The 275,032-nt window shown below is 39.1% G+C and overlaps 17 protein-coding genes, 1 long non-coding RNA gene and 2 pseudogenes across 29 annotated transcripts in view; 3 read left to right on the top strand and 17 right to left on the bottom strand.

The window, feature by feature from the left end:
- Positions 1–5,906: 5,906 nt before the first annotated feature.
- Positions 5,907–22,517, bottom strand: LOC116246970 (uncharacterized; annotated as a pseudogene).
- A 26,807-nt stretch (positions 22,518–49,324) lies between these two features.
- Positions 49,325–49,936, bottom strand: LOC116246963 (cysteine-rich repeat secretory protein 38-like). Its single transcript, XM_031618887.1, has one exon. The coding sequence runs from the start codon at positions 49,934–49,936 to the stop codon at positions 49,325–49,327; it is 612 nt and encodes a 203-aa protein (XP_031474747.1).
- Positions 49,937–60,100: 10,164 nt separating this feature from the next.
- LOC116246961 (pentatricopeptide repeat-containing protein At1g25360-like) lies at positions 60,101–62,953 on the bottom strand (annotated as a pseudogene).
- A 1,559-nt stretch (positions 62,954–64,512) lies between these two features.
- LOC116246957 (cysteine-rich receptor-like protein kinase 19) lies at positions 64,513–70,126 on the bottom strand. The gene is made up of 7 exons (XM_031618881.2): positions 69,241–70,126; positions 68,285–68,416; positions 68,020–68,186; positions 66,113–66,320; positions 65,769–66,006; positions 64,942–65,092; positions 64,513–64,849 (listed from the first exon to the last, which is right to left on the bottom strand). The coding sequence occupies exons 1-7, from the start codon at positions 70,124–70,126 to the stop codon at positions 64,523–64,525; spliced, it is 2,109 nt and encodes a 702-aa protein (XP_031474741.1). The 3' UTR covers positions 64,513–64,522.
- A 3,768-nt stretch (positions 70,127–73,894) lies between these two features.
- Positions 73,895–80,322, bottom strand: LOC116247274 (cysteine-rich receptor-like protein kinase 10). Its single transcript, XM_050076030.1, has 9 exons — positions 80,270–80,322; positions 79,954–80,087; positions 78,598–79,795; positions 77,082–77,210; positions 76,819–76,985; positions 76,301–76,508; positions 75,754–75,991; positions 74,547–74,697; positions 73,895–74,358 (listed from the first exon to the last, which is right to left on the bottom strand). The coding sequence occupies exons 3-9, from the start codon at positions 79,427–79,429 to the stop codon at positions 74,161–74,163; spliced, it is 1,923 nt and encodes a 640-aa protein (XP_049931987.1). The 5' UTR covers positions 79,430–79,795; positions 79,954–80,087; positions 80,270–80,322; the 3' UTR covers positions 73,895–74,160.
- A 4,184-nt stretch (positions 80,323–84,506) lies between these two features.
- Positions 84,507–86,667, bottom strand: LOC116246951 (cysteine-rich receptor-like protein kinase 25). The gene is made up of 5 exons (XM_050075769.1): positions 85,983–86,667; positions 85,665–85,787; positions 85,398–85,567; positions 85,231–85,338; positions 84,507–84,764 (listed from the first exon to the last, which is right to left on the bottom strand). The coding sequence occupies exons 1-5, from the start codon at positions 86,665–86,667 to the stop codon at positions 84,507–84,509; spliced, it is 1,344 nt and encodes a 447-aa protein (XP_049931726.1).
- An 8,230-nt stretch (positions 86,668–94,897) lies between these two features.
- On the bottom strand, positions 94,898–144,689 carry LOC116246949 (cysteine-rich receptor-like protein kinase 44). 5 transcript variants are annotated; one of them, XM_050076264.1, is made up of 10 exons: positions 144,624–144,689; positions 144,332–144,405; positions 142,373–142,499; positions 141,528–142,253; positions 141,210–141,332; positions 140,938–141,107; positions 139,968–140,175; positions 97,074–97,311; positions 95,883–96,033; positions 94,898–95,816 (listed from the first exon to the last, which is right to left on the bottom strand). In XM_050076264.1, exons 4-10 carry the CDS (start codon positions 142,204–142,206, stop codon positions 95,496–95,498), a joined length of 1,890 nt encoding a protein of 629 aa, XP_049932221.1. In that variant the 5' UTR covers positions 142,207–142,253; positions 142,373–142,499; positions 144,332–144,405; positions 144,624–144,689; the 3' UTR covers positions 94,898–95,495. The 5 variants fall into 5 exon arrangements, with proteins under 5 accessions (XP_049932221.1, XP_049932217.1, XP_049932220.1 ...); XM_050076260.1 differs by lacking the exons at positions 139,968–140,175; positions 140,938–141,107; positions 141,210–141,332; positions 141,528–142,253; positions 142,373–142,499 and adding exons at positions 97,690–97,897; positions 98,616–98,785; positions 98,909–99,031; positions 99,227–100,198 and having other exon boundaries at positions 144,624–144,685; XM_050076263.1 differs by lacking the exons at positions 139,968–140,175; positions 140,938–141,107; positions 141,210–141,332; ... (2 more) ...; positions 144,332–144,405; positions 144,624–144,689 and adding exons at positions 97,690–97,897; positions 98,616–98,785; positions 98,909–99,031; ... (1 more) ...; positions 101,832–101,906; positions 102,408–102,657.
- Positions 109,183–128,726, bottom strand: LOC116248561 (cysteine-rich repeat secretory protein 38-like). 5 transcript variants are annotated; one of them, XM_050076267.1, is made up of 5 exons: positions 127,978–128,726; positions 111,002–111,991; positions 110,684–110,809; positions 110,412–110,581; positions 109,183–109,726 (listed from the first exon to the last, which is right to left on the bottom strand). In XM_050076267.1, the coding sequence occupies exons 2-5, from the start codon at positions 111,774–111,776 to the stop codon at positions 109,697–109,699; spliced, it is 1,101 nt and encodes a 366-aa protein (XP_049932224.1). In that variant the 5' UTR covers positions 111,777–111,991; positions 127,978–128,726; the 3' UTR covers positions 109,183–109,696. The 5 variants fall into 5 exon arrangements, with proteins under 5 accessions (XP_049932224.1, XP_049932223.1, XP_049932222.1 ...); XM_050076266.1 differs by having other exon boundaries at positions 111,002–111,973; XM_050076265.1 differs by lacking the exon at positions 111,002–111,991 and adding an exon at positions 125,360–126,331 and having other exon boundaries at positions 127,978–128,725.
- A 7,402-nt stretch (positions 144,690–152,091) lies between the features above and the next one.
- On the bottom strand, positions 152,092–159,418 carry LOC116249030 (G-type lectin S-receptor-like serine/threonine-protein kinase RKS1). The gene is made up of 4 exons (XM_050075768.1): positions 159,367–159,418; positions 158,712–158,837; positions 152,999–153,168; positions 152,092–152,329 (listed from the first exon to the last, which is right to left on the bottom strand). Exons 1-4 carry the CDS (start codon positions 159,416–159,418, stop codon positions 152,300–152,302), a joined length of 378 nt encoding a protein of 125 aa, XP_049931725.1. The 3' UTR covers positions 152,092–152,299.
- On the bottom strand, positions 156,553–158,469 carry LOC126409816 (uncharacterized). Its single transcript, XR_007572597.1, has 3 exons — positions 158,451–158,469; positions 158,271–158,336; positions 156,553–156,628 (listed from the first exon to the last, which is right to left on the bottom strand). It is a non-coding gene; the product is annotated as an uncharacterized LOC126409816 (long non-coding RNA).
- Positions 159,419–163,415: 3,997 nt separating the features above from the next.
- LOC116246945 (uncharacterized) lies at positions 163,416–182,796 on the bottom strand. Its single transcript, XM_050075767.1, has 15 exons — positions 181,684–182,796; positions 180,233–180,358; positions 179,969–180,135; positions 179,404–179,611; positions 178,845–179,082; positions 177,362–177,512; positions 176,941–177,264; positions 171,095–171,223; positions 168,151–168,937; positions 167,833–167,955; positions 167,566–167,735; positions 166,632–166,839; positions 165,240–165,477; positions 163,937–164,087; positions 163,416–163,877 (listed from the first exon to the last, which is right to left on the bottom strand). Exons 1-15 carry the CDS (start codon positions 182,468–182,470, stop codon positions 163,584–163,586), a joined length of 4,101 nt encoding a protein of 1,366 aa, XP_049931724.1. The 5' UTR covers positions 182,471–182,796; the 3' UTR covers positions 163,416–163,583.
- On the bottom strand, positions 168,937–173,190 carry LOC116249033 (uncharacterized). 2 transcript variants are annotated; one of them, XM_031622133.2, is made up of 4 exons: positions 172,991–173,190; positions 171,322–171,350; positions 171,095–171,223; positions 168,937–169,196 (listed from the first exon to the last, which is right to left on the bottom strand). In XM_031622133.2, exons 1-4 carry the CDS (start codon positions 173,082–173,084, stop codon positions 169,065–169,067), a joined length of 384 nt encoding a protein of 127 aa, XP_031477993.1. In that variant the 5' UTR covers positions 173,085–173,190; the 3' UTR covers positions 168,937–169,064. The 2 variants fall into 2 exon arrangements, with proteins under 2 accessions (XP_031477993.1, XP_031477994.1); XM_031622134.2 differs by having other exon boundaries at positions 168,937–169,133; positions 172,991–173,129.
- Positions 182,797–185,711: 2,915 nt separating the features above from the next.
- LOC116249032 (cysteine-rich receptor-like protein kinase 10) lies at positions 185,712–190,744 on the bottom strand. Of its 3 annotated transcripts, XM_050076270.1 has the most exons (8): positions 190,602–190,744; positions 188,826–189,805; positions 188,465–188,703; positions 188,211–188,380; positions 187,702–187,909; positions 187,302–187,539; positions 186,386–186,536; positions 185,712–186,312 (listed from the first exon to the last, which is right to left on the bottom strand). In XM_050076270.1, exons 3-8 carry the CDS (start codon positions 188,511–188,513, stop codon positions 186,046–186,048), a joined length of 1,083 nt encoding a protein of 360 aa, XP_049932227.1. In that variant the 5' UTR covers positions 188,514–188,703; positions 188,826–189,805; positions 190,602–190,744; the 3' UTR covers positions 185,712–186,045. The 3 variants fall into 3 exon arrangements, with proteins under 3 accessions (XP_049932227.1, XP_049932226.1, XP_031477991.1); XM_050076269.1 differs by having other exon boundaries at positions 188,465–189,805; XM_031622131.2 differs by lacking the exon at positions 188,826–189,805 and having other exon boundaries at positions 188,465–188,589.
- Positions 190,745–195,129: 4,385 nt separating this feature from the next.
- Positions 195,130–204,043, bottom strand: LOC116246944 (cysteine-rich receptor-like protein kinase 10). Its single transcript, XM_031618864.2, has 7 exons — positions 204,014–204,043; positions 203,748–203,914; positions 200,700–200,907; positions 199,725–199,962; positions 198,388–198,538; positions 198,076–198,300; positions 195,130–195,273 (listed from the first exon to the last, which is right to left on the bottom strand). The coding sequence occupies exons 2-7, from the start codon at positions 203,886–203,888 to the stop codon at positions 195,130–195,132; spliced, it is 1,107 nt and encodes a 368-aa protein (XP_031474724.2). The 5' UTR covers positions 203,889–203,914; positions 204,014–204,043.
- A 6,810-nt stretch (positions 204,044–210,853) lies between these two features.
- On the bottom strand, positions 210,854–211,378 carry LOC116246937 (cysteine-rich repeat secretory protein 38-like). Its single transcript, XM_031618858.1, has one exon. It carries the CDS (start codon positions 211,376–211,378, stop codon positions 210,854–210,856), a length of 525 nt encoding a protein of 174 aa, XP_031474718.1.
- A 10,085-nt stretch (positions 211,379–221,463) lies between these two features.
- Positions 221,464–228,170, bottom strand: LOC116249029 (cysteine-rich receptor-like protein kinase 15). The gene is made up of 7 exons (XM_031622125.2): positions 226,744–228,170; positions 225,474–225,599; positions 225,210–225,376; positions 224,669–224,876; positions 223,376–223,613; positions 222,020–222,170; positions 221,464–221,945 (listed from the first exon to the last, which is right to left on the bottom strand). Exons 1-7 carry the CDS (start codon positions 227,585–227,587, stop codon positions 221,634–221,636), a joined length of 2,046 nt encoding a protein of 681 aa, XP_031477985.1. The 5' UTR covers positions 227,588–228,170; the 3' UTR covers positions 221,464–221,633.
- A 3,397-nt stretch (positions 228,171–231,567) lies between these two features.
- Positions 231,568–234,485, top strand: LOC116249028 (uncharacterized TPR repeat-containing protein At2g32450-like). The gene has a single exon (XM_031622124.2). It carries the CDS (start codon positions 231,892–231,894, stop codon positions 234,316–234,318), a length of 2,427 nt encoding a protein of 808 aa, XP_031477984.1. The 5' UTR covers positions 231,568–231,891; the 3' UTR covers positions 234,319–234,485.
- Positions 234,486–240,032: 5,547 nt separating this feature from the next.
- Positions 240,033–242,674, top strand: LOC116248487 (probable pectinesterase 53). The gene is made up of 4 exons (XM_031621295.2): positions 240,033–240,532; positions 240,629–240,818; positions 241,536–241,978; positions 242,418–242,674. Exons 1-4 carry the CDS (start codon positions 240,222–240,224, stop codon positions 242,563–242,565), a joined length of 1,092 nt encoding a protein of 363 aa, XP_031477155.1. The 5' UTR covers positions 240,033–240,221; the 3' UTR covers positions 242,566–242,674.
- A 3,274-nt stretch (positions 242,675–245,948) lies between these two features.
- On the bottom strand, positions 245,949–257,770 carry LOC116247953 (PHAF1 protein At3g51130). Its single transcript, XM_031620438.2, has 15 exons — positions 257,597–257,770; positions 256,966–257,048; positions 255,662–255,736; positions 251,342–251,409; positions 251,153–251,258; positions 250,995–251,055; positions 250,745–250,911; positions 250,305–250,367; positions 250,126–250,173; positions 249,601–249,714; positions 249,406–249,505; positions 249,216–249,289; positions 248,077–248,181; positions 247,831–247,892; positions 245,949–246,287 (listed from the first exon to the last, which is right to left on the bottom strand). The coding sequence occupies exons 1-14, from the start codon at positions 257,688–257,690 to the stop codon at positions 247,845–247,847; spliced, it is 1,206 nt and encodes a 401-aa protein (XP_031476298.1). The 5' UTR covers positions 257,691–257,770; the 3' UTR covers positions 245,949–246,287; positions 247,831–247,844.
- Positions 257,771–261,277: 3,507 nt separating this feature from the next.
- The window catches only part of LOC116248632 (zinc finger CCCH domain-containing protein 44-like), a 17,360-nt gene continuing 3,605 nt past the window's right edge, over positions 261,278–275,032 (top strand). Inside the window, exons 1-10 of the mRNA XM_031621537.2 lie at positions 261,278–261,985; positions 262,122–262,201; positions 265,036–265,220; positions 267,925–268,843; positions 268,977–269,104; positions 272,662–272,721; positions 272,805–272,855; positions 272,944–273,014; positions 274,360–274,508; positions 274,595–275,032. The exon at positions 274,595–275,032 is cut by the window's right edge and continues 3,605 nt beyond it. Coding sequence (XP_031477397.1) covers positions 261,579–261,985; positions 262,122–262,201; positions 265,036–265,220; positions 267,925–268,843; positions 268,977–269,104; positions 272,662–272,721; positions 272,805–272,855; positions 272,944–273,014; positions 274,360–274,508; positions 274,595–275,032 — 2,488 coding nt within the window. The 5' untranslated portion in view covers positions 261,278–261,578. The remainder of the gene's footprint in view (positions 261,986–262,121; positions 262,202–265,035; positions 265,221–267,924; positions 268,844–268,976; positions 269,105–272,661; positions 272,722–272,804; positions 272,856–272,943; positions 273,015–274,359; positions 274,509–274,594) is intronic.

The following is a 275,032-nucleotide window of genomic DNA, read 5'->3' as shown; positions in this document are numbered from 1 at the left end:
GTTCACAGTTAAGGCTGAAAGCGAGTAAACCCACCCCGTTCTATAGGGGGAGAGTGAGGCAAACCTCGCTGGGGCTAGCCCAGCGGCACGACCAAGGGCAGAAGACCAAGGCCCTCGGTATCCAGCAACGGACGGCGAATCAGGCGAGTACCAGCTTCCTTCACGCCCCCTGTCGCTCCTTAGAAACGCCCTCAAACACAAGCAGCAGGGCAATTACCAAGAACACAATTTACAGGAATAAAGGAGGCGAGAGTAGAGGAGCTTCACCAGACGGCAATAGGGACCCCAGGAGCGAACGTAAGGGGTGAGGCAGGCACCGATTAACGCCGGTGCACGCGCGCTGCCAAGCAGCCTTTGCTCCTAGCTCCTCACGGCTGGTACCTAGCGGCTCGTCGAGCAGCCCTCACAATAGGAAGCCAAGCAGTCAATGGGTAATCAACAAGCAAGAACAGTCCCAAGGAGTAGAGAAGCGTCACCGCGTGCGAATATAAACCCCGGGAGCAGACGTCAGTGGGGTGAGGCAAGCGCCGTTTAACGCCGGCGCAGGCGCGCTGCAGGGCAGCAAGTGCTCCACTTTCCACGGTCGAGACTGGCGTGCTCAGGTTCAAGGGCGTGGACAGGGGTCTAGCCGCTTCCGAAGGTCTCCATAAATCATAGAACTTCCGATTGAGCCGAGTTTTGGACAGCAGCCCTGCCGGATAGTTATCCGAGGATGGGCCACGGTGGAGCTAGAAAGAACCCAGCATGCGAGTTCAAGCCCCTGGAGAAGCCCCTGGACTGTCACAGGCGACAGGCTGCTGGAAGACCCTCTGTCATCAGACCTTCGAAAAATCCCAGAAATTCACCCCGGCGTCGGATGGAGGTGAAACTTGGTAGGAAGGTCGCCAGGATAGATACAAAGGGACGCCCCAAGTTTGGGGGGCAAATGCCCACCCCAAGGCAGGGTCGTTGAAGGATTTAAGTTCGGAACTGTTACAGGCGGCAGAGGCTCAGTTCAACTTCAGGCGCAGGACAGGGGAGCTCAACCTTGCAAAATTCACCAAAAATCGCTCGAAGCTCGGATTGAGCTGAAATTTGGTGTGCAGCTGCCTGGGATACCTATCTGTAGACGCCCAAAAGATGGGGGGCAAAAGCCCACCCTAAGGTCCAGTCGTTGTTCCCTCAAGCTGCTGGACTGATACCCGAAACAGGGGAGAAACGGCAGAACAGGGGAGCGACCTTCAGAAATTCACAGCAGCTCAATCCGGTGGCGGATGAGGCTGAAACTTGGTGGGCAGGAGGCCATGAGCATTACGTTGGGACGCCCAGAGTATGGGGGGCAACAGCCCACCCCAAGATCCAGTCGTTGGAAGGATTAGGATCTGGCCTGTTACAGAAAACAGAGCTCACGGCAGAGCACTGAGCTTCTTCTTCCTCACGGCTCAACCCCGCAACCAGTTCCAGCCTTCAGTTCGTGCAGTCCACGGGCAGAAACGAGGATCAGCAACCAGAGAAAGAGGAAGGAGAAGATCCTTCACCCGATTTGGGGTTTTCCCCCAAATAGCTATCGCAAACAGGGGAACCAGCTGGGAATCAGGCGGAGTTCACAGGGAGCGCCACCAGCGAGGTCTCGTTTCCGTCGGAGGGTCTCTTGGCAGTGGTGGATGATCGAATCCTCCCCAGAATTGATTCATGGTGTCGCCCAGGGCTGAAGAAGGCAACGGCGTGGTCCCCTGGATCAGATAGGAACGCCTCAGCTATCTGTTCGGGTGGAGGAGACGCTGAAAGGGGCGGACAGCAGCCTGAGAGATCAGAAATCCGTCGGGTGGGGTTTTCAGCCTCTTTGAGCTGTCGGGTCCTGCTTAGAGGTGAGCCATAGCGTCGCCCAGAGGAGCAGAAGCCAACGGCGATGGTCCCTGGTTCAGATGGAAGGGATTCAGCAGGCTGGATAGGAAGATGAGGCATGAACAGGGGCGGACAGCAGCCCGCGTGCGTCTGACTTCATTGGGGTTTCCTTGGCAGCTGTGGGCAGCCAGATCCTTCTCAGGGATGATCCACGGCGTCGCCAAGAGGGGCAGAAGCCACGGCGTTGTCCCTTGGTGACGCTGAGCAGATCTGCAGGCTGGTTAGGAGGAGGTGATGCGGTGGAGGCTGCGGGTGAAGCAGCAGCATTTAGCTGCAGTGGAGGGCGACAGGAGAAGCTTGGACCTCACGGGGGAAATCAGAAGAAAGCATCGGAGGTAAGGGATGCGTGAGAAAGATAGAAGAAGCTGAGGATCGAGGAGAGGAAGAGGCGTCAGGAGGTAGGGACGCGAGAGAGAGAAGCGAGGGAGACAACCCTCGCCATGGCGAGCGTGAGCCCTCGGTTGGGAGGAGAGAGAAAATCGCGAGAGAGGAGAGAGAAACCAGGTTCTTCATAAAACATGTATATCTTGTACAGTGAGGTTCATGCGTTTTAACGCATGACTGAGCCGGTTCGCTTAGCCGAACCGGTTCCATCTGGCCGAACCGATTCACAGTCCAATAGGTTACAACAATAAAAGATTTAAGTAAAAATAAGTAAAAATATGTACAATACGAAAGGAAAACCGTTTCGCACGGTCACCCAAGTCCATCAACGCCCGTTCCAAGGGCGGGGTTAGTCGAGACGCTCGAGCTGGGTGTGAACCCACTCCACCCTGACTCAGGAAGGGTGGTCTTCATCACGAGCATGGCCGCGTCTGAGCCGTCCTCCTACAGCATCCGTCCATCGCGCCGTGTGCCAACTAGTTCCTTGGTCCCGCTGGGTCCGGGTGCGTCATTGTCCCTGTCACACGAAGGGTTAGCCATATACAATTCGAAACACGGGTCGGTCATCGGCTCTTTCCTTGCTCGACGGGTGTGGACGGTGTCTGCCCTGGTCGTAGACCCGACGACGCTAGCTGTCCCGCGTCTATCGGCACTACCTTCGGCACTAGGTGGCCAACAACGGCAGCCCTCGGTGTAGGTCTGGCCGGTCCTGGACGGCACTCTGTTGCCTCCTTCGCCCCCGACGGGCTCAACGGCAGTAGCAGTGGCCTCGCCCACGTCCTGACGGACTCCTAGACAGGCACGTATCATATATGTTGGTTTTCTTGCTAGCTCTTCCTACTGACAAATATATAAAGTTGTGCGGATTCATACTACCGACAATGAGAGTTGAGGCCTGATTTTGTTGCGGCTGGGGGTCGGGGTACATATATATATCCATAGATATACCAACGTCAAACAAATCATTCTTATAAGCCATCGATTCCAAAGAATTGAGCCCGCGGAGAATAAGCAGCAAAAATATAAAATCCGAGGCATTTTTCAAGAGTATTAAATGCAATTCAAAGAAGACAAGGGATTTCATTTAAGAAAACTTATTTTGTCTCTTTCTTCTCTTAACAGGTGTTTGGAATTAAAAAAAAAAAGTTTACCTTGTATATTAACAATTTAAATTTTTGAGAATTAACGATTCAAATGATTTTTCATCAAAATTTTGGTTGAATATATATATATATATATATAATATATATAACAAATGAATGATGACTCTACGTATCAAGAGTTTTTCAGTTATCAATCAAGACCATTTATTGGAAGTAGATTGATGGATAAGAAAAAAAAGTATGAACTAATAATCGATGACAAAAATAACTATAATTTTTTCGTTAACCGTTGGAAAAACTTTAGTTAAATAGTTGGGTGATTTTCAAGAAATTAAAGTCTGACACTCCATCTTCGTGGTGGTGATAAGATAATAATACCGACGAGTGAGTTGATTTTTTTATAAAAAATGGCTATATATATATATATATATATATATATATATATATGGGAGGATGATGGTGGGACCGACCATTTTTTCCGTTTGAAACGGGGAAACAATCAGCGCCTTTGGCACGGCTGATAACATCAATGGGACCTTTTCTTGAATTGGCCGGTCACCAAAATGATATTGTTGACCCCATTCAGAAACTGGGTTTAATTAAGATGCACAATTTAATTAAGGTGCTAAGGAATGTATTTACTTGAGGTGCTAAAGAATGTTATCTTCATGAACAATTATCCAGCTACTTTTGTATCTTCTTTTTCAAAAAATATTGCTTTTTTTTTGGGTTAAATTCAAGTTGTTGGAAGAGTTTAAGTCTGGTGTTCATGAAAAGTAAGTGACATCGCTTGTTGTTGGAAGGGTCTTAAGTCTGGTGTTCATGAAAAGTAAGTGACATCGCTTGTTTTCCACACTCGGTGTTTAGGGCACGGCACGACTGCAGATCACATCAATGGAACTTTACCTAATTGGTAGGGCTTCTTATTTCCGCATCAAGCACCTTACTTGGCACGCAAGATTACTTCAATAAGACTTTTTCTTCACAACCATTAATAACATATTTCCAATGTCATGTTCCCTTCTCTTATCTTCTTACCAATTTTCTAACTTTTTTAAGATAATTAATAAATTAACTTTGTTTTTGTCTCGCATAGCCACTGCCAAAGCAAGTGGTTGGGCCCATAAAAATAAGCAGATGGCTTTATTATAGATGGGCGTACGTATGGGTTCAAGCACGAGTTCTCAATCCAGATCCACCATATGTGCTCACTGTCTTCTGTCACCTAGTTATCTGTCAGAAAAGCCAAGATTCTCAATCGATCAAGTGAGAGAGGAAAAGGGAGGAACAAAGAAAAGTTAAGCACGGAAGGGTCTCCACTCTCCAGACTGTGATTACCTCCATCACGCAACCTCTCAACACACTATCAAAATCCAAATACCAAAAAGCAAGAAGGGCATGCCTTCCTTCTTGGTCAGGCTCATGCCGGCCATGGACAAGTTGGAACTGCACTCCGTGGCCGCTCTGCGGAGGACATGGCTGGTATAAATATCGGCCAGAGGACGAGAAAGCAATCAATCTGGTCGAGAATAAACACAACTGTGGCTAAATACTCGGTTATTTAACAAATTCTCTCCCCTGATCGATGCTATCCAACATTTGTTCCGCTGTTTACTCCCCATTATGCCTACCAATGCCTCTTACATAGTTACATTGTCAAATTAACCTTCTTGCCTTCTCTTATCACCACCTCCATTCCCAACCAATCAATTTGCACTGCATTCAATGTGAATTATACTGTATATATTTTGCTGTTTAGTTGGTTGTCCTGCTTTCTGCTTTTTGTCTCCCATTATTTGTTTTGTTCCCATAATTCTTTCTTGCCTATAAAACATGATTACGTTACAAGGAGATCCATTGCCTGACAGAAGCTATTTGTCGCTTGCTGACTAATCTTATACCCCATCGAACATTTTTCCATGGCTGTTTCACAACGAAATCATTCTTCCGATTGTAATTCAAGTATAATAACTAATGGATACCATGAATAACTGCATACTTTTTAGCCAAATTTAGTGGCCTTTTATATTTGGTATTAAACCATGCATCTTGATCTGTAAATGTTTGATGTGAAAAATAATAATATGTATCTTCTGAGACATTTTGTAATCCATATTCCCAGACCAAATGAACCATAAGCACAGTCTTTTTTTTCCTCGACAGCCAATTGTTTCATAAACTTAGAACTTCGATAAAATGGTGTCCCGTTGTGATAGAGCTCCTTAGCATGCAGTGCTTACGCATTGCTAAGTCTGTCAAACAAAATATACTTCCTTACTCTGGTTTGGACACGGCCGGGACAAGATTATATGTCCTTGTGACGTTGATCTTTATTCTCAAGACAATATTACTTGCACGATCACTTCATTGTTTAACGCCACGTGATATCCCTTTCCCGAAAAGCGCATAATGAATCTGTGCTATATAATAAATGCAATAAAAAATGCACTCAAATTGTGATATTATATGCGGAGAAAATGCTAAGCTGGACCAGAAATTGATCATTTACCTTTTCCCGGTATGCATTTTTTGCGCTTATGATAAATATTTCTGTAAATGAAAAAGATGTTCAAATTCGGTCCACTACATAACAAAATCTCGAATTGAATCCAAAGTGGGCGTATTATGCATCAATCTGACCCACATGTCCGTTTCTAAAGCAAGTAGTTGGGCCTATGAACATAAACAAATCGGTTTACCGCAAGTCTTCGAAATCAAGACAGATGTTCTTTGATAATACGGCAATGTCCGTAGCATATCACCGGATCTGTAGGTGCAAATAAATATGCCAAACTCATCTAAGGGAGTGCTTCGACCTGGATGAACTTTCAGAGTTTGTACTGGCACTTTCAGAAGAACCATTTTTGCCTGTCATTGAATTGCTTGAATTGCTGATGCTACTGCTAAAAACCAAAGGGGGTTGTTGCGGGGTTGGAAGAATTGGCGAATCACTTTCAAGTATATTTACAATGGCTGACATGGTGGGTCTGCTTGCAGGGTCCTCCTGAACGCATAGTAAGCCAATGTGGAAACATTTTAAAATTTGACTTGTAGAGGTTGATTCTCCAAGAACTGGATCTATGAAGTCTGACATTCTCCCCTTGCTCCACAAAGTCCAGGCCTACAATTCCATACCGATTTAGCTATCATTAATATGTGTGTGTGTGTGTGTGTGAGAGAGAGAGAGAGAGAGAGAGAGAGACGTACATATCCAGTCAGGGTACAACCTATTTGAAAGAGGTGAAATCCACTATATGTCTGGCCACTGACAATTTCTAAGAGCAGTACGCCAAAGCTGTAGACATCAGATTTGATGGAAAATTGCCCATCTATGGCATACTCTGGAGCCATGTATCCACTGTCAATGTAAGCAGAAAATTTACTCAAAACAATGATGCACAGATAGATTAATAGCATAGAGAAGTTTATGAAATTGAAATGCCTATCAGTGCAACCGTAAACAATATAACATGCAGAAAATACAGATGGCTTTTCAGTTTTTTCTTCAAGTATACCTCAAAAGATGCCGATAAAGGCAAAATTCTTTAGATCTAACCAGGGGCTCTTGTTTGGTTTGATTACTGACTCTCATTCTTTGTTTGGTTCTCATTCTTTGTGTATGCATCCTTCGGTGATTTTGAAGCCTAAAATCTAAACCTGCTATGCCTCTTTTTCTGTAGGTGCACGACAATTATTTGCTAGTGACACTTTTTTCTACTGTCAGATCTTTGCAAAAGAACTCACATGCTAGAAATGTACGTGAATCTAACAATGCTTAATATTAATCTAAATTGAAAGGAGCTCATATTTTCTCGACTTTAAAAGGTACATCTGTAAATGCTCACCCGCTTAACATTCAAGACAACAGAAAGTACATAAGTTGAAAAAAAGACATTGGATTAGAGTATGATGTATTGAACAAGAAAGATTTTGCAGGAAGTTAAAATTTTAAATAGTTGCCAATGAACAATTAAGTTTTCTTAGGTGAAACTAGATATCAACTGGCATGCCATAGAATTTTAACATACCAAAAGATGAAAATTTCAGGATTCAATTGACACCAAACTTATACATACTGAGTTCCAACGATGATATTGGTGGATCTTGGGTCCTTATCTCCACTAAAGATTCTAGCCATACCAAAGTCAGAAATCTTTGCTATCATTTGTTCATCCAATAAAACGTTGCCTGCTTTAAGATCCCGATGAATAATGTTGAGCCGGGAATCTTGATGAAGATACAAAATCCCCCTTGCACTTCCCACAATTATATTGAATCGCTTCTCCCAGTCCAATGATTCACGCTTCTGTGGGTCTAAAACGATTTTAGCTGGATGTTAGCCTCTCTCTCTCTCTCTCTGTCTGCCTACTAAGCACTACAATAAACAATAATATACTTGTTAGCTGAAAAATAACAAGAAGAGAGGTTTATCACCATAAAAAAATGCATCAAGGCTGCCATTGGGCATGAATTCATAGATAAGCATCTTTTCTCCCCGCTCTATGCAGCAGCCCAGTAAACGAACCAAGTTCTTGTGTTGAAGCTTTGCTATCAATACAACTTCATTCATAAATTCTTTCAAACCTTGCCCAGAACGCTCAGAAAGCCTTTTCACCGCAACAAGCTGACCATTGAGACAACCCTGACAGGAACGAAAAATGCATGTAAAGCTCTCTCCATATATTTCTTCCACTCACAAATCTCTCTCTCTCTCTCTCTCTCTCTCTCTCTCTCTCTATATATATATATATATATATATATATATATATATATATATATATTATTTATTACTAAGACATGCACAGGAAAATAGATCGAACTAAAGACGGCTTATTCAAAAAAAGAAATGAAAGTATGCTATGGTCATAAAAGAGAATAATTTGGAGCTCTAGAAATCTGCCAATAGTCAGAAGGAGTAGGCTCAATTCTTTTCACTAAATTCTGGAGAAGGGTAGGAGTGAAAGTGAAAGATCAAATTCGAAGAGACTTATCATGACAAGCTCAATTTTTATGACTCTTAACCACCGAAAATGTGGGAATTAAGCTTTTTGAAGGGACTAAAGGAATACAGTGCATGGAAATGTGCTCCAGTTCTCCTCAGATTTCATTAGTTTGTTAATCAACATATTCGGTCGAAGTCATGTTACATATTTAACGAAATACAATCTAGTCAGATAGCTCTTGTTGATAGTTAATTGAATTTCCTCGTGATGCCAAGTGCAGACTTAGTTGTTGCATTTGGAAACTTTATGAGGATTCAATAGCAAGAATTGTTAATTCGTTGCATACAAATTTGACAGGGGACGGTTTGAGGCATAAAGGAAATTAAAGTGAATTACTAACTAGGCCAACATGCATGAATCGGGCTCGTTTAACGCATTACTGTTGCTAATTGGTTTATGGTCGGCCATTTCTATAGTAATTTCAAGCTTTATATATAGTAATTTAAAAGAGATTAATTGAAGATACTCTTACAGACCATTATTGGAATGGATACGTACATGTAGATTTATGGAAATGGGAAAGAGAACCACAAGGAAATATATATATATTATATAATGCAGAATTGACATCCGATCTGGAACTAAGAGATGTGAACAACAGACATTATGGTTTTATCTAAGACCTGAGGTCAAAGCAACTGAGCAACTCAGGATTATAAGAACATAAATGTCTGAAGTACATGAAATTAAATTATATATATATATATATATATATAAGCAATTTATGTGATAAAGCCTTTTTACGTTTTTCATCTGCTGAGTTGAATAAATGAAAATTTTGGTCAGCAACGTTAATGGATGAACAATGGCAAGTCACATGAGTACAAGAGGGAATAACTTTGTAACTGCATAAAAAATTGGTACTATCGGATGGCAGCATATGTTCATCAGAACATATAACGAGATGCCAAATTAGTAAAAGTCGCTATACGATTCAATTAAATCAAGATGCAATAACAATTGAATTTTCATTCATGAAGTACCTTATATACGGGGCCAAATCCCCCCCGTCCAAGCATATTCTCTTCTGAGAAATTGTTGGTGGCCGCTTGCAATGCTTTTAGGCTGTACTGTGGTAGCTCATGCTCCCTTTCGACCTCCGTGAGGTTACCTAGTGAAGCCATTTCACTTCTGTATGTTCTTAGTTCCTCTGGCATAACAGGAAAGAAATTAAGAATTAAGTCCACATATGAAGTCATGCAAAGCCACCATGAAAAAGTTCAATTTCTATTGGCTAGTGAAACTCACCATTAAAATTTTTCCTCTTTCGGCTGCGGTAAAGCAACACGCAGATCCCTATTGCTAGCAGTAGAATCCCCACTGTGGAGCTAATTATGGCAATCATGCGTTTCCTTATTATATCTGAGATATGGAAATTCAATCAGTATTATTCAGTTTTCCCATGTGCATGTCTGGAAGTGAGAAAATGATGGGAAAAGTTCGAGGTAGGAAAACACTTTTTTGTTCTCATTGTTAGGAAAACACTTTTTTGTTCTCATTGTTCCAGAGCTTCTGGAAAGATTGCTAGAAATCTTAAATTTTTAGTCTATGAAATCAAACCTTGAAAACTTTCCAAACGATCAGTCTGTCCTGTTCTTCAATTTTGTCTTTTCTTTATACTTAGTTTTTCACATGTGAGAAGCAAAATAAATTTTTCTCGCAGTGTACAAGTTGTCATGTGAGAATTTGGCCTTAACTTGAGCCCGAATCCATTTGACTGCTGACCTTGTGCATCAAATTTGTGAGAGAGAAATTCCTATAACTCAGAGGGAAAAATTAAAATTCAGCGGCTCACCTTCAGGCCCAGACTCCAAATAGGACACCATATTGCATTAAATGACATAAAAAAGCGATAAAGACTCGAAATGATCCAAAATAAACGTAGTTTCCGATGAAGTATAAAAAAGTAGAGCGATCTAATAACAAAAACGATTATAAGTCACTGCAACAATAAGATGCGAAACTAACGTTGTAATGGCGTTAATTACATAAAAGCGATAACGACATGAAATTTTCTAAATAAATGTTACATTTTACAGGGGAATGCTTGAAGAACTGGGTAGAGAGGGACACCAATCAGTTAGAGTGCCGCCAATCTAGCTTGCAATTTAGAAGAATAGGTCCACAGAAATCAAATTAATGACTGAGCTTGAAAATGTTTTTTTCAAGGAATGAATAGGAAGCGGCTGGGCAAGGAGCCAGATACTGCTGCATCCGACACGTGGCGGTCACACGTGAAGGGGTGCTTCGCTCGTGCCAGAGTGGGTCCCGGGGGGCTCTCTGTGCAAAGGCGGGACCCGCCTCAAACGGATCGGACTTGGAGTGTAGATCCGGGGGGGCTCTCTGTGCCGGCTCCAGCTCCAAACTTGTATCGAACTGGAGTTGAGTTAGGGTGCAGTGGGTCTACCTTAACCCAATTGAATTCCACCACAAATGGTGATGTCAAACGGGTTTGATTTTAATTCAAATTAAATTATTCTAGCGAAATTCAGATCTAAATTTGGGTTAGAAATGAATTAGAAAAATCACCTTCCCCATTTAACAGCTCTGTCATCTCAATCTAAGCATCAGATAAATATATATGGAGTTTTTTGCGTTAAATATAAATAAAAGAAACAAATGCTATGATACAGGAAATTTGTAGAAAGCATTTGATAATAAAACTGCATTTATGATTTATGTGATTACTCCATTTTTCTTGCGCAAAAAATGACAATGACGGACGTTGTCTTTTTGTTTTTAGTAGGGCAAAGTGAAATAAAGGTTTCCACTGCACAGCCAATGTAAAACTTAGACAGGATCTCAAAAATCTTTTCTGTGATTAATCTACAGTGGCAGGAGGTGCGAACCTGGATGCGATGGCGAAGGGGGCGATGGCGATGGCAAAGGCAGCGATGGCGAAGGCGGCGATGACGATGGCAAAGGCGGCGATGGCGAAGGCGGTGAAGGCGACGGTGAAGGTGGCGATGGCGAAGGTGGCACCTGTGAGGTTAGAAAGAAAAGCCTGGTGTCATACCCCATGGTGCAGCTCTCGGAAAGAAACCGCCATGGTCGTTCTTCTGTGTTATTGTTCTCTATCTGGTTGGTAGCATCCTTGAGACACAGCATGCAATCCTCCTTAGTTAGGTCTCTGGTGCACTGCGCCATTCCATAGCTGGTATAGCCATCCATCTGCTGTATCTTAGTAGCCCACATGTATGGGTTCGCGGCAGCATCCACCATTAATAAGTTCATAAAATTCCGGGCAGCCGCCGGATCGGCAGATTTGGTGGCATTGCGGGATATCGCCACCTTCTCGTTCCTACCAATGCTCCCGAAGAATCGCGTATCGGAGAAACGAAGCAGACAGCCCGCGAGCCATATCATGGCGGACTTGTTATTTGGGCAGTCGACCTTGACACTCTTGACAGCGGCCGCAGTGCAGTTCCGGCAGATATCGGCTGGGACGTAGCCGACACAGAGGGCGAGGCCGTAGGCCGTGTTCGGCGCCTCACCAACGGAGGTGTTGGAGAAGCCAGTGTTGGAAACGGAGTCGACGAGGTAGCTAAATAGCTGCTCCAAGTTTTGCCCGTACATCTGCGACCACCCATCTGCACTTGTGGAGCAGTTACTGTAGATGATGGTGTTGTTTCTCATAAGCCTTTCAACGGAGGAAACGGCCTCTTGATCGCTCGCATAAACAAATGCAGGAGATTGCAGAACCACAAGAAGAAAAGTTAACAAATATGAAAGGCGTGGGATGATCGATCCCCCGCGTCGATGCCATGGGTGAGGTTGATCATCGATGGTGAAAGAGAAAGAAAAGAAGCAAAAGACGCGGTCGGCACCCCTCATCTCTCTTTGCTAAGGAGATGTCAATTGACAACGCCGGCGAGCTTTTGCCCACTTTCCGGTCGACATTTCTCCATTCGTCCGGGTCTGCATTCACCTGCCTGCAGTTGATATGACGTATGATTGGAGGCACGCCGATACAGTATTGCTGAAACCGATACTAACTGATACTGATTTAGGTGGACCACCGGACCGTACTGCCAAAACCGGAAACCCAAGCGAATTGGTTAGACATTTGAGTTGTATTTTCCTTTGTTTCTCCCCAATGAGAAATTAAAAAAAAATTGTCAAAACAATTGAAAAAAAAGTTACGTGGCACTGCAAAATCGGCAAACGAGTCAAATCAAACTTTGAATCGGTTCGTTTATATATATATATATATAAACAAACCGATTCAAAGTATTTATACATGTACATGTATATTATACATATATATAATACGTTTATATATATATATTATACATGTATGTACATATATATATGTATGAAAATATAATTAATTATAATAAAGTATTATACTTATATATATATCAATAAAAATAATATTAAAATATCTTTCAGAACAGAACTTAATCGAACCCACTCAAACCGGCTCGCACTAAGTACTGGGTATCCATCGAATAGTCGCCCAATACTCCAAGCTTACATTCCAACTTGCTGAACTTAAAAAGTTGAAAAATATATGCGTGCAGCTATTTCTGCATTTGAGCTCGACCTTTGCCACTATACAATTATGTATAAAGCGGAGACCAGACCTTTAAACGCCAACGGGCCATCACCGCCATTCAAACCAGAGGTATTTGACGGTCCCGATCGATTGGAGAAATGCATTTAACACGACAAGAAAAAAATGTAAATACTTAACGAGAAAGAAATTAACTTAATTACTTTACTTTTCATGGAACGAAGTAATCCGAAAAGAAAGCTCCTAACCCGAAAAACCTTTTGTCACGCCGTGTAATGATTGTGGAGTTCGACTTTTTCCTTGTATTTTTATTTTTTTAATTTCAAGAGAAGAAGTCGGGACACATAATTTGGTTCACAGTATGTAGGGTGTTTGAGTCGATAACGTAATTGTACTCTTGAAATGATTATCAGATGTTTCAGAGCACCTAGTTCCCTCACGATCGGAAATGGAGGAGAACGGGTCTGTTTGATACCACCATGTATACCGAGAACCCTCAGCCCAATTGGCAATTAGCAGTACAAGTTTCAGATCCAAATCTGAGATGAGTCGCACAAAGAACTTCCATATCCAAATCTGAGATGAATCACACAAAGAACTTCCAGATCCAAATCTGACATGAATCACACAAAGAAGTTCCAGTTCTGACCTGTAGAGCATTGGATGAGAGTGATCTGAATCCTTCAAGCGAATCTCTCTCTCTTTCTTTTTTGGCTACCGTTTTAAAGAAAAGAAAGTAAAAAATTCAATCCAAATAAAATGAGAATACATAATTTTCAGAGAACCACAAGGAAACGGACAAAGCAAAGTCTGGCCGTATATGGATTCAATACCTGGCTTCTCGACTACCGTCTATTATTCTCTCAGGTTCGGCAAGTACGACAAGCAGCCGAATGGCAAAAAAAAGTTTATTTCCAACAAAAAAAAAGAAAAAAAATCTTGCAGTTCGGCAAGATTTTTCTTTCTCTCTCGGCCGTTTTATAAATGCATCGGCAGCCACAAATGAAGGTAGATGTAGAAGACCGAAATACAGTTTTGAAATTTTAAAATTTCATTTTCAAGATTTTTATGTAAAATAAGTCTTTTTTTTAAATTTACATGTAAACTTTTTAAAAGAAAAATTTTGAAAGGGGCAGGCCTCGGCTGGTCCTCCCTTGACTCCACCCCTGTCGGCAGTCACCGGAACATAGAAATGTGTAGACTAGGAGCACTTCAAACGTGTGCTGAACTTTTGGAAATTGGAGAACAGCAAGATCGAGTTAAAGGAAAGAGGTACACATAGAGCAATGCAATTACTTTGCACAGACCAAATGATATATCAAATATCTGCATGAGATATCCGATTAACAAAAAGAAATAGCAGATTTGGAGTTGAGACGATTGGCGGAAGCGACTCTTACATAATAGATGATGCGAACAAATCTTAGAGCCACGCATCAATAGTCTAAAGACTCAAATGAAAGCATGCAAGATTCGTTCATCTACTCGTAGGCAGTAGTAGCAGAGACACATGGTGGACAAATGAAAGCATGCAAGATTCATTCATCTACTTGTAGCCTTTAGGTGAAGTCAGGCAATGGTCAACAACACTTAGTGTGCTGCACCAAAAAAAAAATCAAAGCATACTTCCTCCTCTTTCTACTTAATTGGCCTCATAAGAATCACACGCATGCAACGAGGAACAGAAGCTACTTCCAAAGAAGCCAAAAACTGTTTATTTTCACTGAAAATTTTAATAGAGAAAGACAAAGAGAGCCAACAAAATGAAGATATATTAATCAACACTTGAAGCCGCATGAAAGAGAGAGAGAGAGGGAATACGTACCTGCCACCCAGTAGACTCTTGCAGAAACACAAGATCAGGAAAACTGGTGAGGGAAACAGGAACAAAGGGATTCGGGCACAACTTGAAATGAAAGATCAAAATAACCGGTGATGCAAACAAAAATGAAGGGGTTATGGCACCACTCAAGTCAAGTCAATGTTGCTGATTGGGTGGTGGGCATTCACTCGAGCGCCATCCAAGTATCTCTGGATAAGAGAGAGAGAGAGGTTGGGGGGGAGAATAGATTTGTAATACCTTATGTTTGAAATTAATAAGAATCTTGGATAACTTATAAAAAGTGTTGTAAAGTAATTGGTTGTCTTTAGTCTGAATGAAAGCAAAAGCCCTTAGAAACAAGATTAGGATTTCTCGGACCTGGGCTGGGGTCGGGGTTGGAGTATATCTTATAAGCCATCGGTTCCAAAGAATTGAGCCCGTGGAGAATAAGAAGCAAAAATATAAAATCCTAGTCATTTTTCAAGAGTATTAAATGCAATTTAAAGGCGACAAGGGATTTCATTTAAGAAAACTTATTTTGTCTGTTTCTTCTCTTAAAGGGTATTTGGAATTTTTGAAAAGAATAGTTTATCTTGTATATTAATTTAAACTTTTGAGAATTAAGGATTCAAATGATTCTTCATCAAAATTTCGGTTGAATATATATATATATATATATAAACTACCGGCCACATTGGAAAGAAACCGGTATGAACCTCGTCCACTCATCTTGGTGGTGGTGATAAGATAATAGTGAGCAGTGGTGTGGAGTACCACCTCTTGAGTTGACCGACGAGCCATGAGTTGATTTTTCTCACAACAATATATATGTGGGTAGCTGTTAGAAAAAACAAGGATAATGGTGGGACCGACCATTTTCCCTGTTTGTGACGCCAAGACCCCCAAAGTGTACGCTGCTTCTATATCCAACCAGATGAGCTGATAAAGTCTTCTCATCCATTCATCCAATCCAACTGCTTTTACAAACAAAACAGACACATCTTACTGTGGGTTTTCCGACTTGGGGGGAAAAATCAAGTCTGCCTTGCCAGAAGAAACTTTTTTGTCTCGCATAGCCACTGCTAAAGCAAGTGGTTGTGCCCATAAAAATAAGCAGATGGCTTCACTATACATCTTCCCCCATCCTAAAAGATGTTCTTCACAGTTGACAATAACCAGGGACAAGTTGTACAACGAAATACTGCTCTAAATTAGAGCGTATTGAACTCATTTATATATAATGGCACACCTTTTTTGGGTTGGCTAACCCACATAACACATCCCACCGAGAGAGAGGGAGAGAGAGAGAGAGAGAAAGACACTTATTGAAGCAAGACTATAGTTTATAGAGCAGAAGCTGTGATCTGCTCCATCACATTGTTAAAATATTCATTGTTCTAGGCTTCTAACATCCCCATCGTTGTAGTCTCACAAAACCGTGCAATCCTAATCTTCCCAAAGCAAGTTGTTGGGCCAAATGCATAAGCAGATATCCTAATTATAGGTCTTCCCAATCATGACAGTTGTTCTTCATAGTTGATAGTGCTCAATGTTTCTTCATAGTTCTTCTTCCTTGACATTCGATAAAATTGGAAATGTCATTTAGCATATCACTAGATCTGTTCATGCAAATAAACATGCTATGCCATGCTCATCTAAAGGAGTGCTTCAACCTCGATGAACTTTCAGAGCTTGTACTGGCACTTTTAGAAGAACCATTTTTGCCTATCATTGAATTGCTAGAATTGCTGCTGCTACTGTTAAAAACCAGAGGGGGCTGTTGGGGGGTTAGAAGAATTGCCGAATCACTTTCAAGCATATTTATAATGGCTGACATCGTGGGTCTGCTTGCAGGGTCCTCCTGAACGCATAGTAAGCCAATGTGGGAACATTTTAAAATTTGACTTGTTGAGGCTGATTCTCCAAGAACTGGATCTATGAAGTCTGACATTCTCTGCGAGCGCCATAGATTCCAAGCCTATGATTGATTCAATTTCCTTCAGCAACCTTGAGAGAGAGAGAGAGAGCAAGAGAGAGAGAGAGAGAGAGAGAGAGAGACCTACATATCCAATCAGGCTACAACCCATTTGAGAGAGGTGAAATCCACTATATATGTCAGACCACTGACAATTTCCAACAGCAGTACGCCAAAGCTATAGACATCAGACTTGATGGAAAATTGTCCATCTATGGCATACTCCGGATCCATGTACCCACTGTGAGAATAAGTAGAAAAGTTGCTCAAAATAGTGATGCGGGGAGATATTATTAGCATGGAAAGAATTATGATCAAATGCACATAAATGCAACAAAAAAGAAGATAACACGCATGTCTTTTTGTCAGAGTGTACCACAAAGAAATGGTAGCCATGGGAACAAAATGTCAATAAAGAGAGAAAACTGCAGCAGTAAAATTAAAATTTAAATCTTCGTTGTGTTTAGGTCTTCATTCAAATCAAAATTTCATTAATTAATGCTTTAGAACCAGGCTGTTCGAAGCTAATTTTAGCAGCAAAAATGAGGAACATGTGCTGATTAGCAGGAGCAGAGAAGTGGTTTCCCAAGGAAATGATAATCCCATAGTGTTGCTGATTCCGTTCCTCGAACTTTTGATAATCCCAACGGGCCGAAAACTTGGGCCCGGCCCGGCCTGGTTACCATAAATGTTTTTTTAATTACAAAATAAATTCTTTTTAATATAAAATATATTTTAAATAGTAAAATATGTATTATTAAATTTTAAAAATAATAAAAATATGCCTGGTTCCGGTTTTTCGGGCCCGGACCTGGGCCCCCACCGGCAGGCCAGCCCCATGCCCACCCATATTCCTGTCTAATACTTGACGAAAACAATATTCACTAACCTTCATAAATTACTTGGGTGAAACTAGATTGTCTAATGGCATGTTATAGAACTCTATCAGGCCATAAGATGAAAATTGCATATTGTGCTGAACTATAACAATCTTATACATACTGAGTTCCAACGATGATATTGGTGGCTTTTGGGTCGTTTTCTCCACTAAAGATTCTGGCCATTCCAAAGTCAGAAATCTTTGCTGTCATCTGCTCATCCAATAAAACGTTGCCTGCTTTAAGATCCCGATGAATGATGTTGAGCCGAGAATCCTGATGAAGGTATAGAATCCCCCTTGCACTTCCCATGATTATATTGAATCGCTTCACCCAGTCCAATGATTTACGCTTCTGTAGGTCTAAAAAAGCTTGCAAATTAGACCTTGGGCAGACCTCAATTTCAAAGATGAAAAAGTCACCACACAGGGAAAGCAAAAGGCCCTTCTTCCCCTTCCTCTCTAGTTTTCTTTAAGATCCAAAATGTTTCAAAAGGTTTCAAAGACCCGGTGTCCAACGTCTTCACCCCCTCTCCCGTCACCACAGAGTGCAACAATAGATTTTTTTAACTGAAAAGCTGTTAGTCTAAAATGAAAAATGAGAAGAGAGGTGAATCACCATAAAAAAAAGCATCAAGGCTGCCATTAGGCATGAATTCATAGATAAGCATCTTTTCTCCCCGCTCAGCACAGCAACCCAACAAACGGACCAAGTTCTTGTGTTGAAGCTTTGAGATCAATATAACTTCATTCATAAACTCCTTCAAGCCTTGCCCAGAACTTTGAGAAAGTCTTTTGACTGCAACAAGCCGACCATTGAGTTGACCCTGAGACGAACAATCAAAGCTGTCTAAGTTACACAGACACAGGTCCAGACATGGATAATGGAAAACAAAGGTATTGTAACATTGGCGAAAATGGTGGGAAGGAAACAATAGCCAACTTATGGCATATTATATGAGTACAAGGGGAACTGGTAACTGCCCCAAAAATTGGTACATGGGCAGGGCAGCATATGTACATTGAAACATATAAAGAGATATTAAAATTGATAAAAAGTCTTGGTAAGATTCAATTAATTCTTATATGTCATTGTGAAAGAGCTTTAATTGAAGCACCTTATACACTGGGCCAAATCCTCCTCTTCCGAGCTTATTCTCCTCCGAGAAATTCTTGGTGGCTTCCTGCAGTGCTTTTAGGCTGTACTGAGGTAGTTCATCGTTTCTTCCATCCTCGGTGAGACTACCCAATGAAGCCATCTCACCCCTATATCTTCTTAACTGCTCTGTCATAGGAGGAACGACAATTGAGGATCGTATGATGACATGCGAAATACTCATGCAAAGGACGCAAAAATTTTGCTGGGAAATGGAACTCACCATTAAGCTTTTCCCTTTTTTTGCTGCGGAAAAGCATCACGATAATCCCTATTGCTAGCAGTAACAATATTCCCACTGTAGAGCCAATGGCAATGGCGATTTTCCTCTGCTTGTCACTTTTAAGTCCTGCTGATATATGCAACAAATTCATAATAATACTGAGTTTTCACAAATATATGTCTGCAAGTGAGAAAATGTCAGGAAAATTAGGAGGTACGTAGGCCTTAAGTTCAGAAAAATTTCCCTTTTCTTCAATTTCCTCGTCCTTTACAATTAGATTTCCACATGTATATTAGCAAAAAAAAAAAAAAAAGGAAAATTACATATATACAGGTTATATCATATGAGAGCATGGCCTTAAGTTCTGCTTGAACCCGCCAAACTGCCAGTAGACCTTCCACATCAAATGTATGAAAGACAATTCCGATATTTCAGATTCGGAAATACAAATTACAGGTGCACCACCAGGCCCAAACTGCAAAAAGAACACCGTATATAACTGCAGTTTATAGAACCTTGTCAAACAGAGAACAAGCGTGTGAACTTGACTTCACCGAAACTAGGGACGGAAAAGGGTCGACTTGGGGTCAGCTTAGGGATGGGGATCGACATAATATGGCCAAAAGGCAAAACGCATGCACATACTGTAATCGAATAAATTAAATTTGCATCACTAAGTCACAGTCCCCTTCTTAAACATGAGATGGCCAAGGAAAGAAAGGTGCATGTTGGCTAACAGATATCGGAACACTCCACTACTGCTCACTCGGTGTAGAAATCCGAGCAATTTCTTAAGTTTGCACTAACTTTTTCTTCTAGAGAAAATAAATCTGAGCAATTTCTTAAGTTTTCTTGGACACATCTCAAACAAAATGTCAATCTAAATAACAAAAGCATACAGCGATTCTAAGATGAGAACATAATGTTGTTAACGTGTTGATGACATAAAAGTGCGATGAAGATTCTAAAATATCCAAGATAAATGCCACTTTGGAGGAATTATATAGAAATACAGCCATCTAAATAAGAAAAACGATGGTAGCGCACATCAATTATAAGATACCAATCTAGTATTGTTATCGCTTTAATGGGATAAGACGCGATAAAGACACGAAATTTTCCAATTAAGTTATTTTCTCTGAGGAATTATAATTATCGGGATCTTGAGGTATAGCTCCTAGACACTATGTCAGTGGGAGGGTGCAGCGATGGCAACCCCCTCCCTCAGTGACACGAGAACAGAAGAGGTAGGGATGCTGATGGTGCGGCAATTGAGCTACAGAGGCAGGAGGTGCGTACCTGATGGCCATGAGGTTACAAAGAAAATCCTTGTGTCATATCCCATTTCGCAGCTCATGGAAAGAAACCGAAACTCTTGGTTTAATGACTGACTCTTCTCAATTTCTTTGGCAGCATTCTGGAGGCACACCATGCAATCCACCGGGGTAAGGTCTCTGGTGCACTGCGCCATTCCGTAGCTGGTATAGTTGCCCTGCGGCTGTATCCCTGTAGCGTACATCTTTGGGTTACTGGCAGCGTCCCTCACTAATGCGTCCACAAAATCTCGGCCGGCTTGTCGATCGGCAGAGGTCGAGTTCTTGGGGGGTGATAACCTCACTTTCTCGCTCCCACCAATGGTCCCGAAGAATCGCGTATCGTTGAAACGAAGTAAGCAGGATGAGTGCCATATCACGGCGGACCTGCTATTTGGGCATTTGAACTTGACAGTCTCGGCTGCGGAAGTTATGCAGTTCCGGCATATATCGGCAGGGACGTCCCCGCGGCAGAGCGCAAGCCCATAAGCCGTGTTGGGGGCTTCGCCGATGGAGGTGTTATCGAAGCCACTGGAGGGGACGGAGTCGACCAGGGAGCGAAATAGCTGCTCCAAGTTTTGCCCGTAGATGGGGGAAAATCCATCGCTTGTGGAGCACGAACTGTTGATGTAGAAGTTCGCTCTCAGTTTATCTTCAATGGTCAAATTGCCCGCGGACGCCAACGGAGGAGAATGTTGCAGCACCGCAAGAAGAGTTACAAGATATGAAAGACAAGGGATTGACTGGGTCGTCGTTGCCATTGGTGAGGTTGATCGTCGATGGTGAAAGAGAAAGAAAAGAAGGGAGAAACGACGGGAGCGCCCGGCGCCTTTCATTTCATCTCTTTGGTGAGGAGATGTCAATTGTCAACGCCGGCGTGCTCATCAGAATCTGCGTTGACCTAAATTCCGCTATATGGGTTGAGTTACGCCGACGCAATGCTGAAGCCGATAAGGAATAACACTAATTCCAAGTATGCACAGAGCAATACTTCACTCTTTGCCTGCTGCAATGTGCTGTTGGATGTATAGAGCAATAAAATCACATGATCTACGAAGATCTGGACTAGTATAAGAGACGATGCCGAAACATCTGTAACCAAGCATAGATTGCCCGATCTCAACGCTGAAAAGGCCCAAGCAAGATTAATTTACATCAACTTCAGAAGTCCAACAGAATCAGAAAGCACTCCCTCTTCCATCAACGAAGACCAAAACCTACTCACAAATAGAAACTGTTTAGTTTATCCTCATTGAAATTAAGGGAGAAGAATTGGAACCTCGGGGCTCGGTAGACCTCACCTCATGCAGAAGCACCAGACTGGAATCGCTGGTGACGTGAAGAGGAAAAAAGAGGTTACGCCAGCACTCAAGTCAACGATGCTGATTGGTTAGTGGGGACTGGACCATAGAGCCATCTGAAAAACTCCTGTAACTTATAGTTTCATGAAGATGTGACTAATGAATGAGGATGTTAACAGTTTCATCATTGGAAAAGGTCAAATCGGTTCAGTTCTTCTGGTGTGTGGAATGGGAGGCCTATATATTGGAGAGCAGTCTCCTTCTAAGCTTTTCGAAAGGAACAAATACATACCTGAAGATTGAAAAGACACCAGAATGTCCTCCGTTTAATTACTTGATCAAGCGGCAACAGTCGCCCCTGGATGATGACGGTGTAAGAGAAGGAGCTACACAGAGAGGGTGGTAATGGCTGTCGGCCTGCAACGAGAGGAGCCATTCTCGCATCTTTTTGGTGGGTGGCGAGATATATATATTTTATTAAGGAGCACCGATGAACGTGGGTGGGAGGAGCCACAGGCAAGGTCAATGGGTTGCATTTTTCTTGCAAAATAAATATATATCTACGAGCGAGTGGTTTTACCAAGTCAATGGAAGGCATAATATCAGCTGGCTGTGGGCACCACCGGCTGCTGCCACCCATCAGGCAATCAACCTGTTAATTCATATCTAGCTTGGGAAAGAAAAATAGTGAAATTTTTGTTCCCTCACTTTGCTTATATCGAGTCCTTGAAATGATTTATTTCACCCTCGCCTCGCCCATACTGTTTGGATCTCTTTTCATTCTAATTTCGGTGGATCCGTCGTTGGTTGATGTCGAATTAATCGTTTGATATCCTGCAGTCTGGGTTCGCGTTTTACGCCGCATCTATCAAATTTTACTGATTGTAATGACATTATTCAAATTGGAGAACGAGCTTGGTATATATATATTATATTATACATATGTACAATATGTACATGCAGATATGTATATATGTACATGATATACATATATAATATATGTATATATATATACATAAGTACATATATAGGTATATATTTATATTTATATGTATATGATATATATGTTCAATATGTACATACATATATGTAAGCACACATATATATATACATGTATATATGTGCATGTATATATATGTATGTACATATTATATATATATATATATATAATATATATGTATAAAAATATAATTAATCATTATAAAATATTATAATTATATATATAAATCAATAACAATAATATTAAAAATATGTAATCGAGTTGAACCGAGCTTAATTTAACCCACTTGAACTGGCCCGATGCTTAGAACTTGGTCCTAGGTATTCATCAAATACTCGGCTTAATGCTCAACCTGAACTTAAAAAATTCAAACATAAGTGACTTTTTATTAGTTTTTTTAGAATGGAGCTCCTTTCGAAAAGAAAAGGGTGTCAAAAGTTCATGATATATGCATGCAGCTATTTCTGCATAAGATAAACGGGAAACCTTTGCCTTTGCGTTTTTGAGATCTACCTTTGCCACTATACAATTATGTATAAAGCAGAGACCAGACCTTTAACGCCAGACGGACCATTCAAACCAACGGTCCGATCGATTAACAAGACAAGCAGCCGAATGGCCAAAAAAGTTTATTTCCAACAAAAAAAAAAAAAACATATCTTGCAGTTCGGCAAGATTTTTCTCACTCTCTTGGCCGTTTTTTAAATGCATCGGCTGCCACAAATGAAGCTGGTTGTAAAGGACCGAATTATAGTTTCTAAATTTTAAAATATTATTTTTAAAATTTGTATATAAAACAAGTAAATTCTTTTAAATTTACTTGTAAACTTTTTAAAAGAAAAATTTTGAGAGGGGATCAGGCCCCAGCTGGCTGGCCCTCCCTGGACTCCGGCCCTGTCGGCAGTCACCGGACCATGGAAAAGCGTAGACTATATGTAGGAGCACTTCAAACATATGCTGAACTTTTGGAAATTGGAAACTGCAAGATCAAGTTAAAAGAATGAGGGAAAGGAAGGCAATACTTGCGTCTTGCCAATTTCATGTGTAACTGTACACATGGAGCAATGCAATTACTTTGCACAGACCAAATAATATATCAATTATCTGCATGAGAGATTCGATTAACAAAAAGAAATAGCAGCTTTGGAGTTGAGACGATTGGCGGAAGTGACTTTTACATAATAGATGATAAGAACATATTTATAGCCAGGCAACAATACTCTAAAGACTCAAAGGAAAGCATGCAAGCTTCATTCATCTACTTGTAGCCTTTAGGTAAAGTCAGGCAACAGTCAACAACACTTAGTGTGCTGTACAAAAACAAAATCAAAGCATACTTCCTCTCCTTTCTACTTAATTAGTCTCACAAGAATCACACTAATGCGACGAGAACCAGAAGCTACTTCCAAAGAAGCCAAAAACTGTTTATTTTCACTGAAAATTTTAATAGAGAAAGACAAAGAGAGCCAACAAAATGAAGATATATTAATCAACACTTGAAGCCGCATGAAAGAGAGAGAGAGAGGGAATACGTACCTGCCACCCAGTAGACTCTTGCAGAAACACAAGATCAGGAAAACTGGTGAGGGAAACAGGAACAAAGGGATTCGGGCACAACTTGAAATGAAAGATCAAAATAACCGGTGATGCAAACAAAAATGAAGGGGTTATGGCACCACTCAAGTCAAGTCAATGTTGCTGATTGGGTGGTCGGCATTCACTTGAGCGCCATCCAAGTATCTCTGGATAAGAGAGGGAGGGAGAGGGGGGGGGAGAGAGAGAGAGAACATGAGGGGAAATAAAAATAAAAAGTGAGTCAGATTGTTATTCTTGAACCTAAGTTCAACACTTGAACCTCATGACTCATGTATGCAAATATGTGTCTCTAAACAAGAATGGATTGTAATACCTCAACAGTTTAGTTTCTTATTTTTGAAATGAGGAAAAATCTTGAATAACTTATAAAAAAAAGTAAGGTATTTGGTTGTCTTAGTCCCAATTTTTTGGGGTCAAAGTAAAAACCCTCAAAAACATGATTAGGATCTGTCAGACCATGAGCTTTGGTCTGTTGTGAGAGTGGGCCAGTTTGTTATAATATTTATAGTTTGTTATAATATTTATATTAATGATTGCATTCAAGAAAGAGAATATTACTAATATGAAGCCATTAGAAAATCTGATTCACATCTAGTATTATTCCCTACGTTTAGTTTTAACGTATATACTAATGCACGTAGCGTTGCATCGCTTTGGGATTTTTGAAGCAATAAAATAATATTGACCTTATCTACTTACAAAAAGCGCGGTTTGGTTTTACTCGATATGACTCCACTCTATATCAGAATTCCCTCTACAACTGTCTGCATTAATGCCGCCCATCATGTTCTATTGGCCATAAGAGAGAGAGTAATTAAAAATAAAAATGTTTTTTATTGATATATTAATGGGTGAGGAAATGTCTTAAATATTGGTGTCGGTACTTGTGGTTTTGTCGCTAACTCTTCGTACTAACAAATATATAAGGTTGTGAGGGCTCAAACCACCGACAATGACAGTTGAGGCCTGATTTTGTTGCGGGTGGGGTTGGGGAATATATATATATATATATATTAATATACCAACTTCATACAAATCATTCTTATAAGCTATCGATTCCAAAGAATTGAGCCCGTGGAGAATAAGTAGCAAAAAATATAAAATCCAAGTCATTTTTCTAGAGTATTAAATGTAATTCAAAGAAGACAAGGGATTTCATTTAAGAAAACTTATTTTGTCTCTTTCTTTTTTTTCACCCCCTCAACATTTTCCTTTCGAAGGCATTCACCCGCGCGTCTTCCTCCGCAGTCGACGAGCTCCCTCGCATTGGAGAATAGCTGCCTGCTCACCGTCGCCGCTCAACCCTCGCCGCTCCCCTCGAGTTCCTTTTTCACACTAACTGGTTTTGTCAATGGATCAATTCATGGGTTCGTCTTCTCTCTTGGAGATGTGAGTGTCAAGACTCTTGAGTAGTTAATGGATGTTCAGTCCAACTCGATAACTTCCCCAGAATCTGCTTTGTTTTGGACAGAGGCTGATGGTGATGAGTTTTTGTTTTTGGGGATCTTCATTTTTGGATCAATTAGCAGGAATTTTGTGTAATTCAGTAACTTAATTATTTTGGTATCCGAAGTTTCATGGTTTTCTTTTTCCTTCCAGCCTTACTCAAGTGCCTTTTCATCTATTACGTTTCAGTTTTTAGTTTGGAGAAATATTGCGATTGGAGATGAATTGGGTGCTTCCGATAAGAAATTGAACAATGGTAACATTGATGTGCTTATCTTCAACGCTGAGAATTTGCATAACAATATGAAAATTATCTATTACAGGTTCTTTTTTGATTTCCTGTGATTCTTTGATGTCTTGTCTTTTTCCTTACAGATCTGGTGTTTTCACGGCGTCTTTCACAAATTTGGAGCTGAAAAACGAGAGTCAAGTTGAATGCATTTTGACCCAGGCTAATTCGTTTTTTCCCTTCTTGGCACAGAGGATCTCCTCTACCAATGCAATGTCTGCACTTTGTGAAGCCACAGCAGCAGGTATTACAGAAGTTTCCCATGCTGGGAAGGATTCAAGAATTGGTCTGAAGTTCTTGAATGCTAGTGTTGAATTTGGTGGATCATGCTTCCAGAAAAGGACATCCTAAACCTGGTAAACATATGTGAGTGCAACGGCTTGCCTGAGGTTGCTAATTATTGGAAGCAGGTCATCAAGATCAATGACTACCAGAAAAGAAGGTTCATTAACCGGAAAGTTTCGTCCATGTTCAACACTGTTGCTGGTAAAAAAAAATTGCCGTTCTCGGCTTTGCATTCAAGAAAGACACAGAGACACCGTTTTGAGTTTAGGTTAAATAAAACGCAATTCCCATTTGTTCTCCAACTATGACAAATTGACAATTACAAATACAATCAACTGTACAAAATCAGCCCTCTCTTGGATGTGAAGACAAGGCAATGAAATCCTAATTTACATCAGCCACGTGTTCCTGCTACATAAATCTTTGCATGCTCGCTTTCATGTGAAGACAAGGAAATGAAATCCTAATTTATGGATTAAGAATCTTCGCTGGGTTGGATCAAATGGAGCTCTGCAGCTGCCTTAGTGGTTGTAGTAAAATCATTTGGGACGAGAATAAAAAAAAAAAACAACATTTACTACGTTAAATTCTTTCTATGCATCAAACAATGTTAAATTTACCACGTTAAACTTTTCTTGTGCATCAAACAGGGTTAAATACTACATTAAATTCTTCGTGTGCATCAAACGTGACCTCAAATTGAAAGAGGGAGAAATTTCATTTTATAAATTTTTTCAAAAAAATTTACCATGGTAAATTTACCATGTTAATTTTCACCCGACAATCAAACGAGCCCTTAAAGGGTATTTGCAAATTTTGGAAAAAATAATTTATCATGTAACGTATATTAACAATTTAAACTTTTGAGAATTAGCGATTCAAATGATTCTTCATTAAAATTTTGTTTGAATAAATATATATATATATAGTTAATGAATGATGACTCTATTGAAGTAGAACGATGGATGAGAAAAAAAAAAAACTCATAATAAATGACAAAAATAACTATAACCTTTTTCTTTATGTTTTTTGTTAACCATTCATGATGTTGGAGCGAACATCCTTCGTTAAATAATTAGGTGCGAAAACGGTAAAGTCTCACTACTTACTATATATATATATATATACAAAATGCCACATTGGAAAGAAACCGGTGAACCTCGTCCACTCATCTTGGAGGTGGTGATCAGATAATAGTGAGCACTGGGGTGGAGTGACCACCTCTTAAGTTCACCGAGCAGCCATTTTTCTTATAAAAAATGGCTACATATATATATATGGCTAGCTGTTGGAAAAAACAAGGAAAATAGTGGGACCGACCATTTTCCCTGTTTGTGACACGAAGACCCCCAAAGCTTACGCTGCTTCTATATCCAACCAGATGACCATTCCTCCTGGTACGTGTTTGTGTTGTTGCGTTCAGTTCAAACCCAAATGCGCATCTGAACCAGTAACTGGGTGCTACGACAACAACCTAGCTAGCCATTGGGCCCATTTTGGGGTGGGCATCGGGCCAAGGCCTGGGTTGGCCAGACGGGCCCGAAACTCAGTTCCAGCCCGATTCGGTTACCATAAAAATTATTTTTTTAAATTATAAAATAAAATTTTTTAACATAAATTGTATTTTAAATAATAAAACATATATGATTAAATTTTAAAAATAATAGTTTTTTTTTAATATTACCGGGCGCAAGCCCGGTTCCAGTTTTTCGAGCCTAGACCCAGGCCTGTTACCGCCCGGGTACAAGCCCTCGCCGGCGCCCACACTTGACTAAAACAATATTCACTAACCTTGGTATGCTCAGTTGTTGAAATCTTCACCTATATAGCATAAAAAAGAACTGAAAATATATACAAATGGGACGAGAGTCTGATCAATTGAACAAAGAAAGCAATACTTCCAAGGAAGTTCAAATTCAAAATAGTTATCAATGAACAGTTTACCTAGGTGAAAAGAGATTGTCTACTGGCATGTTATAGAACTCTATCAGGCCGTAAGATGAAAATTGCACATTGTGCTGAACTGATAACAATCTTATACATACGGAGTTCCAACGATGATATTGGTGGCTTTTGGGTCGTTTTCTCCACTAAAGATTCTGGCCATTCCGAAGTCAGAAATCTTTGCTGTCATCTGCTCATCCAATAAAACATTGTCTGCTTTAGCCTTTAAGATCCCGATAAATGATGTTGAGCCAGGAATTTGATGAAGGTACAGAACCCCTTTGCACTTCCCACGAGTATACTGAATCGCTTCACCCAGTCCAATGATTTATGCTTCTGTGCGTCCAAAAAAGCCCGCAAATTAAACCTAGGGCAGACCTCAATTTCAAAGATGAAAATGTCACCAAACAGGGAAAGCAAAAGGCCACTTCTTCCCCTTCCTCTCTCGTTTTCTTTAAAATCCAAAACGTTTCAAAGACCCGGTGTCCAACGTCTTCACCCTTCCACCCCCTTCTCCCCATCTCTCTTCAGCACATTACATGCACATGTGTGCATATTTTTCACCATCACGGAGAGCAGCAATAGAATTTTTTTTTTATCGAAAAGCAGTAAAGTCTAAAATGAAAAATGAGAAGAGAGGTGAATTACCATGAAAAAATGCATCAAGACTGCCATTAGACATGAATTCATAGATAAGCATGATTTCTCCCCGCTCAGCACAGCAACCCAAGAAACGGACCAAGTTCTTGTGTTGAAGCTTCGCTGTCAATGTGACTTCATTCATAAATTCCTTCAAGCTTTGCCGAGAACTTTCGGAAAGTCTTTTGACTTGGGGTGGGCATCAAGGTGGGCCCGAGCCTAGCCGGATACCTTAAATTGGGGCCCGGGCCCGACCCAGCCCGACTTGATTTATAAAAAATATTTTTTAAATTATGAAATAATTTTTAATAATAAAATATATATTATTAAATTAAAAAATAACAAAAAATTAGTTTTTAAGTATTAACTGCCCAGATCGGCCAGGCCGGGCCGAACCATTGGGCCCGACCGGGCAGGGTACCGGTACTCGTGGCGGCTAGCCCGTCGCCCACCGCTACTTTTGACTGCAACAAGTTGACCATTGAGTTGCCCTTGAGTTAACCTTGAGAGGAACAATCAAAGCAATCTAAGTTACACAGACGCAAGTGCAGACATGAAAAATGAAAAACAAAAGTATTGTAACATTGACCAAAGAAGGAAACAGTAGCCAACGACATTCACGGATGAATTATGCATATTATATGAGTACAAGGGGAATAACATGGTAACTGCCCCAAAAATTGGTACATGGGCAGGGCAGCATATGTACATTGAAACATATAATTATAAAGAGATATTACAATTGATAAAAAGTCTTGGTATGATTCAATTAATTCTTAGATGTCATGGTGAAAGAGCTTTTATTGAAGCACCTTATAAACGGGGCCAAATCCTCCTCTTCCGAGCTTATTCTCCACCGAGAAATTGTTGGTGGCTTCCTGCACTGCTTTTAGGCTGTACTGAGGTAGCTCATAGTTTCTTCCATCCTCAGTGAGACTACCCAATGAAGCCATCTCACTCCTATATCTTCTTAACTCCTCTGTCATAGTAGGAAAGACAATTGAGGCTCATATATGATGACATACGAAGTACTCATGCAAAGCCCTCAAAAATTTTGCTGGCTAATGGAACTCACCATTAAGTTTTTCCCTCTTTTTGCTGCGGAAAAGAATCACGATAATCCCTATTGCTAGCAGTAACAATATCCCCACTGTAGTCTGTAGAGCCAACGGCAATGGCAGTTTTCGTCTGCTTGTCACTTTTATGTCCTGCTGATATATGCAAATTCATAATATTACTGAGTTTTCTCAAATATATGTCTGAAAGCGAGAAAATGTTAGGAAAATTAGGTGGTAAGTAGGCAAAGATTTTTCCTTGTAAAACTTTCCCAAGAGCAGTGAGGGAGCCAAATGTAGACTGGTGTGGGCAGTTGTCCACACCAACCCCTCAAGTTTCTTTCATTTTTATATGAAGGTCTTCTAATATTTACATGTAAGTGCCATTTCAAGCAGGGGTGGAGCCAGAATTTTTTTTCAGGGGTGGGTCAAACGGTCTGCGAGTCAAGCCAAGAGAGACAACGGGGCCCAAACTAAAAAAAATTGATTTTTTTAATATAATTTTTTTTTCCTACGGTCACCCGGGCCATGGCCCAGGCAGCCCCCCTCCCTCCACCCCTGCTTTCAAGTATAAAAATATGTGAATTAATATCCCTCTAGAAAATTTTTCTGTCTCTGGAAAATATTAGATTCCAGTTTATAGAACCTTGTCAAACGGAGAACAAAAGAGTGAACTTGACCTTACGGAAACTAGGGACGGAAAGAGGTCGACTTTGGGCCACTTTGGGGTCAGTCTAGGGATGGGGATCGATATAATATGGCCAAAAGGCAAAATGCATGCACATACTATAATTGTTCAACATATACGTATGGTTGAGAAGAGTGTACATTAATAGTGGTGGTATTTGGTAGTGCTCATATTCAGAAAAGCACTAAATCGTGTAACAAAATGGCATTTTCTCGACTTTTTTACACATGTATCATAAACCAATGACAATTTTCAGCAATTCGAGAATTGCTAAAACTAAGGTTTCTGTAAAAGTTCTTGTTACTTATGCACGCACAAGCATTGATAACCGGCGAAAGAGCTAGGTCAATAAATTAATTCAAGTTAAAAGATGGTAAAAAGGGACCTTTCTGTACGTATCTAGGCTTTACTTTAGTAAAAACTTCCCTAGTAAATCACTTAGACTGCATTTCACAAGCATAGTTGAGACAAGAGTGTTTTTTTTTTTTTTCTAGCTTTTAGAGGAAAACTAAGAGTAGGATTGTGGCTAATGCCAATTTAGTGTATATGTGTCAAGTAGTGCCTGTGATCTACAGCTAATTATGACCCAAGCACTATTTGCGCAGATTGGTTATGAGGACAAATTTGTTTTTTTAGTTGATTTAAGTTTCAAATTTGTTTTTTTAGTCCATTTAAGTTTTTATGATTCGGAATATATGCTGATAAATATTGTATCCAGATTAGGAAGACGACTTTACTTAAATTAATGAGCTGTAACATATATCCAATTTATTCACGAAGAGGAGAAGTCCAAGTTAAATCATGTTTAATGAAGGATTAAGTAAACTTATAGTTCAAAAACTGTGTTGCTAAGTTGGAGATCAATTTCCGCCTTTACAGGAAAAGGTATCACCGTCATTTCTTTCATCACGTTTCTGTTTTGTTAAAATTAGGACGCAGTTGTAAAGATAAACCTCCTTCTTGTCAATAATAAACTTATAAACTCAAAAAGGAAAAGCCAAAGTCGAAGGAAAAATAATTTATATTTTCATATTTCACATGACAGCATATTCTTTAGAAGGCGTATAATAGGGGCAGACTTTCAGAGAGAGACGCAACAGAGAGCCCCTGTTTAGCTCCAACTTGGCTGGTGCACGTGCACCTACAGAGCAAGCTAGAACTGTAGTGTGCAAGAGGCTATAATGCCTTTAAGATTTATATGTCTATGAAATAATTGATTTTAGATGCCAGTTAACTTATGCAATTAATAAATGTTGAGAACAAGGGGATTACGAAGCAGTTTATAAGCTTATGATACGTACAGAAAGGTCCGTCACATCTTTTTTGAATAATACATGAGATTAGTGACAGTGAGTTTAACTGACGCAGATTTTATTGCAATTAAAATGCCGCGCGTGGTCCAGATCCACGTTATATTTCCATCCAGCATTTCAAATCTAATCTACTGACAGCTTGGGGAATGCATGTGGCAGGAAATTGCAAGGAAAAGCAAGCGCAAACCTCTCGCGCCACTTTCAGTTCTCTTCCAAGTATCGAAAACCAAAGCTGGATGTGGTGCACTGACTCTTTGTTGCCCATTATATCACCGTGATTTTGTCTCATCTCTCTCATTCATGCGCGTATATGTATATATATATATATATAACTATAACAAAGAGAAATATGCTAAATATAAGAAGGACCTTTTCATGAAAAAAAGGACGTCATTATGCTAAAAAAACTATACCAAATTGTCTTAATAAAATGATGGTTAGCCATTTGTGCTAATTGTTTGTGTTGGACACGAACAGGGTTGGACGTGACCTAATAGAAGTAGCTTTTGAAGTTTTAATTTTATCAACCGACCAATAAATGTTCGAAACAGTTCTCTGTCGGACTGTTTTCATTAACCTTCCAAAGCATTTTTATAAATGGACCCAACCGATTCTTAAAAGCGATATCGGTCTCAAACTATATTAATCTGTCGTGCACATGTAGCTTATATGTCAGCTTCATTCTTTTTTATCACAGTTAATGAGGACCGAAATACAACTTCATGAGGACCTTGAAACTCAGTGGGCCGTCGACTTTGTCAGCCGACTTTTCAGATCACAAAACGTTTTAAGAATCAGTTCGGCCCAAATCACCGAGATATAATGGGCAACAAAGGGTCAGTGCACCACATGCAGCTTTGGTTTTCGATTCTTGGAAGAGAAAAGGCAGCAACTGAAAGCGGCGCGAGAGGTTTGCGCTTGCTTTTCCTTGCAATTTCCTGCCGCATGCATTCCCCAAGCTGTCAGTAGATTGGATTTGAAATGCTGGATCGAATTGCAGCCTGCCCATGCACTTTCTTTTAAACTATAACGTGGATCTGGACCACGCGCGGCATCTTAATTGTAATAAAATCTGCCTCAGTTAAACTCACTGTCACAAATCTCAAGTATTATTCGAAAAAGCCCTGTCGGCGATGGCAACGGGAGCCACCGGTGGCTCTCCATTGCAGTACTTGGGAGAGAGGAAGGAGAGGTTGAGAGGAAGGAGAGGGATCGGGGAGAGGAAAGGAGAGGGAGGGGAAGAAAGAGTGTCATCCGATCTTAAATCAAACAGTTCAAATTTGATTTGATGTCTCTAAATGTATATTACCTCTGGGTAGGGCAAAACTAGGAGCAGCTATTTCACTCCCTGGTCGACTCTGGCTTCGATAACACCTCCAGTGGCTTCATTTGATGCAGTCTATGAGACTGCATATTGTGAGATTGCTAAAAGTTAAGCGCACATAGTGAACCAACTTGGTGCTTTCCGGCCCCTCTGCCGTGGATATGATTCATGTTCAGATCTAGATCCCAACGCAAAAAATGGCCAACAATTATCTAGAAATTTACATGATTAGCGTAGTGTAAAATAATATTATTAAGAGACCCGCCGGAAGGTGTTGGATATGATAAAGTGAGTGTGTTTTCTCTCTCTTTTGCTCTCTTTTCAACAAGAGAGGCATAAGAAACATACACAAGAAGTGAGAAATTCATGTAAGAAACTTGAAAGAAAATATAAAGTACAGGGAGCATGGAGTAGATCTATAGAGGAATGCTCAAAGAAGCTTGGGATTCTCTATCATCCCCACGAATAGTGGTGGTGCCTGGGGTGAATTTTCCATTTTATATATGTATCACCATCTTCATGAATTTCAATTCTTAATAAGATTTCTTTCCTGAATGAAATAGTAATAAATTATTTTTTAATCCTACACTTTTTATTTCCAAGTTCTAATAAGATTTCTTTCTTAAATGAAAATATTCTTAAATTATATTCCATTCTTACATTTACATTTCCAATTTTAATAAGATTTGATTCCTAAATGAAAATATTTATAAATTATCTTTTAGTTTTACCTTTATTTACTGTCTTAAAAGGCTTAACTTGGTTGTTTAAGCTTTTGGTGAATGAGGTCCTCCATTATTAGCCAGCATTATATCTCAATGGTGTATGAGTAGAGATGTTAACTGATTAGATTCAACTGAAATATCCCCTTAACCATATCAGCTTTTGTAGATATTCACAAACTCTCATTCTAATAAGAATTAAGAAAAGTCACATTTGAATTCTAATCCAAAATCCGATTTTATAATCTGTATTTGAAGTTTACATTTATATCCAAACCCGAATTTTGAACCGAATTTGACCAAGTTTCAAAATGCAAGAGTATCAGATATGGGATATATGTTTAAAAATAAATAATTTGATCTGAACCTGTATCTAATAGGACATTTATTTATATCTCAATATGTATCTGAATCCAATCATATGTCATTTCTTAAATCCAAATATGATCTGTTTTTTAATTGCATATTAAATTTTCCTTCATATCCATTTTTTTTCACAATGGTTCTGCTGGGCATCTGATCCAAATTAAATACATTGTGCCTACATATAAGGTGAAGTGAGGTATCTAATTGACAGTGTTGTCGCTACATCAATCACTGATGCAGCTTTATGCCTTATTGGCAAGGGAAAAGAGAGAGACTTTATCTCATGCAATTAGATTTGAGAATAGCAGCACATCTCATGCAATTAGATTTGAGAATAGCAGCACAAGCTGTGCCAGAGAGTTGGACAGCCTAGCTTAAAGTCTAATTACACACACACACAAGGAAGTACTCCAACGTAGACTCCAAAGTTTTATGGTAGGAAAAAAATTATATATATATTCCCTCATGATAATGACAAACAATTTAACTGATTTTATACTAAATAAAATTCTCATAAATTTTTTTATCGGAAACCATGTCCACCCTGATCATGCATTTTGAAAATAATTACTATCCCAATTTTTCTATGCGTTATTATTCATTGATCTTTGATGACCTTAATTTGGGGATGTCAACGGATCAGATTCAAATGAGATATATACCATTGATTGTATCCATTTTATTTGATGTTCACATACTCGGATTTAAATTTTGATTCAGATATGAACAAGGAAAAATCATATCTGAATTTGAAACCCGATTTAACAATCCTAACCCAATTTTATATATCAACATTCGAATCCAAATGTTTAACCGAATTTGGCCTACGTTCAAAATATAAGAGAATTAGATATACGATATTTGTCTAAAAATAAATCCAATCCAAATCCAAATCTAAATCCATCATATATTTATGTATATCTGAATTCAATTGGACGCAATTCCTCAAATCTGAATCTGATCTAATTTTTTAATCAGATATTTTTTTTTCATATCCAATTTTTTTTGGAATGGTTTGGTTAGATTTCCCCAATCCAAATTGTACATATTGTCATCCTTACCTTAAACTCCTTTTTTTCCCTTTCAAATGACATGATAATTTTATTTGTTATGAAGCTATGTAGATATAGATTTCTTCAGTTGATTTCATTGTTTTTGTTTTCTATACATAACACCACGTTTGAAACTTGGGCACATTGCATATATCTATACATGTAGGATGAGTTAAACCAAAGTGATTAAAGCAAATTAAAATCATACAGAATTGTATCTGCATATTAAAAAACATCTTTCTTTAATAAGTTCACGATATTGTAGATTTATAGATCATTTATAAGATTAACTAGAGAAAGTAAAAGTACTAAAAACAAAGGGACTGGTGCCTTTTGTGTGTGTGTGGGGAGAGGGAGAAAAATGACTGATGTCTTTTGTATCTATGTTCGTGTGTGACATATATATATATATATCAGCCATTTATTTTTGTAATTATTTATGCTAAAATTGATTGTGAAAATTTTCTTCCATTGGTAATTTCTAGTTTGGGGTTGGGGTAGGATTGGTTCTGTTATATAATTAGGATCATTAAATATGGCGATAACGTGAGAAGCTACCTGATTGTTGTCGCCTCATGGGAGTTCCTACAAAATTGCATGGATGGAATGCTAGCTCGAACAGTGTTTTTTCAATAGTTAAGAGACAACAACAAATTTTTATACTGCATTAAATCAAACATGAAAATAAGATGTCTAGAGGCAATGGGGTTATGGAATGGAACTTTTAATTCTGCCCAAAATGAACCAGCATTAAATAACAAAGATTTTAATGCCAATCATTTTTTCATCAAATAATCAAATGCTACCTCAAATCGCGCCTCACCAACGGAGATGTTGGAGAAGCTAGTGTTGAAAACGGAGTCGATGAGGGAGTCAAATAGCTGCCCCAATTTTTTTCGTATGTCTGCGACCACCCATCTGCGCTTGTGCAGCAGTTACTGTAGATGTAGGAGTTGTTTCTCTAAGACTTTCAACGTAGGAAACGGCCTCTTGATCGCTCGCGTAAACAAATGCAGGAGATTGCAGAACCACAAGAAGAAAAGTTCGAAAGGCGCGGGATGATCGATCCTCCCTGTCGTTGCCGTTGGTGAGGTTGATCATCGATGGTGAAAGAGAAAGAAAAGATGCAAAAGACGCGGTCGGCGCAACTAATCTCATCTCATCTCTTTGCTAAGGAGATGTCAATTGACAACGCCGACGTTCTATTGCCCACTTTCCGGTCGACACGTCTCCAATCGTCAGAGTCTGCATTCACCTGCCTGCTGCTGATATGACTTGTGATTGGAGGCACGCCGATACGGTATTGCTGAAACCGATAATAACTGATCCTGATTTAGGTGGACCACCGGAAACTCAAGCGAATTGGTTAGACACATGAGTTGTATTTTTCTTTGTTTTTCCCATATGGAAAATTAACATAAATGTCAAAACAATTAAACAAAAAAAGTAACGAGGCACCGCAAAAATGGGCAAACGAGTCAAATCAATCGGTTCGTTTATATATATATATATATATATATAATATATGTATAAAAATACAATAATTATAATAAAATATTATCTATCAATAAAAATAATATTTAAATATCTTATCGAGCTGAACTGAACGTAGTCCAACCCACTTAAACCGGCCCGATTTTTCCAGCTAAGTACTGGGTAGCCATCGAATGCTCGCCCAATGCCCCAGCTTACATTTCAACTAGCTGAACTTAAAAAATTCAAAATTTTATGCGTGCAACTATTTTTGCATTTGAGCAGAGGTATTTTGACGGCCCCGATCGATTGGAAAAATGCAATTAACAGGACAAGACAAGCAGAGCAATGACAAAAAAAAGTTTTATGTCCAACCAAAAATAAAATATCTTGCAGTTCTTTTTCTCACTCTTTCTAGGCCCCTTTTTAAATGCATCGGTAGCAAGCTGGATGTAGAAGACCGAAATACAGTTTTGAAATTTTAAAATATTACTTTTAAAAATTTTATATAAAATGAGACAATTTTTTTGAATTTACATGTAAGCTTAAAAAAAAAAAATTAAAAGGGGGCAGGCCCCCGCTGGCCTTCCCTTGACTCCACCCCTGTCGGCAGTCACCGGAACATAGAAATGTGTAGACCATATATGTCGGAGCACTTCAAAAATGTGCTGAACTTTTGGAAAATAGAGAACAGCAAGATCGAGTTAAAAGAAAGAGGAAAAGGAAGGGAATACTTGCGCCTTCCTGTTTCATGTATAACTGTATACATAGAGCAATGCAATTACTTTGCACAGACTAAATAACATATCAAATATCTCCATGAGATATCCCATTAACAAAAGGAAATAGAAGTTTGGAGTTGAGACGATTGGCGGAAGCGACTCTTATATAATAGATGATGCGAACATATTTTATAGCCAGGCATCAATATTCTAAAGACTCAAATGAAAGCATGCAAGATTCATTCATCTACTTGTAGCCTTTAGGTAAAGTCAGGCAACAGTCAACAACACTAATGCGACAAGAAACAGAAGCTACTTCCAAACAAGCCAAAAACTGTTTATTTTCACTGAAAATTTTAGTAGAGAAAGACAAAGAGAGCCAACAAAATGAAGGTATATTAATCAAAACTTGAAGACGCATGAGAGAGAGAGAGAAAGAGAGAAATAAAGGAGTGGGTCAAATTGTTATTCTTAAATCAAAGAAGTTCAACAATTGAACCTGAAGACTCATGTATGTAAATGTGTCTTTAAAGAAGAATGGATTGTAATACCTCAAAAGTTTAGTTTCTTATGTTTGAAATTTAAAATTAAAAAGAATCTTGGGTAACTTATAAAAAAAAAGTTGTTAAGTAATTGGATGTCTTAGTTTCAATTTTTTTGGATCAAAGTAAAAACCCTTATTAGGATATGTGGGACAAGGGGCTCTCATCTCACATCTGTTGTGTGAGAGTGGGCCGGCTTGTTATAATATTTATATTTTGGGGTTGCATTGAAGAAAGAGAATATTACTATGAAGCCATTACAAAATCTGATTCACATCTAATATTATTCCCTATCTTTAATTTTCAAGTGTATAGTAATGCACATAGCTTTGCATCACTTTGAAATTTTTGAAATGATAAAATAAGATTGACCTTATGGACTTACAAAAAGCGGGGTTTTTCCTTCATATATTAATGGGTGAGAAATTGTCTTAAATATTGGTGTCGGGAAATATATGTAGGTTTTCTCGCTAACTCCTCGTACCACCGACAATGACAGTTGAGGCCTGATTTTGTTGCGGTTGGGGTCGGGTATATATATATATATATACACACGATCTTGAAACAAATAATTCTTATAAGCCATCGATCCCAAAGAATTGAGCCCGTGGAGAATAAATAACAAAAATATAAAATCCAAGGCATTTTTCAAGAGTATTAAATGCAATTCAAAGAAGACAAGGGATTTTATTTCAGAAAACTTATTTTGTCTCTTTCTTCTCTTAAAGGGTATGTGGAATTTTTGAAAAGAATAGTATATCTTGTATATTAACAATTTAAACTTTTGAAAATTAACGATTCAAATGATTCTTCATCAAAATTTTGGTTGAATATATATATATATATCAAGGGATTTCATTTAAGAAAACTTTCTTCTCTTAATGGGTATTTGGAATTTTAAAAAAATAGTTTGCCTTGTATATTAACGATTTAAACTTTTGAGAATTATCGATTCAAACGATTCTTCTTCAGGGAATGAATGATGACTCTGCCCAACAAGAGTTTTTCAGTTATCAAGACCATTTATTTGAATTAGATTGATGGATGAGAGAAAAAAGTACGAACTAATAATAAATGACAAAAATAACAACAATATTTTTTTTTATGTCTTTTCGTTAACTGTTCATTCAACAAAAAACCTTAGTTAAATGGTTGGGTGATTCTGAAAAATCTAAAGTGGGCTCGTCCACTCATCTTGGTGGTGGTGATAAGGTAACAATGAGCACTAGTGTGGAGTGGCCAATGCTTAAGTTGATCGAGGAGACGTGAGTTGATTTTTCTTATAAAAAATAGGTACATATATATGTATGTATACCTGTTATAAAAAATAAGGATAATGGTGGGACCCACCATTTTCCGCGTTTGTGGCGCGAAGACTCCCAAAGATACTGCTGAAATTAGACCGTATTGGTAACTCATTTATATATAATGGGACACCCTTTTTGGGTTGGCTAACCCACACACACACACTATATGTCAACAGCAGTACGCCAAAGCTATAGACATCAGATTTGATGGAAAATTGCCCACTGTGAGAATATTATTAGCATGGAAAAAATTATGACCAAATACAGATAAATGCAACCAAACACGCATGTCTTTTGAATCAAAGTGTACCACTAAGAAATGGTCGCCAGGCGAATAAAATGTTAATAAAGAGAGACAACTGCAGCAGTAAAATTAAAATTTTGGCCTTCTTTGTGTTTAGATCTTCATTGAAATCAAAATTTATTAATTAAAGCTTTAGAACGAGGCTGTTCGAAGCTATTCTTAGCAGCAAAAGTGTGGAGCATGTGCTGATCAGCAGGAGCAGAGAAGTGGTTTTCCAAGGAAATGATAATCCCATTAAGTAAACGATCCCTTTCCTTGATCTTTTGATCATCCGCTTCTTCCTTTATATTATCTGATTGCAAGACTGAAGAATTATTCAAAGTCCTACCCTTTCTAGCAAGGTGGGTGCATCAATTTCAGTATTAGAACTCGGTCTTTTTTGTCACGCAGTAATGGACCATGTTTTTGCATGGTGCCTGCCAAGATTAGGATCTAAAACATGCGATGGGCACTTTGAAGTAGGGTGGGCGGGTCGGACCGACGGTCACAAAACTCTTGCCTGAGCCTTGCTAGATATCCAAAACCTGGGCCTGGCTCGTCCCAGCCTGGTTCGATTTATAATAAAAAAATATTGTCAAATTATAAAATAAATTGTTTAATATAATATATATTTTTAATAATAAAATATATAAATCAAATTAAAAAATAATAAAAGTTATTTTTTAAGTATTGACGGACCGGCCCGAGCCCACCTGGCTTGGGCTGGGTACCTGGTGGCCACCTGACTCTGTCTACTTTTAAGTTAAAAAGATAATTACTTGCAACTGACAGTCTTTTCTTATGTGAGATCTTAGCAACATAACTAGTTTCATACTAAAATAAGAGGTCAGAGGAGTTCATCCATATGGGTGCTACCACAATAACCTAGCTACCAATCGGGAATCATTCTGGAATCATTGGTTCATTCTTCCTATCCAGGGGTGGGCATTGAGCCGGCCGGGCTGGCGAGGCCCGGTTAAATTGGGCCCGGGTCTGCACGACAGGCCCAAAACTCGAGCTCGGCCTGATTGCCATAAAAAAATTTTAAATTATAAAATAAATTTTTTTAATATAAATTAAATTTAAAATAATAAAATATATATTATTAAATTTAAAAATTAATAAAATATATTTTTTTAATATTACCTAGCCCAGACCCATTACAGGCCGAGTACTGGCCCCGCAGGCAGCCCAGCCCGGCGCCCACCCATATTCCTGTCTATTCTTCACCTGTATAGCATACAAAACAGCTGAACATATATACAAAGAAAGCAAGAGAAAATTAATATCAAAAGGTTTCAAAAGATTTCAAAGACCCGGCGTCCAACGCCTTCACCCCTCCACCACCTTTTCCCCATCTCTCTTCTTCAGCACATATACGTGCACCTGTGTGCATATTTTTCACCACCACTGAGAGCAACAATAGATTTTTTAACTGAAAAGCTGTAAGTCTAAAATGAAAAATGAGAAGAGAGGTGAATCACCATTAAAAAATGCATCAAGGCTGCCATGCCATTAGGCATGAATTCATAGACTTTTCTCCCCGCTCAGCACAACAACCCGGACCAAATTCTTGTGTTAAACCTTCGCTATCAATATAACTTCATTCATAAACTCCTTCAAGCTTTGTCCAGATAATGTCTTTTGACTAGAGGTAGAATAGAGCCGGGCTGGGCCCAAAACTCGGGTCCAGGCCCAGCCCAATACCCGTAACCTGGTTTGGCCTGACCCAGCCTTGCCCGATTTATAGTAAACAAAAGTTTTTAAATTATAAAATAATTTTTTAATAATAAAATATATGTTATTAAATTAAAAATAACAAAAAATTATTTTTTTAAGTATTAATGGGCCAGGTCAAGCCGGGCCACTGATTTGACCTGAGAAGAAGAATCAAAGCAATCTAAGTTACACAGGCACATGTGCACAGACATGGAAAATGGAAAACAAAGGTATTGTAACATTGACGAAAATGGTGGGAAGGAAACAATAGCCAAAACTTATGGCATATTATATGAGTACAAGGGGAACAACACGGTAACTGCCCCAAAACTTGGTACACGGGCAGGGCAGCATATGTACATTGAAACATATGAAGAAATATTAAAATTGATAAAAAAGTCTTGGTAGGATTCAATTAATTATTAGATGTCATGGTGGAAGAGCCTTTATTGAAGCACCTTACACACTGGTCCAAATCCTCCTCTTCCCGAGCTTATTATTCTCCGAGAAATTCTTGGGAGGAAAGACAATTGAGGCTCATATATGATGACATGCGAAGTACTCATGCAAAGCCCTCAAAAGTTTTGCTGGCTAATGGAACTCACCATTAAGCTTTTCCCTTTTTTTGCTGCGGAAAAGAATCACGATAATCCCTATTGCTAGCAGTAACAATATCCGCACTGTAGAGCCAATGGCAATGGCGGTTTTCCGCTGGTTGTCACTTTTATCATTTTATGTTTGGCAAATTCATAATATTACTGAGTTTTCTCAAATATATGTCTGCAAGTGAGAAAATGTCAGGAAAATTATGGGGTACGTAGGCAAAGATTTTTCTTTCTTATGTCTCCAGATTTTCGGAAGGATTCCTAAAAACCTATAATTTTTAGTTAATGGATGAAAAATTTACAAAACTTTCGTACGAGCTTACATTTTCTCCTGTACTTCAATTTCCTGCTCCTTTACAATTAGATTTCCTCATGTATATTAGCAAGGAAAGAAAGTTACATATATACACGTTATATCATATGAGGGCATGGAGCATGGCCTTAAGTTCAGCTTGAATTATGCCTGAGCACGGAGCCGGGTCGTCTTTGGGTACCTCAGGCTCGGGCCCGAGCCCAGGCCCTTAAAAAATGTTTAACGAGCTCATTTATTGGGCCTACCCTAGCCCAGTATTTAACGGGTCAGGCTCGAGCTTGAAATAGTGATCATCGACGGCCCGAGAAGCTGGACACTAAGTTGTTAAAAAAAATTTTAACTTAGGTTAGGGTGAAACAATCATTTGAATCATTTCATACTTTCATTTTCATCGTCAACACTTGACCCACCGTCATTCTCCTCGCCTATGCGGCGGCTCTGCAAGAGCAGTGAGACATGCTGCCTCCTTTGGTCCTCCCCGTCGGCTGTCGCCCATCGGCTCTGCAACTGCCGCCTTGTCGTCATCGCCGACTGCTATCTTCGAACGAGGAATCAGATCAAGAAGAAGAAATAGGGGGAGGAGGGGAGGAGGAGCAAGAGGAGAAAAAGATTAAGGACACGCATGCCCAAGGTCGAACCCTAGAACTCTTTCGTTGTACTCGAATTGGTACGTCTTCCTCTTCTCTTTCTCGTCTTTCTCATTTGTCATCAATATTTTTTGTCCTGGCTGTTCGAATTGAAGGATTGCTATTGCCTATTGGAGAATCCGTTTTCCATGACGATGATGATGAGTGTGTTCTTCTTGCGCCTTCTAGCTTTCTCATATGAGTGGGTACTGTAGTTTTTGGGGTCGGCCAGTTAATAATCGGGCCGGGTTGGGCCGGGCCTTGGGCATAATATCAAGCTTGAGGCTTGATGATTAATTATCGGCCCGGCCCGGCCCGATTACTAACGGGCCAAGCATCGGGCTTGCCCGATAAAATAATTGGGCTCAAAAGTGGACATTTTTATCGGCCTCGGCCGGCCCGGCCCGGCCCGATGCCCAGCCCTAGCTTGAACCTGCCAAACCTGCTAGTAGACCTTACCCATCAAATGACATCAAATGTATGAAAGAAAATTCCGATACCACAAGCCCAAACCACAAATAGAACACCATATATAACTGCAGTTTATAGAACCTTATCAAACAGAGAGCAATAGAGTGAACTTGACTGCACGGAAACTAGGGATGGAAAAGGGTCGACTTGGGGTCACTTTAGGGATGGGGATCGATATAGTAGGGCCAAAAAGCAAACGCTTGCACATACTGTATTCGACTAAATTTGCATCGCTAAGTCACAGTCCCCTTCTTAAACATGAGATGGCCAAGGAATGAAAGGTGCATTGTTGAGCAACATATATCGGAACACTCCACTGCTGCTCACTCGGTGTGTCACACCGTAGAAATTAAACCTCGGGAGCGCAGACCTCTGGTCAGTTTGCACTGACTAAATACTGCTTCTAGGGAAAATAAATCCGAGCAATCTCTTAAGTTTTCTTGGGCACATCTCAAAACAAATGTCAATCTAAATAACAAAAGCAGACAGCAATTCTAAGATGCGAAAATAGTGCTGGTATCGCATTGATGACATAAAAGTGGGATGAAGATTCTAAAATATCCAAGATAAAGGCCACTTTCTAGGAATTATATAGAAATATAGCCATCTAAATAACAAAAACGATGATAACGCATATCTTATCAAATTTAAGATTCCAATCTAATATTGTTATCACATGAGATAAGACGCGATAAAGACACGGAATTTTCCAAATAAGTTATTTTCTTTGAGGAATTATAATTTTCCGGATCTTGAAATGTATCACGAAGCACGTTGTTGGAGGGTGCAGCGATGGCAACCCCCTCCCTCAATGTCAATGACAGGAGAACAGAAGAGGTCGTGGTGCGGGACAGCGGGGTTTTTACAACGGCAGGAGATGGGGATGCTGATGGTGCGGGGATTCGGCTATAGAGTTAGGAGGTGCGTACCTGATGGCGATGACGAGGCCGGCTCCGGTAAGGTTAGAAAGAAAATCCTCGTGTCATAGCTGATGAGGCAGCTCATGGAAAGAAACCGAAACTCTTGGCCTAATGACTGATTCTTCTCAATTTCATTGGTAACATTCTGGAGGCACACCATGCAATACACCGGGGTAAGTGAAAGAAATCAAAATGAAGAAATAATTAAAGGGACAAAAATTTTTAAATTGGTTCAGCCAATAGGCCTACGTCCACTAGTCTATCATTTCTTGCTTGCCTTCCTTTGGTGGAGAGGCTCATTTATATAGAGGAGTTACATAAAGGGTCTCTAGTTCCCAAGGGACATGACTTTTCATCTTTCAACATACATGACTTTTCATCCCTCAAGAGACATGACTTTTCATCTCTCAAGAGACACGTCTTTTCATTTCCTAAGAGACATGACTTTTCATCTTCCAACAGACATGACTTTTCATCTCTCAAGAGATATGACTTTTCATCTCCCAAGTAATACACATTGAGAGCATTCTTGGTGTTTCTGTTAACATCCCTCCACAAGCTCAATGCTCCAACAATGAGATTGAGCTTGTTAATTATTTGATGATGGTGCTGCTTACTAAGTGGCTTAGTTAAAATATCAGCAACCTGATCTTTGGAAGAGATGTACTGAATTTTCAAATCTCCTTTAGCCAATTTTTCTCGAACAAAATGAAGGTCAATCTCTATGTGTTTGCTGCGACTATGATACACAGGATGAGCTGCAAGATAGGCTGCGCCGATGTTGTCGCACAATAATATGGGAGGTTGTGATTGATCAACACAAAGTTCTTTTAATAAAAATTGTAACCACATGATTTCAGCAGTAGTATTGGCAATGGATCGATACTCAGCCTCAGTGCTAGAACGAGAGACAACTGACTGCTTTTTAGCACTCCATGAAACTAGATTGTATCCAATAAACACTGCATATCCACTTCTAGAGCGTCTATCATCAAGACATCCTGCCCAATCTGCATCACTGTAAGCATTAATATTTAAAACTGAACTAGGTCTAATAACAAGGCCATAATCAATAGTGTGCTTCAAATATCTTAGGATTCTCTTTACGGCATCCCAATGGGCATCAATAGGATGATGCATGTATTGACAAACTTTGTTGACAGCATAAGAGATGTCTGGACGAGTCACAGTAGAGTATTGAAGAGCGCCAACAATGCTGCGATAAAGAGTTGGATCATAAAAATTTGATCCAGTTTGAGCAGATAAAGCAGGGGAGCATGCCATGAGAGTTGAAACTCCTTTAGCTCCAAACATATTTGTTCTTTTGAGAAGCTCAAATATGTATTTCCTTTGAGACAATATTAGCTTATTGTCAATTCTTTTTGCTTCTATGCCCAAAAAGAAATGAAGCTCACGCAGATCTTTAATGGCTAACTCACTTTTGAATTGACAAATAATTTTATGAATATATTCTGGTGAGCTTCCTGTTATGATCATGTCATCCACGTATACCAAAACATATAGAAGTATTTCTCTTTTTCTCAAAATAAAAAGAGATGAATCTGTTTGAGCCCCTTTAAAACCAAGATTTTGGAGGAATAGACTAAGACGGACAAACCATGCCCTAGGAGCCTGTTTTAAACCATATAAAGCACGTTCAAGCTTGCATACATGATTTGGGAAAGAATGATTTTGAAATCCGGGTGGTTGAGCCATATAAACTTCTTCTGAAATAGATCCATATAAGAATGCATTTTGAATATCCAGCTGATGTATTTTCCATTTGTGACTAATAGAAATAGTCAATACTGTCCGAATTGTAGTAGGCTTCACAACAGGGCTGAAGGTTTCATAGTCAATTCCTTCTTTTTGACTATATCCCTTGGCGACGAGTCTAGCCTTGTATCTTTCCAATGATCTATCTGCCTTTCGCTTGATTTTGAACACCCATTTACATCCTACAATGTGTTTGGCTTCTTTATTTGGAACAAGTTTTCAAGTATTGTTTCGAATAAGAGTATCATATTCTTCTTGCATGGCCTTCATCCAATTTTCATCTTCATATGCTTCCTTGAAACTTGAGGGTTCTTTATCTTCAAGAAGAGTGGAGACAAGAGCTCTTGGAAGAGAGTGTTTGCTAGAAAAATATGTATGAAACTAATTGTATTTAGAATTAGGTTTGAAGATTCCCACTTGAGATCTAGTAGTCATAGGATGGACTCATTTTTGATTTGGTTCATTTTCATTGGATTGGGTAGGCTCCTCATTTTCAAGAGTTTCAGGTTGAGATTCACTATTTGTTTCAGACTGAAGTAAGGGTTCATCTGAAGTTGTGGAGGTACTAGATGATGGTATTGTAGGGTTTGAGAACTGATATTCATGAGGGGAGGTTAAAATTATAGCTTGGTTTTGAGTTTCTAGATCTTGAGTTCTAGTTTCTTGAGTATCAATAAAAGGAAATTTTTTCTCATTAAATTGGACATGTCTCGAAATATAGATTTTACGGGTTCGTACACCCAAACAATAATATCCTTTATGTTGAGGAGCATAACCCAAGAAAACACATCTTTCAGAACGGTAATCTAATTTATTTTTCTGATAAGCTCTTAAACAAGGAAAGCATTCACATCCAAAGATTTTGAGGAAGCCATAGTCAGGTTTCTCTTTGAACAATTTTTCCAAAGGAGAAGCAAAATCAAGAATCTTGGTTGGCATTCGGTTAATCAAATATACAACAGTATAAAAAGCATATGACCAAAAGTTCTTGCGAATATTACCTTCTGCCATTAGAGATAAACATGTTTCAACAATATGTTTATGTCTCCTTTCAGCTGCTCCATTTTGTTCAGGGGTATGAGGACATGATATTCTATGTCCAATCCCATTATCGACAAGATATGATTGAAGCCCTTGAAATTCTCCTCCCCAATCTGAGTGAAAATATTTTATCTTGTGCCCAGTGAGATTTTCAGAAAGTGCCTTGAAAGTTTTAAAAACATGACTGACATCTGATTTTTTTTTTCATCAAATAAATCTAAGTATATTTTGAAAACGCATCCATAAAAATCACATAGTACTTAAAACCATTCACACTCTCCACTGAGGCTGGACCCCATACATCAGAATAAATGAGTTCAAGCGGGCGTTTCACCTTACTTGAAATAGCATTAAATGGAAGTTTATGACTCTTAGCCTTTTGACAAGCTTCACACAAATAATTTAAATAATCATCATAATAAGACAAATCATACTTGTTCAAAACCTTTTTAACAATGGAAAATGAAGGGTGACCAAGTCTTTTGTGCCACTGCCCAATAGTATGTCTTTCTCCAAGTTGTGCTTCATTTTTTCTGCTACTAAGGTCTATCTTATATAGCCCATCACTGCTCGTTTCTTGATGAAGAATTTTTCTCGTTCTCTGCTGCTTAACATAGCACATATTAGGATGAAACTCAAAATAGACTCCATTATTCTTAGAAAAAAGTTGTACAGATAACAAATTTCTTGTTATTTTGGGCACATGAAGGAGATCATTTTAAACTAAATTTTGAGATGTCTTTGAAGAACCAATATGAAAAATTCTCAAACCTGATCCATCTCCGATTTTTACTGCATCTCCACCTTTGTATTTGGCATGAATGGACAAGTTATTGATATCATTGGTGATGTGATGAGTCGCACCGGAGTCAGGATACCAATTGTCATATCCAATGTCTTGATTCAGAGTGCTAGAAGAAACTGCATGATATGCTTGAGGAGGCGTTGTCTCTTTTTCTTTAAGCAAGTTAGTATATGACCAACAAAACTTTACAATATGACCAACTTTTCCACATATTTGGCACACAAAACGATCACCTTTGTATTGATCACTTTTCCGGACTCCTTCTCTAGATTGATAGTTGTTTCTACCACGACCTCTGTAGTTGGTTTGCTTGTTGTAAACTTGTTTCGAGGCAATATTCGCAGCCGGCATAATAGATTCAAAAGTTTGAGAATCATCTTCTTTTAAGTTGGCTTCTTGTATGAGAAGAAGCTCATGAAGTTCGTTCAAAGAGACAGGGTCCTTTCGAGTTTCCATACTGACTTTAAAAGCAAGATATTCACTTGGCAATCCTCTAAGAATTTGAAGAACAAGATCATCTTCATCAACAGGTTTGAATGCAATGGCTAATTGATGAGCAATAGATTTTGCTTTGTTTATATAAACATCCATAGAACTAGACCCATTTTTCAAATCTTGAAACTGTGATTTTAACTTCATTATTCGAGCCCTAGATTGAGTGGCATATGACTGCCTAAGAGCGCTCCAAACCTCTAGAGAGGTTTTTAAACCAATAATTTGGGTATGTATTGCTTCAGATAGAGAGGACTTAATCCAACTGAAAAGTAGTTGATCATTTCTCAACCATTCAATATATTCTGAACTAATTTCAGTTGTTCCACTTCTAAACATTGATGGAGCATGTTTGCTTCCATCAATATATCACATAAGACCAAATGAGATCAAAATTGAAGTGAATTGAGATTCCCAAATAAGATAATTTTCAGCATTTAACTTGATGGTGAGGAAATGCTGTAAATTGTTTGGGCACTGAAGAGAAGAAGCAAGAAAATTCATACCCGTATCAGAGTTGACTCCTGTATTTGATGATGCTTCTTGATTTGCCATGAGAATGAAACGCGGCAACACAAGATGTAATCCTTAGGATCTAGCAGCAACACTAACAAGGACCAGTGACTCTGATACCATGTAAGAAATCAAAATGAAGAAATAATTAAAGGGACAAAAATTTTTAAAGTGGTTCAGCCAATAGGCCTACGTTCACTAGTCTATCATTTCTTGCTTGCCTTTCTTTGGTGGAGAGACTCATTTATATAGAGGAGTTACATAAGGGGTCTCTAGTTCCCAAGAAACATGACTTTTCATTTTTCAATATACATGACTTTTCATCCCTCAAGAGACATGACTTTTCATATCTCAAGAAACATGTCTTTTCATTTCCTAAGAGACATGACTTTTCATCTTTCAACAGACATGACTTTTCATCTCTCAAGAGATATGACTTTTCATCTCTCAAGTAATACAGAGCTGGTGTTTCTGTTAACAGTAAGGTCTCTGGTGCACTGCGCCATTCCATAGCTGGTATAGTTGCCCTGCCGCTGTACCCTTGTAGAGTACATCTTCGGGTTACTAGCAGCGTTCCTCGCTAATGAGTCCACAAAATCTCCGCCGGCCTTCTCGCTCTCACCAATGGTCCCGAAGAATCGCGTATCGGAGAAACGAAGTAAGCTGGACGAGTGCCATATCATGGCGGACCTGCTATTTGGGCATTTGGCCTTGATCGTCTCGGCGGCGATAGCTGTGCAGTTCGAGCATATATCGGCAGAGGCGTCACCGCGAAAGAGCGTAAGCCCATAGGCCGTGTTTGGGGCTTTGCCAATGGAGGTGTTATCCAAGCCACCGGAGGGAAAGGCGTCGACCAGGGAGCAAAATAGCTGCTCCAAGTTTTGCCTGTAGGTGGGGAAAAATCCATCGCTTGTAAAGCACGAACTGTAGATGTAGAAGTTTTCTCTCAGTTTATCTTCAACGCTCAAAACATATTTTGATTGCTCGGGTACACCAACGGAGGAGAATGTTGCAGCACAGCAAGAAGAAGAGTTAAAAGATTCGAAAGGCATGGGATTGACTGCGTCGTCGTTGCCATTGGTGAGGTTGATCGTCGATGGTGAAAGAGAAAGAAAAGAAGGAAGAAACGACGCCAGCGGCTGGCGCCTCTGATTTCATCTCTTTGGTGTGGAGATGTCAATTGTCAACGCCGTTGTGCTGATCAGAATCTGCATTGACCTGCATTCCGCTATCTATCACCGTCATTTCTTTCGTCACGTTTCTGTTTTGTTAAAATTAGGACGCAGTTCTAAAGATAAACCTCCGTCCTGTCAATAATAAGCTTATAAACTCAAAAAGGAAAAGCCAAAATCTAAGCAAAATATTTTATATTTCTATATTTCACATGACAACGTATTCTTTAGAAGGCGCATAATAGGAGCAGACTTTCATAGCGACACGCAACAGAGAGCCCCTGATAGTGGGCTTCAGCTTTCTGTGTTGATAGGGAAACATACAAACTGCTTCGTAATCCTCTTGGTCTCAACATTTTTGTGGATTATAAAAAATCTTTGAGGCTGGCTTGTGTGTGTTCTGGTGCTGTATAAGGCACATGTAACCTTGGTTCTTTATGCCAATGAGGACTTGGACGAGGTGCCTCTGCCTTCATTTATGTATCTCTTTTAATATTCAAACAAGGTTTTAATATTCAAACAAGGGCCAGAGTACCTCGCTTCACCTCATATGTACCGACACCAGACTCCTTCCCTCATACCGGAAAACTCCAACCCTCAGAAAACGGAAGAACCGGCTTCCCGAAGCAGGAAAGCCACAAAATAAATACAGACTCCTCCGTGGGAGGGGAAAACGGAATCGAGGATTCCTTTTTCCCACTTGGAAACCGATTTCCTTCCCCCTGGAGCTCTGGCGAGAGGGCCGAAACGCAGAAGAAGAAATAACAGCCAGAGGAGGAAGAGAAAGTTTAAAGAAGGGGATGACCTCCAAAAGGAAACCGAGGAAAAAGATTTTCCTCTAGAGCTCGGAAGGATCCTAGGAGGGAGAGGAAGGGGCGAAAGAGAGGGGAGTCTTGTTATTAACTCCTAATTTTTTCTTTTCGGTTTCTTGAACGGAAAATGAAGTTAGTTCTCGGAAGATATAACCGCGGTAGTGGCCACATTTATTGCCGCAGCTTCGAGGTTAATTTAATTTATTTATTTTTTCAACTTTTTTCATTTTTTGTTTGGGGACAATATAGTGAAAATGTGTTTTTTAAAAACTGAATTTGAAGTGGACAACGGTTTTGGCCTTTGAGGATCCGACCCGGATTATCCCATAATTTGAGGGGAAGCTCACCACAATCTTCCCCTCAAAGGCCAAAACCGTTGTCCACTTGAAATTCAATTTCATTTTTGTCCCCAAACAAAAAACTAAAAAAGTTGAAAAATAAAATAAATTAAATTAACCTCGTAGCTGCGGCAATACATGTGGCCACTACAATGATTATATCTTTCGAGACCTAACTTTATTTTCCGTTCAAGAAACCAAAAAGAAAAAATTAGGAGTTAATAACAAGACTCCCGTCTCATTCTCCCCTCCCTCTTCCTCCTAAGATCCCTCCCAGCTCTCTCTTTTTCCTCTTGGGGTCTTCCTCTTCTTTAAACTTTCTCTTCCTCCTCTCGCTGTTATTTCTTCTTCTGCGTTTCTGCCTCTCGCCATAGCTCCAGGGGAAAGGAAATCTGTTTCCAAGTGGGAAAAAACAATCCCCGAATCGGTTTTCCCTTCCACCGGAGGAGTCTGTATTTATTTTGTGGCTTTCCTGCTTCGGGAAGCCGGTTCTTCCGTTTTCTGAGGGTTGGAGTTTTCCGGTACGAGGGAAGGAGTATGGTGTGGGTACATGTGAGGTGAAACGAGGTACCTAATTGACAATGACTTAAAAAGTCAGAAATTTGAAAAGAAATGAGAGTGGTACGTATAAGGAACATGGAGTAGATAATTCGAGATTCTCCATCGTCCTCGTAAATAGTGGTGGTGGTGCTTGGGGGTGAACTTTTCATTTTATATATTTTATATATGCATCACCAGCTTGTTGGATTCCATTTGTCAATAAGATTTCTTTCTTAAATGAAAGAATAATAAATTATTTTTTAATTTTATATTTTTAATTTCCAAGTTCTAATAGGATTTTTTTCCTAAATGAAAATATTCATAAGTTATGTTCTATTCTTACATTTTTATTTCTAATTTTAATAAGATTTCATTCCTAAATGAAAATATACATAAATTTTCTTTTAGTTTTACCTTTATTTACTGTCCTCCATTGTTAGTCAGCATTATATCTCTATGGTGCAAATATACCTTTAATCATATCCACTTTTGCATATATTCACAAACTCGCATTTTAATATGAACTAAGTTACATTTGAATTTGAATCTAAAATCCAATTTCATAATCTGAATCTGAAGTTTACATTTATATCCAAATCCGAATTTTAAACCAAATTTGACCAATTTTCAAAATGTAAAGGTATCAAACATGGGATATATGTTTACGAATAAACAATTCGATCTGAATCTGTATCTAATACGATATTTATTTATATCTGAACATGTATCTGGATCCAATCATATGTCATTTCTTAAATCCAAACATGATTTGTTTTTTTAATTGAATATTAAATTTTCCTTTGTATCTAATTTTTCGAAATGGTTCCGTTGGACATTTTATCGAAATCAAATGCATTGACATCCGTACATATGCAGTAAAGCGAGGTACCTAATTGACTGTGTTGTCGCTACGTCAAACACGGATGCAGCTCTCTATCTTATTGGCGAGGTCGTATTGAAGAGGGTAAGGATGGGGGCTCTAGTTCTCGTGCAGATAGATTTGGGAATAGAAACACAAGCTGTGTTGGGGAGTTAGACGGCCTAGCTAGGTTAGATAAAAGTGAATCTCATTAAATTTTAATTACACACACACGTACAAGGAAGTCCTCCAAGTTAGCCTCCAAAGTTTTATTGTAAGAGAAAGATTATATATATATATATATATATATATATATATATATATATATATATATATATATATATATATATATATATATATATTCCCTCACGATAGTGACAAGCAATTTAACTGACTTTATACTAAATAAATTTCTCATAATTTTTTTATCGAAAACCATGTCCATTTCGATCATGCCTTTCGAAAATAATTAGTATCCCAAATTTTCTATGCAATATTATTCATTGATCTTTGATGTCCTTAATGTAGGGATGTCAACGGATCATCGAATGAGATATATACCCTTGACTGTATCCATTTTATTGGATGTTCACATACTCAGATTCAAATACGAACAAAGAAAAATCATATCCGAATTCGAAATCCAATTTCTCAATCCTAATCCAATTTTATATATAAACATCTGAATATAAATTTTTAACCAAATTTGGCCTACATTCAAAATCTAAACGAATTAGATATACAATATTTGTTTAAAAATAAATCCAATCTAAATCCATATCTAAATCCCATCATATATTTATGTATATTTGAATTCAATCAAATGTCATTTCTCAAATCCGAATCCAATCCGATTTTTTAATCAGATATTAATTTTTTTTTCATATCAATTTTTTTCGGAATAGTATGGTCCAATGTCCCAATCCAAATAAGATATATTGACATCCTTACCTTAATCTCCTTTTTTCCCCTTTCAAATAACATGATAATATTATTTGTTAAGAAGCTACATAGATATAAATTTCTTCATTTGATTTCATTGTTTTTGTTTTGTACATAGAACACCAGGTTTGAAATTTGGGCACATTGCATGTATTTATACATGTAGGATGAGTTAAACCAAAATGATTAAAGCAAAGTAAAATAATGTAGAATTGTATCTGGATATTAAAAACTTTTTTTTATAAATTCACGGTATTTTATATTTATCGATCATTTATAAGGTTAACTGGAGAAAGTAAAAAGTATGGACTGGTGTCTTTTGTGTGTGTGTGTGTGTGGAGAGAGGGAGAGAAATGACCGATGTCTTTTGTATTTATATTCGTGTGATACACACACACACACACACACACATATATATATATAAGCCATTCATTTTTGCTCATTATAAAAACACTATTAAAAACACAAAAATGATCAAATTAATACATATTTTGCATCAACTTATACTTAAGGTTCTACTGGTAAGGTTAGATTTCAAAAAAATCACTTTAAATACATGGACTTGGTTTTTGTCCAGGGCCTAGTGATCTGGTCCTACCAATCACTCACATATTTAGAGAAACTAGTAGAAGCGAGACACTTAAGGGCGAAAACTAGACCCTTTAATTTTTTCTTAAAAAAATTATTTCAAATAAAATAGAAACATATTAAGATACTTATAAAAACTATTTTGATATAAAACATTATTTATGTTTTACTTCATTCGGGCTTGTTATTGTTGTTTAATCTTTCTTGGGAATTCTTTTCGCGTGGCATGGAAATGTTTGTAATTATTTATCCAAAAATTGACTCTGGAAATTTTCTCCCATTGATAATTTCTTGTTTGGGGCGGGGTGGGATTAGTTCGGTTCTATAATTAAGATCATTAAATATGGTGATCATGTAGCCTCATGGGAGTTCCTACAAAATTGCATGAATGGAATGCTAGCTCGAACAGTTTTTTTTTTTTTTGCAAAGAATTTTTATGCTGCATTGAATCAAACATGAAAATAAGAAGCATTGGCAGACGTTGGGGTTACGGAACCTGGAACTTTTAGTTCCACCGCACAAATGAACCAGTATTAAATGCCAGAGATTTTAATGCCAAATATTTTTTCACCAAACAATCAAATGCTACCTTAAAGGAGGAAAACTTGGCGCTTGAGCTCTAGCTCAAGCATAATAAGGAGAAGGAAAGCTGAGAGGTTAGAAGACATGATCATATATTGAGCCTTGATATTCATAGTGGGACAGACGTGAGCCATTCTTCAAGAGTTTTATGACTTACCTTTCTTCATTATTGGAAAATGCATGCGTCCAAAATTTTCATATTTGCCTAGACACTGACTGCCATATGTAGTTTCAAAATATTTGAGTCCTTACATTCAAATTTCCACGTAAATTATGGTGACGCTCGGACATACACTTCAATATCTAATCTCACTCTTCTGCTGTAGTAGATGAGTTACCTTAAATCCATATATGGACTAATTAAGCAACTTAAATAATTTATCTTCTTAAGTTCTTATTAAAATTACATTTCTGCATCACCTTAGACCTCCTTCCCATTTTCGTTGTTTCGTAACTGAAGTTTAACTCATCCCAGCCGTTCGGTCGGTAGAAGACCTTTCCAACGCTACCGTTCCATGGGCTTACGTGTAATGGGATGCATGCAGTAGGAAGTATGATGACTATGGCCAGCACTGGTAATGGATTTTTGGGGTCAAAGACAACAATTCCTGCTGCAGCAGAAGCCATTACCATTCGCGCGTACACACACACATATATATATATACATGAACAGAGAAATCAGTTGTTTTATTTGGTTAAAGAACATGAATGGCTGGTGAAGACTTGCTCAACCACATGCACTAAACTCCAATTAAATTATAAAATAACACCAATATATGATCCATTATCATAACAAACCAACCGGTAGAGAGAACCAAATCTGCGACCAAGGGAAATAAAGGAAATGATAAAGAAAGCACATGCATGGAGAAGAAGTATGTTGCTACCTTCATATCAAAAAACTGCTTCAAACAGTCCAGTCTCGTACAAAGCAACAGATATGCAAAGCATTTTAACGAATCATGGGCAGCAATGAACCTGAAAGCTGACAATGTTGGCACTCATTCACTATAATGTTCTTCATGATCTGAAAAGAGCTTACTTTTCACTGCTGCAGCAGATAGTGCAGCTTTGACGGTAGCTTTCACAATTTCTTGTGATAACCACTCCATAGTCTCGTTGGTCTTGCTTCCATCTCTTCTGTACCCACAGATAAGATTGAGTACATGTTGCAGAATCAATTAAAAAACTATTAACACTTACCAACCTTTATGATATCCTAAGCTTCCCCGAATGCCATCTTGAGGTATATCTTCCGAAATTCCCCACAGAAAAAAATGGAAGTTCCTATTTTTTAAACTTTTAGGTGGTAACCAAGTATAATACAAAGAAGCTGAACTTCAAGATGAACGCTTGGGAAAGAGCGTTAAGCTTGAATCTAAGATTGTCAAAAGTAGATTGAGCAAGAGGTTTGGTGAGGATGTCCACTAAATGATCAGCACTAGGTACGTAGTGGACTTAAAGATGATTCTTGGTGATATGATCGCGAACAAAGTGAACATCAATCTCAATATGCTTGCTTCTATTATGAAAAACCGGATTAGCGGAGAGAGAGGCAGCACTGATGCTATCACACCATAGGCGATGAACCTGGGGCATATTAATATGTAATTCCTTGAGTAAAAATGTGAGCCATAAAACCTCAAAAGAACAGGAAGCTAGAGCACGGTATTCAGCTTTGGTGCTAGATTGAGCAACAGTAGGCTATTTGCGGCAGACCAAGAAACAAGAGATGATTAAAGATGGCAAATCCACCAGTGGACTTACGATAATCAATATTGCCAGCCCAATCAACATCAATGTAAGCATCAATGTGAAAAGTGGTGGTCGGCTTTAACAAAAGAACGCAAGATAGAGTGGCCTTGACATAGCGTAAAATGCGCTTGACAGCAGTCATGTGAATAGTAGTAGGCTATTGCATTATTGACACATTTTGTTGACAGAAAATGAGAAATCATGCCATGTGAGCGTAAGATATTGCAGTGCACCAACAAGTTGCCAATATGGAGTGAGATCAGAAAGAGGCTCCCCAGCATGTTTTGATAGTTTTAAAGTAGTTGACATAGGCATGCAGTGAGGTTTTGCATCAATCATATTTGTTTTCTGCAGAAGATCAAACATATTCGTTTCTTGAGAAAGAAATAAACCATTGGAGGAGAAAGTCGCCTGAATGCCCAAAAAATAGTGCAGGAGGCCAAGCTCTTTAGTGCAAAATTCTTGATCTAGAGTGTGCATGATGGACTTGATCATAATATTATTATTTCCTGTAATAATAATATCATCAACATAGATCAAGATATATAAAGTGGAAATAGATCGCACCCGCAGAAAAAGAGAGGAATCCGCTTTTGAGCCGACGAACCCCAATGTGACCAAGAAATTAGTAAGCCGTTGGAACCAAGCACGGGGAGACTGTTTTAAACCATAAATAGCCTTATGCAGTTGACAAACATGATGAGAAAAACGATCATCGACGAAGCCCGGTGGCTGAGCCATATATACCTTCTCAGTAAGAATACCATGAAGGAAAGCATTATGAACATCAAGTTGCCGAACAGTCCAGCCAAAAGTAATGGCAATAGTGAGAAGAACACGTATAAAAGTACGTTTGACTATGAGACTGAAGGTTTCAAAGTAGTCAATACCATGTTCTTGAGTGTAGCCTTTAGCCACTAAGCAAGTCTTGTATCTTTCTAGAGTGCCATCATCCTTTTAATACGAAAAACTCATTTCGAGCCAATGATATTAGCAGAGGGAGGTGGTGATACAAGAGTCCAGGTGTGATTCTTGTGTAAAGCTGCAAGTTCATCTTTCATAGCTTGAACCCAATAAGTGTGCTTCAAGGCTTGAGACACAGTACAAGGTTCGGTTTTAGAGATTAGATGGGTAAGAAGAGCTGCAGGAAGGTTTGAGACACAGTAAGTGTGCTTCAAGGCTTGAGACACAGTACAAGGTTCGGTTTTAGAGATTAGATGGATAAGAAGAGCTGCAGGAAGGGGATATTTGGAGAGGGTGCATGTTTTTGGCTTAAGAGAACCAGTTTGAGACAGAGTGAGCATGTGGTGAGAGCAATGCGATCTAGAGGGTGGTGAAGGGTTCAGCGGTGAAGGATTAGGTGGTGAATGGGTCAGTGAGGGTGCAGGTTCAGATTGTATATCCTGAACAATGTTGGACGGTAAATGAATGGGAGGGAGTGGTGGTAGAGACGATGTAGTATTTGGTAAATGGTGCACAAGTATGAGAGAGGTGGTATGTTTGGGGAGGGCATGGTAATGACTAGGGGCAGTGGAGGGTTATTTGGTGGAGGTTGGGTTGGTGACGCCAAGGTGTTAAAGGAATATACACTTTCATCAAAAATCACATGTCTGCTGATAAGAAGTTTGTTCATATCTCGATCAAAGCAAATGTATCCTTTGTGGATGCTGCTATATCCAAAAAAGACATGTTGCTTGTTGCGAAACTGCAGTTTATGAGTGTTGAAATCACGTTGACAAGGATTGCAGGCACATCCAAAAACCTTTAGAAACTTATAATTAGGAGATTGTTTGAACAAAATTTGATATGGTGACTTCATTTTGAGGACCCGAGTTGACATTCGATTGATCAAGAAAACAGTAGTTTTAAAGGCAAAATCCCAATACTTATAAGGTAAATTGGCATGTGCAAGTAGAGTTAATCCAATATCAACAATATGCCTGTGTTTGCTTTCTATACTGCCATTTTGCTTATGAGCATGTGGGCACACAACTCTATAAATAAAACCAATTTGTTTGAAATAGGTGGAAACAGTGCGATATTCTCCTCCCCAATCGCTTTGAACAGCCTTGATTTTTCGATCAAGTTGACGTTCTACCATAATTTGAAACGTTTTAAAGATGGAAAGAACATCTGATCTATTTTTGATAATATATATCCAAAAGAAACGAGAGAACACATCCATGAAATTAACATAATAGCTATAACCATGCGAAGATGTGGCAGTCGGTCCCCAAACATCAGTAAAAATCAAATCAAGTGAAACATTAATCTTATGTAATGTTTGAGCAAAAGGAAGAGCATGACTTTTCCCTCTTTGTCATGCATCGCATATTTGATTATGGGATTTGCCGTCAATAGGTAAGTCAAATTTATTCAAAGCATGCATCACAATTTTAAAATCAGGATGTTCCAAACGACTATGCCAATCACCAACCGAGACCCGTTCTCCTACAAGTGTTGTTTTCTGGCGGGCTCTACGTTGTTGTAACTTCAGCTGATACAATCCTCCTTTATTTGCTCCCTCGAGAAGTTTCTTCTCTGTTGTCTGATTCTTAATATAGCAACGATTTGCATTAAATTCAAAAACAACGTTATTGTCAAGGACAAATTTATGCATAGATAGAAGATTTTTAGAGATGGTGGAGATTTGCAGCACATTGTTTATAAAAAATTTTGATGCTAAGCTGTAGAGAGAGGCATTACCAACATTCTTGATTTGAAAACCAGCACAATTTCCAACTCTCAGCTAATCTTGCCCACGATATTTTGAGTGAACAGAGAGTTTGTTTAAGACAGACGTCACGTGATGAGTAGCACCAGTGTCGAGATACCAGAATCCATCATCTGTTTGAGGTATGGTTTCCATATGATAAGCTTCTGGGGATAAAGATCCCTTTTGGAACTTATATAACTTGCAGTTTAATGCACCATGTCCTGATTTCATGCAAGCTTGACATACGGTTCAACATTGAGAAGCAAAGTGGCCACAATTTCCGTAAGCATGGCAATTGACATTTTTATCCTGAGGACATATTCATTTCCCTTTTTCAGGTTTTGCAGGGAAGATTTAAGTTGCTGCACCTTTGCTTTAGATTGAGCAGCATAGATTCATTTTATGATAGTTGAGACTTTGTATGACGAGTCAAGACCTACAACTTGACTATGGATGACTTCACTGAGCGACGAAATGATCCAACTTAACAATAGTTAGTCGCCTCGATGCCATTCCAAAAAGGCTGGATTTAAGATAGTTCTTTTGCCATCTTCACTAGGCAAGAATTCGTCTAGACATTTGAACGACCCATCAATATATTCTATCATATTATAACTCTTAAGCATAGGAATGAATTGAGATTCTCAAAGCAAGTAGTTGTCGGAAGACAGTTTGATGGATAAAAAATGTTGAAGACTAGTTGGTGCAAGTATGACGGAGGAGATCAGACCTGAAAGTGGTAGATTCATGTTGTCCAAACCAGACTTTGTTGATGCTGCAGCCATGTTGTAGGAGCCTTCTTTTGGGGTTGCTTGTTGATTCACCATAACCTAGCTCTGATACCATGCAAAGCCACACGTTAGGAAGAAGAACAAAAAAAAAAGAGAGAGAGAGAGAAAAAAAAAAAGGAGATGACAACAAAATTGCTAATCCCATATTTGTTTCAGAATCGCACGTTTTCTCTTTTTCAGTTGCTATACATAGATGATCCTCATCTTTTGTGGTGGAATCGATTTCCATTCCTCACAATTATCTCCCGCTTGACCACCATTGTTATAAATTTAATTGCATTGTGGCAATCCCCACAGATCCTTAGATTCTTCAACACCCTAACTGGAGAATCCACAGGCAAGTTTAAAAGCCCGTAACCAATGACCAGCTTCTCACTGTGAGCCGATAGGCTGTATTCTTTCTGGTTGAGCTTCACATCATGCAACACAAACTTTGTATCAGGTATATAATCCAACTTCCTGATCGCTGCACCCAACATATCCAGAAAAATGTAGACCTTTTTGACCTCAGGATACGCAGTATCATCCACCAAAAAACATGCACTTGGTTTTCCACATCAACCCAACTGCATCCAGATTCTTTCTTCACTCCTCTGTCCTTCATCACTTACCTCACCCTTGCGATTTCTCCGCACTTCCCAACTGCAGCATACATATTGGATAATGACACACATGTTCCATCATGCCGTGGCCTCAGCTGAAGAAGTTTCTCTGCTGCCTGAATTCCAAGTTCCATGTTGCCCTGAATCCTGCAACCTGCTAGAAGTGACACCCATACAAGTGAATCAGGCTCGGTAGGCATCGATCAATTATTTCTTTAGCCTCTGTTATTCGTCCTGCTCGACCTAATAGATCAATGAAACGTGCATAGTGATCTGAACCAGGCCTTATGCCATATTCTTTACTCATAGACTCGAAGTATTTGCATTCTTCTTCCACAAGACCAGCATGGTTACAAGCAGACAGAACCGTGAGCAAAGTGATACGATCAGGTTCAATTCCTTTATGCAACATCTGCGCAAAGAGTTTCAATGCCTCTTCCCCATGCCCATGTTGCCCTAGAGCTGCAACCAGTGCATTCCAAGACACTGAATCTGCTTGCGTCATTGTGCGGAAAGCTTGATGGGCAGCATCAACAGCTCCACACCTGGCATACATGGTCACCCATGCATTACCAGCAGAAATGCTCGAATGAAGGCCAAGTTGGATGAGCTGAGAATGAAGCTGATGGCTATGCCTTAGAGCTCTAAGTGTTGCGCAAGCTGTAAATACACCAGCAAAAGTGAAGTCACAGGGCTTTGTCCCCTCGTGCTGCATTCTGTTAAAATAGCTTTAGTGCTTCCTCACCATATCCATGTTGTGCATATCCAGAGATCATCACAGTCCAAGTAAGCACACTTCTCTCGTTCATCTTTTCAAAAAGCTTCCTTTCCACTTCAACCTCCCCAGGATCAACATAACCACACACAATGGCATTCCAAGGTCTCTTTCTGGCATTCGACTAATCCAACTTTCCACACTTCGTGTATAAATGACAATCTTGTTTCCCTACGCAGTATATATCCATGAACCTCCATACCTTCCCGAATGAACCTGCAATTGGTAAGAATACTCATGAATGTGAATTCATCAAGCTTTATCCCTTCCTCCAGCATGTTCCCAAACAATTAGAGTTCTTCCCTGTAACATCCAAATTGTGCATAACCAGCAATAATTGCATTCCAAGCCAAGTGAAATTTCTTAGTCATTCCATCAAACAGTTGGCGAGAGGGTTCAAGATTGCCGGACTTGACATAACCAGTGATGACAGAAATCCAAGTGAACTCATCTTTCTGTGGCGTTTCATCAAATACTTGACGAGCAGAAACCACCAAATCACATTTCATGTACATGGAAACCAAAGCATTACCAACAGACACAATTCGTCCAAATCCAGCTTTAACCAACCGAGAATAAATCTGCATCCCTGAGTTCTTATCTGTTACGCTACCACAGGCACTAAGCACTCTGGTGAAGGTAAAATCATCAGGCCGGACTTCATTCCTGGCCATTTTAAGGAAGAGCTGTATGGCCAAAATCATAGCGTTGTACGAAACAACATCACGGATGAGCATCTCATGGAATAATTCTCTTGCTGTTCCCACTTGCCCATGCTTCGAGTATGCTGCGATAAGCGTTGTATGGCCAACTACATCCCTCCGGAGCCTTTGTTCGAACAACTGACGTGCATCATGCAATCTTCCAAACTTCGCGTAAACATCAATGATGCGATTCAGGATGAAGCTTCTGGCATTGAACCCAGAAGTTATGATATGGGCATGGATGATTCTCGCATTTGAGCAGGAACCCATCTCAATGCAGTCCTGTAACTCTTCAGCATAGCGGCGTCCCATAGCTCGAGCATCAACCATGCTCAAAGACTCTGAACAGCGTACTCCGCCAGAGAAATCGAAGAAAGGTACTTCTTCTTCCATCTGAAGCGGTAGAACTGATTCTGCTGCAGAGCTCCAAGAGAATAGCTGCAGCCGTTTCGAAGGTAGCCTGCATGCAGGAACCCAAGATGCCACATTCTTCAGGGTCAAGATCAAAATTCATGGTTTCTGAAGAAGATGTGAGAATGGTTGTCAACTCTTAGCCCAATGTCCAGAAATAGAAACACATTGGAATTTCTTAACAGGCATATAGACCTAAGGCCCTGTTTGATGGCCACAAAAATAAAATCTTCGGATGAATAGCCATGAAATAAAGTACCCAAAACCTCTTCGAAGAAATAATCTCTAAGCTCTGCCTTTTTAACCTGCGTGTGATGGGCATGAAATAAATTTCCTGAAATAAAATATCATGTTTGACGAATGAGTGCAGGAAGCATGGATCACCTACATCAAGCTGTTTACTGGGGTTGCACCAGTGAACCTGGAACAAAAACACCACCTATTTCTGTGCTGCCACCACAGTACTGTATAACTGGTTTGTAGCAAGCTCTTCCCAACAACCAAAGGTACTCATCTACATGAACCACCCATCCATTTTTCCAACACAGGGAATTAACTTGTGACTGAGTAATATAGAGAAATGAAAGAAGTCTCTTATGTTTGAGTACATGTATTTCTAGCATTGTGTAGCTAGTTCTTTCTTCCTTTTGAGATTTTTTTCTAACTTGGCATTCCAACAATAAAATCACTTCCAACAATAGGAAGCCATGATCCATGGTTCTTATCCATCCGAAAGAAGGTTGAATTACACACACGCACGGAAGATAAACCATGATTTTGCTTGATGTCAAGAAAAGAGAATCAGCGTGTTTTGAGGCCCCTCCTGGCCAAGTGAGAGATGCCATGATCGAGAGTTCCAACTTCACTGGTGGGGAATGGAGAACTCATGCTTGCGCGTGCACACACACGCACGCACACACGATACACATGTAGCAAGATTTGTTGCGCTAATTGGCGTACCATGGGTTCAAGCATGAGTCTCATATTATACTGCATTCAATGTGAATTGCATTGAATATATTTTGCTGTTTAGTTGGTTGACGTTGTCTTGCTTTCAGTTTTTTGTCTCCCATAATCAGTTCTGTTCTATAACTCAAAACATGATTACGTTACAATGAGATCTATTGCCAGACAGAAGCTATATGTCGCTTGCTGACGTATCTTATACCCCATCGAACATTCTTCCATAGCTGTTTTCAGAACGAAATCATTCTTCCGATTGTAATTTCAGTATAATAACTAATGGATGCCATGAATAACTGCATACTTTTAGCGAAATGTAGTAGCCTTTTATATTTGGTACTAAACCATGCATCTTGATCCGTAAATGTTGATCTGAAAAATAATAATATGTTTCTTCTGAGACAATTTGTAAGCCATAATCCCAGACAAAATGAACTATAAACAGTCCTTTTTTCTCGACAGCCAATTGTTTCATAAAATTAGAACTTCGATATAAAGGTGTCCCGTTGTGATAGAGCACCTTAGCACGTAATGCATACGCATTGCTAAGTCTGTCAAACAAAATATACTTCCTTAGTCTGGTTTGGACACGGCCGGGACAAGATTATATGTCCTTGTGACGTTGATCTTTATTTTGAAGACAAAATTACTTGCACCATTACTTCATTGTTTAATGCCACGTGATATCACTTTGCCGAAAAGCGCATAATTAATCTGTGCTATATAATTAATGCAATAAAAAATACACTAAATTTGTGATATTAAATGTGGAGAAAATGCTAAGCTGGACCAGAATTTGATCATTTACCTTTCCGATCTGCATTTTATGGGCTTATGATAAATATTTCTGTAAATGAAAAAGATGTTCAAATTCGATCCACTAGATAATATAATCTCGCCTTGAATCTGAAGTGGGCTTATTATGCATCAACCTAACCCACATATCCATTTATAAAGCAAGTAGTTGGGCCTATAAACACAAACAGATGGCTTTACTGCAAGTCTTCGAAATGATGACAGATGTTCTTTAATAATACAGCAGTCATTTAGCAGATCCGGATCTGTTGGTGCAAATAAATATGCCAAGCTCATCTAAAGGAGTGCTTCAACCTCGATGAACTTTCAGAGTTTGTACTGGCACTTTTAGAAGAACCATTTTTGCCTGTCATTGAAGTGCTAGAATTGCTGATGCTACTACTAAAAACCAGAGGGGGTTGTTGCGGGGTCGGAAGAATTGGCGAATCACTTTCAAGCATATTTATAATGCCTGACATCGTGGGTCTGTTTGCAGGGTCCTCCTGAACGCACAGTAAGCCAATGTGGAAACATTTTAAAATTTGACTTGTTGCGGCTGATTCTCGAAGCACTGGATCTATGAGTTCTGACATTCTCCCCTTGCTCCATAAAGTCCAGGCCTACAATCCCATTCCGATTTAGCTACCATGAATATGTGTGGTTGTGTGTGTGTGGGTGTGAGAGAGAGAGAGAGAGAGAGAGGGAGACTTACATATCCAGTTAGGGTACAACCTATTTGAAAGAGGTGAAACCCACTATATGCCTGACCACTCACAATTTCTAAGAGCAGTACACCAAAGCTGTAGACATCAGATTTAATGGAAAATTGCCCATCTATGGCATACTCTGGAGCCATGTATCCTCTGTCAATGTAAGCAGAAAACTTACTCAAAACAATGATGAGCAGAGAGATTATTAGCATAGAGAAGGTCATGAAAATAAATGCCTATCAATGCAACCGGCAACAAGATGACATGCAGAAAATAAAGATGGCTTTTTTCTTACATAACCAGTCGTGCAGAAAATAAAGATGGCTTTTTTCTTAAATTATACTACAAAAGAACGGCCCTTTAGTGGCACAAAAAAAAAAAAAATTACGGGTAAATGCAAAATGTTTTACGTCTAACCAGGGGCTCATGTTTGGTTTGATTTCTGACTCTTATTCTTGGTTTTGTTCTCATTCTTTGTATATGCATCCTTCGGTGATTTCCAAGCCTGGAATCTAAACATGTTATGCCTCTCTTTCTGTAGCTGCACCACAATTAGTTGCCAGTGACTTTTTTCTGGTGTCAGATCTTAGCAACAGAACTCACAAGCTACAAATGTACGTGAATCTAACAATGCTTAATCTTAATAAAAATTGAAAGGTACTCATATTTTCTTGACTTGAAAGGTGCTTCTGTAAATTGAACAAGTAAGATTTTCCAGAAAGTTAAGTTTGCCTAGGTGAAACTAGATAATCTACTCACACGTCATAGAATTTTAACAGAACAAAAGATGAAAATTACGGGATAGAATTGACACCAAACTTTTACATACTGAGTTCCAACGATGATATTGGTGGATCTTGGGTCCTTATCTCCACTAAAGATTCTGGCCATACCGAAGTCAGAAATCTTTGCTATCATCTGCTCATCCAATAAAACGTTGCCTGCTTTAAGATCCCGATGAATAATGTTGAGCCGGGAATCTTGATGAAGATACAAAATCCCCCTTGCACTTCCCACAATTATATTGAATCGCTTCTCCCAATCCAATGATTCACGCTTCTGTGGGTCTAAAAAAATTTTGGCTGCATGTCAGTCTCTCTCTGTGTCTGCTAAGCACCACTAGAAACAATAATAGACTTGTTAGCTGAAAAATAACAAGAGAGGTTTATCAACCATAAAAAAATGCATCAAGGCTGCCATTGGGCATGAATTCATAGATCAGCATCTTTTCTCCCCGATCTATGCAGTAGCCCAGTAAACGGACCAAGTTCTTGTGTTGAAGCTTTGCTATCAATACAACTTCATTCATAAATTCTTTCAAACCTTGCCCAGAACGCTCAGAAAGTCTTTTCACCGCAACAAGCCGACCGTTGAGGCAACCCTGACAGGAACAGAAAATGCATGTAAAGCTCCCCATATATATATTTCTTCCAGTCACAAATCCCTCTCTCTATATACATACATACATACATATATATATATGTAGAGAGAGAGAGAGAGAGAGAGATTGTGTTGAGATATAGATATAACTATAAAGACATACACAGGAAACCAGATCTAACTAAAGATGGCTTATTCAAAAAGAAAAGAAAGAATGCTATGGTCACAAAAGAGAATAAATTGGAGCTCCAAAAAACTGCCAATAGTCAGAAGGAATAGGGTCAATTCTGTTCACTAAATTCTGGAGAAGGGTAGGAGTGAAAGTGAAAGATCAAATTCGCAGAGACTTATCATGACAAGCTCAATTTTTATGAATTTTAACCACCGGCAAATGCGGAAATGTGCTCCAGTTCTCCTCAGATGTCATTAGTTTGTTAATCAAGATATATGGTCGAAGTCAGGTTACATTTTTAACGAAATCCTACCTAGTCAGATAGCTCTTGTTGATAGTTAATTGAACTTCCTCGTGATGCCAAGTGTTGACTAAGTTGTTGCATTTGGAAACTTTATGAGGATTTAATACCAAGAATTGTTAATTCGTTGCATATAAATTTGAAAGTGGATGTAAGGATGTCAATATATCCGATTTGAATTGGATATTCGATCGATCCGATCCAAAAAAATCAGATATGGATAAAAATTTAATATCCGATTAAGAAATCTGATCGGATTCGGATTTAATAAATGACATCCGATCGGATTCGGATTCGGATTCAGATATACATGAATATCGGATCGGATACGGATATGGATTCGGATTGGATTCATTTTTAGACAAATATCCTCTATCTAATACTTGAAAAATGGCAAAATCCGGTTCAAAATTCGGATTCGGATTCAGATATCAATATAAAAATCGGATTCGGATTGTAAAATCAGATTTTGGATTTGGATTTCGGATTTGCATTATATATGAATATCCGAAAAATCGGATATGATTGAAGATGTATCTGATCCAAATCCGATCCGTTGACATCCCTAAGTGGATGGTTTAAGGGATAAAGAAAATTAAAGTGAATTACTAACTAAGCCCACATGCATGAATCGGATTCATTTAACGCATTATTGTTGCTAATTGGGTTATGGTCGGCCATTTCTGTAGTAATTTCAAGCTTTATAAATAGTAATTTAAAGTCGATTAATTGAAGACAATCTTACAGACCATTATTGGAATGGATACGTGCATGTAGATTTATGGAAATGGGAAAGAGAACCGCAAGGAAAATAATATATATTATATAATGCAGAATTGACATCCGATCTGGAACTAAGATGTGAAGAATAGATATTATGGTTTTATCTAAGACTTGAGGTCAAAGCAACAGAGCAACTCTGGATTATAAAAACATAAATATCTGAAGTGTATATATATAAGCAATTTATGTGATAAAGCCTTTTACTTTTGCCATCTAATGAGTTGAATAAATGAAAATTTTGGTCAGCGACGTTAATGGATGAACAGTGGGAAGTCACATGAGTACAAGAGGGAACAACTTGGTAACTGCATAAAAAATTGGTACTATCAGATGCCAGCATATGTACATCAGAACATATAATGGGATACCAAAATTAGTAAAAGTCGCCATACGATTCAATTAAATCAAGATGCAATAACAACTGAATTTTTATTCATGAAGTACCTTATATACGGGACCAAATCCCCCCCGTCCAAGCTTATTCTCTTCTGAGAAATTGTTGGTGGCCGCCTGCAATGCTTTTAGGCTGTATTGAGGTAGGTCATGATTCCTTTCTACCTCAGTGAGGTTACCTAGTGAAGCCAGTTCACTTCTGTATCTTCTTAGTTCCTCTGCCATAACAGGAGAGAAATTAAAATTGAAGTCCACATATGAAGTCATGCAAAGCCACCATGAAAAAGTTCAATTTCTATTGGCTAGTGAAACTCACCTTTAAAATTTTTCCTCTTTCGGCTGCGGGAAAGCATCACGAAGATCCCTATTGCTAGCAGTAGAATCCCCACTGTGGAGCTAATTATGGCGATCATGCGTTTCCTCCGTCTGTCATTGTCACTTATTCTCTCTGAGATATGCAAATTCAATCAATATTGCTCAGTTTTCCCATGTGCATCTCTGGAAGTGAGAAAATGATAGGAAAAGTTCGAGGTAGAAAACACTTTTTTGTTCGCATGGTTCCGGAGCTTCTGAAAAGGTTGCTAGAAATCTTAAATTTTTAGTCTACGAAATCAAAGCTTAAAAACTTTCCAAACGATCAGTCTGTCCTGTTCTTCAATTTCCTCTTTTCTTTATAATTAGTTTTTCACATGTAAGAAGCAAAACAAATTTTTCTCGCAGTGTACAAGTTGTCATGTGAGAACTTGGGCTTAAGTTGAGCCTGAACCCATTTGACTGCAGACCTTGTGCATCGAATGTGTGAAAGAAAAATTCCTATAACCCAGAGGGAAAAGAAAAATTCAGCGCCGCACCATCAGACCCAAACTCGAAAAAGAAATCATCTTGCTTTAAATGGCATAAAAAAGCGATAAAGACTCGAAATGATCCAAAATAAATGTAGTTTCCGATGAACTATATAAAAGTAGAGCGACCTAAATAACAATAACAATTATAAGACACTGCAACAATAAGATGCGAAACTGACGTTGTTATGGCGTTAATGACATAAATAAAAGCGATAAAGACAGGAAATCTTCTAAATAAGTGTCACATTTATGAGGGAATGCTTGAAGAACTGGGTAGTCAATTAGAGTGCCTCCTTTCTAGTTTGCAACTTAAAAGAATAGGTTTCATAAGAATCCAACTGATGACTGAGTTTTACGACTCAATCTGACCAGCTATGCTAAATCTCTTGATCGTGGGAATTAATCTACAGTGGCAGGAGGTGCGAACCTGGATGCGATGGCGAAGGAGGCACCTGTGAGGTTAGAAAGAAAAGCCTGGTGTCATACCCCATGGCACAGCTCGCGGAAAGAAACCGCCATGGTCGTTCTTCTGTGTTATTGTTTTCAATCTCTATCTGTTTGGTAGCATTCTGGAGACACAGCATGCAATCCACCAAAGTAAGGTCCCTGGTGCACTGCGCCATTCCGTAGCTGGTAAAGCCATCCATCTGCTGTATCTTGGTAGCGTACATGTTTGGGTCATTGGCAGCATCCCTTGCTAATAAGTTCAAAAAATTGCGGGCAGCCGCCGGATCGGCAGATTTGGTGCTCTCTTTGGGGGATATCCGCACCTTCTCGTTCCCACCAATGCTTCCGAAGAATCGCGTATCGGAGAAACGAAGCAGACAGGGCGCGAGCCATATCATGGCGGACCTGTCATTTGGGCAGTCGACCTTGACCCTCTCGACAGCGACGGCGGTGCAGTTCCGGCAGATATCGGCTGGGACGTAGCCGAGACAGAGCGCGAGGCCGTAGGCCGTGTTCGGCGCCTCACCAACGGAGGTGTTGGAGAAGCCAGTGTTGGAAACGGAGTCGACGAGGGAGCTAAATAGCTGCTCCAAGTTTTGCCCGTATGTCTGCGATATCCCATCTACGCTTGTGGAGCACCTACTGTAGATGAAGGTGTTGTTTCTTATAAGATTTTCAACGTAAGAAATGAGCTCTTGATCGCTGGCATAAACAAATGCAGGAGATTGCAGAACCACAAGAAGAAAATTTAACAGATACGAAAGGCGTGGGATGATCGATCTCCCGCGTCGTTGCCCTTGGTGAGGTTGATCACCGACGGTGAAAGAGAAAGAAAAGAAGCTAAAGAGGCGCTCGCCGCACCTCATCTCATCTCTTTGCTAAGGATTGCTAAGGAGTAAGGAGATGTCAATTGACAACGCCGGCGTACTTTTGCCACTTTCCGGTCGACACTTCTCCATTCGCCAGAGTCAGCATTCACGTACAGCCGCTGATATGACTTATGATTGGAGGAACGCCGATACAGTATTGCTGAAACCGATACTAACTGATACTGATTTGAAGGTGGACCACCGGACCGATACTGCAAAAACCGGAAACTCAAGCTAATTGGTTAGACCTTTGAGTTGTATTTTCCTTTGTTTTTCCCCAATGGGAAATTAAAAAAAGTTAAAAAAAAGTAACGTGGCTTCGCCAAAATAGGCAAACGAGTCAAATCGAACTTGAATCGGTTAGTTTGAATCGATTTTTACAGCGATGCAAGAATTTTCTTTCAAATTCTTGCTGACCGTAAAGAAAGACTTTGGATCGCGTGTTTCTTACGTTTAAGAAGCTGTCTTAATTTTAACTATCTTTCTGCAAAGAAGAACAGTAAAAGACGGTCTTGCCCATGTCGACGTGATTCTGTGGATTCAATCAGCCTTGGAAACTTGGGCACTGCCCATGTCGACCGCGTGATTCTGTGGATTCATTCAGCCTTGAAGCTTGGGCACCCCTGCTGGGCAGCCGGCGGTACTTAATCCTGAACATTGGGTTGGATCACTGCCCGGTACTCGGTATCAGGTTACTAAACAAGTTTATCTTATTGGGTCGAGCCGGGCTTGAAACTGTGACTATGGGAGGGGGGTATGAGAAGCCCGACTGTAACTTTTTTTTTTTTTTTTTAATTAACACACAATTTTTGTTTCTTAACCTTATTTCAATGTTTCATACTTTCGACCCTCATCCCTGCCCTTTAGCAATGGGGAAAGCTATAGAGATGCTGCAATCAACAGTAACCCCTTTGTAGCTGGAAGAAAGTGAAAGGCTAGTGGGTTGCTGATGATAAATCGATGCCAGCGACCCAGAAATAGCAGCAATCAACGTGTTGGTGGCGGTCTTGTACTCGAGAAAAAAAGGAAGGAGGAGGTGCAGCTGCGGGGAAGGACTGGTTAGGAGAGAATTAGAGGGAAACCCAGAGAGGCAAAGGGCCTGTCTGCGATAGGGAGAAAAGAGACGATTCAGGAGGAAGTGATTGGGATGGAGGGAGACGAAAGTTGTAGCGGGGAGAGAAAGAGAGATTAAGAGGGAGTCTGGCAAAAAGGAGAGGTAGGTGGGAGAGAGCACGAGAGGGAGAACTTAACTTACGGTTTTTTTCAATAGCATTACCTGGCTTAGATTTGAACAATTTTAACCCGTCGGCCTAGCCCGATGCCCAGCCCTAATAGTAACTAGTATTAGCCCATCCTTAACAGTAACTAGTATTAGCCCATCCTTAACAGTAACTAGTATTAGACTCGATTTGAGCCTCGACTTGAGCTTGAAAAAAAGTGCTGGGTGGGTTTGATATTTATTTTATTAATATATATATAAATATAATATTTTTTTATAATAATATATATTTATATATTATTTTATATTAAAAATTATATTTTTAATTTAATTAAACCAAATTCAAACCGAGTTTTGACTGAAGTTTTAATTATTGGGTCGAGCTTAAACCCAAGTTTCAGGTGTCAAACCGGCCCTCATTAGGCGTAATCAACTTGGGGGCAAGAGCGGGCTGTGAGCTCACCAACAGCCAGCGGGACACACACAACAATAATTGACATCTTACTTTATTGCCGTCAACCAACCTGATTATTTTACTCAACCGCCATCTCCATACAGCCATTCGCAATATATAATTCCTCGCAGTTAAATACTTTGACTAGTATGACCCTAAACTGAACAAATTTTGAATTTTGAACAATACAGCCACGCGTTTGGTTGCATAAATCTTGAACAAATGTCACTCAAGTGATTTCCCATGTCAGGGTAAAAGTTGTCATTGTTTGAAACCAAGTCGTACTTTCGCACGGACGTGGTTAATGCATGGCCAGGGACCTTTAATAAAGTTGTCTCACGCTAAGTTTTTCTCGAAAAAAAAAAAGTAGTTACCAATAAATGAAAATAATACAGGTAGACGAAGGAAACCCATGGTAAATTCTTTGGAAAATATTACACTAGCATAACTAAATTAAATAATGCTGTGTGAAGAGGGAAGTAGGCAGGGAGCAGTCAGGTCAACTTTAGAAAAGAAAATGGAGTTTTAATACTTTCATACATATTTTCATTTTTTTGTTTCAAAAATAGCTTTTTAATAGTTTTCGTCGATTCGCAACTGAATCAGCCGAATTTCCTTGATTTTCAGATTTACAACATTGGTTCAAACACTGCGAACTTGCCTATCCTCTCAGTTGTCCACAGAGGCGACAAACGATTTCACGACAGTTATCATCAAAGCTGTTGCTGTTCTAAAACGAACCACATTTAATGGACAGTATGCACAAGAAAGATTCCTGTCCGTTGCGGCTCCGATGGTTGATATCCACTTTCAGTTTGGATTCCGTAGAAATATCAAATGTGCCAGAAAATGGATTCAGGTAACAAATCTCTAGCACACTTTGACACCAATAACAGATTGTGACTGTCCAATGATTATGCCTTAAATTCGTTTCATGAATCTACTCTGATTTTAAAGGAGCCAAAATTTTGAAACCATTTCCTAACTTTTTAAATCTGTTATCCAAGAGATCGCCCTAACCGCGCACATCCATTTTTTTATAAAGCCAACGCTTTCCCGTCAGATACATCCATTTTTAATGAAGCCAATGCTTTCCCATCAGATAATGTGTGCTAGGCCAGTGGTTCTGACTCCGCACCAATGCCAACACGAGCCGGCTCCATAGATCTACCTGTCCAGTTAGGTCCGTGCGCTTGGGGAGTAAATGTTTTCTACTTTACTTTGACTGGAATTGACAAGGTCACTTCCAAACATACAACATAAACATATATATATATATATATATATATATATATATATATATATATATATATATATATATATATATATAGAGAGAGAGAGAGAGAGAGAGAGAGAGAGAGAGAGAGAGAGAGAGAGAGAGAGAGAGTTTGGGGAGTAGATTTTCAACAAGAACATAAACAGCGTCCAGCACAATTATTATTGTGATTTTGGTATTTTTGACGCCTTCACAATTTATGACGAGCTGTTACGAATCAGCGCATGCTTGGGGCAGGATTTTAGGACTTTAACAATGTCGGTTGAGGCTTGCCATTCGAAAATTTCCCACCAAATTATAATTTTAAATTGTTTAGGTTTTCTTATAAAAAGCTATGTATACATTATGCTATTTGAGCTATGATTGGATTATGAAATAAAACTTTGTTTCTTTTTGTTCCAGCCTAAGTTCCGTTGTGCTATTCCTTATTTCTCTGTTTGTTAATTCCAAGGACGGCCAGAGGAGAGTCCAACTTTCCGGCCAATATTTGATGTCCCCAGCACGCATCTTGCTTGCAAGCTTGCTGACAAGCTCACTTTGAAGCCACAGAGCTCGACAACTTGAATGCTTTGTGATTGTGATAAGCTCTCCTTGGCAACTCCTGGACCTTGCAATCTCTCCTCGGTGAAGCTGCCTTGCAATATTATAAAGTCGAATTTTCTGTAGAATGATTATACAAAAGAAACCTTGTCCTTTGATTCGAGAGAAAGACAAACACTTATTGAAGCATGACTATAGTTTATAGAGAAGAAGCTGCGACCTGCTCGATCACATTAATTAAAATATTTATTGTAACATCCCCATCAGCTGCTAGTCTCACATAACCATGCAATCCTAATCTTCCCAAAGCAAGTTGTTGGGCCAAATGCATAAGCAGATATCTTAATTATAAGTCTTCCCAATCATGACAGTTGTTCTACATAGTTGATAGTGCTGAATGTTCTTCGTAGTTCTTCTTCCTTGACGTCCGATAAAATTGGAACGAAGTTGGATGACAAATACCGAAGAAATTAGATCATATTGGCAATGTCATTTAGCATATCATTAGATCTGTTCATGCAAATAAACATGCTATGCCATGCTCATCTAAAGGAGTGCTTCAACCTCGATAAACTTTCAAAATTTGTGCTGCCACTGCTCGAGGAATCATTTTTGCTGGTCACTGAATTGCCTGAATTGCTAAAAACCAGGGGAGGTTGTTGTGGAGTTGGAAGAATTGGCGAATCACTTTCAAGCATGTTTACAGTGGCCGACATCGTAGGTCTGCTTGTAGGGTCCTCCTGAACGCATAGTAAGCCAATGTGGAAACATTTTAAAATTTGACTTGTCGAGGCTGATTCTCCAAGAACTGGATCTATGAAGTCTGACATTCTCCGCGATCGCCATAGATTCCAGGCCTATGATTCAATTTCCTTCAGCTGCCTTGAGAGAGAGAGAGAGAGAGAGAGAGAGAGAGAGAGATACTTACATATCCAATCAGGCTACAACCCATTTGAGAGAGGTGAAATCCACTATATGTCAGACCACTGACAATTTCTAAGAGCAGTACGCCAAAGCTATAGACATCAGATTTGATGGAGAATTGCCCATCTATGGCATACTCCGGTGCCATGTATCCACTGTGAGAATAAGTAGAAAATTTGCTCAAAATAGTGATGCGTGGAGCTATTATTAGTATGGAAAAAATCATGATGAAATGCAGATAAATGCAACAAAAAAGAAGATAACACGCATGTCTTTTTGTCGAAGTGTACCACAAAGAAATGGTGGCCATGCGAACAAACTGTCAATAAAGAGAGAAAACTGCAGCAGTAAAATTAAAATGTAAATCTTCGTTGTGTTTAGGTCTTCATTTCAATCAAAATTTTATTAATTAATGCTTTAGAACCAGGCTGTTCTAAGCTAATTTTAGCAGCAAAAATTAGGAACATGTGCTGATTAGCAGGAGCAGAGAAGTGGCTTGCCAAGGAAATGATAATCCCATAAAGTTACTGATCCCGTTCCTTGATCTTTTGATCATCCGCCTCCTTTATATTTTCTGCTTGCAAGACTGAAGAATAATTATTCAAAGGAAAGTCAAGGTTCTTTTTTCCCACCGTTTCTAGCAAGGTGGGTGCATCAATTTCAGTATTAGTACTGGGTTTTTTTTGTCATGCAGTATAGGACCATGTTGTTTCCGCTTGTTGACTGCCAAAAGAATAGAATCTAAACATGCGATGGCCACTTTTTCAAGTAAAAGGCAATTACTTGCAACTGACACTCTTTTCTTCTGTGAGATCTTAGCAACAGAACTAGTTCCATACTAAAAGGTCAGACGAGTTCACTCACATGGATGCTACCACAACGACCTAGCTATAGCCATCTGGTCGTCGGCTCATTCTTCCTATCTAATACTTGACTAAGACAACATTCACTAACCTTGATATGCTCAGTGTTGAAATCTTCACCTGTATAGCATACTAAAGAACTGAAAATATATACAAAGAAAACAAGAGATGGGACGAGAGTATGATCAGTTGAACAAAGAAAGTAATACAAGTTGAAACTCAAATAGTTGTCAATGAACAGTTTACTTAGGTGAAACTAGATTGTCTACTGGCATGTTATAGAACTCCATTAAGGCCATAAGATGAAAATTGCATATTGTGCTGAACTGATAACAATCTTATACATACTGAGTTCCAACAATGATATTGGTGGCTTTTGGGTCGTTATCTCCACTAAAGATTCTGGCCATTCCAAAGTCAGAAATCTTTGCTGTCATCTGCTCATCCAATAAAACATTGCCTGCTTTAAGATCCCGATGAATGATGTTGAGCCGGGAATCCTGATGAAGGTACAGAATCCCCCTTGCACTTCCCACGATTATATTGAATCGCTTCACCCAGTCCAGTGATTTACGCTTCTGTGGGTCTAAAAGAACCTGCAAATTAGACCTTGGGCAGACCTCAATTTCAAAGATGAAAAAGTCACCACACAAGGAAAACAAAAAGGCCCTTCTTCCCCTTCCTCTCTCGTTTCCTTTAAAATCCAAAAGGTTTCAAAAGATTTCAAGACCAGGTGTCCAACGTCTTCACCCCTCCACCCCCTTCCCCCCATCTGTCTTCAGCACATATACATGCACATGTGTGCATATTTTTCACCATCACGGAGAGCAGCAATAGATTTTTTAACTAAAAAGCTGTAAGTCTAAAATGAAAAATGAGAAGAGAGGTGAATCACCATAAAAAAATGTGTCAAGGCTGCCATTAGGCATGAATTCATAGATAAGCATCTTTTCTCCCCGCTCAGCACAGCAACCCAACAAACGGACCAAGTTCTTGTGTTGAAGCTTAGCTATCAATATAACTTCATTCATAAACTCCTTCAAGCCTTGTCCAGAACTTTCGGAAAGTCTCTTGACTGCAACAAGCCGACCATTGAGTTGACCCTGAGAGGAACAATCAAAGCAATCTAAGTTACACAGACATAGGTGCAAATATGGAAAATGGAAAACAAAGGTATTGTAACATCGTCGAAAATGGTGGGAAGGAAACAATTGCCAACGACATTCATGGATGAATTATGGCATATTATATGAGTACAAGGGGAACAACATGGTAACTGCCCAAAAATTGGTACATGGGCAGGGCAGCATAAGTACATTGAAACATATAAAGAGATATTAAAATTGATAAAAAGTCTTGGTAGGATTCAATTAATTCTTAGATGTCATGGTGAAAGAGCTTTTATTGAAGCACCTTATAAACGGGGCCAAATCCTCCTCTTCCGAGCTTATTCTCCACCGAGAAATTGTTGGTGGCTTCCTGCACTGCTTTTAGGCTGTACTGAGGTAGCTCATAGTTTCTTCCATCCTCAGTGAGACTACCCAATGAAGCCATCTCACTCCTATATCTTCTTAACTCCTCTGTCATAGTAGGAAAGACAATTGAGGCTCATATATGATGACATACGAAGTACTCATGCAAAGCCCTCAAAAATTTTGCTGGCTAATGGAACTCACCATTAAGTTTTTCCCTCTTTTTGCTGCGGAAAAGAATCACGATAATCCCTATTGCTAGCAGTAACAATATCCCCACTGCAGAGCCAATTGCAATAGCGGTTTTCCTCTGGTTGTCACTTTTATGTCCTGCTGATATACGCAAATTCATAATATTACTGAGTTTTCTCAAATATATGTCTGCGGGTGAGAAAATGTCAGGAAAATTAGGAGGTACGTAGGCAAAGATTTTTCTTCCTCATGTTACCAAGTTTTGGAAAGGATTCTTAAAAACTATAGTTTTTAATTAATCTATGAAAAAATTATAAAACTTTCGTAAAAGCAGTGGCGTGTGCCATATATACACTGGTGTGGGCAGTTGTCCACACCAGGCCCTCAATTTTCCTTCATTTTTTACATTAAGGTCTTCTAATATTTACTTTGTTATATATGTAAGTGCCCCTTCAAGTATAAAAATATGTGAATTACTACCCCTCTAAAAATTTTTTCTGGCTTTGCTAGTGCGTACGAGCTTATATTTTCTCTGTTCTTCAATTTCCTCCTCCTTTACAATTAGATTTCCACATGTATGTTAGCAAAAAAAGAAAATTACATATCTAAAGGTTATCATATGAGAGCATTGGCCTTAAGTTCAGCTTGAACCCGCCAAAACTTCCACATCAAATGTATGAAAGAGAATTCCGCTATTTCAGATTGGAAAATAGAAACTACAGGTGCACCACCAAGCCCAAACTACAAATAGAACACCATATATAACTGCAGTTTATAGAACCTTGTCAAACAGAGAACAAAAAGTGAACTTGACTGCACCGAAACTAGGGACGGAAAAGGGTGGACTTGGGTTCAGTTTAGGGATGGGGATCGATATTCGACTAAGTTTTCATTACTAAGTCGCAGTCCCCTTCTTAAACATGAGATGGCCAAGGAAAGAAAGGTGCATGCTGAGCAACATATATCGGAACACTCCACTACTACTCACTTGGTGTGTCACACCGTAGAAATTAAACCTGGGGAGCGCAGACTTTTGGTCAGTTTGCACTAACTAAATACTGATTCTAGGGAAAATAAATCAGAGCAATTTCTTAAGTTTTCTTGGGCACATCTCAAAACAAATGTCAATTTAAATAACAAAAGCATACAGCAATTCTAAGATGCGAAAATAATGTTGGTATGGCGTTGATGACATAAAAAAGGGATGAAGATTCTAAAATATCAAAGATAAAGGCCACTTTCGAGGAATTACATAGAAATATAGCCATCTAAATAACAAAAACGATGATCACGCACATCAATTATAAGATACCAAACTAATATTGCTATCGCATTAATGACATAACCCGCGATAAAGACACGAAATTTTCAAAATAAGTTGTTTTCTCTGAGGAATTATAATTATCGGGATCTTGAGATATAACGCGGTAACCCCCTACCTCAATGACACGAGAACAGAAGAGGTAGGCGATGGGGATGGGGATGCTGATGGTGTGGGGATTCGGCTACAGAGGCAGGAGGTGCGTACCTGATGGCGATGACGGAGCCAGCAGCGGTGGTGGCGATGACCAGGCCGGCTCCGGCGAGGTTAGAAAGAAAATCCTCGTGTCATAGCCGATGAGGCAGCTCATGGAAAGAAACCGAAACTCTTGGCCTAATGACTGATTCTGCTCAATTTCTTTGGCAGCATTCTGGAGGCACACCATGCAATCCACCGGGGTAAGGTCTCTGGTGCACTGCGCCATTCCGTAGCTGGTATAGTTGCCCTGCGGCTGTATCCTTGTAGCGTACATCTTTGGGTTACTGGCGGCGTCTCTCGCTAATGCGTCCACAAAGTCTCGGCCGGCCTGTCGATCGGCAGAGGTCGTGTTCTTGGGGTATGATAACCCCACCTTCTCGCTCCCACCAATGGTTCCGAAGAATCGCGTATCGGAGTAACGAAGTAAGCAGGACGAGTGCCATATCATGGCGGACCTGCTATTTGGGCATTTGGCCTTCACCGTCTCGGCGGCGATAGCTGTGCAGTTCCGGCATATATCGGCAGGGGCGTCGCCGCGGCAGAGCACAAGCCCATAGGCTGTGTTGGGGGCATCACCGATGGAGGTGTTATCGAAGCCACTGGAGGGAACGGAGTCGACCAGGGAGCGAAATAGCTGCTCCAAGTTTTGCCCGTAGGTGGCGGAAAATCCATCGCTTGTGAAGCACGAACTGTAGATGTAGAAGTTCTCTCTCAGCTTATCTTCAACGCTCAAAACATTTTGATTGCTCGCGTACACCAATGGAGGAGAATGTTGCAGCACAGCAAGAAGAAGAATTAAAAGATATGAAAGGCATGGGATTGACTGCGTCGTCGTTGCCATTGGTGAGGTTGATCGTCAATGGTGAAAGAGAAAGAAAAGAAGGAAGAAACGACGACAGCGGCCGGCGCCTTTCATTTCATCTCTTTGGTGCGGAGATGTCAATTGTCAACGCCGGCGTGCTCATCAGAATCTGCCTTGACCTAAATTCCGCTATATGGGTTGAGGCACGCCGATGCAATGCAGAAACCGATAAGGAATAACAACACTAATTGCAAGTGTGCACAGAGCAAAACTTAACTCTTGCCTGCTGCAATGTGCTGTTGGATGTATAGAGCAATAAAATCACATGATCTACGAAGATCTGGACTAGTATAACAGGCGATGCCGGCACATCTGTAACCAAGCATAGATTGCCGGATCTCAAGGCTGAAAAGGCCAAAGCAAGATTAATTTACATAAACTTCAGAACTCCAACAAAATCAGAAAGCATTCCCTCTTCCATCAACGAAGACCCAAAACTGCTTACAGATAGAAGCTGTTTCTTTGTCTTCATTGAAATTAAGGAAGAGGAAGAAAGAGTATACCTGGAACCCTCGGTAGACCTCATGCAGAAGCGCCAGACTGGAATCGCTGGTGACGTGAAGAGGAAGAAAAAGGTTACGCCACCACTCAAGTCAACGATGCTGATCGGATGGTGGGGACTGGATCATAGAGCCATCTGAAAAACTCCTGTAAGTTATAGTTTCATGAAGATGTGACTAATGAATGAGGATGTTAACAGTTTCATCATTGGAAAAGGTCAAATCGGTTCAGTTCTTCTGGTGAGTGGGATGGGACTGGGAGGCCTATATATTGGAGAGCAGTCTCCTTCTAAGCTTTTCGAAAGGAACAAATACATACCTGAAGATTGAAAACACACGAGAATGCCTCCATTTACTTCATCAAGCGGCAACAGTCGGCCATGATGTTGTAAGCGAAGGGGCCATTCTGGCATCTTTTTGGTGGGTGGCGAGATATATATTTTATTAAGAAGCACCGAATCACGTGGGTGGGAGGAGCCAAGTCAAGGTCAATGGGTTGCATTTTTCTTGCAAAATAATTATATATCTACCAGCGATTTGGTTTTCGCAAGTCAACGGAAGGCATCAAAAAATGGGGACAGAATACTACCACTCAGCTGGCTGTGGGCACCACCAGCTGCTGCCACCCATCAGGAAATCAACCTGTTAATTCATATCTTCCACCTGAGCTTGGGAAAGAAAAATAGTGAAATTTTTTGTCCCTTGCTTTGCAGATATCGGGTCCTTGAAATTATTTATTTCAACCTCGCCTCGCCCATACCATTTGGATCTCTTTTCATTCTAATTTGGGTGGATCAGTCGTTGGTTGATGTCGAATTAATCATTGGCATCCCGCAGTCTGGGTTCGCGTTTTATGCCGCATCTACCAAATTTAACTGAGTGTAATGACATTATTCAAATCGGAGGACGAACTTGGCTTCAAACTTTTTGAAAAGCAAAATTTGGAACTCACACTGACAGGAGATTTCACATTAATGTAATATCATTCAAATACATAACTGGATTTCGAACTCGGTGCAAATCTTGTCCATGATTATCTAGAAACATAGACTCTTGGTAGATGTTTAGCCATATGGTAACTTGGGCCATGCAAATGTGTAACATAGATGTTTTCTTTTATCTTTTTAAAAAAGGTGAACGTTGGAGTGTGGAGTTTTATCTATACTTTATAGGCTTTCTTAATTTTGCCTTTATGTTATTTTACATTTTTGTGGGTTGGTCCTAATTCTATGCTTAAGAGGGTTCAACTCCATGTACTCTTTGATCTTTCTATGATAGTGAAATATCCAGCGTGACCATAGATGTAAGAAAACCTTGTTTTCGAACCACATAAAAAACTTTTTTTCTTTTTCTTCTCTTGTCTGGCATTGTAAGAGAGAGAGAGAGGAGAAGAAGAAGAAGAAGAAGAAGAAGGGGAAGAGGCAGTAATCAGCTTACTTTGTCACTCGATTTGAAATGTACCTGCTTTCCCATCAAAGGCAGTAAATATCATCTTTGTATTCTCTCCCGTCCCACATTGCCATTGCTAGTGATTGTGCTCACAATGATATAAAGATAGCTTCGTAGATCAACCCAATAGTGACAATTATTCTTGAAAGTTGATAGTACAAAGAGGCAAGCTGTTTAACTAAATACGGAACAAATTAAAGCATATTGGCAACGCCATTTAACCGATCACTATATCTACTCATGCGAAGAAATATGCTACGCTCATCTTAAGGACTGCTTCCACTGCCACTTTTAGAGGAACCTGAGATGGTCCCTAAAGTGCTAAAACAGCTGCTGACACTGCTGAAAACCAGAGGAGGTCGTTGGGGAGTTGGAAGCGTTGGCGAATCACTTTCAAGCATATTTATAATGGCTGACATTGTGGGTCTGCTGGCAGGGTCCTCCTGAACACATAGTAAGCCAATGTGGAAACATTTTAAAATTTCACTTGTTGAGGCTGATTGTCCAAGCACAGGATCTATGAAGTCTGACCGTCTCCGTGTGCGCCATTGAGTCCAGGCCTATGATTCAATTTCTATTAGATACCATTAGAAAGAGAGAGAGAGAGAAAGAGAGAGAGAGAGACTTACATACTGAGGCAGGGTATCATCCTTTAGAGGGAGCTCAAATCCACCATAGGTCTGACCACTAATGATTTCCAAGAGCAATACGCCAAAACTATAAACATCAGATTTGATGGAAAATTTCCCATCAATAGCATACTCCGGAGCCATGTATCCACTGTGAGAGCAAGCAGAAAACTTGCTCAAAGCTATGACGCTCAAAGAAGTGAGCAGCGTAGAAGAAAATCAAATGTATATCAATGCAGCCAGAAATAAGATAACATGCAGAATGTAAGGTATTCTGTTCATCCACTTCATTCTATGTATTTTTTGCTTCACTAGGAAATTAAATCTAGTCTCAGTGTAGTGAAAGATTCCTGGATGAGTAATTCAAATGAAAGCCAAGAATCCTAGTTTTTCGACCCAGTGAGATGGGTGCATCAAATTTCAGTAATACTACTTATCCTTTTAGTTGTGCAGGACTGGACCATGTTGTTTCGACTTATTCGACTTGGTGCCTGCCTTGCAGAGAATGTAAACTTGGGATGGCCTCTTTTTCTGTAGCAGCAAGACAAATAGGTGTAATTGATACTATTCCTTCCTATGCAATCCTAGCAACAGAAGTCATATGATTGAAATGTAGGTGAATTTAGTGAAGCTCAACCTTTTTTAGCTTGCAAGATGCTCATCTTTGAGTTGGATTTCAAACTAAATTTCCATGAAACCTCCTGGTTGTATGTAGTGGATGTACATGCTACTATAACCTCATTCTTAAACAAACACGTTAGGCAAACCAAAGTTGCCAATATTTCACATGAACCAGTTTCATACTAGTTCTCATAAAGCTACCAGAACAACATAGCCAAGAGTCATTGGCTAATTCTGTCTATTTGAAACTTGATTAGAACAGTATTCAAAGCTTTGTTATGTTCAGTATTGAAATATTCATTTGTTTACCATACAAGAAAGTAGGAAATACACCTTAATTAAATTCTGAATACATGCCAATAAACCGTCAAGTTTGCCTACGTGAAACCAGATTTTGCACCAGGATGTCATAGAATTCTAACAGAGCATACAATGAAAAATTGCAGATTTCACTGAATTTTCACCAATCTTATACGTACTAAGTGCCAACAATGGTATCGGTGGCCTTTGGGTCATGATCTCCACTAAAGATTCGGGCCATTCCAAAGTCGGAAATCTTTGCCGTCATCTGCTCATCCAATAAAATGTTGCCTGCTTTGAGATCCCGATGAATGATGTTGAGCCGGGAATCTTGATGAAGGTATAGTATCCCTCTTGCACTTCCCATAATTATTTTGAATCGTTTCTTCCAGTCCAATGACTTACGCTACTCTGGGTCTACAGAAAACCAGCACATTAGCCTCCCTATCTCTTTGTCACATATAGAAACGCAACAAGACATACAAAGAGATCTAAAATGACGTGAACTATTCCAACTCCCAGACCATTTAGATGATGTTTTTCTATTTGATTCTGAAAATGAGCTTGTGTGATTTCTTGTTTGGGTTATAGAGTTGTAGGTTACGCATTTTTTCTGTTTCCTTTTGTCCTAGTAGAGGCATTAATATTTAGTTGGTTGACCGACAGTAGTTCTTATCAGGGCAAACCATATATATATAGTAGATCAAAGCAAACCTGCAAGACAAATTTTAGAATTACATACAAGAAACCAAAATCGCAAGAGATAAGAGCAGAAGACCACATACATATATGGTTTGACGATATGCCTATATCCGTGGGAGAAAAAGATCAAGAATGATTTCACTGTCAACAAAATGCAACAAACTACAAAGCCAATATAGAAAGCCCCGCATGGGATAAAACCGAAAAGAAACATCAATTAGGAGGCCGTAAAATGAAAAGAATTTCGACAAAAGGAACACTACTTTCCTTTCTCCAAACCATATAGGCCACTTAGGATGCCATATCTCGATTTTCGAAGATTAAAAATCACCAAAGATGGAAGCCAAAAGGCCTTTCTTCCTCTTCCTGTCCGAGTTTTTTAAACTTCAAATGGTCTCAAAATATTTGGAAGACCCAAAGTCGACATAGGGAGACCCTTGTTTTTTCCCCTTCTCATCATCCATTACTCCACATCTTTGGCCTTCCTTTAATAAAATTTATTGGTTAATTACTTCACTAAAGCCCATAAAACTTATTGGTCGACGGCAAAATTAACCGTTCCGTTAGTTTCAAGCCAACTAGCTAGATATTCATTTTAGAACAGGTGTAAATCTAGATGGCAGTCTTGGTTACTCGTTTGCTGTTCAGATAAGACAAGTCTAATTAAGGAGCTGCCTAGCTAATAGAGATTAACATCTATGAACTCCATTCCTTTGGGCAAACAGCTACTTGACTATATATAGTCTCGAAAATTTCCAACACTTGTATCTTCAAGTAAGCACGCGTTTTTTATCACCATGAGAAGCAACAGTCTTTTTAGCGGAAAAGCTGCGAGTCTGAAAGGAAAAATGAGGACTAAAAATGTTCATCACCATAAAAAAAAGCATCAAGGCTGCCATTCGGCATGAATTCATAGATAAGCATCTTTTCTCCCTGCTCTACGCAGCAACCCAATAGACGAACCAAGTTCTTGTGTTGAAGCTTTGCGATCAATGTGACTTCATTCATAAACTCCTTCAGGCCCTGCCCAGATCTCTCTGAAAGCCTTTTCACTGCAACAAGCCGACCATTGAGTTCACCCTGAGAGGAACAGACGATGTGATCTATGTTACACTGTCGCAGGTGCCCATATGAGAATAGGGAAACATAAGCATTGTAAATTAGAGGCATTGCTACAAATGGTAACGTTGACAGAAAAAGCATAGATGAATATTTGCCTATCACATGAGTAGAAGGTAAACAACAAGTAACTACATAAAATAATTGGTACAAGGCAAGGACAACAAATGTAGATCAAGACTTATAAAGGTACTAAAACTGTCTATGTCCCAAAGGTGCAGGGTGTGAGTGCTGGTGGTGCAGGACATGGTAATTTTCAACAAAAAAAAAGGTGCGGGTGCAGAACAGATAAAAATTATATATATATATATAATATATATATATATATATATATATAGTTTTCAATTAACTATTTGATAGTCTTAGTTCTCTATCTTTACATTTGAGTCATTATAACTTTTTTATTAGGGCTAGTTTACTTGTAATTCAAAAATGTCAGTTTTGGATCGGTTCGGCTTACTTTACTGCACTTGATGTGCTGTGATCGGAAAGCACCAGCACCAACATCAACATAGGTGTGGCAGGCTGGCAGCTGTTTAAGTGTACTCATGCAGCATAGGATAAAAGCCTGCATAGGATTTAATTATGTAGAGATACATGACAGTGAAATAGCTTTTAGTGAAGTACCTTATAGACAAGCCCAAATCCTCCTCTTCCGAGCTTGTTCTCGTTCGAGAAATTATTGGTGGCTGCCTGCATTGCTCTTAGGCTGTACTGAGGCAGCCCATGGTTTCTTTCATCCTCAGTGAGATTACCTATGAGTGACGCCATCTCACTGTCGTATTTTTTTAGCTCCTCTGCCACAAGAGTATTGAGAAATGAAGTTCACTTATGATAACATGAGATGTCATGTAAATCCGCCGCAAAAAATTTGCTCAGAATAGTGGAACTCACCATTAAGTCGTTTCCTCTTTCGCTTATGGAAATGCGACACGATAGTCCCCATTGCTAGCAGCAGTATCCCTGCTGTGGAGAAAATGATAATCACGGTTCTTCTCTGGTTACCATTTTTACTTCCTGCTGAGGTAAGCAAAGTCAATTAATCTTATTTATGTCTGAAAGAGAGAAAATGATGCGAAAGCTTGGAGGTAGGCAAACATTTGTTTTCTCGTGGTCCCAAATTCTATTGCCAGAGTAAGTCAAACTATGAGCTTCGATTAATGGCCAAAGCAAATGATCGAGAGCAGGAGAACGAAACAGCACAGGGCTCACCAGGTGAGGTTAAAAAGAAAGGCCAGGTGTAGTGCAGGATGACGCAGCTCGGGCAAACAAACCGCCACACTCGGCCTAGCGTGTGATGCTTCCCGATCTCTTTGATAGCATACTGGAAGCACGCCGAGCAATCCTCTGAGCTGAGGTCAATGGTGCACTGCGCCAAGCTGTAGCTGGTGTAGCCGCCCTTCGGCTCTATCATGGTGGCAAACCGCTTCCAGTTATCGGCAGCCTCGTTCACCAATGGATATACCCACTCCTTGCCGTCGGACTCGGTAGACAGCTCGGAATTGGGGTCCGTCCACATGATGGGGTTTGACCGTTCAAGGATCCCGAAGAATCGTTTGTTGGAGAAGCGAACGATGCAGGCCTCGAACCATATCATGGCAGAGCTGCTGTTTAGGCATTCGATCTTGACCCTCTCTACGGCGGCGGCCGTGCAGTTCTGGCATATATCGGCAGGAAGGTCGCCTCGACATAGCGCAATGCCGTAGATAGTATTGGTGGATTCTCCGACGGAGGTGTTGGAGAAGAAGCCCATAATGGGAATGGAGTCGACCAAGGAGCGAAATAGCTCTTCCAAGTTTTTCCGGTAGGTGGGGGTCAATCCATCTGCGCTTGGAAAGCACATTCTGTCGAAGTAATTGTTGTGTCTCAGTCTTGCTTCGACGAGATCTTCAGTCATGTTCGGGTGAACCGATGGAGGAGATTGAAGCACCGGAAGAAGAAGAATTAACAGATATGAAAGGCGTGGGATAATTGACCGCGGCGTGGTTGCCATTGGGGAGGTTGATCATCGATTGTGAAAAAGAAAGAAACGAAGGAAAAGGCGACGGCTGCGGTCGGCTCACCTCATTTCATCGCCGGCGTTCTTCCCGCCACTCCCAGTCAACATTCTCTGACTTCATCTGAATCTGCACTTACCTGCTGCTGCTGCTGCTGTTATGGATCGAGGGTGGGGTGCAGATTTGAAGGTGGCTTGCGAGACTAGCCGTTATATAGGAAACGCCGGAAAGTGAACCAAATTGGTGAGACTTCGGTCTATTTGTGGACTAGCCGTACTTTTATTTCATTACAAATAACTAAAACAATTTAAATTATGTAAAAAAAAAAAAAAACAGTAGTTACAACACTTGACAGTTGGTACCACTATGTCGGAAACGATGCAACTTGAACTTGATTTGGTTCTGTTTGTATGAAGAGATATTCACAAAAATGCAAGAAACACTTCTGAATTTCCTTTCAAATTCTTCCGGATCCAACAGAAAGGCTATTTAACACTCCATTCTCATGCACAGAGTGTGTAATGACTAAAATGCTCCCATTAAAATGAAAAGATAAGATTTTTAAAAAGATAAAATGGAAATTATGTAGATATTAAAAGATGTTACATGAAGTTATAAAAAATTTCTAAAATGCTACCACCTTCTTCTTTCTTTTCCTTAGTGCATATTTGTTGTATGCTCAATCTCTAAGTCGTAGGTTATATGTTACTTGATGGTTGATTGGAAGTCTCCTTCCCTCATAAGGGTAAGTGTTGAATTTCAAAAATTTTACTATACAATTATCTATGATAAAAGTTGGAACATGCCTTCCCATGTTAAAGACCATAACAAGAAAAGCACCTTAAAAATCGTAAATTTTCAATTGTTTTAAAAACTTTTCTTTACCCCTCTTATTCAACTGAAGAAAGTAATGTGACCAAATAAAGAACATTTTCTTGAAGAAACCTAGGCATTAGGACATCCCAACTATGATAATGGAATGACATAATATATAACATGTTCTGCATTTATGTGGTTCTATTCATTTGATAAAAATCATGGGTTTATGTTAAAATATGTTTTGCTGCCAAACTTTTTTTTTGGCTCTTATGACCACCAACATGCTTTTTCAACACATCTCTTTTTTCCTGTCCATGTCAAGAAGCTAAACGTATATTTCTTCAAAATTGAGCTCTTTTTTTTTAAAAAAAAAAAGTGTTATAAGTTTGTGGTACGTGTAGTTATCTATCCAGAAAAATAGGAAGTTTACCAAAGAATATATCAATATCAGTGTTCCGATCGATTTATGAAAAGAATAGCAGTTTCGGAGTGCGAGGCGATTGACAGAACTGATGTATTACATGATCTAACATAATAGAAGATGCTAACATTTTTGTGTCCAGGCAAGACTGAAACGAAAACATGCAAGATTCATCCTTCCACGTGTTGCCAAAGTTGGATAATCAACAACCCCAGGGTGTGCAGAAAACTTTAGAACTTAAATGTGAACAAAATCAAACCATACTTCCTCTTCTTTCTTAATTTGTCTCGTAAAACGATCAGGTCTAGAAACTACTCCCAAACGAGCCATTAAAACTGCTTATTTTCACTGAAAATTTTAATAAAGAAAGACGAAGAGAGCCGACAAAATGAAGAGACATATTAATCAATAACTTGAAGCCGTACAAGAAAGAGAATTCGTACCTGCAACTCCGGTAGACGTTAAGCGGGAACACAAGATCAGGGAAACTGGTGACGGAAACAGAAACGAAGGGGCTCGTGCACCACTTGCAATTTGAGATCAAAATAAATAAAGGTGACGGAAAGATGAAGAAAGGAGTTGGGGCACCACCCGAGCCAAGTCAATGGTGCCCATTGGGTGGTCGGCATTCAGTCAGAACGCCGTCTAAGAGGCTCTTGTATTCTTCTTGAAGTTTTCTTTTCATGAAAATGCAAAGGAGAACGATTGATCGGTGAGTGAGTGAACTCTTTCACGGTTTGAGAGAGAGGGAGAGAAGTTGCGTAGCCGGGAAGGGGAGGTCGATGAAATATACTTGTCATATGTAATCCTAATATGAAGACTTTACAAACTCTTGGTTCGCATCGAGTAATAGTCCCTATTTTAGTTTTAACCTACATAGTAATTGCTCATAGCTTTGCAATCACTTTGGGTGCGTAAAACCCGGAGAACCTTCGGACTACCTCTAGAAACAAGTGAATAAGTTATGGTCTGGCTTTACTCGATATAATTCCAGTCTGTATCGGAATTCCCTCTAACTATCCATATGGCTCCAAATCAGCCTCATTTAGTTTGAACTGACCATTGAAAAGTAATTAAAAATAAAAATATGTTTCATTGACATATTAATCGATGAGGAGATGTCGTAAATATCGGCACCAGTACTGTATATTAGTTTCAGTTTCCTCGCCAACTCTGAGTATTGACAAATATATATAGTTATATGGGGTCATATCACCGACATGATTAAAAGCAAGGAGGGCGCGTTTTATATATATATATGTGTGTGTTATACAAATCGTAAAGGCTGTCAATTCCAACGAATTGAGACCGTGGAGAAGAAGTTGTTAATATAAAGTCCAAACTATTTTTCAAGACTATGAAATACCACTCAATGAAGACATGGTATTTTTCACTTTAACAAACTTATTTTGTTTCCCTCCTTTCCTTTCTCTCACTTTTTTTCTTACAGGGTATTTCAGACTCTTGAAAGACTTTGACTTATGTATTTACAACTTATTTTCATTCTGTAATCTTTGTAGAATCAACGGTCCAAATGATTCTCATAAAAACTTGGCATATAAAAAAGCTGGTAGCTACTTGTCTTCTTTTACATATATATAGAAGCCGGTTTCAAGCTCCTCCTCTTGGCTTTGTGATGGTGATGATAAGATACTAATCAGCACCGGTATCTAGTGAGCAGCTCATAAGTTGACTGAGGAACCATGAGTTACATTTTCCTTATAAAAAGCTGTTATACATAGGTACCTGTTTGAATGAAACAACGATAACGATGGGACCGGACCATTTTCCCCGTTTGTGACACGGACAGCCCCAAAGCTTACGCTGATTCTATTTCCACAAACACCCCAACCAGGTATTCCCACATCCCCTGCAGCTGATACTGATAGCGATCGACTATCCATCCAAGTGGTTCTTGCAAGCAAACATACGTGTGGCTTTTCCAACTAAGGGAGAAAATTAAGCAAACATACAAGTGGTTGTGGGCACAAAGCTTCTATCAGGACCCATTCCGCCAATCACTGCGGGTAAGCGAGAGGAGAGGACCCCTAGTAGACGAGAGATGAAGTCCTTCTTTTCAAGCGTGCACGACCTCACCTGATTTATCAAACTCACTATACAAAAAGCTTCTAAAAAATAAAACAAATAACAGATCGATTCCTGTCTTGTCACCAACGTTGATCCTGATAACTTTGTTGAAAACAGCGATGGACAAACATAAGCCTGGGCATCATGTTGATAAGGACTTGGGCTTGGACTGGTCCACAGTTTATAACTGCACTCTAAACCCGAACACATAATACAAAATAATATTAAACATAAATTATCGAGTTAAGTCGGACTAAACTGAGCTAGTGTCGGGCCAGCCCCAACGCTCATTTTCTAGGCTGGAGCTTGAGTTGGGCTTGGTACCGGGTACCAGGCTTGATGCCCTAGGTTTAGTCAAACATATCTTGGAAAAAAATGAATACAAAAAAATATTTCGTAAATTTACCCGTTTTTGTTTTGCTGTTTTCGCGATCTTTGAGAAGTTGGTGGGAACGTTGGTCCTGTATTGGTTAACATTGAAATGATGTGGTAATCTTCTTAGGCAGCTGTTCGTATTTTTTTTCTTTTTTTGGGAGGAAAGGTGTGGTGATCAATGAAGGCTTTAGAACAGACACCGAGTAGGTATTTATGGCTGCAAAAGTTAGCAACAAGTGCAGATCGGTTGGAGCACTAGAGTGTTTCCCTAGGAAATGATAATCCCATTATGATTTTTTATCCCTTTTTGTTCTCCTGATCAACACTTCATTCTTACAGTATTTGCGACATCAACAGTTAATATCCAGTCTCAGTAGTTATTCAAACGACTCGTCCACCTTTTCTAGTGATGTGGGACGTGCATCAAATTTGAATGACGGGACTTATCTTCTTTGTCACGCAGGAGAGGACCATGTCGTTTTATTGAAAGAATCTGAACTTGTGTTGCCCTCTTTCTCTGTGACTATAAGACAAGTAGGCACAATTGACACTTTTTCTTCCTGCGAACTATTAACAATAGAATTCATATGCTATAAATATAGGTGAACTTCATATTAATGTTTTATTTTCTCAACCAGAATGTTGCTCACATTTGAGATGTTTTTTCACTTTTAAGTTCCTATGAAACCATCAGCTTGTCCGTAGTAGAGGTACATGTCATTATAAACTCAATCTAGAAAAAACTAATTCGCCAACATTTCATATGTACCACTTCAAAACTGAAATATCAGATTAGTTTTTTCATAGTGCTACCACAACAATCTAGTTGGAAGTCATTGGCTGATTGATCATCTTATAAGAAACTTGACTAGAACAATGCCCAGTAACCATTTGATTTGCTCAGCATTGAATTATTCGCCCACTTACGGTACAAAGACTGAAAACACATTAGGGAAAAACGAGGGATTGAACAACTGTGTCAATTGAACAAGAAGGGAAATTATCATTCCAGATAGATGCAAATGAGCAATTAAGTTTGCCTACATGAAACTAGATTGTTTAATGCCATGTTATAGAATTCTAGCAGACTATAAGATGAAATTTGCATATTGCACTGACACTATATTTTATGCATACTGAGTCCCAACAATATATTGGTGGCACTTGGGCCATTATCTCCAGTGAAGATTCTGGCCATTCCGTAGTAAGAGGTCTTCCCTGTCATCTGCTAATCCAATAAAATGTTGCTAATTTTAAGATCTCGATGAATGATGTTGAGCCGGGAATCTTGATGAAGATACAAAATCGCTCTTGCACTTCCCATAGTGATACTGAATCACTTCTCCCAATCCAATGATTTACGCTTGTGTGGGTCTACAATAACGAAACCTACAAATTAGTCTCTCTCTCTCTCTCTCTCTCTCTCTCTCCACACCCTGTGGTCTACAGTAATGAAACCTGCAAATTAGACTACAGTAATGATAAAGCTCAAGCTCAAGTTATTTAACTTGTTTCTATTAAGTCTGTCCAGTTTCTTTTAACGCCTTAACTTGTTTTACTTTTTTTAGTTGCTACTCATTTAGTTATTGTTTCATTATATTTCAGCATTCCTTATGTAGTTAAACTAAGAGCTTTTATAATTTGAACTCAACTTCAAGCATACGTTTGAACTTGAGCTTCACTCATTCATGAACAAATCCAGTTTGAGTTGAGTTTTCATGAATGAGTTTGAGTCGAGCTCGAATTGGGTTGTGAAGCCACCAGCTTATAGCAAGACCCGCTCCACCCAAATAAGAATCAGGAGTTACTTCACACAAATAAGAATCAGGAGCACTGCACCTAGCCTGCACTATTGACTTGGTTTTCAAAGGTCGGTGATCCGGTGAGTTACTCCACCCAAATAAGAATCAGGAGCATTGCACATAGCCTGTCAAACTGGAAACAGTCTTTATCATGCGCCACCAGCCCGACCAACTAAGCTATACTCTTTAATGTCAGTGCGCCGACCACTTGTCCATTGGAATAGTAGTTTATTAGCCAAAAAAGTTACAAACCGATCATTGTCTCATAAGCATGTGGTCACACATTGGGAGTGGCATAGCGGAACCAAATGGCAAGACCACCCATCAAAAAAGGACCTAGGTTTCCCTGTAGTCACTGTCATTCTCTGATGCACTATTTTTCCGATGGTAAACCGTAGCAGACGTTACTATGGACTTGAAGGACATAATAGTAAGTTCATCCAGGCCACTGTAAGACTGTAAACATTTAAAAAATGCCCTTGAATCCCCATTGTCGGCTAGTCTCACATAGCCACTGCCAAAGCAAGTGGTTGGGCCCATAAAAATATACAGATGGCTTCATTATAGATCTTCCCGATCGTAAAAGGATGTTCTTCACAGTTGACAATACCCAGGGACAAGTTGTACAACGAAATACTGCCGAAATTAGAGCGTATTGGCAAGTCATTGGCAGATCAAATTGCCATTATCATCTCAGGGAGTACTTGAACCCCGATAAATTTTCAGAATTTGTATTGCCACTTATAGGGCAATCCCTTTTGCTGGTCATTGAATCGCTACAATTGCTGATGGTACTACTAAAAAACAGAGGGGGTTGTTGCGGAAATGGAAGGATTTTAGAATTTCTTCCAAGCATATGTATAATCTCTGACGTCGTGGGTCTGCTTGCAGGGTCCTCCTGGATGCATAGTAAGCCAAGGTGTACGCATTTTATAATTTGACTTCTCCGAGCTGATTCTCCAAGCACGGGATCCATGAAATCTGTCACTCTGCCCTTGCACCATAGATTCCACGCCTACCATTCAGAGTTTCCATTAGCTACGATGTGTGTGAGAGAGAGAGAGAGCGAGAGAGCTGATAAAATGAGAAATATATAACAAAATTGAGGAACAAGAAGTCACCTAGATACAAAAGCAAACCGCAAAACAAAAGCAAAAAGACGAAAATATACAATACAATGCACAGTAAAATAAGAAAGGTGTGAATAAAGAGGAAAGAAGGAGCGGCACTGTCACCCAACCGCAGACGGACCACGGCGCCTTAGTTGAATGACAAACTGGACATCGCCCTACACAAGACGAGCCACATAATCTGACGAAGAGAATGTGTCCCTGAAGACCCTGTTGTTGCGCTCCTCCCAAATGCGCCACCAAGCTGAAATGAGCCACGATCCCAGAAAGTAGACAGGTGGGGGGAAGGATAAAAGAGGAATAGAAGACGAATAGATGGTGGGTTTGGAAGACTATTAACGATGGAAGGCCAGGTAGAAGCTAGGACCCTAAAGAAGAACAGGCAAGAGGTAAAAAGGTGGACCCGAGATTCAGCCGCGACAAGACAGATGAGACACTGGTTAGCCAAACTAATGCAAAGGCGCTGTAAGTGGTCAAAAATGTTGATGTGACCAGTAAGAAGAAGCCAGACGAAAGCAATGGCACGAGGAAAGGGGCCAGGGGACCAAAGGGATCGGAGTGGGAGTAACGCAACTGAAGGACTAAAGGAAGCCATGTAGCAAGAAGAAAAAGTGAACGCACGAGTAGTTGAGAAATGTCAGGATGGGGATATGGACGATGAGAGGTCAGCAACGTAGAGGAAAAGAGGAAGTGCAGAAAGCATGTCTTTCAAAAAGTGAGAGGGAGAGGGGTGAGAGATTGAACAATTCCAAACATTAGGGGAATGCAGGTCGAATTTGGAACAAATAAATTTGGTGATTGGAGAATACTCAGTTGCCAGATGGTGGCCACTAAGAACACAGAGAAGACTCGCATGCCCAACTAAGATTGCTAACCCCAGCACTCCCTATAAGACGCGGAAAGACAACCACATCCCAATGCGCAAAGCGATCAGAAGGCCGATCCCCATTCCAAATAAACTTACGAATAATCTTATCAAACCTACTTAGAACAGCCACAGGAGACCGATAGATAGCCAGAGCATGGAGAGGAACAGACATGAGATAGTGTCTCGCAAGAGTAATACGGTCTGGGAGAGAAAGCAGTTTTCCCTACCAACATTTGAAGGTGATCAATAAGTTTCTGCTCCACTCCATTCCAAAAAGAGGGTGCAGGAGGCGACAACATAATCTGAAGCTCCAAGTAGTCCATGGTCTGACCAGCAGCCTTACACCCAAAGTATGCTTCAACGAGAAGTATGAGAAAGAATGCAAGACAGCCATCGGTTAACCCACCCAAAGGGGAGGCGACGTTGTCCTCCCCCTTCTTTCATCAACTCTTATGCGTAAGTCATACAACAGATATGAAACCCGGCCAACAAGAGCTTGTAGTTCCATAAGAAGGGAAAGAGGCAGTAATCGACTTACTTTGCCAATCGATTTGAAATGTTACTGCTCTTCCAAAAGGCAGTAACATCATCTTTGTTGGGTGCCTAACACAATTTTTTTCTGTTCTCTATCTGTTAACTAATATCTTTCATTTGATCCGCTTGCAAAAACAATCATATTTTTTGTTACCTTTCCATTTACATGGCGCCCTGCTCGTAACTATTTAAGCATTGCGCATACCATTCGGATGTCTGTTCTCCGCAGACCCAACTCTGTACGGGCTCAAATTTGAGCAGATCCATCATTGGCTCCTTATAATATTGAATCATTGGCATCCTCCAGTCCGGATTCCCATTCTCTCCAGCCTTTTCTACATTTTGGCTTAATTTGATCACATTTACTAAGATCATCCCTAATGAGCCCCTTCTTCTGTTTTTTTTTCCCACCCGAAAAGAACAGCGCCCCCAATGCGTCCCTCCTTCATCTGTTGTGTTTTCGAGCGTTCACCTGTAGTCTCTCTTTCTTTCTCCCCCGATAACTGTATTCTCTCCCGTACCACATAGCCATTGCTAGTGGTTGAGCTCACTAAGATATAAAGATAGCTTCGTAGATCAACCCAATAGTGAATTATTCTTGAAAGTTGATAGTACAAAGAGACAAGCTGCTTAACTAAATATGGAATATAGATCATACTGGCAATGTCATTTAACCGATCACTATATCTACTCATGCAAAGAAATTTGCTACGCTCATCTTAAGGACTGCTTCCACTGCCACTCTAGAGGAACCTGTGATGGTCCCTGAAGTGCTAAAACAGCTGCTGTCACTGCTGAAAACCAGAGGGGGTCGTTGGGGTGTTGGAAGCGTTGGAGAATCACTTTCAAGCATATTTATAATGGCTGACATTGTGGGTCTGCTTGCAGGGTCCTCCTGAACACATAGTAAGCCAATGTGGTAACATTTTAAGATTTCACTTGTTGAGGCTGTTTCTCCAAGCATTGGATCTATGAAGTCTGACGTTCTCCGCGTGCGCCATTGATTCCAGGCCTATGATTCAATTTCTATTAGATACCATTAGAGAGACAGAGAAAGAGAGAGAGAGATAAGACTTACATACTGAGGCAGTGTATCATCCTTTAGAGGGAGGTCAAATCCACCGTACGTCTGACCACTAATAATTTCTAAGAGCAATACGCCAAAGCTATAAACATCGGATTTGACGGAAAATTTCCCATCGATTGCATACTCCGGAGCCATGTACCCACTGTGAGAGTAAGCAGAAAATTTGCTCAAAACGATGACGCACAGAGAAGTGATCAGCGTAGAATAAAATCAAATGTATATCAATGCAGCTAGAAAAAAGATAACATGCAGAATATAAGGAAGTTATTTTTCTGTTGGGTAATCTCTGTCGCTTTTAGGTCTTCCTTTAGATTAAATTTTGTCAATGAAGTCTTTCCAACCAAGCACTTGAAAGCTATTTTCTAGCAGAAAATATTGGGAACATGTTCAATTTGTCGAAGCACAAAAGTGGTTTTCTAAGGAAATGATAATTCTATTATGGTTGTTGATCCCTTTTATTATTCTGGTCATCCGCCTCTTTCTTTGTATTTTTTGCCGCACTAAAAATTTAAATATAGTCTCAGACTAGTGAAAGATTCCTAGATGAGTTATTCAAGTGAAAGTCAAGGATCCTAGTTTTTTGACCCAGTGAGATGGGTGCATCAAATTTCAGTAATACTACTTATGATGCTTTTAGTTGTGTAGGATAGGACCATGTTGTTTCGACTTGGTGCCTGCCATGCAGAGAATGTAAAAGTCGTTGGCCTCTTTTTATGTAGCAGCAAGGCAAATAGGTGTATTTGACACCCTTCCTTCCTGTGAAATCCTAGCAACAGAAGTCATATGATTGAAATGTCGGTGAATTAATTGATGTTCCCCCTTTTTTAGCTTGCAAGATGCTCATATTTGAGTTGGATTTAAACTTAAATTTCCATGAAACTTCCTGGTTGTATGTAGTGGATGTACATGGTATTATAACTTCATTCATAAAAGAAAGAAAAAACACTTTAAACAGACCAAAGTTGCCAAAATTTCACATGAACCAGTTTCATACTGGAACAGGCTAGTTTTTTCATAAAGCTACCAAAACAACCTAGTCAAGACTAAGAGTCATACGTGCCAACAAACAGTCAAGTTTGCATACGTGAAACTAGATTTTGTACTAGCATGTCATAGAATTCTAACAGACCATATGATGAAAAATTGCATATTTCACTGGATTTTCACCAATCTTACACATACTAAGTGCCAACAACGATATCGGTGGTTTTTGGGTCATGATCTCCGCTGAAGATTCGGGCCATTCCAAAGTCGGAAATCTTTGCGGTCATATGTTCATCCAATAAAATGTTGCCTGCTTTGAGATCCCGATGAATGATGTTGAGCCGGGAATCTTGATGAAGGTATAGTATCCCTCTTGCACTTCCCATAATTATTTTGCATCTTTTCTTCCAGTCCAATGATTTACGCTTCTCTGGGTCTGCAGAAAACCCGCACATTAGTATCCCTGTCTCTTTATCACATTTGCGGTCAAATTTAACCGTTCCCTTAGTTTCAAGCTAACTAGCTAGATATTCTTTTTAGAACAGGAGTAAATCTAGATGGCAGTCTTGGTTACTCGTTTGCTGTTCAGATAACACAAGTCTAATTAAGGAGCTGCCTAGCTAATAAAGATAAACATATATGAAGTCCATTCCTTTGGGCAATAGCTATTTGACTACATATATTCTCAAAAATTCCAACAAATATATCTTCAAGTAAGCAGGCATTTTTAATCACCATTAGGAGAAGCAACAGTCTTTTTAGCGGAAAAGCTGTGAGTCTAAAAGGAAAAATGAGAACTAAAGATGTTCATCACCACAAAGAAAAGCATCAAGGCTGCCATTCGGCATGAATTCGTAGATAAGCATCTTTTCTTCCCGCTCTACGCAACAACCCAATAAACAAACCAAGTTCTTGTGTTGAAGCTTTGCGATCAACGTGACTTCATTCATAAACTCCTTCAGGCCTTGCCCAGATCTCTCTGAAAGCCTTTTCACTGCAACAAGCCGACCATTGAGTTCACCCTGAGAGGAACAGACGATGTAATCTATGTTACATTGTCGCAGGTGCCACATGAGAATGGAGAAACATAGGCATTGTAAGTTAGAGGCATTGCTAGAAATGTGTTGGTTAAGGTAACGTTGACAGAACTGTTAAGAAGGAATTAAACAATAGACAATGAAGCACAGATGAATATTCGCCTATCACATGAGTAGAAAGGAAACAAGAAGTCTACATAAAAGAATTGGTATAAGGCAATGACAACAAATGTAGATCAAGACTTACAAAGGCATCACAATTGATAACAGCTATGTCCCAAGGGTGCAGGGTGTGGATGCTGGTGGTGTAGGACATGGTAATTTTCAACAAAAAAAAAAAAAGGTGCGGGTGCAGAACAGATAAAAATTATATATATATATATATATATATATATATATATATATATCACATGTTATATAATTTTCAATTAACTATTTGATAGTCTTATTTCTCTATGTTTACATTTTAGTCATTATAACTTTTTTGTTAGGGCTAGTTTAGTTGGTAATTTAAAAATGTCAGTTTTGGATCGGTTCCGCTTACTTTACAGCACTCGATGTGCTGTGATGGGGAAGCAGCAGCACCAACATTAACATAGGTGTGGCAGCTGTTTAGGTGCACACATGCAACATAGGATAAAAGTCTGCATAGGATTTAATTATGTAGATGTACGTGACAATGAAATAGTATTTAGTGAAGTACCTTATAGACAAGGCCAAATCCTCCTCTTCCGAGCTTGTTCTCGTACGAGAAATTATTGGTGGCTGCCTGCAATGTTCTTAGGCTGTACTGAGGCAGCTCATGGTTTCTTTCATCCTCAGTGAGACTACTCATGAGTGAAGCCATCTCACAGTTGTATTTTCTTAGCTCCTCTGCCACAAGAGTATAGTATTGAAAAAATGAAGATCACTTATGAAAAATGAAGATCACTTATGATAACATGAGAAGTCATGTAAAGCCGCCTCGAAAAATTTGCTCTGGATAGTGGAACTTACCATTAAGTCGTTTCCTCTTTTGCGCATGGAAATGCAACACGATAGTCCCCATTGCTAGCAGCAGTATCCCTGCTGTGGAGGAAATGATAATCACGGTTCTCCTCTGGTTACCATTTTTACTTCCTGCTGAGATAAGCAAAGTCAATTAATCTTATTTATGTCTCAAAGAGAGAAAATGATGCGAAAACTTGGAGGTAGGCAAAAAATTGTTTTCTCGTTGTCCCAAACTCTATTGCCAGATTACGTCAAACTATGAGGTTCGATTAATGGCCAAAGCAAATGATCGAGAGCAGAAGAACGAAACAGGACGGGGCTCACCTGGTGAGGTAAAAAAGAAAGGCCAGGTGTAGTGGATGATGGCGCAGTTCGGGCAAACAAACCGCCACACTCGACCTAGCGTGTGATTCTTCCCGATCTCTTTGATAGCATACTGGAAGCACGCCGAGCAATCCGCTGAGCTGATGTCAATGGTGCACTGCGCCAGGCTGTAGCTGGTGTACCCGCCCTTTGGCTCTATCATGGTGGCAAACCGCTTCGAGTTATCGGCAGCCTCTTTCCCCAATGGGTATACCCACTCCATGCCGTCGGACTTGGCAAACAGCTGGGAATTGTCCGTCCACACGATGGGGAATTTCGGTTCAAAGGTCCCCAAGAACCGCTTGCTGGAGAAGCGAAGGAAGCAGGCCTCGAACCATATCATGGCAGAGCTGTTGCTTGGGCATTCGATCTTGACCTTCTCTACGGCGGCGGCGATGCATTTCCGGCATATATCTGCAGGGATGTCGCCTCGACATATAGCAAAGCCGTAGATAGTATCGGTGGATTCGCCGACGGAGGTGTTGGAGAAGCCCATAATGGGAATGGAGTCGACCAAGTAGCGAAATATCTCTTCCAAGTTTTGCCGGTAGATGGGGGACAATCCATCTGCGCTTGGAAAGCAGATTCTGTCCAAGTAATTGTTCTGTCTCAGTCTTGCTTCGATGGGATCTTCAGTCATGCTCGGGTGAACCGATGGAGGAGATTGCAGCAGCCCAAGAAGAAGAATTAACAGACATGAAAGGCGTGGGACAATTGACCGCGTTGTGGTTGCCATGGGGGAGGTTGATCATCGATTGTGAAAGAGAAAGAAACGAAGGAAAAGGCGACGGCCGCGGTCGGCTCACCTCATTTCATCGGCGGCGTTCCACTTCCAGTCGACATTCTCTGACTTCGTCTGAATCTGCACTGACCTGCTGCTGCTGCTGTTATGGATCTGACTACCGCGGATTTGAAGGTGGCTTGCGAGACTAGCTGGTATATAGGAAAGGCCGCAAAGTGAACCGAATTGGTGAGACTCCGTCTATATATGGACTGATTTATTTAAGCCGTATTTTTATTTCATTACAAATAACTAAAACAATTAAAATTATGTAAACGATAAAAAACCAGTTGTTACATGACTTTATTTTGGTTCTGTTTGTTTGAACAGATATTCACAAACATGCAAGAAATACTTGTGCATGTCATTTCAAATTCATCCAGATCCAAAAGAAAGGCTATTTAGATGCCACACCTCAGGGGTGTGTAATGACCAAAATGCCCCTACTAAAACGAAAAAAGAAAAACTAAAATATACATGGCTTTATAAAAAAATTCTAAGTGCACACAGCTCAATCTCTACTTACAGGTTATATGTTATGGTCCCTAACAAAAGTCACGTGTTATGGGTAGAAAATAATTAAAAGACCCATGATAGTTGAATGGAAGTCTCTTTCCTCATAAGGGTAATTGTAGAATTTAAAAATTTTACTCTGTAAAATTATCAATGATAAAAGTTGGAACATGTCTCCCCACGTTATGACCATAAGATAACATGAAAAACACCTTAAAAAGTGTAAATTTTCAATTGTTTTAAATATTTTTCTTTACAACTCCTATTCAACTAAAGAAAGTACTGTGACCAAACAAATGACATTTCATTGATGGAAACCTATGCATTGTGACAGTTTACCTATGACAATGGAATGTCATAATATATAACATGTTCTGCATTTATGTGGTTCTAATAATTTAATAGAAATCATGTGTTTATGTGGTTCTACTGATTTGATAAAAATCAGCCATTCTATCGTTGTTTTATGTTAGAATATGTTTTGTTGCCAAATTTTTTGGCTCTTGTGACCACCAACATGCTTTTGCATCTGATCTCTTTTTTCCTGTCCATGTCAAGAAGCCAAACGTATATATCTCCAGAAGGGAGTTATTTTTTCTAATACAAGAAGCCGACGAATGTGTCAAGTATTTCTTGCATGTGTCTAATATTTACTTACATGGAAAATTTGAAAAATTTTATTTTAACTATTGTCTTAAAACTATTAATCAACACAAAAAAACGAGCATTACTAGCTCCACCTTTACCCAAGCCGGGCCAGCAGGGCAATGACTTCCTAGGATATTTTGAAAAATCAAAATTTTATATGTAATATTGTCAAAAAAAAATAATAGGGTTTCTGTTTTCAAAAATTACGATATGCGTCCTACACTTGATGTGATCGCCAGCCTATATGCAGGAGCACCACAAACATGTTCTGAATTTTCTGCAACGAAGAACAGCAGAATCTACATGCAGAGATGAATAATTAAAGAAAAAAAAAAAGAACGTAATAGTTGCGGCCAGAAACATGCATGGGGTATAAATATTATATGCAGCTGACCTAAGTCACTGTTGTATGATCTTAGGTTTGTCATGTACATATCCAATGCCCCATAAAAAAAAGGGTTTTATGGCCTCGCCTCTGCTTTGCCCTGCTTGTTGCATGTGTAAACGGATCTATGTAGTAATGAAATTACTTTGCCAGACCAGACAATATATCAATATCAGTGTTCACATCGATTTACAAAAAGAATAGCAGTTTTGGAGTTCGGGGCGATTGACAGAACTCACGTATTACAGGATCTAACATATTTGTGTCTAGGCGTCGATAGTCCCATAACAGCGAGATTCATTCATCGCAGGGTGCTGCAGAAAACTTCAGAACTTCAATGTGAACGAAATCAAACCATACTTCCTCTTCATTCTACTTAATTAGTCTCATAAAATCGCACGCATAAAATCATCAGGTCTAGAAACTACTCCCACATGAGCCATTAAAACTGTTTATTTTCAATGGAAATTTAATAAAGAAACACGAAGAGAGCCGACAAAAAATAAAGAGAACGTAGTAAACAAAAACTTGAAGCCGTACAAGAAAGAGAATTCGTACCTGTAACTCCGGTAGACGTTAAGCAGGAACTCAAGATCAGGGAAACTGGTGAGGGAAACGGAAACGAAGGGTTCGTGTGTTGGAAAAGGTAATGCGGGCCCTAACTCAGCTACAAACTCAAATTTATGCGGAGAAAATCTAGCAGAGTCTCGACGTCCAAACTGATACTTAATAAGAACTTGGCAAAGTATACTTGAACAAGTAAACTATTTATTCATCAAATTGGATATTACAAAAGAGGGCTTAAGAAAACTCACCTCGACTCACGCAGTGAGCTAACATACCCAACGCCCTTGCAGCATACACTTGAAACTTTAACTCGAGTTCACAAAGTGAACACACGAGCTAACACTCACCAGCTCATAAAATGAGCACACACCCAACTCACAAAGTGAGAACCTAAGATCACTCAACACACCCAACTCACAAAGTGAGAACCCAAGATCATTCAACTTGATTTTTCTCCTTACACTCTCACTATGACCCAACGTCCCTATTTATAGGGAGATAAAGTCGGTGGTGGATGCTTCCACCGACTTCCACATTTACTTTTCTTTATTTTATTTAATTATTATTTTTCTTCTTTAATCATTACATAACCACCGACTTAAAATTGAGACTCTCACCGACTTTACAAATGAAGAGGCTACAAGCCTCTTGAGTCATCTCGACTCTTCCAAGAGAGTCGGTGATGACTCTCTACATCGTGCACCACTTGCAACTTGAGATCAAAATAAATAAAGGTGACGGAAAGATGAAGAATCGGGTTGGGGCACCACCCAAGTCAAGTCAATTGTTCTCATTGGGTGGTCGGCAGTCGGTCAGATCGCCGTCTAAGAGGCTCTTGTATTCTTCTTGAAGTTTTCTTTTGCTGAAAATGCGAAGGAGAGCGATTGATCGGTGAGTGAGTGAACTCTTTCACGGTTTGAGAAAGAGAGAGCGGTTGGGAAGCCGGGAAAGGGAGGTCGATGAAATATACATTGTCATATTTGTTCCTAATATGGAGACTTTACAAACTCTTGATTCACATCGAGTAATATTCCCTATTTAGGTTTTAACCTAAATGGTAATGCTCATAGCTTTGCATCACTTCTGGTGCGTAAAACCGGGTGAACCTTAGGACTACCTCTAGAAATAAATAAATAAGTTATGGACTGACGAATAAGTGTGATTTGGCTTTACTCGATATAATTCCACTGTCTATCGGAATTCCCTCTCACTCTCTGTAATGCTCCAAATCAGCCTCAGTCATTTTGTACTGACCATTAAAAAAGTAATTAAAAATAAAAATATTTTTCATTGACATATTAATCGACGAGGAAATGTCGTAAATATCGGTATCAGTACTGTATATGGGTTTCCTCGCCAACTGTGAGTTTTGACAAATACATATAGTTATAAGGGATTCAATATATATACATGTGTGTGTGTGTGTTTGTGCGTGTCAACTTGATACAAATTGTATTGGCTGAAGATTCCAAGGAATTGAGGCAGTGGAGAAAAAGTTGAAAATATAAAATGCGAATTATTTTTCTGAATATGAAATACCACTCAAAGAAGACAAGGTATTTCACTTTAACAAACTTATTTTATTTCCCTCTTTTCCTTTCTCTCACTTTTTTTTTTCTTAAAGGGTATTTCAGACTCTTGAAAGACTTTACTTATGTATTTACAACTTATTTTCATCCTCTAATCTTTATAGAATCAACGATCCAAATGATTCTCATAAAAACTTGGCATATAAAAAAGGTGGTAGGTACTTGTCTTCTTTTATATACGGCCAAACATCGGAAAGAGGCCGGTTTCAAGCTCCTCCTCTTGGCTTTGTGATGGTGATGATAAGATAATAATCAGCACCGGTATCTAGTGAGCACCTCTTAAGTTGACTGAGGAGCCATGAGTTACATTTTCCTTATAAAAAATTGTTATACATAGGTACCTGTTTGAAAGAAACGGCGACAATGATGGGACCGGACCATTTTCCCCGTTTGCGACACGGGCAACCCCAAAGGTTACGCTGCTTCTATTTCCACAAACACCCAATCATGTATCCCCACATCCCGTGCAGCTGCAGCTGATAATGATAGCGATCGACCATCCAATCCAACTGCTTCTTGCAAACAAACATACATCTGGTTTTTCCAACTGAGGGGGAAAATTAAGCAGGGAGTGAGTACTACCACACGGCTGCCTTGCCATCTGGTTGTGGGCACACCAACTTCTATCAGGACCCACTCCACCAGTCACTACGGGTAAGCGAGAGGAGAGAACCCTAGCTAGTCGAGAGATGAAGTCCTTCTCTTTTCCTTGCTCAGGTCCAGTTCTGTGCTCGGCAGTTGGTGCACTGCTAAATTTGGTTCTCAAAGTTCTAATAAGAATGAGGAGCACTGCACCTAACCAGTCAAACTGGAAACAGCTCATTCCATGTACCACCAGCCCTACCAGCTAAGCTACGTGCTCCTTCAAGTCAGTCCACCAGCCATTAGTATTTTAGAATAGTACTGTTTCATTAGTAAAGCAAGTTACAAACCCGTCAGCATACAACTAATTGTCTCCCATCAAAACAAAGAAGTAAGTGTGTACAGTCACACCTTTCTAAAGGCAGAGCGCAACCAGGTGGTAAGGCCGCATGCCCGTGAAAAAAGGTTTTGGTTTCCAACCTGTGTCGTCTCTGCTGCACTATTTTCTACTGTAGAGTTAAATAATCAATTCTCACAAATTTGGAATAAGTTCCGAAAGAAAGTGGTTTCAGCCAATTCGTCCTACATAGGTTCTTTACAAGCGTGCACGAGATGACCTCACCTGATTTATCAAACCCACTATACAAAAAGCTTTTAAAAAATAATTCAATAACACATCAGTTCCTGTCTCGTCTCGTGATGTGGGACGTGCATCAAATTTCATTGATATGACTTATCTTTCTTGTCACGCAGGAGAGGACCATGTTGCTTTGTAGAAAGAATCTGGACTTGTGTCTGTGTCACTGACTTCATATTGTAGGACCCCTTCTCCTGTTTTTTTTTTTAATGAAACTTTGGTTTTTTTTCTGCATATCTTTTGATTTTGCTTTCTTTGCTATTTTTCTTTTGCCGCTTTTCTTACTTGTTCTTTAGTGACGCTTTGTCACTGCTTTTCGTCTTGACTAAAATCCCATTTTGTCGGTTCTGCATTTGTTTAAATAACTTTACTGAAGGCCTCAAAACTTATGTGGTTAAAGGCATACTTAAGGGTTCTTCTATATTTGTTTTGTGCAACCTAACACTTTTCTTCTAAAGTGCTTGCCATATATATCAAGAAAACAAGGGATAGATTTCAGAACAGGTGTAACCGTGTAAGTGTTGATAGAAATCTTGATTACTCATTTCTTGTTCAGATTACAGAACGCTTACTAATATAGCTGCGTAAGATACACGCACGATTTTTTAGCATAGATAGTTAAACCCCATCCCGCTTAAGATACACAGACACAAAGATAGATAGTCCCCACATATTTTCCCCACCCAATACCCCCTTCTCGCTCTCTCTATTCTACACATATGCACATTTGAATGAGGATGTTATAGTTATAGTTTCATGAAGATGCAACTAATGAATGAGGATGTTAATAGTTTCATCGTATGATCGAGGGAGAGAGAGAGAGGGAACTTCTAGGCATTTCGAAATAAAGTGATGTGTATATTGTAAAGCAGTTTCCTTCTAAGCATTTCGAAAGGAACAAATACATACCTGAAGATTGAAAAGACACAGAATGTCCTCGATTCAATTACTTGATTATATCGGTTCCTTGAAATTATTTATTTCAGCGTCGACTGGCCCATACCATTTGGATCTCTTTTCATTCTAATTTGGGTGGATCCGTCGTTGGTTGATGTCGAATTAATCATTTGTATCCCAAAATCTGAGTTCGTGTTTTATGCCGCGTCTACGAAATTTAACTGTTTGTAATGACATTATTCAAATCGGAGAAGAAGTTGGCTTCAAACTTTTTGAAAGGCAAAATTTAGAACTCAAACTGACTTGACATTTCACATTTACGTAATATCAGGCAAATACATAACTGCATTTCGAACTGGGTGCCAAATCTTGTCCATGATTAACAACCCCATCCTTAGTAGATTTATCAAGAAACATGGACTCTTGGTACATGTTTTTTTTTAATGTTTTTAAAAAAGATGAATCTTGGAGTGTGGATTTTTTCCAATAGGCTTTCTTAATTTGGCCGTTATGTTATTTTACATTTTGTGGGTTTGTCCTAATTCTATGTTTAAGAGGGGTCAGTTCCTTGTATTCTTTGATCTTTCTTTGAGAGGCAGCAGTGGGACCATAGATGTCAAAGAAACTTGTTTTCGAGCCACATAAAATCCGTTTGTTTTTTTCCTTTTCTTGTCTGGGTATTGAGAGAGAGCTTCGTACCTGACAGTGAAGGCAACCGGCTCCTTGCCTCCCCACTCTTAAAGAGAGAAAGAATGCAAGACAGTCCTATGTTAAACCACCCAAGGAACTGAGGCTGCACACGAACTCCAGCTCGCTTAAAAAACTCGAGCTTGAGCTCGAGTCAAGCTCCTTATAGCAAGCTCAAGCTCAACTCAACTAAACAAAATCGAGCCGTAACTCGACTTGTTTAACCTATTTAACTCGTTTAGGCGTTAACTTATGTAAGCATTAACTCGTTTAACTTGTGCAAGCGTTAGCTCAACTCAACTAAACAAAATCGAGCCGTAACTCGATTCGTTTAACCTATTTAACTCGTTTAGGCGTTAATTTATGTAAGCATTAACTCGTTTAACTTGTGCAAGCGTCAACTCATTTAACTTGTGTAAATGTTAACTAATGTAACTTGTATAAGTGTTAACTCATGTAACTTGTGAGAATTTGTTTTTACCCTAAAAGTTAAATGTGGTGATTCAGTGAACCGATTTTGGTAATATTATATAGAGTACCAGTGCAAGCTGAGTCGAGTATAAAGAAGTTGAATTTTTGAAACTCGAACTCGACTCGTCTATCATTTCAAGTATATTTGTAAGCTCAAACTCAGTCGGTTTATAAACGTGTCGTGCACAAGACAAGTTTTTCCAAGCCAGTTCGAGTAACCTGAATTGGCTGGGCTCGTTGTTCAGCCCTACAAGGGGGAGGCGATTGTCCTTCCCCCTTCTTTCATGAACTCTTCTAAGAAAAGGGGAATGCCATCCACGGGCAAGAGGAGGGGTTCAGAGGTTGTAATCAACCCCTGTCCTTAGAGTTCCACTTAAGAGCATTCAGTGATTCTGTTAATTTTCATTAACAAAATATGGCCATTCGACTGGACGGCCAGAGTTGCCAAGAGGTACTTGGCTGGGGGTGTGTGAGTCTCACGGTAGAAAAGAAAACCGGCCAACAAGCGCTTGTAGTTCGATAAGAAGGGGAAGAGGCAGTAATCGACTTTGTCACTCGATTTCAAATGTGACCGCCATTCCAAGAAAGGCAGTAAACATCATCTTTGTTGGGTGCCTAACACAATTTTTTCTGTTCTCTATCTGTTAATTGATATCTTTCATTTGATCCGCTTGCAAAACTAATCATATTTTTGTTATCTTTTCATTTACATGGCGTCCTGCTTCGTAACTATTTAAGCATTGCCCATAACATTCGGATGTCTATTCTCCGCAGACCCGACGCAGGTAAATTAATGCAGCCAGAAATAAGATAACACGCAGAATATAAGAAAGTTATTTTTCTATCCTTTAGATTAAATTTTGTGGATGAAGTCTTCGAACCAAGATTTGAAAGCTATTTTCTAGCAGAAAAAAAATTAGGAACATGTTCGATTTGTTGAAAAACAAAAGTGGCATCCTAAGGAAATGATAATCCTATTATGGTTGTTGATCCCTTTTATTATTCTGTTCATCCACTGCTTTCTTTGTATTTTTTGCTTCACTTAAATGTTGTCTCAGTCTAGTGAAAGATTCCATATGAATTATTCAAATGAAAGTCAAGGATCCAAGTTTTTCGGCCCAGTGAGATGGGTGCTTCAAATTTCAGTAATACTACTCATGCTTTTAGTTGTGCAGCATAGGACCATGTTGTTTCGACTTGGTGCCCACCATGCAAAGAATGTAAACTTGCGATGGCCTCTTTTCCTGTAGCAGCAAGACAAATAGGTGTAATTGACACTCTTCCTTCTGTGAAATCCTAGCAACAGAAGTCATATGATTGAAATGTAGGTGAATTTAATGATGTTCCCCCTTTTTTAGCTTGCAAGATGCTCATATTTGAGTTGGATTTCAACTTAAATTTCCATGAACCTCCTGGTTATATGTAGTGGATGTACATGCTATATAACCTCATTCTTAAAAAGACACTATAAACAGACCAAAGTTGCCAATACTTCACATGAACCAGTTTCATACATGAACAGGTTAGTTCTCTCGTAAAGCTACCAGAACAACCAAGTCAAGAGTCCTTGGCTAATTCGTTCTATTTGAAACTTGATTCGAGCAGTATTCATTAAGCAATGTTATGCTCTGTATTGAAATATTCATTTGTTTACCACACAAGAAAGTATGAAATACATCTTAATTAAATTCTGAATAGGATGCCAATAAACTGTCAAGTTTGCCTACGTGAAACTCGATTTTGTACTAGCATGTCAAAGAATTCTAACAGACCATATGATGAAGATTTGCAGATTTCACTGAATTTTCACCAATCCTACACATACTAAGTGCCAACAATGATATTGGTGGCTTTTGGGTCATGATCTCCACTGAAGATTCGGGCCATTCCAAAGTCGGAAATCTTTGCCGTCATCTGGTCATCCAACAAAATGTTGCCTGCTTTGTGATCCCGATGAATGATGTTGAGCCGGGAATCTTGATGATGAAGGTACAGCATCCCTCTTGCACTTCCCATAATTATTTTGAATCGTTTCTTCCAGTCCAATGATTTACGTTGAAAACCAGCACATAAGTCTCCCTGTCGCTTTGTCACATTTAGAAAGGCAACAAGTTCATATAGAAAGAGATCTATAATGACGTGAGCTATTCCAACTCCCGGACCAATTACATGATGCTGTTCTATTTGATTCTGAAAGTTAGCTTGTGTGATTTCTTGTTTGGGTTATAGTGTTTTAGGGTATGCATTTTTTCTGTTTATTTTTGTCTTAATAGAGGCATTAGTAATTGGTTGACCGACATTTGTTCTTATCAGGGCAAACCATGTTTGTATAGTAGATCAAAAGAAACTTGCAAGACAAATTTCGGAATTAAATACAAGAAACCAAAATCGCAAGAGATAAGAGCAAAAGACCACAGACATTTTTTATCACCATGAGGAGCCAACAGTCTTTTTAGCGGAAAAAGGAAAAATGAGAACTAAAGATGTTCATCACCCAAAAAAAAAAAAGCACCAAGGCTGCCATTCGGCATAAATTCATAGATAAGAATCTTTTCTCCCCGCTCCACACTGCAACCCAATAGACCAACCAAGTTCTTAGGTCGAAGCTTTGCGATCAATGTAACTTCATTCATAAACTCCATCAGCCCCTGCCCAGATCGCTCAGAAAGCCTTTTCACTGCGACAAGCCGACCATTGTGTTCACCTGAGAGAAACAAACGATGCAATCTATATTACACTGTCCCAGGTGGCCATATGAGAAAGGTTTCAACACATGCATTGTAAATTAGAGGCATTGCTAGAAACGTGTTGGTTAAGGTAACGTTGACAGAATTGGTAGGAACGAATTAAACAATAGACAATGAAGTCAGATAAATATTCGCCTATCGCATGAGTAGAAGGTAAACAACAAGTAACTACATAAAAGAATTGGTGTAAGGCAATGACAACAAAGGTAGATCAAGACATATAAAGGTACTAAAATTGATAACAGCTATGTCCCAAGGGTACAGGGTGTAGGTGGTGGTGCAGGACATGGTAATTTTCAACAAAAAAAGAAAGGTGTGGGTGCAGAAGAGATAAAAATTTTGTGTGTGTGCGTATATATATATATATATATAATTTTCAATTAAGTATTTGATTGTCTTATTAATTTAAGTCATTATAACTTTTTTATTAGGGCTAGTTTAGTTGGTAATTTAAAAATGTCAGTTTTGGATCGGTTCTGCTTACTTTACTGCACTTGATGTGTGTGATGGGGAAGCACCAGCGCCAACATTAACATAGGTGTGGCAGCTGTTTAGGTGCACACATGCAACATAGGATAAAAGTCTGCATAGGATTTAATTATGTAGGTGCACGTGACAATGAAATAGCATTTAGTGAAGTACCTTATAGACAAGGCCAAATCCTCCTCTTCCGAGCTTGTTCTCGTTCGAGAAATTATTAGTCGCTGCCTGCATTGTTCTTAGGCTGTACTGGGGCAGCTCATGGTTTCTTTCATCCTCAGTGAGATTACTCATAAGTGAAGCCATCTCACTGTTGTATTTTCTTAGCTCCTCTGCCACAAGAGTATAGTATTGAAAAATGAAGATCACTTATGGTAACATGAGAAGTCATGTAAAGCCGCCACGAAAAATTTGCTCAGGATAGTGAAACTCACCATTAAGTCGTTTCCTTTTTCGCGTATGGAAATGCAAGACGATAGTCCCCATTGCTAGCAGCAGTATCCCTGCTGTGGAGGAAATGATAATCACGGTTCTCCTCTGGCTACCTTTTTTACTTCCTGCTGAGATAAGCAAAGTCAATTAATCTTATTTATGTCTCAAAGAGAGAAAATGATGCGAAAACTTGGAGGTAGGCAAACATTTGCTTTCTCGTGGTCCCAAATTCTATTGCCAGAGTACGTCAAACTATGAGATTCGATTAATGGCCAAAGCAAATGATCGAGAGCAGGAGAACGAAACAGGACAGGGCTCACCTGGTGAGGTAAAAAAGAAAGGCCAGGTGTAGTGGAAGATGGCGCAGCTCGGGCAAGCAAACCGCCACACTCGGCCTAGCGTGTGATTATTCCCGATCTCTTTCATAGCATACTGGAAGCACGCCGAGCAATCCGCTGAGCTGAGGTCAATGGTGCACTGCGCCAGGCTGTAGCTGGTGTACCCGCCCTTTGGCTCTACCATGGTGGCAAACCGCTTCGAGTTATCGGCAGCCTCTTTCACCAATGGGTATACCCACTCCATGCCGTCGGACTTGGCAAACAGCTGGGAATTGTCGGTCCACACGACGGGGAATTTCGGTTCAAAGATCCCCAAGAACCGGTTGCTGGAGAAGCGAAGGAAGCAGGCCTCGAACCATATCATGGCAGATCTGTTCATTGGGCATTCGATCTTGACCCTCTCGACGGCGGCGGCGATGCAGTTCCGGCATATATCTGCAGGGTTGTCGCCTCGACATATAGCAAAGCCGTAGATAGTGTCGGTGGATTCGCCGACGGAGGTGTTGGAGAAGCCCATAAGGGGAATGGAGTCGACCAAGTAGCGAAATATCTCTTCCAAGTTTTGCCAGTAGATGGGGGACAATCCATCTGCGCTTGGAAAGCAGATTCTGTCCAAGTAATTGTTCTGTCTCAGTCTTGCTTCGATGGGATCTTCAGTCATGCTCGGGTGAACCGATGGCGGAGATTGCAGCAGCCGAAGAAGAAGAATTAACAGACATGAAAAGCGTGGGCATATTGACAGCGTTGTGGTTGCCATGGGGGAGGTTGATCATCGATTGTAAAAGAGAAAGAAACCAAGGAAAAGGCGACGGCCGCTGTCGGCTCACCTCATTTCATCGCCGGCGTTCCACTTGCAGTGGACATTCTCTGACTTCCTCTGAATCTGCACTGACCTGCTGCTGCCGCTGTTATGGATCTGACTACCGCTGATTTGAAGGTGGCTTGCGAGACTAGCTGGTATATAGGAAAAGCCTCAAAGTGAACCGAATTGGTGAGACTCCGTCTATATATGGACTGATTTATTTAAGCCGTACTTTTATTTCATTACAAATAACTAAAACAATTAAAATTATGTAAACGATAAAAAAACAGTTGTTACAAGACTTCATTTTGGTTCTGTTTGTTTGAACAGATATTCACAAACATGCAACAAATACTTGTTTTCAAATTCATCCAGATCCAAAAGAAAGTCTATACACACCTCATGGGTGTGTAATGACCAAAATGCCCCTGCCAAAACGGGAAAAAAAAAAACTAAAATATACATGGCTTTATAAAAACTTTCTAAGTGCACACAACTCAATCTCTACTTACAGATTATATGTTATTATGGTCCCTAACTAAAGGTCACGTGTTATGGGTAGAAACGAATTGAAAAGACCCTTGATAGTTGAATGGAAGTCTCTTCCCTCATAAGGGTAAATGTAGAATTTAAAAATTTTACTCTGTAAGATTATCTATGATAAAAGTTAGAACATGTCTTCCCACGTTATGACCATAACATAACATGATAAACACCTTAATAGTGTACATTTTCAATTGTTTTAAATATTCTTCTTTACAACTCTTATTCAACTAAAGAAAGTATTGTGAAGAAACAAATGACATTTCTTTGATGGAAACTTATGCATCATGACAGTTTACATATGACAATGGAATGTCATAATATATAACATGTTCTGGGTTTATGTGGTTCTACTGATTTGGTCAAAATCATCAAAATCAGCCATTCAATCGTTGTTTTATGTTAGAATATGTTTTGTTCCCAATTTTTTTGGCTCTTGTGAGCACCAACATGCTTTTGCAACTGATCCCTTTTTCCCTGTCCATATCAAAAGTGAGTTGTTGTTTTTGTTTTTTTTTAATATGAGAAGCCGAGGAACGACAAAAATGCTTCCTTCATGCCAAAAAAATAAAAAAATCGTCCAACTCACTAGACACGTCTCTTTCAGCTCTCTCTCTCTCTCTCTCTCAGTTTCCATGCATCTGCAAGTTGGACTCACATGTAGTGACGGACCGAGGGCGAGAGGTAGGGCAGAGCCAGGAGGCCGGCAAGAGCCATGGCCTTTTTAAATTATTCAAGAAAAAGAAATTTTATATGTAATTTAAAAAGATTCATGTACCCACATGAAAATTTTGAAAAATTATATTTTAAAACTACGTGAAAAAAAGTAATGAAATTACTTTGCACAGACCAAATAATATATCAATATCAGTGTTCACAACGATGTACAAAAGAATTTTGGAGTTCGATGCGATTGACAAAACCGATGTATTACATGATCTAACATAATAGAGGATGCTTACAAATTTGTGTCTAGGCAAGACCGAAATGAAAGCATGCAAGATTCATCCAAAGTTGGATAATCAACAACCGTGCAGAAAACTTTACAACTTGAATGTGAACAAAAACAAACCATACTTCCTCTTCTTTCTACTTAATCAGTCTCATAAAATTATCAGGTCTAGAAACTACTCCCAAACGAGCCATCAAAACTGTTTATTTTCACTGGAAATTTTAATAAAGAAAGGCGAAGAGAGCCGACAAAATAAAGAGACATATGAGTCAAAACTTGAAGCCGTACAAGAGAGAGTTCATACCTGCAACTCCAGTAGACGTTAAGTAGAAACACAAGATCAGGAAAACTGGTGAGGGAAACAGACACGAAGGGGCTCATGCACCACTTGCAACTCGAGATCAAAATAAATAAAGGCGAAGGAAAGATGAAGAAAGGGGTTGGAAGAAAGGGGTTGGAAGAAAGGGGTTGGGGCACCACCCAAGTCAAGTCAATGGTTCTTATTGGGTGGTCGGCAGTCAGTCAGACCGCCGTCTAAGAGGCTCTTGTATTCTTCTTGAAGTTTTCTTTTGCTGAAAATGCAAAGGAGAGCGATTGATCGGTGAGTGAGTGAACTCTTCCGCGGTTTGAGAGAGAGGGAAAGAAGTTGCGTAGCCGGGAAGGGGAGGTCGATGAAATATACTTGTCATATGTAATCCTAATATGAAGACTTTACAAACTCTTGATTCACATCGAGTAATATTCCCTATTTTAGTTTTAACCTACATAGTAATTGCTCATAGCTTTGCAATCACTTTGGGTGCGTAAAACCCGGAGAACCTTCGGACTACCTCTAGAAACAAGTAAATAAGTTATGGTCTGGCTTTACTCGATATAATTCCAGTCTCTATCGGATTTCCCTCTAATTGTCCATATTGCTCCAAATCAGCCTCATTTAGTTTGTACTGACCATTGAAAAAGTAATTAAAAATAAAAATATGTTTCATTGACATATTAATCGATGAGGAGATGTCGTAAATATCGGCACCAGTACTGTATATTAGTTTCAGTTTCCTCGCCAACTCTGAGTATTGACAAATATATATAGTTATAAGGGGTCATATCACCAACATGATTAAAAGCAAGGAGGGCGCGTTATATATATATATATATATGTGTGTGTGTGTGTTACAAATCGTAAAGGCTGTCGATTCCAAAGAATTGAGACCGTGGAGAAGAAGTTGTAAATATAAAGTCCAAACTATTTTTCAAGACTATGAAATACCACTCAAAGAAGACAAGGTATTTCAATTTAACAAACTTATTTTGTTTCCCTCCTTTCCTTTCTCTCACTTTTTTTCTTACAGGGTATTTCAGACTCTTGAAAGACTTTCACTTATGTATTTACAACTTATTTTCATTCTGTAATCTTTGTAGAATCAACGGTCCAAATGATTCTCATAAAAACTTGGCATATAAAAAAGCTGGTAGCTACTTGTCTTCTTTTATCTATTTATATATATATATATATATATGTACTACCGGCCAGACATCGGGAAAAGGCCGGTTTGAAGCTCCTGCTCTCGTCTTTTTGGTGATGATAAGATAATAATCAGCACCGGTATCTAGTGATCACTCTTAAGTTCACTGAGGAGCCGTGAGTTACATTTTCTTATAAAAAATTCTTATATATAGGTACCTGTTTGAAAGGAACAGCGATAATGATGGGACCGGACCATTTTCCCCGTCTGTGACACGGACAGCCCCAAAGCTTACGCTGCTTCTATTTCCACAAACATCCCAACCAGGTATTCCCACATCCCCTGCAGATGATACTGATAGCGATCGACTATCCATCCAATTGGTTCTTGCAAGGAAACATACATGTGGCTTTTCCAACTACGGGAGAAAATTAAGCAAACATACAAGTGCTTGTGGGCACACAGCTTCTATCAGGACCCATTCCGCCAATCACTACTGGTAAGCTAGACGAGAGATGAAGTCCTTCACTTTTCCTCGTTTAGGTCCAGTTCCGTGTTCGGCAGATGGTGCACTGCTAAATTTGAGGAGCACTGCACCTAACGAGTCAAACTAAGCTATGTACTCCTTCAAGTCAGTCTAGTACTTTGGTGTAAGGAAGCCTGCCCATGAAAAAAGGATTGGGTTTCCAATCTTTGTGATCTCTGCTGCACTATTTTCTACTATAGAGTTAAATAATAAATTCTCACAAATTTGGAAACAGTTCGACAGAAAGGGGTTTACATAGGTTCTTTACAAGCGTGCACGAGATGACCTCACCTGATTTATCAAACCCGCTATACAAAAAGCTTCTAAAAAATAAAACGAATAACAGATCGATTCCTGTCCTGTCACTAACATTGATCCTGATAACTTTGTTGAAAACAGCGATGGACAAACATAAGCCTGGGCATCATGCTGATAAGGACTTGGGCTTGGACTGGTCCACAGTTTATAACTGCACTCTAAACCCGAACACATAATAAAAAATAATATTAAACATAAATGATTGAGTTAAGTCGGACTAATCTGAGCTAGTGTCGGGCCAGCCCCAACGCTCATTTTCTAGGCTGGAGCTTGAGTTGGGCTTGGTACCGGGTACCAGGCTTGATGCCCTACGTTTAGTCAAACATATCTTGGAAAAAAATGAATACAAAAAATATTTCGTAAATTTACCCGTTTTTGTTTTGCTGTTTTCGCGATCTTTGAGAAGTTGCTGGGAACGTTGGTCGTGTATTGGTTAACGTTGAAATGATGTGGTAATCTTCTTAGGCAGATGTTTGATTTTTTTTTGGGAGGAAAGGTGTGGTCATCAATGAAGGCTTTAGAACAGGCACCGAGTAGGTATTTATGGCTGCAAAAGTTAGCAACAAGTGCAGATCTGTTGGAGCACTAGAGTGTTTCCCTAGGAAATGATAATCCACTATGATTTTTTATTCTTCCTGTTTTTTGTTCACTAAACTCTGATTTTTGTTTCTACACGTTTTTTTTCTCTTGCTTTCTTTGTTATTTTTCTTTTGCCCGTTTTTATTACTTGTTGTTTATTGACGCCTTGTCACTGCTTTTTATCTTGAATAAATTCTCATTTTGTCGGCTCTCTCTTTCTTTAAGCTAAAGGCCTTAAAACTTATCCGGTTAAAGGCATACTTAAGGGTCCTTCTATCTTTGTTGTGTGCAACCTAAATACACTTTCTTCTAAAAGTGCTTGCCATATATTTCAGGATATAACTATTCAATAAATCGGCCCTCGAACAGAACCTTGCTCTGATACCAATTGTTGGAAAAGGTAATGCGGGCCCTAACTCAGCTACAAACTCAAATTTATGCGGAGAAAATCTAGCAGAGTCTCGACGTCCAAACTGATACTTAATAAGAACTTGGCAAAGTATACTTGAACAAGTAAACTATTTATTCATCAAATTGGATATTACAAAAGAGGGCTTAAGAAAACTCACCTCGACTCACGCAGTGAGCTAACATACCCAACGCCCTTGCAGCATACACTTGAAACTTTAACTCGAGTTCACAAAGTGAACACACGAGCTAACACTCACCAGCTCATAAAATGAGCACACACCCAACTCACAAAGTGAGAACCTAAGATCACTCAACACACCCAACTCACAAAGTGAGAGCCCAAGATCATTCAACTTGATTTTTCTCCTTACACTCTCACTATGACCCAACGTCCCTATTTATAGGGAGATAAAGTCGGTGGTGGATGCTTCCACCGACTTCCACATTTACTTTTCTTTATTTTATTTAATTATTATTTTTCTTCTTTAATCATTACATAACCACCGACTTAAAATTGAGACTCTCACCGACTTTACAAATGAAGAGGCTACAAGCCTCTTGAGTCATCTCGACTCTTCCAAGAGAGTCGGTGATGACTCTCTACATCGTGCACCACTTGCAACTTGAGATCAAAATAAATAAAGGTGACGGAAAGATGAAGAATCGGGTTGGGGCACCACCCAAGTCAAGTCAATTGTTCTCATTGGGTGGTCGGCAGTCGGTCAGATCGCCGTCTAAGAGGCTCTTGTATTCTTCTTGAAGTTTTCTTTTGCTGAAAATGCGAAGGAGAGCGATTGATCGGTGAGTGAGTGAACTCTTTCACGGTTTGAGAAAGAGAGAGCGGTTGGGAAGCCGGGAAAGGGAGGTCGATGAAATATACATTGTCATATTTGTTCCTAATATGGAGACTTTACAAACTCTTGATTCACATCGAGTAATATTCCCTATTTAGGTTTTAACCTAAATGGTAATGCTCATAGCTTTGCATCACTTCTGGTGCGTAAAACCGGGTGAACCTTAGGACTACCTCTAGAAATAAATAAATAAGTTATGGACTGACGAATAAGTGTGATTTGGCTTTACTCGATATAATTCCACTGTCTATCGGAATTCCCTCTCACTCTCTGTAATGCTCCAAATCAGCCTCAGTCATTTTGTACTGACCATTAAAAAAGTAATTAAAAATAAAAATATTTTTCATTGACATATTAATCGACGAGGAAATGTCGTAAATATCGGTATCAGTACTGTATATGGGTTTCCTCGCCAACTGTGAGTTTTGACAAATACATATAGTTATAAGGGATTCAATATATATACATGTGTGTGTGTGTGTTTGTGCGTGTCAACTTGATACAAATTGTATTGGCTGAAGATTCCAAGGAATTGAGGCAGTGGAGAAAAAGTTGAAAATATAAAATGCGAATTATTTTTCTGAATATGAAATACCACTCAAAGAAGACAAGGTATTTCACTTTAACAAACTTATTTTATTTCCCTCTTTTCCTTTCTCTCACTTTTTTTTTTCTTAAAGGGTATTTCAGACTCTTGAAAGACTTTACTTATGTATTTACAACTTATTTTCATCCTCTAATCTTTATAGAATCAACGATCCAAATGATTCTCATAAAAACTTGGCATATAAAAAAGGTGGTAGGTACTTGTCTTCTTTTATATACGGCCAAACATCGGAAAGAGGCCGGTTTCAAGCTCCTCCTCTTGGCTTTGTGATGGTGATGATAAGATAATAATCAGCACCGGTATCTAGTGAGCACCTCTTAAGTTGACTGAGGAGCCATGAGTTACATTTTCCTTATAAAAAATTGTTATACATAGGTACCTGTTTGAAAGAAACGGCGACAATGATGGGACCGGACCATTTTCCCCGTTTGCGACACGGGCAACCCCAAAGGTTACGCTGCTTCTATTTCCACAAACACCCAATCATGTATCCCCACATCCCGTGCAGCTGCAGCTGATAATGATAGCGATCGACCATCCAATCCAACTGCTTCTTGCAAACAAACATACATCTGGTTTTTCCAACTGAGGGGGAAAATTAAGCAGGGAGTGAGTACTACCACACGGCTGCCTTGCCATCTGGTTGTGGGCACACCAACTTCTATCAGGACCCACTCCACCAGTCACTACGGGTAAGCGAGAGGAGAGAACCCTAGCTAGTCGAGAGATGAAGTCCTTCTCTTTTCCTTGCTCAGGTCCAGTTCTGTGCTCGGCAGTTGGTGCACTGCTAAATTTGGTTCTCAAAGTTCTAATAAGAATGAGGAGTGCTCCTAACCAGTCAAACTGGAAACAGCTCATTCCATGTACCACCAGCCCTACCAGCTAAGCTACGTGCTCCTTCAAGTCAGTCCACCAGCCATTAGTATTTTAGAATAGTACTGTTTCATTAGTAAAGCAAGTTACAAACCCGTCAGCATACAACTAATTGTCTCCCATCAAAACAAAGAAGTAAGTGTGTACAGTCACACCTTTCTAAAGGCAGAGCGCAACCAGGTGGTAAGGCCGCATGCCCGTGAAAAAAGGTTTTGGTTTCCAACCTGTGTCGTCTCTGCTGCACTATTTTCTACTGTAGAGTTAAATAATCAATTCTCACAAATTTGGAATAAGTTCCGAAAGAAAGTGGTTTCAGCCAATTCGTCCTACATAGGTTCTTTACAAGCGTGCACGAGATGACCTCACCTGATTTATCAAACCCACTATACAAAAAGCTTTTAAAAAATAATTCAATAACACATCAGTTCCTGTCTCGTCTCGTGATGTGGGACGTGCATCAAATTTCATTGATATGACTTATCTTTCTTGTCACGCAGGAGAGGACCATGTTGCTTTGTAGAAAGAATCTGGACTTGTGTCTGTGTCACTGACTTCATATTGTAGGACCCCTTCTCCTGTTTTTTTTTTTAATGAAACTTTGGTTTTTTTTTCTGCATATCTTTTGATTTTGCTTTCTTTGCTATTTTTCTTTTGCCGCTTTTCTTACTTGTTCTTTAGTGACGCTTTGTCACTGCTTTTCGTCTTGACTAAAATCCCATTTTGTCGGTTCTGCATTTGTTTAAATAACTTTACTGAAGGCCTCAAAACTTATGTGGTTAAAGGCATACTTAAGGGTTCTTCTATATTTGTTTTGTGCAACCTAACACTTTTCTTCTAAAGTGCTTGCCATATATATCAAGAAAACAAGGGATAGATTTCAGAACAGGTGTAACCGTGTAAGTGTTGATAGAAATCTTGATTACTCATTTCTTGTTCAGATTACAGAACGCTTACTAATATAGCTGCGTAAGATACACGCACGATTTTTTAGCATAGATAGTTAAACCCCATCCCGCTTAAGATACACAGACACAAAGATAGATAGTCCCCACATATTTTCCCCACCCAATACCCCCTTCTCGCTCTCTCTATTCTACACATATGCACATTTGAATGAGGATGTTATAGTTATAGTTTCATGAAGATGCAACTAATGAATGAGGATGTTAATAGTTTCATCGTATGATCGAGGGAGAGAGAGAGAGGGAACTTCTAGGCATTTCGAAATAAAGTGATGTGTATATTGTAAAGCAGTTTCCTTCTAAGCATTTCGAAAGGAACAAATACATACCTGAAGATTGAAAAGACACAGAATGTCCTCGATTCAATTACTTGATTATATCGGTTCCTTGAAATTATTTATTTCAGCGTCGACTGGCCCATACCATTTGGATCTCTTTTCATTCTAATTTGGGTGGATCCGTCGTTGGTTGATGTCGAATTAATCATTTGTATCCCAAAATCTGAGTTCGTGTTTTATGCCGCGTCTACAAATTTAACTGTTTGTAATGACATTATTCAAATCGGAGAAGAAGTTGGCTTCAAACTTTTTGAAAGGCAAAATTTAGAACTCAAACTGACTTGACATTTCACATTTACGTAATATCAGGCAAATACATAACTGCATTTCGAACTGGGTGCCAAATCTTGTCCATGATTAACAACCCCATCCTTAGTAGATTTATCAAGAAACATGGACTCTTGGTACATGTTTTTTTTTAATGTTTTTAAAAAAGATGAATCTTGGAGTGTGGATTTTTTCCAATAGGCTTTCTTAATTTGGCCGTTATGTTATTTTACATTTTGTGGGTTTGTCCTAATTCTATGTTTAAGAGGGGTCAGTTCCTTGTATTCTTTGATCTTTCTTTGAGAGGCAGCAGTGGGACCATAGATGTCAAAGAAACTTGTTTTCGAGCCACATAAAATCCGTTTGTTTTTTTCCTTTTCTTGTCTGGGTATTGAGAGAGAGCTTCGTACCTGACAGTGAAGGCAACCGGCTCCTTGCCTCCCCACTCTTAAAGAGAGAAAGAATGCAAGACAGTCCTATGTTAAACCACCCAAGGAACTGAGGCTGCACACGAACTCCAGCTCGCTTAAAAAACTCGAGCTTGAGCTCGAGTCAAGCTCCTTATAGCAAGCTCAAGCTCAACTCAACTAAACAAAATCGAGCCGTAACTCGACTTGTTTAACCTATTTAACTCGTTTAGGCGTTAACTTATGTAAGCATTAACTCGTTTAACTTGTGCAAGCGTTAGCTCAACTCAACTAAACAAAATCGAGCCGTAACTCGATTCGTTTAACCTATTTAACTCGTTTAGGCGTTAATTTATGTAAGCATTAACTCGTTTAACTTGTGCAAGCGTCAACTCATTTAACTTGTGTAAATGTTAACTAATGTAACTTGTATAAGTGTTAACTCATGTAACTTGTGAGAATTTGTTTTTACCCTAAAAGTTAAATGTGGTGATTCAGTGAACCGATTTTGGTAATATTATATAGAGTACCAGTGCAAGCTGAGTCGAGTATAAAGAAGTTGAATTTTTGAAACTCGAACTCGACTCGTCTATCATTTCAAGTATATTTGTAAGCTCAAACTCAGTCGGTTTATAAACGTGTCGTGCACAAGACAAGTTTTTCCAAGCCAGTTCGAGTAACCTGAATTGGCTGGGCTCGTTGTTCAGCCCTACAAGGGGGAGGCGATTGTCCTTCCCCCTTCTTTCATGAACTCTTCTAAGAAAAGGGGAATGCCATCCACGGGCAAGAGGAGGGGTTCAGAGGTTGTAATCAACCCCTGTCCTTAGAGTTCCACTTAAGAGCATTCAGTGATTCTGTTAATTTTCATTAACAAAATATGGCCATTCGACTGGACGGCCAGAGTTGCCAAGAGGTACTTGGCTGGGGGTGTGTGAGTCTCACGGTAGAAAAGAAAACCGGCCAACAAGCGCTTGTAGTTCGATAAGAAGGGGAAGAGGCAGTAATCGACTTTGTCACTCGATTTCAAATGTGACCGCCATTCCAAGAAAGGCAGTAAACATCATCTTTGTTGGGTGCCTAACACAATTTTTTCTGTTCTCTATCTGTTAATTGATATCTTTCATTTGATCCGCTTGCAAAACTAATCATATTTTTGTTATCTTTTCATTTACATGGCGTCCTGCTTCGTAACTATTTAAGCATTGCCCATAACATTCGGATGTCTATTCTCCGCAGACCCGACGCAGGTAAATTAATGCAGCCAGAAATAAGATAACACGCAGAATATAAGAAAGTTATTTTTCTATCCTTTAGATTAAATTTTGTGGATGAAGTCTTCGAACCAAGATTTGAAAGCTATTTTCTAGCAGAAAAAAAATTAGGAACATGTTCGATTTGTTGAAAAACAAAAGTGGCATCCTAAGGAAATGATAATCCTATTATGGTTGTTGATCCCTTTTATTATTCTGTTCATCCACTGCTTTCTTTGTATTTTTTGCTTCACTTAAATGTTGTCTCAGTCTAGTGAAAGATTCCATATGAATTATTCAAATGAAAGTCAAGGATCCAAGTTTTTCGGCCCAGTGAGATGGGTGCTTCAAATTTCAGTAATACTACTCATGCTTTTAGTTGTGCAGCATAGGACCATGTTGTTTCGACTTGGTGCCCACCATGCAAAGAATGTAAACTTGCGATGGCCTCTTTTCCTGTAGCAGCAAGACAAATAGGTGTAATTGACACTCTTCCTTCTGTGAAATCCTAGCAACAGAAGTCATATGATTGAAATGTAGGTGAATTTAATGATGTTCCCCCTTTTTTAGCTTGCAAGATGCTCATATTTGAGTTGGATTTCAACTTAAATTTCCATGAACCTCCTGGTTATATGTAGTGGATGTACATGCTATATAACCTCATTCTTAAAAAGACACTATAAACAGACCAAAGTTGCCAATACTTCACATGAACCAGTTTCATACATGAACAGGTTAGTTCTCTCGTAAAGCTACCAGAACAACCAAGTCAAGAGTCCTTGGCTAATTCGTTCTATTTGAAACTTGATTCGAGCAGTATTCATTAAGCAATGTTATGCTCTGTATTGAAATATTCATTTGTTTACCACACAAGAAAGTATGAAATACATCTTAATTAAATTCTGAATAGGATGCCAATAAACTGTCAAGTTTGCCTACGTGAAACTCGATTTTGTACTAGCATGTCAAAGAATTCTAACAGACCATATGATGAAGATTTGCAGATTTCACTGAATTTTCACCAATCCTACACATACTAAGTGCCAACAATGATATTGGTGGCTTTTGGGTCATGATCTCCACTGAAGATTCGGGCCATTCCAAAGTCGGAAATCTTTGCCGTCATCTGGTCATCCAACAAAATGTTGCCTGCTTTGTGATCCCGATGAATGATGTTGAGCCGGGAATCTTGATGATGAAGGTACAGCATCCCTCTTGCACTTCCCATAATTATTTTGAATCGTTTCTTCCAGTCCAATGATTTACGTTGAAAACCAGCACATAAGTCTCCCTGTCGCTTTGTCACATTTAGAAAGGCAACAAGTTCATATAGAAAGAGATCTATAATGACGTGAGCTATTCCAACTCCCGGACCAATTACATGATGCTGTTCTATTTGATTCTGAAAGTTAGCTTGTGTGATTTCTTGTTTGGGTTATAGTGTTTTAGGGTATGCATTTTTTCTGTTTATTTTTGTCTTAATAGAGGCATTAGTAATTGGTTGACCGACATTTGTTCTTATCAGGGCAAACCATGTTTGTATAGTAGATCAAAAGAAACTTGCAAGACAAATTTCGGAATTAAATACAAGAAACCAAAATCGCAAGAGATAAGAGCAAAAGACCACAGACATTTTTTATCACCATGAGGAGCCAACAGTCTTTTTAGCGGAAAAAGGAAAAATGAGAACTAAAGATGTTCATCACCCAAAAAAAAAAAAGCACCAAGGCTGCCATTCGGCATAAATTCATAGATAAGAATCTTTTCTCCCCGCTCCACACTGCAACCCAATAGACCAACCAAGTTCTTAGGTCGAAGCTTTGCGATCAATGTAACTTCATTCATAAACTCCATCAGCCCCTGCCCAGATCGCTCAGAAAGCCTTTTCACTGCGACAAGCCGACCATTGTGTTCACCTGAGAGAAACAAACGATGCAATCTATATTACACTGTCCCAGGTGGCCATATGAGAAAGGTTTCAACACATGCATTGTAAATTAGAGGCATTGCTAGAAACGTGTTGGTTAAGGTAACGTTGACAGAATTGGTAGGAACGAATTAAACAATAGACAATGAAGTCAGATAAATATTCGCCTATCGCATGAGTAGAAGGTAAACAACAAGTAACTACATAAAAGAATTGGTGTAAGGCAATGACAACAAAGGTAGATCAAGACATATAAAGGTACTAAAATTGATAACAGCTATGTCCCAAGGGTACAGGGTGTAGGTGGTGGTGCAGGACATGGTAATTTTCAACAAAAAAAGAAAGGTGTGGGTGCAGAAGAGATAAAAATTTTGTGTGTGTGCGTATATATATATATATATATAATTTTCAATTAAGTATTTGATTGTCTTATTAATTTAAGTCATTATAACTTTTTTATTAGGGCTAGTTTAGTTGGTAATTTAAAAATGTCAGTTTTGGATCGGTTCTGCTTACTTTACTGCACTTGATGTGTGTGATGGGGAAGCACCAGCGCCAACATTAACATAGGTGTGGCAGCTGTTTAGGTGCACACATGCAACATAGGATAAAAGTCTGCATAGGATTTAATTATGTAGGTGCACGTGACAATGAAATAGCATTTAGTGAAGTACCTTATAGACAAGGCCAAATCCTCCTCTTCCGAGCTTGTTCTCGTTCGAGAAATTATTAGTCGCTGCCTGCATTGTTCTTAGGCTGTACTGGGGCAGCTCATGGTTTCTTTCATCCTCAGTGAGATTACTCATAAGTGAAGCCATCTCACTGTTGTATTTTCTTAGCTCCTCTGCCACAAGAGTATAGTATTGAAAAATGAAGATCACTTATGGTAACATGAGAAGTCATGTAAAGCCGCCACGAAAAATTTGCTCAGGATAGTGAAACTCACCATTAAGTCGTTTCCTTTTTCGCGTATGGAAATGCAAGACGATAGTCCCCATTGCTAGCAGCAGTATCCCTGCTGTGGAGGAAATGATAATCACGGTTCTCCTCTGGCTACCTTTTTTACTTCCTGCTGAGATAAGCAAAGTCAATTAATCTTATTTATGTCTCAAAGAGAGAAAATGATGCGAAAACTTGGAGGTAGGCAAACATTTGCTTTCTCGTGGTCCCAAATTCTATTGCCAGAGTACGTCAAACTATGAGATTCGATTAATGGCCAAAGCAAATGATCGAGAGCAGGAGAACGAAACAGGACAGGGCTCACCTGGTGAGGTAAAAAAGAAAGGCCAGGTGTAGTGGAAGATGGCGCAGCTCGGGCAAGCAAACCGCCACACTCGGCCTAGCGTGTGATTATTCCCGATCTCTTTCATAGCATACTGGAAGCACGCCGAGCAATCCGCTGAGCTGAGGTCAATGGTGCACTGCGCCAGGCTGTAGCTGGTGTACCCGCCCTTTGGCTCTACCATGGTGGCAAACCGCTTCGAGTTATCGGCAGCCTCTTTCACCAATGGGTATACCCACTCCATGCCGTCGGACTTGGCAAACAGCTGGGAATTGTCGGTCCACACGACGGGGAATTTCGGTTCAAAGATCCCCAAGAACCGGTTGCTGGAGAAGCGAAGGAAGCAGGCCTCGAACCATATCATGGCAGATCTGTTCATTGGGCATTCGATCTTGACCCTCTCGACGGCGGCGGCGATGCAGTTCCGGCATATATCTGCAGGGTTGTCGCCTCGACATATAGCAAAGCCGTAGATAGTGTCGGTGGATTCGCCGACGGAGGTGTTGGAGAAGCCCATAAGGGGAATGGAGTCGACCAAGTAGCGAAATATCTCTTCCAAGTTTTGCCAGTAGATGGGGGACAATCCATCTGCGCTTGGAAAGCAGATTCTGTCCAAGTAATTGTTCTGTCTCAGTCTTGCTTCGATGGGATCTTCAGTCATGCTCGGGTGAACCGATGGCGGAGATTGCAGCAGCCGAAGAAGAAGAATTAACAGACATGAAAAGCGTGGGCATATTGACAGCGTTGTGGTTGCCATGGGGGAGGTTGATCATCGATTGTAAAAGAGAAAGAAACCAAGGAAAAGGCGACGGCCGCTGTCGGCTCACCTCATTTCATCGCCGGCGTTCCACTTGCAGTGGACATTCTCTGACTTCCTCTGAATCTGCACTGACCTGCTGCTGCCGCTGTTATGGATCTGACTACCGCTGATTTGAAGGTGGCTTGCGAGACTAGCTGGTATATAGGAAAAGCCGCAAAGTGAACCGAATTGGTGAGACTCCGTCTATATATGGACTGATTTATTTAAGCCGTACTTTTATTTCATTACAAATAACTAAAACAATTAAAATTATGTAAACGATAAAAAAACAGTTGTTACAAGACTTCATTTTGGTTCTGTTTGTTTGAACAGATATTCACAAACATGCAACAAATACTTGTTTTCAAATTCATCCAGATCCAAAAGAAAGTCTATACACACCTCATGGGTGTGTAATGACCAAAATGCCCCTGCCAAAACGGGAAAAAAAAAAACTAAAATATACATGGCTTTATAAAAACTTTCTAAGTGCACACAACTCAATCTCTACTTACAGATTATATGTTATTATGGTCCCTAACTAAAGGTCACGTGTTATGGGTAGAAACGAATTGAAAAGACCCTTGATAGTTGAATGGAAGTCTCTTCCCTCATAAGGGTAAATGTAGAATTTAAAAATTTTACTCTGTAAGATTATCTATGATAAAAGTTAGAACATGTCTTCCCACGTTATGACCATAACATAACATGATAAACACCTTAATAGTGTACATTTTCAATTGTTTTAAATATTCTTCTTTACAACTCTTATTCAACTAAAGAAAGTATTGTGAAGAAACAAATGACATTTCTTTGATGGAAACTTATGCATCATGACAGTTTACATATGACAATGGAATGTCATAATATATAACATGTTCTGGGTTTATGTGGTTCTACTGATTTGGTCAAAATCATCAAAATCAGCCATTCAATCGTTGTTTTATGTTAGAATATGTTTTGTTCCCAATTTTTTTGGCTCTTGTGAGCACCAACATGCTTTTGCAACTGATCCCTTTTTCCCTGTCCATATCAAAAGTGAGTTGTTGTTTTTGTTTTTTTTTAATATGAGAAGCCGAGGAACGACAAAAATGCTTCCTTCATGCCAAAAAAATAAAAAAATCGTCCAACTCACTAGACACGTCTCTTTCAGCTCTCTCTCTCTCTCTCTCAGTTTCCATGCATCTGCAAGTTGGACTCACATGTAGTGACGGACCGAGGGCGAGAGGTAGGGCAGAGCCAGGAGGCCGGCAAGAGCCATGGCCTTTTTAAATTATTCAAGAAAAAGAAATTTTATATGTAATTTAAAAAGATTCATGTACCCACATGAAAATTTTGAAAAATTATATTTTAAAACTACGTGAAAAAAAGTAATGAAATTACTTTGCACAGACCAAATAATATATCAATATCAGTGTTCACAACGATGTACAAAAAGAATTTTGGAGTTCGATGCGATTGACAAAACCGATGTATTACATGATCTAACATAATAGAGGATGCTTACAAATTTGTGTCTAGGCAAGACCGAAATGAAAGCATGCAAGATTCATCCAAAGTTGGATAATCAACAACCGTGCAGAAAACTTTACAACTTGAATGTGAACAAAAACAAACCATACTTCCTCTTCTTTCTACTTAATCAGTCTCATAAAATTATCAGGTCTAGAAACTACTCCCAAACGAGCCATCAAAACTGTTTATTTTCACTGGAAATTTTAATAAAGAAAGGCGAAGAGAGCCGACAAAATAAAGAGACATATGAGTCAAAACTTGAAGCCGTACAAGAGAGAGTTCATACCTGCAACTCCAGTAGACGTTAAGTAGAAACACAAGATCAGGAAAACTGGTGAGGGAAACAGACACGAAGGGGCTCATGCACCACTTGCAACTCGAGATCAAAATAAATAAAGGCGAAGGAAAGATGAAGAAAGGGGTTGGAAGAAAGGGGTTGGGGCACCACCCAAGTCAAGTCAATGGTTCTTATTGGGTGGTCGGCAGTCAGTCAGACCGCCGTCTAAGAGGCTCTTGTATTCTTCTTGAAGTTTTCTTTTGCTGAAAATGCAAAGGAGAGCGATTGATCGGTGAGTGAGTGAACTCTTCCGCGGTTTGAGAGAGAGGGAAAGAAGTTGCGTAGCCGGGAAGGGGAGGTCGATGAAATATACTTGTCATATGTAATCCTAATATGAAGACTTTACAAACTCTTGATTCACATCGAGTAATATTCCCTATTTTAGTTTTAACCTACATAGTAATTGCTCATAGCTTTGCAATCACTTTGGGTGCGTAAAACCCGGAGAACCTTCGGACTACCTCTAGAAACAAGTAAATAAGTTATGGTCTGGCTTTACTCGATATAATTCCAGTCTCTATCGGATTTCCCTCTAATTGTCCATATTGCTCCAAATCAGCCTCATTTAGTTTGTACTGACCATTGAAAAAGTAATTAAAAATAAAAATATGTTTCATTGACATATTAATCGATGAGGAGATGTCGTAAATATCGGCACCAGTACTGTATATTAGTTTCAGTTTCCTCGCCAACTCTGAGTATTGACAAATATATATAGTTATAAGGGGTCATATCACCAACATGATTAAAAGCAAGGAGGGCGCGTTATATATATATATATATGTGTGTGTGTGTGTTACAAATCGTAAAGGCTGTCGATTCCAAAGAATTGAGACCGTGGAGAAGAAGTTGTAAATATAAAGTCCAAACTATTTTTCAAGACTATGAAATACCACTCAAAGAAGACAAGGTATTTCAATTTAACAAACTTATTTTGTTTCCCTCCTTTCCTTTCTCTCACTTTTTTTCTTACAGGGTATTTCAGACTCTTGAAAGACTTTCACTTATGTATTTACAACTTATTTTCATTCTGTAATCTTTGTAGAATCAACGGTCCAAATGATTCTCATAAAAACTTGGCATATAAAAAAGCTGGTAGCTACTTGTCTTCTTTTATCTATTTATATATATATATATATATATGTACTACCGGCCAGACATCGGGAAAAGGCCGGTTTGAAGCTCCTGCTCTCGTCTTTTTGGTGATGATAAGATAATAATCAGCACCGGTATCTAGTGATCACTCTTAAGTTCACTGAGGAGCCGTGAGTTACATTTTCTTATAAAAAATTCTTATATATAGGTACCTGTTTGAAAGGAACAGCGATAATGATGGGACCGGACCATTTTCCCCGTCTGTGACACGGACAGCCCCAAAGCTTACGCTGCTTCTATTTCCACAAACATCCCAACCAGGTATTCCCACATCCCCTGCAGATGATACTGATAGCGATCGACTATCCATCCAATTGGTTCTTGCAAGGAAACATACATGTGGCTTTTCCAACTACGGGAGAAAATTAAGCAAACATACAAGTGCTTGTGGGCACACAGCTTCTATCAGGACCCATTCCGCCAATCACTACTGGTAAGCTAGACGAGAGATGAAGTCCTTCACTTTTCCTCGTTTAGGTCCAGTTCCGTGTTCGGCAGATGGTGCACTGCTAAATTTGAGGAGCACTGCACCTAACGAGTCAAACTAAGCTATGTACTCCTTCAAGTCAGTCTAGTACTTTGGTGTAAGGAAGCCTGCCCATGAAAAAAGGATTGGGTTTCCAATCTTTGTGATCTCTGCTGCACTATTTTCTACTATAGAGTTAAATAATAAATTCTCACAAATTTGGAAACAGTTCGACAGAAAGGGGTTTACATAGGTTCTTTACAAGCGTGCACGAGATGACCTCACCTGATTTATCAAACCCGCTATACAAAAAGCTTCTAAAAAATAAAACGAATAACAGATCGATTCCTGTCCTGTCACTAACATTGATCCTGATAACTTTGTTGAAAACAGCGATGGACAAACATAAGCCTGGGCATCATGCTGATAAGGACTTGGGCTTGGACTGGTCCACAGTTTATAACTGCACTCTAAACCCGAACACATAATAAAAAATAATATTAAACATAAATGATTGAGTTAAGTCGGACTAATCTGAGCTAGTGTCGGGCCAGCCCCAACGCTCATTTTCTAGGCTGGAGCTTGAGTTGGGCTTGGTACCGGGTACCAGGCTTGATGCCCTACGTTTAGTCAAACATATCTTGGAAAAAAATGAATACAAAAAATATTTCGTAAATTTACCCGTTTTTGTTTTGCTGTTTTCGCGATCTTTGAGAAGTTGCTGGGAACGTTGGTCGTGTATTGGTTAACGTTGAAATGATGTGGTAATCTTCTTAGGCAGATGTTTGATTTTTTTTTGGGAGGAAAGGTGTGGTCATCAATGAAGGCTTTAGAACAGGCACCGAGTAGGTATTTATGGCTGCAAAAGTTAGCAACAAGTGCAGATCTGTTGGAGCACTAGAGTGTTTCCCTAGGAAATGATAATCCACTATGATTTTTTATTCTTCCTGTTTTTTGTTCACTAAACTCTGATTTTTGTTTCTACACGTTTTTTTTCTCTTGCTTTCTTTGTTATTTTTCTTTTGCCCGTTTTTATTACTTGTTGTTTATTGACGCCTTGTCACTGCTTTTTATCTTGAATAAATTCCCATTTTGTCGGCTCTCTCTTTCTTTAAGCTAAAGGCCTTAAAACTTATCCGGTTAAAGGCATACTTAAGGGTCCTTCTATCTTTGTTGTGTGCAACCTAAATACACTTTCTTCTAAAAGTGCTTGCCATATATTTCAGAGCAGGTGTAAGTGTAGATAGAAATCTTGATTACTCATTTCTTGTTCAGATTATCGTTGGGTGCGTAACCCAATTTTTTCTGTTCTCTATCTGTTAATTAATATCTTTCACTTGATCCGCTTGCAAAAATAATGATATTTTTTTGTTACCTTCTCATTTACATGGCGTCCTGCATGTAACTATTTAAGCTTTGCCCATACCAGTGCTCTATATGGGTTTCCACGCCTACTCTGAATATTGAAAAATATATATAGTAATACTGGTATACAAGACTACTGGCCAAACATTAGAAAGAGGCCGGTTTCAAGCTCCTACTCTCGTCTTTTTGGTGGTGAATAGATGATAATCGGCACCGGTATCTAGTGAGCACCGCTTGAGGTGACTGAGGAGCCATGAGTTACATTTTTGTTATAAAACATTGTTATACATAGGTGCCTGTTAGAAAGGAACATAGATAATGATGGGACCGGACCAATTTTTCCCGTTTGTGACACGGACAGCTCCAAAGCTCACGCTGCTTCTATTTCCACAAACACGTTCGGAAAGGCATAGTGCAACTCTGAAAAAAAGGTTTGGGTTTCCAATCTATGTGATCTCTGCTGGATTATTTTTTACTATGGAGTTACATAATAAATTCAACCAAATTCCAAAACAAACTGAAAGAAGGGAAAAGAAAGGGTTTCAGCCAAACAGTTGTACAGTGTGTTCTTTACTGGGGCCGAATGCATGCGCGGCTTCACCTGTTTTATCAAACCCACCATACAAAAATGCTTCTAAAAATTTAAATCAATTCCCTTTTGTGCCAACATCGATCCAGCACCCTTGTTAAAGGCAGCGAGGTTACTAAAGTAGAAATCGCCAAATATAAGCTAGGGCATTGGGCCGACCGGGCCTCGCCCAGCCTAATAAGGAATTGGACTTGGTCCAGGCTTCTAAATGCGGTCAGAGTTTATCCAACGATCCAAACCTAAACTAGAGCCCCAGCCAGCCCCGATTAACATTAAGAAGTATATTTTTAAATATAAAATAATATATAAATATATATTATGAAAATAATATTAAAATATAATTTATGGGGCTTAATGGGCTTACCTGGCCAGCCCAACAACTTGTCCGACCAGCCCGACAACTTGTCCGACTAAAGTGAAGCCAAATACTAGACACCCGTCATGTACGGAGCACGGAGGCCAAACTTAGTCAAACATATTTGTAGCCGTAGAGATCGCCCTACATATATATCTTGGAAAAAAGTGAAGACAACAATTATTTCGTAAACTACCCGTTTTTGTTTTGCTGCTTTCGCGATCTTCGACAGGTCGGCGGGAACAGTGGTCGTGTATTGGGTTAACATTGAAAAGATGCGGCGATCTTCTTAGGCAGCTATTTGTAATTCTTTTTTTCTTTTTTCTTTTTTTTTTTTTCCTTTTGAGGAGGAAAGATGCGATGATTAATGGAGGCTTTGGAACAGACACCAAGTGCAATTTTTCTTTTTTTCTTTTTTTTTTTTTGTTTCCTTTTGAGGAGGAAAGATGCGATGATTAATGGAGGCTTTAGAACAGACACCAAGTGCAGATCAGTTGGAGCACTAGAGTGTTTTCCTAGCAAATGATAATACCATTATGATTTTTTATCCCTTTTTGTACTTCTGATCAACACTTCATTCTTATAGTATTTGCGACATCAACAGTTAATATCCAGTCTCAGTAGTTATTCAAACGGCTTCTCCACCTTTTCTAGTGATGTGTGACGTGCATCAAATTTCAATGAAGGGACTTATCTTCTTTGTCACGCAGGAGAGGACCATGTCGTTTTGTAGAAAGAATCTGAAATTGTCTTGCCTTCTTTCTCTGTCACTATAAGACAAGAATCTGAAGTTGTGTTGCCCTCTTTCTCCCTCACTATAAGACAAGTAGGCACAATTGACACTTTTTCTTCCTGTGAACTATTAACAATAGAATTCATATGCTATAAATGTAGGTGAACTTCATATTAATGTTTTATTTTCTCAACCAGAATGTTGTCACATTTGAGATGTTTTTTTCACTTTTAAGTTCCTATGAAACAATCAGCTTGTCCGTAGTAGTGGTACATGTCATTATAAACTCAATCTAGAAAAAACTAATTCGCCAACATTTCATATGTGCTACTTCAATACCGAGAGATCAGATTAGTTTTTTCATTGTGCTACCACAACAATCTAGTCGGGAGTCATTGGCTGTTTGATCATCTTATAAGAAACTTGACTAGAACAATGCCCACTGACCATTTGATTTGCTCAGCATTGAATTATTCACCCATTTCTGAAAACACATTAGGGAAAAACGAGGGATTCAACGAGTGTGTCAACTGAACAAGAAGGGAAATTAACATTCCAGATAGATGCGAATGAACAATTAAGTTTGCCTACATGAAACTAGATTGTTTAATGCCATGTTATAGAATTCTAGCAGACTATAAGATGAAATTTGCATATTGCGCTGACACTATATTTTATGCATACTGAGTCCCAACAATTATATTGGTGGCTCTTGGGCCATTATCTACAGTGAAGACTCTGGCCATTCCGTAGTTAGAGGTCTTCCCTGTCATCTGCTAATCCAATAAAATGTTGCTGATTTTAAGATCTCGATGAATGATGTTGAGCCGGGAGTCTTGATGAAGATACAAAATCGCTCTTGCACTTCCCATAGTGATACTGAATCGCTTCACCCATCCAATGATTTACGCGTGTGTGGGTCTACAATAATCAAACCTACAAATTAGTCTCTCTCTCCCTCTCTCTCTCTCTATCTCATTCTCTCTCTCCCCACCCCGTGGTCTACAGTAATGAAACCTGCAAATTAGACTACAGTAATGATAAAGGTCAAGCTCAAGTTATTTAACTTGTTTCTATTAAGTCTGTCCAGTTTCTTTTAACTCCTTAACTTGTTTTACTTTTTTAGTTGCTACTCATTTAGTTATTGTTTCATTATATTTCAGCATTCCTTATGTAGTTTAACTAAGAGCTTTTATAACTTGAACTCAACTTCAAGCATACGTTTGAACTTGAGCTCGAATTATTCATGAACAAATCGAGTTTGAGTTGAGTTTTCACGAATGAGTTTGAGTCAAGCTCAAATTGGGTTGTGAAGACACCAGCTTCTAGCAAGACCCACTCCACCCAAATAAGAATCAGGAGCATTGCACCTAGCCTGTCAAACTGGAAACAGGCTATTTCATGCGCCACCAGCCTGACCAACTAAGCTCAACTAAGCTGAGGCTGACCACTTGTCCATTGGAACGGTAGTTTATTAACCAAAGAAGTTACAAACTGATAATTGTCTCATAAGCATGTGGTCACACATTGGGAGTGGCATAGCTGAACCAAGTGGCAAGACTACCCATCAAAAAAGGACCTGGGTTTCCCTGTGGTCACTGTCACTGTCATTCTTGATGCACTATTTTTTCCGATGGTAAACGTGGCAGACGTTACCATAGACTTGAAGGTCATCCAGGCCATTGAAGACTGTAAACATTTGAAATGCTCTTGAATCCCCATTGTCGGCTGGTCGCACATAGCCACTGCCAAAGCAAGTAGTTGGGCCCATAAAAATAAACAGATGGCTTCATTACAGATCTTCCCGATCGTAAAAGATGTTCTTCACAGTTGACAATACCCAGGGACAAGTTGAACAACTAAATACTGCCGAAATTAGAGCGTATTGGCAAGTCATTTAGCAGATCAAATTGCCATTATCATCTCAGGGAGTACTTCAACCCCGATAAACTTTGAGAATTTGTACTGCCACTTATAGGGTAATCCCTTTTGCTGGTCATTGAATCGCTACAATTGCTGATGGTACTACTGAAAAACAGAGGGGGTTGTTGCGGAGATGGGAAGGATTTTAGAATTTCTTCCAAGCATATGTAAAATCTCTGACGTCGTGGGTCTGCTTGCAGGGTCCTCCTGGATGCATAGTAAGCCATTGTGTACGCATTTTATAATTTGACTTCTCGGAGCTGATTCTCCAAGCACGGGATCTATGAGATCTGTCACTCTCCCCTTGCACCATAGATTCCACGCCTTTTCCATTAGCTACTCTGTGTGTGTGTGTGTGTGTGTGAGAGAGAGAGAGAGAGAGAGATTTACATATCCAATGAGGGTAAAACCCATTTGAAAGAGGTGAAATCCACTATACGTCTGACCACTGACAATTTCTAAGAGCAGCACTTCAAAGCTGTAGACATCGGATTTAACGGAAAAATGCCCACCTATGGCATACTCTGGAGCGATGTACCCACTGTCAAATTTAACAGAAAAGTCATTAAAAAATAATGATGCAGAAAGAGATTATTACCATGAAGAAAATTTTGAAAAATCAATTGCAGATAAATGCAACCGGAAACAAAGATAACATGCAGAATATAAAGAAGAAGCTTTTTACCTCTTTGCAATCTGTCCATCTTCTTTAGGTCTCAAACTTAAGTCGTATCAATGAAGGCTTTAGAACAGACAGCTAGAAGCTATTTCTAGCAGCAAAAGTTACCAATTTAGGGTGCATTTCGTCATGGTTGTAATTTACCAACTTTAAAATTTTAATTCTTTTTTTATCAAACACATCAAATTCAATAATAGAGTCAAAATTGGAGACTATCAACCACAAAGAGAAACTAGAACGAGAATTTTCATTCCAATTTCAGTTTGAGGTGGAAGGAGCCATGTCAAGGTCAATGGGTTGCATTTTTCTTGCAAAATAAATATATATCTACCAGCGATTTGGTTTTCGCAAGTCAATGGAAGGCATAAAAAAATGGGGACAGAATACTACCACTCAGCTGGCTCTGGGCACCACCAGCTGCTTCCACCCATCAGGAAATCACCCTGTTAATATCCTGTTTTCATTCTAATTTGAGTGGATCAGTCGTTGGTTGATGTCGAATTAATATTGGTATCCCGCAGTCTGGGTTCGCGTTTTATGTCGCATCTGCCAAATTTAACAGACTGTAATGACATTATTCAAATCGGAGAACGAACTTGGCTTCAAACTTTTTGAAAAGCAAAATTTGGAACTCACACCGACATGAGATTTCACATTTATGTAATATCAGGAAAATACATAACTTGATTTCGAGCTCGGTGCCAAATCTTGTCTATGATTAACAACCCCATCCTCAGTAGATTTATCTAGAAACAAAGACCTTGGTGAGTTTTATCTACAGGCTTTCGTAATTTTGCCTTTATGTTATTTTACATTTTATGGGTTGTCCTGATTCTATGTCTGAGAGGGGTCGTTCCTTGTATTCCTTGATCTTTCTATGATAGTGAAATATTCAAAGTGACCATAGATATAAGAGAACTTTGTTTTCGAATCACATAAAATCCTTTTTTTCCTTTTCTTGTCTGGGTATTGTTAAGAGAGAGCCCGCCTCTTTCCTAACAGTGAAGGAATCCGGCCCCCTGCCTCCACCACTGAAGAGAGAAAGAATGCAAGACAACCCTCGGTTAACCCACCCAAGGTGGAGGCGACGTTGTCCTTCCCCCTTCTTTCATGAACTCTTCTAAGTAAGTCTCACAACAGATATGAAACCCGGCCAACAAGCGCTTGAAGTTCCATAAGAAGGGGAAGAGGCAGTAATCGACTAACTTTGCCAATCGATTTGAAATGTAACTGCTCTTCCAACAGAGGCGTTCACCTGTAGTCTCTCTTTCCTTCTCTCCCGATCACTGTATTCTCTCCCGTACCACATAGCCATTGCTAGTGGTTGAGCTCACAAAGATATAAAGATAGCTTCGTAGATCAACCCAATAGTGAATTATTCTTGAAAGTTGATGGTACAAAGAGACAAGCTGCTTAACTAAATATGGAATATAGAGCATACTGGCAATGTCATTTCACCGATCACTATATCTACTCATGCAAAGAAATTTGCTACGCTCATCTTAAGGACTGCTTCCACTGCCACTTTTAGAGGAACCTGAGATGGTCCCTGAAGTGCTAAAACAGCTGCTGTCACTGCTGAAAACCAGAGGGGGTCGTTGGGGAGTTGGAAGCGTTGGAGAATTACTTTCAAGCATATTTATAATTGCTGACATTGTGGGTCTGCTTGCAGGGTCCTCCTGAACACATAGTAAGCCAATGTGGAAACATTTTAAGATTTCACTTGTTGAGGCTGTTTCTCCAAGCATTGGATCTATGAAGTCTGACCTTCTCCGCGTGCGCCATTGATTCCAGGCCTATGATTCAATTTCTATTAGATACCATTAGAGAGACAGAGATACAGAGAGAGAGAGAGAGAGAGAGCGACTTACATACTGAGGCAGGGTATCATCCTTTAGAGGGAGGTCAAATCCACCATACGTCCGACCACTAATAATTTCTAAGAGCAATACGCCAAAGCTATAAACATCGGATTTGACGGAAAATTTCCCATCGATGGCATACTCCGGAGCCATGTACCCACTGTGAGAGTAAGCAGAAAATTTGCTCAAAACGATGACGCACAGAGAAGTGATCAGCGTAGAAGAAAATCAAATGTATATCAATGCAGCTAGAAAAAAGATAACATGCAGAATATAAGGAAGTTATTTTTCTGTTGGGTAATCTCTGTCGTCTTTAGCTCTTCCTTTAGATTAAATTTTGTCAATGAAGTCTTTCCAACCAAGCACTTGAAAGCTATTTTCTAGCAGAAAAAATTGGGAACATGTTCAATTTGTCGAAGCACGAAAGTGGTTTTCTAAGGAAATGACAATTCTATTACGGTTGTTGATCCCTTTTATTATTCTGTTCATCCACCACTTTCGTTGTATTTTTTGCCGCACTAAAAATTTAAATCTAGTCTCAGTCTAGTGAAATATTCCTAGATGAGTTATTCAAGTGAAAGCCAAGGATCCTAGTTTTTCGACCCAGTGAGATGGGTGCATCAAATTTCAGTAATACTACTTATGATGCTTTTAGTTGTGTAGGATAGGACCATGTTGTCAACGATCCTAGTTTTTCGACCCAGTGAGATGGGTGCATCAAATTTCAGTAATACTACTTATGATGCTTTTAGTTGTGTAGGATAGGACCATGTTGTTTCGACTTGGTGCCTGCCATGCAGAGAATGTAAACTTGCATTGGCCTCTTTTTATGTAGCAGTAGGACAAATAGGTGTAATTGACACCCTTCCTTCCTGTGAAATCCTAGCAACAGAAGTCATATGATTGAAATGTAGGTGAATTTAATGATGTTCCCCCTTTTTTAGCTTGCAAGATGCTCATATTTGAGTTGGATTTCAACTTCAATTTCTATGAAACTTCCTAGTTGTATGTAGTGGATGTACATGCTATCGTAGCATCATTCTTAAAAAAAAAGCACTTTAATCAGACCAAAGTTGCCAAAATTTCACATGAACCAATGTCATACTGGAACAGGTTAGTTTTTTCATAAAGATACCAAAACAACCTAGTCAAGAGTCATTTGCTAATTCGTTCTATTTGAAACTTGATTAGAACAATATTCATTAAGCTTTGTAATGCTCAACATTGAAATATTCATTTGTTTACCATACAAGAAAGTAGGAAATGCATCTTAATTAAATTCTGAATAGGTGCCAATAAACAGTCAAGTTTTCCTACATGAAACTAGATTTCGTACTAGCATGTCATCGAATTCTAACAGACCATATGATAAAAAATTGCATATTTCACTGAATTTTCACCAATCTTACACATACTACGTGCCAACAATGATATCGGTGGTTTTTAGGTCATGATCTCCGCTGAAGATTCGGGCCATTCCAAAGTCGGAAATCTTTGCGGTCATCTGCTCATCCAATAAAATGTTGCCTGCTTTGAGATCCCGATGAATGATGTTGAGCCGGGAATCTTGATGAAGGTATAGTATCCCTCTTGCACTTCCCATAATTATTTTGAATCGTTTCTTCCAGTCCAATGACTTACGCTTCTTTGGGTCTACAGAAAACCCGCACATTAGTATCCCTGTCTCTTTCTCACATATAGAAACGGAACAAGTTCACATACAAAGAGACCTATAATGACGTGAACCATTCCAACACCCAGACCAGTTAGATGATGCTGTTCTATTTGATTCTGAAAGTTAGCTTGTGTGATTTCTTGTTTGGGTTATAGCGTTGTAGGTTATGAATTCTTTCAGTTTCCTTTTGTCTTAATAGAGGCATTAATATTTAGTTGGTTGACCGACATTAGTTCTTATCATCGCAAATAATATATATATGGTAGATCAAAGCAAACCGGCAAACAAATTTCGGAATTAAATACACGAAACCAAATTCGCAAGACATAAGAGCAGAAGACCACAGACATATATGGTTTGATGATATGCCTATAACCGTGGGAGAAAAAGATCAGGAATGATTTCACTGTCAACAAAATTCAATAAACTACAAAGCCAATATAGAAAGCCTCGGATGGGATAAAACCGAAAAGAAACATCAATTACGAGGCCGTAAAATGAAAAGAATTTCGACAAAAGGAACACTACTTTCCTTTTTCCGAACCAAATAGACCACTTAGGACGCCATATCTCGATTTTCGAAGATTGAAAATCACCAAACATGGAAGCCAAAAGGCCTTTCTTCCTCTTCCTGTTCGAGTTTTTTAAACTCCAAAATGCTCTCAAAATATTTGGAAGACCCAAAGCCGACATAGCGAGACCCTTGTTTTTTCTCCTTCTTATCATCCATTATTCCACATCTTTGACCTTCCTTTAATAAAATTTATTAGTTAATTACCTTACTAAAGTCAAAAAACTTGTTGGTTGAAGGCAAATTTAACCGTTCCCATAGTTTCAAGCTAACTAGCTAGATATTCTTTTTAGAACAGGTGTAAATCTAGATGGCAGTCTTGGTTACTCGTTTGCTGTTCACATTACACAAGTCTGATTAAGGAGCTGCCTAGCTAATAGAGACAAACATATATGAAGTCCATTCCTTTGGGCAAATAGCTACTTGACTATATATAGTCTCGAAAAACTCCAACACGTATCTTCAAGTAAGCAGGCATTTTTATCACCATTAGGAGAAGCAACAGCCTTTTTAGCGGAAAAGCTGTGAGTTTAAAAGGAAAAATGAGAACTAAAGATGTTCATCACCATAAAGAAAAGCATCAAGGCTGCCATTCGGCATGAATTCGTAGATAAGCATCTTTTCTTCCCTCTCTACGCAACAACCCAATAAACAAACCAAGTTCTTGTGTTGAAGCTTTGCGATCAATGTGACTTCATTCATAAACTCCTTCAGGCCCTGCCCAGATCTCTCGGAAAGCCTTTTCACTGCAACAAGCCGACCATTGAGTTCACCCTGAGAGGAACAGACGATGTAATCTATGTTACATTGTCGCAGGTGCCCACATGAGAATGGGGAAACATAGGCATTGTAAGTTAGAGGCATTGCTAGAAATATCTTGGTTAAGGTAACGTTGACAGAACTGTTAAGAAGGAATTAAACAATAGACAATGAAGCACAGATGAATATTCGCCTATCACATGAGTAGAAGGGAAACAAGAAGTAACTACATAAAAGAATTGGTATAAGGCAATGACAACAAATGTAGATCAAGACTTATAAAGGTATTACAATTGACAACAGCTTTGTCCCAAGGGTGCAGGGTGTGGGTGCTGGTGGTGTAGGACATGGTAATTTTCAACAAAAAAAAAAAAGGTGCGGGTGCAAAACAGATAAAAACTATATATATATATATATATATATATATATATATATATATATATATATATATATATATATATATATATATATATATAGATAAACACATGTTATATAATTTTCAATTAACTATTTGATAGTCTTATTTCTCTATGTTTACATTTAAGTCATTATAACTTTTTTATTAGGGCTAGTTTAGTTGGTAATTTAAAAATGTCAGTTTTGGATCGGTTCTGCTTACTTTACTGCACTCGATGTGTGTGATGGGGAAGCACCAGCACCAACATTAACATAGGTGTGGCAGCTGTTTAGGTGCACACATGCAACATAGGATAAAAGTCTGCATAGGATTTAATTATGCAGGTGCACGTGACAATGAAATAGCATTTAGTGAAGTACCTTATAGACATGGCCAAATCCTCCTCTTCCGAGCTTGTTCTCGTTCGAGAAATTATTGGTGGCTGCCTGCATTGTTCTTAGGCTGTACTGAGGCAGCTCATGGTTTCTTTCATCCTCAGTGAGACTACTCATGAGCGAAGCCATCTCACAGTTGTATTTTCTTAGCTCCTCTGCCACAAGAGTATAGTATTGAAAAATGAAGATCACTTATGGTAACATGAGAAGTCATGTAAAGCCGCCACGAAAAATTTGCTCAGGATAGTGAAACTCACCATTAAGTCGTTTCCTCTTTCGCATATGGAAATGCAACACGATAGTCCCCATTGCTAGCAGCAGTATCCCTGCTGTGGAGGAAATGATAATCACGGTTCTCCTCTGGTTACCTTTTTTACTTCCTGCTGAGATAAGCAAAGTCAATTAATCTTATTTATGTCTCAAAGAGAGAAAATGATGCGAAAACTTGGAGGTAGGCAAACATTTGCTTTCTCGTGGTCCCAAATTCTATTGCCAGAGTACGTCAAACTATGAGATTCGATTAATGGCCAAAGCAAACGATCGAGAGCAGGAGAACGAAACAGGACAGGGCTCACCTGGTGAGGTAAAAAAGAAAGGCCAGGTGTAGTGGAAGATGGCGCAGCTCGGGCAAGCAAACCGCCACACTCGGCCTAGCGTGTGATTATTCCCGATCTCTTTCATAGCATACTGGAAGCACGCCGAGCAATCCGCTGAGCTGAGGTCAATGGTGCACTGCGCCAGGCTGTAGCTGGTGTACCCGCCCTTTGGCTCTATCATGGTGGCAAACCGCTTCGAGTTATCGGCAGCCTCTTTCACCAATGGGTATACCCACTCCATGCCGTCGGACTTGGCAAACAGCTGGGAATTGTCCGTCCACACGACGGGGAATTTCGGTTCAAAGATCCCCAAGAACCGCTTGCTGGAGAAGCGAAGGAAGCAGGCCTCGAACCATATCATGGCAGAGCTGTTGCTTGGGCATTCGATCTTCACCCTCTCGATGGCGGCGGCGATGCAGTTCCGGCATATATCTGCAGGGATGTCGCCTCGACATATAGCAAAGCCGTAGATAGTATCGGTGGATTCGCCGACGGAGGTGTTGGAGAAGCCCCTAATGCGAATGGAGTCGACCAAGTAGCGAAATATCTCTTCCAAGTTTTGCCGGTAGATGGGGGACAATCCATCTGCGCTTGGAAAGCAGATTCTGTCCAAGTAATTGTTCTGTCTCAGTCTTACTTCGATGGGATCTTCAGTCATGCTCGGGTGAACCGATGGAGGAGATTGCAGCAGCCCAAGAAGAAGAACTAACAGACATGAAAAGCGTGGGGCAATTGACCGCGTTGTGGTTGCCATGGGGGAGGTTGATCATCGATTGTGAAAGAGAAAGAAACGAAGGAAAAGGCGACGGCCGCGGTCGGCTCACCTCATTTCATCGGCGGCGTTCCACTTCCAGTCGACATTCTCTGACTTCGTCTGAATCTGCACTGACCTGCTGCTGCTGCTGTTATGGATCTGACTACCGCGGATTTGAAGGTGGCTTGCGAGACTAGCTGGTATATAGGAAAGGCCGCAAAGTGAACCGAATTGGTGAGACTCCGTCTATATATGGACTGATTTATTTAAGCCGTATTTTTATTTCATTACAAATAACTAAAACAATTAAAATTATGTAAACGATAAAAAACCAGTTGTTACATGACTTTATTTTGGTTCTGTTTGTTTGAACAGATATTCACAAACATGCAAGAAATACTTGTGCATGTCATTTCAAATTCATCCAGATCCAAAAGAAAGGCTATTTAGATGCCACACCTCAGGGGTGTGTAATGACCAAAATGCCCCTACTAAAACGAAAAAAGAAAAACTAAAATATACATGGCTTTATAAAAAAATTCTAAGTGCACACAGCTCAATCTCTACTTACAGGTTATATGTTATGGTCCCTAACAAAAGTCACGTGTTATGGGTAGAAAATAATTAAAAGACCCATGATAGTTGAATGGAAGTCTCTTTCCTCATAAGGGTAATTGTAGAATTTAAAAATTTTACTCTGTAAAATTATCAATGATAAAAGTTGGAACATGTCTCCCCACGTTATGACCATAAGATAACATGAAAAACACCTTAAAAAGTGTAAATTTTCAATTGTTTTAAATATTTTTCTTTACAACTCCTATTCAACTAAAGAAAGTACTGTGACCAAACAAATGACATTTCATTGATGGAAACCTATGCATTGTGACAGTTTACCTATGACAATGGAATGTCATAATATATAACATGTTCTGCATTTATGTGGTTCTAATAATTTAATAGAAATCATGTGTTTATGTGGTTCTACTGATTTGATAAAAATCAGCCATTCGATCGTTGTTTTATGTTAGAATATGTTTTGTTGGCAATTTTTTGGCTCTTGTGACCACCAACATGCTTTTGCAACTGATCTCTTTTTTCCAGTCCATGTCAAGAAGCTAAACGTATATACCTCCAGAAGTGAGTTATTTTTTTCTAATACAAGAAGCCGATGAATGACGAAAATGCTTCCTCCGATCTCCATGCCAACAAAATTTAAAAAAAAAAAAAAAAAATCGTCCGACTCACTAAGCGGGCTCTCCTCCTCTCCCTCTCTCGCCGCTCTCTTTCAGAGTTCCATGCATCGGCAAGTTCGACTCACATGTGGTGACGGACCGAGGGGTATGGCAGAGCCAAGAGGCTGGCAAGAGCCATGGCCTCTTTAAATTTTTGCAAGAAAAAGCAATTTTATATGTAATTTAAAAAGATTCATTTACTTACATGAAAATTTTGAAAAATTTTATTTCAACTATTGTCTTAAAACTATTAATCAACCCCCAAAACGAGCATTACTAGCTCCGCCTTTACCCAAGCCGGGCCAGCAGGGCAATGGTTTCCTAGGATATTTTGAAAAAACAAAATTTTAGTTGTAATATTTTCAAACAAAAAAATTAATAGGGTTTCTGTTTTTAAAAATTACGGTATGCGTCCTACACTTGATGTGATCGCCAGCCTATATGCAGGAGCACCACAAACATGTTCTGAATTTTATGCAACGAAGAACAGCAGAATCAACATGCAGAGGTGAACAATTAAAGAAAAGAAAAAAAAAAAGGAACGTAATAGTTGCGCCCAGACACATGCATGGGGTATAAATATTATATGAAGCTGACCTAAGTCACTACTGCTCTATGATCTTAGGTGTGTCATGCACATATCCTCTGCTTTGCCCTGCTTGTTGCATGTGTAAGCGGATCTATGTAGTAATGAAACTACTTTGCCAGACTAAACAATATATCAATATCAGTGTTCACATCGATTTACAAAAAGAATAGCAGTTTTGGAGTTCGAGGCGATTGACAGAACTCACATATTACAGGATCTAACATATTTGTGTTAGGCGTCGATAGTCCCATAGCCGCAAGATTCATTCATCCCAGGGTGCTGCAGAAAATTTCAGAACTTCAATGTGAACGAAATCAAACCATATTTCCTCTTCTTTCTACTTAATTAGTCTCATAAAATCACGCGCATAAAATCATCAGCCATTAAAACTGTTTCTTTTCAATGGAAATTTAATAAAGAAACAAGAAGAGAGCCGACAAAAATAAAGAGACGTATTAATCAAAGACCTGAAGCCGTACAAGAAAGAGAATTCGTACCTGCAACTCCGGACGTTAAGCAGAAACACGAGATCAGGAAAACTGGTGAGGGAAACAGAAACGAAGGGGCTTGTGCACCACTTGGTACTCAAGATCAAAATAAATAAAGGTGACCGAAAGATGAAGAAACGGGTTGGGGCACCACCCAAGTCAAGTCAATGGTTTTCATTGGGTGGTCGGCAGTCAGTCAGAACGCCGTCTAAGAGGCTCTTGTATTCTTCTTGAAGTTTTCTTTTGCTGAAAATGCAAAGGAGAGCGATTGATCGGTGAGTGAGTGAACTCTTTCACTGTTTGAGAGAGAGGGAGAGGAGTTGCGTAGAGTGGAAGGGGGGGTCGATGAAATATACGTCATATTTATTGTTAATATGAAGACTTTACAAACTCTTGATTCACATCGAGTAATATTCCCTAGTTAGGTTTTAACCTAAATAGTAATGCTCATAGCTTTGCATCACTTTAGGTGCGTAAAACCGGGTGAACCTTCGGACTACCTCTAGAAACAAATAAGTTATGGAGTGACGAAGAAGACTGACGAAGAAGTGTGATTTGGCTTTATTCGATATAATTACACTGTCTATCGGAATTCCCTCTCACTCTCTCTGTAATGCTCCAAATCAGCCTAAGTCATTTTGTACTGACCATTAAAAAAGTAATTAAAAATAAAAATATTTTTCATTGACATATTAATGTTAAATATCGGTATCTGTATATGGGTTTCCTCGCCAACTGTGAGCGTTGACGAGGAATTGTGATTCTAGTTATTTAGAATTACCCAGCTATCTAACCAAAGTCGTTTATCTAATACAAATGAATGGTTGAGAAAAAAACATGGATAAAAATAAAAAAACTGATACTATATGTTTATTATTGTTTTCTACTATGATGAATTGAATGACCATGATTAAATGGCTTAGTGATTTTTAAAAGTCAAAGTCACCATTTTATATATATATCGATTCCAGGGAATTCAGGGCGTGGAGAAGAAGTTGAAAATATAAAATGCAAATTATTTTTCAAGAACATGAAATACCACTCAAAGAAGACAAGGTATTTCACTTTAACAAACTTATTTTATTTCCCTCTTTTCCTTTCTCTCACTTTTTTTTTTTCTTAAAGGGTATTTCAGACTCTTGAAAGACTTTACTTATGTATTTACAACTTATTTTCATCCTCTAATCTTTATAGAATCAACGATCCAAATGATTCTCATAAAAACTTGGCATATAAAAAAGGTGGTAGGTACTTGTCTTCTTTTATATACGGCCAAACATCGGAAAGAGGCCGGTTTCAAGCTCCTCCTCTTGGCTTTGTGATGGTGATGATAAGATAATAATCAGCACCGGTATCTAGTGAGCACCTCTTAAGTTGACTGAGGAGCCATGAGTTACATTTTCCTTATAAAAAATTGTTATACATAGGTACCTGTTTGAAAGAAACGGCGACAATGATGGGACCGGACCATTTTCCCCGTTTGCGACACGGGCAACCCCAAAGGTTACGCTGCTTCTATTTCCACAAACACCCAATCATGTATCCCCACATCCCGTGCAGCTGCAGCTGATAATGATAGCGATCGACCATCCAATCCAACTGCTTCTTGCAAACAAACATACATCTGGTTTTTCCAACTGAGGGGGAAAATTAAGCAGGGAGTGAGTACTACCACACGGCTGCCTTGCCATCTGGTTGTGGGCACACCAACTTCTATCAGGACCCACTCCACCAGTCACTACGGGTAAGCGAGAGGAGAGAACCCTAGCTAGTCGAGAGATGAAGTCCTTCTCTTTTCCTTGCTCAGGTCCAGTTCTGTGCTCGGCAGTTGGTGCACTGCTAAATTTGGTTCTCAAAGTTCTAATAAGAATGAGGAGCACTGCACCTAACCAGTCAAACTGGAAACAGCTCATTCCATGTACCACCAGCCCTACCAGCTAAGCTACGTGCTCCTTCAAGTCAGTCCACCAGCCATTAGTATTTTAGAATAGTACTGTTTCATTAGTAAAGCAAGTTACAAACCCGTCAGCATACAACTAATTGTCTCCCATCAAAACAAAGAAGTAAGTGTGTACAGTCACACCTTTCTAAAGGCAGAGCGCAACCAGGTGGTAAGGCCGCATGCCCGTGAAAAAAGGTTTTGGTTTCCAACCTGTGTCGTCTCTGCTGCACTATTTTCTACTGTAGAGTTAAATAATCAATTCTCACAAATTTGGAATAAGTTCCGAAAGAAAGTGGTTTCAGCCAATTCGTCCTACATAGGTTCTTTACAAGCGTGCACGAGATGACCTCACCTGATTTATCAAACCCACTATACAAAAAGCTTTTAAAAAATAATTCAATAACACATCAGTTCCTGTCTCGTCTCCAACATTGATCGAAGACAACATGGTCAAATAAACCTGGGCATGAGGCGGGGACTTGGGCTGGTTCACAGCCTATAACTGCACCCTCAACCCCACCACATAAAAAAGAAAAATAATAAATAATACTAAACATAAGTTATCTAGTTAAGTCGGACTTACCTGAGACAGTGTCCGGCCTGCCCGACGCTTATTTTTTGGGCAAGAGCCTAAGTTGGACTCATACCGAGTATCCGGCCTGGTGCTCAAGTCTTGTTGCAGGCAACGAGGGAAAAAAAATGAATACAAAAAAATATTTTGTAAATTACCCGTTTTTATTTTGCTGTTCTCGCGATCTTTGAGAAGTCGGTGGAAACATTGGTCAGTGTATTGGTTAACATTTTGATGATGTGGTGATCTTCTTAGGCAGCTCTTTGTAATTTTTTTTTTTAAAGGAAGAAAAGATGTGGTGATCAATGAAGGCTTCAGAACAGACACCTAACAGCTATTTAAAGTTAGCAACGAGTGCAGATCAGTTGGAGCACCAGTGTGTTTCCCTAGGAAATAATAATCCCATTATGATTTTTTGTCCTTTTGTTCTTCTTATCAACCACTTCATTCTATACATTTTCTGCTACATCAACAGATAATATCTAGTCTCAATAGTAATCGAAACGCAAGGCAAGGTTCCAAGTTTGTCCACCTTCTCTCGTGACGTGGGACGTGCATCAAATTTCATTGATATGACTTATCTTTCTTGTCACGCAGGAGAGGACCATGTTGCTTTGTAGAAAGAATCTGGACTTGTGTCTGTCACTGACTTCATATTGTAGGTCCCCTTCTCCTCCTGTTTTTTTTTTAATGAGACTTTGGTTTTTTTTTCTGCATATCTTTTGCTTTTGCTTTCTTTGCTATTTTTCTTTTGCCGCTTTTATTACTTGTTCTTTAGTGACGCTTTGTCACTGCTTTTCGTCTTGACTAAAATCCCATTTTGTCGGTGCTGCCTTTGTTTAAATAACTTTACTAAAGGCCTCAAAACTTATGTGGTTAAAGGCATACTTAAGGGTTCTTATATTGTTTTGTGCAACCTAACACTTTTCTTCTAAAGTGCTTGCCATATATATCAAGAAAAACAAGGGATATATTTCAGAACAGGTGTAACCGTGTAAGTGTTGATAGAAATCTTGATTACTCATTTCTTGTTCAGATTACAGAACGCTTACTAATATAGCTGCCTAAGATACACGCACGATTTCTTAGCATAGATAGTTAAACCCCATCCCGCTTAAGATACACAGACACAAAGATAGATACTCCCCACATATTTTCCCCACCCAATACCCCCTTCTCGCTCTCTCTATTCTACACATATGCACATTTGAATGAGGATGTTATAGTTATAGTTTCAGGAAGATGCAACTAATGAATGAGGATGCTAATATATAGTTATAGTTTCAGGAAGATGCAACTAATGAATGAGGATGTTAATAGTTTCATCGTATGATCGAGGGAGAGAGAGAGAGGGAACTTCTAGGCATTTCGAAATAAAGTGATGTGTATATTGTAAAGCAGTTTCCTTCTAAGCATTTCGAAAGGAACAAATACATACCTGAAGATTGAAAAGACACCAGAATGTCCTCCATTCAATTACTTGATTATATCGGTTCCTAGAAATTATTTATTTCAGCGTCGTCTCGCCCATACCATTTGGATCTCTTTTCATTCTAATTTGGGTGGATCCGTCGTTGGTTGATGTCTAATTAATCATTTGTATCCCAAAATCTGAGTTCGTGTTTTATGCCGCGTCTACCAAATTTAACTGTTTGTAATGACATTATTCAAATCGGAGAAGAAGTTGGCTTCAAACTTTTTGAAAGGCAAAATTTAGAACTCAAACTGACTTGACATTTCACATTGACGTAATATCAGGCAAATACATAACTGCATTTCGAACTGGGTGCCAAATCTTGTCCATGATTAACAACCCCATCCTTAGTAGATTTATCAAGAAACATGGACTCTTGGTACATGTTTTTTTTTTAATGTTTTTAAAAAAGATGAATCTTGGAGTGTGGATTTTTTCCAATAGGCTTTCTTAATTTGGCCGTTATGTTATTTTACATTTTGTGGGTTTGTCCTAATTCTATGTTTAAGAGGGGTCAGTTCCTTGTATTCTTTGATCTTTCTTTGATAGTCAGCAGTGGGACCATAGATGTCAAAGAAACTTGTTTTCGAACCACATAAAATCCGTTTGTTTTTTTTCCTTTTCTTGTCTGGGTATTGAGAGAGAGCTTCGTACCTGACAGTGAAGGCAACCGGCTCCTTGCCTCCCCACTCTTAAAGAGAGAAAGAATGCAAGACAGTCCTCTGTTAAACCACCAAGGAACTAAGGCTGCACACGAACTCGACTCGATTAAAAAACTCGAGCTCGAGCTCGAGCTCGAGTCAAGCTCCTTATAGCAAGCTCAAGCTCAACTAGACTACACAAAATTGAGCCCGAACTCGACTCGTTTAACCTATTTAACTCGTTTAGGCGTTAACTTACGTAAGCATTAACTCGTTTAACTTACGTAAGCATTAAATCGTTTAACTTGTGTAAATGTTAACTAGTGTAACTTGTATAAGTGTTAACTCATGTAACTTGTGAGAATTTGTTTTCACCCTAAAAGTTAAATCTAGTGATTCAGTGAACCGATTTTGGTAATATTATATAGAGTACCAGTGCAAGCTGAGTCGATCATAAAGAAGTTGAGCTTTTGAAACTCAAACTCGACTCATCTATCAGTTCAAGTATATTTGTAAGCTCAAACTCAGCTGGTTTATAAACCTGTCCTGCATGAGACAAGTTTTTCCAAGCCGGTTCGAGTAACCTGAATTGGCTTGGCTCGTTGTTCAGCCCTACAAGGGGGAGGCGATTGTCCTTCCCCCTTCTTTCATGAACTCTTCTAAGAAAAGGGGAATGTCATCCACGGGCAAGAGGAGGGGTTCAGAGGTTGTAATCAACACCTGTCCTTAGAGTTCCACTTAAGAGCTTTCAGTGATTCTGTTAATTTTCATTAACAAAATATGGCCATTCGACTGGACGGCCAGAGTTGCCAAGAGGTACTTGGCTGGGGGTGTGTGAGTCTCACGGTAGAAAAGAAAACCGGCCAACAAGCGCTTGTAGTTAGATAAGAAGGGGAAGAGGCAGTAATCGACTTTGTCACTCGATTTCAAATGTGACCGCCATTCCAAGAAAGGCAGTAAACATCATCTTTGTTGGGTGCCTAACACAATTTTTTCTGTTCTCTATCTGTTAATTGATATCTTTCATTTGATCCGCTTGCAAAAATAATCATATTTTTGTTATCTTTTCATTTACATGGCGTCCTGCTTCGTAACTATTTAAGCATTGCCCATAACATTCGGATGTCTATTCTCCGCAGACCCGACGCAGGTAAATTAATGCAGCCAGGAATAAGATAACATGCAGAATATAAGAAAGTTATTTTTCTATTGAGTAATGTAGGTCTTCCTTTAGATTAAATTCTGTGGATGAAGTCTTCGAACCAAGATTTGAAAGCCATTTTCTAGCAGAAAAAAATTTAGGAACATGTTCGATTTGTTGAAAAACAAAAGTGGCATCCTAAGGAAATGATAATCCTATTATGGTTGTTGATCCCTTTAACTATTCTGTTCATCCACTGCTTTCTTTGTATTTTTTGCTTCACTTAAATGTTGTCTCAGTCTAGTGAAAGATTCCATATGAATTCTTCAAATGAAAGTCAAGGATCCAAGTTTTTCGACCCAGTGAGATGGGTGCTTCAAATTTCAGTAATACTACTTATGCTTTTAGTTGTGCAGCATAGGACCATGTTGTTTCGACTTGGTGCGCACCATGCAAAGAATGTAAACTTGCGATGGCCTCTTTTCCTGTAGCAGCAAGACAAATAGGTGTAACTGACACTCTTCCTTCTGTGAAATCCTAGCAACAGAATTCATATGATTGAAATGTAGGTGAATTTAATGATTTCCCCCTTTTTTAGCTTGCAAGATGCTCATATTTGAGTTGGATTTCAACTTAAATTTCCATGAACCTCCTGGTTATATGTAGTGGATGTACATGCTATATAACCTCATTCTTAAAAAGACACTATAAACAGACCAAAGTTGCCAATACTTCACATGAACCAGTTTCATACATGAACAGGTTAGTTCTCTCGTAAAGCTACCAGAACAACCAAGTCAAGAGTCCTTGGCTAATTCGTTCTATTTGAAACTTGATTCGAGCAGTATTCATTAAGCTTTGTTATACTCTGTATTGAAATATTCATTTGTTTACCACACAAGAAAGTATGAAATACATCTTAATTAAATTCTGAATAGGATGCCAATAAACTGTCAAGTTTGCCTACGTGAAACTCGATTTTGTACTAGCATGTCAAAGAATTCTAACAGACCATATGATGAAGATTTGCATATTTCACTGAATTTTAACCAATCTTACACATACTAAGTGCCAACAATGATATTGGTGGCTTTTGGGTCATGATCTCCACTGAAGATTCGGGCCATTCCAAAGTCGGAAATCTTTGCCGTCATCTGGTCATCCAACAAAAATGTTGCCTGCTTTGTGATCCCGATGAATGATGTTGAGCCGGGAATCTTGATGATGAAGGTACAGCATCCCTCTTGCACTTCCCATAATTATTTTGAATCGTTTCTTCCAGTCCAATGATTTACGTTGAAAACCAGCACATTAGTCTCCCTGTCGCTTTGTCACATTTAGAAAGGCAACAAGTTCATATAGAAAGAGATCTATAATGACGTGAGCTATTCCAACTCCCGGACCAATTACATGATGCTGTTCTATTTGATTCTGAAAGTTAGCTTGTGTGATTTCTTGTTTGGGTTATAGTGTTTTAGGGTATGCATTTTTTCTGTTTATTTTTGTCTTAATAGAGGCATTAGTATTTAGTTGGTTGACCGACATTTGTTCTTATCAGGGCAAACCATGTTTGTATAGTAGATCAAAAGAAACTTGCAAGACAAATTTCGGAATTAAATACAAGAAACCAAAATCGCAAGAGATAAGAGCAAAAGACCACAGACATTTTTTATCACCATGAGGAGCCAACAGTCTTTTTAGCGGAAAAAGGAAAAATGAGAACTGAAGATGTTCATCACCCAAAAAAAAAGCACCAAGGCTGCCATTCGGCATAAATTCATAGATAAGAATCTTTTCTCCCCGCTCCACGCTGCAACCCAATAGACCAACCAAGTTCTTATGTCGAAGCTTTGCGATCAATGTAACTTCATTCATAAACTCCATCAGCCCCTGCCCAGATCGCTCAGAAAGCCTTTTCACTGCGACAAGCCGACCATTGTGTTCATCTGAGAGAAACAGACGATGCAATCTATATTACACTGTCCCAGGTGCCCACATGAGAAAGGTTTCAACACATGCATTGTAAATTAGAGGCATTGCTAGAAACGTGTTGGTTAAGGTAACGTTGACAGACTTGGTAGGAAGGAATTAAACAATAGACAATGAAGTCAGATAAATATTCGCCTATCGCATGAGTAGAAGGTAAACAACAAGTAACTACATAAAAGAATTGGTGTAAGGCAATGACAACAAAGGTAGATCAAGACATATAAAGGTACTAAAATTGATAACAGCTATGTCCCAAGGGTACAGGGTGTAGGTGCTGGTGGTGCAGGACATGGTAATTTTCAACAAAAAAAAGAAAGGTGTGGGTGCAGAAGAGATAAAAATTTTGTGTGTGTGTGTATATATATATATATAATTTTCAATTAACTATTTCATAGTCTTATTAATTTAAGTCATTATAACTTTTTTATTACGGCTAGTTTAGTTGGTAATTTAAAAATGTCTGTTTTGGATCGATTCCGCTTACTTTACTGCACTCGATGTGCTTTGATCGGAAACCACCAGCACCAACATCAACATAGGCGAGGCAGCAGTTTAGGTGCACTCATGCAACATAGGATTTAATTATCTAAATGTACGTGACAATGAAATAGCTTTTAGTGAAGTACCTTATAGACAACGCCAAACCCTCCTCTTCCGAGCTTGTTCTCATTCGAGAAATTATTGGTGGCTGCCTGCATTGTTCTTAGGCTGTACTGAGGCAGCTCATGGTTTCTTTCATCCTCAGTGAGACTACTCATGAGCGAAGCCATCTCACAGTTGTATTTTCTTAGCTCCTCTGCCACAAGAGTATAGTATTGAAAAATGAAGATCACTTATGGTAACATGAGAAGTCATGTAAAGCCGCCACGAAAAATTTGCTCAGGATAGTGAAACTCACCATTAAGTCGTTTCCTCTTTCGCGTATGGAAATGCAACACGATAGTCCCCATTGCTAGCAGCAGTATCCCTGCTGTGGAGGAAATGATAATCACGGTTCTCCTCTGGTTACCTTTTTTACTTCCTGCTGAGATAAGCAAAGTCAATTAATCTTATTTATGTCTCAAAGAGAGAAAATGATGCGAAAACTTGGAGGTAGGCAAACATTTGCTTTCTCGTGGTCCCAAATTCTATTGCCAGAGTACGTCAAACTATGAGATTCGATTAATGGCCAAAGCAAATGATCGAGAGCAGGAGAACGAAACAGGACAGGGCTCACCTGGTGAGGTAAAAAAGAAAGGCCAGGTGTAGTGGAAGATGGCGCAGCTCGGGCAAGCAAACCGCCACACTCGGCCTAGCGTGTGATTATTCCCGATCTCTTTCATAGCATACTGGAAGCACGCCGAGCAATCCGCTGAGCTGAGGTCAATGGTGCACTGCGCCAGGCTGTAGCTGGTGTACCCGCCCTTTGGCTCTATCATGGTGGCAAACCGCTTCGAGTTATCGGCAGCCTCTTTCACCAATGGGTATACCCACTCCATGCCGTCGGACTTGGCAAACAGCTGGGAATTGTCCGTCCACACGACGGGGAATTTCGGTTCAAAGATCCCCAAGAACCGCTTGCTGGAGAAGCGAAGGAAGCAGGCCTCGAACCATATCATGGCAGAGCTGTTGCTTGGGCATTCGATCTTGACCCTCTCGATGGCGGCGGCGATGCAGTTCCGGCATATATCTGCAGGGATGTCGCCTCGACATATAGCAAAGCCGTAGATAGTATCGGTGGATTCGCCGACGGAGGTGTTGGAGAAGCCCCTAATGCGAATGGAGTCGACCAAGTAGCGAAATATCTCTTCCAAGTTTTGCCGGTAGATGGGGGACAATCCATCTGCGCTTGGAAAGCAGATTCTGTCCAAGTAATTGTTCTGTCTCAGTCTTACTTCGATGGGATCTTCAGTCATGCTCGGGTGAACCGATGGAGGAGATTGCAGCAGCCCAAGAAGAAGAACTAACAGACATGAAAAGCGTGGGGCAATTGACCGCGTTGTGGTTGCCATGGGGGAGGTTGATCATCGATTGTGAAAGAGAAAGAAACGAAGGAAAAGGCGACGGCCGCGGTCGGCTCACCTCATTTCATCGGCGGCGTTCCACTTCCAGTCGACATTCTCTGACTTCGTCTGAATCTGCACTGACCTGCTGCTGCTGCTGTTATGGATCTGACTACCGCTGATTTGAAGGTGGCTTGCGAGACTAGCTGGTATATAGGAAAGGCCTCAAAGTGAACCGAATTGGTGAGACTCCGTCTATATATGGACTGATTTATTTAAGCCGTATTTTTATTTCATTACAAATAACTAAAACAATTAAAACTATGTAAACGAAAAAAATAGTAGTTATGACAGTTGGTGCCACTATGTCGGAAACGAAGCAACTCGAACTTGATTTTGGTTTGTTGCTTGTTTGAAGTGATATTCACTAAAATGCAAGAAACACTTGTGAATTTCCTTGTTTGTTGCTTGTTTGAAGTGATATTCACTAAAATTCAAGAAACACTTGTGAATTTCCTTTCAAATTCTTGCGAGATCCAAAAGAAAGGGTATTTAACACCCCATTCTCATGCACAGAGTGTGTAATGATTGAAATGCTCCTATTAAAATGAAAAAAGAAGACTTTTAAAAATGATAAAATGGAAATTATGTAGATATTAAAAGATTAAAATGTACATTACGTCATAGAAAATTTCTAAAATGCCACCACTTTCTTCGTTTTTACCTTAGTGCATAAGGGTTGTACGCTCAATCTCTAACTTGTAAGTTATATGTTATGTGGCCATGTTTTGACGCTTGATAGTTGAATGAAAGTCTCTTCCCTCGTAAGGGTAAGTGTTGAATTTCAAAAAAATTTACCCTATACAATTAACTATGATAAAAGTTGGAACATGCCTTCCCATGTTGAAGACCATAACATGAAAAGCACCTTAATAATTGTAAGTTTGTAATTGTTATAAAATTTTTTCTTTACTCCTCTTATTCAACTAAAGAAGGTATTGTGAACAAATAAATGACATTTTCTTGCAGGAAACTTAGGCATTATGTCATTCCACCTATGATAATTGAATTCCATAATATATAACATGTTCTGCATTTATGTGGTTCCATTCATTTGATAAAAATCCTGGGTTTATGTGGTTCTATATCGTTGTTTTTTATGTCAAAATATGTTATGCTGCCAAACTTTTTTCTGGCTCTTATGACAACCAACATGATTTTTCAACTGATCTCTTTTTTCCTGTCCATGTCAAGAAGCTAAACGTATATTTCTTTAAAATTGAGCTCTTTTTTTTAAAAAAAAAAAAAAGAAGTGTCATAAGTTTGTGGTACGTGTAGTTATTTATCCAGAAAAGTGGGAAACTTACATTCTTGAGCTCATCCTTTGCCTCCATACAACAATTTATAAACAGAGATCAAACCTTTAAATGTCCGACTGGCCATCCCCGTCAGGGGTATTTGACGGTCGTCGTAAAATTGGTTGAGAAAATGCAATTAATATCAAGAAGGGGACATATGACAAAAATGCTTCCAGCATGCCAAAAAATTAAAAATATATATATATGATATCAATATCATACCAAAGAAGATATCAGTATCAGTGCTCCGATCGATTTACGAAAAGAATAGCAGTTTTAGAGTTGGAGGCGATTGACAGAATTGATGAAGTGCATGATCTAACATAATAGAGGATGCTAACATATTTGTGTCCAGGCAAGACTGAAATGAAAGCATGCAAGATTCATCCATCCACCTATTGCTAAAGTTGGATAATCAACAACTCCAGGGTGCTGCAGAAAACTTTAGAACTTCAACCTAAACAAAATGAAACCATACTTCCTCTTCTTTCTACTTAATTAGTCTCATAAAATCACACGCATAAAATGATCAGGTCTAGAAACTACTCCCAAACGAGCCGTTAAAACTGTTTATTTTCACTGAAAATTTTAATAAAGAAACACGAAGAGAGCCGACAAAAATAAAGAGAACGTAGTAAACAAAAACTTGAAGCCGTACAAGAAAGAGAATTCGTACCTGTAACTCCGGTAGACGTTAAGCAGGAACTCAAGATCAGGGAAACTGGTGAGGGAAACGGAAACGAAGGGGTTCGTGCACCACTTGCAACTTGAGATCAAAATAAATAAAGGTGACGGAAAGATGAAGAAACGGGTTGGGGCACCACCCAAGTCAAGTCAATGGTTCTCATTGGGTGGTCGGCAGTCGGTCAGATCGCCGTCTAAGAGGCTCTTGTATTCTTCTTGAAGTTTTCTTTTGCTGAAAATGCAAAGGAGAGCGATTGATCGGTGAGTGAGTGAACTCTTTCACGGTTTGAGAGAGAGGGAGAGGAGTTGCGTAGAGTGGAAGGGGAGGTCGATGAAATATACGTCATATTTATTCTTAATATGAAGACTTTACAAACTCTTGATTCACATCGAGTAATATTCCCTATTTTAGTTTTAACCTACATAGTAATTGCTCATAGCTTTGCATCACTTTGGGTAAGTAAAACCGGGAGAACCTTCGGACTACCTCTAGAAACAAGTAAATAAGTTATGGTCTGACTTTACTCGATATAATTCCAGTCTCTTTATCGGAATTCCATCTAACTGTCCATATTGCTCCAAATCGGCCTCAGTTATTCTGTACTGACCATTAAAAAAGTAATTAAAAATAAAAATATGTTTCGTTGACATTTAATGTGTGAGGAAATGTCGTAAATATCAGTATCAGTACTCTATGTGGGTTTCGTCTGCAACTCTGAATATTGACAAATATATACAGTTTATAACTGGTTTCATATCACTGACGTAATTAAAAGCAAGGGGGGCGTGTTTATATATCTATGAAGATAAAAAAGTAGAAACTGATACTATATTATTAAAATATCATCTTGTTCTTATTGTTTTTTATATCATCTTGTTCTTAATGTTTTTCGATCGTCCATCATGAGGATTGAACGGCCCTACTTAAATGGTTTGGTGATTCTGAAAAGCTAGAGTCACCATTCAATTTTTCTATATATAATATATATGTGTATGTGTGCCAACTTGATACAAATAGGCTGTCCATTCCAAAGAATTGAGACAGTGGAGAAGAAGTCGAAAATATAAAATCCAAACTATTTTTTTAAGAGTATGAAATACCACTCAAAGAAGACAAGGTGTTTCACTTTAAAAAACTTATTTTGTTTCCCTCTTTTCCTTTCTCCCACTTTTTTTTCTTAAAAGGTATTTCAGACTCTTGAAAGACTTTGACCTATCTATTTACAACTTAATTTTCAGACTTCATTCCTTATAGGATCAATGATGCAAATGATTCTCATAAAAACTTGGCATATAAAAAAAGCTGGTAGTTACCTGCCTCCTTTTATTTATATATATATATATATATATATATATATATATATATATATATATATATATATTATATATATATATATATATATATATATATATATATATATATATATATATATATATATATATATATATATATATATATATATAGATAAAGACTACTGGTCAAACATCGGAAAGAGGCCGATTTCAAGCTCCTGCTCTTGGCTTTATCATGGTGATGATAAGATAATAATCAGCACCGGTATCTAGTGAGCACCTTTTAAGTTGACTGAGAAGCCATGAGTTACATTTTCCTTATAAAAAATTGTTATACATTGGTACCGGTTCGAAAGAAATGGCGATAATGATGGGACCGGACCATTTTCCCCGTTTTTGACACGGGCAACCCCCAAAGCTTACGCTGCTTCTATTTCCACAAACACCCAACCAGGTATTCCCACATCCCCTGCAGCTGATAATGATAGCGATCGACCATCCATTCCAATTGGTTCTTGCAAACAAACAAACATCTGGTTTTTCCAACTACGGGAGAAAATTAACCAGGGAGAGAGTACTACCACACGGCTGCCTTGCCATCTGGTTGTGGGCGCACCACCTTCTGTCAGGACCCATTCCACCAATCACTACGGGTAAGCACCAGCACCAACATCAACATAGGTGTGGCAGCTGTTTAGGTGCACTCATGCAACATAGGATTTGATTATGTACATGTACGTGACAATGAAATAGTGAAGTACCTTATAGACAATGCCAAATTCTCCTCTTCCAAGCTTGTTCTTCTTCGAGAAATTATTGGTGGCTGCCTGCATTGCTCTTAGGCTGTAGTGAGGCAGCTCATGGTTTCTTTCATCCTCAGTGAGATTACCTATGAGTAAAGCCATGTTGTATTTTCTTAGCTCCTCTGCCGCAAGAGTTTTGAAAAATGAAGCTCACTTATGACAACATGAGAAGTCATGTAAAGCCGCCACGAAAAATTTGCTCAGGATAGTGGAACTCACCATTAAGTCGTTTCCTCTTTCGCGTATGGAAATCCAACACGATAGTCCCCATTGCTAGCAGCAGTATCCCTGCTGTGGAGGAAATGACAATCACGGTTCTCCTCTGGTTACCATTTTTACTTCCTGCTGAGATAAGCAAAGTCAATTAATCTTATTTATGTCTGAAAGAGAGAAAATGATGCGAAAACTTGGAGGTAGGCAAACATGTGTTTTCTCGTGGTCCCAAATTCTATTGCCAGAGTACGTCAAACTATGAGCTTCGATTAATGGCCAAAGCAAATGATCGATAGCAGGAGAACGAAACAGGACAGGTCTCTCCTCGTGAGGTTAAAAAGAAAGGCCAGGTGTAGTGCAGGATGACGCCGCTCGGGTAAACAAACCGCCACACTCGGCCTAGCGTGTGATTCTTCCCGATCTCTTCGATAGCATACGGGAAGCACTTCAAGCAATCCTCTGAGCTGCTATCATCTCCGGAGTTAGACTGAACTCTGCTTCGGATCTTTTTGACTGCCAAATACGAATACGCTCCCACCAGAGCAAGCCTCTTACGCCACATCAATTTTCAACTTTCTAATTTCATCAGGCAGCTTCTTTTCTGTGCCCTCGCTCAATCCTTTAGCTAAACTATTGCTCTTATCGGAACTCCATGTGTTACCTCTGTTCGCACCAAAGGCAAAACGTTCGCTTCTTGGTTCTTCGCCAGCCATTGACCCATTCTCAATCTTAGAATCAGCAGAGCCGACCCATTCTCATCGATTTTTAACTTTCATGAGGCGCAAGAGGCTTGCTCTGGTGGGAGCGCATTCGTATTTGGTAGTCAAAAAGATCCGAAGCAGAGTTCAGTCAAATCTGGAGATGGTAGCAGCAGCATGTCGTTCAAAATGGCAACTGAAATGAGGCATTTGAGGATTGATGGTGTGGGCTCAACTGGTAGACACACGCATTCTGCAAATAATTTGAACCTTAAGGGGAACAACAACATTCCAGGAGTTGGAGAATGGGGAGAGCTTCTATCCTGATAAACTTTGAGAATTGTGGTGTCACTTTGAGAGGAATCGTTTTTGCTGGTCATTGAGTTGCTAGAATTGCTGATGGTTCTGATGAAAGGCTTGGCCAATCACGTTCTAGCATCCTTATAATTGCTGCCACGGTGGGTTCGGATGGGAGAACAGAAGGATGAGAGAGGATTACAAGGGCAAAGGATGGGTGAAGGGCGAATGCCCCATTCTGGCTGCTACCTCTAATACTTATAGCCGATGAGTGGAAATGAGCTTGGCTCTAAGATGTGCTTTTGGCTTGAGTGGCTTTTTTTATGTCTTTCTTTATGTCACTTCCTTCTTTAGTGTACCAATTTTATGTCACTTTCTTTTTAAGTGTGCCTAAGTGTGCCTATTTTGTGTCTTTTCATTATTCAATGTGGCTGCTTTTTTAAGAATATTGTAGGGATTTTGTTTTTCATCTTTTGAGTTCTTCCACAATTTTTTTGGGATTTTGCTTTTTGTCTTTTAAGTCCTTCCACAACTTTTTTTAGTACTAGACGGTAGTGAGGGAAGGCTTGGACTCATTGACCTATACAGTCTTCTACAGCTTTCTTTGGTTTTCCTTCTTTGAGATGTTATCTACTGCTTATTCTTCACAGTAACTGCACTTCACATGCTTCTTATACCTTCAAACATTCAAAGCAGTTGTGCTCATGATATTTTTGCACTAATTTATAGTATTCTTTTAGGCTTGTTTGTTTGAGTATTGTCTTTTATAGCTCTGGTCTGTGGTAATTTCTTTGGTTGTGCCAGAGTTTCTAACCGCTTATATATTTCTCCCATAGTCCCTTCTTTTGTTTTGTGGGATTGTGAATAAATTATATGATGTCCTTTGGATTCGTATAACCATATATTTTGACCATTATATTGGTGGAGTAATTATTCAAATATAAGTTGGACACTCTTTGCTCTTTCCCTTGAGAAAATTTGTGGTAGTTCAGGAAGTAGTAGTTCTAGTCGAACTTTTACTTCTGGTTCTACAATTTCTTTAGTAAGTCCTATTTTTACACAATATATAGGAAGAATAATTTTGTCATTTAACACTTCTGCTTGTGCCGTAAAAAACTGGATATATATTAGAGTTGCCTTTGCTTTAGTTATATCCAAATATTGTTTTGCAGCCCAACATATTTCAAGTAGTTGTTCTAATTCCTTACCTGTCTGTGGGTAAACGGTATGTAAGTGGCCATAGGTGTGGGCTGTCTTGACTAGGTTAGAGTTTGTTTCTTGGTAGGCAATGAGTTTATTTATGTTAGGTAATGGGATGGATGTATATCCCTTACCTTTGGTTGTTTTGTCTCTAGGGTTTTGGTTGAAAGCGTCAGTAACTTGTTTTAGGTTTCTTAAGTAGTTGATCACTAGCAAATGTTGGCTTTCTTTTTTCTGTGTGGATTTGAGGAGTTAGGAATTGGGTAGGTTTAAACTTCAGTTTGGGTTTCAAGAAACGGTTATTGAGATTTTGGCTTTTATTTTAGCTAGGTCTCATAGGTGTTTTTGACATTGTCATAGGTTCTATGATCGCTATTGTTTCTTTTTCTTTTATGAGGATGTTTTCGGGTTTGGTTAGCTTCTCTATCTGGATTTTCAATTTTTGTAATTCCTGGATTTGGTTTTTTAATTGTTCAATATCAACTTTTAAGTTAAGTACTCAATCTTCAACATGTGCAAGGTAGAGAATGAATCAACTTAGGTTTGTAGTCTTTCATATCTTGATAACACATCTGCGAAATTATTGTCAGAGGACTTTAATAGTTCTAGAGTAAAATCGAACAATTTTATTTGGTTGACTAATCTTTGGATCTTTTTTTTACTATGAAATTTTCTAATTTTGCACTAAGCCAGTGTTTTACCTGTATATTTTATGTTCTTACGATGAATTTCGTGAAAACCACATAGATCTCAAAATGGAGGAGTGCATAATATAATGTTAGTAGTTCCTTAGGTTGATTTCTCATTTATTCTCATTCTCTCTTAAGCTTCCTGAATGGTATCTACACAAATATTCGTGTGGGCTATCTTTATATTTATATTTTAAGACCGATCCATAACTCTTATCTAAAGCATTAGATTCTAATATCCAGACAAACTCTTGCTTTTATCTAGGAATTCTAATTCAGGTAGGTTTCTACAGACATGTTGTATCTTCTGTTTATCTACTTTATCCCAATGAAATTGTTTATCCTTTTTTAGTTTGGCCCGTAATGGTTTACAATGTTAAAAAAGGTTAGGAATATATTCTCTTATTTGGTTTACTAAACCTAAAAATGACTGTAGTTTTATCTTCATATCTAGATCATCAAACGTTGCAATTTTTGTATTATGTGATTTTGCATTTTATTTCTGCTTTATCTATCTCTATACATAAAAATTCTGTCTTTTTTTTTGCATATTATGGCTTTATTTTTACTAAGTGCTACACCTGCAGTAATAAATTCTCTTAACAAATTGTAGTGATCATTTTCTGTGTAAGTGTATAATAATATGTCTTCCATATAAATGACACAATTTCTTAGTCCCTTAAATTTTTGGTTCATAAAAGTTTGAAAGCTTCATGGTGCATTCTTATATCCAGAACATTCCGTTCATAAAATCAGTTATAATGCAACACAGTCCTCGGTTAACCCACCCAAGGGGGAGGCGACGTTGTTCTTCCCCCTTCTTTCATGAACTCTTCTAAGTAAGTCGCACAATAGATATGAAACCCGGTCAACAAGATCTTCTAGTTCGATAAGAAGGGGAAGAGGCAGCAATCGACTCACTTTGTCACTCGATTTGAAATGTGACTTCTCTTCCAGCAAAGGCAGTAAATATCATCTTTGTTGGGTGCCTAACACGGTTTTTTCTGTTCTTTATCTGTTAATTAATATCTTTCATTTGATTCGCTGGCACAAATAATGATATTTTTTGTTACCTTTTCATTTACATGGCGTCCTCCTTGTAACTATTTTTAACTATTTTTTGTTACCTTTTGTTACCATTGGATGTCTATTTTCCGCTGACCCTGCTTGTAACTATTTTTAACTATTTTTTGTTACCATTCGGATGTCTATTTTCCGCTGACCCAACTCTGTACAGACTCAAATTTGAAAGGACCCATCATTTGCTCTTTATAGTATTGAATCATTGGCATCTCGGAGTTGGGATTCTCATTCTCTACAGCTATGTCACCTGAATGCAGGGTGCGGGTGCCAAAAGGGCACATCTCAAAAAATTTAGATGTGACGGTGCGGCAAGAGTATTTTATTATTATTATTTTTTTAATTTATTATATATATAACATATCATTATTACAATTTAATTATTAAAGTATATAACATACTTAAATAATTGTATTCCATACAAAAATATCAAAACAACATATATTATATAAGTAATTTACTAATATGACATTCTAGGTGTGCACCCGACTCCATGCAACTCGGGTGAGTCGGGGTGACTTAGCTCTGCAGCCTTTTCTACATTTTGGCTTAATTTGATGACATTTACTAAAATCAGCCCCCTAATGTGCCCCTTAGTTTTCTTCCCACCAGAAAAGAACAGCCCCCCCCAATGCGTCCCTCCTTCATCCGTTGTGTTCTTCGAGCGTTCACCTCTTCCGTTCCCTCCCGTTATTGTATTCTCTTCTGTCCCACATTGCCATTGCTACCGGTTGAGCTCACAAAGATATAAAGATAGCTTCGTAGATCTTCCCAATAGAGACAATTATTCTTGAAAGTTGATGGTACAAAGACACAAGCTGTTTAATTAAATATGGAATAAATTAGAGCATACTGGCAATGTCATTTAACCGATCACTATATCTACTCATGCAAAGAAATATGCTACTCTCATCTTAAGGACTGGTTCCACTGCCACTTTTAGAGGAACCTGAGATGGCCGCTGAAGTGCTAAAACAGCTGCTGTCACTGCTGAAAACCAGAGGAGGTCGTTGGGGAGTCGGAAGCGTTGGCGAATCACTTTCAAGCATATTTATAATGGCTGACATTGTGGGTCGGCTTGCAGGGTCCTCCTGAACACATAGTAAGCCAATGTGGAAACATTTTAAAATTTGACTTGTTGAGGCTGATTCTCCAAGCATTGGATCTATGAAGTCTGACCTTCTCCGCGTGCGCCATTGAGTCCAGGCCTATGATTCAGTTTCTATTAGATACCATTAGAGAGAGAGAGAGAGAGAGAGAGACTTACATACTGAGGCAGGGTATCATCCTTTAGAGGGAGCTCAAATTCACCATATGTCTGACCACTAATAATTTCTAAGAGCAATACGCCAAAACTATAAACATCAGATTTGATAGAAAATTTCCCATCGATAGCATACTCCGGAGCCATGTATCCACTGTGAGAGTAAGCAGAAAATTTGCTCAAGATGATGACGCTCAAAGAAGTGAGCAGCGTAGAAGAAAATCAAATGTATATCAATGCAGCCAGAAATAAGATAACATGCAGAATGTAAGGATGTTATTTTTCTGTTGAGTAATCTCTGTCGTCTTTTGGTCTTCCTTCTGATCAAATTTTGTCAATGAAGTCTTTCGAACCAAGCACTTGAAAGCTATTTTCTAGCAGAAAAAATTAGGAACATGTTCGATCTGTCGAAGCACAAAATGGCTTCCTAATGAAATGATAATCCTATAATGGTTGTTGATCCCTTTTATTATTCTCTTCATCCACTTCATTCTATGTATGTTTTTGCTTTACTAAGAAATTAAATCTAGTCTTAGTGTAGTGAAAGATTCCTAGATGAGTTATTCAAATGAAAGTCAAGAATACTAGTTTTTCGACCCAATGAGATGGGTGCATCGAATTTCAGAAATATTACTTATCCTTTTAGTTGTGCAGGATAGGACCATGTTGTTTCGACTTGGTGCCTGCCATGCAGAGAATGTAAACTTCCGATGCCTTTTTTTCTGTAGCAGCAAGACAAATAGGTGTAATTGACACTATTCCTTCTTGTGAAATCCTAGCAACAAAGTCATGATTGAAATGTAAGTGAATTTAGTGATGCTCAACCTTTTTTAGCTTGCATGATGTTCATACTTGAGTTGGATTTCAACTTAAACTTCCATGTAACCTCCTGGTTGTATGTAGTGGATGTACATGGTACTATAACCTCATACTTAAAAAAAAAAACACTTTAAACAGACCAAAGTAGCCAATATTTCACGTGAACCAGTTTCATACTAGAACAGGTTAGCTTTTTCATAAAGCTACCAGAACAACCTAGTCAAGAGTCATTTGCTAATTTGTTCTATTTGAAACTTGATTGGAACAGTATTCATTAAGCTTTGTTATACTCAGCATTGAAATATTCATTTGTTTACCATACAAGAAAGTAGGAAATACGTCTTAATTAAATTCTGAATAGATGCCAATAAACAGTCAAGTTTGCCTACGTGAAACTAGATTTTGTACTAACACGTCATAGAATTCTAACAGACCATATGATAAAAAATTGCATATTTCACTGAATTTTCACCAATCTTATACATACTAAGTGCCAACAATGATATCGGTGGCTTTTGGGTCATGATCTCCACTGAAGATTCGGGCCATTCCAAAGTCGGAAATCTTTGCCGTCATCTGCTCATCCAATAGAATGTTGCCTGCTTTGAGATCCCGATGAATGATGTTAAGCCGGGAATCTTGATGAAGGTATAGTATCCCTCTTGCACTTCCCATAATTATTTTGAATCGTTTCTTCCAGTCCAATGATTTACGCTTCTCTGGGTCTACAGAAAACCAGCACATTAGTATCCCTGTCTCTTTGTCACATATAGAAACGCAACAAGTTCACATACAAAGAGATCTATAATGACGTGAACTATTCCAATTCCCAGACCAGTTAGATGATGCTGTTCTATTTGGTTCTGAAAGTTAGCTTGTGTGATTTCTTGTTTGGGTTATAGTGTTGTAGGTTATGCATTTTTTCAGTTTCCTTTTGTCTTAATAGAGGCATTAATATTTAGTTGGTTGACCGACATTAGTTCTTATCAGCCCAAATCATACATATATGGTAGATCAAAGCAAACCTGCAAGACAAATTTCGGAATTGAATACAAGAAACCAAAATCGCAAGAGATAAGAGCAGAAGACCGCAGACATATATGGTTTGGTGATATGCCTAATAACCGTGGGAGAAAAAGATCAGGAATGATTTCACTGTCAATGAAATTCAATAAACTACCAAGCCAATATAGAAAGCCTCGGATGGGATAAAACCAAAAAGAAACATCAATTAGGAGGCCGTAAAATGAAAAGAATTTCGACAAAAGGAACACTACTTTCCTCTCTCCAAACCAAATAGGCCACTTAGGATGCCATATCTCGGTTTTCAAAGATTAACAATCACTAAAGATGGAAGCAAAAAGGCCTTTCTTCCTCTTCCTGTCCGAGTTTTTTAAACTCCAAATGGCCTCAAAATATTTGGAAGAACCAAAGCCGACATAGGGAGACCCTTGTTTTTTCTCCTTATCATCCATTACTCCACATCTTTGGCCTTCCTTTAATAAAATTTATTGGTTACTTACTTTATTAAAGCCATAAAACTTATTGGTTAAAGGCAAAATTAACCGTTCCCTTAGTTTCAAGCTAACTTACTAGATATTCTTTTTCGAACACGTGTAAATCTAGATGGCAGTCTTGGTTACTCGTTTGCTGTTCAGATAACACAAGTCTAATTAAGGAGCTGCCTAGCTAATAGAGATAAACATATATGAACTCCATTCCTTTGGGCAAATAGCTACTTGACTATATGTAGTCTCGAAAAATTCCAACATGTATCTTCAAGAACGCATTTTTAATAACCATTAGGAGAAGCAACAGTCTTTTTAGTGGAAACGCTGTGAGTCTAAAAGGAAAAATGAGAACTAAAGATGTTCATCACCATAAAGAAAAGCATCAAGGCTGCCATTCGGCATGAATTCGTAGATAAGCATCTTTTCTCCCCGCTCTACGCAGCAACCCAATAGACGAACCAAGTTCTTGTGTTGAAGCTTTGCGATCAATGTGACTTCATTCATAAACTCCTTCAGGCCCTGCCCAGACCTCTCGGAAAGCCTTTTCACTGCAACAAGCCGACCATTGAGTTCACCCTGAGAGGAACAGACGATGTAATCTATGTTACACTGTCGCAGGTGCCCACATGAGAAAGGGCAAACATAGGCATTGTAAGTTAGAGGCATTGCTAAGAATGTGTTGGTTAAGGTAACGTTGACAGAATTGGTAGGAAGGAATTAAACAAGAGACAATGAAGCACAGATGAATGTTCGCCTATCACATGAGTAGAAGGTAAACAACAAGTAACTACATAAAAGAATTGGATTAGGCAATGACAACAAATGTAGATCAAGACTTATAAAGGTATTAAAATTGATAACATCTATGTCCAAAGGGTGCAAAGTGTGGGTGCTGGTGGTGCAGGACATGGTGCTGATGGTGCAGGACATGGTAATTTTCAAAAAAAAAAAGGTGCCGGTGTAGAACAGATATATATATATATATATATATATATATATATATAGAACATGTTATATAATTTTCAATTAACTATTTGATAGTCTTATTTCTCTATGTTTACATTTAAGTCATTATAACGTTTTTATTAGGGCTAGTTTAGTTGGTAATTTAAAAATGTCAGTTTTGGGATCGGTTCAGCTTACTTTACTGCACTGGATGTGCTGTGATGGGGAAGCACCAGCACCAACATCAACATAGGTGTGGAAGCTGTTTAGGTGCACTCATGCAACATAGTATAAAAGCCTGCATAGGATTTAATTACGTAGATGTACGTGACAATGAAATAGCTTTTAGTGAAGTACCTTATAGACAAGGCCAAATCCTCCTCTTCCGAGCTTATTCTCGTTCGAGAAATTATTGGTGGCTGCCTGCATTGCTCTTAGGCTGTACTGAGGCAGCTCATGGTTTCTTTCATCCTCAGTAAGATTACTCATGAGTGAAGCCATCTCACTGTTGTATTTTCTTAGCTCCTCTGCCACAAGAGTAGTGAAAAATGAAGATCACTTGTGATAACATGAGAAGTCATGTAAAGCCGCCACGAAAATTTTGCTCAGGATAGTGGAACTCACCATTAAGTTGTTTCCTCTTTCGCGTATGGAAATGCAACACGATAGTCCCCATTGCTAGCAGCAGTATCCCTGCTGTGGAGGAAATGATAATCACGGTTCTCCTCTGGTTACCTTTTTTACTTCCTGCAGGGATAAGCAAAGTCAATTAATCTTATTTATGTCTGAAAGAGAGAAAATGATGCGAAAACTTGGAGGTAGGCAAACATTTGTTTTCTCATGGTCTCAAATTCTATTGCCAGAGTACGTCAAACTATGAGCTTCGATTAATGGCCAAAGCAAATGATCGAGAGCAGGAAAACGAAACAAGACAGGGCTCACCTGGTGAGGTTAAAAAGAAAGGCCAGGCGTAGTGCAGGATGATGCAGCTCGGGCAAACAAACCGCCACACTAGGCCTAGCGTGTGATGCTTCCCGATCTCTTTGATAGCATACTGGAAGCATGCCGAGCAATCCGCCGAGCTGAGGTCAGTGGTGCACTGCGCCAAGCTGTAGCTGGTGTAGCCGCCCTTTGGCTCTATCATGATGGCAAACCGCTTCCAGTTATCGGCAGCCTCGTTCACCAATGGGTATACCCACTCCTTGCCGTCGGACTCGGTAAATATCTTGGAATTGTCCGTCCACACGATGGGGAATGTCCGTTCAAAGATCCCGAAGAACCGCTTGCTGGAATAGCGAAGGAAGCAGGCCTCGAACCATATGATGGCAGAGCTGTTGCTTGGGCATTCGATCTTGACCCTCTCGACGGCGGCGGCGGTGCAGTTCCGGCATATATCGCCAGGGATGTCGCCTCGACATTGCGCAAGGCCATAGATAGTATCGGTGGATTTGCCGACGGAGGTGTTGGAGAAGCCCATAATGGGAATGGAATCGACCAAATAGCCAAATAGCTCTTCCATGTTTTGCCGGTAGGTGGGGGACAATCCATCTGCGCTTGGAAAGCAGATTTTGTTGAAGTAATTGTTCTGTCTCAGTCCTTCTTCGATGCGATCTTCAGTCATGCTCGGGTGAACCGATGGAGGAGATTGCAGTAGCCCAAGAAGAAGAATTAACAGACATGAAAGGCGTCGGACAATTGACCGCAGTGTGGTTGCCATTGGGGAGGTTGATCATCGATTGTGAAAGAGAAAGAAACGAAGGAAAAGGCGACAGCTGCGGTCGGCTCACCTCATTTCATCGCCGGCGTTCTTCCCGCCACTTCCAGTCGACATTCTCTGACTTCGTCTGAATCTGCACTCACCTGCTGCTGTTATGGATTGAGGGTGGGGTGACTACCGCTGAGTTGAAGGTGGCTTGCGAGACTAGCTGGTATATTGGAAACGCCGGAAAGTGAACCGAATTGGTGAGACTTATGTGGACTGATTTAAGCTGTACTTTCATTTCATTACAAAAAACTAAAACAATTAAAATTATGTAAACGAAAAAAAAAAAACAGTAGTTACAACACTTGGCAGTTGGTACCACTATGTCAGAAACGAAGCAACTGGAACTTGATTTTGGTTATGGTTGTTTGAAGAGATAATCACAAAAATGCAAGAGACGCTTGCGAATTTCCTTTCAAATTCTTGCGGATCCAAAAGAAAGGGTATTTAACACTCCATTCTCATGGCTCCCACTAAAATGAAAAAAGAAGACTTTTAAAAATGATAAAACGGAAATTATGTAGATATTAGAAGATTAAAATGTACATTACGTTATAAAAGTTTTCTAAAATGCCACCACCTTCTTCTTTCTTTTCCTTAATGCATATTTGTTGTATGCTCGATCTCGTTATGCGTTATGTGGCCATGTGTTGACGCTTGATGGTTGAATGGAAGTCACTTCCCTCATAAGGGTAAGTGTTGAATTTCAAAAAATTTCACCCTATACAATTACCTATGATAAAAGTTGGAACATGACTTCCCATGTTAAAGATCATAACATGAAAAGCACCTTAAAAATTGTAAATTTTAAATTGTTTTAACATTTTCTTGAAAGAAATCCAGGCATTATGATATTCCACCTATGATAATGGAATGCCATAATATATAACATGTTCTGCATTTATGTGGTTCTATTCATTTGATAAAAAAACCTCGGTTTATGTGGTTCTACTAATTTGATAAAAATCAACCATTCAATCGTTGTTTTTTTATGTTAAAATATGTTTTGCTGCCAAGCTTTTTTTTTGCTCTTATGTCCACCAACATGCTTTTTCAAGTGATAAACAGAGATCAAACCTTTTAAGGCCACGTTTGATCATAAATTTATCGTGGAAAAAAATGCTGAAAAAAAATACAAGATGAAATTTTTTCCTTTTTCAATTTAAGGTCATGTTTGATGATAGAGTAGTTTTTTGCAGGGTAAAAGTAACTGTGTTTGGTGCACTGGGTAATTTTTTGCAAGGTAAAATTAAATATACGAGACTTTTTTCCTGACCCTTACAAGTTGTTGTTTTTTTTTTTTTTTGTTATTTAGGTAAGTTATTACTAGCTTATAGGAAATGAACATGCAAGAAAGTCTTACTAGGTTAATGAAGACAAAGTTATTCCAGTATTGCACTAATAGATCTCAGATGTAAGACTGATTGAAAATTCATCTTAGAAAGATATTCATGGTACATCTTAGAAACATATGACAGCAAAAGTAAAAATACATTTAAAAAAGAAAATGTACACTTTCTTCCTCATCTTCATGAACACTTGCATGTTCTTCTTTATTCAATCAGTCTTACATCTGAGATCTATTAGTGCAAAATTTTATTCATTATTTAGTGCAATACTGCAATACTGGCAAACCACCTTAACCAGCACTAAGTAAACACCATAGGGTGACAGAGACACAAAATCCTTTCTTCACGAGAGCATAATTCTTAAAATATAGTGTCCTATCGCAACACCATAAAGAATCTTTAAAACATAATTCATGCTACTCATTTCTCCCCTGGGCTCAAGAATGCTCTGCAGGACGATCAGCAACAAAGTGGAAGTCATCGCAGGGGCACACATTCTGGTCCAAAGGAATGGTGAGTTCTTCAAATAGCCCATTCACGTCACAATAACCATTCAGATAGAAACAGGGAGAATGGGTTGAGAATTCATAAGATTTTCCCCGAAACTATTTCTTATAAAGAGTTGCTAAACTAATGTTCAGATTAGCCCATTCACAAACTAACGTTCTTCAAAGAGTTGCTAAATTATTTCTGATAAATGCCCGACAACCAAAACCTTTAGAACGGAAGGCTAAAATCAATAAGAAGATCATTGCAGAACAAGTTTCAGACATACCAACAGAGAAACTTTGGATGAACAACCTCCAGGGAAGTCGATTGGGCCAACCACAAACGTCTCCCCTCTTGGGACCTCAACAACCGCAGGGGAGAAGGAGCAAGCGATTTTCCAAGCTCGCTTAGATGCCTGAACCAAGATATTCGCAGCGGATCAAAACAGTGAGAACCAATCAGAGAGAACGGCAATTCAGGGAAGGGAACACGACGAGAAAAAACACGAATTACCTCCGTATCAGACTGGAAATGCAGGAACCCTGCAGAGGGAGAGAGGAGAAAGGGATTAGGGCACCGTCTAGCAGAAACGGAGGCAGAGGCGGAAAAGAAAAGCCGACCTTACTGTGTGTTAGGACGCTGCGCCAAGGAGGAAGAGGAAGATGGAGCGGAAGAAAGGGCTTCGACAGTTCCGGAAGAAGAAGAGGCAGCGACGGAGAAGAAGAGGCAGCAACAGAGGGGATGAGGAGCTTCGACGGAAAGGAAGACGCAGCGACAGAGAGCTTGGACGGACAGCTTTGACGGAGAGGAAGAGGCAGCGACGGAGGCTTAGGCAGCGACAGAGGGGAAGACGGGCTTGGACGGAGGGGAAAGAGGAGAGAAAAGGAGAGGAACGAGAGAGCTCTAACAGCTCTCAAAAATGTCCGCGGAAAAAAGTCGGACCTGAGTTTACTTTTGCTTTGTCGTAGGCTTTTCGCGGGTGCACTTTTTTGGCGGCGTTTGATTTGATGCGCTCACCACCAACCCAACCGGCTTAACATTTTTCGTGTGCATCAAACGGGGCTTAAATTGGCCATCCCCGTCATTCAAGTCATCCGTATTTGATGGTCGTTAAAACAAATGGTTGGAAAAATGCATTTAATATCGGGAAGCGGACATACGACAAAAATACTTCCCGCATGTTAAAAAATTCAAAAAAAAAAAAATCTTTCAACTCACCATGACCTTCCTCTCTCTCATACTGAGCTCCCTTTGCCATGCATTGGCAAACACGATTTATGGTACTGTCCTTGCTTGGTGGTGAAAAAATTTTTAAATTAAAATATATGTTATTTTAAAAAGACAAGCAAATCATAAAAAAAACTGTTTGAAATGAAGATGCGAAATGAAGATGCATATGAAACTGTTTGTAAAGTGCTTACGGTGATAGCTTATGAAGCTCACGTTTTATAAGAAAAAGCTAAAATATTATTTTTACCAAAGTAAAACTTTAAAAGAGTTTTTGACAAGATAGGACACGACACCTTTGTTAGATATAGAACAAAATATTTTACAACCGAAAATCAGCAGGAAAAAGGAGACTCACGAGGATTAATTTTTTGGAAAAAGACCCCAATGTGGGTCAAAATTTTCCAACATGAAGGGAAAACAAAATGCCTGCTTTTCTGTGCTATTAAGTATCTCATATCACCAATGCATAATCTAAAATTTTATCAACATACACTCTTGACAAAAGCAACACAAAAGAATAGATATGTCACGATCCCAGAAAAACAGCCTCCTTTCGAGAATTAAGTAAGCAAACAAAAAAGAAAAGGAGATCAGGGAGAGACATGTGCCAAGAGGAATGAATTTTCCACCTAAGTAGCAAGCGGACGGAGGCAGAGGCAGCTTTCTTTTATTTCTCTCTGCTGGCGATGGCTTCCGTTCAAGTAGGCACACAAGCTGCTCGGCCACTAACACAGAGAGCTGTGAGCAGGAGGCAACCTGCCGCGCACAGCAGAAGTATGTGCCTCCCTTTTTTTGAAGCAAAACAGTCTCCCTTTTTAGGAGGAAAAAAAAGCATCGATTAAAACCCTAGATGCTGGATGAGAAAGAACGCGAGAGCGAGAGAGAGAGAAAGAGAAAGAGAGAGAAGAAGAAGAAGAAGAAAAAGGAAAAGAAGAAGAAGGAGAGAACTCACCAACAACCTTTGTGTTGATTGTTCTTAATCTCTGTCGAATCTTCATCAATACCGACAGGAAAAGGGGGTCGTCATGGGGGAGAATGAGAAACATGAAATCAGGGTGAAAAGAGGAAAAGAGGAAGAGGACATGAGGACGAGGAAGAGAGAATAATAGGGAGTGAGAGGGAAGCGGTAGCAGGGGAGGGAAAGCTTGCGAGGTGGTCGGGGACAAAAGAAGTCGTAACGAACAAAAATTTTATCACTGCAAAAAAGTTGGACCCTCCAGGTCCGACTTTTTCTCGGGGGAAATTTACTCAGCATTTCATTAATTACCATGCTAAAATTAACGGTGTTTGAAATTCATACGCTTTTTTTCTTTTTCACATGTTTCTGTTTCACCCTCACGTGTTTTTTTTTTGTATGTTTTATGAGATTATCTATGATCTATGGAAGGAACATTTGATGTTTTTTGTTTTGTTTTTTTTTATGACTTGTGAGATTATTATCTATGGTTATCTATGGATTCATGGATTATGACATGTGAGAAGATTTTTCTATGGATTCATGCATTTTATGAGAAGAATTTTTGGTTTTTTTTTAATTTTTGGTATTATAAATTAATAATATTATAATAATCGTTGTATCCGTACCAAGATTTACTAAAACGCCATACCAATACTAGTACCATTGTGATATAGCTCTAGAGTTAAATAATAAATTCTCCCAAATTTAGAAACAGTTGCGAAAGGACGGGGTTTCAGCCATTTAATCGTACGTAGGTTCTTTACAAGCGTGCACGACCTCTCCTGTTTTACCAAACTCACTATACAAAAAGCTTCTAAAAAATAAATCAAATAACACATGGATTCCTATCTTGTGGCCAACATCTATCCTGGCACCCTTGTTGAAGGCAGAGAGCGAGGTTACGAAATTAAAGATCGTCAAACATAAGTTTGGGCCTTGGGCCCACCCGGCCTAGCCCAGCCCAATAAAGAGTGCGGCTTAGTCCAGGCCATACCTCATAAATGCCGTTGAAGCTTAGCCCCACAATCCAAACTCAAACCCGAGCACGGCCTGCCCCAATTAACATTAAAAATATATTTTAAATATAAAATAATATATAAATATAATCTAACCATAATAAAATGTATATAATTATTTATATAATATTAAATATAAATTATCAGGCTGAGTCGGGCTTTACCTGAGCCAACCAACCCGACAACTTGTCCAGCCAGCCCAGCTCTCAATTTCTAGGTTCAGGCCAGAGTGGGGGCCAAATACTAGATACCCGTCACGTACGGGGCTCGGAGAATAAGCTAACTCCCATATTTGCAACCTTGTTGCAGATTGTCATACATATATATATTGAAAAAAAAAAAGAAGACAAAAATTATTTCGTAAATTACCCGTTTTTGTTTTGCTGTTTTCGGGCGATCTTTGATAAGTCGGTGGTAACATTGGTCGTGTATTGGTTAACATCGAAAAGATGTGGCGATCAGCTGTTTGTAATTTTTTTTTTCCTTTGGGGAGGAAAGATTTGGTGATCAATGAAGGCTTTAGAACAGACACCTAGAAGCTATTATAGTTGCAAAAGTTAGGAACAAGTGCAGATCAGTTGAAGCACCAGAGTGTTTCCCTAGGAAATGATAATACCATGATGATTTTTTATCCCTTTTGTTCTTCTGATCAACCACTTCATTCTATACATTTTTTGCTACATCAATAGTTACCATCCAGTCTCAATGGTTATTCAAGCGACTTGTACACCTTTTCTAGTGATGTGGGACGTGCATCAAATTTCAATGAGGGGATTTACCTTTTTGTCACGCAGGAGAGGACCATGCTGTTTTATAGAAAGAATCTGAACTTGTGTCGCCCTCTTTCTCTGTCACTATGAGACAAGTAGGCACAACTGACATTTTTTTTCCTGTGAACTATTAACAATAGAATTCGTATCCTAGAAACCATCAGTTTGTCCGTGGCTCAGTCTAGAAAAGATGAATGATGTTGAGCCGGGAATCTTGATGAAGATACAAAATCGCTCTTGCACTTCCCGTAGTTATACTGAATCGCTTCTCCCAATCCAATGATTTATGCTTTGGGAAAATAGCTACTTGGCAGGGATGTCGCCTCGACATTGCGCAAAGCCGAAGACAGTATTGGTGGATTCGCCGACGGAGGTGCTGGAGTCGACCAGGGAGCGAAATAGCTCTTCTAAGTTTTGCCCCTGGGTGGGGGACAATCCATCTGCGCTTGGAAAGCAGATTCTGTCGATGTAATGGTTCCGTCTCAGTTCTTGTTCAATGAGATATTCGGTCATGCTCGGGTGAACCCATGCAGGAGTTTGCAGCACCCAAGAAGAAGAATTGAAATCGGTTTTGAACACATCTAAATTTCTTTTCCAATTCTTCCTGATCGAAAAGAAATGCTGTTTGTAACCGAAACCAGAAACCAGGTTATAAGTTGTGCCTTAAAGGAGCCATGCGTTATTGAAAAGACCAAAATACCCTCAAAATGGAGTAGAATTTTAAAATTTTATATTTTATAAAATTATTGAAATGTCGGTATGTTAAAAGTTCGGAAATGTTAAGACCATAAAATGAAAAGAACCTTAAAAAGTTTACGTGAGGGCAACTTTGGTATTGTGACATTTTACTTGTGATGGTGAAATGCATAGTCAGCTAGTAAGTCATTTACAACTTTCTATCATAGAATGCTATAATAAATAACTAATGCTGCATTTACGCCGCCTATGGCTGCACACGAGCAGAGGGTCTCTTCGGGTTAGATTCGACTTAGAAAACTCTAGCTTTAATTCGGCACAGGTTTGAGGTTGAGTCGATAATACAGTGTCGAGCTCAAGCTCAACTTATTTAACTTGTTTCTATTAAGTCTGTCCAGTTTCTTTTAACTCCTTAACTTGTTTTACTTTTTTTAGTTGCTACTCATTTAATTATTGTTTCATTATATTTCAGCGTTCCTTATGTAGTTAAACTAAGTTGAACTTTTATAACTTGAACTCAACTTCAAGCATACGTTTGAACTTGAGCTTGACTCATTCATGAACAAATCGAGTTTGAGTTGAGTTTTCACGAATGAGTTTGAGTCGAGCTCGAATTGGGTTGTGAACAAATCGAGTTTGAGTTGGGTTTTCACGAATGAGTTTGAGTCGAGCTCGAATTGGGTTGTGAAGCCACCAGCTTATAGCAAGACCCACTCTACCAACCACTCACCCTTGACGAAAGCTGAAGCCCTTTTCTTTTCCTTGGTCATGTCCAGTTCTGTTCTGTGTTCCGCAGGGGCCTGCACTATCAACTTGGTTTTCAAAGGTCGGTGATCGGGTGAGTTACTCCACCCAAATAAGAATCAGAATCAGGAGCATTGCGCCTAACTTGTCAAACTGGAACAGGCTTTTTCATGCGCCACCAGCATGACCAACTAAGCTATACTCTTTGAGGTCAGTGCACCGACCACCTGTCCATTGGAATAGTAGTTTATTAACCAAAAAAAGTTACAAACCGATAATTGTCTCATAAGCATGTGGTCACACATTGGGAGTGGCATAGCTGAACCAAGTGGCAAGACCACCCATCAAAAAAGGACATGGGTTTCCCTGTGGTTCACTGTAACTGTCATTCTCTGATGCACTATTTTTTCCTACGGTAAACGTGGCAGACGTTACTATGGAGTTGAAGGACATATAACAGTAAGTTCATCCAGGCCACTGTAAGACTGTAAACATTCAAAATGCTCTTGAATCCCCATTGTCGGCTGGTCTCACATAGCCACTGCCAAAGCAAGTGGTTGGGCCCATAAAAATAAACAGATGGCTTCATTATAGATCTTCCCGATCGTAAAAGATGTTCTTCACAGTTGACAATACCCAGGGACAAGTGGTACAACGAAATACTGCCGAAATTAGAGCGTATTGGCAAGTCATTTAGCAGATCAAATTGCCATTATCATCTCAGGGAGTACTTCAACCCCGATAAACTTTCAGAATTTGTACTGCCACTTATAGGGTAATCCCTTTTGCTTTTCATTGAATCGCTACAATTGCTGATGGTACTACTGAAAAACAGAGGGGGTTGTTGCGGAGATGGAAGGATTTGCGAATCGCTTCCAAGCATATGTATAATCTCTGACATCGTGGGTCGGCTTGCAGGGTCCTCCTGGATGCATAGTAAGCCAAGGTGTACGCATTTTATAATTTGACTTCTCGGAGCTGATTCTCCAAGCACGGGATCTATGAGATCTGTCACTCTCCCCTTGCACCATAGATTCCACGCCTACAATTCAGGGTTTCCATTAGCTACTCTGCGTGTGTGTGTGTGTGTGTGTGTGTGTGAGAGAGAGAGAGAGAGAGAGAGAGAGAGAGAAATTTACATATCCAATGAGGGTAAAACCCATTTGAGAGAGGTGAAATCCACTATACGTCTGACCACTGACAATTTCTAAGAGCAGCACGCCAAAGCTGTAGACATCGGATTTAACGGAAAAATGCCCACCTATGGCATACTCTGGAGCGATGTACCCACTGTCAAATTTAACAGAAAAGTCATTAAAAAATAATGATGCAGAAAGAGATTATTACCATGAAGAAAATTTTGAAAAATCAATTGCAGATAAACGCAACCGGAAACAAAGATGACATGCAGAATATAAAGAAGAAGCTTTTTACCTCTTAGTAATCTCTCCATCTTCTTTAGGGTCTCAAAATTAAGTTGTATCAATGAAGGCTTTAGAACAGAAAGCTAGAAGCTATTTCTAGCAGCAAAAGTTACCAATTTAGGGTGCATGTCGTGATGGTTGTAATTTACCAATTTTAAAATTTTAATTCTTCCTTTATCAGACGCATCAAATTCAATTATAGAATCAAAATTCGAGACTATCAACCACAAAGATAAACTAGAACTAGAATTTTCATTCCAATTTCAGTATGAGGTTGAATATTGTTCATAGAATTTTAATTCTACAATCAAAATTCCAGGTCATCAAATGCCCCCTAAAGAAAAGATAATCCTATAATGATTTTTTATCCCTTTTGTTCTTCTGATCAACCACTTCATTCTATACATTTTTTGCTACATTAACAGTTAATATCTAGTCTTAGTAGTCATTCAACGAAGGCATGGTTCCACGTTAATTTGTCCACCATTTCTAGTGATGTGGGACGTACATCAAATTTCAATGATAGTACTCTTGGTTTTTTTTTTTTGTGTCACGCAGGACAGGACCATGTTGCTTTATACAAAGAATCTGAACGTGTGTTGGCCCCTTTCTTCGTCACTACAGGAGAAGCAGGTACAACTGGCACTCTTTCTTCCTGTGAACTATTAGCAACAGAATTCGTATGCTAGAAATGTAGGTGAACTTCATAATGCTTAATTTTCCCAGCCAGAATGTTGCTCATATTTGAGTTTTAACTTAAGTTTATGTGAAACCATCAAGGTCCCGTGCATGTTATTATAAACTCGATCTAGAAAAACCTAAATCGCCAACATTTCATATGTACTACTTCAATACTGAGAGATCAGATTGCTTTAATCATAGTGCTACCACAACAACCTAGTCAGGAGGCATCTGATTCATCTTATAAGAAACTTGACTAGACTCATTAAACCTTTGATATGCTCAGTATTGAAATATTCACCTGGTTATGGTACAAAGACACAAAACACATTGGGGGAAAACAATGGATTGAAGAAGAGTGTCAATTGAACAAGAAAGGAAGTTAATATTCTAGATAGATGCAAATGAACAATTAAGTTTCCCTAAATGAAACTAGATTGTTTAATGCCATGGTATAGAATTCTAGCAGACCCTAAGATGAAAATTGCATATTGCACTAAAAATCTTTTATACATACCGAGTCCCAACAATTATGTTGGTAGCTTTTGGATCATTCTCTTCACTAAAAATTCTAGCCATTCCGAAGTCAGAGATCTTTGCTGTCATCTGCGCATCCAACAAAATATTGCCGGTTTTAAGATCCCGATGAATGATGTTGAGCCGGGAATCTTGATGAAGATACAAAATCCCTCTTGCGCTTCCCATAATTATACTGAATCGCTTCTCCCAATCCAATGATTCACGCTTCTGTGGGTCTACAGTAATGAAACCTGCAAATTAGTCTCTTTCTCTCTCTCACTCTCTCTCTCTCACACACACACAACAAATAAACACAAAAAGAGATCCAGATTGAAGGGAAATCCAACACCCAGACCATCAAGAAACCCCACCCTGCATAAGACACACACACACCATTCCTTAGGATAAGATAGTCTTGACATATTCTACCCACCCATCACCCCCTTCTCGCTTTCTCTCTTCAACATATATGCATATTTAAGCACTCATAGGAACAACAGATTTTTGAACGAAAAGCAGTAAGTCTATAAAGAAAAATGAGAAGAGAGGTGAATCACCACAAAAAAATGCATCAAGGCTGCCATTTGTCATGAACTCATAGATAAGCATCTTTTCACCCTGCTCTATACAGCAACCCAATAAACAAACCAAGTTCTTGTGTTGAAGCTTCGCAATCAATACAACTTCATTTGTAAACTCTTTCAAGCCCTGCTTTGAATGTTCAGAAAGCCTTTTCACTGCAACAAGCCGACCATTGAGTTCACCCTGAGAGGAAAAGACAAAGCTGTCTATGTTACACAGCCACAGGTGCAGACATGGGAAAGGAAAAACAAAGGCATTGTAAGTCAACCAGTTTCCTGACCCATTGCTGGAAATTTATGAATTACAGGTAACGTTGACAAAAAGCTGAAAAGGGAACAATTGCCGACAACGTTTATGGATGAACTGTGGCATATCACATGGGTACAAGCAGAAACATGGCAACTGCCTAAAAAAATGGTACCGGGGAATGGCATCATATGTTTATCAAAAGATACAAAGAGATATAGTAAAATTGTTAAAAGTCACCACAGGATTAAATTACTCTTAGATGTCATGATGAAAGAGCTTTTACTGAAGTACCTTATACACAGGGCCAAATCCTCCTCCTCCAAGCTTATTCTCCTCCGAGAAATTATTGGTTGCTGCCTGCACGGCTTTCATACTGTACCGAGGTAGCTCATGGTTTCTTTCATCCTCCGTGAGGTTACCCAGCGAAGCCATCTCACTGCCATATCTTTTTAACTCCTCTGCCACAAGCAGGGAAAAAAAATGAAGGTTATATATGGTCACATGCTAAATCATGTAAAGCCACCATAAACATTTGCTCTTGGCTAGGGAACTAACCATTCAGCTCTTCCCTCTTTCTGCGACGGAAAAGCACCATGAATATCCCTATTGATAAAAGTATTACCCCCACAATGGAGCAAAAGATAATCACAATTCTCTTCTGATGACCACTTTTATTTCCTGCTGACATATGCACATTCATTAACCTTAATCAATTTTCCCACGTATATGCTTGTAACCAGGAAAACAATAGGAAAAGTGGGAGGTAGTCAAACGCTTTTTTTTTTCACTTGTTCCAAATGGGGGAAAAGATTTCTGAAAATCTATAATTTTGAATCTCTGAAAATCGTGAAACTCTTCATAAGAGTTTATTCGCTTTGTCTTGTTCTTCAATTTCCTCATTTTTCTACATATTTAGATTTTCACATGCATACAAGCAAAAGAAAATTTTCTTTGTATACAAGTTTTGATATGAGAACTTGTCCCTAAGTTTAGCTTGAGCCCATTTGACAGCACACCTTCTACATCAAATGCGAAAGAGAATTCCTATGTTTTAGAGGAAGAATAAAATCACAGGCGCACCATCAGGTCCAAACTCCATTAAAGAGGACAGAATAGCTGAAGTAATAATCTAAAAGCACAGGCATGTTAGATGAAATTTGTGGAACAGTGATCAACAGAGTGAACTTGATTGCGTGGAAGGTGGGGATGAAAAAAGTTGATTCAGTATGCGCGACCAGATAAAGGTCAGTTTCAGGGGGGTTTGACATAGCACGACCAAATGGGCAAAATGCGCATAACAGATTCGACCTGCATCTCCATCGCTAGGTCAAAAGTTTCAGCCTTAAACATGAGATGGCCAAGGGAAGGTACGCATTTATCCTCCATCGTTGAGTATCAGATACTGGATGTCTGCATGGTAGCAAACATCGGGAGCACGGCTTAGGAGCATTTGCACTAAATAAATATTAAATACTGTTTCTGGGCAAAATCAGAGCCTCGTTTAATTTTTCTTGGGCAAAACTCAGCAAAATGTGCCAATTTAAACTACCAAAACACTAAAATGCAGAGCAATTATAAGACACGAAATTAATGTTGATATCACATTAATGACATAAAATGGAGAAAGGACAGCAAATTTTATAAATAAATGTAATTTTCAAGGAATTATAAGAAAAGCATGGCAATTTAAGTAACACAGGAATTATAAGATACGAAACTGATGTTGTTACCGGATTAATGATAACAAAAATGCGACAAGGATACGAAAATTTCTAAATAAATTTAGTTTCTGAGGAATTATTATTGTTGTTAACTTGAAATGTCCCCAGAAGATCACTATCTATCTATGACCTGAACAGATTGCAGCAAAAATGCAAAGGACGCGAAAGATAAGCTTGTCCTTAATGCAGCAGCTCCCCTGCTCTATTTTGCTGCACTCCCCCAACTATGAGTTTCCAACGGTAGAAAAAGATTGGAGAGTAGGCGAAGAAAACAGGACAGCTCACCTGATGGGGCTGGTGGCGATGAAGGAGCCGGTGAGGATAGAAAGAAAGGCCAGGTGAAGTAGACGATGACGCAGTTCGGGGAAAGTAACCGCCACACTTGGCCAAGTGAGCCATTTGCCTCGACCTGTTTGGTAGCATCGTCGAAGCACACCTTGCAATCGGCCGGTGTGATGTCTCTGGGGCAATACGACATGCCATAACTGGTATAGCCAACCTGCTGCTCTATCTTGGTAGCAAACATCTTCGGGCTATTGGCGGCCTCCTTCACCAATGGGTACATCAATGCTTTGGCATCAAAGTCGCCAGAGATCGTGGAATTGGGGTCTCTCCAAAGGATCCCCTTCCTCCTATCAAGGACTCCGAAGAACCGCGTATTGCTGAAGCGAATGAAGCAGGGTTCGAGCCATATCATGGCGGACGTGTTATTTGGGCACAAGACCTTGACCCTCTCGACAGCGACGGCGGTGCAGTTCCGGCATATAACGGCAGGGACGTCGCCGCGGCATTGCGCGAGGCCGTAGGCCGTGTAAGGGCTTTCGCCGATGGAGGTATTGTAGAAACCAGTGGAGGAAACGGAGTCGACGAGGGAGCGGAATAGCTGCTCCAAGTTCTGTCCGTAGGTGGAGGACAACCTATCTGCACTTGTCGAGCAGATTTTGTCGATGTCGCGGTTCTCTCTCAGAACATCTTCAACGCTCGCATGCACGAATGGAGGAGATTCCAGCAGAGCAACAAGAAGAGAAAGATATGCAAGGCGAGCGATTAATGACCGCGGCGTCGTTACCATTGGCGGGCTTGATCATCTATGCTTAAGGAGAGAAAAGAACGAAGCGATGACGACCGCCGTCGGAGCAGCTCATTTCATCTCTTCGCTGCAGAGATTTCAATTACAGCGTGCTGCTGCCCACTTTTCAATAGACACTCCTCACTTCGTCAGGATCTGCATTCACCCGTCTTCTGCTGATGCGGGTAGAGGCACGAGGACAGTGCTGGATTAACAACAGGAGAAGCGGCCAATTGAACAACAAAAACGCCCGTCGCCCGTCCAGGAAGAACTCTCTCTCTTCCCACTCAGTCAAGACATTCATATCTCTGTCTCTCTCAACATCCCACCTAACCATTCCGAAGGAATAGGACATGAAAAAGGTTCTAATATCATATAAAAAAGTCAAATCGGATTTGAATTAAAAAATAACATTTGATCGGATTCAGATTTTAATATATATAAATGTCCAATCAAATTTAGTTTTAAATAATCATAAATCATAATCTAATGCCCTTACACCTTGAACGTCAGTCACGTTAGGTTAAAATTTGTATGTAGATGTGAACTCAAATATTGGTTTTAGATTATGAAATCAGATTTTAGGTGCACTTATGACTATTTTCCGTTCAGGTTTGAATCTAAGTCCAAATCAACATATAAAAAAGCCAATATGGTCATAAAGAGCACATCTGATTTGAATACTATTCATTTACATTTCTATTGAACTAACTTCCTCTCTCTCTATCTCTTTTCTTTTGCCGTTCTTTTTAATATTATTGACATGTAAAACTGCCATCAAAATGCTAAAATGAAACAATTTAGCACCTGCATATAGAATAAGCAGGTTTATGTTCCTTGATGAACATGATAAAAGGTTGCCTTTGCTCGATACACCCAATTCCTCGATAGGTCCAAAACAACCTTCAACATATGGTAGTTCGAGAAATTAATGTATAACATATGTGAGCAAAAACATGCTAAATGGAGTAAAAAAAAATCAAAGCACACTTAGTGACAAGCTAAATCAAATCACTTACATAGCACAAGAATAAATCTACTTGTTGGTAGCTCTCAAAGCATATAATCACTAACAAGATATATATATATATATATATATATATATATATATATATATATATATATATATATATATATATATATATATATATATATAGAGAGAGAGAGAGAGAGAGAGAGAGAGAAAGAGAGAGAGAGAAAGAGAAAGAGAAAAAAAAACCGATAAAATGGGAATATATAACAAAATTTGAAGACAAGAAGTCCCCTAGGTACATCCGCAAAAAATAAACCGCAAAAACAGAATCAGGAAGAGGGAATATACAATACAATGCACAGAAAAATAAAAAAGAGAGGAAAGGCGGCGCGGCACAGTCATCTAGTCGCAGATGGACAGCGGCGCTTCATTCGAATGGCAAACTGGACATCCCCTTGCACAAGACGAGCCACAGAATCTGACGAAGAGAATGTGTCCCTGAAGACTCTGTTGTTGCGCTCCTCCCAAATACGCAACTAAGCTGAAATGAGCCACGGCCTCCAGATGACCCCAAAAAGCAGTTGGAAAGAGAAAGAGAGATTGGATACTCAACATTAGGAGTGCCCAAGTGGACGTTGAAAGAAAGAAAACAAACAGTCGCACACGCAAAGCATTAAGACCAACAAAACATAAATAGTAAGATAACAAAAAAAAGATACAGTTGCAGAAAACCACATGCGCAGATGTACAGAAGCCACAAGCAACTCTTCAACCTCAGAGAGAAAACCTGCAACCTGGCGTAGACCAAACACGAGGGTGGAAATCTAGAAGCGGTGACGGTGGGAAGACGAAGAAAGGGACGGGCAAGCTAAGGCACTCGCCAAAGAGGGTTGTTGAGTGTCGGAAGGTTTGACGAAACGAGAGAGAGAGGTTAGGCAAGAAGTCAGCTGTTTCTCATTTACTTTCTTGTGTTAATGCTTTAGTCACGGCACAATCGTTTTCCACGCATCTCTGCACCCACTTTTTGGATTCAAATAAAAAGTGAACTAATTATCGAATCGAAAGTGGTTATTGTGATAAAAATATTCTTCCTTGAAGTAAAAAAATAAATAAATTTTAAAAAGTAAATGAAAAAAAATTAAAAAGTCTAAAATAAACATTACTTTATAACAAAATTTCGAAATACCCCAATCTCTCTCGTTTTTTTTTCTTTTGGTATACACTTGTAATGTGGGCAACTCTATTGATACTTTGAATGAGAGGCGATCGTTGAATCCAATTGGTTCTCACAAAGAAACACGTTTGTTCTCCTCCACTGGACGAATAATATCAAGTGGGCATAGAAGAGAAGGGTGCGGCTGTCAAAAATTTTTCTTTTGACCATACAGAAGATAACAATATTCATATTACCTGCCCATTTACTTTTGCGTCCTTGACAATAATGGTACCAGTTGGATCTCTTTTTCCAATACATCACCTAATTACTACACGGATCCAGAATTGGGTGGACCGATCATCATTGGATGGTATAGTCAATGTTGGCGACGCTCATTCAATAATCGAACTTGGATTTCATGCTTTTTCCAAAAACAAAAATCGGAACTGGATGACATAAGATTTCACATTTATGTAACTCTATAATTGGATTTCGAAGGCAGCAGTGCAACCTATTACTGATACTAATTAACAGCGACATCATTTGCTTACAGGATTTATCTAATAAATAAAGATTAGCGTAGAACCTTTTAATATATTGAATTCATTAAAGTGGGTCATTTATTTTGTTATACAATACATAGTGTACATATATAGCATGCATTGTGGCACACAGCGTTTCTTCTTCCCTTTCTCACCTACCAAGGCTCTCCTTACACGCGGACAGCTCCCAATGGAGATCAAGTTACATGCAACAAATATACATTTAAGAAAAAACAGAAGGGTTGGTATATTTTAAAAAGTTTCTTTTTTTTTTTTTTGGTAAAAGTGTGCATTTTAGAATTTTATCTTTTTTCATAACCCCTTTTTTTTTTGTCTAAAAGTTCCCTTTTAAAACTTTTCAGGGGTATTTTGGTCATTATGCATTTCTGTAAGCAATTTTTTTTGTGTACAGTAGTGAGCTGCTAACCTGTTTCTCTCCCAAGTCCCAACGCCTCCCCTTCTTCCACACATCTTAAGTTTGCATTTCAACTTTCTGCTAGATTTGTGTAATGATTATACGCAAGCCACCTTGTCCTTTGATCTAAGAGTAAGACAAACACTCACTAAAATAAGAATATAATTTATAGAGCAGAAGCTGTGATCTGCAAAATCACATTGTTAAAATATGTATTGATCTAGCATCCCCATCATCTGCTAGTCTCACATAACCACGCATTACTAGTCTTCCCAAAGCAAGCTGTTGGGCCAAAAGGCAAAAGCAGATGCCTTAATTATAAGTCTTCCCAACAGTGGAACAAGTCGCATGACCAAATAGCTTACAGAGAGCATACTGGCAATGTCATTGAGCATATCGCTACATCCGTTCATGCAAATAAATATGCGATGCACATCTCCAACATCGGTAAACTTTAAGAATCTGTGCTGCCTCTTCTGGAGGGACGATCGTTCATTCGTTTGTACTGTCCATTGAACTGCTAGCATTGCTGATGCTACCACTGAAGAGCAGAGAGGGTTGTTGCGGAGATGGAAGGATTGGAGAATCACATTCGAGCATGTGTATAATGGCTGACATAGTAGGTCTGCTTGCAGGGTCCTCCTGAACGCATAGCAAGCCAATGTGCAAACACCTTAAAATTTGCCTTGTGGGAGCTGATTCTCCAAGCACGGGATCTATGAGATCTGACATTGTCCCGTTGCCCCATAGAGTCCAGGCCTGCAATTCAACTTCATGAATCAGCTCCCATGATACACACACACACACACAAGAGAGAGAGAGAGAGAGTTACATATTCATTGAGGCAACAACCCATTGGAGAGGACCGAAATCCACCACTTGTCCGACCACTGACAATTTCTAAGAGCAGTACACCAAAGCTGTAGACATCAGATTTGATGGAAAATTGCCCATCTATGGCATACTCAGGAGCCATGTATCCACTGCCAAAGTAAGCAAAAGAGTTTGTTCATAACATTGAATGCACAGAGAAAATGATTAGCATAGAGGAGATTTTAGGTGCAACTGGGCACTCTTTTCGCGAGATTTTAGCGACAGAACTACTCCATATTCTAGCACTGTAGGTGAACCTCATATAATACTTAATTTCTCTCAACTTGAAGGGAGATCATAGTTGAGTTGGATGTTTAACTGCCACGAAACCTTTAGGCTGTGCATAGTAGATGTGCATGCATGTGATTATAATCTCGTTCTTGAAAAAACTCCCAAACCAGATCCCAAGCTTGCAACCTGAACTAGTTTCATACTAAGAGGCAGTGGCAAACACAGGACTTTTTAGCTAAGGGGCACTTGAATCATACAGTCAGATGTGGTGTAGGCACAACATGCAATTTTTGAGTCATCCCGTCGTATGTTTGTACTCTCGCATAGCTACATGCCTACAACATGGCAATTCTTTTTTTTTTTTTTTTTCTGAAACTTGACTGGAACAATAACCATTGACTCTTGATATGCTCAGTATTAAAATATTCAACTGTTTACCATATTGAAAAAAAAAAACAGACCACATTAAGGGAAAACAAGGTATCTGACCATAACATCAATTGAACAAGAAAGCAAGAATTTGTAACAAGTCAAGTTTCTATTTAGATGCGAAACTAGATTGTCGACAGGCATGCATAGAATTCTAACAAGCCGTAAGATGAAAACTGCATAATGCACTGAACTGACAAAAATCTTGTACATACAGTGTTCCAGCAATGCGATCGATGGTTATTGGGTCATTATCTCCACTGAACATTATGGCGATTCCGAAGCCAGAAATCTTTGCTGTCATCTGCTCATCCAATAACACATTTGCTGCTTTAAGGTCCCGATGAAAGATATTGAGCCGGGAATCTCGATGAAGATACAGAATCGCCCTTGCACTTTCAATAATTATATTGAATCGTGTCTCCCAGTCCAATGATTTACGCTTCTCTGGGTCTAAAAACAACCCCTACGTTAGTCTCTCTCTCTCGTTCTCCCCATTCATCACATATGTAGATGCACTTACTACTCAATTTTGAGCACCAACAGGAACAGCAACAGATTATTTAGCAGAAAATCTGTGATCTAAAAAGAATAATGAGAAGAGAGGTGCATCACCATAAAAAAATGCATCAAGGCTGCCATTGGTCATGAACTCATAGATAAGCATCTTTTCTCCCCGCTCTATACAGCAACCCAGTAAACGGACCAAGTTCTTGTGTTGAAGCCTTGTCATCAATATAACTTCATTCGTAAACTCCTTCAAGCCTTGGCCAGAGCTTTGATGAAAAGTTTTCACTGCAACCAGCCGACCATTGAGTTCTCCCTGAGAGGAATAGACAAAGCGATCTTTGTTACAGTCACATAAGCTCAACCAGTTTCGTGATCCATTGCTGAAAAGTGCACGGAAGATTGACAAAAAGCGGTGACAACTGGAAGGGCAAAACTGCCCATAACATTCAAGGACGAATTGTAGCATCTCCCAGGAGTGCAAGGGTCAAGGGGAAGACAATGGTGCCGTGTAGATGAAAAAAAGTAAGGGGATAGTTGATTCTATATCAGCAAAAGTCTCTACAGGATTCAATTTACTCTTAGATGTCATAGTGAAAGAGTTTTTATTGAAGTACCTTATACACACGGCCAAATCCTCCTCTTCCGAGCTTATTTTCCTGCGACAAATTGTTGGTGGCCGCTTGCACTGCTTTTAGGCTGTATTGAGGTAGCTCATGAATTCTTTCATCCTCAATGAGGTTACCCAGTGAAGCCATCTCAGTACTGCTGTGTTTTCTTAGGTCCTCTGCCGCAAGAGGAAAGAAAATTGAAGCACTCGTATGGTAACCTTAGAAGTGATGTAAAGCCGCCATGAAAATGTGGAACTCACCTTTAAGATCTTCCCTCTTTCGACGCAGAAAACCGAAACGGTAATGCATATTGCTATAAGTAGTTATATCCCCACGGTGGAGCAAGTGATAATCACGGTTCTCCTCAAGTTACCACTTCTACTATCTGCTATGATATATATGAAAGTTCAATAGATCTTTTTCAGTTTCTCAAGTGCGTGTCTGGAAGTGGGAAAATGATAGGTAAAGTTGGAAGTATACAAGCCATAAAGCAAATTTCCTGCAATAGGTTCCACCATTTGCATCACTAAAACATGATATCCGTGGAAACGTACAACTATGGTGTTCTTAACCACAGTTTATGATATATTTAATTGTATAAGTTTTAGATATTTAACCAACCAGCAACCTCCGGCAGACTTCAATTTCAACTTGTCACCGTTTGCGACCCAAAGAGCGATACCCTGTATGCATCCTAAAAAGGCTACTGTCTGTGAAAGCTGGTTCCGTGCACAGGATGCCCCAGGCTTGCCGGGGCTCATTGTCGCTCTATGATCCGGGCAACGAAAAGAAACGAGGCAGATTCAAAATCGGTCAGCAGGGAAAAGCAGAGACGAAAGGACAGAGGTGAGCTCTGTCCCAAAACCTTTAGCTCCCATACCTCATCTTGTGACAGTCCGCCAACTATTCAAAGCGAATTGAGGGTAGGGGAATGAAATAGAAGTTCACCACTTAACCTGGTGGGTGTTTTACAACAGCAGCCGCGGCGAATGCTAATGACAACGACGGCACCGGCGCCGGAGCCTGTGAGATCAGAAAGTAAGGCTTGGTGTCATACCCGATGATGCAGCTCTAGGAAAGAGACCGCCACCTTGGGCCTAGTGAGTTGTCATTCTCAATCTTATCAATAGCATGCTGGAAGCACACCCTGCAAAGCACAAGGTCTCGGAGCATTAAGCTATTCCATAGCTGCTATACCCATCCTGCGCCTCTACCTTGGTAGCGGACATCTTTGTGTTAATGGCAGCATTTCCGGCTAATTCGTACACAAAACCCCGGGCAGCCTCCGGAATCCCGGGTGGGCAGGTTTTCTGCTTGCTTGGAGGTTAACCAAATCTTCTCACTTTTATCAATGCTCCCGAAGAATTGTGTATCAGAGAAACGAAGTAAGCAGGAGTACCCAAACCATACCGTGGCGGACTTCTTATTTGGGCAGGCGGCCTTGACCCTATCCACGGCATTGCAGATGCAGGTCCAGCAAGCAGCAGAGAGGACATCGCCGCAACATTGCACGAGGCCGTAGAGATTTTTTTAAAAAAAGAATGATTTGCTGACCTCTCTCTCTTCCCATTTTATTTTATCGGCTCTCTCTCTCTCCCCTGCTGCGTGGTGTATAATATATGCAAGCAAAAGTGCGTTAAATGGAGAAGAAACATAATTAAAGCACGCGAGTGACAAGCTATAGCTACAAGCAGTAATGATCTCCACAAGCTATAGCTACAAGCAGTAATGTTCTCCACAAGCTATAGCTACAAGCAGTAATGATCTCCAGCTTTAATTCGATTCCAGTTTTTGCATAAACCTACTTCTTGCTATTAATAAAAGATGGGGAGCCTTAATCCCAGCAGATTTTTATCGGAAATCTACTTCTTGGTAGGGTTCTAACAACATAATTGCTAACAAAGATATACATAGATCACAAGGAAAAATGCTTGCTTGACATGAACATGCAGTGAATCAAACATGTCCGACGAAAAACTAAACAGGCATCAATCTGTAGGAAAAGGTAGACTATTATTACTCAAAAATTTGCAAGAAAAATGAGTAATGAGCTAAAGGTTAGAAGTCACAAAAAGAGAGAGAATATTTTAGCATCAAATCAGTTTATATGAGCACCTCCAACAGGTGCTAAAGATTTTGTAACTGAAGAACATCATCTATACAGAGTTAAGGAGCTCGTGAAAAGAACAAAAAGAAGGCAATGTTTAAGCCTTGCCTGTTGCATGAGTAATTGGATTGCATAAACGAAATCACCTTGTCTAATTTAGAAGGAAAATTAGCACTGTTGGAGTTGAGGAGATTGAAAAGAAGATTTATTAGAAGAACTAACAGATTCCGGCACATTTGCAACCACTCACTGACAGTCCACAAAGAGAGAGAGGGAGAGATTTTCGCAACCTGTGTGCAGGAAGAGGAATTTCCGGCACAGCGGTTGTTGGCAGCGGGGTTATGGTAGCAGCGTGCTCCGGACTCCTGCGGGGGTGGAAAATCTGCCGTCGACAGCCGATGGTTGTGTTGAGGTTTGCTCTGAGAACTCTGCAGAAAAGAGGTGTTAAAGAAAAATTTTTGTCATGCAGCTATTTCTCATATTGATGACGACCAGTCTGGCGATTAAAGTCTGCGTCCCAGTCAACCATTAACCAATGACTCGAGGTAAATTGCTTCTTAACTTGACAACAAATTTCAGAAAAAAAAAAGGTCAGCAACAGTGGCCTTGATTTTTGTTATAGTTGGCAAAAGACTAAGGGGTTGGGTTCATTAGAGACTTGATAAAATGGATATCAATGGAAATGCATAACAAAATTTAGGAATAAAAAGTTGTCTAAATACAAGAATGTAGTTCGAGTTAATTAGGACAATTAAAAAAAAGTTGGCCACAAGTGAAAATAAAATTTCAGGAAAAAAAAAGGGGTAAGCAACATTTATTATTATTAATTTTTGTTATAATGGCAAACACGTTGGGTTGACTCGAGAATCATAACTTCAAAACTGGGTCACAAGTCAAGGTTGGTTAGACTTGTTCATGGCTCAACCCAACTTGACTTGATTCGACCTTGACTTATTCGATTCAGTTGTAGTGATTTTAAAACTCAATCGAATCAAAGAATTAATAGATACGAGTTTACCAACTATGATTCCCGTTCATCCTCTCAGCAGCCACCGCCATGCGCTTCTGGCAAACGGCGACGGGGACATGGCCACGGCAGAGTGCATGCTGTACAGTGTCTTATGGTACCGTTGGAACGGTAGAACTAAACACGGAGCTAAGGCTACTGAATTGCAGACAATGGGAAGAAAGAAGAAAAGGCACCACACAAGTCAAGGATTCTTGACGCCATCTGGGAGACTATAGTAAAAGTGGGTGGTTGAGTGTGTGAATGGTTTGACAACGAGAAAGAGAGAGCTGAAGGAGGCACACTCGAGAGAGTTGGATGGAAAAATCGACGAGAAATACATACAGAAAATTACACGAGTGAAAGTAAAGAAGTAGAGTCGAGTTTCGATGTGTCTTGAGAACCGTCAAGAGCTTTGAACAAACATCATGCAACAAATCTATCTCAAAATAAAAAATCGGAACTCACTAACATAAAATTTCAGATTTACGACAAATCAGGCCGTAAATCTATAATTGGCCGTAAATCTATAATTGGATTTCGAACTCAGCAGTACCACCTGTTGTTAATACCAATAAACAGCTCCCGGCGCCTCCCCTTCCTCCTCCACTCGTCTTACTATTGCATTTCAACCCTGTGCAAGATCAGGAGTTTAATATTTCTGGCTGAATGAGTATACATACACAAGCAAACCTTGTCCCTTGAAGACTAAGGCAAACACTTACTGAAGTAATGAAGAGTACAGCTTATAGAGCAGAAGATGTGATCTGCCAGATCACATTATTAAAATATACATTGTTCTAGCATCCCCTTCGTCTGCAAGTCTCACGTAACCATGCATTCCTAATTAATCTTCCCAAAGCAAAGGTTTGGGCCAAAGACATAAACAGTTTCTCCCCCTTCTTGCTAGGAAAGGCAGAAGGCACCATTTCTAAATACCAAAGCTAAGTCACATGGATACCGGTATGGAGGTATGGGTATAGACACGATAATTTTAGAAAATGTGGGTACATGGATACGAGAGGATGTATGTATGTATGTATATATATACAAATAACACAAAAAAATTAAAGCGAAGACAATATTTTAGCAAGCAAGTGATGTAAATAAAAACATTAGTATGTTAATTAACAATAGCTCTAATAACAAAATGAAAAGTAAGGTGGAAAAAAAGTAAATCAAAATAAAATTAAGCAGTTTGAACTTAAAGGTACCCAAGTGTATCCAAGTGCTTATTTTTGGTACGGGTATGGTGACACAAGTACATATATCTTACTGAAGTACTCATGTGACTTAGACAATAGGCTATGAGCTGACCAACATCAAGGAATTGCACCAGCAACTGAAGTACTCATGGGCCCCATTGAGCCAGCCCGGTTCGATTTTTTCGGGCCTAGGCCCGATCAGGCCGGTACCCGAACAGTTCGGGCCGAACTTAGTGGCCAGACCCAGACTTAGCAGCTGTCTCCAGTCTCCATAGTGAGAGGAGAGTGGGAGAAAATCAGGGAGAAAAAAAAAATCATAAGGTACGAACAACACCGGAAACGTCTGATTTGCAGTCGGCAGCCCTCTCCAATTGTCCATTTGACAAACATTTAATAGAGTCAGCTGCTAAGCTTGGGCACCAAGTCCGGGTACCGGCCCGATCAGTCCTAAGCAACTAAATTGTTATATATAATATATAATATATATTAGAGACCTAGTGTCACCAAACTCAATTGGCCTTTAATTTGTCAAATAAAAAATTAAAAAGAAAGGTAAGCAACCATTTTTGTTGTTAACCAAAGTTGCAAAACGCAAAAAAAAGCAAAGCGAGGTGTTAGTTGAAGCCTAGGCTTCACGGACAAGGAATTATAATATATACATCTATGATAATACAAATTTGAAAAAAAAAACTAAAATTATAAACATATTAGATGAAAAATCATATAAACATGCATTTACCTCATTTTAGTCTTCTCTTACACACATACACGCATGAAACCATAGCCATATGTAAATTCAAATAGATATAATGTTGGTAATTAGCGTATGCCTCGACCTGTCCTAACGTGAGCATAATCGTGATTTAAACTCTCAAAAGATTATTATAGATATGATTGTGGTCGACCTAATCTTGTTTTCTCTATCTCCATCACAGATGGATGTTAAACAATATACAAATTTACAAGAGCGACGAAGCTTCACATTTTTATTGTCCTCTTAAAATTTTGCATCAAGAGTATTGCATGCATACATGATACATACATCAGAACAAGGAGAATAAATGAGAAGAGGAAGGGACGAAAGACAGTGATTTTGCACGTTGTTATACTTGTAACCTCATTATTCAAAAGACTCTCTCAATGAACCTAAATTGTCAAAATTTCATACCAAAAGTCATGTCAGTTCTCTCACAAAGCTGCCAAAACAACCTCGTCATTACTTATTGATTAATTCTCCCTATCTGAGGCGTGACTAAAAAAATACTCGGTAAACTTCTATATGATTCAAAACGATCACCAGTTTTACCACGCAAGAAAACAGAAGATACGTCAATTGAAAACAAGGGATTGCACCAGAGTATCAATTGAACAAGAAAGACTACTTAGATTGTCCAGTGGCATGTCATAGAATTAGAACCGATAATAAGATGAAAAGTGCAAATTGCACTGAAGTAAGGGTGGGCATCCGGCCGGCCCGGCCCAGTTTCGGCCTGACGGGCCTGAGTTTTGGGCCCAGGCACCGCCCGATTACTAATAAAAAAAGTTAATGTAAATTATATTTTAAATAAGAAATTATTTATTATTAAATTTTAAAATCAATAAAATATTTTTTTAATACTATCAGGCCTGAGAAAGGCCCCATTGGCCGACTTGGGCCTGCCAATCGGGCCCGGGCCCATGATGGGCCGTGTACCGGGCCCGGCCGGTGGCGTGGCCTGGTGCCCACCCCTGAATAAAATGTTGCCTGCTTTTAGATCCCAATGAACGATGTTGAGCCAGGAATCTTGATGAGGATAGAGAATCCCCCTTGCACTTCCCACAATTATATTGAATTGTTTCTCCCAATCCAATCTGGGTCTCAAAAAAGCCTGCAAACTAGTCTCCCTCTCCCAAATCAGGCGAGGTGAAACCGAAAAGGAAACTTCAATTAAGTGGACACAAGAGAAAGGAAATATCATCAGAAACGATCACTTCCTTCAACAAATCAAACAGGCCAAAAGCATACCTTACTGTTAATGAAAGTTCACCACATAAGGAAGGTAGGTCCTTTTTCTTATAAACTCCCAAAGGCTTCAAATTCATTCAAAAGATCAAAGCCGTACACGTAGAAGGTCTGTTTTCTTCCCTTTTTAGTTTTATCCATAACTCCTTATCTTTGGCCTTATTTTTCTTCGAGCCTCAAATGTTTTTTAGTTTCTTCCTAAAAAGCAAGTGGTTTCAATTAGTTGGAATAAACAAGGGATAGATTTTAGAGTAGCTGTAAATAGCAGTTTTGAACATTCATTTCCTGTTGGAGTAACACGAGTTGAATTGCTAAGCTGCTTCATATATAAAGGACAAGAATCTGTAGGGTAGATACTCCCAATATCATTTCTCCACCTCCCTCTCCCCTCCTCGCATCTTCATCCACTCCCACCTCTCTTCCTCTCTCCTGCACACGTACATACACATAATATTTCCAAGCATCATTTTGATCAGAAACAGTTTTTTAGATGAAAATCTGCAAGAATGAAGAGAATAATGAGAAGAGAGGTTAACCACCATATAAAAATGCATCAAGGCTGACATTAGGCATGAATTCATAGATAAGAATCTTCTCTCTCCGCTTTACACAGCAACCCACAAATGAACCAAGTTCTTGTGACGAAGCTTTGGAATCAATATAACTTCACTCATAAATTCCTTCAAGCCTTGCCCAAAACGTTCAGAAAGCCTTTTCACTGCAACAATCCAACCACTGGGTTGTTCACCCTGAGAGGAATGAAGAACCCATTATACATAAAATAGTCATAGGTGCACCCATGGGAAAGGGAATACAATTATACAAAGGCATTGATTGGTGGAAAATTGTTGATTACAGGCAACATCGACAAAAGATTACGCGAAGGGAACAATTGCCAACTGTGTTCATGGATGATCTTTGGCATGTCACATGAGTACGAGGGGAACAACACGATAACTGCATAAAAGCTGGTAGAGGAGCATGGCAGCATATTTACATTTAAAACATATAGAGATAATGAGATTAACTCATGGTTTCTTTCATCCCCATTCAGGTTACCCAGTGAAGCCATCTCATTGTTGAATCTTCGTAGCTCCTCTGCCCCAAGAAGACAGGAAAATGAATCTCATGAATCCTAACATGCAAAGTCATGTAAAGCCAATACAAAAGGATTTGCTCTTGGCTAGTGGAACTGTGGAACTCACCATTAAATTCTTCCCTCTTTGGACTGCGGGAAAGCAACACGGAAATCCCTCTTGCTAGCAATAGGATCCCCACAGTGGAGCAATGACAATCATGGCTCTCCTATGGTTACTACTTTTTCCTTCCATTAACACATTCAATTAGTCTTGGTCAGCCATCCCAGTGTAGGTCAGAAAGTGAGAAAATGACAAGAAAAACCAGAGGTAGACAAAAAATGATTTTTTTTTTTGTATCCAAAGATACATGTTGTTATCTCATATTTATGCCATTATCACATATTTATTATCTCAATACATTTGTCATTGTCATACATTTGTTATCATCTCATACCCATTATCTCATACATTTGTCATATCATACATTTGTTGTTATCTCATAACCATTGTATCATACCCTCTTTCATTATCTCACACTCATGACGTTTTATATTCATCATCCCATACCCCGTGATTTTCATACTCATGTCATTATTTTATATTCCTATCATTACTTCATACTTGAAGTGTACGAGTTAATGACAGGAGGTGGTGTGAGATAATGACAAGAATATAAAATAACAATAAACGTGAAGCAAAAAAAAAAAGACGCTACAATAAACGTGAAACAAAAAAAATAAAAGACTTTTATTTGCAGCTCAGCTCAGGATGACATATTAGTCATATGAATATACAAACTGATACGTTTGAGTTTTATCAAATTTAAAAAATCCTTTTAATTTTTTTTTACAATTTTTTTATTGATTGGTGCGGACGCTACATAAATAAGCGGCTTCCCGTGTTAGTGAATCTCCATTCCAATTGTTGGCATGCTTTTTCATCAGACCGTCTTTCTCCCATCGTGCAAGAATCTAACTGGATTAAAAAAAAAAAAATCAAACCGGAATGGCTTTTTTCTTATTTCTTCTAAAACTGAACACGTTCTTTGGAAAAACTCCCATAGAAAAGATTGTGGTACGTCGTTTCAAATGTCAATTCTCGTTAAATGAAAGTTCAAACTACCTAGAAGTAAAATGTCAAGCAATTATTTTGCCATAGCCAAGTGGGCTTCGACCTTTCCACAGGCCTTTAATTTAAAAATTAATATTTTTTAGAGATGCAACGTATTGCGTGTCAAGTTTTTATACGTTAAATTGAACAGGGTCGGCTTTGCATTTTACATACTTTTTAAAAAGGCAGCCAAGTTTTACCTTTTTATGTTAACCTGAGTTTAAAATTTTAACTTTCTAAGTGAGGGAGAGAGCTGATGCTCACACTCCCAACCCACTCACGTTCTCTCTGTTTTTTTAGGATCTAAAACTGCATAAGAACTTGGCGTGAAGTTAATGTAACATCCAGAAATTACTTGGTGTTTTCTTTTGCTCCTAAAAGGCCCAAAAACATGCTATGCATGAAAATCAAACCCACAATGTCACTTCTCGTGATGCTTGGTATGGAGTCAACGTTCCATCAACTTGGTGTTTGGCTCTACTCCTGAAGAAATCGAACTGGCAATGTGTTTACAGTACCGCCTTGAGAAGACACTTGTAGAAAAAATAATTTACACAAAAGGGGCCTGCTGCTGGTCAAGACTTTTGTTTAGAAACAGACATTGTAGCATGGGGAGAAGCATGTCGTGAGCGTCCCTGTTGACATGCAGCCCGGGCTGCATGAGGTCCACTCCTTCCACGCATCTGTGATGTAAGAGCATGACACCCAATGCACCATCGACTGATATGCATTGGCTACAAAACCTTTTATCAAAGCAACAGAGGAAACAGACTGATTTGACCGATACAACAGATATATGAAATTCATCTTCCCTTTCCTACCCACCGAGGCTCCCAACGCCTCCCTGTCCTCCTCCAGCCATCTTAGTCTTGCATCTCAATTTTGTCTGCGAAACAGAGCCAGTTCAGAAAATGTAACTTTTGTAAAATCATTACACACAAGAAACCTTGCCCTTTGTTCTGAGACCGAGATAAACACTTGGTATGCAAAGCAGAAGCCGTTATCTTCCAGATAACATTATTTTATTACAATGTTTGATATAGCATCCCTATCGTCTGCTGTCCGATATGGTTGAGCCCATGAAATAAACAGGTGGCTTCAATACAAGTCTTATCAATTGCTGCAGTTGTTTGTTACAGTTGACAGTGCCCAGGGACAAGTCGATGATCAAATACATACGGAAGTAAGGAGAGCATATTTGCAATGTCATTTAGCTGATCTCTGGACCTGTTCGTGCAAATAAATAGTATGCGATCATCATCTAAAGGAGGGATTTGATATCAATAAACTTTGAGAACTTGTACTGCCACTTTTAGAGGATTCATTTGTGCTGGTGGTCTGTAAATTGCTAGAAGTGCTGACGGTTCTGCTGAAAGCCAGAGGGGGTTGTTGGGGAGCTGGAAGCATAGGCGAATCACTTTCAAGCATCTTTATAATGGCTGACATAGTGGGTCTGTTTGCAGGATCCTCCTGAACGCATAGTAAGCCAATGTGGAAACATCTTAAAATTTGACTTGTTGGGGCGGATTCTCCAAGCAGTGGATCTATGAAGTCTGACATACTCCCCTTGTGCCATAGAGTCCAGGCCTACAATCCAATTTCCATTAGCTATACCATGATACACACAAAAACAGAGAGAGAGGGAGAGAGAGAGAGAGAGAGAGAGAGTCTTACATATCCAATCAGGCTATAACCCATTTTAGAAAAGTGAAATCCACCGTATGTCTGACCACTGACAATTTCTAAGAGCAGTACACCAAAGCTGTAGACGTCTGATTTGATGGAAAATTGCCCATCTATGGCATACTCAGGAGCCATGTATCCACTGCCAAAGTAAGCAAAAGAGTTTGCTCAGAACATTGAATGCACAGAGAAAATGATTAGCACAGAGGAGATCGTTAAAGCCAAATGCAAATCAGTGCAACTCGAAATGACATAATACGCAGAATACAAAGATATTTCTCTCTGAGTAATCTCCCGTGATCATTAGGTCTTCATTGAAATTAAATTTTACCGATGGGGCCTTAGGACCTGCATTTGGAAGCGAATTTTAGAAGCAAAAGTTAGAAAAGCACATATGCTGATCAGTTGATAACTGATTTCCTAACCATAATTCAACAATGTCGTTCATCCCTGTTTCTGATGATATATCCGCTTCCTTATTTGCAGTTTTTTTCTGCATTAGCAGTTAATATCTAGCTGTCTCATTATAGCGGAAAATTCCTTGATTAATTATTCAAATGGAAGGCGAATTCCTAGTTCCTCCACCATTTCTAGCGAGGTGGGTGCATCTAATTTCAGTAATAGCATTATTTCCAGTTGGCGTCTCCCATGCGAAGAATGTGATGGGCCGATGGCTTATTTTTCTGTAAGTGCAAGACAATTAAGTGAGACAGACTCTCGTTCTTTATGTGAAATCTTAGCAACAGAACTCATATGCTAGAAATGCAGGTGAATATTAATGCTTAAATTTTTCAGTTTGAAAGGTGCTCATATTGCAGTGGAATTTTAACCTAAATTTCCATGACCTTCAGGCCGTCCAGGGAGTCAAGGAGATGTGCATCAGGCGCATGTTATTATAACCTCATTCTTGGAAAAGCTCTCCAAACGGACCTAAATTGACAATACTTCGTATGAACTAGTTTCATACTGACTGGTCAGATAGGTTCTCTTGCAGATCTAACCATGCACAACAACAACAACCTAGTCCTTAGCCATTCTTAATCCTTCCGTTCTGAAACTTGACTAGAAAATATTCATTAACCTTCTATATGCTCAGTACTGAAATATTAACCTGTTTACCAAACAAAAGAATGGAAAATACATTAAGGGAGATCAAGACTTCCGAGGACAAAAAAGCAAGACTTCTGAGGACGTTGATATTCTAGATAGATGCCAATGAATAGCTAAGTTTGCGCAGGTTAAACTCGATAGTGTACTGGCATGTTATAGAACTCTGACATAAGATGAAAATTGCATATTTCATTAAATTTGCACAATCTAGTACGTACTGAGTTCCAACAATACGTTGGGTGGCTTTTGGGTTGTTGTCTCCTTTAAAGATTCTGGCCATTCCGAAATCAGAAATCTTTGCTGTCATCTGTTCATCCAATAAAACATTGCCTGCTTTAAGATCCCGATGAATGATGTTGAGCCGGGAATCTTCATGAAGATACATAATCCCCTTTGCACTTCCCATAATTATATTGAATCGCTTCTCCCAGTCCAACGATTGACGCTTCTGTGGGTCTACAAAAAACAGAAAATTAGTCTCTCTCTCTCTCTCTCTCTCTCTCTCTCTCTCTCTCTCTCTCTCTCTCTCTCTATAAACATGCAACAAATAAACATAAAGAGTCCAGATTTAAGTAGAATCCGACGACCAGACCATTCAGATCATTTTGTTCTAATTGACCCATCAAATTGGCTTATGTGAATCCTTATTTGGTTTCTAGTGCTGGTAGGTCAATCATTTCTCTGTAATTATTTTTCTGTCTTAACAGAGATATTGCTTAGTTTGCTGCAGACATCAGTTCTTATAAGGACCAGATATATGCGGTTTAAGGGCATGCGCGTATGTCCACAGGCGAAGGGGAATCAATAGACTCCAAAAGCAATATACAAGGCCCTCAACATCGGATGTGGTAAAACCAAAACGGAAAGATCAACTAAGGGGCCCTTAAAGGAGAAAAATGTCGACAAAATAAAATACCTTTCTTTCTCCAAATCGAATAGGCTAAGAGCATATCTCAATTTAATTCAAAGATGAAGATTCGCCACATAAGGAAGATAAAAAGCCTCCCTTCCGCTTCGTTTGCGTTTCTCCTTTTCTTTTATCTAGTTCACAAGGAAATCTAGTCCAAAAGGATTCAAAAGTTTTGAAAAACCCAAAGGCGACAGAGGCCACCCTGATCTTTTCTTTCTTTACAAGAGACTTTTCGCTAAAAAGCTGTGAGTCTTAAAGGACAACGAGAAGAGCAATTCATCACCATTAAAGAACGCATCAAGACTGCCATTGAGCATGAATTCATAGATAAGCATCTTTTCTCCCCGCTCTACACAGCAACCCAACAGTCGAACCAAGTTCTTGTGTTGAAGCTTTGCGATCAATATAATTTCATTCATAAACTCATTCAAGCCCTGCCCAGAACTTTCAGAAAGCCTTTTCACAGCAACAACCCGACCATTGAGTTCACCCTGCATGGAGGAAGGTTCAGAAATAAAGAGAGAATGAGATATCATATCGCCTTCGGCAGCATGCATTCTTTTCAAAATTGAAAGCTGGCGGAAGCAGGGTTGGTCCCTTCATCATCTCAGTTTTAAATTGGACTTGAAAACCGGGAGAACACTAGAGGAATTGGATGAAATTAAGACGGTTGCTACTCCGAGCTAAATCTAGTAAGCATTTTGTCCAAGTATACTAGTTACAAAACTTTCTTATAACCTGGAATATATTTGAGCTGAACATAGTTTATATATGTGTGTGGTGTGTGAGAAGAGAATGGATATGTTTTCTTATAAGGAAAACGACAGGTTTTTTGGTAATACAATGTACCAGAATGCATGAGGAGTTGACCATATATGTGATTCGTTGTTTCTATATGGATCCCAGATCTGAAGAGACATCAGGGCGAGGAGTCGGCCAACTCCATGGATCCGAGACCTCAGGAGGGCCTTGTTTTTGGGACCCATTGTCTTCTAAACAAAGTGTGGGGGGAGAGGGAGGTGTCGGACTCATCGAGGATCTACTGATACACCCTTACTAAAATTACTATACACAATTGCATGAACACATAGATAACAAGCTCGTTATATGTATTATGTACAGTGCTGGAGTGTGTAGTGTGTAATGACCAAATACCCCTCAAAAAGTTTTAAAAAATGATTTTGAAAGACAAAAATGAAATCATAAAAAAAAAGTAGAAAAAATTAAAAGGTACGCTTTCATTGTTAAACATTTCTAAAATACCTCCTACCTTTTTATTTTTTGAGTTGCATGTTTGTTGGATTTTAGATCTAGATCCACCCATGATGGGCTGGACCCAAAATCAATAAAGTAACTCCAAGATGAGTTACATAACCATCCGCTTATGTCGACCACTATTTTGGGTGCTTACTGAAAAGGATAATGAATAAACTTAGAGAAAACCAATATATGGACGGTACATCCTTGATGCTGTCAGGGTTGTGGGCATGGACGTTTTTTCAGAAACCAGTGGAAAAATAGTCCTCATCTAGCACAAGAGTCGAGACTACAAACATTTCTATTTCTGTTGGTTCTTTTCTGTCGACATTTGTTGCGTCCACAGGGTTGTGCAATCTACATAGATATGCTTTGAAGCTCAAGACTTGCCTGATAATTTGTGATGCGATGTCTTGCATGCATGAATTACGTGGTGAACACATTTATGTGTGAGAGAGATAATGAAAAAGATTTACAGTGTATTAGATTTGGTTTCTGCATGGAATTATGTGCACTATATATAACTCATTATTTTGTGCAAGAAACAAATAGACTGTAAAATACTCAAATTTTGTGGTTTAGATGATAAATTTGGCTAGATATGTTCGACTGAGAACAACCGAATAAAGTTGAAAGTGCGAGGCTTATGTACTTTGTTTTATGACATTTTCTTTTAAAATTTTATTTTAATCATCATCTTAGTGGATTGGCAGATATTACTTAAGTGTAATTGTTCAATTAAAAAATATTTAGAGGAAGTCGAGCCAAGAATTAAAATCAAAGGTTATGTGCATGATTTTAATTTCCACGTGTATATTATTATGTTTCTTAAGTTTTATTTATAAAGGATCTGAAGCTAAGGTAGCATATTTAATGAAATCCTACCTGGATTGGTAACTGTAGTTGATAGGTAAACTTTTTCTTGACCAAGCGATGGCTACTTGTTATACGTGAAAACTGTATGCAGATTCAGCACTGAAAGATGTGAAATAAAGTGTTGTTTATAAGTTTGGGAAATGGGCGGCTTGTGGCAGACAAGAAATCCGATGAATGACTAGGCTCAATCCGTGGTATTTGTAGACAATTTTAGAACTTTATACATATTACAATATTAAAAAATTAACCATTGAGGCCAATCCTATAGATCATATTGGAATGGGTACGTGAATGAATACTAGACTTATTGGAGTAAGAAATAGAACCAGATGAGGAATATAGATATACGTGTGTGTGTGTATTATACAATATTGAATGGACTTGACTTATGGAACTGAGTGTGAACAGTAAATATTATAATTTGATGAGGTGGAGCAATTTGACTAAGTAACAAGATTTAAACTGGAAGGTAAATATCTAAAGTACATTAAATAAGTACAAGCATAACCACATTGAAGGAAGAAGTGAACATAATATGTCAACAAATCTCAGGAGTCTAAAAGAGTAAAAAAGCGTGTAAGTTTTGAAAGAAGAAAGAGGGCTCGAACCACGTAGAACTTTGGAGGTAGAAATATGAGAATTAAGTAGGACGAAGATATATAAAAATACATATGGGTGTGCGAAACTGTGAGTTGTATGGTGAGTAAATTAACCTACACAGGCATATCTGCATATAATATATGTATGTCGAATTGGTGGATGACCATATATATGCGGGTGAATTTGGACTCCTATACTCTCATATACATGTACCTCCCATCACAAATTACAGTTTGGTTTCAAGATCTTAACTTTCCCTGCTACTGAGTAGAATAAAAGAAAATGTTGGCTTGAAATTGGCTGTGACAAAGTCACAAGTATGCACATGAGAAAAGCAAAACAAAGGCATTGTGAGTTCATCCAGTTTCCTTGAGGCAGTGCTGGAAATTTGTTGATCACAGGGACGGAAACAACAGCCAACGACGTTAATGAACTGTGGCACGTCATATCAGTACAAGGGAAAAAACATGGCAATAACATTTTTTAAAAATAAAAATGGTACAAGGGCATGGCAGCATATGTACGTCACAAAAAATCTAGAGATATTAAAATCTGTAGATGTCATAAGATCATAACGAAAGAGCGTTCATTAGTGTACCTTATGCACAGGGCCAAACCCTCCTTTTCCGAGCTTATTCTCCTCTGAAAAATTGGTGGTGGCCACCTGCACTGCCTTTAGGCTGTACTGAGGTAGCTCATCGTTTCTTTCATCCTCAGGGAGATTACCAAGTGAAGCCATCTCATTCCTATATCTTCTTAGATCCACTGCCACAAGAGGAAGGGACATGAAGCTTACATATGATGACATGCAAACTCATGTAAAGTCACCATCAGGAATATTTGCTTTTGGCTAATGGAACTCACCGGCAAGCTCTTTCCTCTTTCGGATGCGGAAAAGCAACATGAAGATCCCTACTGCTATCAGAAACATCCCTACCGTGGAGCCAATGCCAATGATAATCGCAGTCTTCCTCTGGTTATCACTTTTACTTCCAGCTGAGATAAGCAAAATTCAATTAATAATACTCAGTTTTCCCAAGTGTATGCATGTCTGGAAGTGAGAAAATGATAGGAGAAGATGGGGAAAAGATGGATGACAAACTTTTTTTTTTTCTCGTGGTTCCAGATCGTAGAAAGGACCGCCAATAACTATAATTTTCAACCTATGAAAATCGACAAACTTTTTAGAGTTTGTTTTGCTTTGACCCGTTCCTCAGTTTCCTCTTTCTTTATAATTAGATTTTTACGTCAAAGAAATTTTTCTTTATGTGCAAGTTATATATGACAGCTTGGCCTTAAGTAATTGGGCTAGCTCCATAAAAACATGTCAAACAGAAATCAGTAGAGAATTTGATTGCTTGGAAAACTCGAGACGGAAAAGGGTCCATTGATTCAGGGTCAGTTTCCTTTTCTTTTTTTTGGCGAAACTCAAGAAGTTTGTCAATTTAAAATAGCAAAATGGAAGATTAAAAATTAAACGCAGCAATTATAAGGAATAGAATGAATGTTGAGACGAAATTTTTTTAAATAAATGTAATTTTCCAGGAACTCACAAAAAATTTGGCAATTTAAATGAAGAAATTAATGATAATAATATGTAGCAATCGAAAATAATGATTGTACCGCATGAATGGCATAAGAATGCGTTAAAGAGAAGAAATTTTCTAAACAAATATAGCTTAATTAATTTCCAGCAATTATTGTTGTTGGTATCTTGAAATGTCCTCAAAAGGCCACTATCAATCTATGATCTGAACAAAGGGAGGCAACAACAAAAGCATGGGGCAAGATAAGCTTGTCCCTGCTGCAGCAGCTCCCCTGCTCCATCTCTGGACAGTGCAGTGCGGCAACGATGAGCTTCGACCTGGAGGAAGCAAATGGAGGAAGCAAACAGAGAGTGGGGAAATGAAACAAGAAGTTCACCTGGTGGAGATTCTACAGTGGCAGGAGGTTGGGATGCTGATGCTGAAGACGGCGGTGGCGCCGGTGGCGTTGAGATTGCAAAGAAAGGGCTCGTGTCATACCTGATGTAGCAGCTGGAGGAAATAAACAGCCAGGGTAGGGCTAGACTGTAACTCCTATTTTTTATCTCTTCCATAGCTGTGCTGAGGCATTGGATGCAATTGTCGATGGTGAGGTCTCTGGTGCACTGTGCCATTCCGTAGCTGGTATAGCCGCCCAATTGCCCTTCTATCTCGGTGCCAAACATCCTCGGGTTATTGCCAGTCTTCTTCACCAATCCGTACAGAAACTTCTGGGCGTTCACGTTGTCAGATGGCGTGTGTTAGTTACAAAGAGATGGGACGAAAATCTCGTAAAGAGATATTAGAAGATCTACCACTTTTGGGAGAAGATTGGACGCTGATCTGGTGTGTGTTCCTCATCAAATCATCCACACCAAGATTGTCGTGATCAAGGAGCATCTCTAACGGCAGCAACTGAAGATTCTTGTTAATCCCTAAAAATCTGTTCATATCTCAATCTTATAAGTGAAACCTATATAATGGGTGTACCCCTGCTGTAAAGGTGTGAAAAAAAACAGAATGAAGAAGAGTTCCCCTTTCTCTCGTGGATGTAGGCTTCAAGCCGAACCACGTAATTACTGTCTTACAGTTTTTCTTTCACTTGCAATCTCTGTTTTTTCTCATTGCATACTTCTCAACATGGTATCAGAGCTTGGAGATGATTCGTGAGGAGCCGCTGCAAAAGGAATTCTAAGTTTTTTTCAGCAATGGGGCGATCCAATCAAGTCTGCTCTGCAACAGGAATTCTAAGTTTTTTTCAGCAATGGGGCGATCCAATCAAGTCTGCTCTGCAACGCCTAAAAGATCATCGTAAGAGATGTCGATTTAGCCCATCTCACCCTTCCTCGCTGCCATCTTCTCCTGCCAACCTCGTTTCTCGTTTTTGATTGGAGCTCCACCAGTCGGCAAGGTCCCCGGTAACGGAAAAAAAAAAATCTGAAGAAATTTTTTTTTTTCCATTGTGATTTATTTGTTGAGAACAGAGGCAGACACTCGTTGAAATGAACAGAGGACAATGGATTTTCTGCGTAAGTCCGTTAAATGACTTTTTTGAGAATTAGTCGCTGCTTACATTTGTGCAACTCTGTTTTTTTTCGTCTCTTCTCATGGGACTGATATCGGTGGGATTTTTTTGAGAATCCGGAAAGGAGTAGTCCATTGTTTTTAAATATCGCCTGTCATCAAGTGATTTCCTGCCATGGCAGATACGTCTAGTAACCAATCTAGCGGAAATTCCAGCAGTATGAAAGGAGGACACGATCAGAGCCATGGGACACTCAAGATCACTTCTATTCTCCTCAACGACACCAATTATCTCAGTTGGGCTAAAGCTGCCCGTCTATTCTTAAGCGGGCGATCCAAAGTAGGATATATCAGTGGACGAATCACACCTCCAGCAAAGAACGATCCCAACTATGAAGATTGGGAATCTGAGAATGATATGGTAATGGCTTGGCTTATGAATTCTATGGAACCTCACATATCTAGTTTATTTCTATACAAGGAAACAGCGAAGGAAATATGGGATACATTGAGAGAGATGTACAGCGAGCAAAACAACCTTGCCCGCGTCTATCAGCTACAACTTGACATTGCCAATCTCACCAAAGATGGTAAGCAAACCAGCCTCTACTTAAACAAACTTCGCAGCCTGTATGATGAACTCGCCCAATACAGACCAGCCACTACCGATGCCGAGATCTATCAAAAGCGATTCGATGAAGACAAAATATTTAAAGTGCTTGCTGGTCTTGGACCTGACTATGAGAATCTTCGTAGCCAGATTCTCATGACCACTCCCTTGCCAAGCTATAATCAAGTTTGCCAAGCAATACAAAGAGAAGACACCAGAAGAAAAGTTATGAATCCCACAGACATATATGAAGAAAATCCAGAGAAGATGGCATGTCTAGCTCGATCTGAATCCAAGACATGGAAAGGCGAGACATGGAAAGGCGATTCAAAAAATCAAAGTGGTGGCGGAAATTTTCAACGAAACCGCAGCAAACTAAAATGTTCTCATTGCAAAAAAACGGGTCATCTTCGAGAAAGATGCTGGGAACTCGTCGGCAAACCTGCAAGAGACAAGGCAACAACCACTCCTCAAGTTGATCTTGCTCATTTTGTTACAAAAGAGGACTTAGAGAAATTTTTCCAAAAATTCTCAAAAACGAACCTCGTCTCTTCTCAACCGGTCAGCAACTCTATTGAAGGTAACAACCTTGCCCTCCTCACACATTCTAGTAAATCTATATGGGTTGTTGATGACAAATGATCTGACAAGGCTGACCACTATTGATCATATGAACAAAAAATCCGTCTTCTCAGCTGACGGATCACATATTGCAGTTGATGGAACTGGAAAATTTTCTTTTTTTGAAAATAAATCATCTTCAGTTCTTTATGTACCACATCTCTCCACTAGTTTGATGTCAGTTAGCAAGTTGACAAAGACTTACAATTGTATGGCTGTTTTCTCTCCCAAGAATGTGATATTTCAGGATCTGGAAACGAAGAGGGAGATTGGTAGAGGACGGGAACAAAATGGGCTTTATATGGTGGAGACTCCAGAGTCAAGCTTCTTAGTACACACCAATAATGAAAAGAAGAGGCAAGAATACCAGATGTGGCACGCAAGACTTGGGCATATTTCAGACAGAAGCTTGAAAATACGTGTTCCTAATGTCACCATTAATGAACACTCTTGTGATGCTTGCGAATATTCGAAGTCAACTAGGCTGCCGTTTCAAACATCCACTGATCGATCTACGGATTTTTTTGATTTGGTACATTCAGACGTGTGGGGACCAGCTCCTGTGGAATCCAATACGGGATACAGGTATTATGTGTCTTTTATCGAAGATAAATCTCGCATGTCATGGATATTTTTTCTTAGAAATAAAAGTGAAGTTGTTAAGGTTTTTCAAGATTATTACAATTTGGTATACACTCAGTATGGTGCAAAAATTAAGAAGCTTCGATCTGATAATGGGGGGAATATGTGAACCAACAGTTTGAGGAATTCCTGAACAAAAAAGGGATACAACCTCAACTTACATGTTCAGGGACTCCCCAACAAAATGGGGTGTCAGAAAGAAAGAACAGACAGCTTCTTAATATTGCCCGTGCCCTTATGATGCATATGAACGTACCTCAAGTTTTTTGGGCAGAAGCAGTTGGTACTGCCTGCTATCTTGCTAATAGAATTCCCAGTTCTAGTATTGAAAATCAAGTTCCTCTTGAAGTTCTAATGCACAAAACAATCTCTATTAGACATTTAAGAATTTTTGGGTGTAAATGTTTTGTGCATATACAAGAGAGATTTCGAAACAAACTTGAAAAGCGAGCTTTGAAATGCATCTTCCTTGGGTACTCAAGCAAGAAAAGTGGCTACAAATGCTTTGACCCAAAATCAAGAAAGTTTTTTGTAACTCGGGATGTGAAATTCTTTGAGAATGAATCCTATTATGAGGCACCAAGTCAGGGGGAGACTCAAGATCAAGGCACTAGCTCTGTTACTGCTCCTCTTGCTCTAGCTCCTCTCTCTCTTCCTCTTGTTGATATTTTTCAAACTCATACCAAAAACCAAAACCAGCAACCTAGTGAACCTACCATCTTAGAAAACCAAAACCAAGAGAGTAACCTAAACCAAGATTTGCAGCCACTGTTGTCTAACCAAAATCAAAGCATTGAACCAACCCTTAGAAGATCAACCCGTCCCTCTAGACCACCATCAAAACTGAATGACTTTTATACCTATTTATCGACTCAACACAACCACTCCATAGAAAACTACATCAATTTCAATACCTTATCAAAGCCATACAAGTCCTATGTTCTCAATACCTACTCTCATCATGAGCCAAAAAACTATGAGGAAGCTAATACAAACATAAGCTGGCAGAGAGCTATGCAAGAAGAGTTGTCCGCGTTGAACAAAAATCAAACCTGGGAGATAGTGCCACTGCCTGAAGGGAAGAAAGTCATCGGATGTAAGTGGATATACAAGATCAAATATCACAATGATGGAACTATCGAACGGTACAAAGCTCGCCTCGTTGCAAAAGGTTTCACTCAAACTGAGGGAGTAGACTTCAATGAAACCTTTGCTCCAGTCGCTAAGATGAATACAGTAAGAACTCTTCTTTCAGTTGCTTCAATCAAACGGTGGAAACTAGCACAACTTGATGTCAAGAATGCTTTTCTTCATGGAGAACTCAATGAAGAAGTTTACATGGAAGTTCCTCAAGGCATACAACATAAGAAAGGGTATGTGTGCAAACTAAAAAAGGCTCTTTACGGCCTTAAGCAGTCCCCTCGAGCGTGGTTTTCACGCCTAAGTGAAGCACTAACTAAGATTGGATTTAAGCGTAGCAGCGCTGATTATACAATGTTTGTTGCTATTCGATCCTCAAAAATAACTATTCTACTTGTTTATGTAGATGACATCATATTGACAGGTGATGATAAAGAGTTCATGGTACACGTCAAAACTTATCTCAATCAGCAATTTGAAATAAAAGACCTTGGAACCCTACGGTACTTCTTGGGTATAGAGGTGGCGCACTCAGAAAATGGAATCTTTATATGCCAAAGAAAATATACTCTAGACCTCTTAAAGGAAACTGGATGCCTGGGAGCAAAGGCTGCAGACACACCTCTTGAGATAAATTGCAAATTGAAGAAAGATGAAGGAGAAGGAATTGAAAATGTTCAAAGTTTTCAGAAATTGGTTGGGAAGCTCATATACCTGACCGTCACTCGACCAGACATCACTTATGCTGTCAGCCTGGTAAGTCAATTTATGCACAACCCAAAGTCAAGACACGTTGAAGCTGCTCACAGAATCTTGAGATACTTAAAAAGAACTCCTGGACAAGGGATCGTGATGAAACGAGATCAGAAAATGGATGTCATTGGTTACTGTGATGCTGATTGGGCGGGGGATCCAAACAATCGAAAATCTACAACAGGATACTGTACTTTTGTCGGAGGAAACTTGGTGACTTGGAAAAGTAAAAAACAATCGGTTGTGGCCCGATCAAGTGCAGAGGCAGAATACAGAGCTATGGCGTCATGTACGTGTGAATTAGTATGGATAAAAGCATTATTGAAAGATATGAAGATTGAAGTAGAGGAGCCCATGAGGTTAATGTGTGACAACATGGCTGCTATCTATATTGGAGCAAATCCAGTTTTTCACGAACGTACTAAGCACATCGAAGTCGATTGCCATTTCATCAGAGAAAAAATACAGGATGGAACCATTATAACACCACACGTCAGAAGTGAACTTCAACTTGCTGACATTCTTACAAAATCTCTTGGAAGAGATCGTCATACATTCATTATACTGTTAGTTACAAAGAGATGGGACGAAAATCTCGTAAAGAGATATTAGAAGATCTACCACTTTTGGGAGAAGATTGGACGCTGATCTGGTGTGTGTTCCTCATCAAATCATCCACACCAAGATTGTCGTGATCAAGGAGCATCTCTAACGGCAGCAACTGAAGATTCTTGTTAATCCCTAAAAATCTGTTCCTATCCCCTGCTGTAAAGGTGTGAAAAAAAACAGAATGAAGAAGAGTTCCCCTTTCTCTCGTGGATGTAGGCTTCAAGCCGAACCACGTAATTACTGTCTTACAGTTTTTCCTTCACTTGCAATCTCTGTTTTTTCTCATTGCATACTTCTCAACAGCGTGGTCGAAGCGTTGTATGCCCATGCCAGCCAGCTCGGATTAACGGACCCGAAGAATCGCGTATCGGAAAAGTGAAGCAAGCAATCGGTGCCGATCCATATCATGGCGGACCTGTTATTCGGGCATTCCTCCTTGGCGCTCTCGGTGGCGTTGGCGATGCAGTTCCGGCATGTATCGGCGGTCAAGTCACCGCGGCAGAGCGAGAGGCCATAGGTTGCATAAGGGGCACTTTCGCCGACGGAAGTGTTGAAGAAGCCAGTGGGGTTAACGGAGTCGACAAGGGAGCGAAATAGCTGCTCCACGTTTTGCCCGTCGGTCTGCGACAACCCAAGTATGCTTCTGGAGCACCATGCGTAAAGGTAGTCGTTCCCTCTCCGAAAATATTTAATGTCGAAATAATCCTCATCGCTCGCGTGCAGCAGAGCAGGAAATTGCAGCACAGCCAGAAGCAGAGTTAAAAGATATGAAAGGCGTGTGATATTTGACCACGGCGTGGTTGCCATTGGTCAGGTTGGCAACGAAGACAAGAAAGAAGGGAGAGATGACGAGCGCGGTTGACAAAGCTTTTATTTTATTGCATCTCCTGACTCTTCAAAACTTCGTCAGAGTCTGCATTCACCTGCCACATGCTGATATGGGTCGACTCACGCCGATACATTGCTGAAAACCGATACTGTGTACCGCCAGTTTGACGGTGGCTCACGAGACTAGCTACTGTTGCAAAAACAGGAAAATGAGTCGAATTGGTTACTCTGAATCCGCTTGATCATTCACCGATTTAAAGCTTCTGTTTTATTTTATATTTCAACAGCTAAATAAAAAATTATGAAATTTATAAGAACTGTAAAAGCAAGTATATTTACAACAGTTAGCCCCACCGTGTCGGCAAACCAGGCAAATCGATCTTCAATCAAGTTCGTTCGTGGCGAGTTTTACAATAATGCAAGAAGCGCCTCCGAATTTCCATAACAAATTCTTCTGGACATAAAAGAAAGACTGTTAGATGTGTTTCTAAAGCTTAACATGTGAAAATGAGTGGATACATTCCAGGAGTTTCAGAAAAGAAATCTGGGAGTGGAGAATCAAAACGGTTACATTGTACAACAAAAATCATTATTATTATTTTCTTTGTAATTATTTTTTAAGGAAGCCTTATAAAATTCAACAATAAAGACAACTACGCTTTCTGTTTGTGTTTTATCTTCCTTTTTTCGTTTAACTCTATTCTTCTCTGACCCTCTCTGTTACGTCTGTTGAAATTCCCATTGTATGTATGGCTTCATCTACACATCACAATAATGGTTCATCTAATATGACATCAACAAGTACTAATGCTCCTCCTAATGCCTCAGACTTTGCTGCTGAATTTGTGAATCCCTATTTCTTGCATCATTCAGACAACCTAGGAGGCTAGGAGCTCTGCTTGTCTCCCAACATCTTAATGGAAACAACCATTCAACCTGGAGTTAATCCATGTCAATGGCCTTAGCAACGAAAAATAAATTAGGATTCATTGATGGATCAATTTCTCAACCTGAAATGAGTTCTGCTGAATATATTTACTGGTTGCGTTGCAACAACATGGTTTTATCTTGATTTGAAGGATAGATTCATACAAACCACTGCACCCAAAAGGTTTCAGATAAAATATGCCATCAGCAGGCTCACAAGAATCCCAATCGGTTGCAACATATTTTACAAAGTTAAAGCCACATTGGGATGAGTTGTCTTCTTATGACACATTACCAAGCTGCATCTGTGGAGCGTTGAAGGTTCTTGTTGAAAAAAAACATGAAGAAAAAGTTATACAATTCCTAATGGAGCTAAACGACACCTATAGTACCATTCAATGACATATTTTGCTCATAGATCCTCTACCACCCTTAAGGAAGGTATGCTCATTGGTCATTCAGAAAGAAAAATGAAGGAAGGCACGACTTCTCTGCCATCTACCGAAAACACATGTCTAGCTACTATGAACATCTGATTCAGTAAAACCAGAAACAATAGTCATGCACAAATCTCTTGTACCTATTGTCAAGGAATTGGACACATCAGAGAAAAATGCTTCAAATTACATGGATATCCAATCTCAAAAAACGCTAGCCAGAGACAAGAGTCCAAAATCCCTGCACTTACTATGGAGGAGTATTGTAAGCTGATTCAAATGTTGAATAAAAAATCATCTTCTTCACAGGCCCACTTTGTTGATATGTTCTCATCTCAAACCGATGACTGTTTATTAGGTAGTGGTGCTAGTGACCATATGACATCCTCTCTTTCTCTGTTTTCTGATTTTTCTAGACTTGAATATCAACTTCCCAGTTGTTTACCCAACAATAGATTAGTTTTTGCCACTCATGTTGGAACCGTTAAAATCTCGCCTTCTTTAATCTTGCATCATGTTTTCTTTGTCCCTGAATTTAAGTTCAACTTGCTCTCAATCAGCAAGCTACTGAAGTTTTCTAACGATGTTGTTGTCTTTTCTCATCTCAGTTGTCTCATACAGAACTGGAACTACAAGACCATTATTGTACTACTTAAAAGTCTCTAGCAACATAGAACCCGTACAATCTTTAGTAATATTTTCTTTTAACCCACTGATAGATGTTTGGCATTGGAGATTCGGTCATCCTTCGATTTCTAGGAATAATTTACTTGAAACTTATGACTCTATGATTAAGTTAAAGGATTGTAGTTGTGATGTTTGCTTTCTCTCAAAACAATCACGCTTGCCATTTGAAATATACGAAATCAGTTCATTAAAGTCTCTTGAGTTGATACATTGCGACATATGGGGACCTTATTCTCAAGTGTCTCTAAAGGGTGCATATTACGAAAATGACATGGATTTTTCTTATGAGGCACCAAACATCAAACAAAAGAATTGTTGCAATTTTTTTTCACTTGTTGAAAATCAATTTAATGTCAAAATCCAAATAATTAGAATAGAGCTAAATTTTTTTCACAATAGATGACTGATTTTTTTCAAACACATGGTGTAGCTCATGAGCATAGTTGTGTCAAAACACCACAACAAAATGGTGTTGTTGAAAGAAAGCATCGACACCTTTTGTGTGTAGTGTGAGCATTGCGTTTTCAAACTGTTCTTCATAAATTTTGGGGCAAATGTGTTTCAACAACTGCCTATCTCTTAAATAGGACACCTTCTCTATTGCTTCATGGTAAATCACCATATGAAAAATTATATAATAAAAAGCTTAATTTTTCACATCTCAAAATTTTTGGGTGATTGTGCTATGCTACAAATTTGAATGTTAAGCATAAATTTGATCAATGAGCACATAGATGTATATTTATAGGATACTCATATGGCCAAAAGGCATATAGAGTATATAACCTTGACACACAAAAATTATTTACCAGTTGTGGTGTCAAATTTTGTGAAAATGCATCTTCTTAAAAATTAAAAAAGTGTCCCACCCAACACAGTCCTGCCTTTGTCAATTACTTATGATGCAGCAGATAGCAACGAAGTTTCTAGACAAGCATCTAATGATCCACCTTCTCAATAAGAAAACATTCCTTTCACGTGCACCAGGAACCAAAGTTCAAACTGTGGAACTGAGGAGATCACTTCGCAAACCCAAGCTCTCAGTGTTACTAAGGGACTTTTATTTTGGCGTTGTCATACCTGAAATCAATGTTCCATCACAACATGATCACAAAAGAGACCGCCGACATCCTCTAACTAATTATGTTTCATTTAGTTGCTTTTCTCATTCCCTATCTCCAAACAAACCAAACCTCTCACCTATAGTGAGGTAGTACAGTTTAGTTATTGGCGTAATGTTATAGCGGTATAATTAAAGGCTCTTGAAAACAATGGAACATGGGAGTTGGTGTCACTCCTTCATGGACAATAACCAATAGGTTGCAAGTGGGTGTTTAGAAATACAAATCTAATGGAACCATAGAGAGACACAAACCTCGACTAGCTGCAAAAATTTGAAGAGCTTGACTATGATGAAACTTTTGCTATGGTAATAAAACTTGTTACTGTTAGATGTCTTTTTACATTGGCCAAAAAATTTAATTGGCAGTTACTCAACTGAATGTTGAAAATGTGTTTTTTCATGGGAATTTGCAAGAAGAGATTTGCATGAGCCGTCCAGCAGGATATGGAGGAAAGGGGGAGACTAGAGTATGTCAGCCTAGAAAATCTCAATATGAGCTAAAGCAAGCCCCTAGATGTTGGTTCTCAAAATTTTCAAACGCACTCAAAGATTATGGTTTTGAACAAGTTAAATTATTCATTATTTGTTCTCCTCAAGAATTCCACATTCATGGCTATTTCAATATACGTGGATGACCTTATAATTGCATGGAACAATGAAAAAAAAAATGTAGAGTTCAAGAATGATCCCAATGAAAAATTTCATATGAAAGATTTAAGAACTTTGAGGTACTTCTTGGGCATTGAGCTTGCAAGATCAAAACATGGTATTTTTCTTTCCAAAAAAAAAAACATTATGGACACTTTGGAAGAGACTGATTATTTAAATGTCAAGCAACTTGTTACGCCAATGGAGCAGCATCACAACTCAACGACCTCAGATGAAGAGGTATTAAAAAATCCATCTATATATTGTAGATTAATTGGAAGGTGAATTTACTTAACCGTGACAAGGCCGGACATCCTATTTGTGTTGAATGTTTTAGCAGGCAAATGCAGCAACTCACAGCAAAACACATGAAAGTAGCTCTTCATGGGGTGAATTATCTTAAGAAAAATCCAAGTCAAGGTATACTTTTGAAGAGAGAAAATCAACTTCAACTTAAAGCTTTTTGTGATGTAGTCTGAGCAGCTTGCAATGAGACAAGGTGTTCCACATCTGGGTATTGCACCTACATTAGAGACAATCTAATCTCAAGGAAAACTAAAAAGCAACATGTTGTAGCTCAATCTTCAACAGATGAATATCGGTCCATGGCAAATAACATATGTAAGTTAAAATGGCTGAAATCATTATTTATGGGTCTTCATGTTGATGTTCATGAGTCGGCTATCTTATTTTGTGACAATCAGGCAGCCTTGCATATTTCAAACAACTTGGTGTTTCATGAGTGCACAAAACACATTAAAATAGTCTGTCATGCTATGCGTGATTGCATTACTTCTGGTTTCATCAAAACAGCCTACATATCAACCAAAAACCAGATTGTAGATATATTCACCAAGTCTTTAAATCAAGATCAGTTCAATTTTCTCATGGCCAAACAAGGTGTGATAGATGTACACACTCCCGTTTGAGGGGGAGTGTGAAAATGAGTAGGTACCTTGGGAGAATCAAAACGGTTACATTGTACAACAAAAATCATTATTATTATTTTCTTTATCATTATTTTGTGAAGCGAGCCTTATAAAAAAGCGTATGAATTCAGCAATAAAGACAACTACTCATTATGTGTGAGTCTTATCTTCCTTTTTCTGTTTAACTTTGTTCTTCTCTGCCCAACCTGTCTGTCACTCCTGTTGAAATTCACATAATATTCTTAGTATATTTAACGATCTTCCAGCTAGCAGTCCTGTTTCTGCTTTAAGGAAGAAAAATAAAGAGATAGCTTTGACTATATTTGACCAAATAGACGACATTTACGTGGTTTTCTTGATGTGAAAATTTTCAGCCATTTGATCATGATTTTTTGGTCAAATTTTGGCTGTTTATTACCACCAACATGCTTTTTGAACTGATCGTTTTCTCGTCCACTGCAAGTAGAAAGCGCAAACATGTGTGGCTTAATTTTATCATTTCTTCAAAATTGAGCACGCTTTCAAAAGAATTGTTATAAAAAGTCTATGAACGTATCTAATCTACCATGTGAGTCTCGTCCATACCGTTCCATTGATTTAAACAAAGTTGCCTATCCTAATTTGCCTCTCTGGCTCTCTCAACAGGTAGAGACCACTTTGAATGCTGCACTAGGCAGAATGATCCTACCATTGAAACCAGAGACATCCGACCGTCTTCATTGGTCTGATAAAAAAAGGAAGAATGCATTTTTAACATGAGAAGCGACCGAATGACAAAAATTCCTGCCTCTCTCTCTCTCTCTCTAGCTTTGCCGGCAATCCTTGTCTCCTCAACATGCTTACTGTTGCTCAATAGGCGCTAATTGGTTACGTCAATCGGTGGCAATTGAGAAACATACAACAGATGTAGCTATGCAAAAATATGCTACATGATGGAGAAACAAAGTTCAAGGTACACATACCACAAGCAATTTATCTATAACTACAGTATTAATTCAATCCTAGTTTCTACCTATTAGATATGACAATGATAAATCTACTTCTTGGTAGGTTTGCAAACACATATCACTAACAACAAAATATATAGACCATCGAAAAACAATGTTCACCTGGACGTACAACTTGATCCAAGAATGCTCCGTGAAAATTTTCACAAGCATTAAAATAGATGGTTGGGTAATGAGCAAAAGGTTTTCACCTCCAACATGCGTGTGCTGAAGTTTTGTAATAGAAGTGCAGCATGATCTATGCGGAGTTGAGGGTTAAAAGGAAAGAAGAAAATTAAAGAAGGCAATACTTAAGCCTTGCGAGTTACATGTGTGCAGACAAAATAATAGATCAATATTAGCACGACTTGTCCGGTTTGCAAAGATAAATAGTCTTGTACTTGAGGTGATTGAGGGGGTGATCTAATAGTGGAACTAACATAATATATAAATGATCATCGATCTTTAACAAGCCATGAACAGTTCGTAGAGAGAGAGAGAGATTACAAGAGATTGCCGGTGAAGCGGCTATCGGCAGCGGCGTTACAGCAGCACCAGCGTCTGGGGACCCTTGCCAAGAGTAGCAAATCGGCCGCAGATGCCTCCTGTGTGTGAGAACATTGTAAGATAAAAGATAGAGAAGGTCTGACTGGGTCGGGTGAGCGCTGTTGGCGTCGAGGGCGGGAGAGAGAGTGACGAAAAAGAAGAACAAATGAATGTATGACTCAGTAGGGAAACGTTTTTGACTCGATGAGGGATTTAAATAAATAAATAAAAATCTGACAGCGTTGTTGACGTCGACGAGTAAATAAACAAATAAAAGTTTGACAGCGTTGTTGACGTCGACTTGGGGCATGTCAATGGAACAAAAAGTGTGGGCGATGGAACTTGAAGGTACAGTTGAGGACGTGAGTCTTGCCAAAAACACGCCGTCTTGGAGAGTCCACTGACTCCATTAATTCTATGGCTTGCGGTGGCAAAACCAGAAAATACAAGAATAAACAAATGAATAAATTAATACAAGTGACGTTGTAGAACCCAAACCATTTTTTTACATCAAAATATGATCCAAACGCCTTGTTAAAAGTCAATGGCGAATCCAAATGCCTTGTTAAAAGTCAATTGCTGTAGGTCAAATCGAATTTGAATCGGATATATTTTTAATTGTATCTTGCTTTTCACATATTCAAACATTTGGATTTAAATTTAAATACAAATAAGAAAAAGTCATATCTGAATCAAAAATCTAATTTTAGAATTTAGGTTTGATTTCAATCTGATTTTTACATTCATATCTAAATCTGCATTTGGATTTTGAACTAAATTGGGCATTATTTTCATAATGCAAACCATCGAATATAGAAAATTTATCTAAATCTAGATTTGATCTGAATTCAATCATACACTTACTTATATCTAAAAACCTGATCACAAACTCATGTGTATACAAATCTAAATCTGACCAAATGAAATACAAATCCAATCTGATTTCTTCATCAGATATTTATATTTTTTTCATATTTGATATTTTCATAGAATCGTTCGATCGAATACCTTGTTGCTGTTAGCAGGTCTGCGACGAACGACGGCCATTCGAACATTGCTTCCCCACGAGGGTGGTTGTTCATGGCAGTGGTCAGTTGGTTAGTGACTTTATTCAAAGAGAGTGGTGTACACTAGGCTTGGGCTTAGGCCGGGCTGCCGGGCCGGCCTGGCCCGGTTGGGCTCGGGCCTGGGCTGGGCTCAGGCCCGATAACCCTCTCAGGCCGGGCCCGAGCCCGATAGGGCGGCCCGACTCCCGCCCTTGGGCGCTCGCTCCCCTCTGTCTCCATCTCCTTCTTCCTCTCCCTCTTTGCCTCTCTGCTCTCTCTCCCTCTGCTCCCTCTCCCTTCCCAATCTCGTCTCCCTCTCTGCTCCATCTCCCTCTCCCTCTCCACCTCCGTCCCTGGTCACTCCCCTCCCTCTCCGCTCCCCCTCTCCCTCTCTGCCTTCGTCCCCCGCTCGCTCCCCTCCCTCTCCGCTCCCCCTCTCCCTTCCAGTCTCCCTATCCCTCTCCCTCTCTGGTTCCCTCTTCCCCTCACTCCTCCTCTCCCTCTCCGGCTCTCCCTTCCCGTTTCGTCTCCCTCTTCGCGGCGGGCTAGGCTGAGCCTGAATTTTGGTGGACAGGCCCGATACCCGGCCCGACAATATTATCGGGCTAGGCCCGGGCTCGGGCTTAGTGGGCCGGGCTCTGCCAGATGCCCACCCCTAGTACACACAAAAAGAAGGCGAGAGTTTGAAAATTTAAGAAAAAAATCTTCTTTAATTTTTAAATTTTTTCACTTTTTCTTTATTATTCTGGTTATTAATTTTTTTTTTTTTTTCTTTTTGCATGGAACATTTTAGCATCTTGAGCTTCGACTGACATGCTCAGCAAATGGAAAAGGACGCTAAACATGGGCGCACTTGAGGTCCTATAATATAGGTTGCGCACAAAAATGATAAAATTGTTAATTTAAAAAGCCTTAAGAGACTTGGATTCGAAAATTCATACGGAAGAATGAGTGAACCTTTCGACGACCCCAAACAGAAAATAAATCAAATGGGATTAAAAAAAAATCTATCATGTGCATTGACCTTAGATGTGTGCACATCAAGGCGTGATTTATACGCATCATGGTGTCGCATGCTCGCTTCACAAGGTGGTGCGTATGCATATCTGGTGCTTCAGGCTAGTTCTGACAATGGCCATTCCCGTCAGTTCAGTTAAGCCAGGAGAAGTCTGCCGCCATTTATGAAGCGACTGAAGAAGACTCTTTGTAAATCTAATTGACGAAAAGGAAAAAACAAGTGGGGATGCAGAATGCCACCTCACCAGCTGCTTAGCAGGCCCTACTAATACTAATGGCGTTTGATCAACTAAAGTCCTTACATCATAGTCTAGGATATTTTTTTGGCGGAATGGCATTTGAGTTAGGTCTTAGGTGGGTCTCCTAAGTAATCGTTACATCATTTCGAATTCTTTCGACATAAGCTTTTGAACTTTTGTCGGTGTTGGAGCCAAGGGAGGCCCGCATGGACTTGGCCCCACCTTAAAAAAAAATAAAATTTAAATAAAAATACGTGTAACTTAAAAAAAAAAGTTAATTGTTTTATAGAAAAATTTTGAAACTGATATTTGAGTCCGTGTCAAAATTTATAAACTTTAATTGGCCCTTTTCATGAAAAATTTTTATTCTTGTATATTGACGAGGGCAGAACCCAAGGGACGCTGGCGCACCAGTTCAGGCTGGCCATTGGTAAGGCGGCAGGCCACTGGTTTGAGAGGCTTGAGCGTTACCCCATTATGGTAATAAAGTGGAAGCTTCGGCTCTTACTCGAGTGGTGGAATGTTCCTTTTGTTGGCCTAGTAAAGGCCAATGAAGAACTGGAATTACTTAATCCAACAAAGATAGCAAATTAAGCTCATTTTTGTAGGGTGAACCACACAATTTTTGTATTCTGTATATGTTAAGCTTCTATTTAAGCTTTAAAAAAAATAATGATATTTTTTACCACTACATTTACGTAAATTATCTCACTGTTGCAGATGCCATTTGGATCTATATTTTTTCAGCAGACTTCCAACAATACAGATTCAAACTTGAGTGGATCCATCATGGAGAATCAAATCATTGGTATCCCCCAGTCAAGCGCCGAGTTCTTTTTCCACTTGATGTTTTCGACAAAATTATCATGGACCGTCTATGCCCACAACAACCGAGCAAAACACGTGAGGTTTTCGAGTGAGTTGTGAATTAAACCACATATTATTATTAATCAACAACTACATGCTCCGCCAAAAGAGAGGGCAAAAAATTCCATGTTTATAATAAATTACGTTTTTGGTAATAAGTTCATTTCTTTTTAAAAATTGCTTTTCAATAGATTTTGAACTACTGTGTCAATTCGGATAATAGAACAAAAAACAAACCAAGGAGTACAAGAACGGGTGCGGTTCAGCCCGAAAAAACGGGACATGATATTCGGGTATCGGGCCTGCGTATTGGGCCCTGGCTCAAGCCCAATCTTCTGGTATCAGGCTTGAGCCGGCCCATTCCGACCCGGTTATAATAAAAATAATAATTATGAATTTTCTTTTGAAAATAAATTAATCAAAGGCTCTTATGACATCAAAATTTTAATCGTAAAAAAAAAAAAAAAAATACTTGTATCGACAAAGTTGTTTTTATGAGGAGCACATACCAAAATGGTAATTTCTCCATGTATCACCAAACCATGTAATGGTAAGATGGGTGGTTTTTGGACTTGACCTAAACAGATGAGCCCACAAACAATAACAGACACATAAAAATACCAGACGGCTTCGTTGTAAGCCTTCCCAATCGTGCAGATGTTCTTTACAATTGACGGTGGCAATGACAAATAGGACAATCAAATATCGCAGAAATTGGAGCACATTGGCACGGTCACTTTAGCACGTAAGTAGATTAGTTCAAGCAAATAAATATGGCATGCTCATCTAGAGTTCTTCAACCTCGACAAACTTTGAGAATTTGAGCTGCCACTCTTAGAGTAGTCACTTGCGCTGGTCATTGAACTGCTAGAATTGCTGAAAACCAGAGGGGGTTGTCGCGGAGTTGGAAGTGTTGGCGAATCACTTTCAAGCATGTTTATAATGGCTGACATCGTGGGTCTGCTTGCGGGGTCCTCCTGAACACATAGTAAGCCGATGTGGGAACATTTTAAAATTCGACTTGTTGGCGCTGATTCTCCGAGCACTGGATCTATGAGATCTGACAGTCTCCCTGTGCGCCATAGACTCCAGGCCTACAATTTAATTCAGGTTAGCTATCAATTTTGATAGCTACCATGAGCATTAAAAGGGAGAGAGAGAGACTTACATATCCAATCAGGCTACAACCCATTTGAGAGAGATGAAATCCACTATACGTCTGACCACTGACGATTTCTAAGAGCAGTACCCCAAAGCTATAGACATCAGATTTAGTGGAAAAGTGCCCATCTATGGCATACTCCGGAGCCATGTATCCACTGTCAAAGTAAGCAGAAAAGTTTGATGTTCAGGAAGGTGATTAGCATAGATAAAATTATAAAAAACAAGTGCAGATTAATGCAAAAGAAAATAAGATTACAGGGAGAAAGTAAGGATGTTCTTTTCCAGAGTAATCTCTGTGTGATCTTTAGGTCCTCCTTGAAATTAAATTTTATCACCTAGGGCTTTACAACTAGGCACTTGAAAGCCATCTTTAGCAACAAAAGTTAGGAACATGTGCTGTGATTACTTGGAGCATAGAAGTTGTTTCTTAACTCTTAAGGAAATTATAATCCCATAGTATGGTTGTTAATTCTTTTATTCTTCTGAGTATCCAATTCCATCTTTACATTTTTTGTTGCTTTAACAGTTCATATTTAGTCCAAGTACAGTGGAAGGTTCCTAGATAAGTTATTCAAATGAAAGGCATGGTTCCTAGTTTGTCCACCTTTTCTAGGGAGGTTGGTGTATTCAATTTCAGTACTAGCATGATATTTTTCCTACGATATTTTTCTTGTCAGACAGGAAGGAGTATGTTATCATCATGCAAAGAATCTAAACTTATGATGGCCTCTTTTTCTATAGCTGCAAGACAAGTAGGTGTGGACTGACTCTTTCTTTTTGTGAGATCTTAGCAACAGAGCTCAGATGCCAGAAATGTAGGTGAACTTAATAATCCTGAATTTTTGCAGCTTCAAAGGTCCCCATATTTGAGTTGCATTTTATATTGAAATTCCATGAAATCTTCAGCTTGTCCCTAGTAGATGTGCATCTTGTTACAACCTCATTCTTGAAAAAGACTCTCAAATGGACCAAAATTGTCAATATTTCATATGAACGAGTTTCATGCTAAAAAGTCATGTTAGTTCTCTCACAAATCTACCAAAACAATATCGCCAGTAATCATTGGCTAATTCTTCCTGTCTGAAGCTTGACTAGAAAAATACTCGGTAACCTTCGATATGCTTCAAAACAATCATCAGTTTACTATGCAAAAAAAGAACAGAAAATACATTAATGGAAAACAAGGGATTCTACTAGAGTATCAATAAAACAAGAAAACAAGACTTTGGAGGAAGCTAAGGTTCTAAATAGATGCCACTGACCAGTTAAGCTTGCCTACGTGATACTAGATTGTCCACTGGCATGTTATAGAATTCTAATAAGATTAAAACTGCATAACTGATGCTAATTTTATACATACTGAGTTCCAACAATGATATTGGTGGCTTTTGGGTCATTATCTCCACTAAAGATTCTGGCCATTCCAAAGTCAGAAATCTTTGCCGTCATCTGCTCATCCAATAAAATGTTGCCTGCTTTAAGATCCCGATGAATAATGTTGAGCCGGGAATCTTGATGAAGATAGAGAATTCCCCGTGCACTTCCCATAATTATATTGAATCGCTTCTCCCAGTCCAATGCTTTACGCTTCTCTGGGTCTAAAAAAAACACCTGCAAATTAGTCTCCCTCTCCAAGGGATTATTTAGTTGCCTGACATAGCTCTTATTAGAGCAAAAAATAGTTGATCAAAGCAAACCACCAACACAAACTTTGAAAGTAAAGAAACCACATTTGCAAAAGATTAAAAAAATGAAAAAGAGAAAAAGACCCGATATATATATATATATATATAGTTTGAAAATATGTCTATATTCACAGGCGAGGGAGAAGAAAGATTTCACTGTCAATAAAAGACAATAGATTGCAAAAGTAACGTACAAAACCTTCAAAACAGATGAGGTAAAACCCAAAAGGTAACTTCAACTAAGTGGCCATAAGAGGAGAAAAATATCAACAACAGAAACAATAACTTCCTCCTCAAAATCAAATAGGCCAAGGGCATACCTTACAGTTAAACATGAAAATTCACCACATAAGGAAGCTAGGCCTTGTTTCTTATAAACTCCAGAAGGCTTCAAATTCATTCAAAAAATCATAGCCGCATACATAGAAGATCTGTTTTCTTTCCTCTTTAGTTTTATCAGTAACTCCTTATCTTTGGCCTTATTTTCTTCACGTCTCAAATTTTGGAATTTCTTCAAGTAAAATTATTAATGTCTTAAAATAATGTGGTTAAAGGCATACTTAACAGGTTTTTTATCATAGTGTCTGGGAACCTAAATGATCTTTCTCTTCCGAAGTGCTTACCATATACATTCAGTTCTGGAATAAACAAAACAAGCGACACATTTTAGAGTAGGTGTAGATCTAGATAGCGGTCTTGAATAGTCATTTCCTGTTCAAGTAACATCACTTTAATTACTAAGCAGCTTAATTAACATATATAAAGGACAAGTTTCCATAGGGTAGATAGTCCCGATACCATATCTCCACGTCCCTCTCCCCTTCCCCTACTCTCTCTCTCTCTCTCTCTCTCTCTCTCCCTCTCTCTCTCTCAGCACAAGTACATTCCAAGCACCACTAGGAACAGCAACAGTTTTTTAGCTGAAAAGTTGCAAGTATGAAGAGAATATGAGAAGAGAGGTTCATCACCATAAAAAAATGCATCAAGGCTGCCATTAGGCATGAATTCATAGATAAGCATCTTCTCTCCCCGCTCTACACAGCAACCCAACAAACGAACCAAGTTCTTATGTTGAAGCTTTGCGATCAATATAACTTCATTCATAAATTCCTTCAACCCTTGCCCAGAACGTTCAGAAAGTCTTTTTACTGCAACAATCCGACCACTGAGTTCACCCTGAGAGGAATGAAGAAGCCAATATAAATAAAGTAGTCATAGGTGCACACATGGGAAAGGGAACACAAAAGGCATTGATTGCTGGAAAATTGTTGATTACAGGTAACATTGACAAAAAATTATGCGAAGGGAACAATTGCCAACAATGTTCATGGATGAACTTTGGCATATCACATGAGTACAAGGGGAACAACATGATAACTGCATAAAAAGCTGGTACAGTGGCATGGCAGCATATTTACATTAAAACATATAGAGATAATAAAATTGATCAAGTCTCCATAGGATTCAATTAACTGTAATGTCACAAAGAAAGAGCTTTTATTGAAGTACCTTGTACACAGGGCCAAATCCTCCCCTTCCAAGCTTATTCTCCTCCGAGAAATTGTTGGTTGCTGCCTGCACTGCTTTTAGGCTGTAGTGAGGTAGCTCATGGTTTCTTTCATCCTCATTCAGGTTACCCAGTGAACCCATCTCATTGCTGTATCTTCGTAGCTCCTCTGCCACAAGAGGAAAGGAAAACGAACCTCACATACAAAGTCATGTGAAGCCAATACGAAAGGATTTGCCCTTGGCGAATGGAACTGTGGAACTCACCATTAAGCTCTTTCCTCTTTCGGCAGCGGAAAAGCAACACGGAAAATCCTACTGCTAGCAATAGGAACCCCGCTGTGGAACAAATGACAATCACGGTTCTCCTCTGGTTACCACTTTTACCTCCTACTGAGAAATATGCAAATTCAATTAATCTTACTCAGCCATCCCAGTGTTAAGTGAGGAGGCGAAAAAATGACAGGAAAAGTCAGAGGTAGACAAAAATCTTTTTTCTCGTGGATCCAAATTGTTGAAAAGATTGCTAAAAAACTACAGTTTTCCATCCATGAAAAGCGACAAACTTTTCATACGAGTTTATCTCGCTTACTCCTGTTACTTCATTTTCCATTTTTCTTTATAATTAAATTTATACAAGCAAAGTTATTTTTTTATATCTACAAGTTTCCGCATGACAATTTGGCCTCAAGTGCAGCTTGAACCCATATGGCAGCAGACCTTACATATCGAATGTGCGAAAGAGGATTCCTATATTTCAGAGAGAAAATACAAATTATAGGCGTACTATCTAGCCCAAACCAAACAGGAGGCATAATTGCAGACATCTAAAAAGCACACGCGTGTTTGATAAAAATCATGAAACAGAGACGAACAGAGTTAATTTGATTCCGTGGAAGCTATGGACCGAAGAAAGGGTCAACTCAACTCAGAAGTCAGAACACGTGAATGGATTAAAAGTCAGTTTGGGGGTTTCGTATAATACGGCCTAAAAGAAAAAATGCCCATTCTAGATTCAAGCACTTGCATGGCCAAGTCACAGTCCCAGTCTTAAACATGAGATCCTTATCTCCGGCATTCAGCATCAGATACTGAAAGAGTGCTGCTCACTCGATATATCACATGATGGCAAAGTTCGGGAATATGCTCTATGGAGCATTTGTAGCAAAGAAATCCAAGGTTTTTTATTTTTCTTGGGCAAATCTCATAAAAATATGGCCAACTTAGATAACAAAAATACTAAAAATACTCCGCAATTATAAGGCACGAAATTAACGTTGGTGTCCAATTAATGACATAAAAGTGCGATAAGGATATTAAAAAAAATTATAATCGAAACGGAGTCTAAAGGAATAATCTCAAAATGTCCTCAAGAGACCACTACGTGTCTCTGATCTCAATAAGGGATGCAGAAAAAAAGCCAAAGAAAACGACAAGCTTGTCCCTACTGCAGCAGCTCTCGTGCTGCATCTTGCGACAACAAGTTTCGAACCGTCAAAGCAATTATAGAGTAAGGCAATGGAACAGGCCAGCTGACCTGGTGGGGATTCTACTGCGGTAGGAGGTGCGAACGCTGGTGGCGATGACGGCGCCGCTACAGGTGCCGCTGAGGTTAGAAAGAAAGGCTTGGTGTCATAACCGATGATGCAGCTCCGGGAAAGAAACCGCCATCCTTGGCCTAGTGAGGAATTCTTCGCAATCTCTTCGATAGCATACTGGAAGCACACAGTACATGATGCCGCGGTGAGGTCTCTGGTGCATTGCGCCAAGCCATAGCTGACATAGCCGTCTTGCGGCTCTATCTTGGTAGCAAACCTCTTCGGGTCATTGGCAGCGGCCTTCACCAAAGGGTAAATCAACGCCTGCGCGTCCACCCCCGCAGATACTGTGGCCGTGCTCGAATTGGGGTCTTTCCACATGATCCGGTCAGTCGGATCAAGGCCCCCGAAGAATACCTGATCAGAGAAGCGAAGGAAGCAGGGATCGAACCATATCATGGCGGACCTGTTATTTGGGCATTCGACCTTGACCCTTTCGACGGCGACGGCTGTGCAGTTCCGGCATATATCGGGGGGAACGTCGCCGCGGCAGAGAGCAAGGCCGTAGGCAGTGTAGGGTGTTTCACCGACGGAGTTGTTGTAGTAGCCCCTGGAGGGAACGGAATCGACCAGGGAGCGAAATAGCTGCTCCAAATTTGGCCCGTAGTTGGGGGACAACCCATATGCGCTTGTGGAGCAGAGCTTGGAGATGTAGCGGTTTGCTCGCAGATCATCTTCGACGCTCGCTTGCAGCAATGGAGGACATTGCTGCAGAGCAAGAAAAAGAGGCAAAAGATATGAAAGGCGGGCGGTTGGGCAGCTCGACCGCGGCGTCGTTTCCATTGGTGAGGTTGATCATCCACGGTGAAAGAGAAGGAAGAGATGACGACCGCGGTCGCCGCACCTCGTTTCATCTTTTTGCTACGGCGACGTCAATGGCGGCGTACTTCAGACCACTTTCCAGTCGGCTTCCTTTGACTTGAAAATCTGCCATCGCCTGCCTGCTGCTGATATGAGTCGAGACACGCCGATACAATCTGAAACCGAAACCACTGGCACTGGATTTGAAGGTGGTTCGCCAGACCTCGTACCGCGAAAGAAACCGGAAACTGAATCGACTTCATCAGACACCGAGTCCGCCCTTTGCAGATTATGCATTATTAATCGACGCAGAAGAACAAGCAATAGACAACACCTGGTCGTTGGTACCACCAACGAGTCATATCGAAGTTCAAGTTCAAAACGATGAAGGGAAACACCGGTGAATCTCTATTCAAACTCTTGCCGTTGCTTTTTCATCTGACGTCTTTGTTGTCTAATGAGAGAATATGCAGTTATTTTCCCATAAGCCAAGTCATGCATATAGGTAGTTAATAAAATAACTCATCATGATGAGGTGAACAAGAGGAGTCTTTCATCTTACCGCTTAGAAGAAAGTCTAAAACTTTTACCCAACCTTAGATAAAGTTTTTGTTGAGAAGAAAGTCTGAAACTTTTACCCAACCTTAAATAAAATTTTTGCTGTTGCCACTCAGCTTCAACATATACATCAATAGCCCCATTTTACAGGACAATAACCAGGCGGATAGATTCCATAACTATAAGAGGGAAGAAAAAGAAAAAGTAAAACAAAAGAGGGTGTAGATTTTTCACAAAAAGCGTTGTGTTATCCAAACGTACAAACCATGTTTTAAAAACTGATTGAAAAATCAAATCTCAACAAAACCCGAATTTGGAAAACAATGTTTTTTTAGTATGTCATCTTAAGGGTAACTAAAAATTGATTTTCAGCCAGGCACGAACCTGTAATTCTTTTAGAATTTAAGCATATCGTTCTAAATACGACGTCAAACATAATTAAGCATGATTTACAAAAACAAGAAAAAAGAAACATTATTTGAAGGTCCACCTCGGAGGTGCATGAATTGTATACAATGAAGTTTGTACCTAATCCTCTGGTTTTTCCATTATTAATCTCATTCATTAACAACTCATCCAGTCGGATCCACCTACTTGAAACAACACAAATTTAACTACCGCCTTGTTTTTTCTTCTCATCTTTATTCCACAGATTGATAAAGAGTAAACGGAACTTGTGCTTTGTTTTGAAGGGATTATTTAATGTAGGCTGTTGTCATCCTTGATGCCAACCAACTCTGGTTGGTGTCATCTCATCAACGACGCGAATTTGGTTCCATTTATTATTCAGATCAGGTACACTAAAATGGATCCAAGCACTGTATGTAGCAGCTTTGTGAATAACATTCAGGTTATTAGACAGTCCAAGATTGGATGAAGATCATGCTCCATTAGATGTAAATGTAGGTCATTTGTCAGTAGGAACACTATGCTTTAAACTGATAGACAAATATATAATGCTTCAAATATGGATCGTTTAACAGCAGGAATATTTTTGTGAGTGTTTTATATATAAATCTACTCAAAAGTTTTATAAATCTATGTTAAAGATATATATATATATATATATATATATATATATATAAGATAGAGAAAAAAATAGGGTTACTTACATTTGTCTTCGTAGATCACCCCAATTGTAGCATCCCCTAGACATTATGATACTGTCCACGAAAGGGTCGGTTGTGAAATTCTGCTTTATCTTAAATAAATTACAAATATATTGTTTGAGGGACATGCACTCTTGATATTTAGTCGTCTCTCTGCGAATGTAAGCCTAACTTTAAAAAAAATAAAAAAAACACGAACCAATTTTACGAAAATCTTTAAAAATCCAGATTAAGGTTCAAAAAGTTTTGAATACTCTTTAAGTTTTTGGAAAAAAAAAAGTAAAAAAAAAAAAGGAAGTGGTGGTGAAAATTGCGAAAGTCAATCCTGTGTTTTCAAAATCTTGAGATATTTACGAAAAGAAAAAGGATAAAGCATACAGGTAGTTAAGTCATTTGACGTTGTCCAACCAGAATAGATTTGAGTCAAAGGCGGTATTGACCAGGCATCACACGAGTCATTCTTTTATAATTTAATTTAGGCATTTCTTGTAAATATGCCAAACATAAGCATGCTTTACTAAATAATTTCAAGGTGCAAGTGCATGAATTTTATACGATGGAAACCGCACCTAATTTGATACAAAATTCATTAACAATTCGCAAGTTCAGACCAACTTACTCGAAGCAACATAAACCTAACAACCATATTGCTTTTTCTTCTCATTTTTATTTGACATGTTGATGAAGAATAAATCGAACCACTTCGTTTTGAAGGGGTCCATTGGGGTCTTGCCATTCTTTATTTATTTTAATCAATTTCAAATATTTTAAATTATTTTTCTGGCTTTTCACAAATCCGCCCAACTCTTATTTCTGCTTTCAGAACAGCCTTTAAAAGTGTCACCCAAACAAAATGCTATTACCGTTATTGACAAGATTGAAAAAGATCACGAAGTCTTTTTTTATCTTTTCTAAAAACGAACATACCACTGCACTTTTCACATATTTGGGGAGCACTACACGCATCCACACGCAAGAAAAATGGAGCAATAATACCAAGAAAAGTTGTATTTTCGTTGGATTGATATAAAGTGTTCCAAGGATTGCTGTCAAACGCCTGCCATCATGTTCTTTCTTGTATCCTATTTTGCTACTTGGATTCATGTCTGCACTTTGCTGTGTTGTCTTTCTCCTCGTTCTCCAAATTCGTCGTCATTAAGAGGGAACTGCTTTTCATCAATGTAGCAGTTGAATAATATGAAAGCAGGAGCTGCAATGCAGCACTAATAGTTTCATCAGTGCAGTTATTGGCATGTAAGCACCTAACAGTATTATGATCAATCGCAGAATAATATTACAGAGATGCAGTGCTGCTCTCTCTTACTGTAAAAAGAACCAAAGGAAGCAAAACAATAAGAGAGTTCTTTTTATCTAATAACTGACGTTAACATGCAATGGAATTGAATTTAATTGAGTCTGAATCGTCTTTTTACTTATAATTAGCTGTATAACAGAAATACGTTTCTCCTAAGTTCAGTTTCCTTTCATTTAACGGTTTCCTTTTATGTAACTTGAGTGCGTTTTCGTTGTTCATTCAAAAAGTATCGACTGATAGAGAAAAACAAGGGATATTAATAGAAAACCAACCTACCACCGATTGCAATTTAAGTAGTTACACCTTGCAACCTCATCTTGCCAAGCTGTTCCTTTTACTCCACTCATGGTCTTGATGATTCCTTTAATAGAGCAAAAACAGCTTCGATATCTAATTCTTTTTAAAGTTCACATTTAATGAATCTAAGACAACCATGGACCAAAGCATTGCATTTACTTCTTTTCCCCCTCTTGACATTTCTTTGAAAGCCAATCTGGTCCGCCCTTCATGAGAGTATCTTTGGCAAGAAAATCTTGGTGATCAAAACACAGTAGAATATTTTGACGAATGTTAATCTGTAACAAAAAGAAAGTTGTGGGAATACAAAAAGTAAGTGGTTCTTTTATGAATCTTAAATGGAAACCCAGCATTTTCGAAATTTAACAAGCTCCGATGAATAGCAGGGCATCATTTTCTTAAGATCAGGGGACAACACTTCCCAATGAGTTTCAACAGTATTCGTAGACATGGTCCATATCCCTGTGGACTGAAAGCGGGAAAACATGCATAAGCTAACAAAATTTACAGCCTCTTGTTGACGACTGTAAAGTTAGTGAAAACTTGACACTTCCATGGCAGAAATGAGCAGGATGCTTCTGCGGCCCGTGTAATCGACGTGTATTTTCCTCCCCTCATTGGACTTGTAAAAGTGAAGTACAAAACCAAATTTTATACAGATCTTGGAGAGAGAGAGAGATGCTGTAAAAATCTAGCGGTTTCTTCCCTAATTTTAGAGAGAGAGAAAGAAATGCCAAGCAAAATTAAGTGGGTGTCTTCTCAAATTTTTAGATTAGAGAGAGATTTTGATGCTATCCCCACCAGCACCAGCAGCATCACCAATCACACAATAATGAAGGGTGGAGCCCCTCTTTCACCCTCACTCTGCTCTCCCCCTCCTTCCTAGTCTTCCAAACTCCCAATTGAGAGAGAGGCGACAGACTGTGAGAGAGAAGCGACAGACTGTGAGAGAGAGAGAGGTTCTATGTGAAGGTGGTGGCCTGGTCGCCTGACGATTTTACCCATCCATGGCTTCCCGAGACAGAGACGACCGGAGCGAGAAGGTGAGGAAGATCTTTGAGCAGTTCGACGCGAACAAGGATGGTGGCCTCAACCGGACGGAGATGGCTGCCCTCGTCATCGCCGTCAACCCCCGGGTCAAGTTCTCGGACCAGCAGATCCAGGCCATCCTCGACGAGGTCTTTCGCACCTATGGTGAGTTCATCGACGGCGACAAGGGCCTTACCTTCGAAGGCCTCCTCCGTACCTACAACGACGGCGCCGGCGATGTCGACCGCGACTTCGATGCCCTGAACCTCGACCTCGGCTCCTCCCAATCCATCGTCTCCGCCGCCTCCTCCTCCTCTATCGTCGACGCGGCCGCTGCCGCAACAGCGGCGGATGCACCGGCCAACCGGCGGCCGGGCGCCCCGGCTTGGGCCTTGTCGCCTAATCATGGAATAGTCTACGATGATACCTGGAAGATCATCGATGACCTGGATATCGTCATCAAGAGGCTGAAGGTGAAGCAAATGAAGGACGGGAAGATCAAGGGGGAGATCGTCGGCGACGCCTTCTCCGACCCCGGGTGGTCGAGGGAATTGGGTTCAGAATCAGAGGGCGGAGGAACTAAGAGAGTGTTCTGGGAGGAGAGCGGACCGGACTACGCCACGTTCCTGAAGGAATTGAGGGCGCTCAGAGGGAAGGCGGATGGGTGCCGCTCAAGGGAAGAGGCGTTCGACGCACATATGGCGATCGGGCGGACGCTCTACGACCACCAGTTGTTCAAGGAGGCATTGGCTAGCTTCAAGAGGGCGTCGGAGTTGCAGCCGACGGACGTGAGGCCCCATTTCAGGAGCGGCAACTCCCTTTATGCTCTTGGCCAATTTTCCGAGGCGAAGGATGAGTTCCTCCTGGCCCTCGAGGCAGCAGAGTCTAGTGGGAATCAATGGTCCTATCTTCTTCCCCAGATTCACGTCAACCTCGGCATTGCTCTCGAAGGCGAAGGATTGCTTCTCGGCGCCTGTGAACATTACAGAGAGGCTGCAATCCTTTCCCCCACCCATTACAGAGCTCTTAAGCTTCTGGGTAGCGCTCTATTCGGCGTTGGAGAGTACAGGGCTGCGGAGAAGGCGCTCGAGGAGGCGGTTTTCCTCCAGCCGGACTATGCCGACGCACATTGTGATCTGGGGTCCGTATTGCACGCCATGGGCGAGGATGAGAAGGGGATTCAGGAGTTCCAGAAGGCGATTGACCTTAGGCCTGGTCACCTCGACGCTTTGTATAATTTGGGTGGGTTGTTTATGGATGTGGGGAGGTACCAACGGGCGTCGGAGATGTACGGGAGGGTGCTGGCAATCTATCCGAATCATTGGCGAGCTCAACTCAACAAGGCGATCTCATTGCTTGGCGCCGGCGAGACTGATGAGGCAAAGAGGGCATTGAAGGAGGCGTTCAAGATGACAAATAGGGTCGAATTGTATGACGCCATTGCTCATTTGAAGCTTCTGCAGAGGAAGAGGAAAGGGAATGCCGCCATTTCATCCGGCGGCGAGGGTTATATCGTCGTGGAGGCTTCCAAGTTTAGGCGAGGAAGCAAGAAAACGACTCCCAGGCAGGATCTGGAAGTTGCCATTGGAATAAGGACGTTCCAGAGACTCACAAAAGTGAACCGCTGCGAGGTTGACGATTTAAGGAAGGAATTGAATGGGACTAAGGTGCCGATCACATACTCAGGAGGTGGAGTACCGGGGAAATCAATCAGAAAGGCAACACTCGAGGGCAACCTGCGGAGACTGCTTCACTTCCTGAAGCCGGAGGCATTTCAAGGAGCCATGAAGGCGATCAATGAGAGAATTTTGGCAGTTTTGGATGAGCCTGGTTCTGGTCGGATTGATCTCGGCATGTTCTACGCTGTTCTTGCTCCCATTTGCGCTGGACCTACTGAGAAGAGAAAGCGGGCAGCGTTCGATGCTTTGGTGTGGCGTTCAATCGATGAAGCAAACACACAGTTGAGGAAGTCGGATGCTACTGCATACATCAAATATCTGAGAGCCGTGTATGTACCTTCTAGGGGCATGAGTGACATGATGGAAGTTCACGGGGAGGCGAACGATACTACTGTGATCTCGTTCTCTGAGTTCCTAGAGATGTTTGATGATCCAGATTGGGGTTTCGGCATCATGAACACTTTAGTGCAGCTGGAAAACATTGACAGAGTTCGCCATGGCAATCATTCTTGTTCCATATGCAGATATCCGATTATCGGGCCTAGGTTCAAGGAGATGACATCTAACTTCAGCCTGTGCAGTGTTTGCTATAGCGAAGGCAAAGTACCATCTTCCTGTAAACAGGAAGTGTACAGATTTAAAGAGTATGAGAGTGAGGCCGAGGCCATGAAAGATAAGTTCAAGCTGTTTAATTTGCATTGTAAAACTTCTGATGATGATCCATAGGTTATTATTGTAGTTTAGCCATTAATTATGCGTTATGTTTCGACAATCTTGTAACATCTCTAGCTGTTCCTCGTGTTTTGCGTGAATCACAGTTTTTAAGCATTTATTTATGTGACTAGTCCTTGTATAATGGATATCTTTGGAAGCAGTTCGCAATTCTTTGTGCAGTTTTGCTTTACAATAAAGTGAAATGGTTCAATCAAGATAAAGCAAGCTTAACAGCATACTGGTAGGTGTAACTTGTGATAGCTGATTTTATTATCTTTCACTGCATGTCGTACTTGTTCCACAATGGATCTCGGACGTAGAAGATTGATCAAAATGTTCTTGGTTGTTGCCATTTTAACTTTTTCTAGCATTTGCGACACTATGAAGTGTGTATGAACATTTATCTGTTCGTGTTCTAGTGCCAAATGATGAAAATGGTGGTTGTGGTTCTTGATTCTCTTTGTTCTTTCTATCTTGCAGTACTCCATCCATTTTTAAGTTGCTGCAAGCAATTTAGGCCGAGTCTATTTGGTTATTGTTCGTCCAGTTTGTGGTTGTAAAAGCTTTCTCTTGCTCATCAACGTCTTCATCTTCAAGAACAACTCGTCTTGCTGCTTGTCACTGAAAACATATTTGAGAGTGTTAGTTGGAAACTCACATGTGAACTTAGGGGGATTGGTTCCCTTGGTAAAACCTACTTCTTGGTGTTACAAGCACTTATACTGAGAGCTCTCTGAGCTTGTTAACTCCTGGAACATGCGCATAATGTGATTATTCTAAAAGTTGTCATTTCAAGTGCGTTCATCTATAACGTGGGTTTCTATCAGCATTTCTTTGTTCCCAACTATTGTCCATTTTATTGTTTTGTTGGAAAGTTTACAGTCCATGGTTCTCTCAACTGATCATCAGTGATGATTATCTGGGGCCAACTTTTTGAATGCCCGAGTGCATATTTTTCCTGACCATCCTGACTTATAATAATCGTGGTGCCTACCACCTACCATATGGAAAGGCATGGAAATAGATAGGTGATTGTCAACAGCACATGGTTTTTCCATATCCCTTTGTTTCTTAATCTGTCCCACTGATAATTGCCTTGTTAAACACTTTGTTTATTTATCTAATTCCAGTCTTCTGTTGTGCATCACCACCATCATCTTCAAGCGTCGTCCCAGTCCTCAAGTACATTTTGGTTAGTATCATGAGGTTTGTTTCTCGATTACTCTGTCATCAGGGCTACAATTTCAATCACTTCTTTTCTGATGAACCACAATTTTAATCACTTATGTTGGAACCCCTTTATATCTCCTCTTGAGGTGCCCTTGCAAGTCTCCAATCGTCTACCTCATTTCCCAATTGTTTCTCCTTGTCTCTCTTATTTATTTTTTATTTGGATTTTTATTGCAATATGTGCAAACTGCCTTTAAGACTTAAATAAGCATCTTTTTTCCGTTCTCATTTTATTGAACTTCATTAAGAGACTAATATACTCGTTTTTAACCTATCTAGTTTTGTGATTTTTATATGTTTTTGTTGTACATTGTTACACACGTGTGCCAACACCCATATCAAAGTACTGCACTTGTAGCAATTTTCTGGCTTCATAATTTTTAGTCAGGAAGGAGCGAAGACACTGATTTATCACTAAGACTCCACTAATTTGCCGGAACTTTATAATCACCATCTTACTGTATCATGATCTTGATATGGATACATCGACATCGTTGAACTGTGAAATTTTGTGTTCCTATGAGCTCTTTTCGCTTTCACATTTAGCTTTTGCTCTGCCAGTTATAACACCATTTCTTCTCCAATCTGTTCTTCCAACCTTCTTCGCTTTTTTGTCCAGGCATTGTGGAGGTGAATTGTGAGCATGTGGGGTTGATCCTGGTCAATAAGTGCAATAATGTCTAAATTTCATACGTTATTGGACCCACTGTCGTACTGAAACTGCACTTGGCTGGTGATTGCCGCAAAATAATATGGCTTTTCTGAATATTGTCCATATACCGAGAGTCAGCGAGATCACTTGTCTTGATCTTTAGAGTGGACCAATTACCATTAGCGGTTTCACCAGGTAAGCTATGAGGTTGGTGTTCACGGGAGGTTTAGCTTGACTGTAATGGTCCCGTCAAGGATGAAGGGTTTGATCGTTCAAATCTCTATGAATAGCTGCTTCACTTTATCTTGGTCTTGAACTTCTCCACTCGTTTAGTGAAGCAGAAAAACATGTTTGTTTTTTTAGACCTCACAATGCTGTTACTGTGGGAGCTGTAGAGAAAAGAAGCTCTCTGATTGTGGAGATGATTCTCGGCCTTGCTGCTATTCACTGAAATTGCAAGTTTGCCTTTTATGATCCTTTAGGTGGAAGATACTGCCTTCAATTAGCCAAAAGCTTGAAAGGAACATCTACTGCAGTGAAATTGGTTCTCCTAATTCTACTGAAACACGCAGCCAGGTGCCCACAGTGCTATTAGTAAACCAGCGTCAATTCAACTATGGGATTCCACTGGGCTCATGTTGAGTAATAGCATATAAGGAAAGTGAAAGTTTAATCCTTAAAAACCGTAAAATATTTGTTTGAAATCGACTCTTTTCACCCATAGGACCAGAAATTTTTCTGTCCTTTTCCCACTGCCAGGCATGCGGCCATGCCACATGCTGCTGGCACGGTGCATGAAGCCACTGCTTTTAGATTATTTGTTGTGTCATGCACGTGGACAGCTGTCCCTTTGAGGTTATGAACTTAGGAAAACACCAGCAATTGGTGCTGTCTATTGCCTCACGATTCACTGGTTCTTCCAGGTCTATTTAGTAGGGCTTACGCAGAACTGAATCTAGTTAGCTTGGTTTGGTTAGCGATGGCTCAATCTAATCAATAATCAAATATCAGTTTTGTTTTAAGATCCTGCCAACGTCTGGTTCAATTCCAAATGGGTACACTTAAATCAAACAAGTACAGCATAAAAAGACCAAATGTGTCGAGGAGAATCCCTTACGGTTGAATGAAGATTGAAAATGCCATTACCATGCTTTTCTCCATCACTGTGACAACATTGTGTAGGGTGTCGACGGACAGTATATGACAGGACATATCTGTAGGGTGTTAGCGGATGGTATATGACCCTATCCGGACTATACTGCACTGCGGGTTCACATCTGGAAGACGGTCAAAAACCAAGTCCACAACTTCATATTAGGAACTGCAACTTTTTAATGTTGATGAGTGTCATGTGAGTGATATTATTTTTGGGGCGTCAATAGATCTTTTTTTATTAGCTTCTCTAATCTTCAGATTCCTTTTGAGGAAATCTCGGGAAATTATTTACATAAAATATGAAAAATACATTAAAAAGGAATTTATAATATAAATAAAAAACAAAAGTAAACTTTTTGTTTTATGAAAGTTGTGTGTGTGTTCGTATTAAAATAAGAAAATTATTGAAGCATGTTACTGGAGTGGGATCCCCGAAGGCGTGAGAGGGTCTCCACTTTGCTGCATCCACAAAATATGGGAAAGGTAGTGAAGTGGCTCAAAAGCCATGCACGAGTCCATGTGACATATGCATGCGCATGGCTAGTGAAAGTCCCTTTTTCAAAATGCTTTCTCATGTGTCATGCACCTGCATGGCTCTTTTTCTTTCTTCCTTTTTTTTTTCTTATGTATCATCATAGGACATGCATGTGGGACACACCTGCGTAGCACCAATGCATGTTGTTGATGGTCATGACATGGCATGACATGTGATGACATCCACCCATGTTGAACAGCAACATGTCGTCAAGGGCGACCATCTGTCTTTCTTGATCATTTAGCATGTCGCCCTCTTCTTCTGTCACAGAACTATAACTCTTAGACTCTAGACTAAAGAATAAGGCAGGAAAACACCGACAATTTGAAATAATTATTTAGTTGATTAAAAATGCTGTTAACATATCGTAATTATTCAAAAATGTGTGTGTATATATCTCTCACTGGAAACAGCTGAAAATTTGTTAGGTAAAAGGTTGCCTATGGACTGTTATGTTGCCCCATTTATGACATTGTATGGTCTATCTCTACTGTATCTTTGGACAGTCTACATGCATGGTTCCTCGAATGATCATGCATGTAATGTAGCCATCATTAGATGTAGCTGCTTGTTCGCGATCGCATTTAAGCGAGACCGTGATGTAATGTTAGCAACATCTAGACATTGCAGATCTTGCATCATGAACGTCACTCACTTCATACAGCTTAGGGTTTTGTGGCATGCAGCCCATTTACGTCACAATGATGCGGATGGACATGAACCACATTACATCGTGTCAACGTCAAACCCTTGTTTGATGAAAAAACAGAGGGTCAATGCATGTTAATTTTTTTTTACTTTGAAATAAATGGATTATTTTATATTAATTTTAAAATTCAAAAAATTGAGGAATAGAATGGTACAGGATAATATAGTAATACGTACTGTATATATATATAATATACCAAAAGTACATATTTTCAAGCTAAACATTGAACTCCAATGTGTAATCAGATTTCGTGATGATTAATCTAAAATCCTGAATTTTGGTGATTTAACAAAGTACAATCTGAACATCAGCTTTTGGTTCTGTTGACATATACTTTTAGAGAGTCGACTGACCACATCCTTGCAGTTCGGTTTTGAGAAACTAGTGCTGGAATTTTGGCCAAAAGTTTTGATGGCGATATATGTTAGACGGCTAAATCCATGGATACTGTATGCATAGCCAAAGACAACAAAACCGGAAGGGATGACACAACCGGGAAGATGCCTCAGTCAGCAGGCAACTACCGACCTCAATGTAGCTCCTCTGCTGGAGCAGAGCCCTACCATATGAGAAGAAGCCCCATGCCAGCTAAATTTGAAGGTTTTGACTCAAAGTTAGTTCTATTAAAGAAGGGAACAATTGGTATAGCAGGCAAATTGATACACAATCGGGTTTACCACTTCAAGAGTGGTTTATTAATTCTTTCTAACAAATACAAAGTACCCACTTTGCAATTGGCTCATTTAGTGAGGCAACAGGAGATCTTTCGCAAGGAAGGTAACGTATATTTGTGTTAATAGCCATCAGCAAACTAAAACACGGACCAGTTATGTTTATAAATCTTGTCAAAGGTAATGTAAGCTGCGAAGGGTTTTACAGCTGCCCTCTATAGGGTTTAGAGTTTCAATTTCTCAAGCACGGTTCATCCACAATGACAAGTTCCTGCACGATCTGCTAATAACAAGGCTAAAAATTTTCTGCAGGACTAGGGTGATGTTCGTAAAATTGCATCATTTGACAGGGAACAATGTATCGGACCGCATTTTCTTGGGGTTTAATAGTTTGAGGCTGTGAGCTCCATGGTATGGTCTTGGTATTCCCCCTGAAATACATGGCCATGAAACTGTCCACATACATCCATCTATAGCATGAAAGCACATGAACATGCTCTCCTTCTCTCTCTGTCCATGAGTTCTGTGTAAGCGCGTACACTTTCAGCGCAGCACATCTCTGTGTGCGTGCGTGTGCGTGTGCATGTTGATGCGTTGTAAAAGTGTCTACGCTTTTAAGAACAACAGACCAAATAAACCTGTAAGGTCAAAAACGTGTCTGTGCTATTGGCCAACTATACTGAAAGGTACAATATTCTCATTCAAAAGGACACCTCCCTAGGGAGGTTGATGTGAAAAGAAAGAGTCACAGACAAGATGACATTGCTCTGCCAGATTCCTCTGGCCCCGTATCTTGACTTTTTTTTTCCGTGAACAACTCTGCTCTAGGTCCTTACACCTCCCGTTGTTCATCCTTCAGGCTCCAGCCAAATAACATTCTCTTCATAACCATCGCTACCCACTTTTCTCTCTCCTCCTCCTTCTCCTCCTCTTTGTATTATTCTTATTGGTGGTGGTAGGAAGATGAACTACAGATGGCTTTTACCTCTTCTGTTGCTTTTCAAGAGCATGCAGTCATCATTAGAAGAGAACTGGAGCGAGTCTAGTAAGAAGGTGATGATACAAGATGCTTACTTGCAATGGATAAAGAAGATGGGTTCGTTAAAACATTCTGTTTTCAAGGCAACCAAGAATAAGGTGACTCCCACCAAGACACTCACAGTTGACAAGACCAACACAAAGGGTTGCTTTGTTTCAGTGCAGAAGGCCATTGATTCTCTTCCCTCTGTTAGTCTTCAGAGGGTGATCATTAACATACATGAAGGGGTGTACAAGTAAGCGGAGTCGCCCCTTTTCCCTTTGCATGTTGACCATCTTTGTAACTGATGTTTATGCTGCTCAATAGTTCTAATGAAGCAAAAAATTTGCAGGGAGAAGGTTGAGGTTCCGCCCACCAAGGCCTACATTACACTAGTTGGTGCAGGAGCAGATAAGACCATCATTGAGTGGGGGGACAGCGCAGACCACATTGGAAAAGATGGAAAGCCATTAGGAACATTTGGGTCTGCAACTGTTGCGGTTAACTCTCCATACTTTTGTGCCAAGAACATCACATTCAAGGTATGACGGGTTTTGGTGTTCGCACTGCGGACTAGTTTCTTCCTATTGCCATATCTCGCATGACTTAATTGATGGAGCACATCAGGTGCAAAGCAACAGTATTTGATCTGCTAGTGCTAGGTGTTGCAGATCATGGGGCCCTTTCATATGCTTCAAGTTGCAGACAACACCACTGCTTTTTATCCTTGCTTTTCTTTTTACCGAATTTGTGAAGATCATTCCAAAGGTTAGATCAAGTTATTGATATAGAACAAAACCAAACAAAATTTTCAGATGTCTAGTACGCTTAATGGTTTGTAAGACTCGAGAAACACCTAACAAAAAGAGCGCGCTGCCAAGTAGTACTTGGTTCCGTTTGCTGCATCTGTTCAAGTGGGCTCCAGGCAGGTACCAATATTCTGTACTCTGCATTCGGCATGAACCAGTTGAACAGATTCTAGGCTTGAGAGTGGACTTGATGCGAGGAAATCTTTCGAGTAACCGACACAACCTACCAATGAATCTGGGCCAGTTCATCCAGACAGCTGTTCTCTACAATAAAAAAATTGAAAGAGAAATATACAATAATCCTACCTGTATTAATGCCTCCCCAATACAATATCAACGTCTGAAAATTTTAGGAAATGTCTCAATAACTCTCATATTGACAAGGAAACTTCTGCACTTGATTAATCATCATGAAGCATTCACGTCAAATATTCTGCTTTTTTCCAACAGAACACGGCGCCGCTTCCGCCATCAGGTGCATCAGGCAAGCAGGGCGTGGCGCTCCGGATCTCCGGCGACACGGCTGCATTTGTGGGGTGCAAATTCTACGGTGGACAAGACACACTGTATGATCACGTGGGTAGGCACTACTTCAGGGACTGCTACATTGAAGGCTCTGTGGACTTCGTTTTCGGCAATGGCCTGTCCTTGTATGAAGGGTGCCACCTCCATGCCATATCTGACGCATATGGAGCACTGACAGCGCAGAGGAGGGGAAGCATTCTGGAGGAGACTGGGTTCTCCTTCTTGAGGTGCAAGGTCACTGGTTCTGGAGCACTGTACCTAGGGAGGGCTTGGGGCACCTTCTCAAGGGTGGTCTTTGCCTACACCTTCATGGACAACATTATCATGTCTAGGGGATGGTACAATTGGGGTGATCCAAGAAGACAAATGTAAGGACAAACCTCTCTCTCTCTCTCAACGCACAACTAAACAAGATCAGGCACATCTGGGACTTTATATATATGTGTGTGTGTTCGTAGTTGAGTATTTGAAGGGATTTCTTGATCTGCCTTGCTATCTGGAAATTGACATTTGGATTGTCAAAATACAGGAGACTGACAGGATCTTATAGGGTTTAGAAATCAACAGACAGAAGTTTTTGAGAATCAAAATGATTATACCCGTTTTTCCTTAGAAAACAAAATCTGTGTCAGGTTCTAATAATTAATAGCTCATGCAAACTATAAGCGGAGAGCAACTTTGCAAGTGTCCAAAGAGTATGGAGGTTTACAAATTACAAGTGTGTGTAGGTGAGATGAAGCTACAACAATATTTCTTTTACATTGGACTGGTGGACTAATAGAGGCAGTGTATGTTGTGAATTTACAGGACCGTTTTTTATGGGCAATACAAATGTTATGGGCCTGGAGCAAACTTTTCAGGAAGGGTTTCGTGGTCCAAGGAGCTCACCCCCCAGGAGGCCGAACCTTTTCTTTCGCTAAACTTCATTGATGGCTCTGAATGGCTCCATTACTGAATAGAGATTAGACTGTGCGCCTGTTAGAATCAGTCCCGCATTGCCGATTGATTTTGTGAACAAACACATTAATATAATACTGCACAGTTTCTCCTGCCCTTTATGTTCATCCAGCTTTTATGACTCTAGATAAGTGTAATATGGGATGTATAACCTGCGGTCGTCGAAGTCCGAATATGCGGAGATTCTGTGGCAAGGGAGATTCAGTTGTGGTCAAAGGCACCAGATATTTTACTCTGGATTACCTAAGAATCAAGAAAAGGTCCTGTTGAAAGGGAGAATTAGTTGTGGTTAAGGGCGCCAGATATTTTACTCTGGCTTACCTAAAAATCAAGAAAAGGTCCTGTAGCAAGGGAGATTTAGTTGTGGTCAAGGGCACCAGATATTTTACTCTGGCCTACCTAAACATCAAGAAAAAGTAGTGTATATTACATGGTCACTCTGACAGATCAGATTCAGAGGTTATGAGAAGCAATGTAAGTTGGTCACTGCTGTCTTAAGGAGAAAAATATTTTGACAGCTAATGAGATTGAACTCGTACTGATACAAACAAACCTACTAACCTCTTAACTGCAAGGGAACAAATTGGCAGTCCAAACTGTATCGAAAGAACGCTCAATGCACGAAAAAACTCACTTTCTCTGTCTCTCACACAGACGCACATACACCACAGGTGCGTGCAACTGCATGTACAAACACCTTCATCCATTAATCCCACCCAAATAGGACAACCAAGTTTAAGTTTAAATTGAGATCAAACATGAGAAAAGCCTTAAATTTCAATATTCATATGCTGGCACTACGAAATGGCCGACCCTTAAGAAATCTGACTACTTCAAGAGCAAAGAAAGTAAACCCACTGATTATTTAATCAATATGAAACCAGTTTACAGGGATAAATTAATGTTTGCTCAAACAAAGGTTCTTCCAAATAAAAGCTCATTTAACTAAATTACACTACTGTGAAGGCAACCTGCTCCACGCATTGATGCGAGATCCATGAATTAACAGCTGGGTCCTTTAGAAAGCTGTCATATGGTTGGTAAAGGGGAAGATAAACTGTTAGGGATGTGAGCGAATTCCTGTATGTTGGGATGTGAGCGGACTCCTGTAAGTTGGGAAGCCAGTCCCTAGTTACCGTAAGTTAGACTATTTCACCTAGTTTCTCCCTTCCAGGGTAGTTTCTCCACTACCAAACAAATAAAACTTCGCAGTTGAGACTGAATTTGAAAGTATATCATGTGAACCCTACAAATACATTCAAGCCGGATACCTTGTACAGGGCTTGATTTCTATTACGATGAATGTAAATGAAGGAGAGAGAGAGAGAGAGAGAGAGAGAGAGAGAGAGAGAGAAGTTCCAGTATTAAGAAGCAAACAAATGGCAACGCCAGCGAACAAGACAGCAAATGCAGTAACAGTTAAATTCAGAAAGGGTGGGTACCTAACAAGGCCTTCATGCTCGACAAGAACTGATCCGCGGCAGAATAAGTTCTTAGAGAGTCCACAGTCTTCAAGACTAGTCACAGTTTAGAATTTGTCGTCAGTGGGTAAAGTTCCTGAACAAGATAATGGGCCTACAGGCTTTGCAAATTCCAGCTTGGTCCAACGCAAACTGATTCACGGGACAAAGTAAAGTTGCCAGTCGTCTTGCATAGGCAGAAAAAAAAAAAAAAATTGTCAACGCAAAACTTTTGAAAGTAAAAGGTTTTCTCCTTATTGGAGAGAAAAGCTTTTGCCTAAAACCATAGTCCCAGCAGCCCATTTCTCCCAAATACAGTAACTTCATTTGGGCCTGTCTACATAATATAACTACCAGCAGATGGAAAAGTATACAAGTACCTACTTCTGTACTCGGATTCAAACTGTTAAAGATATAAATGTATATTTGGTGGGTGTACATCTTAGTTCATGTTTCATTTGGATTTGGACATATCCAGGTCAATGATTTACGCTGGATTTAAAATGGATATCGATTCAAATCTAAAATGAGCGCAACTTCTGCATGTAAACAGAGCATTCTAATCCACTTCTAATTTATTGTTTTATAGAACTACATTATATTCCCAATTCAGATTCAACTCTGCATCACGGATTTTGCTAATGCGGTGTTTTCAGATCATATTCAGATCTAATAGAATGTGGATCATATTTGGATAAATTTTCTGCTCTAGTTTGAGATTCATTTTCTACTAAATGGTGGGATTAATTTGTTGTAACTTACACACTTAGTAGTAGCACTTAACATTAAACTTGCTCCAGACTTCTTTATACTAAATTCAATCCGAGTCTACTCTTATTGTCCATTTATCACCTTGTAAGAGTGGGTGGCTGGGCTTGAGAGGTAGAGAATGTGGATGGAGTTCTCCCATGTCCCATTAGGAAATCAGCAAGCTCTACACACACAAAACACACACACACACACACACACATACAGAGAGAGAGAAGGTCTTAGGAGATAGAAAGAGTACGACTATTAATTCTTCGAATGTAGTTAAGAGATAATAGAGAACCGCATTGTTTGTGTGTGCGCCCCTGACCGTTCTCGCTCAGTGTTTGCAACCGCTGGGAAGCCAGTCTACGACACTCTCGCCAGTGCTGTCAAGCTTTCCTTTTCGGAAATAAATTTTATTGAAGTGACTAATACACTATTAAATAAATTCTTGCATATGTATTGTGTCACATATAATGACAACCCTACATAACATGACAATAGCCACAGCACAATAAAAGGCTTTCGTCGTTTAAACGACAGAAGACCATAAAATACAAAATACAATGCCTTCATCAAGCTTTAATAGGTGGTAAGAAATAAAATTTCCATTAAAAAATTATCGAGATTCTAGTAGTCAAGTTTATAAAAGATTATGATGTGCAGCCATTCACAGTTTAATCATCTCCAGTTTGACAAGATGTTCGGTTCCAACAGCCTGCATGTTAGTTCAGACACTAGAGGATGCGTGCAAATACCAAGAGTGTGGTTCCAGAAGTTAGTGTCTTCTAAACGCATCTTTCTGGCATTTTCTAAAGAAGGAGATGCACTTGGTCAGCTGGACCTATGATATTTGACATTTCGATAACCACCTGATGGAAGACGAGAAAAAAAGCATAAGCAAAGCATTTAAAAAACAAATAAAGAAAGGCTACATACCATACAACCGGCACTAAGAAAGAAGCCCTACAAAACAAGGTCGGGATTTTTTAAATGTGAAAACATAATTGGCTTCACTTTAAAACCCAATTAAGTTTCCTACTTAGACTTCAATGTACTCCATCAGGTTCCTGTTACCTTAAGTAGAAGCATCGCTAATATGCGATCCAACCGTACTAGGTAGTGCAACAGTGCCCTTGTAGTCATATCAGTTAGATCTGGCAAAGAGAAGTATATGACAACAGATATTTCCTATATTTGATCGCTTTACATTGTTGTCAATCAGAATTTACAGTAAAATGCAACTTGACTACATGGATTTTGACTTAAGGCATTATGAAAAATCTTTACAGAGTACCCATCTGTACATGCGTTGTCTCCAGCTCACCAGTAGGTGAAGGAAGCTTGGTTCCATTGCTTAGGGAACATGACTTGAATATGTTCTCTACAAGTCAAATCACTTTAGTCTTTCACCAACACGAGGCAACAGTATGCAGGTTCTCACATCCCGTTCATCTTCCGCCTTCAAGTTATAGCTGGGCAACGATAAATTCTTCTGTACATTATGTTCCTGCAACCAAATCAGAACTTTTAGTACAATAACCACGGAGAGTATTCAAGTCAATGCCCGCCACATTATCTAGACAGAAAACAGAGTGTAAAAGATGCACACCTAAAAGCTTCGTATCCAAATGAATCTTAAGCGCGTTGACATTAGAAGCATTGGTAAGGAAACAAACATTGAATCGTGCACAACCCTGAATAAAACCTAACCTTAGTTTCGTCCAGATCATTCAAGAAAAGATTTTGCATCGTATAGGTCTTTTTCTCACATCAGAAAACAACAATCTAGGCAACCAAAAAGAAGACTTGAGATGACTAAAGCAAAATGCATGAAAGCAAAAAATTACAGTTTCAACATTTGAAAATAAGATGTGCATCTTTCTAGAAAGGAAGTGGACATCCAGGGGCAGAACCAGGTCCTTTTTCATATGGGGATAGGTAACAGCAAACGATATAACTAAATAATTTTTCTGAAATATTTTGTCAGGGGCCAACTGTATTTTTCAAAAATTTTACATGGGCCAAATTATAATTTTTGAACATTTTAAAAAGAAATTTTTTATTTTTCAAAATCATAGGTGGGGCAGCCGGGCAGGTGTGGGGACCATGGCCATGCCCCTTGCCACACACACACCCCTCCCCCCAATCCCCATCCCGTTCTCCCTCCACTCCTGCGGACATCACAATAGCGAAAATAGAACAAGCAGGAACTGTCAAAATCAGAAGATGGTCACAGGAAGGTCAAGTTCCTGAAAAGGAAAAGTTGGTCCTACCCAGACATATACGAGTCTGTATGCCACACAAAGCATGCTGATAACGCTGGTCAGTGACGTGCCTGATAGCATGCTTGCAAGTGATGCGTTGAGACATAGTTCACGTGTATAGAGCAGATGGCAGGAGCTATCCTCCCCCACTAAAACAAAATTTACCATGTAAAGTTTATAAAAATTTCCATTTGCCCCAGTGAAAATTTGGGAAAATATATAATGGCGTCCCCTAGGAAAACCCCCAGCTTTCTCCCCTGGTGTATAGAGAGAAGGGGACAGGAGGAGAGGAGAGAGTTAGATAATTAATAATAAAGGTAGTTAAATAAGCTAACCAATTGGAAAGTACCAAAAGTAACAAATTAGCTAGTTAGTGTTAGCTGCTTAAATGAGACCTTTATGCATATATACACATGCAAAGGTACTAATGAAAATGAAAAAGAACTCATAAATGCACCAAAAACTGATCCATTCAGTCAAGTGTTCTTGTAAATGAAAAACGTCAAAACTCTTCAGCTTTGTTACAAGACACTGCTGATATCCTTTTCCATATTTTGACATCAAAATAAGTAAAAGGAGTATGACAAATTTAATCTTCAAGCCTCCCATTTTTTAGTGCATCTACCAACCACTTGGGGTAATGAAATCAATAATTTAATTAAAGATCAGCATGATGAACATCAGTAAATGAACAGTTTTCATAAGAAAAGCAACAAGATAACTAGAAACTTTGAGACACAAATGTGTGTGGACACAAAGATGGCTCTTCTAGAATAGTTGACATACCAAACAGGCAATAGTTAGGACTGAAAAAGGGTAACAGTAGCTATGTAGCCATTCTTCATCACCTGTAAAAAAAAAAATATAAACCGTTATGCACTTTAAATCCACATAAACAGAAATTGATGCCCAAAAATACTCATCCAGAATATAAAGCCAATGGATAGAAATAAGGAACTGACCTTAGTAAAAAAATAAATTTATATAACTGAACAAAAGAAAACATTGCAGGCATCAGAAGAATTTTCTAACCTCGAAAGCTATATTAGGATATCCATACACTAATGTTGATCCAAATGGATTGCTTGCTGAACCTTGTGTTTGAATTGCAGCTCGCCCACAATCACCAAGAATCTCCTGCATCAAGAAGATTTGTTGAATAAGATCCCACAAGCATTGCTATAAATACTGATGACTGGTCTAATCCATAATTTCAGGTTTGCTGAACTAATCAGCAAGGTTGACACGGCAACTTTGAGTACCATAAAGAATCCACAACTTCTACAACAAAGAATCCACAACTTACCATAGAACAAGTAGTTTATCTGCACCTTCCCACCAGCCCAGAACTTTAGGGCAGGAAAGGAGTGTACATAGGTATCTTATAACTTAACATGTAGGACTGGGCAATGAGTCAGGCAACTCGAGCTCAACTTATTTTAATGCATCACCAAGCTCGACTGCTCGAGTAATCGTCAAATTGAATTCAAGTTACAGGAACTGAACTCAATTAAGCTTGTAGATCCAAGCTTCTATCCCCACTGTTGTCAGTCTCTCTTATAATGAACAAGACATATGGACTTTTTCATTTGAATTCAGCTTAAGCTTAGCCAAGCAAAGCTCAAGCCAAGTTCAAGCGTGTAGCTTCAGCTTCCCCAAGCCAAGCTCCAGTAGAGTTCAAGTTCACGTTAAGGAAGCTGAGCTGAGCTGAGCTCGAGCTTGCCTATCCAAGTTCGACTTGAGCTCAAGCAGTGCCGAGTTACAGCTGATTTTAGTAGAGACAAGCTCTCGAGCTCAGGTCCTGTGCAGCCTACACATGTTTTCATACTTTCACTTACGGTACTAGATACTTGGCCTTCACATGCAAACACTGCATTTTTTCATAAAAGCAGCCTGTTTTTGTGAAAAAGTGATATTGCCAGTTGATTCCATAGATAAAACTGCACAATATCTTTGTTTACATCATTAGAAAGGAGGTCCAGGACAAGCATGCTTCTCCAAATTGAGGTACCATGCTTGCATTTTGGGGGAAAAAAACTGGTGTATATGTGTGTTGGATGCATGGGGGTGTCTTTGACCAAAGGCCCAAACATGATAAGAGTTACCCGCATAAAGATGTAAGACAGCCAATGCTCATCTACAAATTAGTAAAAATTTGAGCAGTTTATTACCTTTACTTGTTCCCACTTTGTATTCGGTGTAATGCAATTTTTAGGAGATTCACCTTCTTTTATTGGTTCGCCACCTTCATAGGAAGTATATTGATCAGGAATCTCAGCATAAAATCGCCGAGAAGAAGTTAAAAGTTAAAACAAATAAGACTAAAAGCATCAGCAACAACAAAGGGAAAAAGGTACTCACTTTCTGGACCATAAATGGCAAAATTGCACTTAATGTACGAATTAAAATCTGGGTGACCTGGATAATTGGTGTGCAGAACAAATTTTTTTATTTTATGTGTCTGTCAAAAAAGAAAATCATTTCTCTCAATCACCAAATGAATAATGAAGAAAGAAAACAGACACTGTAAATGACTTGAGAAATGGGGAGCACTACCTGGCCATCAAACAGTATATCCAATCCACGAGTGAAATAGTTATAGAAATAATCTCCACACAGAGTCGTCCTTGGGTGAGGATCTGAAGAAGAGTGAATCACCATCTGGTCTACCTGCATATAATGCATAAATTCACCAACATTAGAAGCTTCTTCTCAAGAAATGCATAAAATGAAAGATTTAGTACCCATTTCATGACTCAAACAATCCAGTTATCCAATTTAAGTTCAAGAGTAATATGATTCATTTCTGAGAATAACTTTAGTGAAAGCCTATCCAAAGCAAACAGATAGATGGATCTTGGTGAAGTTATTCTCTACAATTAGATTCATTTCTTCCTCAACTTCTCAATAACAAATTCTTTTCACAGTTCTTCCAGCAACTCCTAAGTTAGGGGCATAGCCTGCAAGGAGAAGGCCAAGAAGGATCGCAGACACCTACGCCCAATTCAAGAAACGCAAAAGCCTTTACCAATAGGCCCCCATCCACAACTTGCCTAGCATTTCAAAGCTTGTATTACTCACTTGCTTCTGATGTATACCACAAGGACGGCCGAGTTCACTCCAAACATCCTACATGATAAATAAGAGTCAGGTTTGTGCAACAAAAAACATATGCTCTTGACAAGTATTATCATATTAAACAAGTAGAATACACAAGATATTGATGAGAACAGGAGAAAGGAATTAGACTCATCTCTGACCTGAGGTGATGCAGCAAAAGGAATATGCTGACCTCCAACAGTAAACCACAGCTCATCTCCAAGCTGAAGGAGTCAGCAAATCATAAAATTAGATGCATGTGTAATTCATGTAAGAGGAACTGCATTGACGATTATGAGAACAATATCCCATTGAACATAGTCCTTCAATCTAACAAAGAGCAAGTAACTCCATCACTCTCAGGGCTTCAACAAACTTCCCTGTTTTAAGCTCAAAAAGAAGTAGACTCCATAATCTACAACTAAGTCTCAGTTCCGGTTGAAGCATCAACAAAATGGTATTTCGTTTGGCAGCACAAACACCAAATAAACATCTTAACAATTCAAAAAGTTCTAATGAAAATTTAAAAAATTAAATAGGCAAATATTACTGATTGTGGATCTTAGCTTCCAAAGAGGTATCCTTAGGGAATGAAACAAACCTTAGCATGAACCTCTTCCATGTACAGGCTCCCAGTAGGCAATGGAGGTACCGATGCTTTATCCATAAGCAACCCGACACCAACCTTGCTGTCAGCCGAACCATCATATACAGAGACACGGCAGGCAACTGGAGTAGTCCCATCTGGAAACTCTAAGGGCAGTTCCGCTGGAGAAAGAAAAATTATTTTGTCTAATAATCAACCAAACAAGAAAAGGCAAACTGAAGAGAAACTGCTAGTGCTCGTGCACCTTCTCCATCATGACAGCAATCAGTATACTGAGATGGTATTGGAAATGCAAATGACAATCCCTGGCAGCACACACATCTCATGTCAATAGTACAATATTAATGGTAATGGAATTCAAGTCAATATGTATCTGTATATCTAACAAATCCACAAACAAACCGGATAAAATAGGGTGTAAATGCCCCTATCTTTATCGTATATTCCGGGAAAAGTTGGTCCAAATAGAGCATATACAGCAACAAATGTAGCAAGAGTTGAAGGGCCTCTGCAAATAAGAACAAAGACAAGAAATTAAGGTATTACATAAAAGATCCTGTAGGACAATTAATATTCTAACAAATGCCTCACCCAATCAAAGAAGTTGCGTAACGCATTTGAAGCCGCTTGACATCAAAAACTTCAATGAGTCGCAATCTCTGTAGCATGAAATAGTTAACAATAGAATTGCAATGATGCATTCTCTGTAGGAATTACCTAGAAGCTAATAATATCATACTATAAATGCATGTCCCCACAAAAATAAAACGAACATCTTCAGCATTTAAATGTGGTCTTGTTACTTATGATATCAAAGTATGAGTTCAAATATTTTTTCTTCCTGCAAATCAAACCGAAGAAGCGAAAGAAGTCTTTTTGGAGAAAAGAGAAAGAAAAAAAGGAACATCAGTTGCATCTCATCAGCATAAAACAATGCCAAAGTTGGCAAACTTTGAATGTCATATCCAGGTAAGGTATGTATTCCAAGCTTCAAAGAGATAATAAGCCTGAAGGCTGAAGCCCTGCAAGAATAACCAGAATCCCACAAGCATGACTTCCAGGATGAAAAGTTTTGAGTGCTTCAAAAACAAATCCTCAGACAGACACAAGCTTTGACATTGATGAAGAAGCAAGATGAGGTGCTTCAGATGGTACACACCATGGAAAAGAAAAAATAATTTTCTTCATGTTTTCATGTGACCTCTGAATTCTGCCTTCATATTATGGAACGTCAGACAGACACAAGCTTTAACATTGATGAAGAAGCAAGATGAGGTGCTTCAGATGGTACACACCATGGAAAAGAAAAAATAATTTTCTTCATGTTTTCATGTGACCTCTGAATTCTGCCTTCATATTATGGAACGACCAGAAGATCAAGTGACAAATTATGGATGCTCACACAATATGCAGCCAGGATCAAGCAGTAGGCCATACCCCCATATGACTAGTATTTTCCTTAGCAGTAAACTTGTGGCTTTTGTCTCAGTTTTATGCCCAATTTGTATGAAGTTATGAACTAATCCCAAGTGCCCAACCATCTCAAGGCCACTTAGTTTATCTAAGCTTATTTATGATTATAATTGACTTACATTTTATAGCTAAATTAAGAGGGTCATAACAATTGTTACTAATAGTTAATTGCATCATGTTTGACTGTTCATCCCAGGTTCCAGATGCACACACAAAAGTTCTTGATCTAACTTCCTCTTCCTAGGGTTCGACTGTACGCACACCCACAGAGAAAAGAAAAATTAAAGAATATGAGGACTAGTATTTGCGAGACAAGCATTTAGCAATGGCCCCACTTTTATAATAATCATTCGACAACAAATCAATTGATCCTTCTTTAACTTCAAGAGTTTCCAACATCCAACAAGAGGAGTAAGAAACAAATCAATATCAAATTCTATTTATGAATGACTTTCAAGGGATTTTGTTGTTGATTTTTATTCATTCAGTTTCTTGATGAAATTTTATTATTTCATTGTGTTTTTATTTACAAGTAGATTTTTAAGCTCCATTACCCTCAACTAGTAACTTTACATATTTCAAATTGGACTTAAGCTCCATTACACTCAATTAGTAAGTTTTACATATTTCAAATTGGACCAGAACTCAAGTCGGATGCAAGCCTCAGCTAGCTAAGCCAAGCTAATGGTTTTACTCCTTAAATGAGCCAAGCTCGATTAACCTTCTTCAAGCCTAAGATGAACTCCAGCAAGCTTGCAACAAAGCTGCAGTTATTTGAGCCTAAGCTTAAAAAGGCCTGGCATGTGCACTAGTCCGCTCATGCAAACAAATAATTACATCGAATAATTAAAATCAAAGCTTTTTTGCAACTTTTGGTGTTCCTTACAGATCAAACCATCAGCTTGTCACTTATGCCTCATAGGCTTAGTTGTCAAGGTGGCTAGGCGCTGCGTAGGCACCAGCCACGTCCAAAAGTCATTGCAATTTTGCTTAGTTATTTTTAATTCTAAAATGTTAGCTTTATGTTTTATGTATTAAGTTAGCATGTTAGCAAGTTAGGATTAGTCAAAATCAACTTATAAAACAGCAGAAGAAAAGTTTAGTGAAGAATAAACTAGATGATAGAACTAGATGATAGACTTCTCATTGTAGAACTGAAACTGATCTCTAGAGTTCTAAACAATATACATGAAACAGAAAATAACCAAAATAATACCTAATTTGAAATATGTGCTCTCTAAATTGGACCTATGGTATATGGCAACTGAATATGAACAGATTTGAAAGACTGTGAAAGATGCCTACACGACTCTGACTTAAGCTGTCTAATTTATAGTTATACATTAGCAAAACTCAAATCATACCTACAATCATAACTCAATCAATTCAGGTAAAAGATAGACCTTGCAAACAATCTAATTTCTGCACAAATTGTAATTTTCTGAGATACTTAAAGCAAAAATTCTCTGTTTTCAACATAAATTTTGCCACCGCTAGGCCAAATCAGACTCCTGCAATAAAATTAAGTTAAACTCAAGAGATAACAGGTCTTGAGAAAGCAAAACAAATCAAGTATTAGAAGGTAAAGTCACCCAAAAGGACTAGGTGCCAGCACACGTAGTCCAGCCTAGGCGCGCCTAGGTGTCAAACCCACACCCCACACCTAAGTGATGGACTTAGGCATGGGACATGGACAAACAACTAGTCCACGCCTAGGCGTCACCGACGCCTTGACAACTAAGCTCATAGGTGCACTATTCTTCCAATTAATTATGCCTATATGTAAAGATAACTGATTCTCATAACAATCTTCAGATACAGAGAACTTGCAATTGCACATAATCTCACAGGATATAGAATGATGAAACTTAGTAATATCTACTTTATTGTTTTATTTGTAATTTGGGATATTAGGGCATCCAAAGGGGTGGTTTCTAAGCATTTATATCTCAGCATAGAGCATGCATGAACATTTATAATGCTATCACTCATACATGAACACATATAAGGACAATATGCTACCATGGCATGTCCAAAAATGAACTTTTGTAACCAAAACGACCAAAATCTAGTTTTAATAAGTCAAGCCCACATAAATAACTGTCACATGGGTGCTTCTAAATGGCTGCCGCACGCACCCATATCGATGTTGGTGCTTCTCCAACACAGCACCTCCGGTTCAATCAGCCAAACCAGGTCAAAACTGACCAAGTGACCATTTTAAATGTACACATAACTATCTCTACACAAAAAAATTATATGTAAATATAAATAAATAAGGCCACATATTAGTTAAATAACTATGCAAGAAATGATTAGCATACATACATACATACACGTATATATACAACCTTGCCACATTAGCACCTAAATTTTGTTGAAAAGTTGTTGCATTCGCACCCGCATGCCACACCCATGTGACATAGATAAATAGTACTTCATAAATTACTGTCGTCAATGAGATTCCTATGTGAAGCATTCGTAGAAAACATTCACTAACCAGTTAAGAAAGATTGAATTGAATGAGAAACTGAGTCAAGTTTTAATTTCAATATCCAATTCTCTGAGGATCTTCCCTTATTTCCACCAGGGATGGCTGCCTAAGAGAACTTCGACATGCTCTCCTTGTTAAATTTCTCAATGAAGAAATCAAACCTAATCAATGGCTAAGCTTCTAGAGAATGTAGACCTGATACCACCTTTTTGTGGACAAAGTGATGCATTTCCATTTAGTGTCTTAAACTACTTCCTTGTCAGCAATTCTCTCTGTTCTTAGTGCATTTCATGTGTCTCATGAATCATGCATTTGGCTAACGATCCTATAATTTTCTTATTCAAGTGATAACCAAGCCAGGTAGATAAGCTTATATGGCAATGTAGTGCTCAATCTCATCTCCACTTAACTTTACAACTTTCATCCCTTTGTTTGTTCAAATCTCCTAACTAGGGCTTGCACTTTTCAAACTTCTTATATAAACAGTAGTAAGCCCTTTCATTGGATAAAAAAGGTGTTTTTTTGGTTGGATTTCAAGTACACTTACCAGTTTCTCGAGGAGCCCTCCACCCACAATCAGCTTGAGCAAAGGTGCTAACCAAACAACCAATCAACTTGCCACAGAAATTACAACTACCTTTTCCTTCATGGGGAAACTAGATATTTTATCAGGAGTTGATTGCTTATGAATTCCTTTATCATGCTTTCATATTTATCACATGACTGTTTGTATCATCAATCAAAAGCTTCTTGTCAATTTGGCATAAAGTATGCTAGTATACAGCAAGCACAGTCCTAGCCAAGCACATATCTAATATGTAAAATGCTGCAATTCAGATATAAACATCTACAAATCCTAAAAAGATAAAAATAAGGATTGAAAGTAGTGGACCACTCAAATAAGCAACGATAAGAGTCTAAGTTCAGGCCTCAGGGTACAATACCTGTGACCATGGATCAAAGCGAAGATGAAATCCATGATCAGGAAGGCTCACAACTATATCCAACTTCAGTGGTTCCTACAAGTGAGCAGATCCAACAATACATCAGAATGCTAATGCCAATCCACAAAATATATATATATATATATATATATATATATATATATATATATATATATATATATATATATATATATATATATATATAGATATATATATATATCACAGTAGTGCATTAGAACTACCAAAAAGCAAAAGAAAAACATCAAATTACCAATCAAGAAAACATGGGAGAGAAACTTTGCAAACCAAGTTATCAAGATAAAAGAATATACTAACTTTTTAACCTGAAGAGGAATCTAATAGAGATAATCAAGAGAGACATGCTTCATGCTTTAGATTAAAAAGAACAAGAATGTTAGAGAAGGTGTGGTCTTGTAAAAATGTAAGTAAAATCACCCTACTGCAAGAAAATATTAGTTATCTGAAAATGTCAAAGAAAAAGGAAAATATAGTAAATCATGCATTGAAAAAGCAAGAAAAACATGTCTTTTACACAGCAGAATTATGAATCGAGAATTGCCCATTAACCTGCTAATCACTAAAACACATGTACAAGCGAGCATAAGTGCTGATGTTAGTAAAAATTTGGCCTGCAGGTTTTGTAGATAAAGTACTCTTAGAAGTTAAAGCACATGGCAGCATGGCTAACAAGAGCAATCATGTTACTCCAGGAACTAAATCTATGCCTTATACTATTTGACTATTTTATTCTCAAAGCTTGTCCATGGTTTTCTCATCTATCGTAAACTGATAGATAATAGGACCCAACCCATGTAATAAGAGCCAGTTTTCGATCCATCTTATCTTTCAAGTTTCAACCAATTTTGCTCACTTACTGATATAACAGACATTATTGAAGAAATTTTCCAATCCATTTTGTATCTTACCGTTGATATGCATGTTATTAAGTCAGTTATCAAGCTTAATTAAACGGAGACAAGAATTGAAGGAGGAAGAACTTTGTCTAAAGGAAAAAGGCAAAAGCAGTGCATTGTCCATGATTACCAGGAAACTAGCTTTTCTTTATTTTTATTTATTTTTATTTGCTTTCTCGCTTCCAAGTCTATTCCTGCTTACCTGGAGACTATTGCCTTGATATCGCATATTAACCAAGGCAAGTGCGGTGAACATGAAGGGAATGACCAACCAAACTTGTGGCACTACTATAGAAGCTTCAAATCGTACTCCAGTGTTTCGCGTAATTAATATTAGAGCGACTAATATTCCATAGCAAATAGACAAACCTCGTCAAAGTATTTCACATGAACCACGTCGTAAATGTTGGGTTGTTGCTCGATCTGAGAGAAAGCTTCACATATTGGCATCCCTGCACAACATATACGCATATATTCAACTACAGATAACAATAAATAAACGGATGAAACAGAAAAAAATAAAAAGGACGACGCCTCGTAGATGATGCACATCGCACTTCGGTTCAAAACTCCCAACAACAAGCAGCATGTTAACATAAACCACCAACATCGACATGATAATTGAAAAATGAACTACGATTGATGCCCTGCAGATCACGTGAACCACAAAAAATCTCAACATTGACACCATGAAGGAAATCAACAGAAACTTTTCAAACTTTTAAAAATGCAAATTGAAATTGTCGTTCTTAATCCCTCTGAGAAAAATCTGCTAAATATGTGGGCTACCGCACTTTCCAAACCTAAAGCTGTACGCAAACAACTCTTACGGTCTCCGCCCTGCCCTTTCTATCAATCGGGCCAACCTGAACCTTGCCCGAAATACAGATTGCTTCAGTTGATTGATTCGATCGACAGCGATGGAGAGATGTCATCATATTAGAGAAGTACTGAAGAAGAAAGGGCGGTATCTAAAGGAAAGGAAAACATAAAAAGGTACCGAGATTGAAGGGACCAATCCCACCGCCCGGGCGGAGATCGAGGACGATGGCGCCCATGGCCGTTCCCTCGCATCGTCTCCGCGGTCTCTGCATTTCTTTCTTTCTCTCTCTCTCCCTCTCTCTCTCTCTCTGGTTGCGTGTCCCCGTCGTGGAAGGGAGAGAGCACAGGAAGCATTTCACCTTTTATAACGGCCTTTCGCTTCGGGCTTTTAAGAAATTTATTTTTTCGCTTTTTAATTGAACCATTTTCAAATTTGGAAGTTTTACTTTCTATTATTTCAAAAACACGTCCCATTGTTTAAAAATGACTTCCAAATGTCTATCACTATGTTTTGGACCAAAAATGACCAAAATGCCCATATTGATTAATAGGATCGCTCTCCTGTAACGGTAAAAGTATAGCCTGACAATATTCTCCAGTATATTTACGAAAATGCCCTCTAGTTAAAGGTAGGCAGTTGCATTGCTTGAAAAGCGCTGTCATCCCCTTGTTTTTTTTTACACCACCTTTTGAAGGGAGCCGAACGTAATGGAGTCATAGCAGTCAAACGAGCACCTCTGATTCGAAAAGCATCGTTTTTTATGCAGGTTGACTGTTGATATTAAAGACGTTGTAAGGCTTTGTTTGCATCTTAATGCGAACTAGCGAGCAAGAGCAAGGTTTTCTCTTCGACTTTTGATAAAGCAATGTCAATTCTTGGTGCATAGCTAATTTGTTTTCAAGACAAATTTGCTGTTAGATTATCACAAATTGGCTTTGTTCTTGAGTGTTCCATTCTTATTAACTAATTATTTGTTTACTGTAAGTAACTTTTTTTAAATGATATGTATTAGAAAAATTAACAAAGTGGGCTTCAATTTTAGGCAAACAATAGACTAACATAATGCCATTCGACGTTTTGTTGATAGATCGATGCTCAACTATGATATAAAATTTCAAGTACACAGCTACTGACATGCAGTTTTAGTTTCTTAGACAAAATGAGAAAGAAAAACTCTAATAAACAACCACTCTTCCCTTTGGTTGATGAAAGTTATTTTTGTCTTTCTAAATTGAGTTTTTACCATGTCATGTTAAGAGTTCATGTTTGTGAAATGGGGAGGGTGTCCCTTAACTTCTTTCCCTCTGTTTAAATGGAGGGCTCACTTTGGAGACAGGTTGTCTATCTTAAACTGCTTTCTCTACCATTTAATTTCTTGAAAGGATAATATATATATTTTTTATATGTATCTATAGTTGACTTTTTCCTATGTTATTGCATATAATTATTGAGCATTTAAACCAACAAAGTTAATGTACACGACTGGCCTTTCATTCAAATTTAATGGATATGCTGCCCAACTTAGTTTTTTTTTATTAAAATAATATAACTCAGTTTCATTAGTGAAATGTACATTATCAATGAGTGATTAAATGATTTCATCCCAACAGAGCGCATGTAGAGCTAAGTGCCTTGACTGAAACATATATCTACTTGATGGATACAACCTCTTTTTTCCCTCGTGGGCATGTGTGGACGTGTATTTTCTATTTGAAATAGACTTTTTATCAACACGTTTGAGCTATGGTCGTTATCAGTAACACTGTGTATTGTGAGATGTATCATCAGCTCTTATTCAGCTTCTTCAACCAAGTCTTTGGAATGTTTCCCATCATAGTTAGTTAGAAGATGGAGAACTTTGTTATCGTCGTCAGAGAATGTTCTCATTTAGAAAACGATGTTTGTTTCATTGAAGTGTTGAGTATTTTCACGGTTTCCAAAAGAAGTCACTTGAATTGTTGACAGGTAAAAAGTTAGTTTATTTTTGCCGCACGTATCACTGCTATATTACCTGTTCTGGTTAATATAGTTATAGAAATTGTCGGAGTTGAGTGCATAGCCTGTCTAGATCTTATGAAAGATTTAGAATTTTTTTTTTTTTTGCACATTTTATATCTTAAGCAACAAGTACTGTTGACAGTGTATCTCGCTTTTTACCCAAGTCCTGATGTAGCTTTGAACCCCAGGAATGGTTAAATGAGAAGATGGCTTCGACCTCTCATCAAATCACCAATGTAATGATGTTTCAAACACAATAAAAGTATAAAAGGGTTATTAAACTGTAGTATGATCACTTTTATGATCAACACATGATTAATCCAACAATATTTCATGTGTGAAATTATAACTCGCGAGAAGATATTATGGTAAAACCACAGTCATTGCAGTTGTTGCATGCAACATGCCTTCGATTGGTGCAATCTTATAATTTAAGTGCTTTGTTGGTTAACTTAATTGTAGATCATCAAATTTATACAATTAAATCCGTGCGGTAAACAGAGTAGAGTAGTCGGTGCTGAAAAAATGATGAGACACATGATTAGTAATGCTTATGGGCCAATAGCTTATATAATATCAATGAAGAACCCACCAAGCAACCCACGAAATATGCAAACGTAGACAAATAAATATTATAAGAAACATTTACAAGTTAAAACAATACTTCAACGATCACGCAAAGCAAATATGCATTTCTGCACAATGACGATTGCTTTGTTTTTAATGGTGTCACATGATCATCACATACTATTACAAAGGCTACTTGAGTTTAAGCATAAAACTCAATGAAATGCTAGTTGAAGATAAAAAATGAAGCATTTAAGTAACAGTATTTAAAAAATATCAAAATATTCAACTGGTTTTTACCGCTGAATAATCTAAATAGTTAAAATAGAAGTAAAGCGCACAATCTTCAAGTTGAAAAAAAGGAAAAATTTTGAATTATCTCAACTAAAACTCCGGTCATTTGCAATGTTCTTTTCTCTCTTTTTTTTGTACATTTTCTTTACAATAACATAAAGGTGTGATAATTATTCATAATATACGACTGAATTGTGCAATCACAACTTTTGAAATGTCGACCTTCTGGGCCGAAGAATAAGGTAAGATCAATAAAGACTAAAGAATCTACACGTCTAATTTAAGGCATGACTTGTCTACGAAGAAAAAAAATGCACAAAGTATATTAGCAAATAAAACAAAACTATACTACGCAATATATTTAATTATGTCCCATAAAAAAAGGGTACCTAGTTACAACCACTTCCTAAGTTTGTTAAAGCCAATCTTTAACATTGCTTTAGTAAATCAGCAACCAACTCAACACAATTATCATTAAACACCACTGTAATAATGAGAATAGATACATAAACACGAACCAACTTAATTTTAACAAGTTCCAGCATTTAATAAGGCTTGGAACTGATAAGTTCCAACAGCTTAAAAGTAAGTTAGAACATGAACTTTATCAAGGCGTTTGTTCGGTTCGATTATAGTGTGAATTATCTCTAGAACAATTCAATTGATCATCTTACGATGGGACCATAATCACAATTTAGGATCACACTGTTTAAGCTTTAGTGGAAAGTTCTGCAGCAACAAAAGCTTCTTTGAGAAAAGTGAAGTGGGTCCGACTTCAATCTCCTCAGAACAAATGCTCGACGCTTTGACTAAATTTTAAATATGAAGGGCAGAAAAGTCATTGCAGTTATCCCACTTTTAATTAATTTTCCACGATTTCTCAAAAAAAGGAAAAAAAAATCCAATATCGGAGGTCATGTCCGGTAAATGGATGCAATTTCCGGATAATAAGACAAGACGGTGGTAGAGGGAGAGAGGGGGAGTGGTATAAGTGAAGGTTAGAGAGAGAGAGAGAGTAGGAGAGAGAGAGGGTTGGTTTTCGTTACAAGAGAGTCTGGCGGAGAAGGGGACGACCTTTCTCAAGCGGGATGCTTCTTCACCCACCCTTCTTGCTTCACTGAAGAAGACGAAAAAGGGTGAGCTTTGAGGAAGAAGAAGAAGGGTGAGCTTGAGCTCTGAAGGAGAAGAAGGGCAAGGAGGGGGGAATTCTCGGGAAATAGATGCCCTTCCCTGTTGTCAAACAGCCGTCTATTGGAGGAACACCGACGATTCTAAAGGTGGTCTGAAGAGAAAATCCGCCATGGACGACCAGGGGGCTGCCGACGTCTACCGGCCGCTGCAATTCGACCAGCCGGAAGATGGGTCAATGGTCCCCGCGGCGCCGGTGGCGGAGAACGCGGCCCTGGGTTCGAATTTGGTGCCTTGCGACGGTGGAGAGTTGCAGGAGCTCATTCCCTCTCCTTCTCATCATGTCGTTGGTGGGACCTTGGTTGATGGGGTGTTGGATGTGGAGATGGCGGCTGTTACGGCGCAGGACCGTGGTGGTGCCCGGGAGTCCAGCTCGGGCCGGGGCCGGAGTGGTGGCGTAAAGCGGAAGAGAGGGCGGAAGGGTGGGCGGACTCCTGTGAAGACGAAGAAGAGCGAGGAGGAGGAGGACGTCTGCTTCATTTGCTTTGATGGGGGAAATCTCGTGCTTTGCGACAGAAAGTATGATATTCTCCTTGGATTTCTGCTATTGGGGAGATGGTTCTTGATGTTATTTCCGTGTTTTTGGGTTATAGGCGTGTTTAATTTTGGGGTTTCTTTCATTGGGGGAGTAATCATGGCGTTTTTCCTTCTACAGGATGTGCCCTAAGGCGTACCACCCTACGTGCGTTAACCGTGATGAGGCCTTCTTTCGGAAGAAAGGCCGCTGGAATTGCGGTGAGCTCTCTCTCTATCTCACTTTCTCTCTATTTCTTTGGTACGAATAGTTCATGCTTCACTAAGGTACCACTTGCTGTTTCTTCTCGTTCTTCGGAGTATTAATGTTTTTATTTGCGAAGAGATCCCTGGAAAATCTTATTTGTGGTCGGTGCTACTTGCTCGTCATTTTTTCTCTATCTTTGGTGTGTTTCCCGTTTCTTCTTCATTTGGGTTATATTGGAGGAGACGGGTTTAATGCATGATGTGGGGCTTTTGATGTTTCTGTTCTGAGTATTGAGTTTGACTATGAAATGAATTTTGAACAAGTCGTCCACTTAAAAGAATCCCATAGACGCAAGGGCTGACGGCCTTCTCTGGTTGTGCTTTTTATGTAGTGTGGGAGGCCTAAATTTTCTCCAACAAACATGACTATGATGCTATAAGGTTTACTATTTTACATGCATATCTTGAGAGAAAATTGATGAAACAGAGCATCTTGGTTTGTACTTTCTACTTTGTACAGATTATGTGCATGTCCTTGTCCTACTTTCATTGTATAACATTTCAGCACAATAATCTTGGACAAATAAAGTAGGGAAACCGGATTAGGTTATACAAGTGAAGGCGAGAAAACGAAGGACAAGTATCTCTATTTTGGATGAATGATGAAGTCAAGGACAACTGGATCATGTGATTGGAGGAAAAAGAAAAAAAAAAAAAACCCAAACAATAACTGTTGTCAAGAAAAGTTTCTGAGGTGAAAAATGGGGATTCTGTAATTCAGTCAGAAAATGGCTTTCGTACCATAATAATTTTAGAATGAACCTGCGGAAAAGCCTATTATTTGATGTAATGGGGATTCTTTTTTGGAAGGAATGACATTGGCGGTACTCATGCAAAAGCAATCTTTATTGGAACTTGGAACTTGGAAGTAAAGCCAATAAGAGTAAATTCCAACAATAAGGATAGAGTGCCAGATTGTTGTCAATTATGCACAGGGAGAACAGGAAAATATTAGAATGCCAATAACAGTTGAAGTTCTGAATAAAACAGAAATAGTTCAAGTATGATTTCTAGGAATATTTATTTATTTTTTTTGGGGACTCTAACATGGACAAATAGGAACATCATTTTTGAGATGCTTTCATAGAATGGCTTGTAGATTTTTTTTATGAAAAATATTTTGTAAGTCCTGTATGAATGACGTAGGATTTAGGTGAGCACAGAAATTTATATCAACATATTAAAATTGTTTTTCCTCCTCTTACCCAAGTATGGGTATCACACAATCATCTTTGGACGTTTTGGAATTTAATAAACTCACCAGGTTAAAGCTGATCTTCATTCGTAAATTTAAATAGCAAGTCTTGGTTTGATGTGTCCATTTAAAGCTTGAGCTTGAGTCAAAGGAATAATCAAAATGGATGCTGGTTCTAACCGAGCCAAATATACACCCAAACTAAGAAGGCAGTAGAATGTCCATGTTGTATGTGAAAGAAAGTTGGGGACTCTTTAGTCTGGAAGTTGGCGATTCAAATTGCCCAAATTAGGGTCTGAGGTCTTGGGGAGAACTGCACCTTTGCTTAAGCACCTAGTTGCCCTGTTTTCCATTAACAGCGGTTAATTGGTTTCTTTACCATTTTACTGTGGCTTTTAGGACCTTATTCTATATGTGCATGCCTCTATGGCCAAGATACCCTTAAATATAGTAGGATTATTGAAGAACATAGTTATTTCTTTGGTTAGATTCTCGTCTACAAGTACAATCCCACCGCCAAAAAAAAAAAAAAATCGATTGAGTCAAATGGATAACCAAGACCTGAACTTGAACCCTTGTGGGAATAACGGTAGAACACCTAGTGATCCTTCTTGACCCAGGAGATGCACCTGCTTTAGTACCCAGGAGATGAAGTGCGACTGCTTGCCTGACAGATAGCCACCGCCCACTCGAACTGTGCCAAACAATTTGGGTTGTGTTAGACTAGTCCTTTTGTTTCGGGAGGACACAAAAAGACGAATGTACTTTTAATTTTTTAACCAAGGTGGTAGAGGGCATTATTGAAGTGAACTTTTGTGCCTAAAAAGAAATTACATCATTCTCTTGGTTAAATTTGCAGGGGCTATAGGTTCTCTATTGCATTTACATGAAGAAGGTCTCTGCAAGGTCCAATGGAAAACGGTGTCACATCAAAAGCATCTGTTCAGGAGATTCTTTTTTTTTTAATAATTTAAATTCTAGTAAATGGTCATTAATGAGGTCATCAACAGCATGGCCTTCTGAGGACAGCTGCTAGCACTAGTTGTAGGAACAATTCATTGAACAATTATCTTGACCAGATAAACCTTTTAATAGTTGTGGGTGAACTCATATGGGATGTGGAAAACAAGTTTTGGAAAAGAAAATATTGAGAGCAAGAGAATGGTGTCTTTGTGTTGATAAAAGGTTGAGAGCATGAAAATACTAAACTTTTCGTCAAAAGGTTGGTGATGTTTTGAATGGCTGTTTGTCTTGATTCTGATTTGATCAATCATGAATTTTGTAGTGAAGTTCTTACTGAACTATTTGTCAGCAACAATTTTAAAGTGTTCCACATGAGTGTGCTATCCTTCGATTTTCATTTGGAGAGGAAAAAGGGAGAAGGAAGGTATTGTATGTGATGATGATGATGATTGTTTGATCTGGATTTTTATGTTCATCTTGTTGCCATGAAGTTAAGTTTGTGATGTTCCTTCTCGACCTCTGTTTTGTGGAATGCTGTTCTCCAGTGGCAATTTATAGGGGATTAATATGTTTTTTTTATGGGTAATATATAGGTACTGAGTTATATTCATTGAGATTTTATTTGATGCAGGCTGGCATCTATGTAGTGTTTGTGAGAAGGCAGCGCATTTCTTATGCTACACATGTACATATTCTCTTTGCAAAGGATGCATCAGACAATCTGATTTTTTATGCGTGCGGGCAAACAAAGGTTTATGCGTAAATTGCATGAGATTGGTGATGCTCATAGAGAATAAGGATGCAAACAAGGAAAATGTACGTCATCACTACTTTTGATGTGGATGTTGCATTTCCCCAGGACTAAAGAGACATAGGAAAACTCTTTTCCCCTTAAATGTCGTAGTGTTGTCATGTCCATATCACATATCTTCCTTGGATATAGCCCATCACCTGGGAGTTACATTATTGTGAATTATTATTGTCACTGTTGTTAACTATTATTTGTAGTGGTACCAGCAGTCAATCAATTGATTAACCAATTTTTTTTTCATTCTGTTGCTTGTAGGTCTTTTAGATAGCAATTTCGTGCTCGCTCAGTGTTTATCATAGCTTTAAAGAGTTTTTTTTTTTTTTTTTTTTTTGTACTTAATACAAAATGGGTTTTTGGATATTCTTACTTGTTATGCTGGTTGCTTGCAATGCTTATTGTATGTTTTTCACGAATCTAGTTGTTATCAGTTGCCCCTTTCTTTTTGCCATCTCTTATCTATTTTTTTTTATATAAGGGTTTATACTTTCTTCAGTAAACTGTTGCCTACTCGTAGAATTCAATTAATATTTATGTACATGCATATATTTCTGTACCAATGATCTTTCTGGGATCTCTAAGGGGTGTTTGAAAATTTTCTGTTATTTAGGTATGAAAAGTTTCAAGTGCTGTAAGTAAACTGTTAAAGTGTTCACATTCTGCAAAAAAATTCAAGAAAACATGTTCTGTTTTTATAATGGGTTATGATGGATTTTCCAAAATTTCAGTTGGAGGTTTGAGCTCGGACTTTTTCCAGCAAAATTTCAACCCCTGTACAGCATGACAAGAAATATTTTATGCCATCAAATGCCCCTTACGAGTGGTTCAATAAAAACATAAGCAGTCTGACTGTCTGTGTACATTGAACAATCCTGATTACAATATATGAGATTTCATACCTAATGACTTGGTTATGCTACAAATGCTGGAAAACTTGTCCATCATATAAAGAACAACCATTTGGTTCCAGTATCCAAAGAGGTCAGAATGCTTAGCTATTCAACAATCTTTCATATGACACCAAATTTTGATGATATAGTGTGTGACCAAAATGGCCTAAGATACATAATTTTAGTAACTGGATGGCTAAATGAACTTTGACTCTTTGGATTCTTAGCGACAGGTACGGGATGATGACAAATATGTTTGTGATGGTGCCTTGTTGTCTATTTAACTGAGTGCATGTTAATGGAACTTTAGTAGAAGTGGTTAGACTTCTAAGTTCTATCTGCAGTGTTGACAGATGGTTGGGTCTTAACAGGCATATGTGTGGACGATTTAGCTTTTTAATCACTAGGTTGCTTCAAGAGTGAGGATTGTTACACGTGGACTCAATCAATAAGGTATTGCTTGAACTTGAAGTGAACCATGGCTTAATCCTCCACCTTGAATTTGAAGAGATTAGTATCATGGAGAGATTTGGTTAAATTTGGATGTCACCAATGTTGTAAAAGGTGTAGCGTATGCGTATCGGTCGGGCTGACCTATAAGTCGTATCATAACATATCACAAATGTAGTGTGGCGTCTCGTAGAATTAAATTTTTTAATTTTAAAAAATTTAAAAATCATAAAAATAGAGAAAAATAATTAAAAATCTGAAAAAATAAACAGAAAATCAGAAATCAAGAAAAATATATTCAAATAGAAAAAAGATCATGATACATAAGGAACATTCATGTGTATCGACAACACATTCAAAAATAAGAAATCAGAGATTCAAAATAACATAATAAGCATCCATCACAATTTTAAACTTGAAATTTTATAGAATCTTAGAACTTAGAGTCTTAGGACTTGGAGTCTTAGGACTTAGATTATATCACAATTTCATATGTTCAAAATATATAGTTATCATCTTTCATGATTCAACGATAATATCTCCCCAAATCGACAAATCTTCGGTTATTTTTGATGAAAATGGGAAAAATCTCTCCCTCTCACATCTCTTGGAGTCTTTAAAAACAAGAAGAGAGAGAGGGAGGAGTGTTTAAACTTTAAAAAAATAAAGAATTTTGTCCCGTATCGTATGATATGGGGATACGCTTATGATACACGGGCATATTGTGTATCGTAAGCATACCGTATAAGTTTTCTAAACCTATACATATGTATCATACGATACGGATAACATTGGATGTCACTACCTTCTAGAGGGATCTAGTTGGAGTAACATAAGAATTTTTTTGTTCAGTTTGCCTTTATTATAGTGCGACCAAGATTTAAGTTATCAGTGTTCGCAATGCAAAAAAGAGAATAGGAAATAGAGATATCAGTAGTTCCAAATGCATGCCTGATATTAGTCTTAACCATATAACCTTCTTATCAGATCCAATTGCTTCAAAGAGCAGATTAAAGGCAGCGTGTTGGCCTCGTGTCTATAGTGTAATTGCCTAATCTTATGACTGTAGAACTACTCAAACTGCTCGCCATTGCAGTTAGATATGTCGATATGTAATGTCAATGTATCATCTTATTGTCCTGCTCGCCGTTGCAGTTAGATATGTCATATGTGATTTCAATATATCATTTTATCTCCTTTTTATCATCGCATTTGTGAAGTAAAGAAAAAATGGTTCTTCTTGAGCATGAGATGTTTACTTGATGTACCAAGGCACACATTTGATAGAACAAAGAGTAAATTTTTCTCTTGGTAGGTGATCTATACTCTATAGGACACACATGTATGTGATGATCTATGTACACTTTTGTAGGTTGTAGTGGATTTTGATGATAAAAGTAGCTGGGAGTACTTATTCAAGGAGTACTGGCAAGATGTGAAGCGGAAGATGTCATTGAACCGTGAAGAGGTTATTAATGCTAGTAATCCATGGAAAGGAGTAGGAGCTCGTGTCCCGCCAATTGCATCTAATGAATTGCACAATGCTGACAATGAACAGAATGATGGTTCTGACAATTTGAAACACCAACTTGAGAAGGACAAATCAGCACCTAAGAGGCAAAAGAAAAAGCCAAGGATCGATGCTGCAGACAAGGTGCTGCCAAGCATAACCAGAGATATATCTGGAGATGGGGCTTCTGAACTAACTGATTCTGAAAGATGGGCTTCAAAGGAGCTATTGTACTTTGTTGAACATATGAATGTTGATAAGTCAACCTTATCTGTTTTTGAGGTTCAGTCTCTTTTGATGGAATATGTTACAAAATATCAACTTCGTGACCCTCATAAGAAGAGTCAGATTCTTTGTGATGCAAGGCTCCAAAGTCTTTTTGGTAAGGCTCGTCTTGGGCATCTTGAAATGATGAAGCTTATTGAATCTCACATTCTCAAAAAAGAGACCTCCCCTGAGGCCCATAAAATTCAAAGGGGAAATGCTGAGGATGATACTACACAGGTTGAACTTGATGGAATCACAACACCTAAGACAGGGTCAGATAAAAAACGGAAATTGAAGAAGAAAGCTGATGAGGGTACACAACAGACAAATGTGAATGATTATGCAGCAATAGATACACACAACATTAACTTAATTTACTTGCGACGAAATTTAGTAGAGGATTTGCTTGATGACATGGAGAAATTCCAGGAAAAAGTTGTTGGTTCATTTGTAAGAATCAGGATTTCTGGATCGGGTAATAAGCAAGACATGTACAGGCTTGTCCAAGTTGTAGGTAATAATAATTTATTTTTTTTCGTATATTGTTTGCAAATTGAAAATTATTTGGCTTTTCATTCGGATAATTTTTCTATGCATGAAAATATGTGTGGATACCTGAGTATTGTTGTCTTATGGTATCTTTACAGGTACCAGTAAGGCAGCTAAAGAATATAAAACTGGCAAGAAGTCGACTGATATCATGCTGGAGATTCTAAATCTGAACAAGACGGAAGCTATAACAACTGACTCTGTTTCAAATCAAGAGTTCTCTGAGGTAAATGGGAGGACCTAAATTTATTTTCTTTCAGTCTGCATTTGTAGGGCTCAGTAATTCATGTATTTATCATCGTATCATGTTTGGTGTTTCTGGAGGTTAATTTCCTGGTTAACTATTTTCCTCCTGTTTGACATCTTTAGCTTTATATAGTAAATATCCTAAATATTAGTTTGCACTTTGCAGCGTTAGTTGGTACAAGTTTTATGAGTTCACTTGATATCCTTTTGACAGGAAAATATATTGTTTTTGTTCTTCGTGTTTCTTTCTTTTCCTTTATTTTCTGTTCCATGCCTTACAGTAAGTGGTTCATTTAACCCGTATTTTGTGGCAGAAAAACATTATTGTTTGTTTTGTGATAATGTTTAAGCAAAATTGAATTATTTCTCACTTTTTAGTTCTTGGTTGTTTTCTCTGGTGCATGAGCATAATGATGTCTTCCCTCTTTTTTTCCTTTTTACTCGTTGTTTTCATATTTAGTCCATTGACCACATTGAAATAGAGATATTATCTTCTCCAATTTGTTTTTCTAGTGCTGAGCAGTGCTTGTCCCACAACTAGTTCTTGATGCCATGAGTTGAAAACTGTTTTTCGTGAACATGCAAGTGGAAGCTGGCAATGACGTTAGATCAAAAAATTACTGTGGGGAACTTAATTAATTCTTGAAAGTGACAAAAAAAAATCATCATTAGGCTATTCATAATCTCCTTGAGGGTTTATGCTTGTAACAGTTGGAACAGATTTTCTTCAATTAATAACCAGGTGTTCTACTTACCAGCATGTTAAATTTCTTTTCTTGATCTTTCAAGTAAAATCATGAGGATCGACTCATGAAAGTGCACTTAATTGCACTAATAAAAATATTCTTTTAGGAGTTAAAAAAAAAAGCATATGCTCCTTGTCATGTAGATATGTCACTTGGCATCTAGATTGTACCTCCTTTTTGTTAAAGTTAGTAGGTCTAATTCGGCTCATGTTAGTCAAAGTCTATTTATGTCCTTCTTATTGTAATATGTTTTAACTTAGTTTACAGTTTTACCCCTTGTAAGTGAGGTCAGTCTTTTATTAACTAAGAGTAGTCTTGTATTTTACTGTCTTTAGTTGAGTATTAGTTAGGGTTTTGTTCCCTATTGCTGTTACTTTCTCTTTTACACAAGAAGAGAATGACGTGAAGAGTTTCGCTGCTGCTGCCGATATACTCTCATGCAGATTGAAATAACATTGAATCTTCTTGTTTTCTATGTTTGGGTTTGTTGGATTTAACACTTTTATTGATATAGTGCAAAGCCCTAATGCAAAGCTTTGCACCTATCTCACATGGGTATGGTACAACTGCGAAACATTTTCAAAAAGCTTGGGTACAGGGACATGGCCGTACCCACCACACCCACACATACATCGATAGCAGTTATAAAGCAATAAAAGTTTAAAACAGATCAGCAACATGACCTACTTGTGCAGTAGCTGTTCATATTTATACAATTGTCACAGATATCGTTGTATTTTTGAAAACATCATGATATTAACTAAGAAAACAAAAACAATAGAAAATCCTGAAAAAGTGCTTTTTTCTGAAAAAGAACATGAAAACAAATTTATTGCATTTTAATAATTTTCTTATCGCTTTTTTTTTTCATTTTTTGTTTTTCTTGTTTTTTGCATCAATATTATCATGAATCAAATTTATACTTAAATGAAGTTATTTACCATCATTACAACATTATTTTTGTCATTTTATCTAGCTTCTTTTATGTCTGCCTTATTAGTTTCTCATTTATTTTATCCTTACCTAATTTTTGATTTTTTTCATTTTCTGGATATTTTCATGAGAAAATTAACTTTGTAAAAAATTACCCAATAAAAATTTGCTGTTAAAAACCGAAGAACAATAATTGTGATAATGATTTATATGCATCTGAAATGTGAAAACACTAACAGAAAACCTGATAAACATCTGACAAAAATAGCAGAAGATCGTACTTCAAAATCAGATTATAAGTGCCAATTGCCACATCAGTTCATAACTTCATATTCGTTGGATAAAACAACACCAACAGATAAACATAAGCAAAATATGATTACAACATGCAATGAGCAGTCTTAAAAATAAGATTATAGTGCCAAATCAGATCATATTCATATAATAAAAAACACTAATGACTCCGTAAGGATTAAAAAATAAAAGAAAACCCTAAATGTTGGATGATCTTGGAGCTGAACAAAAATTACTGAGTCCAATATTGGACAGATTCAGCCTTGGGTAAGTTGAGTCTGTTGAGCACAACCGACATGGTCAGAGCCGCACCCAAGCTGTGTCTAAAGCTGCACCTGCACCTTTAACCGTGGCAGATTGTATCGACACAGGTACTTCTCCCTTTTGGAAGTGTCTGTGTTATATAGATGTAGTCAACCCTGTGTTTGGCATGGTTAAGTCCATGATCCACACGTTGTTGTATGTTTGCTTTATTTTTCAGTTTTAGAGTGCACACCTTTAGCAATGTTGTATATTATAGATTCTGTTGCAAGGTGCTTTTTAGTGCAAGTAGCTTAGTGTTGTTTGATTTTTTGATGTGAAGGTGATGTGCATGCTCTTACTTCCGGACCACACACTCTGCATTTGAACTTCATCATTCTATACTGGGTGAGAGTACCCATGCCAATTGCCAAGCCCTCTTAACTCTGGACATGGCGGAGCTTAAATTTGCAAAGGACGCTTGGATAAGCATAGTGGGTTATCATTGGATAATTTTTAGGCCTCATTGTTGCTTAATAGCTAGTATCTATCAGAAAGGAACTAGCTCGTAGTGCATGTGTGGGGCATGGCTGTAGTGTTCTGTGGTGCTTTCTTTGGTTTGCACAGTTTGTTTCACACGCAGAACAAGTTAAGAAAAGGTCAGGTTAAATAAGAGCCAACAACTTGTGGCTCCAAAAAATTATACCATTACCATATGAATATGCGTTTTAATTAGGGATATTGTTTAAGTGAGTCCATGTTGACATAGAGGAAATAATGCTACTTGCTCTCTGAATGAAATTCAACAACTTAAACATCCATCAGTTAGATCTTTTCAGAACCAAAAGAAAAAAAAAAAATCTCTTTTTAAAGTTTGAATAAAAGTTGGAGCTGGATATTGAGTTGATCTTGAAAATTTTGCAGGCACGATAAGACCACTGTGTTCTTTACCAATTTGTGGATGAAAGCTAAATAGTCTTTTGCTACTTATGGTCATTGCATGGTTCCAAACTTCCAGTTTCTTTTGCATTTGTATTTGTTTCTATCACATGGATATGATGACCATAGCTGTTGCTTGGAGTTGCTCCTCCATTTATATCATGCTTGGAGTTGCTCCTTCATTTATATCATTCTTCTATGTACGATATATATTGATCTGTTAAGATGGAGTAAGCCTTTGAAAGCAAATTTTGAAAAGATTATTTCACATTTTGATGTGCCTTTTTGTGAACAATGAAACAGTGTGGTCATTTGCACATTTTGGTCAGTTTTGATAATAGTGCACTTCTGTTAGTTAGTGACCACAAAATGGTTATGTCTGCAGGAAGAATGTAAACGGCTACGTCAAAGCATAAAGTGTGGGTTTATTAGCCGGCTAACCGTGGTAAGATTGTAGGTCTCCTGAATTTGACAGTTTGTTAATATTTCTGCAGGCTATTTGTTTATTCATATGTTAATTTTTTGTAGGGTGAGATTCACGAGAAAGCGAAGGCACTTCAGCAAGTCAAAGTTAATGATGTGAGACTGAGTGTGCTTATATCTACAAAATGCTTCAATTCCTGCAAATTCTGGTGCTAAATTGCTTATACATGTGTTCATCGTGCAGTGGTTTGATACAGAGATACTGAAGCTTGGTCATCTTCGCGATCGAGCTAGTGAAAAGGGCCGTCGAAAAGAATATCCTTTTTCAGAATTTCTGTTTTTATAAGCTCTGCTTTTTGGTGTTTAGGCACGTGAAGTTTTAAATGCTTTTGTTGTATGACATTTGACACTTTTCTTCTTCTGCATAATTCCTTAAATTTCCTAAATTTTATCCTTGATCTAAAAGGCATGATTAAGAAATTTCCTGCATGAAACTATGATTAATTGTATGTGCTACTATTTGGTGGCAGTGACGTATTTGGTTACCATCCTCATGCCTGTGTCACACTGTTGCTTCAAATAGGCTGCTGCATCTGACTTGGGGTGTGCACCGGGTGCGTGTGTGTCCACACCTGGTGTTTTTTGGGTGTGACTGTTAATCTGTTAATAAATTGATGGCTATTATGTTTATTCTCCAACTGAAATGCATGTATAGACATGCACCTATATGTCTATACCACCACTGCAGCACCTGAACCGAGCACTTGTGAAAAATGGTGCATTTGCATCCACACCCCATGCCCACTCTCAGTTTGTTGGAGACAAAATTGGTATGCTCTTTCAAATAAAAAAATGAGTTTACGATATTACTTGCTTCTACTGTAACATATCATCACAAGTTCTATACAATGTCCTAGTGCTAAACCCTGTGAATGCAGTACGAGGATTTGAAAATATTAAAATAATGTACCTCCCATGCATTAAACTATTAATGTTGTGGATGAGTGCTTTATCATGCAAAACCATGTAATGGAGTATTAAAGTAACCAATTATATAGGCTCGAGCCGTCATCACAAGTTCTATACAATGTCCTAGTGCTAAACCCTGTGAATGCAATACAAGGATTTGAAAATATTAAAATAATGTACCTTCCATGCATTAAACTATTAATGTTGTTGATGAGTGCTTTATCATGCAAAACCATGTAATGGAGTATTAAAGTAACCAATTATATAGGCTCGAGCCGCTTGACTTTAATGAAAGTTCATACCAGCTTTTCATGCTCAATTTGTTCTTGTTATAAAATTTATAGAACTTTTTCTTTATTCGCTTTATATTTTCTGGGTTCTTTTTAGACATTGTTCTTGTTTCTGGTTCTTTTATTGTTTCAGGTAAAATTTTCTAGGAAAATTGCTAATGCATATTTTGGAACTCGTCCCACTGGACAACAATATTGTCTTAACAATTAAATCTGTTTCCCATGCAATGGATACTTGCTTAACTCTACATGTATGTTTTTTGACAACTGTGTCATACACCCCATAAACCAAAAATGGAAGGAAAAAAGATCTTGATGTTTTATGTCCACTTCTTTTTTCTTTTGTTCTAAAATGAACAAGGGCAAACCAGCAGCGGAGTGATTCTTAACCTATTTTTCACGCTTAGAGAATGTGTAGAAAAGCTCCAGGTTCTTAATGATCCTGCTGAACGAGCTCGAAGACTACAGGAAGTTGCAGAAGTGCATGCTGATCCTAATATGGATCCAAATTATGAATCTGAAGAAACAGAAGAAGATGATCGGAAAAGAGGTATAAGTATGATCTATTTAAATCTGATTCATGGTTATACTTTGATCTTCTGTAAGCAACTTATTTAACTTTTTGCTCTTCTTCAGAGAATTATGCACGGCCTAGGGACATTGGATATCCTAAACGAGGACGGGATGCACTCTCTCCTGGGAAAGGAGTAGTTGTTGATGGCCTGGATGGTTCTCAAAAAAGCTCAAATAGTCCTTGGGATAGAATCAAGAGTTCTTCTGCATCAAGGGAACCTAGAATTGAGAGAGGCCAATGTGTCATTGGTGATAAAACATTGAGCCAAAGCAAAAATTCCTATTCTCATTGTAGTGAGCAAAATAATGATACAAGAAACAGAGCTTGGAGTCAAGGCTCTAATCAACTTTCTAGTGGCATGTTGCCAGAAATTCCAACAACACCTCAAGCTGTTGGTGTCACAGCATCAGCTAACAATATTGACACAGAGAAGATGTGGCACTATTCTGATCCATCAGGTAAAATTCAGGGGCCGTTTTCTATGGTGCAGTTGCGTAAAT

This window comes from Nymphaea colorata, chromosome 2, assembly GCF_008831285.2.
Source record: "Nymphaea colorata isolate Beijing-Zhang1983 chromosome 2, ASM883128v2, whole genome shotgun sequence".
Lineage (NCBI taxonomy): Eukaryota > Viridiplantae > Streptophyta > Magnoliopsida > Nymphaeales > Nymphaeaceae > Nymphaea > Nymphaea colorata.
The sequence above is the reverse complement of the archived record's forward strand: the minus strand, read 5'-3'. Positions and strand labels throughout refer to the sequence as shown.

Coding starts and splice junctions, on each gene's coding strand:
- LOC116246963 (XM_031618887.1), bottom strand. CDS start 49,936: ATGCCTTTCGAATCTTTTAACTCTTCTTCTTGCTGTGCTGCAACATTC.
- LOC116246957 (XM_031618881.2), bottom strand. CDS start 70,126: ATGAGGTGCGGCGAGCGCCTCTTTAGCTTCTTTTCTTTCTCTTTCACC. Junction 66,007..66,112: donor CCTTGATGCATTTTTTTATG/GTTGATAAACCT, acceptor AAATTTTTTTAG/ACCCACAGAAGCGTGAATCA. Junction 64,850..64,941: donor GTTGTACCCTAACTGGATAT/GTAAGTCTCCCT, acceptor ATGGGATTGTAG/GCCTGGACTTTATGGAGCAA.
- LOC116247274 (XM_050076030.1), bottom strand. CDS start 79,429: ATGGCAACGACGACGCAGTCAATCCCATGCCTTTCATATCTTTTAATT. Junction 76,986..77,081: donor AAAGAGGGAAAAACTTAATG/GTGAGTTCCATT, acceptor CTACTATGACAG/AGGAGTTAAGAAGATATAGG. Junction 76,509..76,818: donor GATTTGGCCCCGTTTATAAG/GTGCTTCAATAA, acceptor TGTTCCTCTCAG/GGTCAACTCAATGGTCGGCT.
- LOC116246951 (XM_050075769.1), bottom strand. CDS start 86,667: ATGACTGAAGATCTCGTCGAAGCAAGACTGAGACACAACAATTACTTC. Junction 85,568..85,664: donor AAAGAGGAAACGACTTAATG/GTGAGTTCCACT, acceptor CTCTTGTGGCAG/AGGAGCTAAAAAAATACGAC. Junction 84,765..85,230: donor AGCACATCAAGTGCAGTAAA/GTAAGCCGAACC, acceptor CACCTGCGACAG/TGTAACATAGATCACATCGT.
- LOC116246949 (XM_050076260.1), bottom strand. CDS start 100,001: ATGGCAACCACAACGCGGTCAATTGTCCCACGCCTTTCATGTCTGTTA. Junction 96,034..97,073: donor GATATCGTTGTTGGCACTTA/GTATGTGTAAGA, acceptor TTACTCTCACAG/TGGGTACATGGCTCCGGAGT. Junction 95,817..95,882: donor ATGATACACTGCCTCAGTAT/GTAAGTCTTATC, acceptor ATTGAATCATAG/GCCTGGAATCAATGGCGCAC.
- LOC116248561 (XM_050076267.1), bottom strand. CDS start 111,776: ATGGCAACCACAACGCTGTCAATATGCCCACGCTTTTCATGTCTGTTA. Junction 110,582..110,683: donor AAAAAGGAAACGACTTAATG/GTGAGTTTCACT, acceptor CTCTTGTGGCAG/AGGAGCTAAGAAAATACAAC. Junction 109,727..110,411: donor GATTTGGCCTTGTCTATAAG/GTACTTCACTAA, acceptor TGTTTCTCTCAG/GTGAACACAATGGTCGGCTT.
- LOC116249030 (XM_050075768.1), bottom strand. CDS start 159,418: ATGGCTGGCGAAGAACCAAGAAGCGAACGTTTTGCCTTTGGTGCGAAC. Junction 153,169..158,711: donor AAAGAGGAAACGACTTAATG/GTGAGTTCCACT, acceptor CTCTTGTGGCAG/AGGAGCTAAGAAAATACAAC. Junction 152,330..152,998: donor GGTTTGGCGTTGTCTATAAG/GTACTTCACTAA, acceptor TGTTTCTCTCAG/ATGAACACAATGGTCGGCTT.
- LOC116249033 (XM_031622133.2), bottom strand. CDS start 173,084: ATGTTTCTCATTCTCCCCCATGACGACCCCCTTTTCCTGTCGGTATTG. Junction 171,351..172,990: donor AATCAACACAAAGGTTGTTG/GTGAGTTCTCTC, acceptor CTCCCTCTGCAG/GGTTCCTGCATTTCCAGTCT. Junction 171,224..171,321: donor ATTTCCAGTCTGATACGGAG/GTAATTCGTGTT, acceptor ATCTTGGTTCAG/GCATCTAAGCGAGCTTGGAA.
- LOC116246945 (XM_050075767.1), bottom strand. CDS start 182,470: ATGGTAACGACGCCGCGGTCATTAATCGCTCGCCTTGCATATCTTTCT. Junction 179,083..179,403: donor CCTTGATGCATTTTTTTGTG/GTGATTCACCTC, acceptor TCATTACTGTAG/ACCCACAGAAGCGTGAATCA. Junction 168,938..171,094: donor CATCCAAAGTTTCTCTGTTG/GTATGTCTGAAA, acceptor CACAATCGATGA/TCAACCTCCCCAATGGCAAC.
- LOC116249032 (XM_050076269.1), bottom strand. CDS start 188,513: ATGCATTACCGTTTCGGTTTTCTGCGTCGAAAGAGGGAAGATCTTAAA. Junction 187,910..188,210: donor GATTTGGCCGTGTGTATAAG/GTACTTCAATAA, acceptor TATTCCTCTCAG/GGAGAACTCAATGGTCGGCT. Junction 186,537..187,301: donor GATCGCATTGCTGGAACACT/GTATGTACAAGA, acceptor TTACTTTGGCAG/TGGATACATGGCTCCTGAGT.
- LOC116246944 (XM_031618864.2), bottom strand. CDS start 203,888: ATGGCTTCACTTGGTAATCTCCCTGAGGATGAAAGAAACGATGAGCTA. Junction 200,908..203,747: donor GGTTTGGCCCTGTGCATAAG/GTACACTAATGA, acceptor TCCTCCATGCAG/GGTGAACTCAATGGTCGGGT. Junction 195,274..198,075: donor CTCTGGCTTTCAGCAGAACC/GTCAGCACTTCT, acceptor CATTCCTCTCAG/GGTGAACAACCCAGTGGTTG.
- LOC116246937 (XM_031618858.1), bottom strand. CDS start 211,378: ATGGCAACCACGCCGTGGTCAAATATCACACGCCTTTCATATCTTTTA.
- LOC116249029 (XM_031622125.2), bottom strand. CDS start 227,587: ATGGAAACGACGCCGCGGTCGAGCTGCCCAACCGCCCGCCTTTCATAT. Junction 225,377..225,473: donor AAAGAGGAAAGAGCTTAATG/GTGAGTTCCACA, acceptor CTCTTGTGGCAG/AGGAGCTACGAAGATACAGC. Junction 224,877..225,209: donor GATTTGGCCCTGTGTACAAG/GTACTTCAATAA, acceptor CATTCCTCTCAG/GGTGAACTCAGTGGTCGGAT.
- LOC116249028 (XM_031622124.2), top strand. CDS start 231,892: ATGGCTTCCCGAGACAGAGACGACCGGAGCGAGAAGGTGAGGAAGATC.
- LOC116248487 (XM_031621295.2), top strand. CDS start 240,222: ATGAACTACAGATGGCTTTTACCTCTTCTGTTGCTTTTCAAGAGCATG. Junction 240,533..240,628: donor ATACATGAAGGGGTGTACAA/GTAAGCGGAGTC, acceptor AAAAATTTGCAG/GGAGAAGGTTGAGGTTCCGC. Junction 240,819..241,535: donor CCAAGAACATCACATTCAAG/GTATGACGGGTT, acceptor TTTTTCCAACAG/AACACGGCGCCGCTTCCGCC.
- LOC116247953 (XM_031620438.2), bottom strand. CDS start 257,690: ATGCAGAGACCGCGGAGACGATGCGAGGGAACGGCCATGGGCGCCATC. Junction 250,368..250,744: donor TGGAAGAGGTTCATGCTAAG/GTTTGTTTCATT, acceptor TGACTCCTTCAG/CTTGGAGATGAGCTGTGGTT. Junction 248,182..249,215: donor CAAAGTGGGAACAAGTAAAG/GTAATAAACTGC, acceptor TTCTTGATGCAG/GAGATTCTTGGTGATTGTGG.